The sequence below is a fragment of the Ochotona princeps genome, chromosome 16 (genome assembly GCF_030435755.1).
Source record: "Ochotona princeps isolate mOchPri1 chromosome 16, mOchPri1.hap1, whole genome shotgun sequence".
NCBI classification, from domain to species: domain Eukaryota; kingdom Metazoa; phylum Chordata; class Mammalia; order Lagomorpha; family Ochotonidae; genus Ochotona; species Ochotona princeps.
Window position 1 is genome coordinate 22,562,403 of NC_080847.1, and position 288,358 is coordinate 22,850,760.

At 45.0% G+C, this 288,358-nt stretch overlaps 3 protein-coding genes, 1 non-coding gene and 1 pseudogene across 4 annotated transcripts; 1 reads left to right on the top strand and 4 right to left on the bottom strand.

Moving 5' to 3' along the window:
- Positions 1–3,561: 3,561 nt before the first annotated feature.
- Positions 3,562–45,224, top strand: AMFR (autocrine motility factor receptor). The gene is made up of 14 exons (XM_058673990.1): positions 3,562–4,046; positions 11,768–11,860; positions 18,327–18,491; positions 19,735–19,887; positions 22,815–22,855; positions 23,032–23,164; positions 26,258–26,391; positions 27,210–27,320; positions 32,821–33,011; positions 34,910–35,013; positions 38,303–38,437; positions 41,032–41,115; positions 43,966–44,150; positions 44,860–45,224. The coding sequence occupies exons 1-14, from the start codon at positions 3,792–3,794 to the stop codon at positions 45,005–45,007; spliced, it is 1,932 nt and encodes a 643-aa protein (XP_058529973.1). The 5' UTR covers positions 3,562–3,791; the 3' UTR covers positions 45,008–45,224.
- Positions 45,225–48,489: 3,265 nt separating this feature from the next.
- On the bottom strand, positions 48,490–53,794 carry LOC131482197 (guanine nucleotide-binding protein G(o) subunit alpha-like). The gene is made up of 3 exons (XM_058674197.1): positions 53,254–53,794; positions 49,968–50,183; positions 48,490–49,124 (listed from the first exon to the last, which is right to left on the bottom strand). The coding sequence occupies exons 1-2, from the start codon at positions 53,399–53,401 to the stop codon at positions 49,996–49,998; spliced, it is 336 nt and encodes a 111-aa protein (XP_058530180.1). The 5' UTR covers positions 53,402–53,794; the 3' UTR covers positions 48,490–49,124; positions 49,968–49,995.
- Positions 53,795–58,705: 4,911 nt separating this feature from the next.
- Positions 58,706–208,325, bottom strand: GNAO1 (G protein subunit alpha o1). Its single transcript, XM_058674198.1, has 8 exons — positions 207,399–208,325; positions 207,142–207,184; positions 118,040–118,181; positions 73,781–73,941; positions 68,089–68,217; positions 66,299–66,428; positions 62,312–62,465; positions 58,706–60,454 (listed from the first exon to the last, which is right to left on the bottom strand). Exons 1-8 carry the CDS (start codon positions 207,514–207,516, stop codon positions 60,267–60,269), a joined length of 1,065 nt encoding a protein of 354 aa, XP_058530181.1. The 5' UTR covers positions 207,517–208,325; the 3' UTR covers positions 58,706–60,266.
- On the bottom strand, positions 156,320–156,454 carry LOC118757762 (small nucleolar RNA SNORA16B/SNORA16A family). The gene has a single exon (XR_004995365.2). It is a non-coding gene; the product is annotated as a small nucleolar RNA SNORA16B/SNORA16A family (small nucleolar RNA).
- Positions 208,326–282,773: 74,448 nt separating the features above from the next.
- Positions 282,774–283,036, bottom strand: LOC101521867 (chromatin target of PRMT1 protein-like; annotated as a pseudogene).
- Positions 283,037–288,358: the final 5,322 nt, after the last annotated feature.

Genomic DNA, 288,358 nt, shown 5'->3' on the forward strand with positions numbered 1-288,358 from the left:
ATCCATACATAGGGCCTAGGTGAGAAAACTTTTTGAGTAAGGCTGACTGAACCTTTAATACTAGGGTGTAAGAAGGCTAGTTTTGAATGTAAAATTAATAACATTTTAAAACTTTTTAGTCTTGTCAGTTCCAAGTGGGTCCCAATACTGTTTTTAGGTTTCCTGCTAGAACTACCAGAACGAGGAGGGTTAGGCATAGCTATGTTTTTAACAACTGAAAGAGAGCACAAGGGCCGTGTTTCACACTAAGCCCTTTTGATTGTATATTCTTGTCACTAAGAAATCCAGCAGTCTTTAGTTGTGCATTCCAGTTATCCTTAAAAACAATAACTGAAAGAAGACTTATTTTTGAGTACCTACTGCGTGCCAGGTTTGTCAAACAAAGGAAGCCCTCTCTTATATGTAACTATAAGATTTGCCATCTTCACCTGAGTAACTTGAGCTAGTGCACATTCAGTATAAAGCTACTAAATGGCATTGGGAAGTGCTGAATAAATTGAGAGAAGCTGAGGAGTTTCAGTACATTTTTAGAATTCATATTTAGATAGACATACCCTTTTGGAAAAAAAAAAAAGAAAAATCCACCCCCCTCAGAGGTGGGACAGACCTTTGTGATTTAATAGATCTTTGTGATTTTTTTTTTTAAAGTAGGTAAACAGACATGAGAATTCCTTAACAGATTTTTCATTGTTTTATGGTTTTACTGTGTAATTAGCATTTAATTGTTTTGGATATTCGAGGATTCCATTAAGTTAACATTATATTTGGACAAAATGGAACCAAATTAGCTGTCTTTTTTTCTTTCATGTGTAATTAGAAGTGAAAGGTAGAGGTTCTTCCAATTCAGCAGGCTAGCATGCAGGCAGCTTACAGTTCCCCTTCTCAAGTACCTGTTCAGTCACTTGAGATGGAAGTGCTTATTTTTGATACTGAGTTCCTAAAACTTAATGGTTTTACTAGTTGATGATGTTTTGAAACAGCATGTGCTGATTGCTAAGACTGCTTTAGGGAGTTTGCAGTTTTCTGTGTTGCACTGCCAAAGAAAGCGTAGTGGTGGTTATATGTATATTTATAGTATATATGTAGAAATTCATTTTTTAATTCCATTTTCCATGAACTTTTTTTTCCTTGAGAGGCAGAGAGACCAAGAGGTAGAACACCAATCTGCTGAGTCATTCCTCAAATGCCATGTAGGTCAGGAAGGGATAGACTGGAGGGCCAAATCCTGTCTCATGTGAGTAGCAGGGCCCAGTTATTTTTCCATTGCCAACTCCCTGTGTCTGCTTCAGTAAGAAGCTTGGATCAGAATCGGGACGGGGGGGGGGGGGGGGGGGGGCCAGGACTGGAGCCCTGCTGCTTCGGGTATGTGGTGTGGGTGTATTCACCCAAATCTTATAGCCTCTAGGCAGAATTCCTTCCCCATGCATTTAACTGCAGTGCACGTCAGTTTCCGTGGCATAAGATTTGGATTTCCCAGACTTAATTCCCCTTGTTCTACATCATCTATCCTTTCAAGCAGGTGGCCTGTGTTTATGAGAAACAGTACTACATTTTGACTTGAGCCATGAAACATGTCTTAGCAGGAGCTCATGCTTGTTAAGCTTGTGCTGTGAAAAACTAGTACATAGGTAAGTCTAGATTAAACTAGTTTAGGCCTTCTTGTATTTTAATGATGGGCTGTATGTTTTTCTGTTGTGGAAAAGGTCAGTGTATTTAAAAACTTAAACTTTGGGTTACCGTGTCCATAGCAGTGTATGAGCATCCTTTGTAGATTAGATTTGAAAACTCCAGTATTCGAAGTATAGGAAATGCATCAAATAAATCAAAGTCTTGGTTATATTTTTGTATTTGTAAAGTAAAATTTGCTTAAAATGGTTACTGTACTATTTGTCATTTCAATAAAAATATTTAAACCACAATGAGTTATTTTCTTAGTGTCGGTGGTGGAGTGCCACTGGGGTAGAGCTTGTCACAGTAACTTGGGACTGATGATCCAGGCCACACACACTGCATTCCCCTTGCACTCTTCCCCTGTGGTGTGCCATGTGTAGGGATCCTGGAGTTGGAACCTGAAGACTGGAATTCAGAACTTGTCCCTCATTGATATGTGTCGTTCATATCTTTGGAGACTTCTCTTTCCAAACAGTGTTGGTTTTGCTGGCTTTCTTCCCCTCAAGCTTAACTGGAAGTCAGTTTTCTCTGACTCATACCATGCTTACTGCTTATGTGATGCTATGCAATGTAGTGTCAGCATCTTAACTGGAGCTTGCTCAAAATACAGCAATGTGTATGTGATACAGTCAAAGTTTTTGCAACCATTTTATCTGAGTAAAAGTCAAGTCTGGAAGGAGTTTCTGAAAATTTTACTGCCTCTGGGCCCCTACCATTACAATTATAAAACAGCCATTTTAGAAGGAAATGACGGGCCCGGCACCGTGGCCTAGCAGCTAAAGTCCTCGCCTTGAAAGCCCCGGGATCCCATATGGGCGCCGGTTCTAATCCCGGCAGCTCCACTTCCCATCCAGCTCCCTGCTTGTGGCCTGGGAGAGCAGTCGAGGACGGCCCAAAGCCTTGGGACCCTGCACCCGCATGTGAGACCTGGAAGAAGTTCCTGGCTCCTGGCTTCAGATTGGTGCAACACCAGCCGTTGGGATCACTTGGCGACGGAAGATCTTGCTCTCTGTCTCCTCCTCTCTGTATAGGTGACTTTGTAATGAAAAATAAATCTTTTTAAAAAAGGAAATGATTACCATTTGGCTATCATCTCCTATTGGAAGCAACTGATAGTATACCTCTGTGTCTGTTAATTGATTTTCTATGAATAAAATAATGTGAACTTCTGTGTTGCTGCTTCAATTTAGCATGCTTTCAACATGCGTATTGTAGCCTGTATTAAGCCTTCATTTTCAATGCTCAGTAATCCTGCTGTGTGGATTTCTCACGTGTATCCACTCATCCTTGGATGAATGTTTAGGGTTCCCACATTAGAATTACTGTGAATGAGGCTGCTTATTAACATTTGTATGCAAGCTTTGGTGGACACATGTTTTGGTTTCTCTTGGGTTCTAGCTACAGAGGCATGCAGTCCCTTGGTCAGATGGCCACATTGAGGCAGTGACGGCGTTTTCTCAAAGTGGCAGCATCTTGCACATTTCTGCTAAATCAAGTTCAGTTTTTAGCGTCTACTTGGAGCTACTAGTAAATAGCAGATACTTAAGCGTGTTTAACAGTACTTCTGGGAGGGGAGGGTACTCCCTAAACACCTTGCCCCTTTGGGACACCAGGAAGGCTGATAGGCCCATAGTGGTGTTCAGGGCAAGTGGCGGGTCCCCAGCGCACTAAGGCCTGGTCATGAGTTACTACTGGCGGCCTGGGCCATGCCACGGCTGGGGCTGGAACGTGTGCCCTCTGCGTCCTCTCAGGCTCGGCTGAGCTGGGTACCAAATCCCCAGGGTCAGAAGCCGGGCCTACCCCCAGGAGGCGGTGGCCGCGACCACTGGAGGCGGGGGACCAAGGCCGCGCCCCCACGCCCGTCCGGCTGGCGGCCCGCCCCGAGCCCGCCGAGGCTCTTCCGCGCCGGCAGGGGCAGCAGCGGGAGCGACGCGGGGCGGAGCGGCGCGAGCAGCCAGGAGCGGTCCGGCCAGGCCCGGCGTGGCGGCGACGGTAGCGGAGCGGCGGCGGCGGCAGCGGCAGTAGCAACGCCAGAGCCCGTGGGCGCCGTTTGCGAGGCCGCCGCAGGCGCCAGGCCGCAAAGCAGGGAGGCTTGAGGTCTGGAGGCCGCCGCTGCCGCCATGCCGCTGCTCTTCCTCGAGCGCTTCCCCTGGCCCAGCCTCCGCACCTACACGGGCCTCAGCGGCCTGGCCCTTCTCGGCACCATCGTCAGCGCCTACCGCGCCCTCAGCCAGCCCGAGGCCGGGCCCAGCGAGCAGGAGCCGCTAACGGCCTCGCTGCAGCCGGGGGCGCCCGCGCCCGAGGGGCCGCTCGCCGAGGGACCCGGGGCCCGCGACGTGGCCCAGTACCTACTCTCCGACAGTCTCTTCGTGTGGGTGAGCGAGGCGGCCCGGGCCCGCGGGGCAGGAGCTGCCCGGAGTGGGGCGTGCAGGGGTGGGGGCCACCATATCTCCCATTATTCGTGGGGTTGGGGGCGTGACGGCGCCCAGGGGTCCTATCTTCCCGGGACCGGCCAGCGTGGGCCTGGGTGTAGGGATGGGGGCGGGGCCGGGCCGCGGAAGGAGAGGGATGAGGTTTGGAGCTCCGCGGGTGGGAAGGAGATCATCCCCCCCACCACACACACACACACACACACACACACACACACACACACACACACACACACACACACACACACGGCAAGGCCGAGTTTGGGGCGGTGGTTCGAGGAAGGGGGACCTGGAAACGGAGGTGCGGCGACAAGAGGGTGGCTTTCCCAGGGACATGGGGAGGGAGCAGGGCAGGGGGGCAGGGGCAGTGGAAGGAAAGCTTGAGGTGTGAGATCGGGATTTCTGTGGGGCCCTAGAGGCCCTAGAAGGGCAGGTTCTAGGGGAGGCGGGAGGCCAGAGGCCGACACGCGCTTCCCCGCGTGCTGGGAGGTGCGGGGAAGTTGAAGTGCTTTTCGCCAAGTGTGGTGGTAGTAGTAGCCAGCAAGGATGAAAAAGAGGGGTGCCGAGTCCGGGGCATTTGAATGGGTTGTGTAGGGAGAGAAGCAGTCTCCATAACTTTTTCTTCTTTCTTTTTTAACCATTTAGTATTTGTCCTGTCTGGGCACTGTTTAATATAACAAAACCCAGACAGCCCGTGCTCGCTTTCCTGCTGCTTTTACCTGATGATTCATGACCGTTCCCTTTGATGTCTGAACGCAGCAAAAACATTACGTAGGGAAGGGGCAGAACGAATTTCTCAGGTTTTATTTTTTTGGGGGGGGGATCCATTTTAAAACAAGGCTTCCACTTGCCTGCTCCCCTTCAAGATTAAGCAGCATTTCCAAGGTGTAAATGCTGGTTTCATTCAAGAGAGGATTGTTTTGACCCACGGTTGTTTTTGTTTTTGCTTTTGCTTACCTCAGCCTTTGTGTTTTCTGCCTTCTTGTAGACTCTCACGGTAACAAGAAAAGTTGCTCCAGGATTTAGTCTGTTCCTTGGGTTGACTGTGGTGTCTGGTTTCCTTCTTTGGATTTCTCATTTAGGTTGAAGAGGAGGCTGGAAATGACTTAAGTCATTAAAATTCCAGATTTGTAGGGTGATATGCAACTCATTTGTTATAATTATTCCCACCGTGCTTCATCAGGAAGCGATGGGATTTATGAACTCTGGGGGCTGTAGATTATGCCCTGATGTAGAGCTTAATAGAAGGCAGGGAAAGGTGAAGTTTTGAAGAGAACTCGCATCTGTTTTGCGTGTTTCAGGTAGCAGGTGAACCACTGAGTGGTGTGAAGGGTGCTTTAACCAGATATGAAGATGATAATGTAGTCTTTTGGTGTCATTTTTTTTCCTAAGTCTAAGATATAAATAGGCCTTTGGGAAGGAACCACCGTTGTATTTATGTAAAAAACACAAGTATTATTGAATGAATCCTCCCTCCCCACCCCGCAACCCAAAAGTCTCTTATTCCTAATTCCGAGGTTATTGTCTCTCCACGGGGCTTCCATGTGTCTGTGCTTCCTTGCCTTCTCAGGCCTCCCTGTCTGCCTAGGAGTGCTCTGCCACTCGCTGCCTGTGCCTTAGCAGTGCGGTGGTAGGCACACTCCCCAGTGTGGCCTGGCAGATAACGCCTAGACGGAGCTTGCTGGGGACCTTTGTCAACAAGGTTGCTCTGCAGCCCTGCTCATGATACAGCTAGGGCCAAGGGAGACAAACAAACAAAAAGTGATTCCTCTGCCGGTTTGCAAATCCTACTAGCTCTTGTTTACAATAGTGCCACCTCTAAAACTTTGTGTAGCGCACACGTTAGAATAATATGGGAATAAATTCAGTTCAAGAACCTTTCAAAAGTGCTCTTTTGGGCACTCCGGAGGGCATGGCTACAAAAGACAGGTTGCCCTTGGGCACTCCGGAGGGCATGGCTACAAAAGACAGGTTGCCCTTGGGCACTCCGGAGGGCATGGCTACAAAAGACAGGTTGCCCCTGCTCTCAAAATGCTATGGCGAACATGCAGCTTGACAAGTGATGATAGATACATAAACAAAACAGTTTGGAGGAGGAAAGAAATTCTGCCTCCCAGAGCTCCCAAAGGAAGGTAACATTTTGAATCGGGTCCAGCATGGGAAGATGGAAAGGGCCTCGGGCAGTGAACAGTATCCCAGGGAAGTGAAGTGCAGTGGTGGGCGGGGGGAGGGGGACAGTGGCAGGCATCTAGAGAACTGACCGAGACTGGGTAGTGATTTTGCAAATCCTTGGACTGTTCTGATTTAAGAGGGAGGGAGTGTAAAAAGGTGAAGGGAAGACCAGAGGTGACAAAGAGGTGGAGGAAGAGGCTGTGCTGTGAGAAGAAAGGAGGTGAACCACACCCCTTTGAGGGCTTATACCTCCAGGTGCTGACCCCCGTGCTAACATTGCCTGTGACTAAGGTTGTCCAGCCTTGGTTTGTTGACTCATCCATCTTTCATCAGATGGTGAGAAAAATAATGTGGGATTTCAGAACTGGTCGTATTAGTAGATTCTAAATTTCAAGGCAAAAATTAATTTAAAAGATAATGCATAAGAGCCAGCACAGCAGTGTACTAGGTTAGGCCCCTTCCCAGATGGGAGCCAGTGTGAGTCCCAGTTGCACCACTTCCTGTCTAAGTGCCTGGGAAAGCAGTGGAAGATGACCGAGTGTTTGGCCCCCTGCCACCTACATGGGAGACCCCAGAAGAAGCTCCACGCTCCTGGCTTCAGACTGTCCCAGCTCTGTCTGTTGTGGCAATTTGGGGGTATGAACCAGCAGTTGGAGGATCTCTCTGTAAATCTGCATTTTAAATAAAAATGAATCTTTAAGAGAAAGAAAGGGAAGGTGATGCATTTTCAGGGTATAAAAGTCCAAGTTCAAAGTGATGGCTATTGAAAAGCCCATTGCCCCTCCTCCCTGGTTCTCACCCACCTCCACCAGAAATGAACTTTACCAGTTTCCAGTAATTAGTGCTGGTGTTAAGTAGAGGACATACACAGAGTGATCACTGGCACAGTTTGCATCTTACATGCTGCACAGATGTGTACTTCTCTGTACTCTTCCTATTTTGCACAGCAGAGGCTAATGGTGACATTTCTGCACCTTGCTATTTGAGAGAGCGCCTGCTGCCATCACTGGTTAGCTTCCCATGTGGCCGCAGTGGCCTCAAGGTGGGGCTGAAGCCAGGAGCAGGGAATTCAATCTGAGTCTCCCACGCCAGTGGCAGGAACCCAGTTACTCGAGTCCATTACTGCCTCCCAAGGTGTGCATTAGTATGAATCCTGTTAATCCTGCTAACCCACAGACTAATACACAGGCATTGAATTCCTAAGCTAAGAACTTGCCCTTCTGAAGGTACCTTGAATTGGTCTTGACTTTTCAGTTATTTAAGGGTTCTATGAAACTGCTGAGTTGGTTCTACAGACATCATTTGTATTCCACTGAATAGATTTGTTGTAGTTTATTCAAAAAAGTGTCCCTGATGGACATTTGTTTTCTGCTTTCCTGCTACTAGACACAGTGCTCCAGGGGACCCTTATTTCTGCGTGCAAGGCAAATTAGCTGTATAGAGCAGGCAAAATGAAGGTAACACACGCACTGTTTTCTCAGTGGATAAAGTGATGGTTCAGTGTGGGCTTGCCAGGAGAGTGCTTTGATAGGATGGTTGAAGGTGAGGTTTGTCCCACAGCTATACGGATGCAAATGTCTGGGCCAAAGTGTTGGAAGAATATTGCTGGTACTAAGAGGAATCTGCTTTGGGATTTATTTCTATTATCTTTAAAAGTTGTAGCTCATTCAAAAGAGACTTCTAATCTTCATCCACAGATGCCCTGTAGCAGCCAAGTGTGGGCCCTGTGGGAGCCAGGAGCTGGGAACCCAGGAGTTGTCTCCCCAGTGTATGACAGGAACCTGAAACACTTGAACCATCCTTTGCTGATTCCCAGGTGCACGTTAGCAGGCTGTTGGACTTGAACCCAGCTGTTGTGATACAGGAAGTAGATGTCCAGTTTGTGCCTTAATTACTATGCCCAGTGCCTTCCCTTGGATTTGCATTTGAATGAGGAAGGTTTAGATTGTGTGTTTATTCAGTATTTGAAATGTTTTAAGCTTTTATCAACTGAGGTAAGGAGGTTTATTGCATGGTTATTGGGATGGCACAATATAGTATATTTTCTTAAAATACATTTTAAATATATTTTTAAAAAATATGCTTTGTTGGGCCCGGCGGCGTGGCCTAGTGGCTAAAGTCCTCACCTTGAACGCCCCGGGATCCCATATGGGTGCCGGTTCTAATCCCGGCAGCTCCACTTCCCATCCAGCTCCCTGCTTGTGGCCTGGGAAAGCAGTTGAGGACGGCCCAAAGCCTTGGGACACTGCACCCGTGTGGGAGACCCGGAGGAGGTTCCAGGTTCCCGGCTTCGGATCGGCGCGTACCGGCCCGTTGCGGCTCACTTGGGGAGTGAATCATCGGACGGAATATCTTCCTCTCTGTCTCTCCTCCTCTGTATATATCTGGCTGTAATAAAATGAATAAATCTTTAAAAAAAATATATGCTTTGTTGACAGTCTTGATGCATGTTTTAATTATTTCCAGCCCATTGTAGCTTTGCTTTTGTATAAAGTTCAGAAGATTTTCTCTCTCTTTTTTTTTTTTAATACGATAATGTCCTTTCTGTTGTCAGTATTTCTGGTATCCAGCTTGTTTGTCTTTGGCCATACTAAGTGCTGAGTCTTCTCTCTACGTTAAGATAGAAAATGTTTGTGGGTGATGAGATCAGGAGAGACTTTCACTTTTTGGGAGGAAATTAAAGATATGAACTTTAGTGTCTTATTTTAGAACTTCAAAACTTCTATAAAAAAACTTTAACGAAGAACTTGTAAATAACATATAGTTATTGTTTTCTGACCCATGGTTTGTGAGAATGATGTTTAGAAATGTTTGAGTGATTCTGAATTCTATGTCCTTGTAGTCACCCACTTAGCAGCCTGCCTGGGTTGCTGTTGGCTCACAAATTTTGTATCTTAAAGATTCTAGAAGGCCTTTGAGTTCAAGGTCCAAATCCCCCTTGTTTTTCTAACCTCCCATACGCGTTGGGCAAATGCTAAATGTGTTGCATATATTTTTAAAATTCATTTGCCTGCATGCAAAAGCAGGAAGAGTTCTCTTTAGAATTTATGTCTTCTTCAGCAAGCTGAGGGATATTTGGTTGATTTAAAACGTCCTGTTTGGCTGAGGGATGTGGCATGAGGAGTTGTGGTTTTGTCTTATGACATTTAATTAGCACGACTGTCGTGATTGGCAGATGTAGAGTGCAAGGAAGGTGAGTGTTTTTGATACTTATCATCTTAAAGATTAAAAGTCTCAGATATGTGGAACATGTTAAATAAAGCTGTTACCTAGGGAGCCACACATTAGGGGTGTAGGATGTTTTAGCTAATTAGGTTAGGTTTTTTCCTCAGTTGTTTGAAAGCTTGAAGGACCAAAATGATTTCTTTTTCCAGTAGAATATCTTTGTTTCAGTCTTTTAAAAAACTTGATATGTACTTTCTTACCCCATTAGGCAAGCAGAATAGAACTAAACAGTGCCATCTGTTTGTATTGACTTAGGACTGCTCTTGCATGTTCTACAGAAGGGGTGGATGATATAAGGGGGACGTAAAGAAATCTTAGTGGGCGTACTTTCTTGAATTATTATTGTTGGTTACCCTTCATTTTAAAAAATTGTTTACTTTTAAAAGTAAGGAAGGAATAACTTGTGATGAGTTGGTGTCCTTCCTGTGTGAATCAGAGCTTGATGTAACCTTGACATTGAGTTGGATTTCATTTGCCCTTAATAAAAGTCCTCTTGACCGTTGTATGTCAAGGTTTTTGGCTTTTGGCTTTTTCGAAACACTCAGTTTTTTTTTTTTTTTTAAGATTTATTTATTTTTATTACAAAGCCAAATACACAGAGAGGAGGAGGAGACAGAGAGGAAGCTCTTTTGTCTGATGATTCACTCCCCAAGTGGCCGCAACAGCCAGTGCTGTGCCGATCCGCAGCCAGGAGCCAGGAGCCAGGAACTTCTTCCAGGTCTCACATGCGGGTGCAGGATCCCAAGGCTTTGGGCCGTCCTCGACTGCTTTCCCAGGCCACAAGCAGGGAGCTGGATGGGAAGTGGAGCTGCCAGGATTAGAACCAGCGCCCATATGGGATCCTGGCATGTTGAAGGCGAGGACTTTAGCTGCTAGGCTATTGCACCGGGCCCGAGGCACTCACAGTTTTTAAACTGATTTCCGCAGCAGTAATGTGGTAATCCATGCAAACCTCTTGGTCAGAAACAACCTTCTCTTCCATTTTGTAAGTGTTAACATTTGTTTTTAGCTGTGAGATTGATCTCTTAAGTAGTTGAAAAGACAAGTTTTCTCACCAGCTGTTAAAATCTTGGTTTTGCCTTGGTGGTCCAGGGTTACTTTTTCATTTCTCAGCTCTTCCTGGGACTTAGTCATTTTTCTTGTTTTCCCTGATCTCCCATCTCATGCCTCAGAACCTGTGCTTCAAAGCTGACACCAAGCATGGAGACCATTTATTGTTTGATTGGTAGATTGCCCCTTGGCAATATGTGTGTGTGTGTGTGTGTGTGTGTGTGTGTGTATATATATATATATATATATATATATATATATATATATATACACATACACTTAATGTTAGCTGATTTAAACTTTAAAATGCATATTATAAGCATATATATCTAAGCATGTATGTGTATGTATGTGTGTGTGTATATATATAGAAAGAGAGAGAGAGAGAATGTGAATGATCAGTTCTTCAGGATCTTGTGAGGTTTTGAGGACCTGAACCCCTCCACCTGTACCTCTGCCTCCTGTGTGCTAGCAGGGTAGGATGTTTGGTTGCTGGCTTGTGCTACTCGTGATAACTTCAGTTCCTAAAACAAATTTCAAGACTGTTGGAAGCTTTTTTTTTTTTTTTTTAAATATTTGTTTGAGTTACAGAGAGATGTCTTACCTTCTCTGGATTGGTCCCCAACTGACCACAATGGTCAGGGCTGGGCTAGGCTGAAGCCAGGAGCCTGGAACTCCATCCTGGTCTGCCACATAGGTGGCAGAGGCCCAAGTATTCAGACCATTTTCTGCTGCCTTCTCAGACGTGTTAGCAGGAGCCACATCAGAAGGGGAGCAGCTGGGACTCACACCAGTGTCCAGATGGGATGCCAGCATCATAGGCAGCAATCTAATTTGCTGCACCAAGTACTGGCCGCAGAATGATCAGAAACTTAGTGTGGGCAGTGATGTTCTTGGAAAGTACCCACAGTTTCCAAGGCATATACAATTTTATACTTCAGTGCACAGTTTACATGCAGTTCAGTTAAGACTAACCAGTTGGGGGTCTTCTGGAGGACATGTATAGGGGCAAAGAACAATGAATTGACTGGTAAACTGGCGCATCTCCTCCCCATCCCTCATACCAACATAAGTGTGCCCCTCTAATGTTGCTTATCTTTCACTGGTTGAAACTCTTAGTCATTAGAAATGATGGCTGAACTCCAATTAATAAAGTTTTAGAGCTGCTTTTATTCTTTCTGTGTGAGAAAATAAACTTCCTTTCTTTGCTGTGTGTGCAGGTGCTGGTGAATACTGCTTGCTGTGTTTTGATGTTGGTGGCTAAACTTATCCAGTGTATTGTGTTTGGCCCTCTTCGAGTGAGTGAGAGACAGGTAAGTTCAGAGGTTCTTGTGATCAGATTATTTTTTTTAAAAGTCTGTTTTAATTTCAAACTTAGAGAAAAGCTCCATGAATCCAGACTCACCAGTTGTTTATGTTTTGACCCATTTGTATGTATATATACATATGTAAGTTGTATATATCATAAGTTGTAGGTATCATAAGCCTTTTCCCCGAAATACTTCCATATTATTGTATTTCTTAAGAGCAAGAACATTTTCCTATGTAACTACAGAGCAGGGAACAAAATCAGATTTTTAGTATTGATGAGATACTTTGATCTACAGTCCATATTTACTGTAGCTAAGCTGCTCTCAGTATTGTTCTTTATGGCTATTTCTCCCCCATGACTTTTAAAACAGATTACTTAATTTATTTGAAAGGCAGAGTAACAGGAAGGAGAGCTTCCACCCTCTGTTTCACTTCCAAAATGCCTGGAAAGCCAGGTCTGGGCTTGACTGAGCCAAGAACTGGGAGCTTCAACCAGTCTCCCACACAGTTAGCAGAGGCCCAGGATCTTGGACCATTATTACCTGCTGCCTTGGAAGTGAGTTAAGGAAGCTGGATTGGAACTGGTCCTCCAGTGTGGTATGCTGAAATTGCAGGTGGCAGCTTAACTTGCTATACTGCGATGCCAGCTTTCTCCCCATGAATTTTTAAAATATTCTTTTATTATTTTATTTATTTGAGAAACACACACAGAGCACTAATATCTCCTATTCACTGTCAAAATGGCCACAGCAGCTGGAGCTGGACTTAGCCAAGTGTTGTAACTCAAGTCAGGGCTTTTATGTGGGTGGCAGGGACTCAGCTCTTTGAGCCTTCACTGCTGCCTTGCAGAGCTACTTTGCAGGAAACTGGAGTTGAAAGCAGAGTTGGGAATTGTGCAAGATCACCCCTGGATCTTTGCCTGCTTGGCCTATGTGGCAGGTCATAGGAGCATAGCACACCGTGTCCCTGGGAGAGTCCCCTGGCAATGATCTTGGCACACCAAGACCTCAGCCTGACACGATTACTGGACATATAGGCAAGAGCAGTGGGCTACACCCCAGGCTTCCTTCTCCTTACTTGGATGAGCTGTGCTAGGACTTTCTTGATAGCAACTATGAGAAGTCGGTGCTGTTCCGCATTACCTGCCAGCTATACGTAGTGTAGATGGCCTGCAGCTTACCTGCCAGCCACACGTGATGGACGTGACCTACAGCATGACTGCAGGAGGATACAGAGAGATAGAGCTGCCTTAGAGCCAGTTATAGTGCTGTTGCTGGGTGGGAGGGTTGCTGGGAGATGCCCTTCTGCTTTCCCCTTTTCTCGGGCTATATAAGATCGTGTTTGCTTTGCAATAAATGAGCATGCTCAACCAGATTGTCTCTGGTGGTCCTTGCTGAGGAGCACTGTTGCCTCATCCCCTTGATGGTTGTGGGGGCCTGCTGGTCCACAAGGGACTCAGACCCTGCACTCTGATGGGGAGGATGTGTGTCTCAGGTCAGGGCTTTAACTACTGGGCCTGGATGTACTTTGTTGTAGAGTCGGGGATTTGTTGTAGTTTGAAGGATCGTGAATTTCACAACCAAATATGGAATCTTTCCTAAGGGAATTTATTTATTTATTGAGGTAGTTTTTCCCTGTGGAAGAGTATATTGACATATAGTTTAAGTTAAAAATTAGATTTCTTTAGATTGTCTGGCATTTGAGCATGACTCAGAATGGCCATAGGGTAGAGGATTCTTCAATAAAAAATTATGCCATAAGTACATTGTATGGATTGGAAGGTCCCCAGGGATTTTGGTGGGTAGAGTGTAGAGTAGTGTGTATTAAATTAAAAATTTGGAACTGGCCTTCAAAACCACAAAACATTATGCTTTAGTGAAACGTAAGAACAAATCTGTATTTTATTCTTATCTCAACCCAATAATAAGACACTGAATTCTATCACGTTAAAAGTACAACAGGAACTTGCCTGTATTTTCAAAACAGAGTGTTCTAGGCTTTTCTTATCTACCCCTTTCAACTCAAATACTCATTTATAAAATCAGCTCGGGCCCTTGTCTCATCTTGAGCTAGAATGTGGTCACTCTGTGGTTGAGCCCTTGTCATAAGCAGAAATATTTTGTTTTCCCAGAGATTTTTGATTAGTGAATATTCAGCACTTTTCAAAAGTATTAACGTCAGAGGTCCAGCAGATGGGTTCAGTAGAACAAAGTGTTCTTCTGCAGATATGAAAGCTCTTTTTCTCTCTCTCAAGTGAAAGGCAGAGACAGAGAAAAAGAGCTTCCATCTACTGGTTTACTCCTCAGCTGCTTGCAGCAGCCCTCGGCTGGGTCAGGTTGAAGCCAGGAGCTGGGATGTCCAGTGCAGGTCTCCTGCCTGGTGACGGACCTAGTCACTTGAGCTGCCGTCTTCTACTTTCCAAAGTATACACTAGGAGGAAGCTGAAATTGGGAGCCAGAGTCAAAACTGGAGCCGAGGTGCTGAGCTCATAGCAGCTGGAGGCCCTGATGGTGTGGTAACCGCTGGACCACATGCCTGCCCCAAAACTCTTTTTATTACTTCTTAAAATTCTAAAATTTTCTTTTCAAAATTTTGATTTGTGGGCCAGGAATTGATCAGCCCAAAGGCATTTAATTATTCATGGATGCATCCAGCACTCGATCAGTTTATTTCTTGTTTTCCCAAAAATTTTAGATATTACTTGGAATGAACAGAAAGCATAACCTTGGGGGTATTTCAGAGGTTTTGACTTTACTTAAGGGTGAGCATAATGGGCTTATTTGTTACTCAACTCTACTTTGGATTTTCCGAGTATAGATCATATTTTTTTATATTGTTGTCTACTGGCTTGCATTATGATTCATGTTACAAGAAACATTTGTTAAGAACCATTTTCGGGGCCCAGAAGCTAAAGTCCTCGCCTTGCACATACCAGGATCCCATATGGACGTCGGTTATAATCCCAGTGGCCTTGCTTCCCATCCCTGCTTGTGGCCTGGGAAAGCAGTCGAGGATGGACCAAAGCCTTGGGACCCTGCATCCACGTGGGAGACCCAGAATAGGCTCCAGGCTCCTGGCTTTGGATTGACATAGCTCCGACCATTGTGGCTTCTTAGGGAGTCAATCATCGGATGGAAGATCTTCCTCTCTGTCTCTCCTCCTCTCTGTATATCTGACTTTGTAATAAAAAATTAAATAAATCTTAAAAAAAAAAAAGCCAGTTATACAGAGAGGAGGAGGAGACAGAGAGGAAGATCTTCCATCCGAAGATTCACTCTCCCAAGTGAGTGCAACAGCCGGTGCTGTGCTGATCTGGAGCCAGGAGCCAGGAACTTCTTCTAGGTCTCCCACATGGCTGCAGGATCCCAAGGCTTGGGCTGTCCTCGACTGCTTCCCAGGCCACAAGCAGGGAGCTGGATGGGAAGTGGAGCTGCCAGGATTAGAACCAGCGCCCATATGGGATCCTGGTGTGTTCAAGGCGAGGACTTTAGCTGCTAGGCCACAGTGCTGGGCCCATATCTGGCTTTCTAATAAAAATAAAATAATTCTTTAAAGAACCATTTGTTTAGCACTGACATGTTTGCTCTATAAGGTTAGGAAATAGAATAATTCTAGAGGCAAAGACAATGAATATCTGAAATGCAGGAAATAATAGAGCAAATATTAAAACCTTAAGTGGAGTTTTAGAATTTTTTTTTTTTTAATTCTTTAAGCACTTGATATGTACTCTAGCACTTGTCTAAGCACTTTACTTTTACTAGCTATTTAACTGCCCCCAAATTCTGTGGGATGCATGCTTGTGTTATAACCCTTCTTATAGAAGGGAAAACCCAAACACTGGAACGTTACATGACTTTTCAAAATCACACAGCAGTTAGGTGATAGAAGAATCAAAACTGTGGAACAAACTGTTCTGGGTTCACCTTGTGCTATCCCTGCCTCAGGTCTAAGAACAGACATTCACCAAGGATTCCTAGCTGCTTTCACTGAGGAGTGATCAGAAGCCAAGATCTGCATTAGCTCTGTGCACGCATTACTACTGATGTGTCATTGCCCTTGTGGTACTCAGAGTTAGGAAATAACTCTGATTTTCCTTTCCAGTTTATTTTGTTCTCTACATAAAAAGTATACAGTCAAGTATGTATAACCTCAAAATAAACGTCTAAGTTGCTGTGTTGTAAATCTGTATATTTAGTCTAAATTACTTGTTAACTCAGTGGTTTAAAAAGATGTACTTATTCACTTATTTAGAGATCTGCCACGTGCTGGTTCATTCTTCAGATGCCCACAGTAACTGGGACTGGGCCAGGCTGGGGTCAGGAGCCTGGGATTCAGTCTTGGGTTTTCCCTGTGGGTGGCAGGGACCCAGCTGCTTCAGACATCACCTGCTACCTCCCGAGGTGAGCATTGATAGGAAGCTGGAATCAGAAGCCGAGCTGGACTCTAAGTAGGCATTCTTACTTGGGATCTGATATCCATTGCTATGCCAGAACCTTTCCCCCAGTTTTTTTAATTTAAGACATCATTTAAAATTTTAATTTATGTGTTTATTTTGTTTGTTTGAGAGAGGTAGAGAGAGAGAGAGATCCCAGCAACAGCCAGGGCTGGGCCAGGCTGAAGCCATGGAGCCAGGAACTCAGTCAGGTCTTGCGCATGAATTATCTGGGTGTCACCTGCTGCCTCCAGCACTGCAGACTAGCAAGTAACTGGGGTTTGGAGTGGGAGCTGGGTACTTGCACTCAGGGACACCAGTTTGGAATGTGGATGTACCGACTACTATCTCAACTGCTAGGCTAAATGCTTCCTCCAATTTTATTTCATATTTTTAGGGTTTGCTGTTTGTTTTAATTTTACTTTTTGAAATTTTAAAATATTAACCGGATTCAAAATGTATATAAAACTGTACTTAGAAATTCTTCCAGGCACTGGCACTGTGGTGTAATGGGTAAAGCTACCCTTTGAGATGCCAGCTTCCCATATGGGCAACAGTTCATGTCCCAGCTGTCCCACTTCTGATTCAGCTCCCTGCTAATATCCTAGGAAAAGCAGCACAAAATAGCCCAATTGTTCGGGGCCCAGGCACCCACATAGGAGATCTTATGAAGCTCCTGGCTTCAGGCTGGCCCAGAACTACCCACTGTTGCTTCCTGGGGAGCAGTCCAACAGATATCTGGAAGATCTCTCTCTCTCTCTGCCTCTTCATCTCTCTGTGACTCTCTCAAATAAATATTAAAAGAAGAAGTCATGCTTCCGTTCTTACACTTTACCTGGTTTTGTCCCATCACCCCATATATCTTGAGAATACAGTATTTTAGTATCTGGGGAAGGTAGAGCCTGCTTGTTGCCCCATTCCCAGGGTAGTAAAGATTTTTAAAATGGAAATTCCTCAGTTTAGGGAAAGAGCACAGTTAGCAATGCTCAAATGACCAAGTACTTATTGCCTACTGGAAGCCGTAAAAACATTTATGAGCTTTGATTTGATGATGCTGATTTAACAGAAATGCATGCAAAGATATTCATTACAGTTCTTTCTGAATGGTGACCAGTGAACAGGTTCCCACGTCCTGTAACCATTACAGTGGTGTGTTGGTATACTCAGACAATATTCATTGACAGAGGCAAGTTTCTAACAAAATGTACAAAAATGTACAAAATGTATAAAAATGTACAAAGAAGGCAAGCAAAAATGCATACAAATGTTAAGGCATCATTTTTATGGGCTTGCAAATGGTCTTTTTTTAATCTCAAGAATACTTTGCAAAATTAGAGTATAATCTTTTCTACTTTTTAAGAATCCAAAGAACAGAAATATTAAAAATGATAGATTTTTGCCATTCTTAGTGCATTAAGTATGAGGTATTTTTATTTGCTAATATAAAATATATAATACACTAACATCACTGCCCTTTTAATGGGTAAAATCCCATAGCTGATCTAGGATTAGGAATCAGATTTCTGTTTGAACATCTCACCTTTGTCTTCAGAGGGTTTCTTCCTTTGCTATTTTCCTGTGGGTCAGTGTTGGAAAGGAAAGTAGAGAATATTTCTTCCATAGAAGCTAATTGTTGGGCCCGGCGGCGTGGCCTAGCTGCTAAAGTCCTTGCCTTGAACGCGCCGGGATCCCATATGGCCGCCGGTTCTAATCGTGGTAGCTCCACTTCCCATCCAGCTCCCTGCTTGTGGCCTGGGACAGCCCAAGCCTTGGGACTCTGCACCCGCATGGGAGACCCGAAAGAGGTTCCTGGTTCCCGGCTTCGGATCGGCATAGCACTGGCTGTTGCAGCCACTTGGGAGAGTGAATCATCAGGCAAAAGATCTTCCTCTCTGTCTCTCCTCTCTGTATAACTGACTTTGTAATAAAAATAAATAAATCTTTTTTTTAAAAAAAGAAGCTAATTTTTGTAACTGTAACTTTATTTACTGAGTTTAGTTGATGGTATTCACCTTTATGAACATTTTTCTTTTTAGCACCTCAAGGACAAGTTTTGGAATTTTATTTTCTACAAGTTCATTTTCATCTTTGGTGTGCTGAATGTCCAGACAGTGGAAGAAGTGGTCATGTGGTGCCTCTGGTTTGCCGGACTTGTATTTCTGCATCTGATGGTTCAGCTCTGCAAGGACCGATTTGAATATGTGAGTTTCTAGTCAGGCTCTTTGCTTTAGTCATGCCTTGGCTGGTTTGTTGTGTGTAATGTGAAGAAGCCACAGCAGCATGGCTCAAGGGAAAGACTCCTGGACCAGGTAACTGCTCCCTGTTTACTGTGAAGGTTTCTACAGCAGTGGGGGGATGTAGAATCAATGTTTTCCAAGGATACTTCGTCCCAACCACTTGTGTTCCATTATAGCCACATGGTTCAGTTCACTTACATCTTCCTCTACACTTTAGACCAGGGCAGTGCTTGCCTCATCAGTGCTTCTGGGGCCCAGGTAAATGAACCCCCATGGCTCTGCCCCTCCGTTAAACCCACTCCAGGGCTGTAGTTCCCCACTTCACCCAGTCTTCATGGACCTGACGGTCATTCACCCTCATGGGAATTCGTCTTATCCTCAAAAGCTTCATTCCCTTTGCAGTTGAACTCCCATCGCTGGGCACAAGCAGGAACTTCTGACCTTCCAAACTGGTTTTTCATCTTTACAAACCACCTCAGGACTGACGGCTCTAGGCCCTCTTTACAGGCAGTCAGTGTGTACCTGGTGACATTTCAGTTGGTCTAATCCTGTTAGACAACAAAACACAGCACTTTCCTGAGTCCTGTTGATTCTTAGAGTTGTATACATTGAAAGTTTGCTTCTAGGTTTATAATCGCAGTGGAGTAGGGTCCCTATGAATATGAAGTGAAACATATGGTGTATATTGTTATATTTAGATCTTTTTTTATTTATTTATTTTATTACAAAGTCAGATATACACAGAGGAGGAGGGACAGAGAGGAAGATCTTCCATCCGATGATTCACTCCCCAAGTGAGCCACAACGGGCCGATGCGCGCCGATCCGAAGCCGGGAACCTGGAACCTCTTCCAGGTCTCCCACGCGGGTGCAGTGTCCCAATGCATTGGGCCGTCCTCAACTGCTTTCCCAGGCCACAAGCAGGGAGCTGGATGGGAAGTGGAGCCGCCGGGATTAGAACCGGCGCCCATATGGGATCCCGGTGCTTGCAAGGCGAGGACTTTAGCCGCTAGGCCACGCCGCCGGGCCCGTTATATTTAGATCTTTAAATATGAGGACCAACACATATCTAGGTCACTGAAGATGTTTGATCATACAGTAATGGGATGGTTTTCTATACTCACAGCACAGATGCCACAATTGACCTAGAGTTCTCATTGAAGTTTAATACTACCATGAGTTTAATACTACCATTTTGTCTGTTTCAGCTTTCTTTTTCTCCCACAACACCGATGAGCAGCCATGGCCGAGTCCTGTCTCTGTTGATTGCTATGCTGCTTTCCTGTTGTGGGCTGGCTGTCGTCTGCTGCATCACCGGCTATACCCATGGGATGCACACCTTGGCCTTCATGGCTGCAGAGGTAAGGGGCTGGACACAACATCTGCGCTCTGTGTATTTTCAAAGAAGCCAAGGTACAATGGACAGGTTGTTTTCACCCGGGAAGTGATGAGTAGGTATTTGGTTTTTCCTTTTAACAAGGAAGTTTAAAAATTTTTTAAAATAAATAAATAAATAAAACAAGCTAGGTACTAATGTTAAATGCTTTTATGTTATTGTTGCTACAAACTTAATAAAAAATTATGGTTTTTCCCAATATTTATGCAGTTCTCACTTTATGCCAGAGGTCGTCGTTAACATTTTCCCTGTATTTGCTGCTTTTGTAATTCTGCTTTATACTGGGATGTTGAGACGTGGAGAGCAATGAGAACTGCAAGAGGCTGCAGAGGGCACGAGGCACGGGCACATCCTCCCGCTCCATACTGGGAGGGGCATTCTCCTCCAGGTGTCACGGATGGCGGGTAGCTAGTCCATAGAGCAAGGGAAACATTATTTTGGAGGGAAAATATTTGAGCTATATGTGGAATTTTAAACTTTAAGAAGTTTGTGCTGTTTTAATTAAGCCTTTCTGAAAATACTAGTTTTTATGGAAATTGGAAATCTGTGTTTTTCTGTACCCTTAAGTTCAGTCGCTGTGTTTGCTTTTTCCTCAGGCTACAGGTAAACTACTTTTATTTTATACATAATTGCTATTATTAACTTCAAGAATGAAATGCCATGGTCTTCTCTTAGTTGAAGTGTCACTTTTCCTAGTTTTAGTTACCCACAGTCCAAAAATATGAAATGGAAAATTTTAGGCATTTGTAAGTTAAGTTTTGGCCATCCTTAGGAGTGTGATGAAATCTCTCACCTCCTTTGACCTTACATTCTGTTCTGCCCCATCTTGCCTAATCTTGCCCAGGACATGGGTCTTCCCCGGGGTCATCGTATTCACATTATCTGGGCTGCTTGCCTGATGGTCACTTAGTAGTCACTGGGTGATTAGATGCACTGTCACAGTGAAAAAGTGAGCTATTCCTAGGGTCTGGTGCTGTCCCCGTTTCAGGCTGCAAGGGGAATCTTGGAACACATCCCACCTGGAGGAGGTAGGTGTCCTATGTTAGGTATACCGAAGCTAATTTGTTACTATCAAAACAAGCTTAGAATCACTAATTGGGGATTCTTCAGAGCAGAATTAAAATTTATTTGCATTCTAGTCTTCATTTCAGAATACAACACAGTTTGAATAAAATTAGAAAAATAAAGTTTAAGTACTTATACAAATATTTCCAATTCCTGCCTAATAGTTTCTGCATATACAAGGTAAACAAATACATTTTCTCTTGAAATAATTGGCTTAAAACTATATTGGCATATTAATTTGTTTTCTTTGTATTCTTTTATATACTTATAATGACATGTTTACTTCTTTTGATTCTCATTTAACCTTCAAGTAATATTTTGCCAGCCTTTTAAAAAATCATACATAAAAACAAATTATACCTATAGATCATACTGTGTCACATACTCTTTTTTTTTTTTTAAAGGTTTATTTACTTTTATTGCAAAGTCAGTTATACAGAGAAGGAGGAGAGACAGAGAGGAAGATCTTCCATTGGCTGATTCACTTCCCAAACAGCCATAACGGCTGGAGCTGAGCCAATCCGAAACCAGGAGCCTCTTCCGAGTCTCCCACTTGGGTGCAGAGTCCCAAGGCCTTGGTGGCCATCCTTGACTGCTTTCCCAGGCCACAGGCAGGGAGCTGGATGGGAAGCAGGGCTGCTGGGATTAGAACTGATGCCCATATGGGATCCCAGCGCATTCAAGGGAGGATTTTAGCTGCTGGGCTACCGTGCCGGGCTTGAAAGTTTTTCTTAATATTGATTTCTAGAATATAATTTTTTTTCTAAAAAGCTTGTTAAAATTTTTAAAATTATTATTTTTTTAAGATTTATTCATTTTATTACAGCCAGATATACAGAGAGGAGGAGAGACAGAGAGGAAGATCCTCCGTCCAATGAATCACTCCCCAAGTGAGCCACAACGGGCCGATGTGCGCCAATCCGAAGCCGGGAACCTGGAACCTCCTCCGGGTCTCCCACACGGGTGCAGGGTCCCAATGCATTGGGCCGTCATCAACTGCCTTCCCAGGCCACAAGCAGGGAGCTGGATGGGAAGTGGAGCTGCCGGGTCCAGAACCGGCGCCCATATGGGATCCCGAGGCTTCCAAGGCGAGGACTTTAGCCGCTAGGCCATGCCACTGGGCCCTTTAAAATTATTTTTTAAAGACCTTCATTCTTTTCTGGTGGATAGGGAGACCAGAGTGTCATGAAGAAAGCAGGTACCCTAACTAGGACAGTAGTACGTCAACCTTATATCCATATGCATATATTTTTAATTTTTTTATTTTGTTTGAAAGAGATTTTCTCTCTACTGAGTTGGTCACCAAATGCAGGCTGAGCCAAGAGGCTGAAACTTAATCCAGGTTTCCTATGTGGGTGGCAGGGATGCAAACACTTGAGCTGTCACTGCTGTCTCCCAGGGTACACAGTAACAGGCAACTAGATCAGAAGCAGGGAAGCCATGGTGAAGCAGGCCTTCCGACAGGGGAGGCAGACATCCCAAGTGCTGACTTCACTCTTGCACCGAAGCTCACTCTCCAGAACTATTTTGGGTATATTATGACTAAGTAGTCAGAGACCTTTCTAGAGAATTGTTTATGGTGGGCTAATGCCATATAAAATAGAAACGATGTTCAGACTACTAGGATGAACCTCAGAATAGTAGAAGGCATCCCTTGATGATGGGCAGGTGGAATTGATCATCATCTATTGATAGCAAAAGGCTCAGTATAAGCTGGGCTTGTGGCTTATGAAATTATTCCATGGAAGTATGAAGCAGAAGACATAAAATGATTTGTGAACTTAAACAGTCTACTTCTTAAGTGAACTGAGTATTTGTCTTTTGCAGTCTCTTCTTGTGACAGTGAGGACCGCTCATGTGATTTTACGGTGAGTAGAAATCTGGGAGAATATTAATTGAGGTCTGGTCAAACAAATGATTATAAAAGTAAGGTATGAAATATGTAAAAATGTGACTGAACTGTATAACACATTTCAGCCAAATCCTGTTGTAAGAGTAAATTGTTAATGATTCTTTGCTCCTGTGTTTGGCATCTGTGTTGCAGCTATGTTATTCACCTCTGGGACCTCAACCACGAGGGGACCTGGGAAGGAAAGGGAACGTATGTCTACTACACGGATTTTGTCATGGAGCTCACACTCGTGTCCCTGGACCTCATGCACCACATTCACATGCTGGTATGTTTCTCAGGCCGAGCACTCACGGAGGCCAGGGACGTCCCAAGGCAGGACCCCTGCTTGGTGCATGAGAAAGAGTGAGTGCAGCCTTGCCCTCTCTCCATTTGCGCTTGCTGTGTGCAGTGAGGCAGGGTTGCCTTGGCTGTTGCCAGCTCAGGAGGTGTTTATCCCCTGGGAGACTTGGTCAACTCTGAGGACCAAATCAGCAGGTAATTCTAGCGCATGAAATGAAGGGACTCCGTGCCCCATCATTCCTAGGGCTTCTGCTGCTATACTTCTAGGTAGGAGTGAGAAGTTGTGTTGTCATCTACTTCCTGGGTTCGTAGAATTTCTGTCTTTGTAATTAAAACCAGAATCCTTATACTTAATTCCTGCTGCTTTTTCTGTTTACATTTTACTTTGGTATGTGAGAAATTACATTGTTGAAAATCTACTTCATTGATTAGTGCTTTTAAAATGGTCAGAATCCACATAGTTGGTTAGCAGTTTAATTATTAGCCTGTGAAGATACTCTTCAGGGGTGGGCATTGGTACAGTAGTTAGGCCAGTGCTTGTGCGTCTCCATCCTGCATCACAGTGCCTGGGCTTGACTCCAGGTTCTGTTGACTTCCCGCTTCATGCTTGTTCATACCTGATGGCAGCAGGTTATGGCTGAGGTGGTTGGGCCCATTCCACCCATTAGAGAGACCCAGACTGAATTCTGGGCTCCGGATTCTGCTTGGTGAGCCAGTGGGTGTACAAGTTCTTTCTTTATCTGCCTTTCAAAGAAAAATGAAAATAAATATTTATAAAATAGCATTTAAAAACTTGCATTAGACATACCACATTTTCAGGTTTTGTTAGTCACTTTGAGAACATACAGAAAAGAATGTAACTCTTCCTACCACCCCCAGGAGATGGGGGTGCCCGGAGCCAGGAGCAGTTTGTATTTCCTGCCTCTGTGGATCAGACATATGCATTCATAATGAGATGTATTTGAGACATATAATCTAATTTTTTTAACATGTATTATGAACATTTTCCTGTGCTAGCAATAATTCTTCTAATTTTAATACCTTCAGGCTAAAGATATCTCCGTATACATATAAATGATTTAATTAACCAAACCCCATATGGCGTATTTAGATTTTACTTAGTTGCTGTTTTGTACTTTTAAATTATTTTTTAAAGATTTATTTATTTTTATTGGAAAGTCTGATTCACAGAGAGACAGGAAAAGATCTTCTATCTGTTGGTTTACTCCTCAAATGGCCGAAACTGCCGGAACTGATCTAATCCAAAGCCAGGAACCAGAAGCTTTTTTCAGGTCTCCCATATGGCTATAGAATTGCAAGGCTTTGGGCCATCTTCCACTGCTTTTCCAGGCCTCAAGCAGGGAGCTGGATAGGAAGTGGAGTAGCCGGGCCATGAACCAGTGCCCACATGGGATGCTGGTGTCACAAGTGGTGGTTTTACCTGATAGGCCATATATCACCAATTCCTACATAGTTTTAAGGTAGTTATATTCTGCTTTTTTTTTTTTTTTTAAGCTTAACAAATGTTATTTTCAGGCCCAGAGATAAAGTGGAGTAGGTAAAGCTGCCTCCTGTGGTACTGACATCCCCTGTGGGTACTGGTTTGAGTCCCGGCTGCTGCACCAGGAAAAGCAGTGGAAGATGGCCCATGTTCTTGGGCCCCTGCACCTGTATTGGAGACCTGGAATAAGCTTCTGGCTGCTGGCTTCAGACCAGCCCAGTTACAGCCGGTGCAGCCATTTGGAAGGTGATCCAGTGGATTAAAGACCTCTGTTTCTTTGTAACACTGCCTTTGAAAAAATAAGTAAATAAATAGATAAATAAAGCTTTAAAATATATTATTTTCAGATAGTAGACCTATATATGTAAGAACATATGTAATTTTTTTTAAAGATTTATTTATTTTTATTACAAAGTCAGGTATACAGAGAGGAGGAGAGACAGAGAGGAAGATCTTCCGTCCGATGCTTCACTCCCCAAGTGAGCCACAATGGGCTGGTGCGCGCCGATCTGATGCCGGGAACCAGGAACCTCCTCCAATTTTTTTTTTAAAGATTTATTTATTTTTATTGAAAAGGTGGATATACAGAGAAGAGGAGAGACAGAGAGGAAGATCTTCTGTCCGATGGTTCACTCCCCAAGTGGCTGCAATATCCGGTACTGTGCCGATCTGGAGCCAGGAGCCTGGAGCTCTTCCGGGTCTCCCATGCGGGTGCAGGGTCCCAAAGCTTTGGGCTGTCCTCGACTGCTTTCCCAGGCCACAAACAGGGAGCTGGGTGGGAAGCGGGGCTGCTGGGATCAGAACTGGCACCCATATGGGATCCTGGTATGTGCAAGGCAAGGACCTTAACCACTATGCCATTGCGCCAGGCCCAGTTGTTTCAACATATACTTGTAATAAAGATATGGCTATAAATATAGTATTTATTTATAGATATTTATATATTTGTATATTCTATTTCTCTTAGTAAATGTAGTTAATGACTATATGATGCATTACAGTAGTTCACCACCTAATTGTTCCTCCGCTAGGGAATCAACTTCCATTTATAAACTAGTTGTGTTGATGGACATAGTTTCGCATAAAGCTTTTAAATTACTATCCTTTAAAATTTTTTTTATTTGAAAGATATAGTTAGAGAGAGAGAGAGAAAAACAGACAGAACTCCATCTGCTGGTTCACTCACAGAGTGGCTACCATACTAAAGGCTAGTCTAGACCACAGGCAGCAGCCAGGAAGGCTGTCCAGGCCTCCCCTGTGTGTGGCAGGGGCCCATGTGGTCTTCCGTTGTTTTCCCCGGCACATTGCCAGGCAGCTGGATCAGAAGTAGAGCAGCCAGGTCTCCAATTAGCAGTCGTATTGAGCTCCAGCATCATGGGCAGCTTAGTCTACACTGCACCATAATGCTGACCTCCAAATTGATTTCTCTGGAAAAGCTGCTAAAAGATGATTTCTAAAAGATGGTTCTAGTTCATTTTTACCAACACTTAAGAGGTGCTGTTCATACCATTTTGTTATTATTGACAAATTCACATTCACTTTTGTTGTGTATTTTCTTTCCTTTTTTCCCTGTTTAAGTTATTTGGCAACATCTGGTTGTCCATGGCCAGCCTGGTCATCTTTATGCAGCTGCGTTACCTGTTTCATGAGGTTCAGCGTCGAATTCGTCGGCACAAGAACTACCTGAGGGTCGTTGGGAACATGGAAGCCAGGTCAGTAAACGCATGGGATGGCACCCAGGGGACTCCTTTAGCTCTCTAGCAGTAACAAATCCCAGGCCACATCAGGACTGACTTTGGTGAACTGTTACCAGAACAGTGAAGGGTATTGCTTCTGGAATTAGACAGGGTATGGCTGTCCACTTCATTGCTGTGTGATTTGGAGCAGTGGGTTAATTTCCTGTGTCCAAGTTACATGGTCTCTGAAACAGAGGTGATAACAGAACTTCAGGAACCTTCAGGGAAGCTCTTGTGAGACAATAACCTGGACTTAGAACTGCGGGGTGGGTACTTGGTGCTCAGTACTTGGTTTGTATTATCAGTGCTGTTCTCAAAGGGAAGCTTGCTGGAGCCTGTGCTCTGTGTACTTTTTGAAGGCGGGTCCCAAGTATTCTTTTCATTATGTTTATACACACCTGCACACGTACAGTGAAACATGAGCCAAGCATCTCTGAAGGGGGCTCCTGCTTGGCAGCTGAGGGCAGACTAACCCTGAGGGTGTACATTGGCTCTTGGCATGCTGTTCCTCTGATTCCCCAGAAACGTTCCCTGAAGTTGATACTAATAGGAGCTGTGCTTAAGACAAAGCTGTTTTCAGTGTATGTTAAGTTTCTCACTTGCTCTTTAATGAACTATAAAGAAATATCAGGTTTGTTTGTTTTGATTATCAGCATTTGTTTCACTGAGCATAATGTCTGTGACACATTACTGCTTCTCCAGGTCAAGTGTGTGTGTTGTGGTACCTGGGAGTGTGTGTGGGGTGGGGAGGGAATAGACGGAGATTGCCACTGGACATGTTTTGTTTCTTATAGATTTGCAGTTGCAACTCCCGAGGAACTGGCTGTCAACAATGATGATTGTGCCATCTGCTGGGACTCCATGCAGGCTGCCAGGAAACTGCCCTGTGGTCATCTTTTCCACAAGTAGGAGCCTCTTGAAGGGCCGTGTGGGACCAGGGGTGTGTTCAGGGCATGCGGGTGCTTTTGTAGCTGTGTGCAAGACATCCTGGCAGAGAGCGGGGCTGGTGCCTCAGGCTGGCCTTGCTGCTGACACTGCTGGCCTGGGGAGTCCTCCCTATCCCTCAGGGTCTTCCCTGTGCTGCAGGGCTGCCCACCTGCAATTGGCCATCTTAAGTTCTAGATGTGTTTGCTCTCTTCCTGTTTCTTCTGCATTTAAATATGCTTGTAAAATTGAAAAGAAAGCATTTTGAGGAAATCTTGTTCTCAGACACCTCATTCCCTGGCTAAGGAGAGAATACATGCAGTGTTGCATTTTACACCTGCCCTCCAGCAGCATGTAAACACATCCCCCAGAAGTGGGCTGCCATGGGGGCTCAAGCAGGCCCAACAAAGCGTGCAGAGGACCAGACTGTTATGCAGAATTCTAACACAGACTCTGCTGTTGGTCTCATATATATATATGAGAGAGAGAGACACTGGGCTGTTTGCTGTGTGAGAGAGGTGGCTGCTGAGGTAGAAGCTGGCAGGGTGCAGCAGAAGGGGTAAAGTGGGGACCAGCTGATGTGATTGGCAGCTTGAAGAGATCAGGGGAACCAGTTAGTAACTGCCCCTGCAGTTCAGTGGTGTTCTGAAAGTAACTTGAACAACAGGATGAAATGGAGTTGGAAAGAAGTGGACACACCTAGGAAGGTGAGGACAGTGTGGTATATGGGCTGAGGCAAGTAGAGAATAAGAGGGGCCAGGAATTCTTCAGGGTTCTCAGCTCATGCAAGTGGATATATAGTGGTGCTGTTTGTGGAGGTTGGGAAGGCAGAGAATTTACACATATTCTCAAAAAACTTATGTCTGAGGAGCTTGGAGGCTAGTTAGGAAGAATAAGAGTGTTTTAACTCAGAAAAAAATATTTTCAAGTATATGATTATATTTTAAGGTTTGATTTTTTTGTTGTTGTTGAGGTGGAATTGAAACAACAAACATTTAGTCATTTAAAGTGTACCGTTGAGCGTATTATGTTCAGTGTTAACGCAGCCACTACTCCTTTGGTTTTAAAGCTTTGCGTTTCATCATCCCATAGTCCACCCCACACTAAGTAATCACTCTTGTTCGCTTCCCTCTTACCCAGCAGCCTCCAGTCACCTTTCTGTTTCTGTGGATTTGTCCATGTGGGCAATACATGTAAAAGATATCAAATGATATGTAACTTTTATAACTGACTTCTTTGACTTAGCATGCTGGTTTTGAGGTTATCCATTGTCACACACATCCTACTTCATTGCTTTTCATGGTGGAAAGTGAATGATTGTGCAGTAAGTACAACCTGCGCTGGTTGGACCTTGGGTTGTTTGCACCTTTCGACTGTTGAGAAAAATGCTGCTGTGAATGGGATGCCAGCAGCTCTCTGGTGCGTCTTTACCTTATGACTGCCAGGCGTGGAGTTGCCGGCTCCTAGGGCGACTGTGGGGAGGCTTCTGAGGGGCCATGTCCTGCCCTCCTCAGCAGCCACGCTACTGAACCCACCCTCGGCGGCTGTGGTGAGAGCTCCAGGTTACTTTACATTCTCACAAATACTTGTGATTTCCTCTTTTTAATTTTTAATAAATCTACTTATTTGAAAAGCAGAGTTTATAGAGAGAGCGAGCGCGAGCAAGCTTCCATCTACTGGTTCACTCTTGAACTGGCTGCAGTTGGAGCTGGGCCAGTTTGAAGCCAGGAGCTTCTTCAGAGTCTCACGTGAGTTCAGGGGCCCAAGGACTTGAGCCAACTTCCACTACTTTCCCAGTTATATTAGCAGGGAGCTGGATCTGAAGTGGAATAGTTGGAACTCGAACTGTCACCCACATGGGATGCTGACATTGCAGGCAGTGGCTTTATGTGCCATGCCACAGCACTGCCCAACCAGCCCTTCCTCCCTAAGGATTTATTTATTTATTTTGAAAGGCAGAGTAACAGAGAGAGAAACAGACTAAAAGGTCTGCTTTCCTCTGGTTTGCTCTCCAAAAGAGTAGACCAGGTGGGCCCGGCGGCATGGCCTAGCGGCTAAAGTCCTCGCCTTGAACACACCGGGATCCCATATGGGTGCCGGTTCTAATCCCGGCAGCTCCACTTCCCATCCAGCTCCCTGCTTGTGGCCTGGGAAAGCAGTCGAGGACGGCCCAAAGCTTTGGGACCCTGCACCCATGTGGGAGACCTGGAAGAGGTTCCTGGTTCCCGGCATTGGATTGGCGTGCACCGGCCCGTTGCGGCTCACTTGGGGAGTGAAACATCGGATGGAAGATCTTCCTCTCTGTCTCTCCTCCTCTCTGTATATCCGGCTTTCCAATAATAATAAAATCTTAAAAAAAAAAAAAAAAGAGTAGACCAGGCAAATTCAGACTAGAATGCCATCTTAGTCTTCCACAAAGGTGGTAGGGACTCAAGCACTTGAAGAAGTTACCTGCTGCCTTCCCAGGCACATTAGCAAAAGCTGGATCTGAAGTAGAATAGCTGGGACTTGAACCTGCATTTGGAAAGAGAGTGTGGTGTCACAAGAAGAGTATTAATGCTCCCTTTCCTGCAGGCATTCTAGCAGGTGTAGAGTGTGTCTGATGTGATAGGTTTTGTTAGGTTTCTGAGTGATAGTTCTCAGGAATAATTTTTTGGGGGTAAAATATATATCATAAAATTTACCACTTTTTAAAAAAAGATTTATTTGAAAGAACTACAGAGAGAAAGAGGGACACATACACACCTGCACAGAGAAGTCTCACCTGCTGAGTCGTTCCTCAGATGACCGTAGTGGCTGGGGCTGGGCGAGGCTGAAGCCAGAAGCCAGGCGCGGAGGCAGTGGAGGCTCATTAGCAGGTAGCTGGATCCAAAGTGGAGCACTGGGACATGAATCAGTGCCTCTGTGGAATGCCAGCATTGCAGACAGTGGCGGCTTTACCCACTGTGCCACACTGCTGGCCCTGTCTTAGCCATTTTGAAGTTTATAGGTCAGTGGCATGAAATATGATCATATCCTTGTGGTTCTGCAACCTTGACCTCCCTGCATGTCCAGGACTTGTTACCTTTCCTAACTGAAATGCTGAACTCATTCTGCAGTAGTTCCTCATCCTGGTCTCCCCTGACCCTCAGCCCCAACAGTTCTGACTGTTATTTCTCAGAATACAAATCTGTTAGCTCTGTCTGGTTAATTTGAGTGCCTCTTCCTTCCCTCCTTCCTTCCTTCCTTCCTTCCTTCCTTCCTTCCTTCCTTCCTTCCTTTCTTTTTCTTAAGCATTTTTAGCTATGAGACTGGTTCTGAGCATTGATTTCCCTGTGCCTCAAAACTTTTGGTTATGTTTGTTTTGGTTTTCTTTTGTCTCAAAATATTTTCTAATTTCCCTTTTTTTTTTTTTTTTTTTGTGCAAATGCTGTCTGCCCTAGGTTGAGGGAGCACCTCATTGTTCGGCCATTGTCTTGGTTTGTTTTACTTTGTTTCTTTGGTGTTAGAGTGGGAGTAGCACTGTGTGAGGATAATGGAGGCAGATTCATCTGAATGTGTGGAAGAAGCTGGTCATCTGGCTGGCTGGCAGCAGATGCTCGCTGGCCAGTTGTTGCCATAGTGACACCTTTCACACGGGCCAGTGAATCTTCAGTTGCACTCAGGAGTCATGAATAGCATTAAAATTGTGAGGAAAAAATATTTTCTCTGAAGTTTGCTTTTTCAGTTGTAGAAGTCTAGCTTTTTTTTTTTTTAATATATAGACAAATATATCTAACTGATTGAACTCATGTTTGAGTTTCAGCTGCTGTTATCTGCTGTCTTGAAATAAAATTGGATTTGCTTATGAAAAAGTGTGTCATTGTCAGCATAGCATTGTTAGAGGGCCAGGAGCAGGTAGATTTGTAGTGCTGTGATAGAAGGGTGTTCCATAAGGGAAAGTAGACTTTCTAAAAATGCAGTACTTTAGTCAAACAGATGATCAGAAACAGGATTACAGGTAGTTTATCATTTCAAAATGTGATAGACTTGGTCACACATACACACAAAATTAAGTGATTTTGGAACTAGTGTTCTATTCTTCAGATACAGAGATAGGTAAAAGTAGCTTCATCCTGGACTCTGGGCAAGTTGTTACCTGAAGTATCATTTACAAACAAAAGACATAGGGCATTTCAGTGCTTCCCTGAGTTCTTAGAAATGTTCTCATGAAATGGGAAAGGACCCTTGAGACCCCTGTGTGAAGCCTTCATCTTTTTTTTTAGGGGAAAGACTAGCTTAGAGAAGTGAAAGGCTTTTTTTGGGTCTTACGGCTAGTTAGTAGCTGAATTGGGGCAGCACGCACACGTTCTACCTCATTCTGGTACCAGGCCCTTTAATACACACTTGTGTTTTCTAAAATATCTACCATAATCAGGGCATTATCACCTAGGAGAGGGCAAAAAATGGCTTTTAACCTTGAAGAGAAAGCAGAATGCAGAGAAGAGGTTGGAGAAAATTGAGTGGTGAATGTAAAGAGGTGGTTATGGATGTGCTAGATGAGGAGGGCAGCATGCTTGTTGAAAAAGTGGGTGCATAGTAGCCTGAATGGTGGCTTATCAAGCTAAGCCTCTACTCGCAGCACTGGCATCCCATATATATAAAGGCAGATTTACGGAAAGAGATAGAGATCCCCTGTGTGCTGGTTTACTCCCCAAGTGGATGTGACCACTGGAGCTGAGCTGATCCAAAGCCAAGAGCTAGGAGCTTCTTGCAAGTCTCCCACATGGGTGCAGGATCCCAAGATCTTGGGCCCTGCTCCTCTGCTTTCCCAGGCCACAAGCAGGGAGCCGGATGGGAAGTAGAGCAGCTGGGACACAAACCAGTGGCCATATGGGGTGCTGGCCCTTGGAGGTGGAGAATAAGCCAGTAGAGAGCCATTGCACCAGATAATTAAATCTTGAGAGAGAGAGACAGAGAGAGAGAGAGAGAAAGAGAATTATGTAGATAGTTGTGGAAAAGTGAGTTAGAAGGAGAGGAGCTCTAGTGAGCACATAAAATCTTTGAAGTCAAAGTTTTGAAGATGAAAGCAAGGTTAACATCATATCACAAGTCAGTTAAGGCGGCGTGAAGAAAAGAGCATTGGAGTAGAGGGCTCAAAGGTAGGACGGGCCAGGCTGTCAGAAGATTCAGCTATGTGGACTCGTAAGAAGCCAAATAAAGTTGGGAAGAAAGATGGCGAGCTATGCTTTTTCAAAGGGGTCATTCCCAGGAGCTTGGTAGATAGCTACAGATGATGAAGAATGTTCTTGCAGAGCGTGCTGGAAGTATCTGAGTATTCACTCAGGTACAGCAAAGAAGTAAGGTCTCCAAGTGTTTCTCAGCACTTGAACTTCATGGGCGGTAAACAAAGTAAAATTGGAGCACATTTGCTATGTGCAGAGTACTTTGGGTGAATTGGCACAAACTGTGCTGTGGAACCACTGAGAATGCTCATGTGTTTTATTTTGGACTTTTTGATAGTTCCTGTCTCCGTTCCTGGCTAGAACAAGACACCTCCTGTCCAACATGCAGAATGTCTCTCAATATCGCTGACAACAATCGTGTCAGGGAAGACCATCAAGGCGAGAACCTGGATGAGAATTTGGTGCCTGTAGCAGCAGCTGAAGGCAGACCTCGCTTAAACCAGCACAATCATTTCTTCCACTTCGATGGTTAGTTGGGTTTTACTTCCAGAACTGTACTCAAGGGGTTTTCTCTTCAAAAGGGGATGCAGTTTTGTTCATTATAAATATCTTGTCCACACCAGTTTAATATTATATTTCAATTTAATTGGAAGTATTCAGGATGGATGGGGAGATGCCTGAGTAGGTAGGGAGGCAGATAGGAGGAACAGAGGGATCATTCTATGCGAGACATTTTGCTACGGACATTTGGGTCTGTGTAAGTGGAGTGGGAGTCGAGATCTCCTCAAGGAGCATGGAGCATGCTCAGTTAGTGCAATAATTAACCTTGGGTAATAATTTACTGCACTGGTGTGGTATTGAGCATATAGAAAAAGCATCATTGGATAGCCTTCTAGTGAGTACCAGATGCAGAATCTGAGTGAAGCCTGTTGCTTTTTCCATAAAATAGAAGTGTTCTGCCCCCAAGTATTGTTGAAAGGAATTATAATAGAATACATATTTAAAATTCTAAGGCCACAGACATTCCATCAGGGACCAGTATGCTTCTGGACATTAATTACTTTGAGCTGCTGATTTTCATCCATTACAGTACTACTGGATTTCCTGAGTTCTTGATTCTGATTACTCCTATGAAACAGTATTCCCACAATTTTGTTGGGAAGAGTGCTGTTCAGGTTGGCATTTCTGAAGATGGAGTGTCACGGGAGTGGTAGCTGGCGGGAGACATCCCTGAGAGCACCCCAGGGCACTGGCTTTCTGGCTGTTAATTAAGGCTCTCTGACATTTATTAGCAGATCTTAAAAGCAGATGCCTGTTGTACAGTCTATTACTTTAGAATGTATCATTTTTAAAAATTCAAAATCAACTTTTTTTCTCCCAATTAAGTATGTGCAACATCTATTTTCTTATAATGGGCACATTTCGGTTGACAAGGCCTTGCAATGGCCACATGCCTCTCTGTTGTGGGCAGGTGTGCAGGAGCCATCTGCAGCTGGTACTCGGCGTGGTCTGTGCTCCGCCTTGCTTGGGAGAAGAGCATCAGCAGCCAGCTTCTGGGTGCCTTCATTCTGAAAATCAGTGCTGTTGAACTCCTTGAAAATGATTTTGGGTCATTAAACCAAGATTTTTTTTTTAAATTTTTATTTACTTGAAAAACAGTGACAGGGAAAAAGAGAGAGATCTTCCATTTGTTGGTTCACTCCCCATATGCCCACAATAGCCAGGGCTGTGCCAAGCTGAAGCCAGGTACCTGTAACTTCTGATCTCCTGCATGCATGTCAGGACCCCAGGCGTTTGAGCTGCCATCTTGTGCCTTTGGGATGTCTAACAGGAAGCTGGGTCAGAAATGCAAGAGCCAGGACTCCAACCAGGCACTCTAGAATGGGAAGTGGGTGTGCCAACTGCTGGCTGAATCCATTCAGCCACAATACCTGCCCCCAGACCTAGATCTTTAAGTCAGATTAATAAGGAGAAAATACATCATAAAAGTAATTGTGGAAATGAGTAGTAGTTTCTGTGTAGTGTGAATGAGAGAAACAGAAACTCGCCTGTCGTTGGAGGCATGGAAACCTCTTCCTTCTGTTCTGTGGTGAGGGCATTGGAGGGTAAGTCAGGAGCCCCTGGGAAGAGGAAGACAGGTGACAGAATGGCTACACATCATAATTAAACTTGACCTTGGGTAAGTCACCCAGTTATCTGGTGTGATCAGGGACCATGGTAATGAGGGCCATATTTCTGAAAAGAAGAAAATAACAACAGGCAGGACCCTGTGGGAGACCACTAACCCAAGGGAGACACTTGGCACCCACGGTCCTGCAGGAAGTCCGTCCTCCACATGCTAGCCGCTGTTACAGAGGGCTGGTACTAGATGACGCAGGGACAGTGTTGCGTCTCTAAAATGTGTGCTGGCGTCGCCTCTGTTTTAGGGTCCCGGATTGCGAGCTGGCTGCCGAGCTTCTCAGTTGAAGTGATGCACACCACCAACATTCTCGGCATCGCGCAGGCAAGCAACTCGCAGCTGAACGCCATGGTAAGGCCCACCGACCGCTCTAGGAAGACAGCTGGTGCTGGGGAGGGAGTGAAAGTCTGCAGACAGGTTTAGTGTGTGTGAACCTTGTTGATTTTACTTTTCCTGGCAGGATAGCAGGATATTTAAAGGCTTTAAAAAAAAAAAATTCACTGGGGTCATGTAAATTCCCGTGCTTTAAATTTTGAAGCCAGTTTGGAAGGCAGCTTCATTTTCCTTCTATGGCAGGTCAGCTCACCTGTGAGCACCCCAAGGCTCATTCTCTGCTGCCAGCCCACCTTGAGACGCTCCTGGAGTTTGCTCAGAATATTTTGGGGACAATGATTGACTGGAGTGAACCAAGTGTTTCTTATTAAAATGACATGAGGCTTACCAGTTGAGGTTTTGATTCCCTGTCCTCACTTACTACTCAGAAACAAGGAAGTGTGCTGGAGTGAGTGTGCATGCTTGCATATATTGAGATGTTGCATGTTGTTGACTTAAGGATATTGTTCAGATACTTTGTCCTTTCCTTTTGGTGAGGCAGGAGGACAGGCGTCTCCCTCCTAGACAGCTAGAGTTGGCTGGGATGGGCTGTTTCCCTCGCCCAGTCCAAGTAGATGGACAACATGGTGGAAGGTTAGACTCTGGTTAGCTGGTTTTACCTGGGGGCTGACCCTTGTTAAGCAGAGCAGAGAGATCTGGAAATTTCAATGGTTCGTTTTTCTCCTCCCCCCGTTGGAAGCCCGAGTGTTCACTGCAGGGATCTGGTGTAGCTCCTGGGCCACGGGGAGTGAGTTTCCACTGCCTGGAGCTGTCAGCACTGCACCTTCACTTGTTTGCCAGTTGCAACCTGGACCTTCCCCTGCAGTCAGAAGCTTCTTTGGAATATGAATGGTAGTGGTCTCTGGAGGGACAGAGTCCAGTGGTTTGGAATAAAGAGAAAAGTTGACAAAAAGAAGAAAGTCCTTGAGTGGAGGATGGGGCTGGAGCTGCAGCAGGAGGGGAGTTGTTGTTGGTGGGTATTGGTGGATGGAGCTGCAGACTCATATTTTGTGACTTGGTTTAAAAAGCAGGCAGTGACTCTTAGCCATAAAGGTAAAGCAAGCAGAGATGAATGGGTACAGACAACATGGTGAGCACAGAACAGTGGAATGTTACGTGGTCTTAAAGAAAGAGCCTTGTCATAGGCTCAGGTATGGCAAACCTTGAGGATGCTGTATCACATGAGACAAGCTAGTCCCACTAACGGATGCTGCTGGATTCCCGACAGGAGGTGCCTGACTAGGAAACCAGAGTGCTGGTGGAGCAGGACCAGGAGGAAGAAGGCAGCTGCTGTTGAGTTGGATACAGGCTTTCCATGGTGCAACTGACAAGGTTCTCATACCTCTCCCACCACAATGTGTTTTAAGTTAATACACCATGCCCTCAAAGACAGTTGTGATGGTAAAATCCACTGGCTTTTGGCCAGCGTAAAAAGGCAGCCACAACAGAGGTTACAGCTCCTACTTTCCCTGTGATCAGTGGAAAGTAAGAGCAGCGTGGTGGTGGCAGGATGGCCTTAGAGGGCAGCCAGCTCAGGGCAGGTTCTTTGGGGGTCTGGGGGGGCAAGGCAGCTGGGAAACTGCACGTGGTCACCTACCCCCTAAGCATCAGATGTAGTAGGCAGATGACCGTTCTGGGCCTGGGAGTTGAGTGTTTCCAGTTCTCTGGCAGGCTCTTCCTCCTGTACTGTGATGGTTAATGTAATGGATCAATGTGGGTTGGTTTGTTGTTGTTGTTGTTGTTGTTGTTGTTGTTGTTTTAAAGATTTATTATTATTGGAAAGCCGGATATACAGAGAGGAGGAGAGACAGAGAGGAAGATCTTCCATCTGATGTTTCACTCCCCAAGTGAGCCGCAACGGGCCAGTGCACGCCAATCCAATGCCGGGAACCAGGAACCTCTTCCAGGTCTCCCACATGGGTGCAGGGTCCCAAAGCTTTGGGCCGACCTCGACTGCTTTCCCAGGCCACAAGCAGGGAGCTGGATGGGAAGTGGAGCTGCCGGGATTAGAACCGGTGCCCATATGGGATCCCGGTGTGTTCAAGGCGAGGACTTTAGCCTCTAGGCCATGCCACCGGGCCCTGTTGTTGTTTTTTAAGATCTATTATTTAACTTGCTGGGATTTTTGGTAGAAAAGCTTTGGGCTAATGAAATGCATCTTGGGCATCATTCAAGAAACAGTGGAGAGGATATTTTGTTTGTTTAGATTTTTAAAGTCAGGGTTACAGAGAGAGAGAAAGGGAAATCTCCATCCATTGGCTCACCCCCAAATGACTACAGCGGCCGGAGCTGAGCAGATCTTGAGCCAAGAGCCAGGATCCTCTTCTGAGTCTTCCTTGTGGGTACAGGGTCCTAAGGCTTTGGCCATCCTCTGTTGTTTTCCCAGGCCACAAGCAGGGAGCTAGATTGGAAGTGGAGCAGTTGGGACATGAACCGATGCGCATATGGGATGCCAGTGCTGCAGGTGGAAGATCAGTTTACTGTGCCACAGCGCCAGCCCCAGGAAACTGTATTCTTTATTGTCTCCCCTCCCTCTTCAAATTGTGATGTAATCTATGTTCAGTTAAAAAAAATGTACTCTGTTTTGTATCTAGTTCAACACAGACACATGTGTACCCCTTGCCATGATGAAGGTATGGAACAGCTGCACTCCCCTTACTCCTAAGTTCCGTGGGGTCCCTTGGGCATTACCTTCTTTCCCTCAGCCCTAGCCCCTGGTAAACGCTTACCAATTTTTTTGTCCCTCCAGTTTTGCCTGTACCAGATGATGTCATGCAGATAGAATCATGCAGTGAGATTTGAGTCCGGCTTCTTTCATTTAACATGATGTACTTGAGTTTTCTCGTGTGTGAATCAAATTTGTTCCTTTTAGGAATTCTGTCTTTAAGGAGAACGAATTTATATATCCACTTTTCAAGATGGAAGTGTTCTGCTTGACTGTTCGTGTGAATCAAATTTGTTCCTTTTAGGAATTCTGTCTTTAAGGAGAACGAATTTATATATCCACTTTTCAAGATGGAAGTGTTCTGCTTGACCTGTTTGGCCTGCCACTGGCTCTCTGCATTGACTGTGGGATTGCTGCTGTCCCCAGCTGCCTGTTGGGCATCCTGGAAAGATGATTGGAAGGGGGTCTGCAAAGCAGAGGGGGTGTCCTCAATGCTGTCACGGCACAGCGTCCCAGTCACTGGACGGGTCTGCCCTGCGCATGGGCCTCAGTGAGTACCTGCTGGGAGTGACGGCTTGCCATCTGTGTTTGATATTCCTGCAGGCTCATCAGATCCAAGAGATGTTTCCCCAGGTTCCGTATCACCTGGTGCTGCAGGACCTCCAGCTGACACGCTCTGTTGAAATAACAACAGACAACATTCTAGAAGGACGGATTCAAGTCCCTTTTCCGACCCAGGTGAAGCTGGGGTTGTAAGCTTGGCAAGTGGATTCCATCTGCACAGAGGCAGCATACTGCGAACTAACTTTCCTAGTTACTAAACGGATCTCACTTGTGATATGATACAGATGAACTCCCTAAACTGTCCCCACATTATAAATGAGACTCCACTAAAGATGGGGACAGAGGTATTTGAGTGACTTTTTGTTCAGCTGTAGTCCTCGGATCAGCCTGCCCTGGCCAGTCTAGGAGCTCAGCACCAGCTGCTGCACAGGGGTTGGCAATCTTCTTCTGTAACAAGGTAGACAGTAAATACTTTAGGCTTTTCAGATCATTGTCTCTATTGCAACTCAGACAACCATGGCTAGCATGTGGGCACTTCAGAAAATTCATGGAAAAGTGAAATTAAAAGATCAGTTTGCTTGGATGGAAAAAATTTGAAATATGTTTGTAGCTTTTTTTTTTTTAAGATTTATTTGTTTTTATTGGAAAGGCGGATATACAGAGAGGAGGAGAAACAGAGAGGAAGATCTTCCCTCTGATGGTTTACTCCCCAAGTGACCGCAATGGCTGGAGCTGAGCCAATCCGGAGCCAGGAGCCAGGAGCTCTTCCAGGTCTCCCACGCGGGTGCAGGGTCCCAAGGCTTTGGACCGTCCTCAACTGCTTTCCCAGGCCACAAGCAGGGAGCTGGAAGGGAAGCAGGGCCACCGGGATCAGAGCCAGCGCCCATATGGGATCCTGGCTCGTGCAAGGCGAAGACTTTAACCACTGCGCTATCGTGCCAAGCCCATGTAGGTTTTTTAAAATACACATTTTCCTTAACTTTTTTGAGGTTGCCTGGTATGTGAATCCATGAGCAAAACTGTTTCAATAATAAAAAGAAAAACTGTTTCAATAAAACTTTATTTGCAGAAATGGGGGAAAGAATGAATTTGACAGCAGGGCTGCCATCTGCAGGTCCCTTGTGATAGGAAATGATGCCGTCTGGCCCTGGTTGGCTTTGCACGTTGGTGTGATATTCCATTAGTCACAGTTCACATGTGCCATTTTTGACTTTCTTCTAAAAGTCTTTCACTTTCTTCTAAAAGATCTCCCGATCCGTTATATAACCTTTTTACTTTCTAAAAATGTATTTATTTGAGAGGCAGTGAATGAGAGACCTTGCACCCATGACTTCACTCCCCCTATGCCTTCAGGAGTTGGGATTGGCCAAACCTGGGAGCCTGGATCTCAGTCTAGGAATCCGCATGAGAGGCAGGGAGTTGAAGCCTTGGTCTGCTGCTGCCTGCCAGGGCGCATGGTAGCCAGAAGCTGGAGCAGGGGCGTGGCCGGGGCTTAGGTCCAGGCATGCTGGTCTGTGAGGTGGGCATCCCAATAGCATCTTAACTGTAAACCAAATGCCTGCCCTCCCCCCTTCTTTCATGAATATAAGAGATGTTAACATAGATAATTTTCTGGCAGGACCAAGGAATTTCTATATGATCAACAATAATCTACCAAATATTTGATTTCAGTATGCAAAAATATATGGAAGTTTGGGCCCGGCGTCCTGGCCTAGTGGGTAAAGTCCTCGCCTTGAACGCGCCAGGAGCCCATATGGGTGCTGGTTCTAATCCCGGCAGCTCCACTTCCCACCCAGCTCCCTGCTTATGGCCTGGGAAAGCAGTCGAGGTCGGCCCAAAGCTTTGGGACCCTGCACCCATGTGGGAGACCTGGAAGAGGTTCCTGGTTCCCGGCTTCGGATCAGCACAGCATCAGCCATTGCAGCTTACTTGGGGAGTGAATCATCAGACAGAGGCTCTTCCTCTCTGTCTCTCCTCCTCTCTGTATATCTGACTTTGTAATAAAAATGAATAAATCTTTAAAAAAAAATAAATGGAAGTTTATTCATAGAACTCAAACATGTGAGACTCTGAAGAGAGATTGAACAGGACTTTGAATTCCAGTGGGCTAAAACAGGAAATGTGATTCCTTGGTCTAAGCAATCTGACCTGATTGACAGCAGGAGGGGGCTGGAGATGGGGAAGGAAGGCCATCAGTGATGGGTGTTGGGGGGCACATTGCCACCGTGGATGACTTAAGCTCCATCTGTCAGGCTACCACCAGGCCTCAGTGTCAACCTTATTATCCCTCCCCAGAGAAGAGCCATGGGCTGCCCCTGGAGGTGATAGTTACTTCGTGTGACCAAAGTCCTGAGGCAGAGTAGAGAAATTAAGCAGCAGGGATAGAGAGGTGAGAATGAAAGGGGCACGATCGCTACCCAGAGCTTCTGTAACATTGCTGAAAACGGGAGTGAGCACAAAGCCTGGTGGATAGGGTATCAGGAAGAAGATGAGGCATGGTTCTCGGTTCCAGCTGTAGAGCTGAGTGTCAGGCAGGGTGCATGGCTGTTGACATTACTGTCCGTGGTGTGAGTCACTCCTGCTAGTTATTGCTGCTGACGAGGCTCTCTGTCTGGCTGCGGGCTCTTTCTGCTGTTAGCTTTCATGGTAGTTTGATTTCTTTGATGCCCTAGGGAAGTTGTCATGTGTGCAAGGCACTGCAGCTTACCTTGCACTTAGGGGATCCCCCGCCTTCAACTGACTGCTTGGTCATCCTGTATCTCTTTCAGCGGTCGGACAGCATGCGGCCTGCGTTGACCAGTCCTGTGGAGAGACCAAACAGTGACCTGGAGGAGGGCGAAGTTTCCACTCAGGTGAGAGCCACACACCAGGGAGACAGCACCTGGGCTGTGGAGGAGGATTGTGGTCCTTACATGTGTGGGACATGGGACAAGAGTACAGAAGACCAGGTGCTGGGTTCATCTCCAAAGGTTTTTTTTTTTCCCCCATTTCCGATCTGCTGGCACCCTCCCCAAGTGCTTCCAACAGCCAGGGCTGAATCTGGCCAGAGCCAGGAGCCTGGACTACCATCACGGTCTCCCATGTGGGTGGTAGGGACCCAGGCATTACCTGCTGCCTCTCGGCTATTCATCGACAGGAAGTTGGAGTAGAAAGTGGAGCCAGCTTGAATCCACACCACTTTGATATGTGATGCAAATTCCTCGAGTGGTGGTTTAACTTGCTGTGCCAAATGACCTTTCCCTGTGTCCTTAAAGGTTAAAAAATCAAGCTCTATCGTGATGTGGCCTGCAACCCACTGCCTGGTGACTGCCGTCATGTCCTGGATAGAAAGGCCTTATGCTGCCCCAGGCCAGTTCTGCCACTGTGAGCTGGAGTGGACACAAGGAGCTTGGAAGTAGCTGGGCCCAGGACTGTCAGGGAGAATGGACCCATGCAAACCTGGCAAGGGCCCCCGGGCCAGCTGTCCAGGCCACTGGGTTACTCTCCTACCCTCCTCTCTCCCCAGTGTCTTAATCCAAGAGTTCCAGGTGCTTCTATCTCTTTAGCAAGACCAAGATCTCCTGTGCTGGATAGGGATGGGGGTAGCCTGCATATCTGGGGAACCCGACATTTCTAGATACCCGTTGTGGGGGATTCAGGTTGGTTACCCTGAAGAGCAGCATCTGTGCCTTGTGCCTGGGGCAGGGGTACATTCCTCAGTGCACCAACCAGCCCTAGGCTGAGTGCCCTAGGTCCTGTGGGGAGGCGGGGAGGGATGATGCAACCCAAGCGTATGTACGCGCATGTGTGGTATGCATGGATGTGCTCTGTCCCCTTGCTACACTTGGTCCCAGAGACTTCCTCAAGTACACTGCCTGCTGCCCTGGGCTGGCTGCGCATGCCCGCTGTGCCCTCCTCCTAGGGGTCCTTCTGGGTGAAGTTATTTGTCTCAGCCTTAGACCGGTTTCCTCCTGCAGGCCGCCCACATGGTGCTGCTGTCAGAGCCTGGCCCTCTGGTGTGAAGTTGGAATCTATTTTCTGGATTGCCTGGTGTGTGCAGGCCCCTGGCCCTGTGTTCATAGGCTTTTGGGGGATACACTTCTAACTGCACAGGCTCTTTCTGTAGAGCCTCCTCCTGGGCATGGCTGAAGGCACAAAGAGGTGGCAGTGGGTGACAGACAACCTCACACACCAGCGAAACTGCCTGCTTCTCAGCCACTCCCCGCGAAGCTCTGCCATGGCCTAGAGGCGGGCAGCTCATTGACCTGTCGCTGATGTGCGCCTAGGGGCGGGGCTTAAGGGCCTGGGGGTACCTTAGTATAATCCTGTCCTCCAGAGCCTCAGCCAAAACCAAGAAAGCATCATGTATCTTAACGTCATACAAGGAAATACATAGTCTGGTCTTTTTTTTTTTTTTTTTAAGATTTATTTTGTTTTTATCGCAGTCAGATATACAGAGAGGAGGAGAGACAGCAAGGAAGATCTCCCATCCATTGATTCACTCCCCAAGTGGCTACAACAGCCAGGGCTGAGCCAGTCCGAAGCCAGGAGCCAGGAGCCCCTTCTGGGTTTCCCATACAGGTGCAGAGTCCCAAGGCTTTGGGCCATCTTTGACTACTTTCCGAGGCCACAAGCAGGAAGCTAGATGGGAAGTGGGAGCCACCGGGATTAGAACCAGTGCCCATATGGGATCCCGGTGTGTGCAAGGCAAAGACTTTAGCTGCTAGACTACTGTGCTGGACCCATCTGGTCTTTTAAAATACTTAGCTTTTACTTTTACCTGCTTGACCCTGCTTTCAGAGTCCAGTGAGGTGTAGATTCGTGCAGTAATGTCAGCATCCCATATAGGCACTGGTTCACATGTCCTGGCTGCTCCACCTTTGATCCAGCTCTCTGCTAATGTGCCTGGGAGGACAGCAGAGGGTGGCTTGGGCCCCTCTTACAGACAGACCTACATTGGAGACTCTGATGGAGTTCCAGGCCCCCGTCTTTGGCTTGGCACAGCCACCACCATTGAAACCTTTTAGAGGAGTGAACCAGCAAATGGAAAGTCTCTTCAACTTCCTTTTAAATAAATAAAAACTTTTTTTAAAAAAAAGATAAAATCTTAGGATACCCATATCCAATGTCAGACTGCCTGAGTTTGAGTCCTGCTCACTTTGACTGCAGCTTCCAGCCAGTGAGTTCCCTGGGAGGCAGTAGGTGCTTGCCCAAGTGATTTGGTCCCTGCTACCTACGTAGGAGACCAGACTGAGTTCGGGGTTTCTGGCTTCCGCCTGGCCACATTCCAGCTGTTACATGCGTTTGGGGAGTGAACCAGTGGATGGAGAAATCTCTTTGTTTTGTCTGTCTGCCTTTAAAAATAGAAAAATGAAAATATTGTGACATGCTAATATTCAACCATATTTTTTAAATCTTTTGGGCAATTTATAGAATCAAAATGCCCAGACTAGTGACTAATTTTGTCTTTTAAGAACTCATATGATTTTGGAAATGCTTGTGTTTTTGAGACTGTTAAAGATTTACCTATTTCACCAACATTGAACAAACACCTCTCATGGGAGCAGCCTGTCCCCCTCTGTTTAAACTCGCACACAGGCTCAGAGGCCTGCCTGCCTGCCTGCCTGCCTGCCCAGCGGCAGCCCTCCCCCCCCACACAGGCCAGCCTGGCGGGGAGGGAGGGCCTGTGCTCACGGCTGCTTCCTGGTCGCTGTTATGTCCAGACAGAACGAGTGCCCCTGGACCTTGGTCCTCATCTGGAGGAGACCTTGGACATCTGTGAGGCTGACACAGAGCCTGGCGAGGTGGAGGACTTTGAGGCTCGTGGGAGCCGCTTTTCCAAGTCGGCCGACGAGAGACAGCGCATGTTAGTGCAGCGCAAGGATGACCTCCTCCAGCAGGCTCGGAAGTAAGTGGTTTTTGCAGCCCTGGTGGGCACAGGCCAATGTAAACCCCAAGGGCTGAGGGTCACTAGCCTCTAGACCCTCTTCTGCTGGAACAGATAAAACACGGGACAGCTGTTACCTGCTTCCTGACATCTCCAATTTCAGTGCTCTGGGGAAGCTTAGTCTGACTACACGTGTGGTGGGCTGGGCGGTCAGATGTCCCTGTGGACGAATTCAGACACCAGCATGGACAGCCGTCTGTGTCCCAGTGTCCTCTGTGCCCTGCATTTTAATGCTTAGAACCACTGTTACGGGTCTGCATTATTCGACCCATTTGGTAGACCTGTAGCAGAGGAAGCTGAGGCCTAGGAGTCAGCACTGGCCTGGGCCTGATGTCCAGCTCCCAAGGTACCCTTCTTGCCTAGTGTCTAAACAAAATTGTGAGTGCAGCCCACCCATCTGGGCCACCACTGCAGCGGGCAGGGCAGGCTATGAGAAGTTGTAAGGAGGTTTCTCTCAGTGCTGGGGGCCAGGGCCAGTGGGGTTCACTCAGGTGGGCTCTCTGTCCTGATGGTGTTGGCAGGGTGGACTGGGTAGCAGAGGGATTTGCCACCCATGCAGAGAGCATGGTCCCCTCTTCCGAGCCCCGTGGCCTTGTCGGCAGCTGCAGCCGAAGCAGCCTGCCTGTGCACCAGGGCCCTCGTCTCTCTTGTGACTGTGTTTGTTTTGTAGGCGCTTCCTGAACAAAAGCTCTGAAGAGGATACAGCTGCAGAGAGCTTTCTGGCCCCTGAAGTCCCGTCCTCTGACCCTGTGGCCCTGCGGCGGAGTATGCTGGCCGCTGCCGCCGAGCGAAGGCTCCAGAAGCAGCAGCCCTCCTAGCGTTGCCACCGCGCCGTCCTCGGCTACCACCTTCTGAGCCTGTGCCCGACCGGAAGAGGCCTGCCCAGTGCCGCCCGTCGCCATGGGCCCGACTGCATTGCCGCTGTACAAAGCATGTGGTCTTACTAGTGTTTGGACAGCTGACAGATTTAATCCTTCTTTGTAATACTTTCTATGTGACATTTCTCTGCCCCTTAAAAACACTGCACATTGTTAACTGTAGGCACGATGTCTTCTGGCGTTGACTGGACTTCTTGGGGTGGGGAAAGGTCAGGAGGAAGTGATCAGCCCCCTGCCTGCCATAGGGGCCTTCGTCGTCCTTTGCTCCCCATCGGGCAGGAAGCCGCCTGTTGTGGGCAGGCTGCAGGAGCAGCAGGGAAGCGCACAGCATGAGCAGCTGTCACAGTGAGGAGGCCAGGCCCGTGGGCTCCTGGTCCCCGGAGCCCGCAGGGCATTTTGGGAAACCCCTGGGTTGGCTGCCTGGAGCGAAGGAGGGGCAGGCCCTGGTCTCCAGAGTGTGAGAAGGGACTTCCTTCTGTCCCACCACATCGGGACTTGCTGAGCCCCGGTTCCCGGCTGGCTTTATTTCCGTTAACTCTGGTGCTCCCGCAAGTCCTAAGTGGACCTGTGTCCCTCTGCCCTCCGCATCCCCTGTCCCTCTGGACATGGGACGGGGGACACAGCAAGCTGCGATCAAGCACACTGGGCAATGCCAAAGCCCATGAATTTGGTGTTTAGAGAAGGCATGGGCCTGGCTATGGGGAGTGCATTTGGGAGGGCTTTCCTGAAGAATTAAAGATACCTTTCTCCGGGGCCCTTGATTCTAGTAACAACTTTCCAGTTGCTTAGTGAGACCTAGAAAGGTGAAAAGTTGAATCCACACACCTTGGAGCAGACCCGGGTCTTGAATCTTTAGTTTCCTCATGGCAGTTCACTTCCGGGATTTGAAACACACAATCATACGTTACATAGTTCAGTTTTATGTCCCATTGGATTTTTTAATGTTTGAAAGCATAGTTTTATGGTAGTCCTCTTGGGAAGAATCCAGTATTATCTAAAATGATTGGCAAAGTTAAATTTATTTTACATAACTGAAAGTTTTTAGAATGTTGACAATTGAGAAAAGGATGGTAGGCAAATATTTAGGCAGACGTAATTTATTTCAATAAATCTTTCAAAAGCCTTACCTTGAAATGCTGTTAGTATATCTCTTTGATTTTTTAAGATTTTTTTTTTTTTTTTTTTTGCTGAGAGCATAGCTATTTGTTTTCATTGTAGAATAATAATAATAATAAAAGGCAAACTCTTCTGGTGTGTTGTGTGTGACTGGGAGAGAGGTAGCCACTTTCACAGGGGCCAAGACTGAATCTGATTTTGTAGGGACCACTTTGGCTAGGGGTCTTTGGAGTTGGGGGGTTGGGTTTTCCTGGTATTTGATTAGAGGAAAGCAGAGCTGGGTTTTTCTTCCCCTCATGCTAGTATTTCAGTTTTTAAAATATCTTTCAAACGGTAAGTGGGGAGAAGTGACCACTTTGCTTTCTTGGATTCTGTTGTTTGTGGCACGCACGTTGGGGATGGACGCTACTAATCGCACATTCTGCCGCTGATGAAGTTGTAGAAAGGAAGTTGTTAGAGGGTGTGGGAACCCTGAAGCACCACACTATGGCAGTGCTGGGGGTGGGGGAAGGATGTTTTATGGGGCTTACAGTGACCAGGGAGTCTGCCCTGAAGTCTCCCAGGCGCCTGCTTGCAGCACTGAGATGCAGCTGGCATGGGCTGAGGGCAGAGGCAGTTGCTGGAGGGGATGGGTTCCCTGCCCTTGTACTCCGTCTGTCCGTTTGGTTGTAGTTCTGTTTTTAGGACTTTTGAGGCTCTTATGGGTCAGGGTGCTGTGTTTGTGTAGGTTACTGGGACTGCTGCATCCCTCTTGGTTTCCCACTGGGGCTGCTGTGGGAGAAGAGTCCCAGAGTGTGCATGTGAATGGAGTTGTTATCACCCTGGAGGTGGGGGGAGCTGGCTCATGTTGGGGTCTGGAGCTTGTGCCCCACTGTGCTTGTTCTCATTTGGCCTTTCCCTTTCATGGTTGAAGAAAGATAAGGCGGCAAAGCAACATGTTGGTTTTATCTACAGAACTCACCAGAGGGTTAGTGAGAGCCCAGTTTGGCTCCTTTGCAGGAAATTTGGAAGGGCTGTGTATAGCCAGAGACAAGGTTCCTACGTCTTCCTCTTTGGGCTCTGTCCTCCAGCACCAGTGTTGAAAGTCAGTTGACAGCTGTAGTGCAGGTTTCCTGCCTCTCTCTGCCTGGAATGAGGCCGCTGGTGGGAGTGGCTTGGGAAGAGGCGTGGCCTGGAGAGCAGGTACCCTTCAGACCCCTGTGCTCCACACTCAAGCTGCTGGAACTTGGCCTTCAGCAGTGAAAGCCAGAATGGTGCCTGCTCATCCCCTCACTCCTGACACCTGTGCTTGCCCAGGTCTGGTTTCTAAAGCTTTGTTTTCCTAGTGCAGCACTGACCAAGGAGCGCCTTTGACCCCACCCCCGGATGCCCAGGGGCCCAGGCAGAGAACACCCACTGTGGGGATCACCCATCTTCAACGCTGGAGCTCCTTGGCCTAGTAGCAGTGGCATTCTGTACTGGCAGGAGAATGGGACTAGGCTATCCCCCCACTCCCAGCTCCCCAAACCCCAAACCAGATCAGCCAAGGGTGAGGAGGAGTTGGAAGAAGCCCACTGGCAGCAGACAAGGGCTCTAGCCCTGTCCTGCCCTTCCCCCTCCTCCCTGTCCGCTTCTGCCTGGCCCTGAGCAGCAGGCAGCGGGAGGATTCGCAGCTCTCAGCAGGTGCACACCCAGAGACCAGGCTGTGAAGGCAGAGGGGAGACGAGGCTTACAGACAAACATTCTCTTTATTGAGCGACACAGGGATTTCCATTGTCAGAGAAGTAGACTGGCAGTGTGGAAGATAGCACAGAAACCTCACCGATTGGGAATAGAAAGGCTTAGAAAGACCCGTGGGCTGTTTTTTTTTCCTTTTTTTTTCAAGTTTTTTTTTCCTGTATTTTTAATTGCGTGTGTGTGTGTGTGTGTGTGTGTGTATTGTATCTTCTTGCCTCCTCTTTATTTGAAATGGCTGTGACTGGTCTTCAGCAAATATTAAGTCTGAAAAGTGAACCCATGGACAGGTGTGGGGGCTGGGTCCGAGTCAGTAGAAATGACATAGGAACTGCTCATGAAAACGGTGGCTTTAATGTAAACACTACATTCCATCTTTTTTATTTGTTTCCCCCATTTGGTGATATTTAAAAATTATCTTCTTGTTCTTTTTAACTGCAGCACAAACATCCCCACATGAGAAAGAGCAAACACAGGTCACTGAAAGGAAGAAGCTCGTGGGTGGGGTGGTTGCGGGCACGCGCTCAAAATGGGGCGGGGGTGGGAGAGTTGGGGGACGGGGCGGGGGCGGGAGTCTGAAGCGGCACCGCTGCACAGGTGGGGCACGGTGCTCAGCAGGACAGAAACATGGGAACAAAGTCGCTAAGGGCGTTTGTAGAGGGGGCATGGGGAAGGCTGGGGTGGAGGGCTGCCCTTCACGTGGGATTTTTTTTGGCAGCTACTGGCCAGTGAGAGCTGTGCTTTTTCTCTACAAACCTGCAGGAAGCGTGGGGCTGGAGCCGCCAGCCTGGAGCCAGGTCAGATTCCTGCCAGGCAGCGACGAGGCCTGTGGCCTGAACCTGGCCGGCCCCAGGGACCACTCTGCAGGTGCACTGTGGGCCCTGCCTTGACCTGGGAATGGGGGGCAGGTGTGGGTGCAGATGCGCATGTGGATTTTAAAAGGAAGAAAAGGAAAAATGCATGAAATGGTAACGTTTTTCTTTTCCTTTTTTATGCTACAAAGCACATGAGAAGTGTTACTTTTGTTTGTTTTTTCCTTTCAAATTCTAAATGTAAAGACTCAACTAAAACCGGATTCTACAGCATTCTACAGAAATACACAGCCGTCAGTCACTCTGGGGCCGGGGTGAGACGGGGGCTTGATACAGAAAGGCTGTGTGTCTTACAAAGGCCAAAAGGTCATGCTACCAGGAGATCAACGTCAACAGCACAGAGTCCGGGAAGCAGTCTGCAGAGAGAGAGACAAGGGGGCCGTCTGACCGTTGTCCACGTGCAAACCGACCAACCAACCAAAACACCGCACTCTCCCTATGGCTGAGCGAGGGCACGGTGAGCACAGGGCAACACCCGTGCCCAGGCCCCTTGGGATGCCCCAGCTCTGGGATCCTGGGCCTGGCCCTTCCCTCCTGCCCACATGCCCTGGGAGGGTGGCGCTGCCTCCCCCTGCCGCCTCGGGAGGGGGAAGCCCACGCCTCCCTGTTCTGTGGTTTGGCCTCCATCATGCGATTAAAGAAAACTCAGGAGACAGTGGATGGATTGCAGCACAGGCTTCTTCTAAATCATCTAGATCATCAACCAGCGCCACTCCCGGAGAGTATGTCCTGGAACCTTTCTGCTGCTTGGGGACACAGGGCACAGGGGCTGAGGACATCGGCCATTTCTGAAAGGGGTTGTGGAGTTTGCATGGGAGCGACACAGAACTGGGAGTGCACCAAGAGCCAGGCAGCCGAGGCCAGCCTGTCCCTGTCCTGGCCCTGCTCCCTGGAAGGGATGCTAGGGGCTAAACCCCCAGGGCATGTCTGTCTCAAGGATGGCCTCCTAGTCTAGGCCCCATCACGGTGAGGGAGTGGGTGTTCCAGGGAGAAACTCTGGGTGCTGCGGGAGGGTGGTCAGTCCTGTCCGCATTCTTTCTAGTACAAACGGAGAAGCTGTTTAACAGGGATCGTGTGAGTGAGTGTGTGGGTGTGTAAGGTGTGGTTACGCCTCTGCAATGCTTATTGACCAACTTGCATCTGTGAGTGGGGGGCGTGTGTGTGCACGCAAGCGGTTCTGTGATTGCTGGGATCATTACCAAATAGGTTGCTATACAGGACAAGAGGTCAGTACAAGCCGCAGCCCCGGAGGTTGTTGGCAATGATGATGTCGGTGACGGCGTCGAATACAACCTGGATGTTATTCGTGTCTGTGGCACAAGTCATGTGACAGTAGATTTCCTTGTTGGGTGAGCGGTTTTTGCTTTCAAATTGTGCTTGGATGTAGGCAGCTGCATCTTCATAGGTATTGGGGCCTGCAACGAGACAGAGGAGTGGGACGGTCCAGTGAGCGCTGCAGGCACCTGGGGCTGAGGACCCAGGGCTGACAAGTAGGTGGTGGACAGTGTAGGGGACAGTCAGGAGGAAGGCGTGAATTGCTGGACATTCCTTCTCCAGGGTGGAGCCACATTTTAAGTGGAAAAGGGGGGCGTGTTGTGGTATGCATGTTAGGCCTCCATCTGTGATGCTGGCATCTTATATGGCTGCAAGTATGTGTTCAGGCTGCTCCCACTTCTGATCCAGCTCATTACTAATGGCCTGGGTCCCTGCACCCACATGGGAGCCCCAGATGGTGCCCCTGGCTGTTGCAGCTATCTGGGTGTAAACCAGCAAATCAAAGATCTTTCTGTCACTCTAGCTTTCAAATAAACAAACAAAAAAAGAGTTGTAGAAGTCTTAGCCATTTGTCTGAGCTTTGATTTTTCTTTCCCTCTGCTTCCCTGCTGTACTTGCCCAGGAGTCTAGAGAAGGCTCCAGCCACACACTTGGCCTCCTGGTTTCTGGATGAGCAGACCGAGGCACCTCCCTATGGTCTAAACCAATCCTACTGGTTTTAAGAAACCAAGACCTCATGGGGATTCTGGCTTGTGGCAACCCTGTCAGGTGTCCCAGGGCCCAGTGTGCACCTGTTCCCTCAGCCAGAGATCACTTGGTGAAGTCAGGGGCCTCTCTACCTGGGTGAAGGGCCAGGATGTGGAATGTTGATGGGGCTATCAGTGTGTGTGACACCAACCAGGCCTCCCACAGCCCCTGCCAGTTCCTCGAGTGTCCCGATTCTGGCTGTGGTTGGGTGGGACAGACGTCGGGGCAGTGCTGCCATCAGCTACAACCCCCACACACCAAAGTGCAGGATGGCCCAACATCTGGAAGGCACCCCATTTCCTCTGCACTGCCAGAACCTCACCCACAACTGAGATAATGCGACTCTGGGGGTGTTGGGCCATCCCTCTCTCTGCTCATGTGGCCCCATGAAAGGCCACGGCTTGGGCTGCTGGAACACGCCTGCACCATGAATCCCCTTTCCTCTGCAGATAGAGTGACTGAGGTACTGAACTCCAGGTCAATGAGGAGCCAGTGCAAGGGCTGAGAGGGGTGCGGCATCCCTTGGGGGAGCGGAGAACAGGGCATTGCCTAGGCTGTCAGAGATGGGACAGTGGTTGAGGCAGATCCTATCCAGGAGCTTCCTGTCCAGAGAGAGCCGAAATAGAAGACAACATGGTGCAACGTGCCTGCGGGTACTCTGGCTGGATGGTCCAGGGTCCTTCCTTCCCCAGCCCAGCCCAGCCCAGCCCCATGGCGACACACATGCTCCCTTAGTCAGTCCCTCCCCTCCTACTTGCTCTGTGATCCCCACAGGCCTGCACCTGATGGACCACAACAAGGGTGACTTAATGCAATTTAAGTTAACCCGGACCCTCTGAAGGCCCTGGAGAGCTCAGATGGCCCGATTCAGACAGACTGTCCCTGGGAGTCTAATGCCCACTCTGTGCAGCAGTGAAGAGGGCACCTCCTCAGGTCACATCCCAACTCAAGTTTAGGGCTACACTGCTGAGGCAGGACCCTGGGGGTGGGCCCTCCTGAGTGATGCTGCTTGGTCCCTTCCTGTCACCACAGCTCTTGGGGGTGGGGATTGGGAGGGCCCTGCTGAGACTGGGAATGGTCAGTGGGCATGGGGTGCAGCTGGGCACTGCCCACAGATAGGGCCTTCCTCAGGCATGGGACAGTTCAGGGCTGGGCCTGTGCTGCCCACCTGTGCTCCCCTGTACCAGCTCCGTGGTCAGTCCTACTCTGAAGTCTCTACTCTCTGATGAACATAAATGACAGGGACTGAGCACCCATCTCTCCAGAAACAAGGCTTTTTGCCCAGAGCTGCTGGAGGCCTGGCTCCAGAGGCCATTGTGGTGCCTACTGAGGACCTGGCTCCTGCTGTTGAATCACCAGATGGGTTGAGGCCCTGGCCCCACATTCCCTCTGCACTGGGAGATGGGCAGCACGATGCAGCAGGACAGGGTCGGGCTTGGAGTTGAGCCAGTGAAGGAGTTTCTTCATGTGACTCTTCTCAGCAGCAGAGAAGGGTAGGGGGGCCTGTGGCCACCTGTTCTGCACTTTGGTTGCCTTCTGGTTGGCCCTGGGAACATGTGTGGCCCTGGGACCTGACGCTGTGCCATAGTGCCACTCCAGGGCTGTCAGTGATGTGCCCCGGGATGAACCCACCTGTGCCTTCATCTGTAGGGAGCGCAGAACTCACCCCTCCACTGCAAGGTGCTGGCCCTCTTCTCAGCACACAAAGGGACCTCTGTCCCAGGTGCTCCCAAGAGCTCTCAAGGCCCCAGATGAATGGGGCTGTGGCCTTCCACAGTATGTCACACAGTGGCCACCTTCCCTCCTGGCTGGATCAGAGAAGAGCCCCCAAGAAAGACAGAAGGGAGGGAGGTGAGGATAGAAGAGGCTCGCAGTAGATAGCAGTGGTTTGATCTGAGGAAACAGCCAAGGGGCAGAGTGAGGGCATGCAGGATGGGACTGGTGGAGGGAGGAACAGGCAGAATGGTGGTGCTGGCAAAGGTTACGGGCAGGAACAGGCTGGCTAGGCCAGGCCTGGGCTGTCTGCACACAGAGGCAAGCAAAGTGGTAGAGCAAGCAGGTGCAGGCTCAAATGCAGCCCAAGCCCCACTTGTGGGCCTTGTCGCCACATTTCTAATTGCACGCAAAGTGCATTGCAGCAGCAGATGTGGGAGGGATGGGGGAGGCTCCCTGCTGGTCCAGGTGCTGTTTGAAGAAAAAGGAAGGGGACTCCTGTGATCCTGTCCTGCCCGTGATCCCTGCCCTCACCACTCTGGGGTCAATGGCTCCGGTGGGGTGCTACTGCCCACCACGCCAAGGGCTGGCTCCCAGGAAGGGATCCTCTGTTGGCCCAGGCAGTGGTGGATGAGCAGCCAGGTCCCTGAGCCCACAGGCCATGGGGTTCCTGTTTGCCCCCTCTGGAGGTGACCATGGTCCCTGTCAGGGGTGGGGCCTCCTGCAGCATAGGGCTACCGTGACACCCACCTGTGTACTCAGGAAAGCAGATGGTCAAAGGTGACTTCTTAATCTTCTCTCCAAAGAGATCTTTCTTGTTGAGGAAGAGAATGATGGAGGTATCGATGAAGAACTTGTTGTTGCAGATGGAGTCGAAGAGCATAAGAGACTCGTGCATGCGGTTCTGCAGCCCCAGGCATGGAGGGAGGGAGAGCAAGACAGACAGTAGGTCAGGGGAGAGACACAGAGACCGGGAAAGAGAAGGAGAGAGTTAGGTGTGAGACAGCAAGGACCAGGCTACTCAGCAGTCAGCAGCTCCTGCAAAGGTGGCTCCTGGGTCCAGCCCCAGGCTCCTCCAGAGGCTGAGGGCTGAGCATAGCGGGCCGGGGCGGGGGGTGGAGAGCTGCCACATAGCATCTCAGAACATCTCAGGGTCCATGGCTGAGACCAAGCAGGGAACAGAGCCTGGCCCCTTGGGGCAGAATAACTGGCCGTGAGAGGGCTCTTCCTCTGTGTGTGATGTGTGCACGCACGTTTGTGTACATGTGCCTCCATGTATGGTAGTGGTGGTGCTGGACTGGAGCTGCAGAGCTGAGCTGATTCCTCCTGTCTCCTGGGCCCAAGGTGTGGAGTGGGGAGCTTCACCTGGGAGTGGTCTGCCATCTGTGGCCTGAGGGAAGTCACACCAGGTCCTGAATGATCTATGCTACTCCGGGGGAAGAGGGAAGAGGCAACACATTAACTTGTCACCTATTCCTGGCTATGCAGAGGGGTGGTCGCCTCTGGGAACTAGCTGCCAGAGCAAGTGAGAGAAGTAGCGGTCACTTATTCTCCCCAAGAGCCCTGCCCGAGCCTTGGGAACTTGTCTGAATCCCCAGCCTAGTGGTAACTCAGCGGAAGCAGACAGAAACAAGCATGTGCTCTTGGGACTCACTTCTGGGAGATAAACTCATCTTGCTCAGCTAGCAGGAGCCGGGGAAATGTTGCCCTGAGTGCCACAGCCTTTCCTTCTGTCCAAAGGAAGACGGTAAGGTGACCACCAGTGGCTACCGAGACAGCTCTGGGTCAGCATCGAGCGCAGTTCTCCACCTCTCGGTGTCACTGTCTTTTGAAGAACACTGAAGTGACCCCAATAAGGACCCCAAGGTGCAGAAACTTGTGCCTGGCTCTGGGCCAGCTCTAGAACAAAGGCAATGGATTTCTGCAGGCCATGTCAGCAGCCTGTGGCCTTTCAAGAAACCCCAGTCAGGTGCCAGGGGTGGCTGAAGGTGCTGTGTGGCCTCTATTCGTTTTTTATCTTATGATGCAGTTTGTTAGGCTCTGAGATTTCCCTCCGCCCATCCTGCCCCCCGCCCCCGCCACTGATTGCTCCTTTATTATTACAAAGTGTAGTCCTTTATGAACAATCCTAAGTCCATCATTCCGCTAGTTAACGGTATCCTGACATTACAGGTATGAATAATGACACAGAGTCTAGTATCTCACTGTTACGGGAGTCCATCTTTGATTCAGGCGTAGAGGTGCACACTGCATTGTGTCCTCACATCTGGACACGACAGTCTGTTACACTTTTACTATACATCCCTTAAGTAAAAAGCCAGAAAACAAAACCCACAATAGGAAGAATAGTAAATTTACAGCAACATCAAGTTAAATGACATGTTACAGAATGACCAACGTGTCGCCAAAGTGATGAAAAATAAAAAGCCTTCTTGAAGAAAACGATGCTATTTGCATGACCCATGTGGCACTGAAGAAATAAATAAGAAAACCACCAACCAAAAAGCCAAACAACAGCAATAAAAACCTTAGGTGAAGAAATGACAACAAAAACAAAAATATCAAAACTTATGAGATGTAACCAAGACAGTATTGAAAGAGATACATCAGGTACTTACAAACATTTGAGATGTCTCAAATAGATGATCTAATAACGCCTCTCAAGGACTTATTAAAAAGGAGCAGGAAGCATGAAATGATAGCAATTACAGCAAAAATAAATGGAATTGAAGTTTAAAAACTATTACTTGCAACACACAAGGGCCATTTTTAAAGAAGACAAGCAAAATACACATCTAGCCATACCAGTAAAGAACAGCATGAGAGAAGAATCAATTAAGATTAGAGATGAAAAAGAAATGACTCTGATTTTCTGCTCTTCACATGGATCGTGATACTATTGGTACAGGCAATGGTATAAGGTCTAATACTTTTTTGTCTATTTATATTAAGAAGTCTCGTTGAGAGACTTTGATCCCATATCAGAAATGCATTCTTTTGATTTTGATTCCTGGAACTCTGGTCTCTATTATTTCTTTTGTTTGTGGGATAATTTGTGTGTTTACTTCCCTTTTTTGGTCTGTTTTACATTTTTGTGCATCCTCTATTCTGAGCCCCGGCCCCTCCTGCTTATTAGGTGCAGGAAGCTAGTAGAAGGGATGGTGAAGGGAATGCAGACCACGGGAATGGTCCTGTTGTACCCCTGCCATCCATGGCCAATGGTGGCCTTCAATTCCATCCAACGACTTTAGCAAACTCACATCATCTCCTTCCTGGAACTCCTACCCTCAACCAGCAGACTTCCTTCTCAAGCCCTCAGAAACTCTTCCTGGCCCTCTGCAACCTCCCAGCCAAGAACTTTTTGTCCTAGGCCACCTTGTCAGAGCATGCACAAGAACAGGCTTGGGGAGCCATGGGCTCACTGGACTACCTAGCAGGGGCTGGCTGGCAATGAGACACTGAGACCCCAAGGAGTCAATGGGGAAAAGGCTCCTGGTACAACAAAGGCACTGCAGCCCACAGCTGCTCAACACGGAGCTAGAATGTCCAGCCAAAAAGCTCCCAGTTTCACTGCTCCTGGGTCCAGCACTGCTATGGTGCAGGCACTGGCACATGTGGTGGAATATGTAGCCTGGGCACATCATGGGTGAACCCTCCACACACACATTCCCGTTTCCTGCAAGAATCGCAGGAGGGCTTGGCTTCTGCTCTCTGTGAGCTCATTGTCTAGGCACACATATCAATGGGTCTGTGGTCACGGGCACAGCACAGAGCACAGAAGGAGGCTGGGGGCGCAGAGGACGCATTGTCAGAGCTGCTTTTGCAGGGCCAGGGTCTCGGGGTGGATGGTGATCCCTGGAGACTTGGGGAGGGATGCAAGGAAGACGCTGCTGTGAAATGTGTGTATGTGGGTGGGGGGCAGTGGGCCCAGGCACCCAAACCTCTTCCATGCCCCCCGAGGCTTGCCTGCCAGTGCACTGCACAGATCAGAACTCACTGCCTGAGATTTGAGACTACAGCTGAACCCCAACCAGCCCCCCAGGAGGAAACAGGCAGCAAAGCACATCCAAGATGGCGGAGTTAGCATTGAAAAGAAGGTGGGGGTCACAGCCAGCCTACAGCCAGTCACTCTGCCACTGTTACCTCCCCACAGAGCCAGCCACAGGGAACCCCTGAAGACTGTCTCCCCCAAGTCTGCCATCTGCCCAGGCTGCTGGGATGGTGGTGCCAGTGCATTGCCCGGAGTACGTCAAGGCCCACATCAATTGTGCTGGGGGACAGATCTGCCTCTCCAAGCCTGAGAGCTAGGATGGCGGCTTTGCCTGCAAGATGGTGTCCATCCTCCAGACTGCCCATGAGTGCAGGTCATGAGCATGCCCCAAGGCGCAATCTCCTTTGGCACTGACACAACACATCACACTCGCGCTAGAAACAGCTGGTACTTTTTATTAATAGTAGGTGACTAATAAACACACTTTGGTAGCCAATAAATTATTACAATTACTAGAGATTTATTAAACCAACAAGTCACTCTCTTACAAAATGAGTTAACACAGGGTGGGTGGCAGCAGCGGGGGTTGGGAGGTGAGACCACTGCACCTAAGTGGAGGGATGGGTTACCCAAGCCCACCTGTGCCCGTGCTCCGGGAGGAGGGCAGAGGGGCCACAGCTGAGCGGGAGTGGCGTGGGGCAGGTTGGAAGCAGCAGGTTTAGAGCAGATCAAGAGGGGAAGGTGGGAGGGCAGCAGAGGTTATGAGTGGGCTGGGGCTGCTGGCCCGCATATATGTAGGCTGCTGCTGCTTGGCCTGGGGGCGAGTGCTTCCCTTCTGGGGACAGCTCCTCTCCCTCTCTGACTGACAGGGTCTGAAGCTGTAGATTGGAGATTCTTTCTGCCTTAAACAAGCTGCCCCTTCCCTGCCAGAAGCCTGGCTGGGAACTCCTTCCCTGGCTCGACTGGAGTTTGTGTGGTTCTTGGTGAAGTGGTGGCAGCTCTGCCATTTGCCTTCCAGCAGCAGTTCACACCCAGGCCCTGTGTCCCAGGCTGCTAGGACCCCACCCTCTGTGGGCCCTGGCCTTACATGGGGATTGGGGGCTCTCTGCAAGTTACTTGCCTTTGGTTCAGGCCTGTGCCCAGGTCTCGAGCCCTGAGACCTGCCAGGCTGTGCCTGAAAGCCCAGGGAAGAGCAGAGGGTGCCAGAGGGCTTTAGACCATGCTCCTGGACTATGATGGGCTCACCCGCCAAGAGGACTGAGGAGCAACAGGTAGGCAGGACGCAGGCTAGAGATAAGGGCAAGCTCAGAGTTAGCTGCTGGGTGGTGGCGGGTGCCACGCCTCTGCTGCAGGGCTCTGGTGGGTAGACACGAATGGCCTGGGTGACTTTGAAATCCACAGGCCATCTGGTTACGGGGTGGAGGAGGGGCCTGATGCCCAGAGCAGCACTTGCAGGGCAGGGTGGTGCCAATTTCCAACAGTGATGTGAGCCTGCATGCAGGAAGGGGATTGGGTGGCAGGGTTGCCTCTCAGGTCTTCCGAATGGGCTCTACCCACCACCCCATGGTAGGAGCAGGTAACCACAGGTCCTTGGACTCTACTATGGCCAGCTGGGGAGAAGGGTCAGTGGGACAGTGAGACAGTGGGCCATGAAAGTTTACGTGGAAGGTGTTCCCAGAGCCACAATGCAAGGCTGCTGATGAGGGGCTGGGATTGTGCTTTCTGCTTGGGCTAGGCAGACCCCTCGGGTAGGATTCTCACAGAGCCCCTCCCTGGGTTCTTAGTACTCTCTGCCCCTCCAGCTGGGCCAGAGAGCCTGTGAGCTCTTCATTAGTATGGGTCCTGGCAGTCGGCGCAAGGCACACACTGGCCCTCAGGCAGCTGTGTGGCAGTGCAGTTTTCACGGATTTGGCAAAGCTGCCTTTGGTCGCCTGGAGACTCACACAAGGCTTCTAGATGAGATGTCCAACCACGTCTGGTCCCTTACAACATCTCCCCTGCCCACTCCCATCCCGGCCACATACATCCTCGACGGAGCCAGAACTCAGTCACCCTCAGCCGTTCACCTGATCACCCACCCCCCAAGTTATGGTACAGTGCCTGAGGATGCGGAGGGGGGACATGGTGTACAGGAATCCCCTCTCCCTGAGGACTTATACCGGGTGGGCCAGGCATCATGTGTTCCCTGGTCCCCTCCATCCCCAAATGCCGATGAGAGGGCTGAGAGCAGCACAAGAAACCGAGCAAGAAGAGGCGCCAGGAAGACCCTGCCTTGCTACCTCCTAATTCTATAGGACAGGAAGGGCTACCTTCAGGCTGCCTCCAGTACTGTGCTCTGGCCAAGGTGGGGATAAGCCCTGGACTGCAGGACTAATGCTTTCCACCTCAAGGATGATGGCTTTGGAGGTGGAGGCTTGGGCAGCACCCCTGTCTTTGGAATCTGGGGTTGCTGCTTGTGGCCAAGCTTGAGGCACAACTGGTCACACTTGGAGGTTCCCTTCTGCCATGTCATGGCATCTGGTGAGAGATCTGTACCACGACGGCAGTGTAACGAATGCAGGCAGACCTGGGCTCAAGGGGTAGCTTCCAAAGCCCGTCTGCCGACAGGCCAGGGAGGTACCCACCATCCCTGCCCCAGGTCTCCCTGGCCACTTAAAAGAGTACTGGGTCTATGGGAACCAACAAGAGTCACCAGGGAAGCCATTCTGTTTCCCTCTGCTAAGAGACCTGCATGGTGAAGTCCACTCCAAGGGTTCCTAGGACACCCTCAGTGGGGTGGAGTACATGTTTGAGCAGCTCCACCCAACTCATACCCCAGATCACTGGTCACTTCCTACCAGCTGCTCCTGGGGCTTCTTCATTTCCTCACTCCAAGCTGGGGTGGAGCAGGCACACTGGTCATAGGGGCCTGGTCCACCTCTTCGCAGGGACACTACAGAAGCCCAGGCCAAAGGCCTCTGTCTGCCCCTGTGGCTCTGAGTTGGCAAATGGGAAAGGAAAAGTACCCCTGGATGATTGAAGAAAGGTAGGTTTCTCCCAGACACTGCCACGCCACACACTGGCTTGGCCTCAGCCTCGCTCCCCTCCCCAGCTTCTGTCCAGGTGTGCTGCTTGACCTCTCCTGCCACCTGCCTTTGCACTAAGGCTGTCTTAGAAGTATTTTCAGGCCTGGGGAGTGCTGGGGTTGGGGAACCGCAGAAGGTCCAAGAGCAAGGGTTGGGGGGAAGGGCAGGCTTTCCTAAGGCCTGTGCCCTTCGAGGGCAAGTAAAGACCCCAGCAGGTTGTCCTAACCCCACCTGGCTTTGGATGGTAGAGCTGCCCTTGACCACAGGACAGAGATGGCTTTGAGAGACGGCGCCTACTACCTGCCTTCCACCTAGCAGCTCCTGCTGCAGGGCTGTCCTGGCTACCTGCAGAAGCCCAGACAGCAGGAAGAGAACCCAGCTCTGCAGGTGTGAGTCATCGAGCGCAAGGAAAGGTCCAATCTGGGCCCGAGAGCAGCCTCCCGCCCCTCGCCCCCCTACTCTGAGACGGAGCAGAGGCTCGAGTCTGGGCACAGGTACCCTGCCTGAGGTGTGCGGCTCTTGGCACCTGGCCCAGCTCTTGTTACCACACAACGCAATGCTGCTGGAGAGCAGGGGTGGGGGCAGCCCCCTCCCCCAGTGGGAGCCTCTGGGGTCTTTTTCCTCTAGTGCACAGAGTGGTCTGAGAGGTGACAAAGGACGGGTCCGGGGGAGGGGCCAGGTGATGGGCTGGGTGGGATGGCTGCGGCTCAGTAGAGTCCGCAGCCCCGCAGGTTTTTGGCGATGATGACGTCCGTCACGGCATCAAAGACAAACTGGATGTTGTTGGTGTCCGTGGCGCAGGTGACGTGGGTGTAGATCTCCTTGTGAGCTGACTTGTTCTTGCTCTTGTACTGGGCCTGGATGTAAGCCACGGCTTCCGTGAAGGCGCTGGGGCCTGTGGGGGCAAACAGGCAGGGAGGGGGTGAGGTGAAGCACCTGTGGGGCCTGGCTAGAGTGTCTGCCAGGCGCTGGGCTGGGGACCAGACACTCGGGGCCTCTGCTGGACAACCAGGAAGGACAAAGCTGATGGGGAAACCTGAGAACTGAGCGCCAGCAGCAGTGGCCAGGATAATGCAGCCCGTGGGCGGGTCCAGCATAGATTGTAAAAGAAGCGAGGTCTCAGGCCTCTTGCTGCCTTGTCTGTGTTAACCTCATGAAATGCTTGTCTTCTGCTTCTACACAGGCCTGCCCACTGCAGCTGTAGACTCCCACCTTGCCACACTCCATGTGCAGAGATGTCCACCAGCATGCGCTCACACAGGTCCCTTGCCAATCTGTGAGCTGTAGAGCTGGCACATGTCACCTCTCATGGTGTCTGCCAGGAATTATCCCACTGTGGGGCCAGGTGGGATAATGGATCTGTGGTCTGCCTGATTTCAGGGAGGGTCTTGGCCCCTCCACGCTTCTCCTCACCCCCTGGTTCCTTTGCCCTTGTCACATTCACTCTAAGACTCGTGGCTCACTCACCTGCTGCCTGTGTACCACAAAGGTCTGTTCCTACATGACACCCAGGGAGACGGGTGTCTGGGAGTGAAACTGTACAGGTCCCTGATTTTGCACTGAAGCGCCCACATCTTCCACTGGGTGGGCTCACGGTGGGCAGGGCTGCACTGACCACCAAGAGAGGGGCAAGCGGGGGTACTGGAGTACGATGCCCAGCACAGAGCCTGAGGGTGGGGTTGGAGCAGGCCGCCAGGACTAACCTGAGGGCTGGAGGTAAGGGGGGTATGGCCTTGGCATGGCAGGCCCCCTCTGTTGGAGGTCCCCTCTTTTCCCGAGCAGCCCTGATGACTGCCCCACTCTGCCTGCTTCACTGCCCCTCAGGCCACAAACCAGGTCAGTCAGAGTGGCATCCCCAGACTGCCAATTACGGCTACAGAAGAAGCTGGCTCCTCCTGGGGTGTTGGCCTCCTGGGACAACCAGTTCCTCTTGAGGAAGGGAGCAGGGATGGAAGCGCTGAGGTAGTTGGCCTCATGCCCAGCCTCAAATCCACCTTGGGGAAGACAGAGCTAGAGCTCTCCTGGTGACCTACAGGTCACCCAACTTTGTGCAGTCTGGGCTCACAGGCCGGCCAGGCTGAGAGTACCCTACCCCTCCTTCCACACACCTGTGCTCAGGCCCTGGCCTTCTGCAAAGACTTTGTGATCACTTGGGACTTTCCCTGCTGTAAGCTTGCTGCCATGCGTCCAGGATGGCTCCCTCTTGGCCACCCACCTGCCTCACAGTCAGGTAAATGCATGGCAGCACTGGCGGAGCTGTGTTCTCAGCCTCATCGGTCTGGGCAGTGGACGGAGCCTTGCTGTGTGTGAGGTTCTGTCACCCCTAACAGGTCATCTGACCCTGCTTGCCTGTCATGACCACAATGGCAATAGTTAAGAGCTAACAGTGGAGTAAGCTAGTAACAAGGTAAGGTCATAACACCTTCCCAGCTACTGCTGGGCAGCAGCAGGTTGGGATTTAGGCTGGGCTCATCACCCCTCCATAGCCTTGGCGCCCTACTTTACGGGCAATCTCAAGTTTGCAGAGGTCTGGGATCAGCTTTGGGAGGCTGTGGTGGTCACAGAGCTTGTGAGCAGTGAAGCTGTGACCTCAGCCAGGAAGCCCCCAGTGCTGCTCCCGGCCTCTCACTCTAGCATATTCCAGGGCAGCGTGGTGAGCCCTGCTTTGAGCTGGATTCTTGGAAAGGCTGCCTGCCTGCTCCGTTGGCGAGTCCTGTGGCCAGGAGGGGCTGTCCCCAGGCACGGGCTCTACCTGTGTACTCGGGAAAGCAGATGGTTAGCGGGGACTTCTTGATCTTCTCCTCAAATATGTCTTTCTTGTTCAGGAACAAGATGATGGACGTGTCTGTGAACCACTTGCTGTTGCAGATGCTGTCAAAAAGCTTCAGAGATTCGTGCATGCGGTTCTGCAACAGAGCGGAGAGGCGAGTGAGGGGTGGCGGCAGGCAGGGCTCTGACCCCCCACGGATGCCAAGGACACAGCGGAACAAGCAGGGAAGGTCCATCAAGGTGGCCGAACGCACCACTGGGGATGGAGACAGAAGGACCCACAACGACAGACAGGACGTGGTCCCTGCTTCATCGCATACGCAGGCAGGGTGGGATAGAGCAGGCCAGGTGGGTCACTGGGTTGCTGCCCTCTTCCAGCCCCTTCCAAAGACAGCTGCCCCAGGGGCAGGACGGTGAGGTCACTGAAGAGGATCCAGCTCCGGGAGGGGGGCATGCACCATGCATGCAGAGAGCAGGGCTGAGACCACCATCCACATGTCTATGCAGAACCGCAGGTCATGCAGATTTCTCTACCAGGGTATCATTTGGTTTCGCCAGCGAGGTTGGGAGGGAACACACATTCAGTTGAGAAACATTAACCAAGGACCCAAGAGATCCTCGAATTAATCCAGAGTTGGAAGCAGATACCAGGGGGACAGCATCTCAGGGGTGATCTTGCTGTGGCCTTGGTATAGCTGGGTGAACTGGTTGGATGGCAGGGCCACTCTCAGGCTCAGGCTTGGGGAACACTAGCTGTCAAGGCTGGTTTCTTAGTACAGGGGCCAGAAGAAGCCCAAAGGGAATACAGCCAGATTAAAATAGATGCAGATCGCGAGCCGAGACAAAGAGAGGGAAGAAACCTTGAGAAATGGGTTCAAGCCTTCTCTGGCCAGGAGGCCCAGGTCTTGCCAGGCAGAGGGGGTCTGTGCTGGCTCACAGAGGCCAACGCCATCCTGGGACCAAGGACTACATGGCCAGAGAGGGGAGACCCCGGGCAGACAGTATGGACTGAGCTCCGGGGCTTGGGAGGATTGTACGGGTGGGGTTGGGTGGGCCAGCAGTCACAGCAAAGTTACCCAGCATGCCCTGAGAAGCAGCTGCTTTCAACTCAAAGGTGGTGATTTCTGCTGGAAGGAGGTGCTTCCGTACCTGCTGGGCTCGGATGGTCTCTCCCAATCTGCTCATGCCTCAGGCCTTGGTTTGGCAAGGTTAGGCCTGCGTAGGTGGTGATGGCAGTAGTGGTGGTCAAGTTGTGGCCGCCTGAGGCCCAGCTGGGGGTGCTGAGAGCAGGTACGAGGACTGGATGAGGTCTTGGGATCCCAGGGTGTGGCAGGCAGGCAGGGAGGCCAGGGTCCGGTAGGCAGCAGCCACTAGCCCTGAGGCCCTCCTGGCCTAGCTCCAGGAAGGAGCTGCCTCCCCGCACTTTGGTTGTGAGCAATCCCAACTCCTTCCCAGACCAGAGAGAGAAGTACAGAGCTGACAGGACTAGGGAAGCTGAAGGGTTGGGTCATTGATGCCTATTGCTGGTCGCCCTGGGTATAGCTTCCTGGTCCTGCAACCTGTCCTGCAGCTCCAGCACACAGAGGAGCCCATGGGCAGGACCTCTTGTGGTTCTCAGTTCTGAGGTCCTCTTGACCACCCGCAGTGATGGTCTGTTCTCATTGCTGTTACAGAGGATGAGGAGGGAAAGTGAGGCAATTGTTCGTGGTTACACAGCTGGAGGGGAAGCAGATACTATGGGACAGTGTCTCAGGGTGTTTGGCGCGAGACCCTGGACCAGCTCAAGTCTGAGCCCTGAGCTGCCCGACCGCACACATGAGCCCGGAACACAGGTACTGCTTGGTTCTACCGTGATGGCATGGCTCTTGTTGCTACCACAGCAATGAGTCACTTCTGTGGGCTGTGGTCAAGTTGTAACCCAGTCCCCTTCCCTGGAGGGTCTAGGGAAGCCAGCTTTGAGGAGGGTAGGACCCAGGAAGAGCTGATCATATGCTTTTACTTCCCCAACCCTCCTTATACCAAGCTCTTGCGGAGGGAGGGAGGAAGGAGGTGAGGGTGGCTGTGGTAAGGAGAGGAAAATGCAGAGGAAACCAGAGTGGAAATGCCTCAGCATGGAGGCACTGCTCAGTGTGCAGGTGGCGGCTGACCTGGAGAGGAAGGGCAGATGGAGAAGGCTACTACAGGATTAAGTCTGGCCCCTCTTGCTGCCCCCACATTCCCCAGAGACCCTGCCCAGATGTTCCTTTGTGTCTGTAAAATGTTCCAGAGCCAAGTAGCAGCCCAGTCTCATGACTGACGGAACAGCATGGAGGTTTAAGTTATCTGTGCACCTGACAGGCAGGCCTGGTCCAGAGGAGAGGCAGTACTCCAGCGAGCAGGGCATCTCAGCCATACCCTTGCAGCTCTTCCACTGTCTTTGAAGCCCAGGCTGAAGGCAGCATCACATGCTGAGATCCCAGGGCAGCCGAGGGGTCGGTGAGCAGGGTTTCCACCTACACAATCAACCCACTGAGCAGAAGGACTTGCTGGGGTCAGTCACTGCGCATTGCTGGGAGCCCAGCCTGGGCTTTGGGTGGCCAGTGTCCAATCCTTAGCAGCTCCCCACTCTGCCCTGGTCATGGGCAAGGGGTAAGCTGGTGTCTCTGACACCATTGCCAGCAGCAGACGCTGAGAATAACGGCGGCTGGAACTCCACTCGGGGCATGCCAGCACATGGCGCAGGTCCGAATCACCCACCTGCCAGGCCCCCATCTGCCACATGCCTCATCACTGTGTAGCCCTGGGAGACGGCAGCTCTGCCTCACCATGGTGCTATACACGGCGGCTCAAACCCACACCAAAGCCCATCCCATCTCGGCGGCGACCCCGTGGGAACAGCAGGGCCACGATAAGGACACTGAAGAGTCAGAGAGACAAGACAGGCCTGCAACACCCAGCAGTGGCAGACTCCAGCTCACATCCTCAGTGCTGACCCTGAGATGCTGTGGGCCAGAGGGTCTCAGCATGCTCCAGAAGGAAGAAGCCAGATGCCAGGGTGTGGTCCCAGAGGATGCAAACTCTGTCCTCACTCCAGCACCACTGGTAGCCCCCGCTCTGTGTGGTGCAGCCCAGATTGGGGTTGCTCAGTGACCCATTCAAGGCAAGTACCGGCGACAAAACCACTACTAACGGCGCTACTTTGCCAGAAACAGTTCCGAGTACCAGGTGTGAGTTACTTCTTCTATTGCCAACAGTGTCCCTGCTTCCCTCAACACACTCACACACACATGCACGCACACAACACAGGTGAGACTACCATCACCTCCCCTGCACAGGTGATCATGGCAAAGGCAGAAAGGGGCTTGCTACACATGGCAGTTGGGTAGCAAGTGGCAGAACTGGGGCGAGGCTCACATGGGAGTCAGCCTCTCTTCATGGAGTGTTCCTCCAAATCCTTTGCTCACTGAGCCTGGTGAGATGCCAAGTCTGAGCCAAGTCTGTTACTCAGTGATAATACTTTTGCCATCACCCCTCACAGCCCACCAGCTCCAGCTAGTGCCCTATGGGGAGGAGGGTCAACGCTGTGATGGCCACATGAGTTGTACACACATGCTTGCTGGCCTGCACCCTGCCATTGGCTTCACTGTGCTCTGGCTCCTGTGGCTACTGAGCTTACAGAAGAGTGCTTACTGCCCAAGACCCAGGTTCTATAGAGGCGCTGGTGGTCAACATTGGCTCTTGGCCCACTTTGTTGCAATGGTACCATGAGGTGCTTGTCCTGGCAATGTAGTTCAAAGAACAAACTAGCATGGCCTGCCCATGGTGACCCCCACCCACTGTAGCTCCCCAGACTCCAGAGCCACTGTGGGCAACTGAAGTCTGAGCATCTGCAGGGTGGGCCCGGGCTGTGGCTAGTCTTGTCAGTGTGGCCTTGAGATGGGCTGCCAGCATGTCCTTGCTGCCCTGTGTCCAGTGGGCCTGGGCCACTCACCGTGGTTTCATCTTCGTGGAGCACCTGGTCGTAGCCGCTGAGCGCGACGCAGAAGATGATGGCCGTGACGTCCTCAAAGCAGTGGATCCACTTCTTGCGCTCAGACCGCTGGCCCCCGACGTCAAACAGCCTGCCGGAAAGACAGACAGGGACAGTGGTGGGGGGCAGGGGCAGGTGGCAATGGGGAAACCTGGCAGTGAAGTTGGGAGTACACTCTGAGGGGAGTGCTGTATGCTTCCTGAGGAACTGGGCTCCAAGTGCTGACTGGTGGACTCTCTGTGGCCATCCTGGCCTGGGGACAGCCCTTACTGTCCTGGGGGTCTCTCCCAAGACCAGCCTACACTCACATGTTGTGACTGTAAGACCTGTCCTGGCAGATGAACAAAGCTACTGAGGGATACGCCTCGGCTGGCCCCTGGGAAACACCTCTCAGAAGTCCTCCTTCCTGGACATGTTCACACTTTGCTCTTCCACACACACACCATGAGAAGAGCAAAGGGAGACACTGAGAGCTAGGGCTGTGCCCAAGCTTGCAGTGAGGGTCAGAGTGGTGGAACCTGGGTCTGAGCCAGCCCTGCCTGCTGACCAGGCCGGTGCTCACCTCTGCTCTGCTGCACCCCTTCTCAAGCACATGGGAGCCTGGGCTCCTCCTTCCAGACTCCAACTCCCAAGAGCTTGGGGAAGAGACTGTGGGCAGGCGGGACTTATGAGCTGGAAATACAGGTCAGATGCATATTCTCTAAGCCCCTAGGCAGGGGCCCTGCCACTTGTGGGCCCTGGAGATCCTGCTGGCACACCACGGCGGCAGCGGGCAGGCCCCTGGCCCTGTGTGGACAGGAGGTCAGCAGAGAACACATTGGGCTTGGAGCAAGGAAACAGGCGTGGGTCTGGTCCTACCATCACCTCCAGGAATCCTGCCTGCCAGTCTACAGTAAAGGAGAATTAGCCCCTGGCACCCTGTAGAAAATGTGCCAGTTGGGCAGGGTAGAATCTGGATTCCTCCTCCTGTACTTTTGAGCAGGACAGACTGGGGAGCCTGGGAAGGCAAGGGAGGTATCACACAGGCCACTGGTCCATTGCTGTGTTCCTTAGCTGGGGCTCCTGTGGCCAGTGTGCATGCAGCCCAGAGCTCGGAGCCTCAGCTCTTTAAGCTGCACAGGAGAGAGCAGGGGCTGGCAGGAGTCCTGGTCTCCAGCCATTACAGGCAGGGCAGGGGGCAGGGGCTTTGTGCCTGTCTGCCTATGTAAGGCCCTTGCTCTTCCCTTCTCCTTCGGCCTTTCTTTCTGCTCCTCTTATAGCCAGGAAAGAAACCTGGAAGGCAACACAGGGCATGGGGGTTACCCCAGCTGGGCACCTAACCCTCAAGCAGAGCCTGTGGCCTGCAGCACACATTCCTGTTAAGGAACTTAGAGCCCTGGGTCCAGCTGTGTCCAGGGAAAGCCTTGCTCCTGACCAGGAGTACATGGTCAGCTGTCCCTATGCCCCTTCTGGTTCTGAGCCTATGGGTCACCGAGGTCTCACAGATACTGCTGAGGTGTATCCAGCTCTCCCCATAAGGGGCCACTTGGGTGATCCGCCTGCCCTTCCTCCCCAGCCACTGCCCACGCCAGGGGCTACCTCCTCTCCTCTGTCCAGATCCTTTCTGCTACTCACCCCCTCAGTAAAGGCCCTGAAACAAGCACCCAAACAGGCGTGCTGGTTCCTAACTGCCCCTTCGGGTGTGCCAGCTCCAAAGGCAGGCGCTCCTAGGCCGGGACTGCCCTTCTCTCGGCTGCCTCCCTGGGCCTCACCTGAAGTGCAGGTTCTTGAATGTGAAGTGGGTCTCCACGATGCCAGTGGTTTTGACCCTGGTTCGGAGGATGTCCTGCTCGGTGGGCTGGTAGTCGGCGGCCCCAATCCGGTCCAGGCTGTCCAAGTAGCTGGGGATGGCAACACAAAATGGACTGTGAGCCCAGCAGCAGGGATGGCTTAGGGTTTGCTAGGCGAGTTACTGCCTGAGTCCTGTCTTAAGCCAGGGCCCCTTGTGGGCTGACTGCGCAGGTGTGGTGATGGTGGTGCAAGAGGGTAAGGGTGACTGAAGAAGAGGACGGTATGATCCTGACTTCTCATTCTCAACATGTCTCAGAATCAGACCCCATGCTCTCAGCTTCAGGTACACTGGACAAGGTCAATTGTAAATAAGACCATCCTGTTTACAACCATACTGCCTCAACACTTTCTCATTTGAAAAATTCTAAGGGGTGGGCTTCTGGCACGGCAGTGAAGACACCAGCATGCCTGGGCTTGTATCCCAGCTATGCTCCCTGGTCCACCTTCCTGTTCATCCAGGCAGCAGGTCATGACAATCAGCTGGACACCTGCTGCTCACACACGAGATCTGTTGGACTGAGTTTCCAGCTCTTAGCCCTGGCCTGAATCTGCCCCAGCTGTGGTGGGCATTTGGAGAGTGAACCAGTGGATGGAAGTTCTCCGTTACTCTGCCTCTCAGAACAGGTAACAGGTAAGCTGTGTGACTTGGGTTCTACCCTTTGTTTCCTTGAGGCAAAGGTACTGTTTTATAACTAGCAAGTAGGGATGGTTCTTCAAGAGGGGTGGTTCCAGAGTGCCTGTGCTCAGTGCTGCACGCTGGGCCAGCAAGTCCCCAACGCCCCTGGCTACTTTTGCATTTCCTGTTTATGGAGGGCCTGTGTGCCTTCCCATGGGACATGCTATGAGGGGCTCCTTGGGACCCAGGTCTTAGGAATCAGGCTGTTCCCCTAAATCAGACTCCCATGAGCCTGGTCATGCCCTCTGTGGTGGTGCTGCAGAGTAGCCGTGTGAGGTGCAGCTGCCCCACCGTCCTCCCACTAGGCTGTGAGTGTCTGGGCAAGCTTCACTCTCAGTCTCTGCTGCGCTGGTCCTTGTGAGGATGACCTTGCTGTCATCTCCAGCTGGGCTTCAGGCCTGGGCAGTCACTGCTCTTGCCCCTCCTACTTCAACTGGACAAATCTCTTTCAGATAAGGAGCTCAGATCTGGTCTCACACCATGCTGGCCAAGCCTCACACAGGGAGATAGCCACGGGCAGGTAGCCAAGATTAAGAGCTATCTGAAGTAATCCAGGTGGCAAAGTTGGATCCCTACTTCTCTGGAGGCTGAGGATGGGACAATGGGAAAGACCAAGCCCCATATGGCTCCTACCTTCCCAGGGCCTAACTACCCTACAGAGGAGGGCCTGTGCCTAGGTGCATGCATGTGACATGAACAGGGAGGGGGCATGTCAGTGTGGCAGAAGAAAGAACTGGATGACTGCACCAGGGGCTGTTGTCTAATACAGAACATTTAAAGAAGGTTTCTCAGATGCCTATGGACAGGCAGACAGTGCGTGAATGGTGACGGGCCCAGCAGAGGGAGCCATGAGCATGGGCAGCCATGCCTGGAGTGGAGCATGGCTGGCAGGCAGGTCTGAAGGGCGGCCAGGCTGGGGAATGGGGAGGCAGGAAGCACATGTGGTGGGGCAGGCAGGGGTGAGACCTGGCCGAGCTGGGGTCGGGTGGCAGAGGTGAAGACGGCAGGCATCAGGGTGGGCGCAGGCCCTTGAGGCTATTGCAAGGACTAGGCTTTTTTACTCCTGAGTGATGTGGGAGCGCAAGGGAGGCTGTCTGTAGCTGCAGAGATGGTCCAGCGAGGAGGCAGCTGCCAGCATGCATGAGGGAGGGGGTGGCAGCTGCGGAGGGAATGGGAAGTGGTGACAATGATGCAGGTCTTTGTAAAGGGAGCTTGGAGGTGAGGTAAAGACACTTCCAGGGGTAGAATGAAGGGGAGGGTAGGAAGCAGGTATTCCACCGGCACATGGTGCTTTGTGTGCATTCAGATGTCCAAACGAGCAGACTGGAGTCAGGACAGGAGGGCGTGTAGGGCTGATGCAGGCAGTGGGAGAGCTACAGCTTGGGCCCCTGGGGGAGATAGGCAGGAACAGTGGGGCACTCTGAGAAGGTGTCAGGTGCAGAGGCTGAGGCTGGGCAGAAAGCCTAGAGCCTGAGCAGCACACACAAGAGGCAGTGACGTACAACTGGCTAGGGGTCTACAAGAAGAGGAGGAGGAGAAGAAGTCTGTCCAGAGAGGCACAGTAGACAGGGCGAGGGGAGAAGTGTGGATAGTAACCAAGGACAATTCAGCGGGAAATTGGATTCAGGAAAATCATGGAACTGCCCTGTACAACCCCTGGTGCACTCTGCTCTGCCTCCCTGGGTCTGGTTAGTCTGACAGCACGAGCTGGCCATGTTTACTGAGGCCTCAGGTACACAGAGAGGCAGTCTGCATCCTAGCTAGACCAGGCCTTGTGCCCCTCTCCTCTGAGCCCTGGTCTCTCACCTAGCAAGGCCTGGGTTGGGATGATGGTGACTGGGCTTCACAAGGCACACAGTGCCCCCGCAAGTGTGCAATGTGACAGCATTGCCAGGCACTAACTCCCTTTTTTTTTTTTTAAGATTTATTTATTTTTATTGCAAAGTCAGATATACAGAGAGGAGGAGAGACAGAGAGGAAGAGCCTCTGTCTGCTGATTCACTCCCCAAATGACCACAACAGCCAGAGTTACACCGATCTGAAGCCAGGAGCCAGGAATTTCCTCCAGGTCTCCCACGTGGGTGCAGGATCCCAAGGCTTTGGGCCTCCTCAACCAATTTCCCAGGCCACAAGCAGGGACTGGATAGGAAGCGGTGCTGCCAGGATTAGGACCAGTATCCATATGGGATCCCGGCACGTCCAAGGTGAGCACCTCAGCTGCCAGGCCACCACATCGGGCCCACTGCCTCCCTTCTATCACAGCACAGACACATCCACTTGTATCTGTTCTGTACTGGGCTCAAGACTTGTCAGAAGATGAGACTGACCTGCTAAAATAGCTACTACAATGCAACTCTGATTAGACTGTATTTAAGACCCTTTGGGCAGAGCTAGCACTGTAGGCAGCAAACTGGACTGCCACTGTGGTACTGGCATTCCATCTTATTAACTCCTTCACTTCTGACCCAGCTCCATGTTGATGTCCGGGAGAGTGGTGGACTATGGTCCCCTGGCCACGCAGGGGACTGGATGGAGTTCCAGCCAAGCCTTGGCTGTCGCAGCCATCTGGGACATGACTTTCCTCTCTCTCTGGTTCTCCTTTTCATTCTTTCCTTGCACAATTCACATACATCAGTAAGTCTTAGAAAAATTTTTTTCTGGCCCTGGCTGTTGGAGCACCCCCACCTCCTTACCACGGACCCCTCTCTTGGAGGTTGGACACCGAAGACCTAACTGTGGAAAGCCAGAGTAAGCCTGCCCAAACCTGGGCAGTGCAGCAAGGAAGGAAGCTGAGATAAGCTGTTACATTTCCTCGGCTTCCTTGGTAGAGAGTTGACAATTTCCTTTACTGAAAGTTATGGTAACCAGCAGAACTAAAAACAATCCTGCAATCAGCAATGAGTGGAGGGGAAGGGGAGAGGGAGAAGGGTGAAGGTGAAGGAGGAGGGAGGGAGGGGTGGGGAGAGGTGGAGGGGAAAGGGGCAGAAGGGCTGGAGGGGGAAGGGGAGAGGACTGGAACGGCTGGCGGTGGAACAGGAGGAGGAGAGGCGTGGAAAGGGAGGGAGATGAGAAGGGTGGAAGGGGAAGTGGAGAGTGAGAATGGGAGTGAAGGTTGGAAGGAAGGAAGTTGGGGAAGAGGGGTAGAAGGGAAAAGGAGGAGGAGAAGGGGGAGGGGAGGTAGAAAGGGAGAATGGGTGTGAGGGTTGGAGGGGGAGAGGTAGCTGGGAAGAGCAGGGAGTAGGGAGGGGAGAGAAAGAGGGTGGCAGGCCTGGAGCTGAGCTGGACTCCTCAGGTGACCTGGCAGGGGCTGGGAGTACTCTGCACAGCTGCAGTGTCCCTGTCTCTGGACACCACTGGGACAAGCCAGAGGAAGCAGTTCCAGGAGGAGGGGACAGGACTTGGAAGGGCAGGAGATCACTTTTTGTTTTATAATTTTTGCTATTAACTTTTTTTTTTTTTTTTGGCAACAGATGCATTTTATGATGAATGAAATAGGTCAAACCTTAAGCGGAGAATGCCATTTGATGAGTCACCAGAATGCAGACTCAGGCCAGCTGGCTCTGAGGGACCCTGCAGCTCCTGCTGGCTGTAGGGAAGGAGGCTTAGGACTTGGGCCTGGCAGACAGGAAAGGAAGGAGGGAGCAGCCAGCCCGGCCACCCTCCTGGCCTGGTGTGGGCTGGTAACAGAAGGACACACAGGGAACTGTTCCATAAAGCCTCTGGCCTCATCCCTGCTCTCCAATGCATCCCTGGGGGATCAGGCGGCCCTGGGTGGCCACCAGTTGAGGCTCCCAGGCCTTACTTGGGCCTTGACAAGCCAGGTGTGCAGAAATGGGAAGGCGCTCCTGGTCTGCATCTAGTCTGGGTTTTTTGGCAGCCACTGTGGCCACTGCAAGGGTCTGCCTGTCAGGGAGCACTGTCATATTCAATGACCTTAGACTCTGCCGTGTTGGCACAGTGCAGATCTAGGTATATTACTCCCCAAACTATCAGTGGCTTGGCCAGGGGAACTTTCTGTTGTGAGGATGGCCCTGAGCAGTGTAAGACACTGAGTAGCCAGCCAGAGGGACAAGCCTAGTCATTGCATTAAAAAAATGTCTCCACCTGATGCTCAATGCCCCCTGGGAACAGAATGGCTGGACTGAGATGCCATGGTGGGAATAGGGAACATGTATCTATCCTCTGAGAGTGGGCTTGAGCCAGGGGTGTGGTGCTAGCTGACCACTTCCACAGAAGGCCCCTGGGACCCACACTGCCAAAGTGGGCTGGTTCGGAAAGCTAAGACACCAACCCTGCATCCCCACCCCTGGCACATCCATCTTCCCAGGGCTCTTTTTAGCCTCAAGGGCAAGAATCCAGGGAAGACATCCTTGAAGGCTAGAACGACATCCTTGAAGGACACCATCTACATGATGAAGGTCAGGGGAGGCGGGCGACCCCAGTGTCCCATGTGAAGCCTGCAGCGTGTTCCTTGCTGGTGCCCTTTCTGCCACTTCTCACTACACTGGCTTTTCCCACTTCCCATTTCTCTACTTTCCTCATTTCAATGTTAAACACAGAGAAATGGAAAGCTTTATGATTTCCTCTAAAATAAAGCAAAATGGCAGCATTTAAGTAATTTTCTGCCTGTTTGGCTCCTGATTGTGTTTATGGAGCCAGAAGGTCTCTAGTAAAAGCAGCAACAACAACAACAAACCATGCTGCTGCGCTCGGCTCTGACCAGGTCTGGGCCCTCTCCTGTTTGCCTGTCCCTTGTCCCTTTTCTCCTCTGCCTTCCCTGGCCTCACTCTTAGCCTTTCTCCTTCCTCTGACGCCAGCACCTGTGGAAGAATGCCTCCCAGCAGGTGTGGCCTTGGCTGGCCTGCCTCTTGGCCTCCTGATGCCCCAGCAACCCACCTCCCTCTGTCCCCCGGGACCTCCTGGCCCAGGACACTCACTATTTGGCAGAATCATTGAGCTGATATTCCCGAGACCGGTTGAAGCACTCCTGGATCCCTGAGTCGCCCCAGAGTCGCATCATGGCAGAGAGCAGTTCTGCAGAGAAGGGCTCGGTGTCTTCCATCCGACTCACCACGTCGCACACCATCTTGGCGTCGGCCTGTGAGGAGAGACAGAGAATGCCTGGAGGTCTGGGTGGTGACAGGTGAGCCCTGGCCAGCCAAGGTCCCTATCTGGCTGGGACTGGGGGCTGGGTTTGTGACAAGGCCCCCGCCAGCGTGGTAGCCAACTCTGGAGAATACCCTACGTCCAGAACTCAGGTCCTCTCTGGTCTCACAATAGGGCAGTGGCCTTGGACCATGCCCCACCGAGTCCGGGGGTCTACATAAGCAGGAACCAAGACTGACTGGCTTGCATCTCCATACTCCCACTCAGCCACCATGGTTTAACATTTACCTACATGGCTAACTCAGGTTCTGCATGCTATTTCCATTTGAGGGAAAGAAATTAAAAGTGTCCTTGGCTAGAATTTTCATTTCCTCTACTTTTTAACCCAAGGTGAAGCAAAATTCTTGGATCTGGTCTACATCAGGGGGAAAGAGGAGGCATTTGATTATTTGAAAACTCCAGTTAACAGAGGGTCACAGGGGAGCGATACCATAGGGCAGGCGGACTGACAGGACTGGCTGCCATGTTAGTGTGCATGGTGAAAATTCCTTAGGTCAACTATGAATGTCAAAGGGCTGGTGTTTGGTGTTATCAGGTTAATCTGCCACTTGAGATACCTGCATACCTAATGGCAGTGCCTGGCATGAGGCTGGCCTCTGCTTCCTGGCCAGCCTCCTGCTAATGTGCACCTTGGGAGGGGGCAGATGATGATGTAACTTGTTGGATGCCTGTCACCTATGTGGGAGGCCCAGACTGAGTTGCTAGCTCCTAACTTCTCCCTGGTTCAGTTCTGGCTATTGGGAGCAATTGAGGAGTGTGTCAGTGGATGGAGTATCTCTCTCTTTCTCTCTGTGTCTCTGTTGCTCTACCTTTTAGAACAATAATAATAGCTACACGGTGCCAGGATATCCTTTATTCCAAGCCTTTAAAAGACATATTCAACCTCAAGATTGTAGGCCACCAAAGGTAAAACTTCATTTTATCAACAGTGACCTGTGACCCGCTGTTCTCTGGGGGCTGGATAAGCTACATCTTGGTTAAAGAAGCACAGGGCAGGAGTGGGTAAGAAGAGGGTGCAGTGGGAGTTCTAAGGGCAGACACATATTTAGTCACTGAAGGCCCTGGGGCGCACACAAAGTGCTGTATAATTCACAGGTTTCTTCTCCCACCCCCTCACTCGGGCTCCACATGGGGACCATTCATTTCCAGAGGCCACAAGTGAACCCGCTGACCTGCAATGGTCTTCTGGAGATTCACTCAGGTCCTGGGAAGTCACAAAGCTGCCACTGCTGCCACAAACACACAGCACTCTAGAGTTACCTTATAGCTTCATGACTGCCTCAGAAGGCAGCTGGCAGCTGCAGCAGCGTGCCCAATCCCTCTGCCCTCTCTGAATCCTTGCAGGAGAGTTCTGCCCCCTGGACCTAGAGGAGGGTCACAGGCCTTGCTTTGACCCATGGAATGGTGGAGGGTAGCAAGGTATCCCTAAAGTGGCCCTGTGTGCTTCCCATGTCTCCTGGACCTCCACTGTCACTGTGAATCTATCCAGTTACTCCTGTTCACCCCAGGAACTGGAGATGGGGTACATGGTATAAAGCTGAGCCCAGCCAGGATCTCTGATGAAGTGACTCCGTCTGGACTATTGTGTCAACGGCAGACACGGAGTCACATCAAGTGCATCATCTGCACTTGACAGGCGGGGAAATAGGGCTACAGGCAGGAGGGTATTCAGTGAAGGGGATGGGTGAGAGTGGCAGAGCTGGCATCCCAGACACCCACCTCTGACTGCATGGCCAGCCTCTGTGGGCAGTCATGCATGCTGAGGGCAGTCCCTGTCTGCTGCACATCTGGTGCAAGTCATATCTGACCAAAGGGCTGTGGCTGGGGAGCAGCAGGCCCACCACCTCCCTGGCCTCACAGACCCCTGAAGTTGCGGTATTTTACTTCATGCTCAGGCGGTGCAATAATTATTACTGGAAGTCCTTCCCACCCCTCACCCTCCGATGAAGGTGGAGGAGTGGCAGACCAAGCAGCTCCTGCCAGGTGCTGAACACCACGAAGGCGTGAAATCAACTTCTGGTAGGTGAGTGGCTAGCAGCAGCTTCTGTATGAAAGGGGGGCCATAAGCTGTTCGCTGCAGAATGCTAGTTGGAAGGTTCTGACAGCAGTGCCTCCTGCTTATCCAGGGATGACAGAAGTTGCCACTGTCCTGGAGGGTAGCAGGCCACATGCACAGTGCTAACTTAGTTCCAGTTCCCAGGGACAGTGCCTTAAATGCCCAGCCAAGTTACCCCTGCTGACGGTGGAGGCTCAGGACTAGGCTGGGAGCACGTCCTGTGGTGGCAGTAACCTAAAAAGCAGCCCTGGGCCCTGGGCTTTGGGTGCCTCAGGCAGGCAGTGATGACTCAGGGAGGCAGTGGGTGGAGGGGGCTGAGTTGGGGGAGGGCTACACCTGGGGCTAGAAATAGAGTGAGGCCTCTGAGTCAGGGCACTGTAGCCCACCCTGATCCGCAGTGCCAGCATGACCTCTGCCATGTCCACTCCTATCCCGGCCCCAAGATCTGGCCAGTTTCCCAAGCATCCTCCTGGGTTCCACACTCACAACTCCTATTGGAAGGGAGACCAGACTGCTCCTGGGGTGTGAGAAAAATACTCCCCTCTGAGTACTTCAGAACCACATTATACTCTACATTTCGGGGGCGGGGAATGACCCTTCTAAGGTGGGATTCATAAACTGTAGACCCACCAGCAAAGCTGCTCCTCCAGGAGTGACCTGGAATTGCTGCATTCCACGTCAGATGCTCCAGTGCACGGCCTGTACCTGCTTTATCTCATCACTGCTGGGTGCTGGGATGGGGGAGGCATGGGGTTCTGCGTGCCAGCGCCCCTCCCCTTCCTGTTTGCTTTCCTAGCTCATGGGCCTGGGCATCATCAGGTGCCAAGCTTCCCAGCCCCAGGAACCCTGCCTGACTGTGCCAGCCCTGCTGCTTCCCAAGCCCAGGGTGCTGCTGCGTCCGCCCTGCTTCCTGCCAGGCCACAGGCTGCTGGCATCTGCCTGGCATCAGTTCTCCCCTTCTCTTTCAGGACCATAATGCCACAACCTCCATGGATCATCCAAGGACTACGTATTCTTGTGCAGCCTGCAGTGTGCCTGTGTGAAGGGTTCTGCACGGTGAGCTGTAAGTCCTGCTCCTGCAGCCTTTCTGGGGGTTTTAGATCACAGACTCTTAGTTGCTTGAATCTGGCCTCCAGTCCAGGATCCCAACTGGAGCAAGGACCTCAACCTTTCTGAGGCTCAGGGTCCTCACCTGCTAACTCATGGTCATTTTCATCACAGAGCTGTCATGAGCAAACAGAGCCCTGAATAGAGGCATGACACCCCAGGGGGGGCTGTGCTGGGGCCCAGCCAGTAAATAGGTGCACCCTGCCTCCATCTTTGTGATGATTAGAGGCAGGGGAGAGGGGCAGGACTGTGTACTTTCCAATGCCAACAACAGGTGAGATGCTATGTTTATGGGTTTAGGATCAGGAGACTGGGAGAGGTTGTGCTTTTTCAAGGTTGTCAAAGGATTTGTCCTGCATCGAGGGTGGGAAAGAAGCATTAATTTTTGTTGTAGGCAATACAGCCTTTCTGGCTAAGTGATATCTTTCTCATAATGTCAACACACAAATGGTCCATAGTGACTTTAGGCGAGGTACTTCAGGGGAGTCCCGGGACTCTGAAGAGCCTCAAGCAACAGGAGAAAGGGCTGGTCAGAGAGAGGGGGGTCACACAGAAACAGGACCTAGGGGCCAGCTCCAATGTCTTCAGGGTGATGGGTGTGACACAAGGAGCCCTCCGAAACGGAGGTACAGGGCAGCCTGGGGTTGGGTAGGGTGACGTCACTGAACTGGCAGCCCACAGGGCCCTCCTGCCGTAAGGATGTGCTGCAGGGAGCTGCTTGAGAAATGTGTGGGGAAAGCAGCACAAGAGCCAGACGACCAGTGATGGGACAGCCTGCTAGCACCCAGAAAGCTGTCTCCAGGCAGCAGGCCAGTTCCTGGCTCTAGCACTGGTACCAGTGCTATGAGGGGTGTAGGCTGCCATGGCCACGTGGTGCCACCTGCCTGGTTGCAGACAGGTTCCATGTACCAACACCTGCAACTTCGGTATTTCAGAGCTGGAGCTGATGCCAGTCCATGCTGTGGGACATCCTGGAGGGTGGCGGCCAAAGAAGTCAGCATCAGTTCATCTAAGCCAGTGGAAAAGAGCACAATGCTTTCCATGGCTATGCCAGATTCAGCTGGGACCTAGCAGTGCCCAGGTGTGTCTGCTGGGTGAAGATGGGAGGTTCAGTGGCACATTTAGTCTTTGAGACTGCTGCCTTCTCATGGCAGCGCAGACTTCTCAGTAAACATCAGTGGCCAAGTAGTGTTCCACTGTAACAAAAGGCCCAGACTTGTCTTTTCAACGGATTAGATGCAAAGGCTGAGTGGGGAAATCAATGGGGATTTTCCATTAGAGCCCCAGGGTCAGATCCTGGCTCTGCACCTGTTCAGCCGTATGCCCATGATAGACCACTTCACCTTCCCCAGCCTCTGTCCTCCCATGAGCTCTTGGCACAAGGCTGTTTGTGCTGATCAAATGGGCTGAGGTGGTGACACAGCTCTGCAACGCGGATGAGCTCTGCAAACGTCCATGATTATAAGCAAAGATGAAGTGCCTCAGATGCAAACAACAGCTGACTTCCAAGGCAAGCACGTAGTTTTGATAACAATAATCACAATAATTATCATAATAACCCCTTCCCACTGAAGAGCTGCTTTGCATCCTTCAGAATTTGCCTCCATTTCTAATCTTCTGGGCTAAGTGAAGGGTGAACTGGTACACACACACACGCATGCACACACATGCACACAAGCTCTCCAGGTGCTGGAAGAAAAGCTTGATCGGCCCCACCCTGTTTTGTATGCTGCTGTTTTCCCTGCATCCACTAGGGGGCAGGAGTGCACAGGCCAATGGGAGAGTGAGCCTGCATACTTTGAGCCAGAGGCTAGGAAGGCCTGAGCCAGACCCCTGTCCCCATTGTTGTCTTCCTTGGGTGCCTCCCCACTCCTAGAAGCCCCCTAAAGGGAAAGCCCAGTGAAGGGCCTGCTGGAGGCCCAGTCTGGGCCCTGCAACTCCAGCAGTGGGCCCATCTGGGCACTTAGTAACTGCCAGGCACATATATCCTGCAGAGGCCTGCACCTCTGAGGACATTAGTCACGAGCTCTAGCACACTCAGGAGGCTACCCTTCTTTCTGCAGTTGAACTCAGAATACTGGGGGCAGTGGCAGGAAAAGGGGTCCATCTGTTCACACCTTGGGGAGGAGTCTGCTTTCCTGGCCCGGGGCTGGCAGATGGTTCCCTATGTGAAAGTGGTACCAATCATTGACTCAGGGAGCATCTTAGATGTGTGTGACATGTCTTTGGCTGTGGCAATAGCAGGAGTGGTGCAGACATTTAATGGCTGGGGCCAAGGTATGCTTGGGGCTCTTCTGGGGTCCCACTGAGGCCTGTGCTCCACTCACCTCCCCCAGCTGTCAAGCTTGCCGTCAGTCACAGGGTCTACAGTGTAGGTATGGCACCCTGTGGGTCTACCGTTTTGCTTCAGGGGAGAGGACCTTCCTAGTTACCCAGGAAACTCCTACGGCCCTACTGTGACTTTGGCACTATTTCTAATCAGCCTGCCTTCTCCAGTTGAGATGACAATCTGCCCACCTCCTTCCTTTCAAATCCACTGTCCCATTCTGCAGCCAGCACTGACACATGCCTGCGCTCCCTAGGTGGGACATGCGCCGCCTTCTCTCATGCCTCCACGTGCCACCTTTATCCGCCAGCCACTCCCGGCCTCTCCCAGAGCTCCCACCCCTTTGTGATGCATGCCTTTGGCTTATCCAGGCCACCGCCCACTCCTGCTCTCATCTACCTCCTCATCCCTTCCCTCACCTGTTCATCGGTCTACCCCTGGGTGGCAGATGCCGGGCAGGGACTTGGGCTCGGCCTTCAAGGCTTTTTCTACTTGGCTTGGTGGGGGGAGTACACTGCCTGAATCCCCTGCAGCCTGCCAGCTGGTGCCTCCCCCATGTCAAGGCCACCTTTGTCAGGGCTCCATGGCCTTGTAAAAGAGGATTTTCTGAGGTTTCCAGTTGGAGCCAGAAGGCAAAGGAATCCAAGCTTCCTGGGCTCCTGCACCATCTGCCCTGGGCCCCTCTGAGAACCTCTGCTGCCTTGGGTGCAGATTGCCCTGAAGAGGTAGGGAAGGCTTTCTTTCACTTGGGCTCTCTCAAGGGTCATGTCCTGCTTAGCGCCAGAGCCCCCACATCTTCTGATTGCCTCCAAGGGCTCATTCCTGACAAGTCAGTCCATGATGGAGTTTCAGTAACAGGTTGGGAGGTGCTGCAGCCCAAGTCCTCTGGGGTCTGGCTGCTGCTGCCTTGGACTTTTCACCCAGAGACTGCCGGCCCTGCAGTTGGTGTGGCCTTTCGCCATGGGCCCAGGTCACACAGAAGCCAAGCCTAATACATCAGGATAGCTGCTGTGGAACCCAGTGGGGAGCCGCCTCAGAGTGGCAAACAGCGGCAGGTGTTGCGGCCTAGTGAGTGGTGCCACCCCCTGGGACTTAGAGGCAATCACCTGAGATGAGCCTTGCTTCTGCCCTAGCCCAACTGCCTGCTGGCGCACCTATGGGGAACAGATGTTGGCTTCAGTGCTTGTGTTTCCGACACCCACATGGGAGACCTCTGGCCCACATGGGAGACCTCTGTGTTTCTGACACCCACATGGGAGACCTCTGACTTTGGCCTCGCCCACCCCTGGCTGCTGTGGGCATTTAGGTAGTTCATCATTGTAAAATCTCCATCCCTGCTTCCATCCCTGTCACTCTGCTTTTCAAATTAAAAATATAAATCTTAAAAAAGAAAACCATAAGAATAGAACTGTCCTAGCTAGGATCCAGCAATGGCATGACTGGGTATATGCCCAAAGGAAATGAAATCAACGGCATGGAAGCAACACCTGCATCCCCGTTTACTGCAGTGTTATTCACCGTAGCCAAGAAATGGGAGCAACTTCAGTATCCATCCACTGACGAGTGGACAAAGACAATGTGGCCCTCACACATAGTGGAATACCACTCAGTCACAAGAAGGATGAAATGCTGACACGTGTTAACAATATGAATGGAATTGGAGGTCATTATATTTGACATAAGGTAGGCACAGGTAGACAAGTACTCCAAGGATCTCATTCATATGAGGAATCTAAAACAATTCTGAATTCATGGAAGTGGGGAGTAGAATGGCGTGCCCCAGGGCAGGGGGAAGAGGAGGAGGAAAGGGTCACTACCAGGTACTAAGATGTAGAGAGACAAGGTAGGGCCTGGCTCTAGGGTGACTGCAGGTAACCATAACATAGTGTTTGGTATGTTTTCTAAAAAGCTGTAAGAAGACTTCCGATGCTTTCACCACAAAGGGATGATAAATGCTTGTGAAGACACCATTGCTCACCCTGTGGTGACCAGTATCAATGTATACCAGCACTGACAAAACACATAGCATCCCATAAATACATACAGTGCTTAGTTGAAAAAAAATAATTTTGCAAAAGAAAGAACCAGAGCCAGATTGGTAAATGCCCTTCAGCACAGAGGGTCTCTCAGGGCACAGTTCTGGGGCTGGATATCAGGATGGAACAGGCAGCAGGACTTGGACCGGCTCTGCCCAGGCTGGCTACCCAGGAGGACCTCAGCCACATCACTCACCAACTACAGAGTCATGGGCAGCTCCCCCTGGGAGGCCACTCCAGCACAAGATGTAGCACTCAAGAGAAACAGGTGTGTGGAAGGGGAGCTGGGGGTGATGTCTGAGACGCAGCTAGCCATGGGTTGGCTAAAGCCAAGGCACAGAACAGTCACTGGTTTTTCCTGGAATGCTTGAGAAGACAAGGAGGGAATTGACCTGGATGGGCAGAGACACAAGGCAAAGCCGAGGGCCTTGTCATGCAGCAGCAGATCTGAGAGGGCACCAATGCCCTTGCAGCCACCCATGGGACCTGAGGATGACATCGGGTTCAGACACCCACAGCCTTTGGTATTAAACCACGGATGGTTCTAGATACAAAGGCAGGTAACCAGCGGCTCCCGCACATCTGCCTCTTGGTTATGGCTTGTGCACTGCTTCCTGTGAGGTGGCTTAACGTCTCACTGTGGGCCAGCTCTGATGCTGTGGAAATCTTTCTCCATGGAGAGGCCCAATGCTGACCCTGCTGAGGGTGGAGCTGGGGCGTGTGCTCCTTCCCTCTGCTTGCCAGGATGCTCGGCTGTGTCCTGTAGGCCTGGGGGCTCTGTCAGTCCACAGCCCCAGCCCTGGGAGCATCGGAGTAGAACAGGCAGGGGGGCTATGAAGAGATGTGGTGAGCTGGGAGGGCCTGCCTGAGAGCATAGGGCCCTGTTTTACGACAGCACAGGCAGGAGAGGCAGTGCGTGTGTGTGACAGTGGGGTACTCACCCATTTCTGTCAGCAACATTACACTGTCTCTGGTCCTCAGGCTTCTCATCAATCTCAAATTCCCAAGTATGAAGTGGGGATGCTGTGTGTCCAAGCTCAGCATCACATCCCTTGAAACAGTCTCCCTTCTTAGCATCCCACTTGGTGGGCACGGGTCGACCAATCATACCCTGGGTTGTGTTCTAGATGGGGTACTATGCACAGCTGAGCTACCAGGCAGGCAGCGTGTCGTCACCAGTAAGCCTTAAGGTAACGGGACAGAAATTTCCAAATTCGTGGTGCCCTCCCCACTCCCCGCCTCCTTTCTCCTGAGCTCAATGTTCTAAGATGGGAGAAAAGGACTAAAATTGGATGGGCTAAATTTCCCAGAAGCGAACAAGGGCAGAATGAAATTACCCGCACAGAGCACAGTCAGAAGGGAAGAAAAGTGGAAATGGCCAACTTCATCTCTGCAGAATGCACAGTGACGATGGTGAATAGTTTAATTAGTGCTGCCTTGGCCAGGAGATGCCAGCAACACAATTATGAAGAGAAAAGATGCATGTGGGAATGCTACACACGTGGTGGGGCCTGGAGACACGCAGTGCTGGAGATGCCAGGTCTGGCTGAGTGGGGGTCTCTCCAGGCTCATTAAATGGCCTCCTCCCTGCACTGGGACACCACTTACCAGTGATGGGGCACTGGTTCTGTGTGTCACTGTGCTTCCAGGAAACCTGCCTCTGATGGGCTCTGGGACCCTGGGTCTCTGGATCTCCAATTGTACCAGGCAGGGCCAGGAGGCAGGGGCGAGGCTAGATCAGTAGTTATCCTAGAGTGGTCTGCAGCCCCCTGGGGGTGTCTCTGAGACCCTTTCAGAGGAGTCCTTGGGACCCATACTGTCTTTATGACAATACCAGAAGGTTTTTGCCTTTTTAACATTATTAATATTTGTACTGATGGTGCAAAAGTGACAGATAAAAGCGGGGCAGTCCCCACGGCAGAAAGTAATGTGACACACTCAACTGTACTAGTTGCCATTTTACAGTAATGCATTCACCGTAAAATAAACACCAGCTGGACCCGGCGGCGTGGCCTAGCGGCTAAAGTCCTCGCCTTGAACCCGCCCCGGGATCCCATATGGGCGCCGGTTCTAATCCCGGCGGTTCCACTTCCCATCCAGCTCCCTGCTTGTGGCCTGGGAAAGCAGTTGAGGACGGCCCAAAGCTTTGGGACCCTGCACCCGTGTGGGAGACCCGGAAGAGGTTCCTGGTTCCTGGCATCGGATCGGCGCGCACTGGCCCGTTGCGGCTCACTTGGGGAGTGAATCATCGGACGGAAGATCTTCCTCTCTGTCTCTCCTCCTCTCTGTATATCTGACTTTGTAATAAAAATAAATCTTTAAAAAAAAAAAAAAAAACCACACCAGCTTTACTTAACAGTGTCCTTGCCGAAACAGTAAAAATTACGAGTTTAAAAAATATTTCTACCCTTGAGTGCACGTCCGTGCATTTGGTGTGATGAAAAAGCAAAAAACACACGCATAAAACACTGGTTATCAAAACTGATGGTGGCTCTCTGAGGAGAGACACTTTCTCTAAGACTGAGTCGGGGCCAGCACTGTGGTATAGTGCATTAAGCTGCTGCCTGCAATGCCTGCATCCCATATGGGTGCCCTTTTGAGTTCCAGCTGTTTCATTTCTGATCCAAATCCCTGCTACTGTGCCTACAAAAGCGGTGGAAGATGGCCCAAGATGGGTGCTTGGGCCCTGCATCCATGTGGGAGTTCTGAAAGAAGCTTCTGGCTTTGGCTTGGCCCAGCCCTGTTTCTTTTGGGCCATTTGGGCAGCAAACCAGTGGATGAAAGATCCCTCTCTTTCTCTCTCAGAAATCTGTAAAAAATGAGTCAGCAGCCAAATTCATCCCTGTTTTCCATGGGATACCACATTTACTTGAAAGAACACCTAACAGAAAAACAGCGGGGATTCAGACTCAGGTCCTTGGCAGCCATTTTCTCAAAAATGAATCTAGTAAACTCACCATTTCAGGCAAAACAAATTATGTCACGAAAAACAATCAAATCCCAGGTTTCAAGTGAACAAGGAGAATTTTGGAACACATGTATTTAGCATCATACATTACACAGTTCCCTAGTAACTAAAAACTTTTCTTTATTAAGAAGCATGAGTTTTTGATGCTATATGATCAAATGCGCAAACACTGGAAAGATCTGCATAACTTAGTGAGCCAATATTTCCCAAAGGGCCCAACGGTGTTACAGAAGCATGCGTAAGAGACCATATAAGTGCAAGACAGAACAACGGGTTTCAGTGTAAAAAGAATTGACAAGGTCACTGATGAAAGTTTCAGACTTCATATGGCAAATATCTTTCAGAAGACTATCACTGGCTCAACTTGGGTGGGTTTCAAAGAAAAACTATCTGGAGAAGCCACTAAAATACTTATTACTGTTTCAATTGCTTACTTATTTTGGGCCAAGTTTTGCTTCAAACAAAACAACATCACATCACAGCAGAATAAATGCAGAAATACACAGGAAAATCACAACATCTTTTTCTGTTAGGTGATTTATAAAGTGACATTCTTCTTACTAAAACTTTTTTTTTAATGACAGTAAATTTTAATAAAAACTTTATATTAATGTGTAATGGACTTATGGTTATTTTTAAATCAATACATTTCAAATTTAATTTGTAGTTTTAATTTCCAATGCAACAGAAGAACTGGACAGATATAACTACATAAAGAGAATATTTATTGGGGCCCATATGACTTTCAGGAATATAACCTGCCAAGTTTGAGAAGTGCTAGATCAGATCATTTATCCCACAAATATCATTTCCCTAATCCTTCATAGCTTCTGCTCAAGTTCTGCATTAGCTGCTAATACTTATTATTTTTCTTAGACACATCTTTGTACTCTATAAAGTTCATAGCCCCACGGCAAATGAAAAATCGGTTTAAAATATTTTACATAAAAGACACCCATGAGAATGGCTCCAATGGAAGCAGAACACTATTTCACGATTCTAGCTGGATCCAGTGGCCTGTGGAAGGCTCCTTAACAAGGAGAAGCTCAGACATATTGAGGATGCACTAGTGTCAGCTCAAGGCTTTCTCTGTCAGGTCCTCAGATGGGGAGAAAGTGGACTGGGACTCAGGCCCTGACTTGGTGAACCCATGGCACTGCATGCTGCTGCCTACTGAGGCCCCTCAAGGTCTGCAGCCAGGATGGCAGGGCCACTTGGGGAAGGCCTCCACCTACACAGGTGTGACTGATAGAGAGATGATCGCAGGGACTAAGAGGTGAGGCTTAAAGCTGAAACCAATGCTTCTCAGAAAATCAGGAATTACAAGTTCTTACCAATGGTTAGTGGTGGTGGGAAGGCTCTGGGTTGGCATTAAGGAGAGATCTCTAGGTTCAGGAATCAGGGAGGACTTGGTCAAGCAGCTCAGAAGACTAGCATACTTAACTGTGGCTTCCTTTGGGTCTACTGTGAGCCTTGAAGCTGCCCCCTCCACACAGACACACACGTCTGGCAGGCAAAGAAGTTTTTAAGTGGTAACAACAGCAACTAATATTTAATGAGCTTATCACAGGCTTGATTTCCCTAAGTGTTCACAAGCACCATCAATTTCCTCACTTCATAATCAGACATACCAGAGTTCTGCTGGGTTACAAGATTTGCCTAAGGTCACTCAGCCCCTAGGTGGGAGAGTCAGGATTTGACCTCCAGCTGGCCAATTCTCCTCTGGGTTTTCACCAACTCCTCTTCAGGCCAGCGTAAAGGAGAAGGTATTATTAGACCTTCAGTGAGCCAGGGGTGCAGCTGCACTGGAGTAACCCACCAGTCCTCTGTTTCCTGGTAGGTAGGGTCTGGAATGGTTGGCACCCAGGCTGTGCTTTTGCTGCCATCAACCCCGCTGCTAAGGGTACAGAGCTCCCAGAGGACCTTGCTGGTGCCCACCCAGGGGAGACAGAGTTGGTGTGTTGATGCCAGCAGTGTTTACATGCAGCAGGTGAGATGGCGACAGGTGTGAAAAACAAGAGAGGCAAATACTCTCGTCAACCATCATGTGGGAGAGGCAGAATGGTGCGCATGGCTGTGCAGCAGCTGGGCCAGGCAGAGAGGGGCCCTTTGAAAGGCCACCGTGGGTGGTGCAGGAGCAGGAGGGTATAGGGGAGCCAGGGCTGGATACCAGCTCCCTCCATTCCTAGTGTTTGGCCATGAGAGGAGCATGATAAACACAAGACCACAGTACTGAGCAAAGCCTCCAAGAGCTGGTCCACCCTGCTCTGTCAGCGGGGAGTGTGGGAGGGGGCTGTCACCTGCAGGGTCTGAGTCCCATTCAGGGCCAAATGGATAGGAACTGCTCCAAGTCGGGTGCTATTGTCTTGACAGCTTCCTCTTAGGCACAGGGTCAGGGTTCATGGCTTCTTATCCCTATCTTGCCTCTGCCATCCTCACCATCTTGACACACTGAAATTGCATAGGTGGAGAAGGGTGGGCAGGGATGGGAAGCACCAGTTCTGCTCTCTGTTGGGGAAGAGATAAAGAGGGCTCTACCAGAGACAGGCCAGCAATGGAACCACTCTGTGTGTGTGTGTGCGCGCGTGCACATGTGTGAATGCTTGCCTGTGTTCATGCCTTGTTTCAGCCTGGCATTGACTCCCAGAAACTCTAGGACAACCAGAGAGGTCACCAGCACTACCTTGACTCCATTTCACTCCCCTTCAAGGTATTTTTTGCTTTCCCCTTGTCTCTTTCTTCTTACTTTCCTCCCATGCTTTTCTCCCCCTTCCAAAGTCCCCACTCTTGCCCTCACCCACAGCTAGAACGGAAGTCAGCTCATACAGCACCTTTGTTGGAGAACAGGAAATCCCTTTCTGCAAGACATATGGCTTAGCAAGGGGGAGGCAGCTAGGATTTCAGCCCCTCGCATGATTCCTCAGCTAAGAGCTCTTCTGCAAGCCACAGCCACAAGCTGGAGCTCAAGTCCATGGTTTGTGGATAGGAAGAGTGCCCAGTTCTTAAGACAGAAGTACCCATGTCCCCTAATTTCAGATGATGACAAAGTCTAAGGGTGTGGTGGCGCAATGCAATGAAAGGAGGTGGCTCATGAGTCATTATGTGGAATAGTCACCCACTCAAGAACTCCTGCCCTAGAATATTAGATGCACACAATCCATGTGTTTGGATCATGAAACATTTTGGGCATATTTGTTACAGCAGCTCATGGTAGCCTTACTCATACATCCTGCCAACATCCTTCCTCTTCTGGTTTCTGTTCCCTAAGTGACATCTGGCCTCTGTTTAGCCCTAGATTAAGGCTTATCGATTGGTGACCCTCTTTTGTTGCTTTAATGAAGACAGAGTGTTCTTTCAATAAGACTGTGATGTGGCAAAGGGCAGAGAGGCATGCTTTCTGGAGTCTCAAAGGATTTGTGCTATCCTATCTCCTCTCCCCCATGAAAGGGCAATATAGGCCCTAAGCTTCAGTTACTCAAGTCCATTCCACTGGGGTAAATTTGTTCACTGTATCCACACACCTTGATATCAGCATAGTTAAGTGCTCCATAAATGATTGCTGGATTTTGCTGTCTGCTATGCATAACCTGTACTGTAAGTTGTTCATTTCATGAGACTTTTCTCCCCCTGTCTAAACTTATTTCAAGCAAAAGGCAGTTTAGTATCATCAAAAACAGCTGTAAAAGGATGTTTGATATGTTAGTTCTTATCTTTTATGAATATCCATTACAATAGTAACTTTTATACTATAGTAAATGTAACTATAGAGATAGAAATCAACCCACTCATCTACCATACCAGCTAAAATTGCGCTCCCTCCCCAGGTGGGAGCAGTAGTTCTGGCAGCCAGACAACCCAGGCCCAAGATCAGAGCATGCTGAGCACTTGAGAGGTAGGAATATGTACAGGGGCAGTCCTCCAGCCTGGCCCTTGGGTGGCAGGGCTGGGCACAGCCCACTTTACCTCCTCCCAGCAGCAGGACCCGGGCTTTGGGTCTGGGAAGCCTGTGAACAATTCTGTCTGTGAATGTGCTTGACGACGGGCTGCATGAAGACTAGAGGAGGCCCTGATTGTTTCCTTACAGCGTCACTTCCTTCCTTGGTTCCCCCATCTAGGTTCAGGTCAACATTTCATGCATTGGTGATTCTAGCCCCGAAAAACCTGGTGGCATCTTTATGGGGCTGGCATCAGTTCATCCCCATCCCGACCCTTCCCTATCATTTCCTTGCCCCTAACAGCCAATGAGAGCTTCATCTTTGCTGTGAGAAGATCACTCCAAACTGCTTACAATGTGATATTGGGGATACAGCAGCTTTGGCCTGTGAGGGAAGTTTCATGTCATGTTGCCTTATGGGTCTGTGGGGAGGCACAGAAACCTAGTCCAGAAAGCCTCAAAGGTCTCCCAAGCCCAGTCACCAAGTAAACTTTAGCAAAATCTTCTGGTTGAAACTCCTTCCCTTCACGGCCACCTTGACTTCTGGTCTTCTCATCCCAAACCCTTCTGTTGCTCCTGTATATGTCTCAAGCCATCATCTCCTCCCCGCTTTAATCCTGTTTCCTCTGCCGACATCACCAGGCTTTCACAGTGCTCTCCACAGCAGTTCGCTCCTCCTCTTTGCTCTAGGTGCCTGGTCCCATGGGCACTGCTTCCTGCACAGAGGCCCCCTCTTCTGGTTCACTTTAGTCTGCTGCCATCTCCCTTTTCAGATCCCTGTCTTCTTCATGCTGAGCTGCCAACTTTCCTAAAGTCTCAGTCCTCAAACTCCCATTTGTTTCTCAGGACACCTTTTCCCTGGGCCAGCTCTGACCCTCCTCTGTGCAAGGGGGTCTCTGAGTGACAAAATCCAGCCTCCCAACCCCTACTCGACCTCTTGGTCACTGGCTCCTTAGATTCAACTCTGTGTTCCCATTTAGATCCTTCCCTCCTGGCATTCCTTCCCATCTCTCTGGTTTTATGCATTGTCAGCACAGCACTGCTCCTGTTGATTTAATATTTTTTAAAAATGACTCACTTAAAAAAAAATCAGCTTATTCTAAGCAATACTATTCGCAAAAATCAGAGGTATGTGTACTAATTTTTCAATATGAAACATGAAAACACAAGTATTTGAAAAAAGATGCTGGTCACTTGCATGTAGAAAGCACTGGTCACTTGCATGCCGCTAGGAATGCCCATGCCACTTTTTGGAGACCCCAGTCCCTTCACAATGGCAGCTCTGTGCTTCTCATCACACTTGCTGGGGACCCCAAGGCTTGCTCTATGCTTTATAGTTCCTCCAGTCATTTGCCCCTGGGAGGATCTGAACTCTGTCCCTTCCTCTCATTCTCCACAGCCACCCACGCCTGGATAATGGCAAGGGTCCCAAGTCAATTGATTGGCCTTGACCTGTAAGCAGAGTTTCAGCCATGCCACAAAGAAACTTCATGGTTCCCCATGCTTGCCAAGAAACCAAAGCTACCTCTCTCACCACCTCCCACAATTCATTCCATGTCAACCCACATCTTCTCACCATCTCCTTGTGCTGCCTCATCCCATGGAGGAGTGGGAAATAGACCTCTGCTGAGTGCTGAGTGGAGAAGAGGATGGGCAGAGAGCAAGAAAGGGAAGACACCTCTGTGACTGAACTGGGTGAGCAGAAGTCCAAGCAGGTAGCAGTAAGGTTATCAGCTTTGTGAAAAATGATGGGATTTTGCCTTTAAAGCTTTGGGCAGTCATTTCAGCCTTGTGATTTAGTTTCCTCAGCTGTTGAGTGATAGTTTCCATACCATACTCTCCTCCCAGGGCTGCATGGGAACGCAGGCTACCAGGGGATGTGTTCCCTGGACTGTGGCACACTTCCATGTGCACCTACACCTGTGTAAATACAGATCACTGTCAGGAGTATACATAATATTAGCAGTACAGTCTGCCAAGCTAGGGGTTAGGGTTAGAGAAATAAGACTGGGCTCCAAGGGCAGATCCTGTTCCGTGCTGGGACTGACTGCCCTACGTTATCCAGAGAGCAGTATAGCAGCATCTCGAGCCCTAGGTATCTCTTTGGGTCAGCCAGCCATCCTCCATACCAACTCAGAGCCCCACCCACTTGCATTCCAAGATGAAAAGGGGCTGTAGTTGCCTCTGCCAGGATTCAGGGAAGGAGGGCATAAGCTTTCTCCACCTGCAGAGGGCAGAACCCCTCCCTAAAAAGGTGCTAACCAGGCCCATTTCTGCAGTTTTGGGGGAATGCCTGGGACCAGCCCAGGCCAGAGCTCTGCCAAATGAGTATCTCCAAGGTGCCTGACTGGACTGAGGCTCAGTCTCCAAGGACAAGGCCAATGCCTCAATTAGCTGTCCTCCCAGAAGCGGTTCCACTGATCCCCTTAAAGGCACAGCAGATGCCAGGGCCGGGCCCCCTGTGGCCCAGCCTTTGCAGAGCTGTGCCAGCCTCATTGTGCTTGGAGGCCCCATGCTGCTCTTTTTACTCCCAGTGCCTGGCCGGAGGAAGGCAGTGCCTTTGAAGTCCAGGTTTTCTGTTCCAATTGGAATTTTTGCTCGGAACCCAAACTAGAGAGGCTGCTGGATCAGCTTGCAATTGAAAATGCCACCTCCCCCACCCTTCCTTTTAAAATGTCATCTTAATTAGATGGCGCCTGGCTTTCTGTTTTCTGAATTTCAAGGTAATTTCTCTAGGACATTTCCCTCCTTGTAGTTATTTTTATCATCAGCGTGAGGTGGAGGGGGTGACTGAAGGCCCATCAGTGGGTCCACAGACACCTCAAGCCTGAGCAGCTGGCGGCAGTTGCTCTCTGGCCTGGAGCTTGGCCTGTCTTGGTTTTCCAGTGATCCCCAAGAGAAGGCTTTTTCTGATACTCTTCTACCCTCATCTAAAGCAGACACCTATTGTCCTATTCTTACCCTACTGGGCATTGCTTTCCTTAACAGCATTTATCAAAATGTGCAATGAGACAAGTTTGTGTCCTTGTGGATTATTTCTCTTCTGAAGGACAGTGAGCTCTATGGCAGCAATGCCCTCATCCGCTTTGCTGATTCTTTGGTTGGTTTAACAAGGTGCTTGGTTTCTAAGCCATAAGCTGAGATGGGTCCCAAGTTTCATATTCTGGCCCTGGGGAGGCCTGGCAGCACCACAGTGAACTGAAGGTGGGGTTAGGAAATAGAGGAGGGCTGTTCCCAAGGTCTCTGCTCACCTCACGAGAAAATCCAGGAGAGCCCGGTTATGGGGCAGCGCAGCCATGGAGGAGCTGAACTGCCCTGGGGGAGAAGTAATATGATGTCTGCCTGCCAACTCCACCTGTCCCAGTGTCTCCCAAGCAGTGGAAAAGAGAAGCCAGTGATGGCTGTGTTTCAAGGCAGGTGGGTCATGCTCCCTGACACCTGCCTATCAGTTGACGACTGACATGACTACACGGGTACAGCCTGCTCAGCATAGGTCACCACCCCTAGCCAGCTCCAGATGGGTGGGCAACAAAGCTTTGAAACAGAGTCATGTATGGCAAAGGGCTGTCTGCAGGGATGGGACTGTTTGCTTTATTATCTTGATAGAAAATCTAGATTGTATGCTTGTATCTACATGGACCCTTCTGCCGTCAGTGCTGGTGAGAACCCAATCTCTTCTTAGTGTGGGTGAAGGACATAAAAGCCAGTACCCACCATCAAATGACAGAGGACAGAACAAGTCAATCAACCACCTCAGCTATATGTTGGCAATGAAAATGCTGGGCAAACGGAGACTCTATGATGGACTCTGTCAACCAGTGGACTCTCCAATGACCGCATTGTGCTTGGAGTGGTGAGGATGGCAGCAATTCAGATCTGTTGAAATATCAAAACCACTCTACCAGCTCTACCTTCAGACCAGAGATAGTCTCCCCAAGAAACTGATGAACTTATTTGGACAATAAGATGCTGGACTTTATGCCTGGAAGATGCTTCCAATGAAAGAATCTCAACTGAATTTGAATTGTGGTAATGCAACAGGGTGGAGGAATCTACCATGAGGCGGGTGGGGGGAATCCCATTGCCTATAAAACTGTCACATATTGCAATGTAATCAATAAAAAAATATATATATATTAAAAAGATAAATAAAAGCCAGTACCCTAAAAACCTAACACATGATCAATGCATCTAATATATCTCTTTTTCTAGACAATAAAAGGACTGCCATGGACAAGTAGTAGAAACTGGAGTAAAGTGGGCAGGATTAGCCAGAAGAGGCTGCTCAGGACTCTTTAGGCCTTTCTTCCCTGTCCCTGCCTGGACCCACCCTGGAGGTCCTGTTTTAGCCCCTGGGTAGCTCAAGAGATGGCTCAAATGTCTGGAAGCCCTAGTGGAGGAGAAAGACACCATGCGCTGAATGTGTGCTGCCTGCTTGTCACAGCATTTTATCTTCCCAGAAAGTTTTAGGTGGAATTATTTATAGACAGAAAAAAAATGTTTTCCATGATTCATTCAATCAATTATAAAGCAACTGTTTTTAATAATTTGAACATGTAAGAAAAGGGAACTGTGAGGGCAAGTCATAAATACAAAGTTGAGAATGCAAGGCTGGGTGGGGAACGCACACACATGGTGAGGATCACCAGTCACATAGCCATGGGTACTGACAGCCAGGAGGATGGGATTGGGGCTGGCTGTCTTGGAGTGTCTTCTGGGCAGCAGCAGGCACATTGCCCCAGGGAGCTCGCCTTGTATTCCAAGTGAGGTGGTATGTCATGGAAGGTGTTCAAGTTGGGGAGGGACTTGATACTGTTGTAAAGTTTGTGCTGGCTGCTGTGTGCGAGCTGCAACAGCAACTCCAATCAAACAGGCCATAGTATCATAGATGACCACACGCTGATGATGACGGTTTGGAGAATGTGGGGGCCTGTAGAGATGATGTTGCCTATGCTCCCTCATGCCACAGGCTGTGAAACTGAGAGGCAGAGAGTTGTGGCTAGTTCCAGGTTCTGGGTCACATGTGGCCTGGAGGGTTGTTTCAAGCAAGGAGATGGGGACCAGCTTGGGCAGGCTGTCAAGCAAGGACAGGGCAGCAGAAGAGGCAGCTAGTGGTGGCAGTCACCCAGGGAACCACCAAGTTGTCAGGGCCCAGGGAATCTCAGCCTTCTGGGCTGGCACTGGGGTGCCTGGGCGCTAGCCACAGTAGGTGGGGAAAAGGTATCAGTGGGGCAGATCAGAGTCCACTGCTCCCAGTGCTGTGAGACTGGATGACTGGCCAGTAGGACCTGCGGTAAGCCCTAAGGGATTGGGACTCTCGGCCTACTCCTCCCCAACCCATGGCAACACTGTGAGTAGTAAGAATTGGGTTTTGGAGCCAGACCAACTGGCCTCTGGATATTTTGGTATCTATCTCCATACAAGGGGGGTGGTAACAGCATGTACTTCATGGAACACCTAGGTGATTTAGATGAGTGACTGCAATCAAGGGCTCAGCATACGGAGTGACACAAAGGCCACTGCGGATTTTATTGCTGAACCCCTCAAGCAAGCAGAATGGCCCAGCTGTGTTCCCCTTAGAAGAAAAGCACAGTGAAACAAGAACAAGTTGGGGGTGTGAGTGGCTAAAAATAACTCACCCAAACAACAACGAAGCACATAACCAAAGAGTAAAAATCTCAATCTCCCTTCACATGCATGCATCTCATAATAATGAAAAACATGACCAGCTTCCGTGATAAGTGCTTCAAGCAGGGTGTGGGGAACTTTTATTCTGCCAGGGCCATGTAGATATTTATAACATTATTCACTGGTCAGATAAATATCAACTAAAAAATCAAACTGCTGCAGATTCATTAAATTTTGAATCCCAACTGTGGTTACCTTGGCAGGGGCAGACCAAATGGTTTCATAGGCCCTATGTGGTCCAAGGGCCAGACATTCCCCCATCCTTGCATACAGTCAACATAGAAAGCCCTGTCTCTGTTAACTTATCCATCCTCTAGATAATGGACTGAGAGCTAGGCAGAGAAAACCTAGTTCTGCAGGGGCAGAGTTGCAAGCTTGAGCTAGATAGTTGAGCCTGGATCCTTCTGACCCCTAAGTCTGTTCTTCCCCCTCTGAGCTTCTAGAAGAACTTTGATCTCAGCCAAGGTGGTGGTTCCTGCTGAGGTGTATCACATGGTCCCTTAACATAATGGTGGGGTGGAGGAAGGGCTTGAAACAACAAAGGGTCATGACTCTTCAATCAGTCACTGCTAAAAGAAGCCCAAGTTACATTTTCTTGACCACCATGACTATCTTCTTTTTCAACTGTTCATCAGTGTCCACTGTCGACACCAGCTGGTCTGAAGACAATGTTGCCACCCAAGCCCATATCAGAGTTCTCAGACATCTGAGGAACCATGTTCTTGTACTGGACACATAGAGGTGAGTTGTGGCTCCTCAGTAAAAAGGGAACTGGCAAGACCAACCGGTCAGGGAACCAGCAGTGGTGAGGGTCTAGTTTCTGCAACCAAAACTGATGTTTACTGGGACCTTGGTCAGCCATTGGGAAACAAGCAAACTGTAATTTGTGAAATGAGTTTAACACAAAATCCCTCTTAGTGGTAACTTGACTAGCTTCTCACAAGGGGACCTAGAAAACTTGCATCCCGCCACTGACATGACAGCAGCTCCATCAGCCAGGGCCCTGGGCCAAATGGGCAGCTGAGTCTTATTTTTACATTTATTTGTATATAATTTCATATTTTAAAAATATCTGGATTTTTTTTTTTAGAATAAGAATCAAAGTCATCTTACAGTTGAGAAAAAAAATCAGGTGTGGTGAGGGAAGAATTTTACCCAGCAAGACATCTGGAGGTGGTCCTGACTGCCCCTGTTTGTGTGATATTGCCATACCTTGGCTTTTGGGTCTGTCAAACAGTCCCAGCTTCTCAGGTGTCATGAAGATTAAAGAAACGCCTATGGAGCCACCAATGCCTGATGTGCTAGCAGCACGTAGAGGGCCATGAGAGAGTTGGGGTTGGGTGACCACTTCAGTTTGGAGTAGTCTTCTCCCTCATTATTTAAATACCATCACTGTCTGGTGCTTTTGTGAGAGGAGTTAGATTGGGTAGTAGGCAGTTAGGGTATTCTGGGTCCCCAAGTCATTTTTTCTCCCCAAATATAAAAGGGAATTTCCCAACCACATCTTGGATTCACCAGAGCAGGTCTCTCCCCAGACAAGTGCATATCTTAACTTACCAGGAATGCTTTCCAGGAGACAAGGGTGACATTAACATATCTATTTCCCACCTGAAGCCTCTGCCCAATTCTGTCTCCAGCCATTGCCAACGGGGAGGGCTTCAGACTGGCCTCTTTATCATTAGAAAAGGACCAAGGAAGTTTGTCAGTGACACCTTTCTGGCCTTTTGTCCCAAGCCCAGGTACCATGGAAACCAGAAATTTTCCTTGTTTATAGAGAAACATCTTTGAGGGGAACCTTTAAAAGATACTTTCCCCACCATTAATACAGGTTTTTCTCTCCTGCTTTTCCTCCTGCCACTATGGCAGAGGATCTCGAGGCCCCCTCCCATCACTAGGATGGAGTCTACTTTCTCAACTTTTTCTAATAAATCTTACTTTAAAACTAAACTGTGTCCGCATGAAAATTCTTCTTTCCTGCGAGACAAGAATTGAGGTTGCTGCAGTATTCGGGGTTCAAAAACCCTACAACACTTTTATTATTTATTTGTTTCTTTCTAAACTCTACATTCTGTGGTAATTCCTTGCCTCAGAAGCCTTGGATAAGTGTTAACACTGTGACTGGCATACAGCAGGTAGTTCATATAAACCTTTTAGTGTAAGAGAAAATCCTGTGGAGATGGGATCAAAGTTTCCTTTCTTGGAGAAGGTGAACAGCCATGCACACAGGAACTGCAAATCCAACTACACATGCCTAACACCTATGCACAACACACACACACACACACACACACACAATCTTTTGTTTCTGGGGGTATTTTGTTTCTGGTCCCAGAACCCCAGGTTAGGAGCCTGACAGCTAAGACACAGGCACTGAGGTGGACTGTAAGGAACAAGATGGGTTCTGATTGTCTGGGCCAGTGGTACCTGCTATGCCTCCAGGTAAATGGTGCTGATTGAATCAGAGACTGGGACAAGTCGTTTGTGCAACTATTTCTATTCTGCTGAAGATGCCTTTTTCTCAATCTCTTTCTTATGCGGATGTAGCTACTCTGTGAGCTCCCCATGCAAATTTAATAATGTTCTTAAATCTCGGGCACACATAAGCAGAAGTGTGTGTCCAACTCTGAGGTGGTCAGGAACCATTCAGCAAGGAATTGGATACACTGAGTCCACAGTGCACTTGAAAAAGCACCTCAGAGATGAGAGGGTGGGGGTGATGTGCAGAGTTAGAATGAGAGAGAGACAGAAAGGGGGGGCTTGGAGAGACCAGGGAAAAAAGGACAGAGAAGAGAGGAGGCCCCTTTGGAGCTGGGTGGAGCCAGGGTGCAGGGGCAAGGGGCACCGTGCACCCTTGGCAATCAGCTTTGCCAGTCACATGCAGTGTTACACCAGGCCCATAAATAAAAGCACAAAAGGCTTTTATTTATGAGAATTAGACACAGCACATCAGAGGGAGCAGGCCCCAAGGCTGCCTGCCCTCTTTCTTTGGTGGAGTTCAGGTTCTCTAGCTAACCTGATCCCCAGGGCTGAGGGCCTCACCTGGAGTGAGGAGAATGCTCACTGAGCCTTTCTGAACCCCAGTTTCCTTGTTTGTGAGACAAGGGTAGCCTCATCCTTAGCTCGTACAAATAAGGCCAACGTTTCCACTATGCAGGCCTTTAAAATTCACAAATCACTATGAAAATGAAGCCTGTCAGCTAGAGTAATAGCAGAAACACCAGTGTCTTGGGCCTGGTGTACCCGTGTGCTCATTTTATGGGGGGTAGCTGTCACTGCTGAGGAGGTGCAAGCTGGAGGGGAGGTGACCATAGAAGGCACAGCAAATGCCAGTCCGAGGACCCTTGCTGCAGTGTGGTGCTTCAATCTCCTTCCTACTAAAACTGGATCCGTCATGGCTCAGGTGTATCTTTTACCCGTCTTTGCCCCACCTTTCCTCCACTGCCTTCTGTCTACACACTGGAAAAAGCATCCTGCACAAAGACAACTATTCTCTCATTACTTCATCCTACACAAAGGAAGGAATACACTGTCCCAGCCCAGCCCAGCCCAGCCCTCTTTCCCATCTTCACAATTCCCTCCCACCCAATTTGGCAAAACCCAAATTTCCAAGGATGGAAAAAGCACTCCATCCAGCACTGCCTAGTTATTTTCAATTCTGTCTAGCTGACTAACCCAGAATTTCCTAATTACAACTCCACCAGGAAGCTGTTAACAGTTTCATCAAAAACAGAAGAGAGAGAGAAAAAAAAAAACTCAAATTCAAACCTTACTAAAAATTCTCACCTTGCAAAACAAACAAACAAACAAACAAACAAACAACAAACAACACAAACAAGGCAGGTGCACCATGTCCCTGACATCATGCCTCTGGGGGCTGTGTGCATACAGGAAGCTGCGTGAACTTGGACTCAAATCCTGAGTCCAAATGCACAATCTGCATTCACCAGCTGTGTGGAGTTGGGTAAGGCCTTGGGCCTTGACCTTTTCCTTTCTAACTGAGGTAAAGGTGGTGCTGCAGGACAGTGAGTCTGTGTATGGATGGGGACATGCGGCTGCTTGGTGAGGTAAGCAGCACAACACAGATGTGAGAGACGTGAAGGTCACATTTGGGCTTGGGAGCTGGGAGGGAGGTAGCATTTATCCGACTGCCCCTGGATACAAGGATACTCGTGTCCTACTCAGCCAAGGCTGCTTTCCCCATTAGCTGGTAGCTAGTCCTCATTGGGACTATTAGCACTTTGACCAGGATTCCTAGAGACCTGAAAGCCAAATTTAATATTCCACCTGGAAAATTATACACATTGGAGAGACATTTTGAATGGTGCCCCACTGTCACTCACAGTTGATATGCACCATTGATCCTCCTCTCACTTTATTCTTGGGAAGCCAACTTTGGTCCCTGAAACCAACTTAGGCTCTGGGTACTCTGGCACGCTCCCATGAGAGGTTCTGTTGAGTTCCTCAGAAGTAACAGAAAAATTTGCAAAGGAACAAATCCAATTGGCTAACAGGCATATAAAGAAATGCTCCAACTCCCTGGTAATAAGGGAAATCCAAATAAAAACATCACTGAGGTACCACCTAACCCCAGTAAGAATGGCTCACATACAGAAAACCACCAACAACACTTGCTGGCAAGGATACGGGAAAAAGGAACCCTACTCCACTGCTGGTGAGATTGCAGGTTGGTGCAGCCTCTATGGAAATCTGTATGGAGAACACTCAGACAACTGAAAATCTGCATATCATATGACCCAGCAATACCACTTCTAGGAATATATCCCAAACACCTGTTACACAGGAAAGCAACATGCACCCTTATGTTCATAACAGTACAATCAATAATCGCAAAAACATGGAAGCAACTGAAATGCCCATCAATAGAAGACTGGATAAGGAAACTATGGAATACTACTTGGGTATTAAAAAAAACAAAACACATTTCTTCTTGGCCAAATGGGCCCAACTGGAAACTATTATAATAAGGGAAATGAGCCAATCCCAAAAGCTCAGATATCATATTTTTGCCTTAATATAATATGATGTCAAATCTAAACATAGTACCTGTAAATTGTATATTACCACACTCCAAACTGTCTGTACTACACACAATAAGATATTGTGATGTAACCTATGAATCAATAATTAATGAGAGATGGATTGCATATGATCATCTGAGATTGCTAATATCCCTCTTATCATTGTTATTACTACTACCCAGGGGTAATGATGATCTAATCTGTACTATACTCCCATTTGAACCACATGGGTCATATGCTAGCATTAATGTCTACAGGAAGATACTGGACACTCTTTTGCGCCACCCTAGTGTCACATCGATACCCCCGCTACAAGTTCAACAACACCAAGGAGATGAAGGCTCACTCTTTCATATTATTTATTTTTTTTCCTTCTTTTTTCCCTCTCAACCTGAGGGGGACTGTACCTAAGGAAAGGTATAATGGAAGCGCAGCAGGAATAAATACATTCATATGCAGAAACAGAGAGAAGTATATCCCCGTACTTGCAATACAAGGATGGTCTCACAATGCAGCAACAGATAAGCCCCTACATTGTTGGGAGACACCTCAAAGGCAGCATGATGGACTTCTGAGGGCACTAGGAAGACACCTAGTGAAAGACTGGAGAGGAGAACAATGGGGAGGAGGGAGGAGGGAGGGGAAACACCAACGCCTATTAAACTGTGTCATAAAATAAAGAATTAAAAAAAAAAAAAAGAAACAACTGAAAAAGCAAGGTGTTCTGACTAGAGACAAAGTGCTACGTTTCAATCTTAACCTGCGTTGGACCCTTGCTGTGGGGCCCCACAGGTTGAAAGCCAGCTCTGCAGTTTCAGGCAGAGGTGACCAGCTGGGCAGTGGCACCTCCAGGAATCTTGATCCTTGGTCTCAGCATCTGTGTGTTCTGCTGGGTAGACACTAGGGGCAGTCAGAGCCCAGGCACTCTGCTGAAGATGCTCCAAGGAGACCAGGGAGCCACTGCTGCAGCCCCGTTCCCGTGGGTGTCCTTGAATGCAGCCTTGTGGAGGCTGCTACAGCTCAGCCCCGAATGGGAAACAAATGCTTCTCCCTTCAAAGCTGGAGGACTTTGTTTAGCTGAGCTCAATTCTGGAGCCGGTTGCTTAGGCAACGGGTCTTTGGGGGATTTACATCTCTGTGCATCACCAACGGAACAGGCATTCAGCAAGGAAGAGGGGTAAAAAAAACCCATTGCACAAAACCAGTGTGCCCCCCTCTGCCCTGAGAGTGCTGCCACAAAACAAAAACCAGAATCAACCACAAAAATTTCCCACAAGCCCATTTGGCCCTGATTGGCAATCAGCCAGACAGGAATTCAAACTTAATGAAACTTTCATTTCTCCCCTCTCCTAAAGCTCAGAAAATCAGTAATTGGTTTTGTAATTCAATTTTCTGATCACGAATCAAAGGAATGGGTCCTGCCAAAGGCCAGGGAATAGCTTGTCTCCAGTAAGGACAGCCAAGGTCCCTAATGGAGGCTCTGGAAGGTAGGGGAGGAGAATGAACTGCTGGTTGGCTAAGAATAGAGCCTGTTATTTATAACCAGCAAGAAGTCAGTGACAGCAGAGCCTTGTCCTTACAAAGTGGTCTCCCCCAAACACCCACCCCAGGAGCCCTGTGTTTCTGATTTGAAAAGGAAGGCTTTGGCAGTTGTGGCAGTGGCATGCAGGGTGGAAAGCAAGGAGGCAAGGGAAACGGAAGAATTTGGTAAGGAGTTATTCCAGAAGCACTAGGGGGGAGGCAAGGTTGCCAGACCAGGGCAGTGGTCTGATCAGACAGCGGCAGGGGATGATTTAAGAGACATCCTCAAACAATGTCGGGGACATGGGAGGGCAGGGAGGAGCCCAGGGTTCCAGCTTGTATCAGTGAGAAGGTGGTATTTTCCAGCTAAAGAAGGCAGGCAGAAGGAGCCTGCTTGTATGGCCTGGTTTTGCATGGGGTGGGCTTGGGGAGCTCACGGGTCTTAGCAACAAGGCTGCTATCAGGGACAGCTTGGCTTTTGTGTACCCTTGCTGGATGCTGGGTCCCCGGGGCTGAGAATGCTTTAGGATCATCATCTCATCTGATCTTCACAACTACCCAAGAAAGCAAGACTCAGCAGAGGTGAGGCTCCTGCCCACTTGTGAGCCATGGAGCTGGAACTAGGACCCAGGACTGTCTGATTCCAGTGTCCATAAGTTCCATCTTCAATGCCATTTCCCTACCTTCAGATGAAGATATCTCACAGCCAAACAGAAATACATAGAAAGAGATTCCCAATGCTCAAAATGGAGGTATTAGTGATTTTTAAAAACACATAGTAAAAAACGGTATACAACTCTAAAAGTAGAAATAGGCCAGTTTGTGGCACATGGTGTTAAAGCTGTTGCTTGCTTCACAGGCATCCTGTGTAGTGCCTGATTTGAGTCCTAGCTGCTCCATTTCATGTTAACGTGCCTGAGAAGACAATGGGTAATGATCCAAGTGCTTGGCCCCTGCTACCTACACTGGAGACCTGGATAGAGTTCCTGGCTGCTGACTTCAGCCTGGCTCAGCCCTGACTGCTGGGGCCATTTGGGGAGTAAACCAGCAGATGAGAAGCTCAGTCTCTCCTTTTCTCTGTATCATTCTGTCTTACAAATAAATAAAATCAATCTTAATAAAATCCAGGTATAATTTACCCATATACCATTCAATTTCATATTCTACCAAAGAACATGTTCCACATTGGAGGAACACTGGCATAACATAGATGAATCCCAGAATACTGCCTGGTAGCAAAGTTCCAGAGCTATTGTGTATGTTGGCATCAGAAGGACAATCATTTTTAGACAGCTGGGATGCAGGAGGCAGAGTGAGAAGGGGGAAGTTCCACAACAATCCCTGACAAGTGATTCTGCAGATTTCCTCTGCCATGTCACAGAGGAGTGATACTGTTTAACTGCTCTGCCCTGACAACCTAATCTGGGTCCAAGTGAGGAACAGGTAACAGGCAAAGACAAGACAACAGATTTTTTTTTTTAAAAACCATATTAGAGGCAGTGCTTCTGTGATCTGGCAGTCATTGAGCTAAAATTTATAACTGAGCACTGAACCAGAGACTGTTGACAAAAGCATGGTATCCCCTTTTCCTAAGGTAACAGTGAGGAATTCTGTGGATCCTCCTGCACTAAGAGTGACCATGATACCAACTTTGGAGAATGAAATGTGGCTTCCAAAACTTCCCCAGCAACTATCCATGTGTTCTCCCTTCCCTGGTTGCTAGTCTGATGTCCAGAGTCCAGCAGATGACCCCAAGCTAAGGCTGAGGGGGATGGTGAAGCCACAGACCACAGGAAAGGAGCTGGCTTCTGCCTGCCAGGGAGAGAGTACTCCCTACCATTTTCACATCAGACTGTGACGTAGGCAAGAATGAATCTTTTACTATGAAGAGTCACTGAGATTCCAGGGATGTTTGGTAGAATGGATGAGTCTGCATATTTTCCAGAGTGCTCAGGAACCTCCATTGTTACCATGCTGGGGCTTACACCTAAGAATGTATTAACACATTCTCTAATAATTGTAATCAACACTTACCAAACAGAGCAGCAGAGGTAAACTTATGACCCATTGAGTCATGTATGCTCTGTGTGGTCAGACACACTGGTTGGCTCCATTTTAAATTCCAAACCCTAGTTCTGGTTCCAATGTATTCAAAGAGTAGAAAGATATGATATCTTTTGAGACTGTTATGGAAACATAATGGGGGGCTAGTAAAGGCACAGCAGATGCTCAAGAACGGAAGATCATCTGCCCCTTCTGCCCCATAAGGGATGTGCATTAACAGGCACCATGGGTGCAGCAAAAAGTACGACCTGAAGAAGTACCGAGTCTGCTTGTGATCTGGTCCCTGGCATTCCTACCTCCAACACACGTCTGCCCTTTGCAAATGACCAGATACTTCATTACGGTAGCCTAAATAGACAGATACATGAATAGGCTCAGAAAAGAGGGAGCCTGGGTGCAAGGACAGAGTAGGCACAGACATCAAAGAAGACTCCAACAAAACAGTGGGAAGACAACCTACAGAACAGGAGGAAATACTTGCAAATCTTATCTCTGATGAGGAACTTGTATCCAGAATGTATATGAGAAACTCAAACAACTCAACAATGAGAAAAAATGATCCAATTAAAAATTAGGCAAAAAGTTTTGAATAGACATTTCTCCTCAGAAGATGTACAAATGGCTAAAAACATAAAAAGATACTCAACATCATTAGTCAATAGGGAAATGCAAATTAAAGCCATGCTAAATTACCATTTCACACCCACTAGGATGGCTATAATAAAAGCAATGGAGAATAACAAGCAAATTCAGAGAAACTGGGATCTTCATACATTAAAGATGGGAGTGCAAAATGGCGCAGCTACTTCAGAAAAACAGTTTGACAGTGCCTCAGGAAGTTAAACATAGAATCACCATATAACCCATCTGTTCAGCTCTTAGTTATACACCCAAGAGAAACGAACATGAGTCCACTCAGAAACTTCTTCCTGAATGCTCACAGCAGCATTATTCATAGCAGCCCCAAAGTGGAAGCAACCTAGACTGTCCATCAGCCAAAGAATGGATAGACAGTATCTGGTAGATCCACACCATGGAATGCTATTCAGCTGCAACTTGGACAAATACTGAAAACGCTACACTAAGTGATCGAAGCCAGGCATAAGAGATCACACATTACATGATTCCACTTTTATGAAATGTCCAGACAGACGAATCCATACAGACTACAGACAGACTGCTAATTACCAGGGTTTCAGGGTGGGAGAAGGAAGAGTGGCTGCTAACAAGGATGGGTTTTTTTTTGGGGGGTGCCGGACTATGCCCTGCCTTAGGAAGGACACAGCCTTGGGAAGACGCACCATCAGCTTTCAGTGGGCATCGCCTGTCACATGTGTCTCAGGCATGACTGTTCCTTCTCTCCTGTATGGTGCTTGGGCAGGTGGTGATGCTTCTACTCATCAGTTGAAGAAACTGTGGGGTCCCAGCGCAGTAGTCTAACAGCTGAAGTCCTGACCTCGCATGTGCCAGGATCCCATATGGGCACTGGTTCATGTCCCGACTGCCCCAATTCCTATCCAGTTCCCTGCCTGTGGCCTGGGAAAGCAGTTGAGGATGGCCCAAAGCCTTGGGACCTTGCACCTGCATGAGAGACCCAGAAGAAGCTCCTGGCTCATGGCTTTCGATTGGTGCAGCTTCGGCTGTTGTGGCCATTTGGGGAGTGAAACAATGAACAGAAGATCTATCTCTCTGCTTCTACTCCCCTCTGTAAATCTCATTTTCCAATAAAAAATAAATAAATCTTTTTTTTAAAAGCAGAAGCCAGGGTCTTCCTACAGGTGTCCCATGTGGGTGCAGGGTCCCAAGGCTTTGGGCCGTCTTTGACTGCTTTTCCAGGCCACAAGCAGGGAGCTGGATAGGAAGTGGAACTGCCGGGATTAGAACCGGTGCCCATCTGGGATCCTGGCACATTCAAGGCGAGGACCTTAACCATTACACTATCGCGCTGGACCCAAAAAATGAATAAATCTTAAAAAAAAATTGGTGGCCTAGGCTAGCACTGCAGTGCAATAGGTTAGGTTACTACTTGGGACACCTGTATTGGTGTGGTTGGCTCAAGTTACAGCTACTCTATGCTTGTGATTCAGTGTCCTGCTAACATAACCCAGGAGGCAGCAGATGGCTCAAGTATCTGCATGAGAGATCAAGATGGAGATTCTGACTCCTAGTTTGGGCTGTGGCAGCTTTGGGCATTTGGGGAGTGAATTAGAACATGGAAGATATTTTTCTCTCCCTCTTCGTCACTCTGCCATTCAAACAAATATATAAGTATATATATATATTTTTTTCTTTTTAACAAAGAACAGAGTAGCATTGAAGTACATTGGGTTAAGCCTCTATCTTTGATGCCAGCACCCAATGTGAGTATCAGTTCAAGTCCCAGCTGCTGCACTTCACGTCCAGCTCCTGCTAATGTGCTTGAGAAAGTGGTGGAAGATAGCCCAAGTCCAGCTGCCTGCTTGTGGCCTGGGAAAGCAGCAGAGACTTGCCCAAAAGCCTTAGGACCCTGTACCCATGTGGGAGACCCGGAAGAAGCTCCTGGTTCCTGGCTTTGGATCAGCTCAGCTTTGGCCATTGTGGCTACTTGGGGAGTGAACAAGCAGATGGAAGAACTTTCTGTTTCTCCTTCTCTCTGTAGATGTGCCTTTCCAATATAAATAAATAAGTAAGTAAGTAAATGTTAAAGGCGGGGACAGCAGGAAGGGAATAATGTAGTCTTTGTGATGCACTGCCTGAGTTTGGCCCTTGATAACTGGCACAAGCATAGGCCTTTGCCAATTGTACAGCTCTTCAGTAAGCATCCTGTAGGTAGGAATCCTTTGCTCTGTACAAGCCCTGGGCCCAGGACAAAAGCCTTTCGCTTCCACCATGTTGCCTGAGCTCTGGACATCCCAGCTGTGGAGCAGCTGTCACAGGTGTAAACAAATAAGCAAACCGAGGCTGTGAGAATTCAAGTGACTTGCCTACAGTCAGACAGCTTGTCAGGGGGAGAACTGGTCTTCAACTCAGAGGTTTGCATACCTAACCTGTTGTTTTCTATTTCCTTTGTGATTCCCTGCCCAATAAGAGCAGCACAATGGGTAAAAATCAGATTGCTAAGATTCAGAATGAGTTTGGAATGCGACTTCTCAAAGCAGCCTGTCAGAGTCGTCAGTTTCTTTCTCTCCTTTTTCTTTTATTTTAAGATTCATTTATTTAATTGAAGACTGGAAAAAGAGGGCTGGGTCAGGCTAAAGCCATGACCCTGGAACTCCATCACCACCCAGCATCTCATGGGCAGTAACTCAACTTTTAAAACAGCTTTAATAGAGTAGCTACCCACATCAGGCCAGGCCCTGTGCTGGGTGCTGGTAGGGGATTCCAACAGGGATCAAATATGCCCTGGCCCTATCCTCTAATCAGATATCCATTAATCAGATATTCTCTCTCTCCACACACACACACACACTCTTACTCTTTGTGTGCAGGCCCCAAAAGAGCTCCCAGGATTCTGAAGGGTCAGGACTAGAAGGTCCAGCCTGTGTGGGGAGCCAGTAAAGGCTGCCAGGAGGTGACAGCAGAGCCTTGGTCTGCAGGAGGTGAAGAATGGCCCCTGCAGAGAGAGAGCTCACTTGGAGGTTTTGAGGCCAGGAGGTTGCAGCATTTAAAGAGAATCAGCAGCAGAGCCTGTGGCAGCAGCTGCAGGAGATAAGGCAGTGCTTTATCCTGGGAGCAAAGGATGCCACTGAGGGCTTTTAAACGGTGGATTAGCTAAGCATTTTTAAAAGCTCACTTGGCGGCTGCATGCAGTGCAGATTTTGGGGGTAGGAATGGCAATAGGGGAGAGATGACCAAGACAGGGGTGCACAACAGCAGCTCCCACACTGCTTTGAGCCTCTGGTGCCCTGATGGTGCCATGGGACACTTGCCCATGTGCTCTGGGTTTGGACCATGGGCCAGTCAGCAAAACATGTGCAAAATGTTTCTGACAGTACCCTTGCCCAGCTGCCCAAAGGACTGCCTGGCCTTCACACCCCCACCCTAAGCCTGCTCCGTCTGCTCTGCCATCTCGGTCTTGCAGAGCTGCAGCTCTTGAAATTCACCCTCCCTCCCTTGCCACCCTGGAGCCTTTCAAGCTGATCAGACCGCAAATGACAGCTCTGTTCAGCCATTCATCTCCTCTTGCATCCTCGAGACATGGTTACCCTTGACACAGATGCAGCAATGGTCGCACTTGACAGTGTTTTTCTGCCTGATTTAGTGGCTTCACCCTCATGGCTCAGCAGCCTGTGTATGCTGATCCACACAGGTGTTCCCATTGGACACAGACCGCACCCTATATCTTCAATTGCTCACCTAGACCTTGGTCCCAAGCTGAAGGGTTAGATGTGCACAAAAGGCTCCCTCTCCTGCAGGGTTGCTTTTGCTGCTAAGATCTGGCAGCTGTCAGAACCTCAACTCCCTTCTTGCCAGAAAGTCAATCTTCAACTGCAAGCACGTGTCTCCCTCCTATGACACTCTGAGCTTTCTTTCTCTTCAGGATATAAAGGAAGAGTCTTGTGCATGGCAATCACCTAAACTTAGCAATTAAGTTCTGTCACAGGAATTTTTAGAACTTTTTAGAATTTATAGAACTGAAGAGGGGGTGGAAAGGGGGATGGGAGATCTTGGGTCTTCTTCTTCAGGTTCCCTGGTTGAGGAGAGTGAGACCTGGAGGGCACATGGTCAGCACGGGCAGGGAGAGCCAGGAGTCTGGTTCTCCTGTGAAGGGTCAGTATGCTCCATGACACCACTGAAGCTTAGGCCTGGCATGCCTCTGGTTTGCTGACAAAGACTCCAGCCCCTTCCTGGGGTCCTCAATCTGCCTGGGCTCCTGTCCTGCCTGCAGAAAAGCCACCCTGGAGGAAGGAGGACCCCACAGTGGCCACTCTCACATTGGATGATGAGGGCTGTGAAGCTGCAAGCTCTCTCCCCTGCTCTCACAGAGCTGGGCCTAATCCTCCCCTCCCCACAGCCAGGATGCTTCAAAGACCTCGAGCCCATGGATGTGTTCTGTCTGGGCTGCCATCCGGCTCAAATGGGAACACTCGGAGCAGTCTTACCACCTTCTCACCCTGGCGGCTGGCCAGGCCCCAAGAGCAAGCGAGGTGGCAGAGACAGCTTCTGGGGACAGACAGGCATTCATTGCTGCTGGCTTCTATGCTTCATCTGCGCGAAGCCTGGGGTAACCATGGCATGACTGGCCAGCTGGTGGTGTGGCTGACGTCAGAGTGACTCTGATGCAGGTTCATGACGGCCTCTTCCTGGTTCTTCAGTACTCTCTGGTTATTGACTATGTGCAGGGCTCAGTGCCTGGTCCCAGAATGGGGTTGCCAATGATTTTCCAGATGGGAAAGCTGGGTCTGAAGCAGGCTATGCTACTGCTTACTAGTGGTGTAACTTGGGGCTGGTACCCTCCCAATGGCAGCTTTCTCCACTGCAGAAGCAGGATAATAACAGAACTTATACATCAATCATGGTTGCGGCAAGAAACTAGGATGTGGCATCAAAGGATGTGCTCTGAGACAATCAGTACCCATGGCTGCCAGAGTGCAGGTGGAGGTGTCTTAGAGCTGTAACCTTGAGCTCCTCTTGGTATTGGTTGGCAATGAATGAAGCCTGGATGCTTCATTCTCAGGTACATGCTGACCCATCCCGTAAGGCCTGAATATGGTAGGGGCAGTGGTGACAAGAGCAGCAGACAGGAGTTACTATGTGGGTACAGCAGATGTGAAGGAGTACATGGCACAGGGATTGGGGGTGGGCAGAGAAGGCAGACTTACAAGATTACTGGGAATTGGGAGTGTGGCTTTACTACCTACAGGACAAGGAAGAAGGGCATACGTGGGGGAATTTCTAGCCTAGAAAAAGGAGGCCTGGTTCTCACCCCATTATAGTTGCTTGGAGGCACAATCTTGGGCCAGTACCTCAGTGTCTCCTCAATGAAAGGAAGGAGATGGGTGAGGGCAACATGTCCCCCAGAGAATGGTTATGTAAGTCAACAGGATGATAAGGGGAAAAGTATGGGAGGCACAGGACAAGACACATGTCAACAGGCTTCCTGGCTGTAGGCTCAGAAGGCCCCTGAGACTGTCTTGTGAACCATGGCTCCCAAATTTCTTCAAGAACACAAGAGCTTGCTTGGTCGTATCCTGCTCCTAACCTGTGAGGAACCTGGGACTAGCAGAGCCTGGCCCAAAGCTGTCTGCTGCAGCAAAGCGCTCTTGCAGAGAGTTTGTGTGATTGGGCTCCATGGGGCTGCCACAAACTGGGAGGCATGTGGATACACAATGAAGGGCTGTGTCAGGAGAACTGGGTGGCCAGCAAGGTGGGGAGTGCACCAAAAGAAAGGATCTTTGTGGATGCTGCCCCAGAAAGAGATGTAGGTCCACCCTGTGGGCCCAGGCAAGGAGAGATTCCTGCTCTGCAGAGTGAGGCTAGCTCCCCAGAGTCTGGGGCGAGGGGATTTCTGAGGCCTTGGATAACAGCACATCTGAAGCAAAATGATTCTGAGGCGACCAGTTCCAGAGCGACTTCCACTAGCCACATTATCCCCAAGGGAGAATACTTTGCTCCCAGCACTTGCTACAGCTCAGACACCTCAAAATTTACACCATGGAGACTGGTCACCCCTCAGCTCAACGTTCAAGACTTTCTGGAGGACACTTCCCTGGTTCCCTCTCCCTTTGCTACTAACTAGAAAGGGCAGCTGCAGCAGCCTCATGGACCTGTGCTGGAGATCCCGAGTGGAACAAAGCAACAAGCCAGAGGGCCACACCCTGTGTTTCCTCTGGGCTGCTCAATGATCCCACCATCATTTGGTGGGGTCTTTAACAGTAGGTGAGCTGGTGTGCTGGCTGATGTACAGTGATGTTTCTGTTTTACAGAGGGAAGATATGGAGGTTTAAGAAAATTAAGGAACTGGGCCCGGCGGCGTGGCCTAGCGGCTAGAGTCCTCGCCTTGCAAGCACCGGGATCCCATATGGGCACTGGTTCTAATCCCGGCAGCTCCACTTCCCATCCAGCTCCCTGCTTGTGGCCTGGGAAAGCAGTCGAGGACGGACCAATGCATTGGGACCCTGCACCCGCGTGCGAGACCCGGACGAGGTTCCTGGTTCCCGGCTTTGGATTGGCGTGCACTGGCCCGTTGCGGCTCACTTGGGGAGTGAATCATCAGACGGAAGATCTTCCTCTCTGTCTCTCCTCCTCTGTGTATATCTGGCTGTAATAAAATGAATAAATCTTTCAAAAAAAAAAAAAAAAGAAAAGAAAATTAAGGAACTGGCCTGAGGTCCCATAGCTAAAAGCAGAGGGGACCAGCTTTTCTCTTGGGCTTGCCTGACTCCTGGGCCTATGCTTTAGGCCCACCAACCCAAGAGCTTCCCCTCAAGGATGACCGGAGGGTCTTCTGGAGAAGACACTGGTTCCCCCAGTGGCAGGATTCCTGCTACAGAGAACAGCACCCCACCCTCACTCCCGGGCTTCTGGGAGGGAAGTGTCCAGGACTGTGGTCTCCCTCTGTAGACCCACAAACTCAAATTCTGAAAACAACACTGAAGATCCCAGTGTGGCTCCAGTCTCAGAAGGACTGTGCCCAGAGAGCTGCCTGGGGAGCGAATCTTTCTCACTTTGACCAGTTGCCAACAAGACGAACCAGTTGGTCCTGGCCCCAGGTACAGACAGGGTCTGCTGTAGGAAGTGCAGAGGGAGAAGGGAAAAGAAAGACAGAGGGCTGGGAAAGAAGCGGCAGAGCCCCCACTGAGCTGGAAAAATCTGGACCTTATTCAGCAGTGAGCTATTTCAGGACTGTGCCCTGGGGACCTTAGACCAGAGACACTGGGGGAAGTGAGTTTGGCTGTGCAATTGCTCCTAATCCACAACTTCTCACAAAGCCATCAGCTGCTCTGTGCTGATTTGAGAGGAAGAAGTGAGCACTGGCACCTGCCAACGCTTGTGGGTGATGCAAGTTTGCTGTCTTGGCCAGAAAGGGCCTTTGGGTGCCAGTGGTAGTGAACTGTTCATGCTGTGTTCAGTAGAGCATGCAGCATTACAAGGGCTCCCAGTCCGTAGTTAACTGGTAAATATAGATTTATCCCTCTTTTAGAAGCCAGGGATGGGGCTGAGATGGGGAGGCTCTCTGGATCCACAGACTCTGGAAAAGGCTTCCCCCAAGGATGCCCAAGGCAGGTAGGCCAGGGCTGCCCTTGTGCTCAGGTCTGGGGCGCATCTGCAGTGGGTATGAGCGGTGAACTGTGTTATTTGTTCCAACAGAAAGACATCTGCAGGGTTCTGCATGCTCTGCCAGGCAGTGTGCCCAAAGGAGTCCATGGCTCAGCAGGGTGACACAGCACAGGGGCTCCACGTCAGATGGAGAGCATTTAGGCCCAGAGCAAGCCCCAGTTCACTTTCTACAAACCTGCAACAGCCTCTCAGCACCTTTCCTTGTTGCCACTCATGCTGCCCATCCATCCATTCTCCACATAACCATGGTAAGCCTCTCCAAAGCAAGCTGTGCCTTGGCCTTGCCTAGAACCTGCCACAGCTCCCTGTTGGGCTAGTTACAAAGGCAAAATTTCTTCTACTTGGACAAGCTGTTCTCATTGGCTGGCCCCTGCCTCACCTCACATTCTGCCACTGATGGTCCTGACCTCCAGGCTGCCACATTGGCCTTCCTTCAGAACTCCATCTTCCCTTCATTAAAACATCTTCATGCAATGCCAACCATAGGAGAAGTGGGTTTGTTTAGGACTCTTTCAGCCATCCTGTCATTCCTCTATGACAGACAGCTAACAACAGGTCAGAACTCAAGACAGGCTCTTCCTGTGTATGCTCTCAGGCCCTCACGTGCACCTCTGTTTTTTTTTCCTCCCAGAAAGGGAGTTGTTTACTGTAGACAATGATTTTAAAATTGAGAAGTGTTACAGGTTTCTAGGTAGTGCATCACTGTTTTAATGACTGCTTCATGACTCCCTCTGTCTACAAAATGTCCAATCAATGTTTTAAAATTAGGGCAGGTATCCTTTCCTTCAGGGCTCATCAAGTTAATACTGGCTATCTACTCTGTGCTAAGCCCTGCTTTGAGGGCTTGCTCCTCTTGAGTCATTTATCCTTAGGCAATATGTTGAGGTAGGTTACTGTTATTATTTCTTCATCATCCAGTGTCTCACACAGGAAGCACAGGAGCTAGAAATGGAGTTGGGCAGCTCAGCCCCCAAAGCCTATGCCTCCACTACTGCCTCATGTGCTTCCCAAGGCTTCCACCATGCACTTTCATGAAAACGAAAAATCCAGTTTGCTGGCAAGACTGCTCCCTTGGCCTGCGCCCTTCAGGGTCTGAGATGAATGTACGAATGCAAGAATTAGTAGGTTGACGCAAGAGACAAATCCAGCTACCCTGGCTCAGGTTACTGATGAAGAAAGCATGAAAAAGAAGTACACTCTGACTCTTTTACTCCTTCTACCATGGATGCAGCCCTTCTATGCAGAGACCATGTCCGTCCTGTTCACAGGTTTTGCCTAGTACCTTAAATGGAATCATGTGCAGCCTCACTGGTTCACTGATCCGGCCAGGCACTGTGCATGCTGATGTGGACAACTTTCCGAAGAACAAGACTGACTTGTTGTCCCCAACTTCCAGCCTGAACAAGAAGTAGGACAACCATGCAAAAACAGGGCTGAAAGCAGCCTGGAGTGGGACTTGAGAACGATGGGGTACAGTGCAGGGGAAGAGCCAGTTTCACCTGATGAAACCCAAGACCCAAAGAGGAGGGCATCTGAAAGACAGCTAAAGAACCTGAGACTTGAGTCTCTTCCCCTCCTTTTCCATTTTGCAGATGTCAGTTCTCTGAGAGCCAGCCAGAGTCACTGGTGTTGCCATCCTGGAACAAAGTACCCATAGGCAGGTCTGGGGCTCCTTACAGCAAGGCATAAATCAGGGATGCCTCTCCACAAAGCAGAGGCTTTGGAGCCTGACAACACAGAACAAGATGACCAGGCCGCACTGTCCTGGAGAACTGGAGTGTCAAAGTTGGCAGGTGCTTTTGGGCAAAGCTACCAGTCCACGTTCTTACTCAAGGGATGCCCTCCTTGTATCCATCTTTTGCTACTATATGCACAGTTCCCTAGGAAGTGAGAATTCGTGGATGCATCAAATGGAAAAAATCATGAGACCCTAAGTTGGCTGGCTTATTTGAGACTATCAGGTGAGAGGGAAAGATAACTGATATCCAGAGATTTAGGAGTGAACTAAAAACTAAAGTTCTAGTCCGGAGTCTGCCACATACTTCTTGAATAAGTCTCTTGGACCAGAGGGGGCCTATTGTGTTCCATCGACAAAATGGGGCAACAGTATGAGGTGCTGTGAATGGAGGAATTTCCAGCTCTATTAATGTAGGCAGGTAAAGGGTCATGACAGGGATAGGGTTGGGACTAGACAGGGTGGGTTGGCATATACAACAAGTGTACATGCCTTATCTTGGCCTCAGGTGTAGGGTATGAGCAGATGAGGCCTGCCTCTCAGATCTGACATCTACCACTGAAATACCTCGAGGCTAATGGAACATAGACAAATGCAAACTGGATAGCATTCTTATTTGTGTCTGCTTTAGAATTCATGCAAACCACAAGGTGAACAGCATTGTGCAGATGGTACCACAATATTTCCATGATGAAAAAAAGATAGTGTTCTCAGTTCCACTGTCTGACTCAAATGCCATATTTCTTTTACCAGTGGGGATCCAATGACATTCTGGAAACTAAGTGCGAAATGTGATTCTGCATCCCCAAAGAACTACTCTGTGTGTGTGTGTGTGTGTGTGTGTGTGTGTGTGTTTAGGGGAAGTCGGGAGGAGGAGGCAATCTCTAACGAAGCCCCTTTGTGAAACAGAATGCAACAGGTAGGAGTTCCAGGTCCTTAGGCCCATGACCTCAGGCAGTGAAGTACATGCCTCATTCTCCCATTTCTAATCTGAAAAATGAAGTTAAAACTTTGCCCATTTCTTACTAGATTGACATCAGGATAATTCATCAATACTTTCTCAATAACAGCAATAACTTTAATCAAACAAGAACCATAGGAACCATGTGTTGGGAACTTGTTAGGTATAAGCACCATCCCACACACTTCACATTTATTATCTCATTTGCACAGCATAAAAATGAAGAAGCTATTAGGATTATGGTTATTTTACAGGCAGATGTGGGCTCAGGGCTACCGACAGAAGACAGAGTAAAACTTAAGAGACTATGACAATTCACACATGATGGAGGTGGGAGGGAAAAGGGAATCAGAAGGGGAGAAGGAAGAAAATATGCAGGGGAAAAAGGAGAGATGAAGGCAGAAAGCAAGGAAGGCTGGAGAGAGGAAGAGGGAGAGGCAGAGCAGAAGAGAAGGAAAAGGAGTCTGAGTCCTGGGAGGTGTTGCAGGCCGGGGGTGGCAAACAGGGTCTCTGGAGAATGTGGGGAGCCAGTCGCTCCCGGCCAGGAGCAACAGGGAGAATGGGAAAGGATCTTTGAGAAAGACAGAGTTGTTCCTGGCATACCTTTACACATTCTTACATAGACTTAACATAAAGAATGGGAATTCTTTGAGGATTTATTTTGCCTGATTATATTGTGGGACCTGAGCTACAGGTTTTACTAGGTCACCTATCCATACCAACACATGTGTATTTTATACTGCAATGACCCTGGGAAAGCCACTTGGTCATTTTTTTCCCACTATAAAACGGGGAAAACAATAGCACTCTTGCACAAGGAGTTGTTGTGGCATAGTATGTTAAGCTACTACTTGTGATACTGGAATCTCATATCAGAGCGCTGATTCAAGTCCTTGCTGCTCCACTTTCTGAACCAGCTCACTGAACTGTACCTGGCAAAGCAGCAGAAGATGGTTCAAGTATTTGAGTCCTGATCACCCATGTAGGAGGCTTGGATGGAGTTCCTCGCTTCTGGTTTTGGTCTGGCCTAATCCCAGCCACTTTGGCCATTTGGGGAGTGAATAGGTAGACAGAAGATCTGTTTCTTCCTGCTACTATTCCTTTCAAATAATTAAATTAAAAAAAAAAAACTGTTTATAAATTACAATGTAAATTGTTTAAAACTGGCCGTGACACATACAAACTAAAAGCCACTGTCATCCTGGAACCACTGCTTCCTGGAGTTTTAGTTTGCTGAATTCATATACTTGCTGCCCACTCCTACCTGCAAAAGCATCAGGCCTGACCAGCCCCACCTCCAGTCCGTCTGCTCAAGGTTTCACCTTGTTCCCATCCCTCCAGGCAAAAATGTGGAGTTTTAATTTCTTGATCCTTATCCTTTTGCCTCAACAACCAGTTAATCACCACGTCCCCTCATGCCCCTCTACTGTCTTTTCTTTCTGGCCTGTTGATGTGGACACTCCAATCTTATGTGTGGTCTGTTGCTGCAGCTTGCTAACCTGCTTCCCCTTTTTCAGTCTCTTTACCCATTAATCCACAATGCTGTGACATTAATTTCCTGGGTCGGTATAGGTGTAGGGCAGCTCTTCCAACATCCAAATGGCAGATCCCTTATGTGGGGAGCCCATGGGGGTCCAGGAGATGAAAGAATGTAGATCCCTTGACCTGGAGTCAGGGTATCTGGTGTCTGTAACTGACCGGCTGTGGGCAGCCCAGGCCAAACCAAGCTTTGCCTTCTTCCTATACATGTGCCAGATTTACTTCTCAGGGCCTCCATATTTGTTTGGAACTTTCCATCCCCTCACCTTTCCATGGCTACCCAAATCCGAGAAGCTGTGCCTCCAAATCAGCCTCTTTCAACTTTTCTGTTTCATTTTCCTCCTAGCTCTGACCCACTGAGACTGTGCAGTCAACTTCTGGTTGCCTTGTTTGCTGTCTGCACCCCAGTGGAGGAAACTTACTGAGAAAAAGGAAAGGGAAGGAACTGGGCTCTGAGTTGCCTCCTGATTTCATCAGGCACTGCAGTGCTTTCAGGCCTTGTGTGTCTACCCATCAAGAGAGAATTGATTACTACTGTCTTCAGCCCAGCTCCACAGAATGCAAGTCCACTCCCACTAAGTCCAGCTGCTTGCTCATACTGACTCCTGCTGCTTGTAGGTATGAGAAAGAACATGGAGCAGGAACACTTGTGAGGTCTTTGCCAGGCATGAATATCATGCCTTGATAAGCCTGTGCTTCCCAGGTGGCTATGATGGTGCCATCTATGAGAATAAATGTAGGCTTGGACTTGCTGTGTCCACTGGGTTCTCCCAGAAGTTTCAACATTGTTCTCAGATTCCTTTCACTGGAACCTTCCCCCTCCCTGCTACAAGAGGGCAGACTTGATAGGGAAAGCCCATAGAGGAAAAGGAGAGAAGGGCCTTTATTTCCCAGGGGCACCACACTATAGTCCTACAGAATCACAATCTTAGTAATTCCCAAGCAATCATCTCTCTACTCAGGCCAAAAAAAAAAAAAAAAAGGAAAAAAGAAATCCCATGGGAACATTCCATGTTTATTTCCAGAATGGAAAGAGAATAGTCCTCCAATGTCACAGTGACTTGCCTGGTTATACACAGAACTGAAGATCATGGGCAAGGAAGAGTTAGCCTTGTAGTGGTAGTGAACACACACTCCTGGAGAATGCTGAGCCCTGTCAGCGTGGGTGTGCTCTGCACCACTGATCATCCAGTTGCCTCCTTAACTAACGGCAGCCAGAGACATACAAAGGCTCATGGTTTGTACAACATGTGAAGACTAGGTCAGGTGCTACCTGCTCCAGGTTTTAACATATGTGCTAATTAAAATGAGTAAACACTTGTAAAAAGTTTAGCACAGATCTTTTCAATTAAAAGATACTCATCAAAAGACACGTATTACCATGAACACATTACCATGAACCAGGTTAATTTTGAAGATCTGAAAGGCTTTTTGGAGTTGTCTGGCTTTTCTGCCATGCCCATTCCCATGCTCACAACACCTTGTACAATGCCTGGCATAATGTAAGTCCTTTGAAAATGTTTCATGGAAACAGGACTGAAAAACTGTGTTCCTCTGTTCCCTTCCCTCTTTCTAGAGGCTCTAGGCTCTATGACCAAAGCCAAAGCCAAGGTCATGGGCAAGTGCTTCCTCCCTAGAGCCAGCTTCCAATGTGGCCTCTTGAAGGAGCAACAGGTGCTAAGGTTCCCTGGCAGCAAGGGGCTTTCACCCCAGGCTAGCCTTAGACATGCTCTCAGTCTCCAAATTCCTCAGTACTTGCAGGAACCAATGCCTGACGTGGGACTAATTTCTCCCATGGAATTAGTATTCTGTGCATAAAATATTAAATTTTATATTTAAAGCTATTTGTCACAGATGCCTTATCAGACCTGAGAAGGCCAGGATGGTTTTCCCCAGTGAGGCAGCTGAGTTTTAGCAAAGAAATGTGTGTATGATGTCCAGTTGAGTGGCATGATAGCCAGAGATTAATGCTGCCCATCCAAAGGCTCCAAAACAGGGCCTGGGAACCCGAGGGTTTTACTTGCAGTCCCGTCTCCACACCTCAGGATCCACAGGACCCACCCGGGAACAGAGACATGGCTGGATGGAATTCTCTGAGACCGTTTTCTTCTCTCCCCCGCTCCTTTTATTTAGCTTTTCCAGTGTATCTGTATACAGTTCAGTCTTGGAGTTAATGCAAACGTTTGCAAATAAGAAGCTTTTGTATACTTATCTCATTCACCACTTAGTGGACATGTGGAAACTCAATGGCAAACAGCCCCTGTTCTGGAACCCTGACTTACGGTAGGAAGGACAGCCCCTGAAGGTCTCAGACCTTCCCAGGAGACTAAACACAGCCCTGGGTGTAAAGGAGGAAAGGCAGTCAGTCTAACAGCTGTCCCCTCCCCAGCAAGGCCAGGAAAGTTCTATGGAGGGAGGTGGAAGCCAGTCAGAGCTTGTTTAGTTCAGTTAATTTTTTTCTCCTGTTTAAGTTAATTGCCCCAGGGCAGGTCTTTAAACAGCAGTGTGGCAGCCCCAACTTTGAGTGGTCATTAACTTTTTTCTCATCTGCACAATAAACCCTGGAATCCTCTGGCTGTTGCTAATAGTGACAACTCGGCCTTGGAAGGCCCTCAATTTGCCCAGTGGATTGGGATCAGGGGTTAAGCTGGCAATTGCCACTGCATGCCTTCTGTGGACAGCATAGGCTCTTCCAATTCTTTAAGGCACCATAAGCAGGAGGCTGTTTTGGAGAGCACATACAAATAGAGTAACCTAGGTCCTGTCTTCACCGTGTTTTCAGAGGTCAGGGGCCTACCTTTCTCTCCTTGTCACCATATTCAATGCCCAAAGTGTCCATGGCCCGGACAATGGCCGCCAGGGACTGGATGGTGTTGCTGTAGACAACAGGCTTGTACTGTTTCACGTCTTCCCCAGAGAAGCCATCTTCATGGATGATCCTGGAGACAAACCACACACACCCAGTGAGCGTATTGTCTTTCCCCAACATAAAGAGCATCAGCGTTTTGTACAGTTCCTGGGTCACCCTCTGGCCTGGTGGGAAGAGGGCAAGGACCCAGGGGGACGATGGCTTATTGAGTCACTAATGCCATAAAATTTGAGAAAAAAAAAATCTCCAAATTCCTGAAAACTAATATTGGGAAAAATAAATGTGGTTTTTCCATGTTCCCTACACACAGTGAAAGAATTACCAGTCGATAAGGTATTGATAATAACTTAAGGCACTTATAATACAAGGGACTTATAGGCAGCATTCAACAAATGTTAACTTTTGGTATTATGAGCCACACTCAGAATCTTGGTGGAGATATCCTTCAGTATTGACAGGGGACTGTTTCCAGGATCCCTCAATTACCAAAATTCATGGAAGATGAAGTTCCTTATATAAAATGGTATTCATATGCAGCTACCACATATTTTCTCAACTGTAAGTTACTTATAAAACCTAAAACAATGTAAATCTTATCTAAATAGCTGTTAGACTATTATTTAGAGAATAATGGCATGGGAAAACATTTGTTTTAGCATGGACCTAGATATTTTAAAAAGTTTTTTCAAAAATCATTTTTATTGGAAAGTCAGATCTACAGAGAGAAGGAGATAGAGAGAAAGATCTTCAATCTGCTGCTTCAATTCCCAAATGGCCCTAATGGCCAGGGCTGAGTCCATCTGAACCCAGGAACCAGGAGCTATTTCTAGGTCTCCCACGTGGGTGCAGGATCCCAAGGCTTTGGACCTTCCTCCAATGCTTTCCCAGGCCACAATCAGGGAGCTGGTTGGGAAGTGGATAGGCCAGGATAGAACTGACACCCATATGGTATCCTGGCACATGCAAAGTGAGGACTTTAGCCATGAGGCTACCATGCCAGGCCCTACAAAATTTTAATTAACAAACAAACAAACAAAAAAAACATCTGAGAGGCAGAGAAGCATAGCTGAAGTTGAGCCATTAAGTTAGGAGCTGGGAGTTCAATATAGGTCTCCCATGTGAGTGACACAGGTCCAAATACTTGAACCATCATCTCCTGCCTTCCACAGTACACACACAGTAGCAGGAAGCTGGCATCGAGAGTGGTGTTGGGACTCTATTCCAGGAATCCTAACTAGGGCTTAACCATTACATTAAACACTCCCCCAGCTGCCACTGGTTGAATCCAAGAGTGTGGAACCTATGAATATGGAAGGCCACTACATATTCCCGGAGGTATACTGCTGAAGTGAGGCATCTACAAAAGAACACCGCATCCTGCTTTCACAGAAGGCTCACAGTGCTTTTAATGAACAAAGGACGATTCACTTAACAAGAACAAATAACCATCTCCATCTTTGACAACAGAAAAGCAAACAGAAGGAGTTTGCCTGTTCTTCCAGTCTTGGCTAGGATTCAGTTACTGTGGTATCCATATTTGGTGATTTGAGCAGTGACACCACAGTTCTCAGAAGCTACTCAATACACCTTCACAGCCAAAAAGGATCTGGGGACAGGACGGAAAGCTAGAAAGAGAGGATCACACCAAAACTGTGCAAGAATCCTCTTATAATTAATCACAAAAGAGCAAATTAATTTTAAGAATAGCCTCCAACGTGAGTTATCCTACAAAAAAAAAAATATGTTAACTCTTCTATGGTCAGATTTTTAAAGTCTAAGGTAGGATACTACTTGCAACATGAACATGTGCCAATATGACAGCTGGTGCCTCCACTCCACTGTATCACAGCCTCACTCAATATGATACTTACCATTAACACAGGGAAAATTTGCTAACAATTACTGAAAAAAAAAACCCAGATTATTAAGCTGTAATTTATAGCAGCTAGTATAATGGCATACTGCGTAAAGTTGCTGCCTAAGGTGCTGGCACCCCATGTAGGCACTAATTTGAGTCCTAGCTGCACCACTTCTCACCCTGGCCTGGGAAAAGCAGTGGAAGATTGCTTACTTGTATCCCTGATATCCACATGAGAGACCTTAATGATAATCCTGACTCCTGCCTTTAGCCTAGCCCACCTCTAGCAGCTTGGTCCAGCTGTGGACATTGCTGCCATCTGGGAAAGTGACCCAGTGGAAGGAAGGCCTCTCTCTCTTTCTGTCACACCCAGCCCCCTTCTCTGTAACCCTTTCAAATAAACAAATGTTTAAAGGATGTAATTTACAAACCACACAATAAACCCACTTTTTTAGCATTTTAAACTTTAATTTTATTTCAAATAGAAGAGACACATGGTTTACTCCTCAAATACCTACAATAGCAACCCAATCCAGGTCTCCTACATTAGTGACAGGGATCCAAGTACCGAAGCCAATAGTTGCTACCCTCCAGGGCATGCATTAACAGGAAGCTGGATGGGAAGCAGACCCAGGCTAGAAACCAAGGGTTCTAATATGGATGTGGTTATCTTATCCAGTGACTTAACCACTGTGCCAGATGCCTGTCTTAATCTATTTAATTCAAAGTACACAATTCAATGTGTCCTAGTATAGTCACAAGGTAGGGCACTACAATCTAATTTTAAAAAATCTTTTATTTATTATTATTATTATTATTATCATTTTATGACACAGTTCCATAGGTTCCTGGGATTTTCCTTATCCCCTCCCCATTCTCCACCCCCTCCATTGAGTTCCCCTATATCATTACTAGATTGTAGTTCTTCATACACAGTCATATGTCCAGTATTCTATTGTCAAGATATATCTACAGTTTCATTCTAAGTCCATCTTTGTCTGGAAGCAGAGATGCATACTACAGTGTATACTCACATTTGGATATGTTAGTCTCCATTTCTTAGTTACTATAAATCCCCTTAAATACAATACAAAATCAACAATAGGAAGAAAAATAGAAATTTACAATGCCATGAAGTTAAATAACATAAGACAGTCTCCAATAAACAGCTACTATACATCCCCTTAAATGAAAAGCCACAAAAAAATTCAACAACAGGAACAGAAAAGAGGTTAACATCATGAAGTTAAATAACATGCTACAGAATGACTAATGTGTCGCTGAAGAAATGAAAAAGAGAATCAAGAACCTTCTTGAAGAAAATGATGCTACTGTATGATCTATGAGTCATTCAAGGATTTAATCAGAAAAAAGTGTTTTAAAGAGATGAAACTACCAAGAAAAAAATCAAAATCCATGAGTTTCCACTGATTTCTGCTGATGAAATGTGTCTCTTCTAGACAACAAATAGATGGGTTTTGTTTTTTAATCCAGTCTACTAATCTACGACGTTTGAGATTAAACCACTTACATTCCGGGTTAAAATGTATGCATGGTAATTTGGTCCTGTCATTTTAGCAATGAGTTGTTCACTGATTTAGTCTTCTGTTGTCATTTTACTGGGATGTTCTTCACACTTGCCTTTGGTTTTGTTGGGTGCTGTTCCTCTTCTCTGTCAAGAGAACATCTTGAAGTATTACTTGTAGGGCAGGTTTGGAAGAGAAAAATTCTTTTAACTTTTCTTTGCTGTGGAAGAATTTTATTTCATTTTCAAAGACAAAAGAAAGCTTTGCTGGGTATGTTATCTTGGGCCAACAATTTCTTTTCTTTTAGAATCTGGAATATATCACTCCATTCTCTTATGGCCTGTAGAATTTCCTTTGAGAGGTCTCCTGTGAGTGTAATTGTCATTCCTTTGCATGTCAATTGATTTTTTTTCACGTGTACATTTAAGGATCTTTTCCTTATGTTCAATTGAAGAGAGCTTGATGATCATGTGTCTTGGTGAAGATTGCTTTTGATCAAGCCTGTTGGGAGTTCTATGCCCTTCCTGGATGCTGTTTCCTGACTCTTTCTCTAGATTAGGAAAATTTTCCTTTATTATTTCATTAAATATATTTGTTTTTTTTTTTAAAGATTTATTTACTTTATTACAAAGTCAGATATACAGAGAGGAGGAGAGACAGAGAGGAAGACATGAGAGCTGCAACAGCCGGTGCTGCGTGCCAATCCAATGCCAGGAACCAGGAACCTCTTCCGGGTCTCGCACGCGGGTGCAGGGTCCCAAGTCCTTGGGCCATCCTCAACTGCTTTCCCAGGCCACAAGCAGGGAGCTAGGTAGGAAGTAGAGCTGCTGGGATTAGAACCGGCGCCCATATGGGATCCCGGTGCGTTCAAGGCGAGGACTTTAACCGCTAGGCCACGCCGCCGGGCCCGTTATATTTAGATCTTTAAATATGAAGACCAACACATATCTAGGTCACTGAAGATGTTTGATCATACAGTAATGGGATGGTTTTCTATACTTTCCTGTTGGACCAGTGTAATAGACTGAATTCAATGAGTTCTAGTGAGCTCAGCACATGCGCAATTAACTGTTGCCCCCTGCAGTCCTAAACTTTCCCACAGTGTACAAAATGGCACCTGATGTGCCACTACTAGAGTTTTTGATCTGCTGGTCGTCAGGTCTGAAGGCTACCCAGACCTGTCTTGGGTGGAACCTGTAATTGCCACGTTGCTGCAGTTCACTGAGTCAGAAATTCGGCTCTAGGGCACAGACTGGGCTGTGAAATCCACCCTGTTTTTGCACTGCCCGTCTGTGATCGGCTGCTCTGTCTCTGCTCCTGGTCAAATCAGAGAAACAGGACGGACAGTTCTTTGTTTGGGTCCACCTCCAAAACTCCCAGTGAAAGTCCCTTCCCACCTTGTTTATCGTGGAGTTCCGGCTGCTGGTGGAGTTCAGATTGCCGTTAGCTGAATGCTGCTGGAGTATCAGTCACTGCAACATCGTATCATTGTTTTTGCTGCTTTCCTGTGTCTGTCAGTCTCCAGGTGCCCCTCTGCTGTTGTTCTGTCCTCTCCTATTTCCTGAAATATGTCCTCTCTGCTTCATCCTGATTAAATGTTTCTCCGTCCGTTTAAATGTGTCCTTACCCTAGTCTGCAATCTTGATTCTCCTACTACAATCTAATTTTAGAACATTTTTTTATTTTCCTGAAAGGAACTCATACTCATTAGCAGTCACTTCTTTCTCTTAACACCAACAACTAGCAACCACTAATTTACATCCTGTTTCTACAAACTGGTCTATTCTGGAGAGCACAAACAAGTAGAGTATATTTCTATGTATTATTCTATGACTGAATTATTCCAGTTAGCAGAATGTTTTCAAGACCTATCCTTGCAATGTGTCTCAGCAGCATATTCCGTTTCATCACTGAATAATATTTCATTTCATGTAAATACCACATTCATTTGGTATCAACAGTCAATGGACATGTATGATATCTGTTATAAAACTCCATCTGGTGCTGGGTTGTGGGTCTTCATCCTGATTTTCTGTGTATTCAATAATACAGTATTTTCTAAGCAGAGCAAAAAGACCCTATTAATTTCCCATTGACTTCTGAAAGCCCTAATTCTACTTGTGTAAAACTCTCTTGTGAGAGCAGGTAAAAAGTCCAGATCATTGGCATCCAACTGCAGAGAGATCTCAGAGGGAACTGCTAGTTCACTCCATAAGCGACTAGAAAAGTGAATAAAATTTCTGAAACAAGTGTTTTCAAACGTTGGGGCACAGACAGTGCAGGCAGCAGGATTCTGGTTTCAGCCTGGCTCAGTCCCAGGCCCTGAGAGAAGGGGAGCAAGGAGGTGAGTACAGTGATTGCCTGGGCTTTCTGCCTTGAGCTGGTTATCAGACAACAGAACAGGAAGGAGAGCCAGAGCAGAACACAGCCACCTCACTGAGCTGCAGCCAGAGATAAAGATCACAGGCCAAAAAGGCAGCTGGAATTCCAAGGGCAGAATCCCAGAGAGGAGAAAATGGCAGAGAAAGAGCTGCATTGGCACGGGGTTCTTATGAGCCTTTGGCTGAGCAGGGTGAAACTGCACATCCAATAAAAATATCCCTACCTATGCAAAGAAGCAGGGATATGTATGTCATGCGGGAGAAACAAAGTTAATAGAAGCGGACTCAGAAGTGATGGAGATAATGGAATTAGTACATAAGGATTTTAAAACAGCCACTTTAAATGTTTTTAAGAAGTTAAAGAAGCCATGAAGATAATGAGAGAAACTGAAGAAATGAATGAAGAACAAAATTGAATACATAGATATAAAAATATAGTATTTGAAAAAAAAACTTTATTGGATGAAATTAACAGATTCGTGGATTTGAAGAGACAATAACAGAAACTATTTGGAGGGTGGGGCAAAGAAAGGAGGCCTCTGGATTAGGGTTGGCGATGGAGTACAGGTGAATTCTGTCCCAAGTGACAGCCCAGGTCTGTACTGGATGTGACACCAGGACATGAAAGCAGGAGTTAGTCTCTATGAGACACCTCAGCCAATGGCAACTCAACCTGCACCAGCTCCAGATGAACTGTTCTTCATCTGCATGGTTGAGTTGGCCAAGTGCAGAATCCAGCCTCAGAGACGTCACATGAGCCCCTGAATTTGACCATGCCTGAATTCAACTCTATCCCTCCACTTCTGAGTGACACGAGCAAATAACTCCCTCTTGTCTTTGCCTAAGTTAATTTGACTTGGGTTTCTGTCAGTCAAGATCAAGGATTGTGATGGAAACACTGTTTCTAACTATATAGCAATGACAGAGATCATCTCCCACTGGGCTTGTTACATTACTTTTTTTTTGTCTTTACCAACAGCTCTTAGCCCTTGGCACCCCATCTTAACCACTTCTGATGCGCCTTCCCTCGACAGTGCTCAGAGAAGGAGGCATACAACTACAACAGCCAAGAGTACACAGATGCACCCAATTTGTCCCTCTCCGTGGAGGCGTTAACAGAAGCAACAGACAGGGGTGTGTGTGCACATGTGTCAGGGTATCTCTGCAAAGCAGAGCAGCAAAGAGAGGTCACACTGGGTTTTGCACTGGTGCACACCCACAACTCAGGGACTCTGAGGTGTGTTCCAGGTCACCAAACCAGCTGGGCCATGGGGAGCAGCAATAAGCAGGGTCTGACTCTGCAGTTTGAGCATTCGACTTTGGAAGGAAGCCAACAGCTGGACTCTGGAAACCTGGCAACGCTGCAGGGAGAGGAGATTTCAAGTAGAAATGGGGGGAGAGAGAGGGAGGGCAGCTGCCAAGCCCGCCTGAGCAGGTCTGTGCTTTCTGGGCAGAGACAGCCTCAGAGGAACTCCCAACCCTCTCCAACAGTCCATTCCTCTTGCTGCTGTTCTGAGGATCCTGCCGGGGGCTGGACTCAGGCCCTTTCCCCCTGTGTCTTCCCCCCTGCCCGCTGCCGCCCCACATCCACAGGGGTGGATTCTGTACTTAGCTTCACTGAGACTCTCCGGGCACAGCAGCCTTATATGGTCACAGAACCACAGGCTGTGGAGCTGGAAGGGACCTTTGAGGATCATCTTGCCCAACAATCATTCTCTTTCTCTGAATCACAGACCCTCCGAGATAGTGTCATATAGTTCCCCTGATTTCTGGAGGTCCTGGAGCTCACAGGGCCCAAGCTGCTGGATGTGTGACTTTTCTACCCCCTCTCTGTGCTGGGTTAAAAGCCCCTTTTCTGCTTCCCCTTCTAAGCACCCTTTACCCTGCTTTGGGAACACTCTCCATCCTCCATCTACCATCAATGATCTAGAGCCACACTCCAGCTGCGTGACTGGCAGGTTTCCTTGATTGCTTGGTGTTGGGTTCCTTCCCCATCCAATAGAGTGGGACATGGTGCCAGCAGCTACCCACTGGGTTGTGCTTGGGAGCATGAGAGTGAGTTTACATTGATAAGAGTGCTGGCATGGACAAGACTCTATCACTGATACTATTCTGATCATTATTAGTGTTACAATTGGTATAGGCAGTAGTGAGAGGTGGCCTGCGTCTGTCCTTCTGATGAAATGGATATGGAGTAGACCCATAGGGCAGAGAGGCCGGGAGGACCACTGCCTGCAGGGCAAAAGAGTTTGCAAGGCACAATGGGATGGCAGAGGGGGCACTCTTAGGACTGGAGCACAGAATCTGCTCATTTGCCAAGTGATCATCTTGGAGACCCTCAAAGATTGACAAGCTGAATTTCTTGAGTCAAGGCTACCTCAACCAACAATACCAAGTGTGCTTCTGGACACAGAGAGTCACACACAATGGCTGGCTGGGTTAGTCAGGCCTCAGTGCTCGGCTCTTATGACCACTGACAATGGTTTCCATTCATCAGGAAGACCTGAGCAGCAATGGGGATGTGGCAATGGAGTCTGCCCTCTCCTCCTCTCACCCCTGCCTCAAAGAGGAGGTGAAGATGTACCAGCCTATCTCACAGCAAACACTTCTAGTCAGGCAGTGACAGAAAGATGCCAGCAACCGCAGGGATGTCAATAAGTTTATGAGCCACATGGCAGCAATTAAGGGCTCCTTAAAATCTGTAAGAACATTAGACCTGGGCAGGACTGCAAAATGAAAATGCTGGTTACAGTATAATATGTGACATCTGCAGCCATTTTTTTTTTTTTTACAAAAGAATGTATGTGTGATTCTGTATATGTAAGTAGGGGTTGGAGGTTGTGTGTGGGGAAGAGGGGTGAGACAGAAAATGATACAGGAGCATGCACTACAAAATAACAGCTGATCATTTCTGAGTGCTAGTACTCTGATTTTCTTCACTTTCTTATCTATATATATTTTCAATTTTTAAAAATGTGTATTTGTTTTATTAATGAGTAACTAATCACTTAAGTGGGAGACGGATACTTCATGTCAACATGGGGACATTTTGACCAGGAGAGAAGGCTAAAGTGAACAGAGGTAATGTTGCACTCAGAGCTCTCCTAACTGGCTTCATTTGGGTTCAACTTAACATTAAGGTCTTCCTAGAATTTGAAGTCAATGAGCATGTCCTTTGGGGGTTCTCAGTCTACACTGTGTGAGAAACTAGTGGTGCGAACATGAATCTTAACAACAAAGTGGTATTTGTCAAAGGCTAGTTGAAGGTCTTTGTTATGTTATCTGTGTTAGCTACCACCCAACAGCTGTTCTTGTCTTATGGGAAGTTCCTATCCCTTTCTCCCTTGCAGCTAGGTATCACCTAAACCAGTTAGACTGAAGGGGATGTGACTAGCAAGGCCTCTGGTAAAGTTATTCTTCTGGGTACAGAGAAAGGCCTTTGAGGACACCTCTCCCATTCCTCTTCCTTGGTACTCCGCTGTCCCCAAACAGCTGCTTCCTTCTTATCCACCAGGCACTTCCTGGCTTCCTGCCTGTGGTTGTATGGGGAAGTAAATGCTGGAGCCATGGGAGTAAACTTGTGACTATGAGATCAAATGTCATCATCCTTAGGGCTGTACATCAAATAGGTGCATGGAATTATTGGTGATACTGCTGAATTGCCAAACCAACGCTGAGACTATGAAACCACGACTCATCCTCCTCCCTCACACCAGGCCAGGTATGAAACCATGATTTAGAGAGAAGAGATATAACTATAGAACCATCATTTGTAGCAGAGCAAGGATAGAGTCTCCAGAGACCTTTCCCAGCTCTCTTATCTCCCTCGGGTCCCCTTAAGGTATGAGAAGTGATAATACCAGGGGAGAAAAACATCTAATACATAGCACAGAAGAAACAAATACCTTTAAGGGCCTGTCTTAAAAGCTTTAGACCTCAATAGCTTGGAGGTTTCCTGCTGGTGGTGGTAATCTTCATTCATACCCTAATGTATTTTTCTTGCATTATGTGGGTACCTATTATGTACCAGGTACTCTCTCAAACAATAGAGGGGAGAGTGATTGAATGATAAATCCCTGCCTTTATGAAACTTACATCTAGTAAGGAAGACAGAAATTGAATAAAAAAATTCAAAAAAGGGTCATTTACACTTTAATGGTGGTAAGAGCAAAAATACAATCTGAGGAATTATACAAGAGGGACACGTATAAGGTAGAGTCAACTTGTCAGATAACAGCAATGAAAGGGGAGCAGGAGTTGCCTGAACAGACAAGAAAGGGGTGAGCTTCAGACTGCCGAAGGCCACTTGCAAAAGGGGTGCTGTGGAGAGCCACTCCTGAGGGCTTTTCTATCTTGTACAGCTCCCAACAGGGTGCGCGGGAGAAAGGCCTATTAAATGAATGCTGGCAGGTGGGAATGGAAGCCACATATCCCAGTCAGGGGGGCTGCTCCCTGGCAAACAGCTGACGTTGCTTCTTGAGTGGGTTTCCACTCAATTTCAAGGAGAAGAAACAGTGCGCTGGTTCAGTGGGGGAAATGTCGAGGCACAGGATGGAAACAATAGATCAGCCTGTAAGTGGGCACAGCAGAGGAGACACTCCCAAGGAGGAGGGTGCACAGTGCCCTGCCTGGAACTTTTTTCCTCCTCTTCTCCCCACTGGGGCCCCTGTTGCCTCTGTTCTTATATTTTCCTTTCACTTGAAAGAAGTCTTGTGGCCAATGGGGTTTGATGTGCAGACGGAACGTGCTTCCCTGACTTGGTGGATTCCACCAAGGGTAAGGACTAAGTAGAGCAAGAGGGATCAACAGTGGTCTAGGGGCATAGTGTGTGAGTAGAGGACTGTGACAGATGAGTGGGAGGAATTTCTAGGAATTCCCAAATGCCCTAGAGGACACCATTCATTCATTCATTTCACAAATATGTACTAGGCACAAGGTGCATAGCTGAACATACACTGACTCTCCTATTCACGAACCGTGGGATATGGACAAGATCTCAATCATTTGGGGTCCATATCTTTCCTGTATAAAATAAGCATGGTTTTGTACCTCACAGGACCATTGACACAGTTGGGAGGGCCTGGTATGCAGTCGGGCCAATAAATGCCAGTTGCTAGTAGTATTTTGAATTCATAGCCATATCAGTGCCAAAGTGGTACAGACCACTAGTCTTATACCCCAAGCCATGGGTTCCTTTCCTACCCAGTGCAGAAATGTCTACACCCAATCGAAGAAGTGCTGGGACCCAGAGAGTAATTACATTTTGAATCAGTGGCTGGGCAGAGGTGAGGTGTGTGTGTTTTGCAAAACAATTATTTTGGGTCCTTAGTTTAAGATTTCCCAGAATTCCAAGGGTACAGATACACTGCAACCTGAAGACCCCTGAAGAAAGGTTGGAAACTCTGCTCTTCTCTGGGTACTCAGGATGATTCCTTGACTTGCAGAACTTGGCTGACCAGGGTGCTTTCCAGGATTACCTGTCTCTCCAACCCTCCCCGCAGAGGCTTCCTCCTCTGCTCATCCAACAGACTACTATGCACCAGGCACAGTTCCCACAGTATCTAGGAGACAGTGGTGAACCAGAGACACATCCCCTGCCTTCCAAACACACACAGTTTAATAAGGAAAGAAACAATAAAATGAACAAACATATAAGCATTATAGAGTAATAAATACAACACAGGCAGCTGAAGTGAGGGGGGCAGGTAGATTAAGGAGCCAGGAGATACTATGTGAAGTTAAAGCCCAAATGATGAGCAGAACTTATAAGGATGTGAGGAAGAACATTTCAGACAGCAAGAATAGCTGAGTGCCAATGTACTGGGGCATGCAGGTATTCGAGGAATAGTGAGGAATTGAAAAGACTACAATGGAGTGAATGACAGGGAGATTGAGGGGATGAGGTCAGAGAGGACAGTAGGGTACTATCTAATGCTACACAATGAAATAAATGTCTTCCTATTAAAATAAAAATGTTCATCTGTGGCATCTCCCCAAACCACGTTGACTTCCATCAGTGGTTCTGCTCTAAATGTGGATCACTTTGGAGAGGAAGCCTTCCCTAACGTCTCCAGACTGCCTGAGAGGCCTGTTCTCAGAACACTTTAGGACTGCAATCCACAGAGCTTAGTAAAATTAAGGAAAAATCCCAACTGCATTGCACAGCCTGGGGGAAGCACTGTCCGCATGCTACAGTGCATCTCAGTCCTTTTACCTGGGAGATTACATGCATACTGTTTGTTTTAAAATGAAATTACACTGTAGAGTGTTTTTTTTTTAACACTAAGCTGATGTTCACCATAAAAAATGCTTCTTAAATCTTCCTGCATTCTAGGCACTGGGTGTAGAGTAGTGAATACAATCCATGCAGCCAAGTCTGCTTTCAAGAGCCACAGAAGAGGGACCCCAAACTCAATCAAGCCTGGCCAAAAACGACTTCAACAAGAAGTCATCAGCATGGCTCCTTGTCACTTGAGAGTCTTCACTGCCTGCTAGTATCACATCATCTGTGTAGGCCAAGAGTCACTTAGCCAAGCCTCTATCAGTAGCTCTCTGGATTGTTCCAGAAGCTCCTCCCAGCTCAACATTCAGCTGTTGGGAGGCAGAGCTGGGATGTTGACCATGGTTCTACTGCTTCTCCTAAAGAAGGCAGAATGTTATAAGATAGAGGCTGGGTGATTCGTGGGCCTTATGGTGTAAGGTCATTGGAGGTGCATGGAGACAAATGGAATCCCTTGTTTATTTGGTAAGAAGTGAAGACATGAAGACATTCAGCTAAAAACCCACCTGGGTTGACTTAAGGGTGAAGTTGTATGGCTAACGCAAAATTACTTTAAAACAAGATTCCTTAATGCCCAGCGCGGTGGCTTAGCGGCTAAACGCCCTCGCCTTGAATGCTCAAGGATCCCATTTGGGTGCCAGTTCTAATCCCAGCAGCTCCACTTCCCATCCAGCTCCCTGCTTATGGCCTGGGAAAGCAGTCGAGGATGGCCCAAAGCTTTGGGACACTGCACCCATGTGGGAGACCTGGAAAGAAGTTCCTGGCTCCTCGCTTCAGATCAGCTTAGCTCCGGCTGTTGCCGTTGCTTGGGGAGTGAATCATTGGATGGAAGATCTTAGTCTCTGTCTCTCCTCCTCCTCTCTGTACATCTGCCTTTCCAATAAAATAGATAAATCTTAAAAAAAAAAACCCAAGATCCCTTAGGAATGAATACTGTCTAAAAATTGATATTTTAGTACTAGGTTAATACAGAATAGATATTTTAGTACTAGATTAATAGAGAAAAGAATATATAATGACAGTAACAAGCAGATAAATCTCTCAAGGAAATGATTAGTACAAAACACGGTGTGTGGGGTTATGTTTTGTTGACAGTGACTTGCAGAAATCCATTATAAAGATGCCATCTTTAATAAGAAGTAACTCTGGCCAGAAGCAAAGATGTCAGCTGCCAACTGTCACCAGACAGAGCCAGGGGCAAGGCTGGCACTTGTGATTCCAGTGCAGAGCCTGTGCTGACGTTATCTGAAAAACAACACGGACCCTGTCCTTTCCTGAGTCTTCTGGTGCTGGGGTGAGAGTGGGGTGTTCACATGCTAGCTTTCCTCCTACAGTACATCACATACTGAGCAGTACCCTCTGGAGCTCCACTCCCTCCCCCATTCTGATGGCTAGAATCCTAGGTGCTGGTCTTGGATTGCAGATACTATGCTTGGACTTGTAGGCAGCAGACCCAGGTTGTCGCTCTGATCACTTATCAGCAGTGCAACTTCAGATGAACAGGGCAGAAGCAGTCTTTCTTGGGCCAGGAACATTGGCCATGGCCTGAGCTCCACTTCAATGTGAGAGGAAAACTTTCAAGGCAGCTTTCCAAGCTGCTGTCAGCCTCCTCCAGTCTTCTGACCCACCCACCATCAGGTTCCGATGTCTGCTCTTCGCCCCACCTGTGCTTACTGGCAGCTGTGGCAGCTTATTCACCAGCTGGGGTCTAGTCTTGGTGCTGCCCCTGACCAGCTGGCTTAAGCTTGGATGAGTCATTGGGACTTCCTGTATATAGTACCCTGCCTCGTGAAGCACAGCTTTGGGGTTAGGTTGTGTCAACTCCCTATTGCTGCCACATTTCTTAAGCTGACTAAGCTCCATGGTCATGTTCATTTTTATGTTTTTGCTAAATGCAGCCTTCTGGGATAGAACAGCTAACAAAACATGGAGACTTGCAGGGAAAACAGTCCAAGGGGCTCTGGTGAACCAAAGACAGATGTGGTATGCAAAAAGGCCTGCACCTCTCCAGACCCTCTGGTTAAGGCTGTCAGTTTTTATCCTTCTTTATTTTCCTTCATAACATAATTACCATTTGTTGTCCATATTCATTTGGTTCCCCACCTATCACAGGTGTTCCATGAGGGCAGAGACATGGTCTATCTGGTTCATTTGGTACAGTGACCTGAGCAGAGGCTGGCACAAAGTTGATCACCAATCAATAAATGAAACAGGCAGATGCTTAGGATATTCTTGGTGTTACAGTGATGATCTCACACACAACGCCTCATGAGAAGGTTCCAACCTCTGCTCTTCCTCTTGCCTGTGCTTACTGACAGTTATTGTGGCAGCTTATTCGCCAGCTGGGGTCTAGTCTTGGTCCTGTCCCTGACCAACTGGCCTAAGGTGAACGTGTCTCTCCTCACTGCCCTTCACCTGGCATTCCTGGCTGTTAATCCCATCTTCATGCTTCAGGCCCAGAGTCTTCGGCCTTTTTCTTAGTGAAATTAAAGGGAACTAGTCCCGCCCTTACTGGCATGGGTTCAACCCCATTTAGCCTCCCTACCATCTTGGATCTCAGAGTGCTTCTCAGGATCAGGACAGGTCACTTTCCCATCTCATCCTTTCCATCTGACTTCTTGGAAAATCTCCACCTGTTCTTAGAAATGCAACTGTTAAATTCACTGGTTATACTGCAAAGACATGGCAATGAGCTTGTTAGCTTCTGAACCACTTTACAACGCCTTTGTAAAGATGGGGGCTTTCATCAAACACAGTAAAGGCGAGTTTGGCTCAATGTTGATTTTACTGCTTCTTCTAAGTAATAGTTCTGGTTTCCCATCTGCCTTATTTGGACAGCTGCTACATTGTCCTTTCATCTTTCACTGACACAAGGAAACCAATTATTCTTATTAACAGGTTAAGTTTAGTATGCAAGTACAATTATACATTGGGGCCACTTTGTATAATGCTTTTTTATATTTTATAGAAATTACACAGTGAGCCTGTAGTACTTTGCTCATCTTATTCAGTCTTTGGGAAAAAGTCTTCCTGTCTATAATATGTCTGTTCATTAGCTTCCAGATAACATTCTCATGAACCCCATGAAAGAGAATGATAACACCCGAGAGGTTTGTCTTTAGCAGAAGGTTCAGCGACCCACGTCCCCTAAGGCATCTTCCTTGATGTTGAACCAATCTGTCCCAGGGGCTATGCCACGCAGGTGGACCAGGTGGGACTCTGACAGCGTGTGGCAGACTCCTCCCTGGGTCCTTCCTGGCTCCCTCACTACTCACTAGGGGTGTGTTGGTGACTCATTGAAGAACAAGCCTCTGAGCGAGGATAGGCTTTCTAAGTGGCAAATGAGGGTTGTAGTGCAGAACTCTTGTTTTTGTCAACCTGGCTTCTATTCTCCCTTTCTTTAGAGACAAGATCTCAACATTCCTTTTCCCAGGAACTCCCCCATGGATGACAGCTCCACTGGCTGACACCTGGTCAGTTAGTACACTCCTGAAATACTTGGAGATACACCAGTCATATCCAGGCTGATGCACATCAGTTGCTCTGGGGTAGGTTTCTATTCTCAGCAACCAGGAGTCTTGGTGGGGACAGTAAAAGAACATAGCCCTTGGCATTCTGCTGGGAAGCAAGGCAGCAGGGCACTGGGCAAGCCACACGGACTTGCTGATATGAAAGGGTTTGCCTAGTTACTGCACAAGTTCTGAGGGCTCTGAGGGCTGCAACTCTGCAGGACAGCATCACCGGACAGTGGCCCACCCGTATCTTTTCTTTTACAGGCCTTTCTCCCAAGCTTTCTCCCCAAGCTTCACCAATCCCCCAAAACATCAGGAACTTCACTTTGTTTTTCTTCTAGATTATAGACCAAGGCCAGTATAGTATAGAAATGCTTTGCACAGCTTCTTGGTTTTTTTCCCTCCTCTTCTGTTTTTTTTTGTTTGTTTGTTTTCTTTTCAAATAATTGTCTTTCTTCATCTTACCACATGATTGGCCAGGAAAGGATATCGAAACACTACCTCTAACCTGCAGAGATGAAGGGTCATGAGGGGACAGCTCTGAGATTTGTCACTGAGCCTCCCAGGCACTAGCCCATATGGTAGAGCCTTTTAGATGACTGCTTGCTCTGAAACAGAGGCAAAAACAAAGTGCCATTATCAATTCCCTGTTGGGAGAATTCAAGGCAAAAGGTACTAATCATCCTAAACAGGGGCTCCTCAGGGAAACCAAGATTTCTCATCAAACCAAACAGCCCTGGCCAGTGGCCATGCCAGCACCTGCACTGGGTCAGGCCCACCATGAGCTACAATCTCCTGGTTCTCTTGGCTGGGCCTTTAAAAGGCACATAAAGAATTCTAGGTAAGGGTATGTCTTTCTAGACCAAGAAAAATATGGTCACAGAAACACGGTGAAACCCAACCCAGCCAGGCTTCCTTCCCCGGTGGTGGATGTGGCCCAGAGAGGATGCCAGTTTCTGTGTGGTGCATTTAAATAGTCCTGCCGTGGCCTCTTGGGTTTCCCATCCCAGCATTTCTGAAGCAGATGGAACCTCCTCATTAATAACCACGACAATGTGGTCATAACCCTCCCTGTAAGAGTCCATAGAAATCACTTTGTGGGCTTTCACATCAATTCTCCTCTCCAGGGATGTTCAGGTGGGGCTGTGTGTTCTGGCTCTCAAGGCCAAGAGCATGTACTCTGGTTACCAATGTATCAGACATGCAGGGAGCATGACACGCCCTTGGGGCCACACCTGAATGAGTCTGACGGCTTCACTGCCCATGTGTGAGGCCAACACACACGGCTCACCCCTCACGGCTACTGAGCCTCTGCTGAGAGGCAGGCTCCTGTTCAGCAGCTGAGGGATTGGGGATGCAATTCAAGCCTGGAACGGGGCTCATGTAGAAGATAAGCGGGCTAAGGAGGACAGGCCTCTCAGTCTGCCATCGCCAGAATTGGTCCATTCTGTCAGACTCTCTCCAATCCACAATGACTGGCCACAATGAGCTGGATCCTGGGGACCAGCATCACTTGTAAGGTGTTAAAAGTTCCTTGCTAGTAATGATCCTGGGAAAGCAACATGGTTTGTGCCTGTCATGTGGGAGATCAGACTCTTGGCTTCGGCCTGGCCTAGCTCTGGCCTTTGGGTTAGTTGGAAAGTATACCAGCGCATTAAAGATCACTCTTGCTCACTCTCTCTTTCTTTCTTCCCTCCCTCCCTCCATCCTTTCCTCCAACTCTGTTTTTCAAATAAATATAAATAAGTCTTTGAAATAGAGAGACCAATTGCTAATCACTCTGCAGACTGCAATTTCCAAGGGCTACTGATGACTACAAGCACATTCAGAGGAAGACCAATCTGGTAAGGGATGGGACTTCTGACCAACCGGAAAAAAAGAGGAAAGGGATTTTTAAAAAATCCACATTATGAAAGGATCCCAGAAATCAGATTTTTACTGCCACATTGGCTCCTTAATTAGATACTTTCTCAGTTTCATGGCCTAACCCTCCCTCCTCTGTGACAGCACTGTCTGCCCCACACTGCATAGGGCCAGGCACAGCGATGCTGGGTGGATACATGAAAACTGTGGAGCAGAACTATCAAGGACACATGTGCTGATTATCACCATGGCCAGCCCTGCTAGAAAGCTGGCCTAAGATACTTCCGTAGGCACTGAACTTCATGTTCAAAGCTTCCTGATGAGCAGGATGGAATGGAGCAGGGATGGTTAGAGACTGGAAAGCTGATAAGAGTGAGCAGAGAACACACACAATTTCCCAGCATCGAGTATGGCATAAACAGGGCTTTCAAGAAGGAAATTCATTTGCCCAAAACCCCTTAAGTGGACAGTACAGTCTCTAACTGGAATGGTTTATACAACCTGATGATGCAACACTCACACGGCAATGTGTGAGGAGGATGAAGCACTGTAATGTCCACATTCAACGAGCAGTGCCATCCGGGGGTCTGGCTGCTTAAGCTCCTCTGTCTAATTTCATTCTTGCACAGCTCTCTTCTGGACTCTTCAACCATGAGTCACAGCATGCCCAGCGCCCTGTGGCTCTGACCCCCAGGGGCTGCCCAGAAGCTGCACAGGTCTATCCGGCCAGTGTGTGGGAGAGCAGTTAGGCCTGCCTCTGACACCTGCCATAAGAGAAGTGACTGGGGTACCCAGCTCCCTGGATCTCAGGAATAATTCCACTGTCATCATGTTCACTAACCAACACAAGGTGGCTGAGTGCAGCCATTGTGGCCTGGTTGTGCTGCTCCCAGTGCTGTGGACCCACAGTGAGGGGTGTTCTAATGAGGTGGTGTGCCATAAGCCGTAACAATGACAAATGCACGAAACTCCACCATAGGCTTTCCAAGCGTTCATATGGCACAACTGAACACATGTCAGCTTTTTCATTTCGTCCTCTTAGTGAACTTCAGGAATATGTAATAGTTATCTTACATGTAAGGAAACTGAGGCTTAGGGAGTATCTCAAGTTTAGTTAGTGACAGACCTGGGGATTGAAGCAGCTGCCCCACTCCCACCTCCACAGCCCTCAAAGTGGCTCTGTTTTATAGTAATGGGGGAGGTATAAGTGGGCTATCATGGAGCAGAGGCCTCAAGGCATCAAGGCAGCCTGCACTGTGGATATGTATTTTGTTTGGTCCAGAGTAGTTTTTTTTTTTTTCTTTAAAGCAAACACTTATAAATCAGGATACATTTTATGGATACTGATTTCTGGTTTCTCCCTAAAAAGCTGGACACACTGACCTGCCTTTGTGGATAGAATCTGAGTTTGGCTGACTGCTGTGGACAAGACCAGTGCTATCCAGTGAGCCACAGGCCCCAATGAACCACAGCCCTCAGTCTGACGACTGCTGGCCCTGTAGGCACTACGGCTCCTCCACAGAGTCAGCTAGTGGCATTAGCCACATGTTTCTGGTAGAACAAATATTTCAAACATGTTGGTGAGAAGGAACAGTGCTAAACCAATGTTAAATTTTTCTGTCTTCCTAATAAATAAAGGAAGAGGCTGTAAATCTGGAACCTTCAGTGTTAAGCATGCCCCAACTTGTACAAAAGATAATTTGATTTTGCCTTTCTAGGTAGTCTTGCTGAAGAGACTACACAGCCCAAGGATTCTGAAAATTGTGGGGCCAATAGAAGGTTCTGCACAGCTGTGAGTTTGGCCACAGTCCATATTTGCAATTAAGCGCTGCCTGGTTAGATACATGGAACACTAATGACAATCCTGTGGCCTCGGCTGCTGAGAAGTGGCCCAGGAGTGATGGGAAGCAAACCTCTTAAACTAGCCAAGGAGAAGGCACTAAACCAGCATGTGGGAAAGCTCCTCTCTGCATGGGTAGGCAATGATGGAGGAATCTCACCTTTAAACACTGGGTGCCCCAGGGCTCAGACAGCTAACTCAACATCTCTAGGCCCTGGACATAGCAAAATAAATCACTTCCTCACTGACTACAGATATTCCCTCCAGACCCAGTCTCCTGCCAACCTTTCCCATGACAGCAAAAGCTACTGCCTACCAGACTCTCAGTATGATGATACTTGCTCTCTTTCTCTGCTGAAACAAAGTTTGATTAAGTGCTAAAGAGATGTCAAAGACACAGTGACAACATATCTTTTTATTTGTGACAGTCAAAAGAACTGAAAGAGAATTGAAAAAGCCACTCCCGACTATGGGAGTCAATTGAACACTGTGGTCTTGCATCACTGAAAATCACCTTGGGTGTCATCAGTGGTACTTACCTCACAATTTAAGATTCTTGGAACATATGATTCAGGAATCTAATCTAATGTCTAATCTGATTCAAGTAGACAAAATGTAGCCAGGGCTGGGGATAGGAGCATGATATTAGCAGCTCCTGGGTACCGGCCACAGATACAACCTACTTGGAGAGAGACAGACTCTTTCAGCCTCAACTGATCCATTAGCAACAGAATTAACAAGGATTCTGAGAACATGGCAACCTCAAAGAGATTATCACTACTAACCTGTCTGTCCAAACTGAGTCAGAGAATTGATGAGGCAGGTGTATATATCTCTCTCGTACACAGACCAGCTTTAGAGATTTGTGGAGCACAGATTGAATACCTGGCCAGGAAAGGCATGTAGATGCTGAAGGTGTTGGGCCAGTTTGTGGATAAAGGGAGGATAGAGAGAGGCTAATTGAGCATGACTGGCCCAGGTCTCCCTGGACTGTAGAAGGAAAAGAAACAGCTGATACATGTGGGTTACTGCTACCTGCCTCTAACAAGGAGAATGGAAGAGTCAGATAGTAAAGATTCTTCCAGAAGGCCCCAGAGTAGACTGATGGTTCACCTATCTCAACACTACTGGCTCAGAGTATAAGGGCAGCTCCACCCTCACTGGTTGTGGAATGTTGTTGCTCTGACTGCACAGCCAATCACAGGTGTCAACAAAGAACGAAGAACACTCACAAAATATGTCAAAGTCCCAGCAGAACAAAAACAGCCAGAGGAAATAGTGCACATACCTGGTGAAGGACTGTTGCTGTAGGAGACAAATGACAACTCAAGCAGCAGTCACATGAGCTCTTGAGCAATTCAGGACAGACATGAAACAATTACTACATATTAAAAGAAATGTCTGGCCAGCTATAGAAGGTAAGTCCGTGTAGTGATGTACATTAGTGGGCTGGAAGAGCAAGTAGAAAAACTTCAAGCACAGAGTAAAATTTTATATTTATTCTAGAGTTAGAAGTTATAAAGAGAGGAGCCTGGCATGGTAGCCTAATGGCTAAAATCCTCGCCTTGCATGCACAGAGATTCCATATGTGAGTTGGTTCATATCCCAGCTGCTCCACTTCCCATCCGGCTTCCTGCTTGTGGCTTGGAAAGCAGTAGAGAACAGTCCAAAGCCTTGGGACCACACACCTGTGTGGGAGATCTGGAAGAAGCTCCTGACTTCTGGCTTCAGATTAGCTCAGCTCCAGCCACTGTAGCCACTTGGGTAGTAAACCAGCAGATGTAAAATCTTTCTCTCCTTCTTTCTGTAAATCTGACTTTACAATAAAAATTTAAAAAACCTTAAAAAAAGAAGTTATAAGGAGACAGATAACAGATAAAGGAATTTATAAATAGAGAGATAAAAGATCTGAGGGAGGACATCCAACAATTAAATAACAAGCTGAAGAAAATTCTCCTGAGCAGAGAAAGACCTGAGTTTGCAGACTGAAAATGCTCACAAAGTCCCCAAAAAGATGACAAGAAAAGTCATACACATAGGTTTCTCTTGGTACAATCCCTCAGTTTAAGGATGAACACAAAAGCTTACAGGCGTCTACACAGAGAGTGCATGACTTAACAGGGACAAAAGGAAATTACACTGGCATTGGAGTTCCCATTTCAATACAAGTAGAAAAGGAAGTGAACACCATTCACAGACATGTCTCCGTGTGGCTTGCCTATCATTTTTCAGGGCAAAAAGATCTTGGCCAATACATTAGAATTCACCACCCCTACAGCTTACCTATGGAAAATGCTTAAAGTGGAAAACAATGAATGTACCAGCACAGAAATATCAACACAGGGCAAAGGAACATGCTGGGAAACCACAATGAGTAAGGGAACTTGCTCACACATCTGTTCCTTTTATTCTAAGTCCACATGGAAGATGGTGGACACTCTGGGATTGAAACAGCTAAATCAGGACTCAGCAGACAAAATGGACACACTTCATGGGAAATGCCAACTACAGACTAAAATAATATATTAAATGATCCTTACAAAAACAAGGTATTTGAAGAGGGAGGGAAGGAGCAAATTTGTTCCAAGGTCTCAGCTTAAGCACAGGACAGGTTAGTCATTTTAAAGCTTTCATGCCACTGAAGTATAGAAAAGCAGTGAGAAAACTAAAAATCTTGGAAGGACAAATAGTTATTCCATGCTATCTTGTTTTCAAGTAACAGGAGAGCAATATGTATTTGATTATGAACTAATGAGGAAAGAATGTAACCTTTAATGAAACAGAAAAGCAGAGTACTTTCAAGTTCACATCAGGAAGAAAAAAAATTAACATCAGGAAGAAACAAAATGCAGCATGACTACATCAAGCCAGCACAAACAGTGTGAAAGAAATAGTGATGGAACAATATTATAAATATCCTGTAAAACGGAAGGAGTAAAATGAAGTACATCAGTTAATGGACTAAATTGATCCCTAAAAACAGAAGATGTTATATTGGGTTAGAAAATGAAAAATCAAATCCCAGATACATGATGTTTGTATGGAAAGTAATTAAACAAAAGTATACAGAAATGCTAAAAAAAAAAAATGTAAAGTCAAACAGATACCAAGCAAACACAAATTCAAGAAGTGTCAAATTAGATAAGAGAGAATTCTAGCTATGCACAGCAGAGATTAAAGACATTTGTAACGATAAAATAAATAACTTTATGAAAAAGTTATAATCATCAGAAACCTGCATATATTAAGCTGGAAGTTAAATACATAAACCATATATTATTAGAGATGGAATAAACAAAATTTTAGCATGATATTTCAGATTTCTACTTCAGAAAAGATTTTACCTTTAAAATGTTTAAAAACATGTTATTTATTTTCATTTTATGTAAAAGGTAAAAACAGGCAGGGGCAAAGAGAGCAACAGGTCTTTTGGTTCACTGGTTCCTCAAATGTCTGCAACAGCATGGCTGGGTCGGGCTGAGATCAGGAGCCTGGAACTCAATCCAGGTCTCCTACATGGGTGAGAGGAACTCAAGTACACTGAGCCATCCTGGTCCTCCCTCCACCCCGCCTTTTCTCCTATGTGTGCCAGCAGGAGGCTGGATGGGAAGCAGAGGCAAGACGCAAACCCAGGTTCTCCAATATGGGATACAAGTGTTCCAAGCAATATTTTAACTGCTGTGTTAAAAGCTGCCCCCAGATAAGGTTGTGCATTGCAGACAAAATTTAATTAATAGAGAAGATGAATAACAATTATTTGAATTGCTATATATATGCCTTTATATAGCAATATAGTATACAACTATATAGCTACATATAACAATCCAAATAATTACATATATAAATATTACATATATGTATATTGTATATATGATATATAGGGCATTATATTCCTTGAATATAGAACGTTTTATTTTTAGGGACCTGGATCATTTATAAGCACTGATCATGTATTGTGTCACAGAGATAACACATTTTCTAAAGGAAAGACACAACCTCTGGTCAAAACCAATAAAGTTAGAAATTTACAAAGGTGACAAGAAAAATACTAAAAAACTAAGAAACTCACTCTTACATGAGTCCCTGATTTAAGAGAAAATCCAGGAAAAAATTATAAAACTATAATTAGATGGCATTTTATGCTAATGAGTTTGCTCACAGAAAATTAAAAGCCTCTATGATTAAAGAAGATATCTAAAAAATAAGGAAAACTAGCATTTAAAAAGAAATTACAAAAGGAGTAAACCAAAATAATCTATGATTTAAATAAAATTAAAGGCTGAATTTAATACTAAAATTAGGTGTGTAGAAGGTATAAATAATTGCCAAAAAAATGAAAAGGAAAACAAACATTAATAAAAATACGTAAGAGAAAATGCAAACATTAAAAGATCATAGAAAAGAAATAGGACCTAAGCATAGCTGCAGGTGAAATATATAAAATCATAAAAGAACATCACATGCAGTCCTAGGGCCACAAACCTAAAAATCTGACAATTCCAAAGCCAAACAAAAATTACCAAAAGCTATTCCATATAATAAGCACTTGAACATTCAAGTTATCATAGAAAAAATGTGTAAAAGAGATTGAACGTCTACAGTTGAAAATGCTGGGAAAACCAGAAACACTGAGTGCATTTTAACTTAAAAAATATTTCTATTTATTTGAAGGCAGAGAGAGAGAGAATGAGAGAGAGGGAGGGGAGAAAGGGAGAGAGCCTTGCTATTTCATCCTCCAATTGCCTGTAACAATTGGAGCTGGGCAAGGTTGAAACTAGGCATTAGGCACTCAATTTGGGCCCGAGTGGTCTTAATTGCTGCACCAAACTAACTTTAAAGTGATGGAACATTCTCCCATTATTTTGAAGATTCTGGGTCACACTAAAAGGCTGAGAGTTTTCCAACTGATTCTCCAAAGCCACTATACCTTCTACTACTACAATCAAAGGAAAAAAGCAGAAGAAACTACGTGTGCTAAAGTACTTATAAAATCATTTTCAGTTATTCAAATTGATAGGAAAATAATGTTTTTAACTTATGGGAGCAGGCATTTAGCCTAGCCATTAAGATGCCCAAATCCCATATGGAGGAGCCTGGGTTCAATTCCTGGCTCTGGCTCTTGGCTCTGGCTTCAGCTTTCCGCTAATGCAGATCCTGGGAGGCAGCAATGATGACTCAAGGAGTTGGGCTCTTGCCACCCATGAGGCAGAACTAGACTTGATTTCCAGCTTCTGGCTTCAGTCTCAGCTTGGCCCTGAACCAGCCCCGGCTGTTGTGGACATCTGGGGAGTCGGTCAATGGATGAGAGTATACTCTCTCGTCTTTTAAAAAAATAATTAAATGGAATCTAGTCAAGTATCAAAAGAAGAGAACGTGTTATGGCCAAGCCTGTTCATGAGCCACTACATTGGTTCACAGCAGGAATGTGAGCGGGCCCAACGTGAGGTATGAAAGCCACATCACATCAACAGGTACTAAAAAGTACTGGGTAAAAATCAGATCATTCTTCCCATTCAATCTAAGGTGCTTATTATCTAAACATAATAAAAAGTCTATCAAAATTTGCCTATAGCAATTTGCTATATATAGTGACATTTTGAAATTATTTCAATTAAAAATCTAAACCTAGATAAGAATGAGAGTAAGCACCATTAATCACTGCTACAATCACGATCTAAAACAAACGCAGTAAGCAAAAAATGGTGTCAATGGTATAAAAAGAAATAATCTTCTCATGGTATTTGGAATATACAGAAAACCTAAGACTTAGGCTTTGCTTAAAAAATGTTTATCAGGGGCCAGTGCAGTGGCTTAGCGGCTAAAGTCCTCACCTTGCACATGCCAGGATCCCATGTGGGCGCCGGTTCTAATCCCGGTAGGCCCCACTTCCAATTCCAGCTCTCCACTTGTGGCCTGTGAAAGCAGTCAAAGCCTTGAGACCCTGCACCTAGGTGCGTGGCAGACCTAGAAGTTCCTGGCTCCTGGCTTTGAATGGGCTCAGTTTCAACCATTGCAGTCACTTGGGGAGTGAATCACTGGGCAGAAGATCTTCCTCTCTGTCTCTCCTCTCTGTATATCTGACTTTGCAACAAAAATAAATAAATTTTAAAGAGTTTATCAAAAAAGTTTATCACAATTAGTAAGTAAACTGATACAGTGATTGGATTAAAAGTAAATATTCACATGTCAATATCTTCCCCCCATGTTCCCAGCAATAAAAAACTTATTTCTTTATTTATTTAAAGATTTGTTTATTTTATTACAAAGTCAGATAAACAGAGAGGAGGAGAGACAGAGAGGAAGATCCTCTGTCCGATGATTCACTCCCCAAGTGAGCCTCAACGGGCCGGTGCGCACCAATCCGATGCCGGGAACCAGGAACCTCCTCCGGGTCTCCCACATGGGTGCAGGATCCCAAAGCTTCAGGCTGTCCTAGACTGGCTTCCCAGGCCACAAGCAGGGAGCTGGATGGGAAGTGGAGCTGCCGGGATTAGAGCAGTTGCCCAAATGGGATTCCGGGGCGTTCAAGGTGAGGACTTTAGCCGCTAGGCTACGCCGCCGGGCCCAGCAATAAAAAATTTAAAAGAGGTATGTTAATGGGCTCATTTAGCCATATCATAAGGAATACATAATTCTAAATATCAGGTTGTACATATATATAAACATTTAATCAATTTGAAGTTACTGATTTGTAGATGAAAACTTCCTGGGCCCAGTACGATGGCTAAATCCTTGCCTTGCACACACTGTTGATTCCCATATGTGAGCTGGATCATGTCCTGGCTGCTCCGCTTCCCATACTGTTTATGACCTGCGAAAGCAGCAGAGCCTTGTGACCCTGCATCCATGTGGGAGACCAGAAAGAAGGTCCTGGCTTCTGGTTTCAGATTGGCTCAGTTCCAGCCATTTGCAGCTATTTGGGGAGTGAGCCAATGGATGGAAGATCTTTCTCTCTGTCTCTCCTTCTCTCTGTATATCTGCCTTTTTAATTAAAAAAAATCTTTAAAAATTCCTACCAGTGAGAAAAATATAAGTATATTAGAACAAATTAAATGCAAATTATAGTACTAAGAAGAAAATTATAAACACCTTACTGCCTATCAGTTCCATTCCTAGGCACATACCCAAGAAAAATGTGAGCGTATGTTTATCAAAAGCTATGGATAAGAATGTTCCTAGCAATGCTATTAATAATAACTCAAAACAAAAAGCCATTAAATTCCCACCAATTCCTTGGAGGAAGGAATGAATTGAGGATTCATTCTATTCACACAAAGCAATCCTATATAACAAGAAGAGACAACCACAACTATATCCAACAGCATGGGCAAACCTGAACATTGAAAGACAAGCTTTGAGTAAATAGGGTATGAATCTACTAACAACAAACACAGGCCAAACTAAACTGTAGTTCGGGAAGCCAGGCTACTGGTTTCCCAAGTTAGGGTAATGAGAGAAAGAGTACAGTGCTGCTCATGTATTGTGTCTTGACACATGCCCTGAGTTCCCAAGCATGATCCCCTTGCAGAAAATCATCAACCTCTACATCAAAATTCACATATATTTAAAAGATGTGCTATATAAAAAGCCATTTTATTGGAGATAATAATATTATATTTGAAAAAAAGACATGCTCTTCAACAGGAACACTGAATATTATTAATAAAAGAATCCACTTCCCTCAAATGCTGGCATTTAATAAAAGTTGATTTACAATTTCAAGAAATTGTTTCATTTTACTTTTTCCTATAATTATTGAGAAAATTTTATTGATTATGTGGAAATGGTAATATTTCAGATACATCATCTTTAAACACCATTGAAATTAATACACATATTTTTTTCTCGTTATTTGAAAGGCAGAATGAGAAAGGAAAAGGGAGAGAGAGAGAAATCTTTCTTCTGGCTGACTCCTCTGATAGGTGCAACAGCCTGAGGTAGGCCAGGTGGAAACCAGGAGCCTGGAATTTCATCGGGGTCTCCCGTATGAGTGGCAGGAACCCAAGTACTTGTATCATCATGTACCTGTCTGGCATAATAACGGAAGCTGGATCAGAAGCCTGCAGTAGCTGGGACTTCAACTATGCAGATGGCAATAGGAGATATGGATGCTGTAAGTGGCTGTTTAATCCTCTGTGCCATAATTTCCCATGCAGCTGCTAAAAATTGTAGCTTTATATATGTAATTCTGTATTTTTTACTGGATAGGGTGCTGCTGAAAATCAAAGCCATAATAATTGTCTCATTCTTGATGCGCAAGTTGAAAAACTTTCTTCTCTCAAAAGCTTATCATCTCTTCAATCGCATCACACACGCATTTTGATTTCAGAATTGTTAACACGTATCCCCATATCAACATGGATCAACTTTGCTAGAGTAGAACATTAAGCACTGGTTCTGTTGCCTTTGTATTATGGATTATACTTATTTCCAAAATATTAACTGTTTCCTCTTGCCCTACCCTTCAATGAAATTGTTTCATGATTGCATTGGAAGTTCAACTCCAAAGAGGTGGCATTCTACTTACACCCCCAGCCTGGGGAAGAGTAAGCTCAAATCTATTATTCTTTTCATGTCACACAACCACCTACATATCTCCACTTTGCTTCTACAAGATACAGAAGCATGTATTCACTGAGGTGAGATCCTGACCTTCTTGTCTGCATAGATCCTAGATGGGTTGGGAGCTGGACCTGGGAGGCACGTCTAGCAGGGCGGCATCCAACTCAGGCTTGAAAATACAGGGCTATCCAGATAAGACTGTCTTCCTTTACCTCCAACATCAAATGAATAGAAAGAGCGGTCTATGCCATCCCATTGGGCTATAAAGAATGTTTTTATCTCTCAAATTCACCTCCAGTTTGCTTTAGAAGCTTGTCAAACAACTAAGCCTTGCTTGTGTACCCAATCTTTCAGACAAAAAGGCAGAAGTTTGGAATGGATGTGACTTGCTCACAAGCCAGCTAGCAGCCGTGCTGGGGCTCTACCCAGGTGTCTGGCTGTATACCCCAAGCTTCCTCCCTGCTAATCTTTTGGATAAGACAAAGTGGCAAGACAGGGATGATGGGTCATGGCACCAATCCAGGGTCGTTTAGAGAGACTTTCTGGGAGAGCTGAGTGGAACCTGAGTCTTGCTAGATAGGGGCTTAGAGAGGGACGTGACTGTTCCCTGCTCGAACACTTGGCTTCAGAGCTGGCTGATGCTACTGCTATCTGCTTAGTCACCCAGAGGTTAGGCAAGGGCAGTGTGATAGCAGAACTACTGGCAGGAGGCAAGTGTGTGAGTGCAACAGCCCGAACTTTCACTACAGTCTTAGAAGCTGGCTCCAACATGGCATCTCCTCAGGGTGACATGCACTCTTATCTCTAGTTGGACCCGAAGAGCTGTGGAATGGCAGGACAGAATACGCCCCAGCAACAGGGCGTCATGTCTCTGTTTCCTGAGGACATGGCCTACTCAACTGTCCATTTGACAGCATAGTTGGAGTGGGCTGAGGTTAGGAGAGGATGTCGAAGAGATCAATGAGCCCATCTAATTATTCCTCAAGAAGGTTTGGGAATGAGCTGTTCTTGGTAATAACTCAGTGAGGCTATGAATCCTCAGAGAGAATTGGTATCCAAGGCAATCCTCCTGAGATATAGGGCAATGGGGCAGGTGATCAAATCCCTGATTCAGGATGGAAGAAGTGAACAGCTTAAACACGTGAATGTACTGAGGAGTCACTGTGCCAGGTACCCTGCTTAGTGGCTTACAGACACCTCTGCATCGTCACAAGCTCCTTTTGAGGAAGGCACCTTTGCATGAGAGATGATGGAGACTGAGAGATGAACTCACTGGCTTGAGGTCACCTGGGTAGCATGTGGCAGAGCTGAATTTTTGCTTGACTCAGAAGCTTGTGTTCTCACCAAGGTCCCAGAGTAGCCACCTCTTCTTCTGGACTCCCTTCTGGGTAGGAGTTGCAGAGGCCAGCCAGTGCAGCACAGTCCTCACTGATTTCCTTGTTCTGCCTCAGAGGGTCCTGTCCAGCAGTCTGGCACCTAGGCAGCCATTCTTAGCAATTTATAATCAGGAGACCGGGATTCACAGAGGCTGCCCCACCTTTACTGTGACTGCTGTGATTATGCAAAACAATAAAAGGGAACGATAGTTTAGTACTTCAATTTATGGTGCACCTGTATACATGTCCTCAGTGAATGACAAATGAACATTTCTTCATACACGTTCTCAGTGAATGATGGGCAAGTTTCTGGCATCAGCAGCTCATTTGATGTAGAATCATCTGTGTGTGCCCCTACTTTCAGGATGGGAGAATGGTTTCTTAACATTTCTTATAATTTCTGTCCATTGCTCCTACTCCAGTTCCCATAGTGGACAAGTCTAGTTTGTTGTCCACATCATGACAGGGATTCAAAGGACTAAAGAAGGCAGCTGGTGCCCCTGGCTAGAAGCCTTTAGTTCTGCCAGAGCTCCAGAAAAGGCACTTAAAACCCTCAGCAACCTGACAGGGCTGCTTCAAGGTCCACTCAGCAGCCACCTGTTTATCAGGAAAAATGGCAGGCCTGCTGATCGACTGGAGTTGGAGCTCATGATGAGAGGAAGATAGGATCTGGCGATAGGTATGGCTTCAATGGGAAAAAGTTCAGTAACCCAACCTTTGCAGATGATTAAATTCCATCAGATGATTGGCAGGACTATTCTCTGATAAACGTTTGGGTGTTGGCAAAGGGAGTAAGGCTGCGGTGAGTGGGGGGACATTCCCTGTACAGGCAAGCTTTGGTTTACAAAGGAGGCTGTGAGGAAAATTCAACTCTTACTTCCTAACCTTTGGCTCAACACTACAATCCCCCTTCCTAGGATCCATTTCAGTAGAGGAGAAAATATTTTGCTGTTCTTTAGAAGTTGATCAACTGTTATTAAAATACATCACTGAGGGCCCGGCGGCGTGGCCTAGCAGCTAAAGTCCTCACCTTGAATACCCCGGGATCCCATATGGGCGCCGGTTCTAATCCCGGCAGCTCCACTTCCCATCCAGCTCTCTGCTTGTGGCCTGGGAAAGCAGTTGAGGACGGCCCAAAGCTTTGGGACCCTGCACCTGCGTGGGAGACCTGGAAGAGGTTCCTGGTTCCCGGCATCGGATCGACGCAGCACCGGCCCGGTACAGCTCACTTGGGGAATGAAACATTGGATGGAAGATCTTCCTCTCTGTCTCTCCTTCTCTCTGTATATCCGGCTTTCCAATAATAATAAATCTTAAAAAAAAAAAAAATACATCACTAAGCTTCAGGTTGCTTTGTACCTTATTATTTATATATTGTAAGCAGTCAAGTGGAGGCAACTCCTTGAACTGACTCTTCAATTTGACTTCATTTATAAAGTTTTAAGAACTTGTTCCATCAAATACACATGCAGATTCACAGTTGAGTTATAAATGTAGTGGGCTGTCTTACTGGCAAAGTAGGCAAGGACACTTGAGAGAAGAGCTGGGTTTAGAGGCCAGACCTGTCAGGTTCCCTATGGATAGTCCTGCATAAACCATTTAATTTCTGTGACTCTCATTTTCCTCATCTGTAAGTAGAATATCTCCCACTCAGCTTCCTTTACAGGGATATCAAGAGGATTAAATGATACATCTATGGTAGCCAAAGACTAAAAGACATGAAGGGATGCTAAAACAAAACATGTGAGGTACTTATCAGATTCAGAGTTAATTTTTTAAAAGATTTATATTTATTTTTATTTGAAAGGCAGATTTTTATAGAGAAGGAAAGAGAGTGAGAGGTCTTCATCCATTGGTTCACTCCTCAAATGGTGGCAATGACCAGAGCTGAGCTGATCCGAAGCTGGGAGCCAGAAGCTTCTTCTGGGTGTATAATCCCAAGACTTTGAGCCATCCTCCATTTTTCCTAAACCATAAGCAGGGAGTTGGATCAGAAGTGGAGCTACTGGGCACAAACCAGTGCCCATATGGGATGCTGAAGCAGTAGGGTGGAGGGTTAGCTTGCTGTGCTACTAGGCCAGTCCTCAGAGGTGAAGTCTTAGAAGGGACATTTGTAGCTTAGAACTACCTTTTACACATTTTTAAAAACCTTTTTGCCAGAATTGGGTATTCAGAGAGCCACTCCTTGCTAACTCTTGGCCAATGTCATTAAGGTAAGGGTCTAAGTTAAAATATTGCACCCCTGAAAGCCACAATAGTTGGATCAGGAGTGGAAATGGAAGCCAATCAGTGTCAGTGAGAATCAAGAAGACAGAATTGCCCCCTCCCTCCCTGGTTTTCACGTGTGCTGTTTGGGCGCTATGACCACATCTGGTACGGCTCTCCTCACCTTGGCATTCCGTAACATGCACTGGGTTGCATCACGATCGAACCTGGCCTGATCCACATTTTATTCTGGTGCTCAGATTCGCCAGTGGGTGATGTGAACTGGTTCAGCCTGGTCTGCCCCCGGCCTATGCCAAATGTATGATGGTGGGTACATTTCTCTGTCCTGGTCTGGTTTGCTCCCTATCATGGTTCTTTTTTTTTTTTTTAAAGATTTATTTATTTTTATTGGAAAGGCAGATATACAGAGAGGAGGAGAGACAGAGAGGAAGATCTTCCGTCCAATGGTTCACTCCCCAAGTGGCTGCAACGGCTGCAGCTGAGCTAATCCAAAGCCAGGAGCTCTTCTGGGTCTCCCACGTGGGAACCCCAACCCAGCAAGGGTGTGCTCTCACAGCTCCCCAAACGAGCTTATTCCCAGCACTAGATTACACGCGTGCTAGTAGTTGCTCTGACCCAGTTGGCTTAGTCCCTCACCTGTCTCAGCCTTTGCCTTTGATGCTGTGGCCTAGTATCCCTGGCAGACCAGTCAGTGTAGCCTAGTTCGGCATGACCTGTGCTCCATCCTGATTCATGTTCTTCCTTGTGAGTTGAGGTTTACTTGGCCCTACCCGGTCCGCTCCCTTCCAATTGAAGCTCGGCCCACCCCACATCCTATTTTAGGATGCAGTTTCGGTGCTGCTGCCTTTATCTATTTAGACTGTTTTTGGTTCCTTTACCCATAAGTGATGGCAGGTGCCATGGTCATACCTAGCTCAGTCCATCACCACCCCAGCTCACGAGCTAACCAGCGGGACTTGTGTTTCCACAGGGTTGGGCCCACACTTCCACCAGACAATCTACCCTCGGACCTGGTTCTCTCATGTGCTGGTTAGTGTCTTGACCCTTCCAAGTGTGATCAGTCCACTATTCTACCACCCAGTCAAGTACTGGTACCTAGTCCTGCCAGACAGGCCCCCATCCATAGCTTTTGTGTGGACTGGCATGCAGCAGTCAGTGATGCTCTATGCTAACAGCCCATCTCAGGATTCCCATTTGGGCTGATGGACTCTCCCTTCGAAACCACCAGGTATCAGTCCTCACGCTTGCCAGAAAGTTCCATGACCCTTTTGCTGGGAATCAACCAGAATCCATCCCTCACCTACACTCACATTGGCCTTATTCACAGGTGTCCCTAGGCAGCAATTACATATCCTAAAAACCCCAGAGCTTTCCCCCGGGCAGACAGTAGGCAGAGCCTGGCACCACTTGGTGCATTGACTGCCAAAAGCCTAGGACTTAGTCACTGTCAGTGACAGCACTTTGGTTACATTTCAAGTAGAAATGAGAATTTCATTGATCTATAAGGATGGGGACCAGAAATGAAAATTTCATTGATATATAAGGATAGGGACCAGAAGGTAGCATAGAAAAATTAAAATGACATTTAAAGGTGGTAGAAATTTTTTGTATGGATTTCTCAAAATGTTATGACAGTTAGTATAATGAATGGCAAAAATGTGCTTCATTGCTAAAAATTGTTGAAAAGAATTATGAATGTTTTTCTCAGTGTCATTTAAAGTAAAGCAGTTTGTATTTAATCAAAGGCTCTGACAATTGAGCTTGGGTAGGCAAATTCTCTCTCAGAACCTCTAATCCCTAAAGATGCCCACAGAGAAGCTTCAATCTTTACAAAAGGATGAGAGCTGTGATCCTCAATGGGTAAGTACGAAAAAAACCACAGCCAAGGTCATAATTGCTTTTCCTTCACATGATACCTCATTTGCAATCCCAAGTATCATGATGTGGGGTTATTTACTAGGAAGTGATGCATGTCAAACAACTGTCTGCCTCAAAAAGCATCGAATCCAACCTTCTGTCCTGGTCAGAGTGTTTGTAAATACTCACTCATCTAGTCAGTATCATTCATCAAAGTACTCAAGTAAAGAAGCCATAAGGAAAAGATGTAAATCTGGTTTCACCAGATTTTAGGGAAGAAGACAGGACTTGGGTACTGCAGGAGGACTATTCATTCTAATCCAAATTACTCATTAAGCATCTCTTATGTACAAAATGCTCCACGAGGTCCTACAAATTCAAAGACTTGGGGCTGTCCCCAAGAAGCTCATAATACAATATGTGATATAAGATCTGTGAATGTAAATTACCCCAATAAAAGGCAGGAAGATATTGGATATGATATAAGACAAAAGGAAAACCACTCATATTTTGAAGAGACTCAGAGAAGGGAGAATAGATGCCTGGAAAAATCAGGTGCAGCTTCAAGAAAAGTATGATACTTTCTGGCCTAGTAGGAAGGGTGGGTGTGACAGGCAGAGACATGGGACAAGTGGGTGGGGTTATTCCAGGTAAAGGAAACTAAGCACCCAAGGCAGTAAGACAACAGACAGAGGGCACAGTCTGCCAGGGTTGGCCAGCTCCAGCCTGCAGGCTCTGCTGTCAAAGTGTACTTAGTCAAGGAGGGAGCAGTTGCAATGGAGGGGAGCTGAGCTGGGCAGAGATGCCTTCGCAGGCATGTGGATAATGGGTTGGACTAGCAAGAGAAGAGCAAAGATGGCCAATTAAAGAGGCTGTTTCTCTAGTGGAGGGCCACAGGGGATACTTAACTAGGCAAAGGGGGCATGTTGTTCTTAATGCCTTATTTTTGCTGTTATAAATTCTTTTACATGTGCAAATTTTATTTCTTTTAAATTTTAATAATTATTATTACATAATAAAAGGCCTGCTTTATGAGTTCTTTTAGTCAACAAACATAAATTAAGCAGAGACTCTTGAAAAATAATCATTTTGAAGATAATGATGTGCCAAGAAGAGAGATAAGAAGCCTGCTGCAGAGGAAAGAGTTGTAGGGAAGACAGAAGGGGCAGACTGGGGAGAATTGAAAGCAGGATATTTCTAATTTCTGATTACTAGGTTTGGAGGGAGAATGTGGGAGAACACAGAAACACAGAGAGAAGGTCCATGGCAGGTTCTGGAGAGAGACAGTGGTACTGTGAACTTTTCCTTAAAGGAAGTCCAAAGGAGAAAGAGAATCTTTGGTTCATGAACACACTGGCTTCCTTCTCCATCCCCAACTGGGAAGTTTTCTTGAGCTGTATTTAGCTGGAAAATACAAAACTTGAATATCTTAAGCATCTAGAAATACTCTCCAGGCACGGGTGACGGCAGGTAACTGTAACAGGATCCTGTTGCTGTGACCTGATGTTCCAGATTGTGACCTGGATGTGTTACCATGAACACAGACATTCTGCAGAAAAGGTTTCCTCATGGATGCCTTTTGTGATTACAGCTGGCATGTCTAAATGTGAAGAAAGCATCACGATTGCTTCAAGAGGGCCCGGGTCTTCCAAAGCCCTGAGCAGTTGGACGGAAGGGAGGGGCTTGAGGGTCAGAGCTGTCTCTGCAAGACCCAGCTACACTTTCCCACCAGCCAAGCAGACAAGCCTGCAGCCTGTACTAGTCACCCAAAGGTAGGCATGTTGTGAGGAACGGGCATTCACTTGGCTTACCCAGAGTCCTACAGAGAGCTCAGAAACAGTAGGCAGGACAATTGCTATGGTTAGACCTGAATTTGAATCTTGCTACCTTGTACCCAAGATACCCAATCTAAATTATAAACTCCCCCTCAAAATATTCATGCTTGCAGATGATACAATGTTGCATGCAGAAAATTATGAACATTCCACCAAAAAGCTGCTGGAGCTGATAAACTCATTCAGTAAAGTTGCAGGTTACAAAATAAATATACAAAAATCAGCAGCTTTTAAATATGCCAATGATGAACTTGCTGAAAGAGAAATTGAAAAAGAAATTCCATTCATAATAGTTAAACAAACAAAATCAAATATTTAGTAATAGATTTAACCAAAGAAGTGAAAGCTCTCTGCAACAAAAATTACAAAACATTGATCAAAGAAATCAGCAAGGGCACACACCAAAAATGGAAAGATATTCCTTGCTTCTGGATGGACAAATCAATATCATTAAAATATCTATACTACCTAAAATAATCTATACATTTAATGCAATCCATATCAAAATACCAATGATATTTTTTACAGAATTAGAAAAAACCAATCTTGGGCCAGTGCAGTGGTATAGTAGGCTAATTCACTGGTGCCAGTATCCCATATTGGAACAAGTTCATATCCCAGCTGCTCCGCTTCCAATCTGGCTCTCTGCTTATGAGCTGGAAAGGCAGTGAAGGATGGCAAAAAGTCTTTGGGATCCTGCACCCCTGTGTGAGGCATGGAAAGAAGCTCCTGGCTGCCAACTTTGGATCAGCTCAGCTTTGGCTGTTAAGCCCATTTGAGCAGCGAACCAATGAATGGAAGACCTTCTATCTCTTCTCTCTTTGTAAAATTGGCCTTTCAAATGAAAACAATATTAGAAAAAAGAAGAAAACAACTCTAAGAGTCACAAAAAGACCCAGAACAGCCAAAGCGATCCTGAGGAGGTGGGCAAGGGAGTAGAGGGAGAAAAAGCAAGCAACCCGGAGACATCACAATGCCAGGCTTCAAAGTCAACTATAAAATACAAGCACACAGTAATTAAAATAGCCTGGTGCTGGCATAAAAATGGACATACAGATCAATGGAACAGCATAGGCAACCCAGAAATTAATCCAGGTAAATAGAGCTGATTTTTCACAAAAGTGCTCAGACCATACACTGGAGTAAAGATAATCTCTTCAACAAATGGTATCAGTAAAACCGAACACATGTATGCAGATTAATGAAATAAGATTCATTCTTTTTGCCTTATATAAAAGAAAATCAACTCAAGATGTAAATTTAAGACTGGAGACTAAGAAGCTGTTAGACTACATAGAGGGAAACAACTTCAAGACCTTGATGTAGGTGACAACTTCTTGGATAAGACCTCCAAAGCTACAATCAATCGGGTCAAGAGCATCCAATAGGATAGGAAAAAATGCTTGTTATCTATAGGACGGAGACTATCCAGAATATATCAGCAACTTAAAAAACTCAACAGCAAAAAGTCAACCAGTCCAGTTAAAAATGGCTAAAGGATATCAACAGACCATTCTCAAGAGAAATACGAAGACCCCAAAAAATTATGAAAAAAAAAAAAAAAAAAAAAACCCTCACTAGCCACCAGCGAAATGAAAATGAAAACCGCACAGATACCTCCTCCACTCAGTCAGAAGGGCTAAAATCAAGACAGAAAGAACAAACGCTGGGGAGGATGTGGAGAAAGGGAAACACACACTGCTGGTGGGATGTAAATTAGTGCAGTCACCATGGAAGATTGTGTGGAGATTTCTTCAAAGATTCAAAGCAGAAATGGCATTTAACTGAATAATCTTACTTTTGGGCATATACACAAAAGATATGAACACACTATCAAAGAGATAGCTGTACCACCAAATTTATAATAGTGTGGTTCATACAGCCAAAACAGAATCAATGGAGGTATCCATAAATGGATAAATGGCTAAAAAATGTGATATAATTCAGCTATAAAAATGAAATTCTATCATTTGTCTCAAAACGTATGTAAATGTAGGACATCATGTTGAATCAAATAAGTTGGACACAGAAAAACAAATACTACAAGTTTGCTCATGGGTTTTAGCTAAAATTAAAAGAAAAAAATCAAAAAACAAAAAGAAATGCCTGTGTGTATTAGTATTGCTGGAAATACATTTTTTGTCTACTTTTTTCAGACCCTGTCAAGCCAGTGCTTAAGAATATTAACATTACTATAGTTTCAATGATCTGTGATTAAAGTTTACTGTGAAATAGTCATCTTTCCATTTGACTAATATTTACAGTCCTTACCACTGTAATTAGATATTCCTGCTGAACTAGAATCTTTTTTTTTTCTGTTCAATTCTTTATTTGGTGGAGAATTAAACCTGACATACACACACACACACATATATACAGACATGTACATACACATATATACATTTATATGTTATCTATGACCTATATTCAATGCTAAAAATTAAAAAATAGAAAAATGAGAAATCACAAAAAATGCAAACTTTCCATTAGTCTCCTTAAAATGCCCTGCAGTCTTCCTTCCTTTCAATTTACAAAACGATTATTACAAAGTTCAAAACTCTAGATTTGGAATATCTTTTGCTAGATTTTTTGTTCTTAGTGAGCAATGTTTCCACAGAGAAAAGTACACCATATCAGTTCCCAAATCTCATCTGTTCCTCACGCTCAAATGCCACTTCCTCCAGAAAACCTTTCAGGTCCAGCACCTCTGTGACAGTTCTTTCCCTCTAGGGGCCCTAGCCTTCGACCTGGCCCAAATACCTTCTGCCTCTGCATCAGGAGGACTGGTGCACATGTTTACAAAATTTTTACCCTTTTGGCTATCTCTATCTGCTCCCTTGTAGGATGAGGAACACATTTACACCAGCTTCCTGAATATCTGGGCAATACCTGGCATGTTTGTGGGTTAAACAGTGAGTTAATGGACACTTTTTTGTTTATTTGTTTGTATTCTTTTTTTTTTTTTTTTACAACAACAGTTTCACTTGGTCCCCAAACTCAGAACACTGCCCAGCTTTGGGTAGGCCTTGCTGCCTCAGGACAATCCCAGCATTTCTGGGGCTGTGGCAGTGCCAGGCCCTGCAGGAACCGGAATGGGTCTTTTCCTGAAATGTTGCAGATCAGTTACAGCAAACAGAATGGCAGCCATCGAAGAAAACTGTCACTCTGGGCTCCTTTTTGACCACAGCTGCTACGTAGAAGCAGCTGCAGCTTCAATAAGGGCCGCTTTTGATTTTTTGATTTTTTTGATTTTTGAATTTTTTTGACTGCTCTAGGGCATCACCATCCTTTAACAGGCCAGGGCTATAAACTCTTCTACTACTTATTGAATCTTAATGATTGGTGGTGAATTAAGCCTATGAATATCAGTGGATTGAAATTATGTCTTCGCAAAACTGATGAACACAGGGTTAAGAGGAGACTGGGGGGTAGTTGTCTCCGTGGAACTATACCTCTGATATGTATGAAAGGTTTTTTACCTTAAAAAATTTTTAAAAAGACTTGTGTGCTACGCTAGCCAAGCTGAATCAAATGGAATCTTTCTCTTTCATTCCAAAGATTTATTTATTTTTGTTGGAATAGTGGATCTATAGAGAGAAGGAGAGACAGAGAGAAAGATCCTGCATCCACTGGTCCATTCCCAAGTAGCTCCAACAGCTGAGCGGAGCCAATCTGAAGCCAGGAGCCAGGAGCCACCTCCATGTCTCCCACGTGGGTAAAGGGTCCCAAGGCTTTGGGGCATCTTCCACTGCCTTTCCAGGTCACAAGCAGGGAGGAGAATGGGAAGTGAAGCAGCCGGTACATAAACAGGTGCCCACATGGGATCCTGGCATGTGCAAGGCAAGAATTCAGCCACCAGGACACTGTGCCAGGACCTCAAATGAAATCTTCTTTTTGTTTTTAAGACTTATTTATTTCTTTACTGGAAAGTCAGATGAACAAAGAGGAGGAGAGACAGAGAGGAAGATCTTCCATTCACTGATTCACTCCCCAAGTGGCTGCAATGGCTAGAGCTGAGCCAATCCTCTTTCAGTCAGGAGCCAGGAACCTTTTCAAGGTCTTCCACACCGATGCAGGTTCTCAAGGCTTCAGGCCGTCCTTGATTGCTTTCCCAGGCCACAGACAGGGAGCTGGATGGAAAGCAGGGCTGCCAGGATTAGAACTGGTGCCCATATGGCATCCTGGTGTGTGCAAGGCGAGGACTTTAGCTGTTAGGTTACCATACTGGGCCCTCAAATTGAATCGTAAGGCTGGAATTTCAAGGCAAATTCATGCAGAGAGTTTACTGGATATGTACGGTAAAAGTGGTTCTCTCACTCGATAGCTACTAGCAGATAAGTGATTCCAATGATCAGCTTGGCTGTAACAGCCTACAGGAGTCTATATTTCTCAAGACCAATAGTGGTCAATGGAGCATAAACAAACCAATGGGGTGGCTTGTCTATAAAATACAGGAATATTGTTTGGGCTCTTTCTTGGTTCTGCTGTCCAAGATCCCAGTGTAGGCTGATCCTAAAGGTACTACTTTACTCAGTGGAGAGCATTTTAATAAAACAATACTTGGAAAACCAGTCCTAGAGAAAACAAGTGCCATCAGTGCCATCTGTGCCCTGATTATTTTCAATATGGTTCACTTCCGAGCTCTTCAGGGAAAGATTGACGGCCCTGTCCCTTTTCTAGACAGTGTGGGTGCTTACCCACTGACTGTCCACCAGGGTTTGGGCAATTTCTGGGCAAGGAAGAAAGCCTCTCCTAAGCTGGTGCTTGAGTAACTAGAGGAAGCCAAAGAATTTGAGGGAAGGCAAGTCTCGCAGGGTTGAACGACCTTGGAGAATCACAGTCTGACAGAGTGGAGGAAGCCACTGGCCTGAAGTTAGCCTTCCTCAAACAGTGGCCCAGCGGAATTGCGTCGTGCTACCACATGGCACAACTCAAGCAACATGGCATCCAATATCTTACTCAGACTAAGGACAGTCAGAGATGGAGCTCATTATGAGAGCTTTTCATTAGCTGAGGTAACCAGGGTTAGTGCTGGGTTGGATGGAGTTTCAGTCAACAGCAAGATGCTCCGTGGTGTTGCAAGTATGCAGGGCCTGATAATAAACAGCATTAGGCTCCTGCACAAAAACACAGCGCTAGGCACTCTGATATCTTGCCAAAAGACACAGCTTGAAAGAGGAAACCGAAGCCCAGGTGTACTGCTGTGCTTTGACCAGGGTCTCACAGAACGATGGCTAGCCATGCAAACAATGTCTCTCAGTCTGATTTCTGTTTCATTCATACCCATTTAAGCAGATTATGTCTGCACAAGAATAGGACCCTTTCCTTTGCCTATAGCATAACACAGCCCGGAGTCAGACTTTAATTTTGTCTATGCTGTGCACTAGTTATTTTACCACAGACAGAACTCTTAACTGTCTCATTTCCCTATATACCAAAAGCAAATAGAATTATGTGGGCAACTCTGCCTCCGTTTCCTAATACAAAATAGGGATAGTCATATAACAGGGTCTACCACATCGGGTGACAAGTTTAAATAGGCAAACTGCCCAGCACTGTACCTGGCACTCAATAAATATCAAACAGCCTTATTAATGTATAATTCACATATCCTAAAACTCAATATTTAAAGTATAAAATTCACAGAACTGGGTTCTAGGCTCCCATTTTGCCTGGGCCAGCCTAAGGTTGTAGTAGGCACTCAGAGAGCGAAACAGCACATGAAAGTTTTTAAAAAGTTTAAAAAAATATGCTTAAAAATATGCAATTAAACAGTTTTTTAAAACTACATTCAGTCAGAAAAGTTCTTCAGAAAGTTCATTAAAACTTAACTGAAGGGCCCGGCGGCGTGGTCTAGCGGCTAAAGTCCTCGCCTTGAACGCCCCGGGATCCCATATGGGCGCCGGTTCTAATCCCGGCAGCTCCACTTCCCATCCAGCTCCCTGCCTGTGGCCTGGGAAAGCAGTTGAGGACGGCCCAATGCATTGGGACACTGCACCCGCGTGGGAGACCCGGAAGAGGTTCCAGGTTCCCGGCATCAGATCGGCGCGCATCGGCCCGTTGCGGCTCACTTGGGGAGTGAAACATCGGACGGAAGAGCTTCCTCTCTGTCTCTCCTCTGTATATATCTGGCTGTAATAAAATGAATAAATCTTTAAAAAAAAAAAAAACTTAACTGAAAGGTAAGTTTATTTTGATAAAAAATGTTTTGAAATCCATGTATTCTCTCTTCACATGCATTTCCATGAATATTTTTGGAGACCTCTGTATGCATGAATTTCAAATATTTTTCTCCAAAATGAACTTATACATTAGTTTCATGCTTCCACAAACCTTTTACAGCACTTCCAGATGTGCAGCCATCACCAAAGTCACTTGCGGATCTTCTCAAAAAGGGAGATATTTCACCTACTGATTTACTCTTCAATAACCAGGTCTATGCTAGGCCAAAGCCAGGAGACAGAAAGTCAATTTTGGTCTCCCACGTGGGTGACAGGAACCCAAGTATTTGAATCATCACCTGCTGCCTCCCAGAGTACATACTGGCAGGAAGCTGGTGCTGGAAGCTGACTCAAGCCCAGGCTCTCCAAAAAGAATGCAGGTACCTCAAGCAGCATCTGAACCACTGAGCCCAACAGTCAGCCCCATTTTGAGTTGATTTTGATGAAAGGTTTGAGCTAAGGGCACAACTTCACTCCTGGTTCAGAACAATTGCAGAAAAGACCACTGTTTTCTCAACAAATGGTCCTGGCATTCTCATTAAGAATCAATTGACTGGGGTCCAGTGTGATAGCAATTAAAGTCCTCACCTTGAATGCACCAGGATCCCATATGGGTGCCAGTTCTAATCCCAGCAGCTCCACTTCCCATCCAGCTCCCTGCTTGTGGCCTGGGAATGCAGTTGAGGATGGCCCAAAGCTTTGGAACTCTGCACCTGTGTGGGAGACCAGGAAGAAGATCCTGGCTCCTGATTGGCTCAGCTCCAGCTGTTGGGGCTGCTTGGGGAGTGAACCATCATACAAAAGATCTTCTCTGTCTCTCCTCCTCTCTGTATATCTGCCTTTCCAATTAAAAAAAAAAAAAAAAAAGAAAGAAAAAGAATCAATTGACCAAGCCCAGCACTGCAGCCTAGCAGCTAAAGTCCTCGCCTTGCATGTGCCGGAATCCCATACAAGCTCCGGTACTAATCCCAGCAGCCCCGCTTCCCATCCAGCTCCTTGCTTGTGGCCTGGGAAAGTAGGCAAGGACAGACCAAAGTCTTGGGACTCTGTACCCACGTGGGAGACCAGGAAGAGGCTCCTGGCTCCTGGCTTTGGTCAGTGCAGCTCTAGATATTGCGGTTGCTTGGGGAGGTTATCACTGGACGGAAGATCTTCCTCTCTGTCTCTCCTCCTCTCTGCATATCTAACTTTGCAATAATAATTTTAAAAAGATAATTTTAGGGAGGTGCTGAAAAATCATTACCCTCTGGAGTTGTGAAGGCAATGATGTTCATTATCCGCCTCTTACACCTTTGACACTGGAGACAAAGAACCAGAAGAGGTACCAAATTACAGTTTGCTGTACTGAGTTTGGTTCTGCAAAGGCAGCAAAATGACTTCCATTACCAGACAGAGATACCAGGGAATGACACCTATACCAGTCTTCCCCTGGCCACTCTTGAACTCTGCACTCACTGAGGACACATCCCTGAGGCTGCTGTAGTGGCTTTTAATACTTGAGGAAGAGGTCCCATCTCCACTGTAAAATTACACTGGGAGCTAGCTGGGACCTTGCTTTGCATTTCTCGAAAGCTGTAAGAGGCCTCCTGCTTCTGCTTCATTTTCCAGGCCACCTACCCATTCATCTCGTGTGGCCACAGGAGGCAAGTACAAGTTGCTCTTCGGATCAAAAGCTTCACCTAAGAGGCTTTTGTGAAGACAGGAAGATACAATAATCCCTGGCACTGCCACAGTCTTTGCTCAGTTGTCCAACCTAGGAGATGCCGTGTACTATCTGCTCCTACCTTTAGATAGTAAATGGCAGACTTATTCATCCACCTTGGAAAAGGCTGGTGATAACGAACAATGCCTACAAGGATCCAGCTGCTGGATTACATGCAATGATTGCTGCATTTGGAAATCTGCTCTAGATACAGGAAATTGTTAACAGTTTCCTCCAGAATAATTAGCATTCAAGAACTCATCTTTAAAATGATTCTTCATTAAATGCTGAAGAAAGTGATACCTCAGCACCACTGCGTATCTGTTTCAAAATGGAGAGATATCCTTATCTGGTGGTGTCCTACTGGTTCCTGTGGGTTTAGCAGCTGGGAACAGGGACTGTCCAGGAAGTTCCTAGAACCACCTTTGTTCCTGGATGCTTTTCCCCCAAAATGCAGGAAGTCTAGGACCGGAACAAATGTGCTGACCTGTTTTGTTTTTTTTTTTTTAATTAAAGCACTTTATTATCAAAGTTCTAGAAAAACACAAATTTTTTTTCTCTGTTGTGACAGCCCACTTAGTGCTTCTGAGTGGCACTAAGGCAATTTCCCACCATTTCCATGGTGTCGAAGCTGGCTGCACATTTTACAGAGCCGACCTCCACCTCAGCAATGCATTAGCTGATAGGCTGGGCAGACTGATAATTACAGCTCAAAGCAGGCAGGGTCTCAGGCAGTATCTGGGGACAGGCCAGGATGTGAGTCTGTGATGCAGTGGTAAAGTGTGTTCTCTATTCTCTGCTCTAATGGCAGGGGAGAGAGAGAGAAACACAACGAGGAAAAAAGAACCTTTCATGAGATCCACCCAGATGTCTTCAGGGCATACTAAGTGGCATGCATTTGTATTTGCCGATGTGGGAAATGTTTAGAGCATATTCCAAGTATAAGGTGGGGCCACAACATTAAGAGTTCAGTTTGATACTAGTTTTTCTTTAAAATCATATAAACATGATACAGTAGAAAAAGGTCTGAAAATACATGAAAACTAACCATCATTTTCTTTGATTAATGGGAACGTAGGTTGTATTTCTTTTTTAAAATATTTATTTTTATTAGAAAGGCAGATTTACAGACAGAAGGAGAGGCAGAAAAAAAGCTCTTTCATCTGCTTGTTCACTACCCAACTGGTCACAATGGTTAGACTTGAGCTGATTTGAAGCCAGGAGCTTCTTCCAGGTCTCCCACATGGATGCAGGATCCCAAAACTTTGGAGGCATCTTCCACTGCTTCCCAGACAACAAGCAGGGAGCTGGAAGGGAAGTGGAGCAACCGGGACATGAACCAGTGCCTATGTGGGATCCTGACGGACACAAGGCTAAGGATTTAACCACTGAGCCATTGTGCTGGGACCCACTGTTTATTTTCTTCCATGAAAAATCTTTGTATCCTAATTATCTAATGAATAAGCATTCATTGTATTAAAAAAAAACACCCTAAAAACATGTGTTTGGGAATGGTATACCCTGCTAATTGGTCTGAGTCTATTGATGTGTTCCTTATACTCCAGAGTGGAAACATCAGGAGTGGAAGCTCCTTCAGCTTCTTTACCAAATGAGTCTGTTCAACAACTAGTATGGCTATACCGTGTTACACGAAAGAAGGTTCACAGACTGTGGTCATATGCTTGTCCCCCTGCTCTATTCAGTCCAGAAGTATTAAATGTGGCTGAGCCTCTGTGGAAAAGGTTAGAATGCAATCAAGATATCTGTGTACTCACAGCCTTCCTGGAGGAATGCACTTTTCTAGATTTAGAGACACAAGAAGGAGCCTTGCTCATATCCCAGGCTCTGCTGGTACCTCACAGGCAGTCACAGAAGTGGGGGGAGCCTGCCCCTGTTAGTCCTTTAGAATGAATGTGGCCCAATTTCCAGAGGAGCCAATGTTTCTGCTGAAAAGAAGGGGTCCTACAAAAGGGTCTGTGGTATCTGTGATGGGATTCATGCAGGGCACTCATTGTCACATGGGCCTCAACCCATATATTAATTTTGCCTTTACTTCTTCACGATGCAGTAAAATGTATAGAACAAAGTTTTTGGCCCCAAAGCTTTGAGTTCAGTGGGGAAAGAAGGTTTCTGGTGGCCAATTTTGGATTTCACAAACAAGACTGTACAAATGATACTTCAGCTACCTAGACACTAACTTGGCTTTTTTATCCAATGCCAGCTGCCCCTGCAATGTGCAGCTGCTAAACAAACAAAAAAAAAATTCACATTTTAATTCAGATGATTTTGTGCTTCATAATGTGTCCATTTTTTTTCTCCACAGCCAGAGTGTTTGTTATTTCTTTACAATTTCAGAAGTTATGAAATGATTCATGGTTTTTGTTGGAGCTGAAGTCAACCAAAACCATTCATAATTGTGAACAATCTCTGTTATTGTTAGAGGGAAAACGCCAAGGCATCTGTGCTTCCCAAAAACACATGGGGGGAGAATTCCAGTTTGGAAATGGAACGGCTGTGTTTTTACCCCTAGAGTTAAATTTAAACAGACTGATTTCCAGGGAGATAGCTGTGTTCTGCTCATTGAGTGGTGAGGTGGCTAACAAAATGTACATTCTCTCCTATTTCCTCAGATGCAAGATATCTACGTACTAACACACTCTATATATTCTACACTAATAATTGCCCGTTTCATGCCTGTATTCCCTGCAAGAGGGTGGGGACCAAGAAAATGAAATAAGAGCACCGCTGTCTTATTCATCCCAGTGTGCAGCTCATTTATTGCACATGTAGGTACTTATTACATCTCTCTTGCGTGACCACATAAACCCCATAACACCTGCCATCCCTCTTCAGTCCTTTGATTCTTCTAATTCCTGGTGCCATATTAATTTAATTTGACTGATAAAATCTACAACTATAAGATATATTGCTTTAAATGCAAAAAGTAAGATTATGATGAAAAATAGAGTGCTTACTGTAATGCCAAGGAATATGTTAGGTGTTTTAGGTACAGTACTCCACTTAGCTTTCACAACAATGTTATGAATTAGCTCCTGCTATTATTCCTATATTGTAGACAAGATAACTTAGGCACAGATAAATTCAGAGCTCTTATCCAAACTCATATACAAATACCGAAATGCACAAACCCACATAGCCCAGCAACACTGCCATCAGTTAAGGTACTTCTGGAATGCCTTTTTCATATTACACTTTGATTCTGAAAATTGTTAATGGTGGTAACACTTCTCTATTGGTGGGTCTGACTTTGTAGAATGATCAAATGTCCTTCAAACTATGACCAATGTGTTTGGGAATAACACTGCTGATATGAAACTACTGTCACAAGGCCAGTATTCTGTGGTAAGCTACAGACCAGCATGGAAAGGTCACTCCAGATGTTCAGTGAAACAGAGCACTGGACTGGGAGTTAGGTTTGTCTGCAAGGTGACCAGTGACTGGGTGCTCTTTTTTTCAACACATCTTATTTTGCAAATCCTACTTTGAAAGTCACCCTTTAAATTTGATTCTTCAGTTTAATCTACATACAAAATTGCCCAAGCTCCTCATTTCTTTCCCCTAAAGTAGACCGGTGTGGATTTGCCAAGAAAAGTCAACCCGTTCACCAGCTTCCAGAAAGATCTGAAAAGCAATGATGGAAGAACACTGTTTCTTTTTTACTTAAAAGATAAAACCATATATGACAGCCTGAACTCAGGAGGAAACAGGGGCTGACAAAGAACTCCTCTGGTACTGATGCTTAGCTTCCCCATGTCCAAGAGTCTCAGGTGAACACAGCAGAGCTTTGGCTCCTTTGTGGTAGTTTCAAATGATAAAGATTCAGGTCATATATACAAAATGTCCTATTTTGCCAACTTTCTCTACTCCATTTCCTTTCTGATTCTAAACAGAGCCATGAGAAATACACATCTCAAACAAGTAAGATAAATGTCTTATCTTCTGGCATGTTTCTTCTTTTTTTTTTTTTAAAGATTTATTCATTTTATTACAGCCAGATATACACAGAGGAGGAGAGACAGAGAGGACGATCCTCCGTCCGATGATTCACTCCCCAAGTGAGCCGCAACGGGCCGGTGTGCGCCAATCCGATGCCGGGAACCTGGAACCTCTTCCGGGTCTCCCACACAGCTGCAGGGTCCCAATGCATTGGGCCGTCCTCGACTGCCCTCCCAGGCCACAAGCAGGGAGCTGGATGGGAAGTGGAGCTGCAGGGACCAGAACCGGCGCCCACATGGGATCCCGGGGCCTTCAAGGCGAGGACTTTAGCTGCTAGGCCATGCCACCGGGCCCGTTTCTTTTCTTTTTATTTCTTTTTTATTGAAAAGTCAGATTTACAGAGAGAGGAGAGACAAAGATCTTCCATCTGCTTGTTCACTCCCCAAGTGGCTGCAATGGCCAGAGCCCAGCCAATCCGAAACCAGGACACAAGAGCCTCTTCTGGGGTCTCCCATTCAGGAGCAGGGTTTCAAGGCTTTGAGGCCATCCTCAACTGCTTTCCCAGGCCACAAGCAGGGAGGTGGAAAGGAAGTGGAACAGCTGGGACATGACCTGGAGATGGGATCCCGGTGCATGCAGGGCAAGGACTTTTTAGTCACTAGGCGACCACACCAGGCTCCCCTGTCATGTTTCTTAATCCAGCAGGCAAGTGGCCTGGTTACTCTCTTAGTCCCAGGGGTACAATGGCAGAGGCTACAGTCTCTTCCACCCATTGATTCACTCCCCAAATGGCTGCAATGGCCAAAGCTGAGCCATCAGCAGCAAAGAGCCAGAAGCTTCTTCTGGGTCTCCCTGTGCAGGGTCCCAAGGCTTTGGGCCATCTTGAACTGCTTTCCCAGTGCCATAAGCAGAGTTGGACAGGAAGTCGAGCAGCTGGGACATGAACTGGTGCTCATGTGGGATCCCCATGTGTGCAAGGCAAGGATTTAAGCCTTGAGCCATTGCACCAGGCCCTAGAGTTCAGTTTTAGGCTAGTGTGATCACTGAGTATTCTGAGGAGAGTTGGCCAGGAAACTGCCAGGAGCCAAAGGGAAATGATGGATGGGCAGAGGCTGAGGAGTGGTGGCCAGTTAGTCTTCAGTTACTTTCAGTTCTTCTAACTCCACCTATCTCCTCGTCTCTGTATATATCAGCTTCCTCATCTGTAAATACCCTGGGTTCTAATCCTGTATTGAGTTTCTGGATGATCTCAGTGGAATACACCACCTGCAGTCAGAGGGAAATCCTAAAGTCCTTCTGTGGGCACCAAATGCTAGAAGAAATAACTTCTCTCAATCTTTAGTTCCCCAGGGAACATGAACTTTATACCCTTCTTCCTCTTGCAATTATGAATTATCGCTAAGCATTTCTATCTGGTCAGAGGATATGACACAGGTGTTTTGGGGCAAAATACTGAAACAGTTGGAGGAGCTGTCATGTGAGACAGGAATACATTTTCACAGGAAACTGGCGGTTAAACGTTAACTAGCTAGGCACAATGTACCTGCAGATGGCCATGCACTGTCTACCACCAAGTGAAATAAGCTCTCTGATCCAGACAGATGACCAACAAGAGACAGACAAACTGGTTTCCTCAACCTTTTTTGGCTGGAATGTATCCTCTTAGCAGTCTTTGAGTTGGAAAGGGCTTCCTGCATGCCAAGGGTAGTCACTGGAAGAAGGGTACAAAGAGAAAGGAATAGCGGGCAGGTCTCATTCTAAAGCACATTCTCTCATGAATTCCCATACTTTTATAGAAGATTTCCTGATACCAGTAATAAGCTACACAGGGACTGGGGAAAACATCCAGAGACTGAGAAGCTGGGTCAGCTTTGAAGCAGTTCATAGATTCCGCCACGTTTTCAAGGAGATATCCCCAAACAGCTACTGGGTATGCATGGGAGAGCTTGATGAGCTGCAGGCCTCACTGAATCACGGCCAAACTCCCCTTCCAGCTACATTTCCTGAAAGAGTATTCAGCTCCAAGCCTGGAATATTTTTGTTAGCCTCCTCCCCAGAAATCAGTCTGAAATATACTTAACCATCAACCATGAGCGTCCCCAGGCTAAGGACAGAATGGACCACAGGGCCAGCTCCACAAGCATGGCTGGCTGCACACATTCTAACTCAGGTCTTTGCCACTCCCTAGACTAGCTGCTATTGGATTATCCAGCTATAAGTGGTGAGACAGGCAGACCTTCCTTGGGAAGCAGGATTTGACCCCCCAAGACCTCCCCAGATCAGGAGGCTAGACCCCTAGGGCTATTCACAATCCTTCAACATACCAGATTCTTACTAACCTGTGGCTCCTTTAGGAACATAAGCAATGTAGGTGTGAGTTTTAAGTGAATCCACTGTTACAGAAAGGGGCAGACAACCTCACAGTATAGGGGGGCTTAGGATACTGAAGGCAAAGAAAAGCTGGGAGCAAATCAATGTCACACTTCCCGGCAGAGCTGGATAAGCCCAGAACTGGTTTGCTTATTTTGGTTCAATGCCTTGGTTATGTTTCCTCACGAGAGGGTAAAGTCAACATCAGCAGGGTAAAGGTTTGCATGCCATTCTGGGGTGCCAGCCCACAGAAAAGGGAGAGCACAGCCTTTGGGGGAGATGAAGACCACAATGACCTAGGGGTTCTTGGTCCCTCCAGGACAGCTAAGACTATTTCTCCTTTAGAAACAACCTCATATGCAGATTCTTTCATGTGAGACGCCACAAATAAATGCTGCTCATGCCGGCTGCTGTTGGCTGAGGTGGACACAAGATTTGTATGTGTTAACCAGGAATAGAAAATATACACGCCGTGGAATCATAGGGCCTGGGATGTTCAGATGGTATTGTCATCTTCCAGAAAATTGCCTCATGCTCCATTCTGGAATTTCACACTGTAACCACATGCTCCTTGGCACCAGCTTCTCCTTTAGACACACAGAGGACAGAGCAGAGAAAGCAAAAGTCTTTGGAAACAGCTTACTTTGAACTGGTGCTTACTGTTGGAAGTTGACTCTTCTATGCCTTGTTCTCTATACAGAGACACTCCTCCCATTCACATACCATTTGTTTTGTCACTCCCTCATACATTCAACCAAACATTCCTAAGCATCACTCTATGCTGATCACTTTTCTAGATACTGGAAGCAAGGTTAGAATAAACAATAGTGCTTCGTCTATAGACCTCTCATTTTGTATGACCACAACAGTAACTGGAAAGTGCGCATAAGTACTGGCTTAGCACTGGACATCATTCTAAACACTAAACACAGATATCATGTAATCCCCAAAACCACCACAGGCAGGTACTGTGAGCAACCCTATTTTATAGGTGAGAAGACCTAGCAGATTAAAGAATGTTTTCTGATGATGGCAGGATTCAAATCTGCTCAGGGCAAAGATACAGCCTCGCAAGCTATGTGAGCAGCACTGATGTGATTTCCTAATGGTGAATTCTTTTTGGCCTCCCTTGAAAGCTGTTTGTGTAGAGAATGTGTTTTGCTGTACCTATGGAATGGAAAGTGCCTGTGGGAATCACAAGGACACAAAGGGGGGAGATGTCTTCACGGATTCTGTATTTCCTTCTGTCCTTTTGGTTACAAGAAATAAAAGGCTGGGTGGAGGGCAGCTCATCTCCAACCCTTCTAAAGAGGCCTGTAGGTCATATTGTGTTTCAATATATTTTACTATTAAAGACAAGCCAGAGTTATACAAAATAGGAAGTAAAAGCAGGGATCCCTCCATGCCCCCCAGCCCTGGCTGGTGTGCGGTGGGAGGAAGACTATCTCTGATGAATGCCAGTGAAAACACAGTGCTGAGATTAAACAAGTGAGGGAAACTCTTAATCACATATAAAGAGAAGCTGGAGTTTTTCTTAATCACACTTCTCAGAGCCTTTACTGTGCTACAGTCCACTATTGTCTCTTCAACAACCTCCAGAATACACTACGCAAGATTGTTTCCACTTACCTGATCTTACAGCATTTTGGGGACAAGGTATGAAATACATGTTAGAAGGTCGCAAAACCAGAATTCCAAGGACTATGAACCTGGGAACTACATGACCCTTTACAGTCATTCTCTCTAGTTAGAAACACTGTTTTCCTTTCTGGGCACATTGCTGAAGATACATAAACTTTCCCAACAAAGATGTCAACACTAGGAGGCTTCAGAAGGTCAGTCATATTAGAACAATCACGAAGAAGACCTTGCTTAGCTAGAAGGTGGGATCTTTTTTTTTTGCTTTGTTTTATTTTACTTTGTAGTCTTCTCTTTCTTTTTTTAAGTAATAAAGGCTATAGAAGAGAGAGAACATTAGAAGTTCAGCAACCAAAAAGGAAAATTTAACAAGCAGCTCTCTACCAGTATCTTGCTGTGTGTTCCTAAGTAGGTTCTTCGCTCTCTTTCAGCATCAGTTCTCTCTTGTCCATCTGCAGTCAGTGGGAATGGACCAGAAGGTTGGGGGAGGGAGCTTCCAACTCCCACACTCTCTTTCTCTCTCTGATATGCCAACCAGCTTGGAAAGTATAGGCGGGTAGCTATGGGGACAACATTGCAACTGCGACACACCTTCTAGTGGGACCAGGCTTACCAAGGACCTTGTCCTGCTGGACATGGAGCATGCTGAGCCTCAAAGCAGCAGAGGATCCTTGCAAAATACAGGTTGGATCACCAGAGAACTGAACATCTTTGACTCATAGAGGAGCCACGAAGCAGTTCTATACTCAAACATAGTGTGCATGCCTATTTGATTAAGTGGTTCAGAAAGGAGTGCTGACTTTCTTGACTCAGAGATTTTCTAGATTTCCCTAAAATCCCATCACCTATCCAATCCTTGCTCACAGAGAACGTGCCAGTTATTTTTCCAGGTAATAGGATACAAATAGACTTAGCTCTGAGGGAATGAATACTCTAGAAAAGGAAAACAGAAAATGAACCAGAAAATACACTAGAGGAAGAGCTAAATAGAGAGGAATTACACAGAATATGTGGACAATAGGTGTTACTTTAGACTCTTTTGAACAGTGCATGGTGGAAAAGGCCCCTCTGAAGAGATATGGGCAGAGATCTGAGTGAAGAAATCCCTTTCTGTGGGTAAGAATGAGTCTGTGGGCCCGGCAGCGTGGCCTAGCGGCTAAAGTCCTCACCCTGAACGCACCGGGATCCCATGTGGGTGCCGGTTCTAATCCCAGCAGCTCCACTTCCCATCCAGCTCCCTGCTTGTGGCCTGGGAAAGCAGTCGAGGACGACCCAAAGCTTTGGGACCCTGCACCTGCGTGGGAGACCTGGAAGAGGTTTCTGGTTCCCAGCTTCGGATTGGTGCGCACCGTCCCGTTGCGGCTCACTTGGGGAGTGAATCATCGGATGGAAGATCTTCCTCTCTGTCTCTCCTTCTCTCTGTATATCTGACTTTGTAATAAATTGAATAAATCTTAAAAAAAAAAAAAAGAATGAGTCTGTTCTGAGCCTACCTTTAAATGGCTTTCAAAGATTCCCACTCAGATTGCAGAACTGTCAGCTAGGGCCTGCCCTGACCCCAGAGAGGGCTGGGGATAGGTCTGAACATATGCCAACCAGGTCTTTCACAAAGGGAATAAGCCACACTGCCATGGACATGGTGTTGTGCTGGTTTTTGATTTGTACATCTTTGCTCGTTTAGGTCTTGATGTATGTATGAGATGCCTGCATGACCAGCTGATTAAGCAGATAACAAAAAATAAATGAAGTATAACCTAAGAAAGCCACAGCTGTTTCCTGACACAGTCATCTAGAGCATTCAATGCATAACCCAGGGCAGTGAAGTTGCAGACTAGCAGATTACAATGTGGTAGGATCTCTCTTTCTGTCTCTAGGCCTCAGCCTTCAACTGGGAAAGGTAAGGGCTCACAGTTGACCCTGACATGCAGGGACTGTTTTGAGGAAAAGACAAACCAGGACACAAACAATACAGAAACTATCTATCTAAGAGTCAATGCAGGAGCCCAGCATGGTAGCCTACTGGCTAAAGTCCTCACCTTGTACATGCTGGGATCCCAAATGGTCACCGGTTCTAATCCTGGCAGCCCTGCTTCCCATCCAGCTCCCTGCCTGTGGCCTGGGAAAGCAGTTGAGGATGGCCCAAAGCTTTGAGACCCTGCACCTGCGTGGGAGAAGCTACTGGCCCTTGGCTCCTAGCTAAAGAAAAACTGGCTCAGCTCCAGCTGCTGTGGCCACTTGGGGAGTGAATCATCGGACGGAAGATCTTCCTCTCTTTCCTCCTCTCTGTATATCTGCCTTTCCAATACAAATAAATATAAATCTTAAAAAAAAGAGAGTCAATGGAAATTATAGAGTGTTTATCCCTACTTTAGAGAGTTTGCTTGAAGACTCAGTCACTGAGGAATTAACCTGAAAAGAGGCCCTCAGCCATCTGACGCCAGAATCTTACGGGCTGAGTCCCAGCGGTTCATTTCATGCACCACACAGGACCGTAAAGGTTGTTCCCAGAGCTTTGGGGATATTTCATGTTCTTTGGGGCCCGCTCTCTCTGCCCACTCTGATTGAAGTTGAGGGCAGTACTGTTCTGTGACATCTGCCTGAGAGGTAACCCCTTATCAGAGGACTTGTCAGTACACTGTTTGCTGAAGGCCCCAGTCATCCAGGTGCGGTCATTACCCAGAAACAACAGATGGTCAGGGCTTGGAAGTGAACACTTTGTCTCCTTTTAGGAAGCTGTGTTTGCACAGGAATAAGGGGCACAAGATCCCACTGCAGAGCACGGGTCAACCCTTGAGCCAGTCTCCACTAGCCTCTGCATATTGTCTAGATGGGTGATGGGCACACAATGTTCACATGAGGAAGAATCTGTCCCTGAGGGAAAAGTGGGGGTAGTGGTTTATTCAAAGTGGGTTTTTTTTTTTTTTTTAATATTATGTATGGGGTTGGTGCAATGGCTAATCCTTTGCCTGCAAGTGCTGGCATCCCAGATGGGTGCCAGTTTGTGTCTCAGCTGCTCCACTTCCAATCCAGCTCTGCTGATGGCCTGAGAAAGCAGTGGGGGATGGCTCAAACCCTTGGGACCCTGTCCCTACATGGTAGACCTGTAGGAGGCTCCTAGCTCCTGGCTCAGATCAGCTCAGCTTTAGCCATTGTAGCCAGCTGAGGAGTGGACTACTGCATGGAAGATCTGTCTTTGTAAATCTATCTTTCCAATAAAAATAAATATATCTTTAAAAATTATGCAATGTAAGTGGTTGACTAATCAAAAGAATCATTTTTTATAATATGAGAGGGCTATACCAGTAGGTTTCTAGTTTGCATAGGATCAGTTTTCAGACCTATAAATATTTATGCTGACCCAGAGGAAATGTACTAGTGAGGTAAGGAGTTATATCCATAGCATACCACAAATTTGTTAGCAGATTTGTGACTTGGAACAAGTTCTCCACTTCTGCTGAGCTCTCCTACTATACTGGAATCTAGATCAGCAGGCTCAAGGTGGGGGAGGCAGTGGTACTGGGCAGCCGGGGATACACTACCATAATACATAGGGGAAGAAATAAAAATTGTAAGAATTTACTCTAATATCACTTTGATGTTTTTCTGTCTTAGTTTAATATGCTTAGTCTAATATATATATGTGTATATACGTATGTATGGGAGCATAAGTTTAAACAGCTTTTACTGAAGAGGTACATGAAGGGAAACATCTGTCTCTACCTAGCCCAGTGCACTCTAGGCCTGGGGAAACCTTCCTTGCTGGCTACACTTGGAACACATGAACTGTCCAGACGGAGGCAGGCTGGCCTCCCTCCCTGGCTCTGGACAGTACCAGCAGCCCTGGAGCAGTGTCCAGGCCACCTGGTCATGCCAGCTCTGGGTGAGACATTCCTGTCAATTCTGCTAAACCATTTCAGGCAACTAAGTCCAGCACTGCCCAGGCAGAGATGGAGGCCTCTTGGTGCAAGGGAGCCAGGCAGATCTACCACAGTGGGCTATGTGCTCATCTCCGATTCCCTTACAGTAGCCTTTCACCCAGCTCCACCTTGCCAGGTGACGCTTATGCGCACCATAAATTGATCATATCACCAGAAAGAAGACCAAAAAGCTGTAGAAAGAGAAGAGCAATGCCTCAAGCTACATCATAGCAACACAATCCAACCAGGGAAAGAAGTGGGAGTGTTTCAGTACTGACTGGGGCAGAAAGACCACAGATCTTACCTCTGATATACAGGGATGCCTCTGGCAACTGGTGCTGGTCAGGAAGGGAGCAGAAGCAGACTCAGGCCTGGAGGCAATGGTAGGAGCCATGTACCATTTCCGTAGGTGAAAGCATCAAGCCAAGAACCAGTCTGAAGAGGCTACAAAGTCTGCAGAGCAAGTACCAGTGCAATGTCTCCCCTGGCCAAGCAAGTAACGTTTGCAATGTAGGTAGGAAGTCAGACAGCAAAGAAAGAAGACTGGGAGTGGCTGCTGGACAATAGGTTTTTCTCCAGTTACCTTCCTTCCTTCCCCCTTTCTTTCTCCCCTTTCTTTCCTTCCTTCTTTCCTTCCTCCTTTCCCCTTCCTTCCCAATGTTACACAAGACAATAAAACAAAAAGAAACAAACAAAAACTGTCTGTTGCCTCCCTCCATGTCCGAAAAAAGATAGGGAGAAAAAAAAAAGCCTACACAAAGATTATGTTCTCTGAGCAACTGTTTTATAGGTTCTTTTTCCTAAATATTCATTCCTAAAATATCCACTTGGAAAAATCTCCAAAATGTACTGCAGAGTTGAGGATATGAGACTTTGAACGGGAGTGGGCGATATGTGCAATGCTCATGCTCAAGGTGGGCATAAAACCCAGTTTCAAGCACTGCTCTGTCACTTACAGGCCATCTAACTTTCATCACATCCCTTAGCTCCTTTCATCCTCATTTATTGTTCTGTAAGTGGAGAAGAAACCATTAAACTCAGTTACTGGAAGGATTAGCATTTATATGAGAGAATATGCACATGCCTAGAACTCAGGAATAGGTCTCTACTATGCAACCTAAAATGAACATGGCTGGAACAGAACCATTTTCTCTTACCACTTTCCTATTCTCTTTCTCCCACCTCTAGTCTTCTCTACTTCAATGGATGACATCAATGATACTCAGACCAAAGACCCTAGAATACCCTTAAATCCTTCCATTACCCTCCACAACCTGTCCCCAGTGATGTGCTGGGGCTGGCTCATGACAGCCAATGGTGAGCATGTTCACTGGTCAGATTGGTACCTTAAAATCAGCCATGGTGGGAATACGGTACTACAGAAGCTACCAACAAGAACTTCCCACTGTCATAATCATGACTAGGTCCTGCTGACTTTAACCTCCACAAGTGGCCTGATTCCAACCACTCCTCAGAGTCCACCGCCATAAACCTGGTCCCAGTTACCACCATATCTCACCCAGCTAAAAGACATCATGATTTTATTTCTTATCTCCCTACTTTCTCTCTTGCCCTTCCAGTGCTCTTCTTATACTCAGCAACCTGAGTGAATTTTCAAAGTGTAGATAAGGTCATTTCTATCTCCTAATTCATGCCTTCCAATAGCTGCTCATACACTGAGCAAAAGTTCTTAAAGGCCCTTCCCATGAATCAGTGTTTTAGCCTTCCAGGCTCCAGACCATTACAAGCTCACTACCCTGTATTCTTGTTCCTCCCACTAGAAAAGTTCTTTGCCCAGATATTTCTTCATGTGGCTGCTCCTTTCTCCTCAATGGACTCTGGTTTCAGATCACCTGACCATCTTAGTCTGATCAGCTCCTCAGCTACTCATCACCACATTCCCCCCCCCTTTTTTTTATCTTCATGGTATTCAGTGCGTGCAACGACCCCATTTATTCATTTATCCCACTTATTCGGTGTGTGCAATGATCCCGATTTAAATGATCCCAATTTAGTTCTTTAAGTATTTATTTGTCTTCATAAAAGTGGAATCAAAGTTTTTTGAGGGGGTACCTAGGAACACAGGACACACGATCAATAAGTAGTGACTGTTCTACTATCATTATTATACTATCATTAGAAGGCAGAAGATGATTTCAACCCCATCAGACAGGTACGCATATCTGGATGTTGACTGGTCAACTGAACTAAGCTCAGACCTAACTGACTAGAGCCTAAGTAATTCCTGTTAACACTCTCTGGGTGACCAGAGAGAGTCACATTTCCCAACATTCACTTCCTCATCTGTGAAACTGAGCAAATCATATTTGCCTCTGGGGATTAGCATAATCAAAGTATGCAGTGCATAAAAGTGCCAAACTCTGGGGCTGGTACTCAGTAGGAACACATACTACTTCCCCTTTTAGATATCACCTTTACATTCCAGTCCTCCAAGAACTGCCCTGTACCCCAGCATCATGACAGTTGGCATTTCTTGCCAAGAGCTGGCTCAGATTTTACTCAATCTTTTACAAGCAAACAGATACAACAACAAAGCCCTAGTTCCAATGAGACAGCATAAATGCCACATCCTGTTCTACAGAGACATAATGGCTTTTCCTGTGGTTGCCTTGTGTCAGGGGTGGCCTGGCACAGCTTCAGGGCCCAGAGAACTGAGCACCACCCTTGGCCTGCCTTAGCTGGCTCCCATGGAGATGGGGACACTACCAGCTGCCCAGAAAGATCTCACTGACGGCCAAGTAGTGTTCAGCTTCAGCAGAGCCAGGGAATGCTTGGGGTAAGAGCACATCTGTGTCCCCAATGTTCTGCCATTATCTAGCCCCCAAGGTTGGTTCCTTCCCATTAAACCTCAGATTCCCAAGTATAATATGAGAAGTTTAAACTGGCGACCTCTAAGAGTCCCTCTACTTCTGACATTCTTTGGATATAATGGTGCTCACACAAGTTTTTCTACTTCTCAAGAAACATTTATTCATTAGACATCTTTTCTGGGTCAGGCACAGTAATAGGTACTATGGAGGATGAAAGAGGTGAATAACATGCAATCCTAAATTTTGAATTTTGTTCCCTGGACAAACTAATTGACATCTCTAAGTCTCAGTTTCTTCAACCATAGAATAGGCTTGGGCTAACACCAATGAAGTTTTTACCAGTGTGCCAGGAGCAATACCAGGGGGCTTCAGATTCAATCTTCACAAACCACTGATAAACACCATCACCTTCAAGTCAAGCAATTTCTCTATGTCATTGTGATGAACAGAATAATAGTTCTATACCCTAATCTCTGGAACCTTAAATGACAAAAGGGACGTTGATGTCATTACAGTTATGCGATGAGGAGATTATCCTGGATTATCCCAGTAGACTGCAATTAATCACATGAGTCCTTAAAAGCAGGAACCCTTTCCTAGCTGGGGCAAACAGAAGAGGGAAGAACAACAAGAGGAGACGGATCAGAAAAGTGAAACTGAGAAGGGCTTGATTCACTCCTACCAGCTTTTAAGATGGAGGGAAGGAGCTGAAAGCCAAGGAATGATGCTACCTCTAGAAACAGCCCTCATAGTCAGGGAGCCATGTGGGACTCCTGAAACCACAAGAACTGAATCCTGCCAATAATATCACAGAACAAGAAGTATCTTTCACTGTGAGAAACTCCAGAAAGGAAAGCTGCCTATAGACACCTTGGCTTTAGTTTTGCGAGATCTGTCCTATGACTTACGGCAGAATGGTATGATAAACAAACAAAAAACCACTGTATGGTTACAAATTCGTGTGTTTTACATCACAAAATTGGTGACACTTTGGAACAGTTATGAAACTAACAGAGATGCACAGTTAGAAGATCTCAGAGCTGGGCACTGGGGGTCCAGTGCCCATACTATATATAGAAACTTGGTGAAGGAACACGGACATGCAGAGTTATGTCATGAGATACCATGCTCCTGTCACATCAATACCTGAGATATGTTGGTGTCACCTTCCTCGGCAGGTCTTACACCATGTGTGAAGTGAATGGATTGGACTCAACGCATTCTGAGGATCGCTCTGTTTAATCCCATTTCTCCTTGGCCCATTCCACTTCTGCATTTCTTTTCTCCTATATCTGAAGTGGAAACTTGTGCTTCCAGGTGAGCTCAGGGCAGTCAGTGAGGCTGAGTAAATTTCCTGCACTTGGTGAGCACACATGACTATGTGCAGAGGAGGCAACTTACTACATGGATCAGAGGGCTCCAGAGTCTAGGCTGGGGGGTATTCTAATCTGATAGCATCACCTTGGATGTAGAAACTCTGCATCCATCCCGGTTTGTATTTTAAGGATACCTTTGGGCAGGCAGCCACTAATCACCTAAAGTTTGTAGGGAGCAGGGTTGGCACAGCTGCGGGAAAGGTTCTCTACCAACCTCATAGGTCTGCTGCAGAAACAATGAAAAAGGAATACAAGGAACTTTGCAAATCAAGGAGGCTGCCTCATTTGCCCTCCAGAGCTGTAACCGTACTGCTACTCCCTCCCTCCCTCCCACTGACATGCTCTGTTCTTAATAAGGCTCCCATAAAGATCTCTCCTGCGAGATAATCATAGACTCTCAGGGGCATGCCACTCTCAACTGTCAGCATCATTTAGGAAGACCTTATAAAGGCTTTGTAAAGCTTCTGTTCATTTTGAAGTTGAGCTCTCTGTTCAATCCCATTGCAAAACTTCTGTGCTTCATTCCCAGCTCTTCATCTGCATTTCCCCCAACATTCTTCCTGGCCCTTTGCCATCCCTGATTTGGGCTCAATCTCTAACAACCTTTTCTCTAAGCACCATGGCTAGCTCTGGCCACACCATCTCTGCCTGCATCTCTTTCCCACATTTAACTTTCACTGCTGAAACACTGATGACAAGGACCACAAAAATCACACCCAGACTGCTCTCATATAACAAGGCTATAGTTGCCTCTTTTTCAAGGTTTCTTAACCTGCAATCCATCAACACTGTGGCAGATCCCCAGACTGCAAATCTGTCTTTGTCTATTTGCGTTGCCATTACAAAACATCTGAAATTGGGTACTTTTTTTTTTTTTAAAAAAATGCTCCAGTTTCTTTTTAAAAGCCAGAAAATACAGGTGACTACAGCAATGAAAATTTAACAATCAAACCAGCCTCGATGACATTCATTGTTATGTGAAAGTAATCACAGACATGATTTTATGATATATATGTGTGTGTGTGTGCACATAGATATGGAGTAAATGGCATATTTGTACCGCTATAACAAAAATACCTGAGACTAGTTGATTTATAAATAACAGAAACATATTTTTCTTAGTTCCAGAGGTTAGGAAGTTCATAGTCAAGCCACCAGCTAGTGTGTGCGTGGTGAAGACTTCAAATCTGTTCCAAGACTGTGCCTTGGTGTGGCCGTCCCCTCCCGTGGTAAAACGTGGGAGGCATAAGGGTCTGTGTCAGTTTTCTGTGGCCCCTTTGTAAGGGTGCTAATTCTATTTCTTTTTAAAAAATATTTATTTATTATTTTATGATATAGTTCCATAGGCCCTGGGATTTCTTCTCTCCGCTTCCCAAATCCCCTCCCACTTGCACTGATTTTCCTTATATTATTACAATAGTGTAGAACTTCATAAACAGTCAGAAGTCCATCATTCTGCTATTTCAAGTATATCCTGACATTACAGGCATGGACAATGGCAGAGATTTTTGTAATGCACAGAGGTTGATATTCTCACAGTTGCGGAGGTTGAGAAGCCCAAGAGTTAGGTCCTGCTATTTGGGTGTGAGCCTTCTTCCTGCATCCTTCCATAGCAGAAGGCAGAAGGGTAAAAAGGGACAGAAGGGATGAACTTGCCCCTCAAAACCATTTTATTAAAAGCACTAATCCCATCCCTGAGGGTGAGCCCTCATGGTCTAAATCACCCCTAAAGGCCCCACGTCCTAATACAGCTGCATTGGGGATTAAGTCCCCACACGAAATTTAGAGGGAACATGAACAGTCAAATCACAGCAATATCTACATGGCTATGGAGGCAGACCCCAAGCCAGGACTCACAGATTTGATTCCCTGTCCCATGTCTACCTGCAACCTGTTTGGTCTGCAAAAACAGGTCAAAGACACCTATCTGTACAGCTGTCCGAGGAACTGGGGAAGACTTTACAAAAACACCTGGTGTGAAGGAGCTTTATTAGTAACTGTCTTTATCTGCTGCCCCTGCACATGTGGCTTTGGGCTACTACTCTCTCCTTCTGCTCCTCAGCAGCAGGTTGATGTCTCCTCATTTTTATCTGTGTTCTTGGACATTTGGATTGACAAGAGCTTTCTCTAGCTCCAGGAACTAAAGTTTTCAGACCCTGGAGAGTCCAAGGAACCAGGTTCTTACCCTACTGTCAGGAGCTACAAGGTGGGAATCTATTGCTCTGGGAAAGAATACACCTAGCACACATCTCCAGATCTCCAGAGACTTCTGTCATTAGGACTAGCTTGTGGGATGAATGTTGCAGAGTTCTCCCAGGGGCAAGCCTTGTGGTACAATTGGTTAAGCTACTGCTTGGTATACCTACATACTTCTGCATATTCCTTTCAATACAATTTTCTTCCAATTTTAGTACATGTGCTGCCGAAGCAAGCACTAATACGATTTTCTGTCAATGCATCCTGGAAGGCAGTATATGATGACTACAGTACTTGGGTCCCTGCCACTCACATGAGAGACGTGGAATGAGGTCCTGGCTTTCGTCTGGTGCAGTCCTGGCTGTTGATGGGAATTGGGTGAGCCATTGGAAAGAAGATTTCTGTCTATCTCTGACTATGTGTCATTCTGCCATGACTAAACGAAGATAAACTGAAATTTAAAAAATTTCTTCCAGAGAATGGGGGCAGGGTCAGAGCCATCTACAAGCCACACAGAAAGCAAAGCATGTCAGTGAACAATGGTCAAGAGATAGGAATTCAAGTCTTGACCTCTGAGTAGCCCAGAAAAAGCCACATCTCCTTTTTGTGTATTTTTTACTTTATTGGGGAATGAGTGTAGGCTAAGAAAATGATGTATCTCCTAATATCTACTACAAATAATCTCTTTAAAGAGCTCAGGTTTTCTGAAAGGCCTACAATCATGATGATCTGATTAAACCAAAGGACACTAAGAAGCCTTCGGTCACAACAAAGTGTATGCAAGAGTGGATATGATGTGGAGTCTGAGCTTTCCAAGCTTGGCATACCTCTTAACCGCACAGAACTTCCTCTCTGAGCTACAGTCTTGCATGAGAGGGAGGGATAAGAGAGTATTCACTGCCTGAAGGTCTCTGAAACTCCAGGAAGGCAAGAGAATAGGAAGGCTAACAATGGCAGACCTAGCTCAGTGTTTTTCAACCCAAGACCCAATGGGATGCACTGTAGTCAGGCACTAGCACACTCAATCAAGTGCAGCAGCTTCTCCATCAACGACTGAGTCAGTAATGTAGATGTTCATCCCTCGGTTCAGAAGTCTCTATAATGGATCAGCTCAGAGTTACAGCTGAGAAGGCAGATGCAGGAACTACTCCAACAGAGCACACTCCTTCAAAGTGGTGTCTTTCACATTTTACAAACCATGGGTGCTCGCTCCAAATTAAAAGATAACAGAAGGAGCAGTGTAAAGCAAAGGTCAGGTGGTTCAGTTGGCTCAATGTACAACTGAACAAGTAGTCTACAGATTCAGAGAAAAATGACACCTGCACTGAGGCCTAGACTATAAGTAAAATTTGCTCAGTCAAAAAGCAGGGTTAAAAGTGTCCCAGCTATTAAGGTACAGCATGGATAAAGGCTTGGAAATGAATAAGAGATCATACAGTACAAATATATTACAGAAATTAAAGCAGTGTCCATGTGGTTCAACAATAGGCAGAGGCAAGGCAACTAGTAAATGACTTGAGAGAGAGATGCAGAAGACAGCTTGTGCAGAATCTTGAGCCCGTCTGAGGGAACTGGGAAGTAGGAAGTCAGAAAGTTGTTATCTAGATCTCAGGGAAGCAAAGAAAATGCTCTCTCAAGAACTGCTGCATAGAACCAGATATTATGATAGATGTTTTGATAGGACACTCAGTTCACTGGGTTTCATCATCTCTTTTGGGAGAGTTTATCTGCTGAAAATCTCTCGACAAGCCTACTGCAGCTTTGTTAATGCTCTACCCTTGCTTTCTCCACTGACACTGTCAGCTCAAGTGCTTCCTCTCTATAACTCATATTCCTCAGGGAAGAGCAAGACTAGGAGTGGGGCTGTTCTCATCTACCAAGAAAAACATTTCAGATCCAGATGTGAGTCAATTCTTTGTAAGAAAGGTATGAGCCACATGGGCATGGTGCTTAACGAGCAAGGAGAAAATTCAAAAGGTTCACATTATGAGACATTTCAGAGAATGTCCTAACCACTTAGGGCTGGCACAACTTTATAATTATTTTTGGCAACTTCTAGAATATCAGAAAAACAGACTTGGGTGTTTGGATCAAAATGCAAAGCCCAACAGAACTGATTGCAGATGAAGAGCGATCTGGTATTTTCTCTGCCTCCATGTGGAAAAATGCCTTTTTCGTTATAGGAATACATACATAACATGCTTTCTGTCCTTTATGGAACTTTATCACATATTACTGCCAATTCACATATATATCTATACTTCCTATTTAATTTTTACACATTTCTTTCTACTTATTCATTTGAAAGGCAGAAAGAGCGAGATATCTTCTATGTACTCACTCACAAAATGACCAAACAGGGTTCAGCTAGTCTGAAGCCAGGAGCCAGAATTTATCTGGGTCTTTCACAGTGTTGTCTGAGAGACCCAAGTGTTTGGGCTATCATTTGCTGCTTCTCAAGGCAGGAATTAACAGGAGGCTGGAATCAGACGCTGAGCCAGCACTCAAACCAAGGTACTCCAATAAAGGATTTGAGTGTTCCAAGCAGTGTCTAACTCCTAGGAAGAGTTATGCTGTGCAAACACCTACCCCTGTGCCTATTTAATTTTAAGCCATTCAGGAATAAGATAAATCTTATGGGGTGTCATTCATATTTAGGACAATGGAAAATGTAACCCTGAAACAGTACAACATAGGCTCCGAAGAAAGCTCTTGGGACCACATTTGACTCTACTTGAAGAAGGAAAACTTAGACAACTGACTTCGTAGTGCAAGGTCTGATGATAAATAACCTTAGCACATCTAGAACACTTGCTAGAAGCCCCTTACCACTTCTATTTATCCCCCACAAGTCCAGCCCAAGGTTTCACAAATATTCAGAAGATGAGGGGTGTGAGCTTGGCTTAATGGGTAAGACACCCAAACCCCACCCTGGAGCACCTGGATTCCATACTGGTTGTGGCTCCTGATTCCACTTCCTGCTAACACAGACCCTGGGAGGCAGCAGTTAGGACTCAAGTCATTGGATTCCTAGAACCCATGCGAGAGATCTGGACTGAAATTCTGGCTCCCAGCTTTGGTCTCAGGTAGAGGCAGATGGGGCTATCTGAAGGGTGAACCAGTGCATGGTAGCTCCCTGTGTTTCTGGTTTTCTAATAAATGTATACTTTTTTTAAAAAAGATTTTTTTATTTTTATTACAAAGTCAGATATACAGAGAGAAGGAGAGACAGAGAGGAAGATCTTCCATCTGATGATTCACTCCCCAAGTGAGCCTCAACGGCCGGTGTGCGCTGATCCGAAGCCGGGAACCAGGAACCTCCTCCAGGTCTCCCACGCGGGTGCAGTGTCCCAATGCATTGGGCCGTCCTCGACTGCTTTCCCAGGCCACAAGCAGGGAGCTGGATGGGAAGTGGAGCTGCCGGGGTTAGAACCGGCGCCCATATGGGATCCCAGGGCTTTCAAGGTGAGGACTTTAGCCGCTAGGCCACGCCGCCGGGTCCTATACTTTTTTTTTTTAAATAAAGCTAGATGAAGTCAGAATCAACGCTTGGCTAATGACAAGGGTCTCTTGCCCCCTCTCAGCAGTACAGAAGGCACTTGTCAGCTCTGTGATTTTTTAGAATCATGACTCACAATAGAAATATGCAGAGGCGCAATCTGCACACATAGCCAGCATCCTGAATTTAATATGCATACTACCTCACTGCAAACATTTAGCTAAATCTGGTGTCCTGTTAAATATGACTATGCAGCAATCACCTTGAATTGAACAAGAATACCCAGTCTGTCACTTTTTTTGCTGAATTGTATATCAGAGAGCTCACAATTGATGTTGCAGCAAAACTCCTGAAGGGAAGGACATGTCACAGGGGGCCTTTATTTATTAGGCAAACTCAAAAGATTAAATATTTCAGAACAGAATTTAGCAAAAAGAAAAAAAAAACAGCACATAATCAACCCCCAAACCCAAAAGTAATGGAAAATACAGCTAGGACGTTAACAGTTATACTCAAATGGGATTTGTTCTGTTTTCTTCTCTTTCTGCTTAATAAAGATACACTCTCAAGCCAGCAGAGTCTTGCCCAAGGTAATCTTAGCTGCATAACTGAGTCCTGAGTCAAGTGCTTTACCTGGATTTAACTTATCTAATCCTTAGTATAGTCCTATGGGATAAGTGGCATCATTATTGCCACTTTACAAAGAGAAAACTGAGGCACTAAGTGATAAGCAGCTGGCCACGGCCATCCAACAAGTGAGTGGCAGGGTCAGGATGAATGAACTCAGACAATCTGCCTATGGAGCTGCACACTGAATTTACAGGCTTTACTGCCCCTCCAAGCCTCATGCCTCTCAGATACGGGTAGAATTAAGCTGGGGCTGCAGGTACACTTTGTTGACAGCTTATATTTTATGACTCTGTAAAACTTTCCTGTCCATTATCTCATTTGATATTCTTAGCAACCATACAACGAGATGCTGATAAGGCAGGCCTCATCACTGGTTCAGAGGGGGGAAAAAAACCCTGAGGTAACAAAGATAGAGCCTACACCTCTGTGCTTCACTATGGCAGGCTGTTTTGTGCTTAAAAACAGGCTGTGGCCATGAACTCATATGTCGGGGAGTTCAGGACATCTCTTCCCAAGTCTTCATTCACAAGTGAAAACATGAAGGAGGAAGAAGGTTCACGGATGGCCAATGGCCAGTAGTTGAGTATGGAAAACTAGGCTGGTTGAGGCTATAAATATCTCTCTATAAAGTTCCCCTTCTACTTCTTATAGAATTATATTCTTCTGGGCCTTCTTTGCTTAACAAAAAGCACAGCTATTACTTTTTAAAAATACTGAGATATAATTTACATACACGAAAACATACAAATGTTAAGTGTGCAAAGTTCAATGGGTTTTTGCATGGGTATGACCTGTCTAACCACTGCTTACATCAAGGTAGTCTTTGTGTAAGAGTTGTTGCCTCTCACCAAAGGATGGCCCAATGACTTGGACCCCTGCCACTCACATGCGAGACCCTAAAGAAGCTGCTGGCTTCTGGCTTCAACCTCTTTCTCTCTTTTTCTCTCTGTAACTCTTTCACATAAAAATAAATCTTTTTCAAAGTGCAAAAAAAAAAAAAAAAAGAGTTGTTTCCTCTGGCAGTAGAAACGGGCCAGTTTCACATAACAAGCTTACCATAAATTCTTTTATTGTTTAGACTTGGTTTCAGCATCTGTCAGAATCAGTCAACCCCCCCCCCCCCCGCAAGATCTGTAGGGAAATGGAGCAGAGATACAAGTGCAGGCTATGAGGAAAGCAGATGGATGGACAGAGACAAAGAGAGAGCATATCCTGTCCTCTCCCTGCATGCAGCATGTATTCAATAAAGAGCTGTGGTTTGATAAGCTCAACCCACTGGGGATCCAAACACACAAATAGGAAATATCAAGTATATATGTTGAAGTTTATATCAGTTTGCAAAAACTTCTATGACTACTAGCCAATTTATGAGAAAATTCACAGCAGTGTAAAAGGGCTGCTCTACTTATGATGTTAATTTACCATGAATACTCGCTGTGCACCATGGACCTATTGGCTAACATGATAGAAAAAGAATACAAATTGGAATTCCCTCCACAGGAAGTTACATCCTAGATGAGAAAGCAAATCCTATACATGTCAATGTTTGCCAATTGGCGAGTAATAATACTCATAAACATTAATTCTTACGTTCCTAGTACTGGGCTACATACTTTCTACGGTGCTTCATATTATTTTCAAACCTAGGTGCCAAAGGTCACAAAGCATGTTCACTTTGTCAGCACATATGCTAAGACTGGAAAGTCAAAGCAAAAGGTAGCACAGCCAGGATGCAAAGCAGGCAAGGCTGACACCAACTCTGGCACACTTCACCATTATGCTGAAATGGGTTCTCTTCACATAGTTGCTAAGAAGAACTCTCCGCTAGGCTCACAGGGAGCAAGACCATCCTGTTATGGCAACAGTGCATATGTGTATACTAGGAATCTACAACATCCAGATGGACAAAACGATTCTCTCTGTGGGACTGTGATAGCATATGGGCAAGTACCCAGAGGAAAGCCCATGGAGTTGATGAAAATTGACCTGGCTCTTGAAGGCCAGATCTACAGATGAAGAGGGACAGGAAGCACGCCTTGGCATCCAGCAGTTACAGGTACAGGTGGGTGGGTAGATGCCAGGGACACTGCATTAAGCAGAACAGAAGACAGCTCAGGATCAATGTGGCAGGCTGAGCTAATGCTTATGCCCTCAAAGTCTAAGAGTTCTAGCACCAATACAGAAGGTAAAAAAGAAACTATGTGAAGTAGCTGAGGCACAGAAATAGCATTTCTGGAAAACAGCAGAGAAGGTATTCCCTGAGTATGGACTCAGGGAAGGTCCAAGCAGCAGCTGGCAGGGAGGGTGCTCAGAGTAGGTACAGGCAAGGGGACAAACATACCCAGCAGGCAAGTATTAGGAAGAAGTGGGAATTATGATGACAGCTCATGGATCTAGGCCTAAGACACAGAAATGGCTCCTGTGTCTGCACCATGCTCTTTTACGACACTCTTTTCATTACAGGGAAAGCAGGAATCTCCAGTCAGAAATTACTGCTCCCATGCAGAGGCTGGACTTGAAGCTAACACTTACCTACCCAAACATGCTGGTACCACCTGCATAATTTTTATTGCCTTTTAAAATAATGTCCTGTAATTTCACTGTAAGCAGTAATTATAACAGAGACCTTTTTGTGTCCTAAAATACATGAGAATAAACATATTCACTGAAGTGTTCACACGTATACCATTTCAACTTTTGAGCTACACTTGAGGCTCTGTCTCCCAGGAATCTATACCTTGATCCCAAGCTTGCCACTCTTGGGTCAGCAATGTTGAATGAGGTCTGGAAGCCAGTCCCTTATCTCTGTACAAGCCCCAGCACCCAGTCTGGTAATGGTGATATGGCAGAGCAGGGGGCAGAGTCAGAGCCAAAGGGAAACCAGCAACAAGAACCTACCTCACTGTAAGAGCGACAGGACGACAGCCCAACACTCTCTAGCGCTGATCTTCTGCACACTGACCACATGTAACTAACCAATCCTGCCTACTTTATGCCAGAATGAGCCAACTCTATTCATGGAAGGGATCCTTCCCTTCAATGATCCTCTACCGTGAGTACAAATGTACACACACATGCTAGATACCCACCCCAAGTGACTGGCTATGAGGAGAAGTAACCCAGCTGCAAGTGCTCTCAGAACAAAGGCATAGGCAAGTCTTTAATAGTACTTTCTTGATGATGCCAAATAACCACTAACCTAATGGGTACCCCATTTTTCAGCTCATCTGCTAATTCATGCCACACATAGCTCTTGTGGTTCCTCCCACACACAGCAGGTAAACTTCTAACTCCTAGCCTAGAACATTCTTCCTCCCCCCTCCCTACCCCACATTCACATGACTGACTCCCTCACCATTACCAAATCCTTTTTCCATTTCATCTTGTCACTGATCACTTTTAAAAACTGCAATATCCTCTCCTCATTCCTGCCCCACTCCTTGGTTGGTTTTTCTCTGTGGCATTTATCATCAGCTGAAATGTTACATATTTTACTTGTGTGTGAGTGTGAGTGTGAGTGTGTGTGTTTTCTTTTAATATGCTCTGGCCAACATCAAAATACAAGAATTCTCCATGCAGACAGAGATCTTGTGTTTTGCTCAGTTCCAAACACCTAAGACAGAACTCAATAAACAGCAAGAGTTCAATAAACATTTGTTGAGAGAAAAAGTGATTGAACAATATTAGTGGAAACCTTTTTAACCATGTGGTCTGTCTGTCTTTCTTTCTTTCCTTCCTTCCTTCTTTTTAAGATACACTAAGGCAAATTAACAGAGAGGAGAGACGAAGATCTCCCATTTGCTGATTCACTCCCCAAATGGCTGCAACAGCCGAAGCTGGTTTAGTCTGAAGCCAGGTTAATCCAAAGCCAGGAGCTTCTTCCAGGTCTCTCTTCCAGGGTCAGAAGGCTTTGGGCCATTCCTCACTGCTTTGCCAGGCCATAAGCAAGGAGCTGGATGGGAAGTGGAGCAGCTGAGACATGAACCGGCACCCACATGTGATACAGACACTGCAAGCCACAGGATTAACCAATTAAGCCATTGTGCTGCCCCCGCCCCTGGCCACATGGTTTCAGATGCTTCTGTGTGAGGGTTACAAACATCTGAAAAAGATCAAATGAGTATCTCTTCTTCCCTGGAGGAATTACCAGTATGGATCCTGACCAAAAGCAGCAATTGAGTCCAACTTGGCTTAGGTGTGTGTCTTTATTCTCCCATGGGGAGCGGGGAGTGGAGACATCTACCGTGCCTGCTGCTTGGCAGCTCTGCTGTGGATGTCTGTGGCCATCAGGTAGAGTCATGCTGTACGTGCCCAGGTCACTGTATAGAAAGGGCCACAGGTTATCTGTGCTCTAGAGAGCTCTCTTACCAGCCTCGCTGCTGCTAGCCAGTCCAGCATCTTTTGTACCAACTGACAGTACATCAACTTTATCTGGAAGCTACTGGCATTACTGTGAGCTGAAACCCTGCCAGGAGTCAGGGAGGACAATGAAGAACCCTGAGCAGCAGCACTTGTTACCACCAATCACATTTATATAGCTCTTCGCAGGCCTCAGTTCATTTTAAAAATACTTAATCCCGTGTCGTAAGCAGACAGAAACACACAGAAGTCTGGGCACTAATGCATGTACTGTCTATTTCCAGAGGAGTTCCTCAGGTCTTCACTTGTATCTTATTTATCCTTGTACTACACACTGCTGTGACAAACCTGGACGTTTAATTTTCTGGGTCATTGTAAATGCAGAGCAGAGTGAGAAAAGGGGAATAATACTTGAAGAGAGGGAAGGTGAAAACAGCAAGACATGAGAGATGACAGCAAGTGAAGGGACAGAAAAGTTTCAGAAAGTGTATCCAAGCAGAGTTGGCTGTGTTCCAGGATCATTTGGGGTCGTGGAGGGGATGACAAATAACCTGATTATCCATTGCCATCAGGGGTGCCAATCTTCAGCACAAGCAATAGTAAAACAGTGATACTTAGGCCATCAGGACAAAGGCTGCATATCCGATAGGGCAGACTATTACTTTCGGTAACATCTCGTGACTGCTTTCTTTTGTAAATATCCGTCCTAGTTGCTAAAATGCTCCATGCATCGATAAACAGAATCTGAAGAAACATTTACATTTTTAAACACTCAAGTCCACTCTCACCAAGTACTCCAGTGACAGGACTTCCTGGCTTTTCTCAGTTGGTAAAGACCTTCCTCCCATCGGCGGCCAAGTAGCCCGTGTCTGCGCACTCACATTTCAGATCAAGACTGAATACTACACTGTGTCCCTTCCTTTCCCCTATCCCTCCTCATTACTGAACTCTGGAGTTGCATAATTTAGTCACCCCGTGAAGAGCTGTGTGTTCCAGAGTAGGAAGCTGTCAGGCTGAATAGAGCACTGCTGGGCCGTGTTCACAAACAAGCAGCCAGCAGCAGCAACCTCCCCCCTGAGCGCTGGCAGCACAGGCCAGCAACGCCAGGGGGGAGAGGGGTTGAGGAGGATAGCCATCATAAATTCTCCCCAAGCCACTGTATAACAAAGCAGGGTCATAAAACCCCAACTACAGCTTCAAGTCAGAACTGAAGCAACATTCCAAAGGCAGCTCCTAATTTGGTTCCTAGAACCCAACAAGTTGTGAACTTATTTCCTTCACTGGGAGGAAAATATTCTAAAGGGTAATTGAGGGTAAAAGGAGGGAGACAGGAACTCTGAGTAGACACTCACCCCAGAACTGACAGTATCCAGACCTGCATGAGTCTGGAGATGCTAGTACAGTTTTCCTCAAAACAGCCCGAGATCTGCACAGGGCTTGGCCCTGGGAGACAGCATGATCAAGGACGGATGGCCAGGAGTTCTGCAGGTGTCTAATTCTGAATGCAGAAGGCTTGACAGAGCAACAGGACTTCTCCAACCCTAGGATGCTCTTTCACTGATGAGCCAAAGTATGACACTGGACAAGTCTCTCTTTAATAACCTCTCTGAATCTCGTTTTTTCTCATTTAGATTAAAGCAGTATCAGTAATCTGCTGCTAATGAGAGTTAAGCGGATCACATGTCTTAAGCATCTTAAATAACAAGTGTTCAATGAATGTTATTTCTTTCTCCCCACCCGGCTTCCTCCAACCGTTCTTGAATATTTTCATTTTGAAATTCAGGAGAAATAGGAACACATCATTCTTCTGCTATGAGCTATCCATGGGCTCCTCTTACTGAAGCTTGAAATCTACAAATTAACTAATACAATCTATACAACAATCTAGGTTGACAACTAAAAAAATCAGCACACAAAAACAATATTTCTATATACTAACAACAGATACAAAATACAATTAAAAAAACAAACAAAAGAGAATAAGAAGCCATGAGAGTAGAAGCAAATATTTTACAAAAGATGCACCCGATAATGGAGAAGACTATTAACCAAAACGTACAAAAGACTCTCAACATTCAACAATAAAACACAAGCAACCAGATTCAAAAGTGGTTCAAAAAAAACAACTAAGGGAGATAATACAGACGGTGAATAACCACAGGAGAAGCTGCTTTACGTCAGACGGTATCAGGTAAATGCAAGTGACCAACAATGAGATACCACCACACATCTATCAGAATGACTGAGAGCCACAACACAGACGACCCCAGATGCTGGTGAGGATGTGGATTAACAGGAACACCCATTCGTTGCTGGTGGGATGCTAAATGCTAACAGCCACTTTGGAAACCAGCTTGTTGTTTTCTTGAAAATTTAAATATATTGTTACCATACAATCCAGAAAGCAAACTTCCTGACATTTCTCCTGGGGAGCTGAAACCTTATGTGCACATAAAAAATCTGCACATGGATGTTTATAACGGCTTTCTTTATCATTACTAAAACCTGGAAGCAACCAAGATGCCCTTCAGGAGGTGAATGGATAAAAGCTACAGTAAGGACAATGGAATACGCAACAATAAAAGAAACTGCGTGTCAAACTATGAAAAGGTAAGGAGAAATATACAATGTGTGCTACTAAGAGAGACTATCTAAAAGGGCCATGTGCTTAATGATTCTAACTGTAAGACATAATGGAAAAGGAAAAACTATGGAGATAGTCAAAAGCAGCAGCTTTACGTAGAGGTATGAACAAGTGTGGCACAGGGAAAGTTTCGGGCAGTGAAAATACTCAATGATAGTGGCAGATGCATGTTATACATTTGTTCAAACTCAGAATCAACGTCCCAGTAAACCCTAAAGCAAGCCGCCTACTTGGGGTGATTATGCTGCTGATGAGAGAGGCTGAAGATGGTGAAAGTTGAGCATGTTTGGGAGCAAAGGTTATTTCGGAAATCTCCACACATTACTTTCAATTCCACAGAGACCCTAAAACTTCTCATTAAAAGAAAGCAACTATAAAAGCAAATCTTATCTATAAATTAGCAAAAAGATCCCTGTGGGAAGTATATATATATTTTTTAAAGAGAAATTATGGTAATTTGGTGAAATATAACATTCTCATCAACCAGGAAACATAAAGAATTTTTCTACAAAAGGGCTTTTAAAAAAATTTTTTTTAAATTTTTTGAAAGAGAGAACCATCCACTGGTTCACATACCAATCTGAAACTTGGAGCCAGCAACTTTCTCTGGGTCTCCCATGTGGGGGAGGGACCCAAACAAATGCTTGGGCCAAGGAGGAGTCAAGATTGAAAGATCCCAATTTTGAAGCTGGCATTGAGATCAAGTGAGTTAAGACACATCTGTGACACTGGCATCCTAATTGGAGTGTTGGCATCCCATATTTGAGCATTGGTTTGAGTTCCAGCTGTTCTATTTCTTATCCAGCTCCCTGCTAATATGCCTAAGAAGACAGCAAAAGATGGCTCAAGGACTTGGACCCTTGCCACCCTTATGGGAGACCTGGGTGGAGTTCTGGGTTCCTGGCTTTGGTTTAGTCCAAAACCAGCCATCTGATATAAATGGGAAGTGAAACGATTGAAAGATCTGCCCGTCTGTCTCTAATTCTGTCTTTGAAATAAATTAATTAAAAAAAAAAAAAGATCTCAGTCTACTCAAGACTGGAAGACTGATCAAAATCTTACTGGGGGTGTATGTGTGTGTATGTGTGTGCACATGTATGTCACAAAAACTGGTTTCAAGGGCAGGCATTTGGTTCAATGGTTAGCATGCCACTTGTGGCACCTGCGTCTCATATTGGAATGTTGAGGTTTGAGTTCCAGCTGTGCTGGGTGCTAATCCACCCCAGGAGGCAGCAGGTAACATTCAAGTACTTGGGCCTATCTGTACCACCCTCAAGAGGAGACTCACACTGAGTTATGAGTTCCTGACTTGAGCCTAGCCCAGCCCAGTTGTGGCAGGCATCTGTGGGAGAGAATCAGCAGATGGAAGACATTACTCACTTCTCAATTTTTCAAATAATTAAAATACAAATATAGAAACAAACAAAAAACCGTTAAAACCCTGATTCTAACAATTGCACGTAAGCACAAAGAGCTGAGACCATCCAAAACACTTTTATGAGGATGATTGAGGTGAGGGGGATTTGTTAGATCAAATATCAAGATTTTATGAATGCTGTAGAGAAAATTCATAAAATGAGTACCAGGAAATACTATATGATAATGAAAATAAACTACAGCTATATATTACAACTTGGATGAATATTATAAGCCCAATGTAGAAGAAAAGATACAAGACCTATTATTTATAATGCAATGATTTTAGGCAAAACACGAGTATATGGTTAGAGGCTACATGCATAGGTAGTAAAGCCCACAGAAAAATAAGGACACTTCATGGGAGTTAATAGGGTGGGAAGTGTGGAGGAAGTTGAGTTGTGATCAAGAATAGATATTTAGAGACATTTTTGGCTACTAGCAATGTCTTTTTTTAAATTTTTATTGGAAAGTCAGGTTTACAGAGAGGAGGAGAGACAGAGGAAGATCATCTGTCCAATGATTCACTGCCCAAGCAGCAGCAACGGCTGGAGCTGCACTGATCCGAAGCCAGGAGCCAGGAACTTCTTCCGGGTTTCCCACACAGGTGCAGAGTCCCAAGGGTTTGGGCCGTCCTCGACTGCTTTCCCAGGCCACAAGCAGGGAGCTGAGTAAGATGTGGGGGATGCCAGGATTACAACTGGTGCCCATATGGAATCCTGGCGTGTGCAAGGTGAGGAGTTTAGCTGCCAGACTACTATGCTGGGCCTGCAATGTCCTTTTAAATTAGTAATGGCTTCTAGAGTGCTTGCTGTTTTAACTGTTTTTAAAGTATGTAAGACTAGTGTACTGACCTATGTCGCAACAAAAAATGCTTCTTAAAAAAATTTGTTTCGGGCCCGGCGGCATGGCCTAGTGGCTAAAGTCCTCGCCTTGAAAGCCCCGGGATCCCATATGGGCGCCGGTTCTAATCCCGGCAGCTCCACTTCCCATCCAGCTCCCTGCTTGTGTGGCCTGGGAAAGCAGTTGAGGACGGCCCAATGCATTGGGACCCTGCACCCACGTGGGAGACCCAGAAGAGGTTCCTGGTTCCCGGCATCGGATTGGCGCACACTGGCCCGTTGAGGCTCACTTGGGGAGTGAATCATCGGATGGAAGATCTTCCTCTCTGTCTCTCCTCCTCTGTGTATATCTGGCTGTAATAAAATAAATAAATCTTTAAAAAAAAAAAAGAAATTTGTTTCAATACAACCTCCTCTAAGAAGTCTCCCCAGCCCCAGCACCATCCTCCTTCTCTCATCTGGCTCTAGCGCTTATTCATGCCTATTTTGATTCACTATTACATCCTGTGTCTACGCAGTGTTGAGCAGTCAGTGTTCAATAAATATTTGTGGAATAAACAGTATTTAAACATGTGCAGTGGGAAAAAGTAGTTATCCCTGGACCAATCAGTTGGTAGCAAGCAAGATAACAAGCACCAAGAGCTGTGCTGGAAAGAGAGACAACACTCAAAAAAACTGAGCTAGAGTTATTACGCAGGGACCACATCATCTTCCTCTGACAGTCAAAATGGTAAAAGAGCTGTCACTTAACGAAGTTCAACCACCTTATTCGATCTTCAGAGTGCCTGCAATGAGTTAATTTTTTAGTCTCTTGTGAATGATTAGGAAACTAGGTTCAAGAGAGTGAGCACATTTCCCAAATCACAGGGAGAGCCACTAAACCTCAAAGTCAGTGTCTCCAAGGTTCATCCCTCTCCATCCTGCCATACTGACTTTCTACCTGTTTCTTCGTCTATAAAATGTGGGCAAGGTAATGTTCCCAACAAAAGACTTTGGTAAGGCTCCAGGGTGATAACGAATATAGAAGCTGCTTGTATACTTAACACACTAATCAAATGTAAAGAAAATAATATATAACAGGTGTCTCCCATGGAGCCCCATGGAGCCTCACAAAAGAAACAGATGGTTTCTATTCACATGAAGTTTTCAAGTCAGGTGTGAAAGAAAGCTAAGAAAACAGAAAAACTAGGCATCAACAAGCTGACTGAAGGACATTCAAGGAGCAGCATGCAATACAGACCACACTGAAAGAGCAGCACTGTGTAGACACAGTGCTTCGACTGTGCCATGGGCCTTTGCTTACACGCTTACACTCTGTCACCCACCTCCTATACAGCAGCCAGAAGGATTCTGCTAAGGCAAACTGCAATTCTTATTTGATTTAAAAATGCATATTTTATGAGTCAGCTTTATTAGAGTATAATTTACTGAGAGTAAAATTCACCTTTTTTCCTAGGATTACAGTTTAATGAGTTCTAATAAACATACACAGTTTTGTAAGTTCCACAATTAAGAGGGAGAATATTTTCATCACCCATCAAAATTCCCTTGCACCACTTTGTAGTCAATCCCTCCCCCAATCCTTCTTCCCCAACCCCTGGAAACCAGGGCTATCATTTCTGTTCTTGTAGTTATGCCTTTTCCAGAATGCAGGAAGATCTTTAGAATACAGAAGGGAAGTCAACCTATCATGCTTCAACTGTCCATGTTATTCATAATATCATGGCCCCTGTCTGCTTCTCTAGCCTCATTCCTATCAGTTTTCCCTTCCCTAAGGTCCAATTTCAGTGGCCTGTGGCTGTTTTGGCCTCTGGACCTTTGTATCTGCTGTTCCCTCTTCCTCAGATCTTTCATGACCTGACTTCTGCCTCCCTCATCTCCCCCAACCACTTTCATTCCTGAATGCTGATTCCATCCTTCAGAACATTCACCACTACCTTAAGTGTCCCTGTTCACACTTATTTGTTTACTAACTCTGCTCTAAAGTGTAAAGTCTTGCGGGCAGGAAGCTTGTCTATCTTATTAAGAGATCTATTCCTAAATGGCTGATATTCTATTCGTATCTGGATCATGAGTAGACAAAAGTCTATTAGGGAATGGCAAAGTTCATGTGATAGAAATATTAAGGCAAGATTCAAGGACCAAACAGATCTTATACAGCACACAAGAAATAAAAGGGTAGAAGTTGCTACCTTTCCATACCAGGTTCTCTACACTGGATTCTACCTTCCCATTTCCACCTCCCATCACCCCACACAGATGGGACCATAGAGCACCCTCGTCCACTGGTGCTCTCAGGGTTTATCCATGCGCTATGGCATAGGGACCTGCTCCCCACCTCAGCCCTTCTTTGCTTGTCTTGGCTGCTGCTCTTTCACACAGGTAGCTCAGACTCACAAAGCCTCCTTTTCCCATAATCATGCATCCAGAGGGGGCACTTAGCGGTTGTTGTCTTTGAATTCTAGAACCTTCTTCAGTGTCCTCTTTCCACAGAAGTAGAGCACAGAGTGCTGGCCACCAACCCTGAGTATTACAGGGTATACTCCTATTTTCGCAGGGCCCCAACTTTCATTGGGGAGAACACGTGTATGCAACACACACTAGTGTCCACAATTCCTTAGGCTTATGTCCTAGTTTTCTTTATCAGTTAGCACTAGAGTTCTGGAAGCTTAGTTTTGTTATAATTTGCCATGTGAGTTGTGGGTGGTTACAGTAGAAGGAGTGAAATTCCTTTGCTACAAGAACATCTGCTGTGTTGGACAGCAAGACTTAAATTATGATCTCAAGAGTTAAGCAGAAGTTTAAAGATCACTCAGTCTAGTTCCCTAATTTTTTTTTTTTAAGATTTTATTATTATTGGAAAGTCGGATATACAGAGAGGAGGAGAGACAGAGAGGAAGATCTTCCATCCGATGTGAGCCGCAACGGGCCGGTGCGCGCCAATCCGATGCCGGGAACCTTGAACCTCTTCTGGGTCTCCCATGCGGGTGCAGGGTCCCAAAGCTTTGGGTCGTCCTCAACTGCTTTCCCAGGCCACAAGCAAGGAGCTGGATGGGAAGTGGAGCTGCCGGGATTAGAGCCGGCGCCCATATGGAATCCTGGGGCATTCAAGGTGAGGACTTTAGCTGCTAGGCCACCCCGCCGTAGTTCCCTAATTTTAAAGAACTTGACCAGGGTCACCAGAACATTTAGGGACTCCCAGCCCAGTCTTAATTGTATCATAAGATTTTCTTCAGTATGGCTACTATACCTCTCTCCACAGACACTGCTCTTACAAAGGTCAATAATGACTTCAATCACTAAATGCAACTTTTCCTAGTCCTTATCTAAATTGGAAATGCCATGAAATAAAAACTTATTGGTCACCTAGGACTTCTCACAGCATGTTTCTTCCTAGGGTTCCCCAATGTAGCCGGATGCTCTGGGTTTCCTACTGCCAGTTGGAGCTACCTGCACGTCTCAACAGTGGGCTCCTTTCCCAGTCCTTCCCCCTTCCTGTCCATCTGTACTCCCATCCGATGGGCATCATATCCATCATACCACAAACGGCAGCTGAGCACAATTATCCTTTTAGCCCCAAATTCCCTTCTAAACACCAGATCATCCAGAAAAACTGTAAATAAACACTTCCCAGAAAGCCATTCTGTCAAGATCTGAAACACAGGCTTGTGATGTGATCTGCCATCCTCCCTTCTTTGTTACCTCTCTCCCTGAACCTCTTCCTAATTTCTTGGCTAAACTCTTTTCACTCAGCTTCATATGGGGAGGACTTGTCTCATGTACTCTCTTCTCCTCATGTTTAACTAGACAATAGGTCTCAGCTCTTCAGCCTCCAAAATTTTACCCTCATCCAATTCCTCATTTGATTTTCCCACCAATGTCCCAACTCAGATTACAAAAATCTGTTTTCACCTTTGATCTTCTTTCATCAGAATCCCCAAACATGGCATCATACTGTGTTCAAAGTTCATATTCCCCAGTAAAATTACGAGGGACACTACAATTCAACCCCGCTCTCCCTTTCCAATACCTTCTCTTCAAATTCCTACATACTTCCAACTCTTCAGTTACCTGAGGCTGTCCATTACCCCAGGAGTTTCCTGTATGTCTGAGTTCTGCTTTTGTGCATTAGTTCAAAATACAAGTATTTGTTCTTTCTGCATGGTCTTATCAATTTTTTTTTCCAAAATGATTTTGGCTGTGAGGAACAAAATCTCAGTTCAAATTAGTTCGTGCAAAACAAGGGATTTATTGGTTCATGTAACTGTCAGAGAGTCCAACAGTATTCATCAGATGTCTTCCTGGCTTCTTTGCTTTTTTCACTCTTCTTCCCATCCTTTCCCCTATACCTCAAACTCTCAAAGGCTCAGTCTCCCTCATGTTAGGTTAGCTTCTTTTGACTATGAAATTCCAAGAGGCTCCATAATTGGTCTGCCTTTAGTCACATACCTAATCCCAGGCCAATCACTGTAGCCAGGAGAATGTGATCTCGTGAATAGCCAGACTTGAGCCAAGTACCCCTTCTACATCCTAGCTTCAGGGCAGGGTGGGATGGGGGTGTGTAGCAGTGAAAGATGGCCTCACTGGAAGAGCCTGAAATGAGTGAAGCTGGACAGAATAAAAGCGCATGTATCCACTGAACTCTGAATTCTCACACCTTGCTTCCTCCCATAGTAATCCTGAGCCCCTATACAAATTAAATTCCGATGATCTCTTGAGTACTATTATGACCCTAGTTTGTCTCCTCCAACTTATTCAAGTCCCTGAAACAGGAAGTGGATATTTCCGTAATCAGTATAAGGCCTCCCCCAGGAAATGTTAACAGTCTACAAATACTGTGTTCAACTGTTTAGTTATGTGGTTAATGCCTGATACCCATGGGAATAGGCTAGTTTGCCACTGAACCTCCAACCACCTAGAACAGTGTGTAACACACATTAAGTGCTATTGCAGTACTGGATCAATAAATGAGTGGCCTGAATGCCAGGTATTGGTATTCTAGCAAATGAACAAAAATGTTTTTTTTTTTAATTATTCTTTTCACTTCAGAAAGAGAGGAAAAAAGGCTAAGACAGGAATTTCTTCAACTTCCTTTTCCCTCTGCCTCACCCCTGTATTTCTCCATGTACTCCCTGCCCTTACTGCCCTTCTGTCAGTCTCGGGGAAGTAGAGGCACACTCATGTCAAGAACAAGCTCTCCCTTTTTGAGGGAATCTACTTTTCCCTCCTCAAGGCTTGCTCGACAGCCTCTCACTGACACAAGCCCCTTCATGTTAGCTAAATACTCAGTCCTGTGTCTCTCTCCCACCTCCCTCTCCTTCCTTCTATAACCTTGTGTTCTTTGAGGGTCAGGGTTTGGTATGAATTTCTATTTTTGGGCTCCACATACTTCCTCAATCCTGGACATGACTTAATTCTCTTTGCAACTGGTTTTCACCCCCTGTCCCATTGAAGCAACTCCTGCCCAAGTCACCAATAACTTGCCAGACTCATTGGACATCCATCACTCTGTCTTACCTGAGTATTGCAATATCTGACTCAACTACCTACCACTTCTTGAAATTCTTCTGTTCCCTTTCATGATATTACTCTGCCTTGGGTCTTCTTTTTTTTTTCTTTTGTTAACTTTTTATTTTGAATTTTATGGGACAATTTCGTAGAGAATGATATTTCTGCCCCCTCCAACTCCCAACCCACGATAGATTTTCCCCACATTGCTACAATAGTACAGTCCTTCATAAGCAGTCTTCTTTTCCATCTCTCAGGTTACTGCTTTTCAGTTTTCATCACAGCTTTTTCTTCCCAAATTTTTCTCACTTCCTGTGGCCAGTATCTTGGGGCAGGGTGAAGGTTGCAGGTAGGAGTACATCCTCTGCCTTCCCTGCCCTTCTCACTCAGCCTGGGGAGGGCACCCACTTCCACAGCTCTTACTAGTCACAAGCATCATGGAATTCCAAATAGACTCTTCTCCCCAGGTATGTCCTACCTCCTGATGCACAGAACTAACCATCTACTGCGGATCTTCACTAGAATGAGCCACGAGAATCATGAACATGACCAAACGAAGCCATTATTTTCTTTCCCACGTCCTCCTTCTACCTCTTGCATTGTTTCATTTCAGGGGATACCATCCCACTGGTGGCCAAAACAAGGAAGTATGAATCAACTTCTGGCTAATTTCAAAAACTCATCTCTTCCTCAAATCCTTTTCAACTAATCATCACTAAAGTTCTATTATCCCAGTGCCCAAACAGCCCTTCCATCTGTCTCTTTTACTCATCCACATTACTATCGCTTTAATTTTGTTGTTGATCTTTCTTCACCTGGATCACAGAACTAACTTCCTATCTGACTTCCCTGAAGCTCTCTTGCTCAGTTGGAAGATGGAATCAATAACTTTATTTCTTCACAAGTTAATGTGAAAAAGCAAATGAAGATGTTAACTACAGATGGAAAATGACAATCGCATTCCATGGTCATCCAAAGTTTTCAATGGTTTTTGACTTACATAGAATAGTAGGTGCATTCCTGGTGTATTTTGTTTCTTTATCTTTTAAATAATATTTATTAAGCACCTCCTTTACATTTGACATTGGGCTCAGGCTATACTATGAACAAAAATGTCACCACATCTCTGCTTTAGGCAGAAGAGGCACCAGGCTAGGAAGGGACAAAGCCATATAAGCATCTAATAATTTACAAGGTGTAACACGTTTAGTAATTTGAGAGTCCAGGGGATAAAATGGAGACGGTGACACAGAGTCACTTTTATAGCATGGAGACACTACTCCCTCCAGCAAAGTTCTACAGAAAAACTAGCTGTTGGCTAACACATAGGCCGGGAATTTGAGAGAAACTCTTGGCCATGAAGTCTAACGCATGATCTTAAGCATGATCTTCCTCTTCCCTTTCTAGCATAGCACTTGCTTCTAAGATAGCTGACAAACTAAGGGAGTAAAAGGACAAATTCAAGGTACTGACTATTAGCCTTGCAGAATTTCATTTTACTTAAATTTTATGGTGCTATGAAAAGCATGTTTCTCCTTTTCTCTGTAAAGAAAATTAGAACTAGAGATGGCTCAGCATTTAAAACCTGTGGGTGGTAAATACTCCCATTATTCCCCTGCTGCATTTCTAGCTTCTAGGTTTCTCTTTGCATTTACTGTATCTCAGAACTGAAAACTATGAGTAGGAACAAGACATTTTAAAGTGAAAGTCTATATCTCATTTAATAAAAGACAAACTGAGGACCAGAAGGGCTAAATGATCTGCCCAAAGTCAAGTCAGGCAGTATGTAAAAATTAAAACACAATTCCCTGCCCCTTCCCTTTTACCAGTCTGCCAATCTCCCAAATTCCAGGACCTTAGAACCTTCACCCTGGACAAGGCCCTTAATCTGCAGTCATGCCTGGTCGGGGCCAGTACTGTCTCCACTTCTGAGAACCTTGAAAGCTACAGACAAACCACTTCTCTCTCTAACATGTCCTTGGCTCTCTCTTCCCAGAAATGTTCTGTTTCTGACAGATACTTTCAATTCCTCCTTATTCACTTGAGAACCAGGCCTGCTTAAATAGTTTGGCTTAAAGTGTTTTCTCAGAACTACAACTTTCTTGGTTGACAAAGTTTAGTGGTTGCGGTGGATCTGCTGCAATTACCTTAGTCTTCATGGAACCTTCAGGGAAATCTCAAATCCTCTATGAGATGGAGTCATCATAGGTGCTTTTATATTTAGAAGTTTACCCAGAAAACAGAGGGGATTCCCAATTCCATTGACCTTTCAGCTTACAAAGCGAGCCTCGATTACCCATGTTCTAATTATTTCAGAAAACTGAGCCCTTAAAAAGTCAGACGCAGAGTTACTGGTCTGCACTCCTAGCTCCAGCGCTCTTTCTGTCTTTGCAACATCACCCAAGCCTCTTGGACTGAAGCAGCAACGCCATCAAAAATGTCACATCAGTTATGACAACACAGTTTGTTACGTAACTGGTGCTGCAGAGCAGAAAAGTAAGAAAAGTCATGAACATGAGTCGCGGAGCCCTTCCCCCAACCTTTCATGGCTCTCGCGTGGCTAAGTACTCCACACTTAACAAGTGAACTCTATACAAGAAGGGAATACCCTCTAATCAAAGGAATTAAAGACTAGAGCTAACACTGGTATAATGATTTCCACGTTTCAGACACTGTTATAATGTGCATTTCATCCAGCGAACTAATTTCATGCTCACAATACCCCTACTGGGGAGATTTGTTTATTATGTTCCTATTTTATAAGGAGGGAAATGGAGGCACCAAACTTAAGTTAACTTGTCTAAGTTCTACCTCCAGAGGCAGCCTGGTTGCAGAGCCCACACTCTTAAGCACACTCAACTGTAGAGAAGTACACTGAACTGCTTCTCTAAATAAGAAACTACCTGTTTTTTCCAAATCAGTTAACAGGTCACTGCTCCTTCCTCCCCTTCCCCATATTAACAACTAATTTCTTTAACACTTTCCTTTATAGTAAATTATGTGTGAATAAAAGAGTCAAAAAATAAATAAAACTGTGATTCAAATCTGAGCCAATTCTTAGAATGGAATTCATTTGGGCACCTTCAAGCTTTTCATGTGATGCAATCAATAACAGTGGAGTGCCCTGCTCATGGCACGTACTTTGTTTTTTGTTTTCGTTTTTTTTTCCTTTGCGAGAGAAAGCAAGAAAAAGTGAAATCTTTTATCTCTGGGGTCCCCAATGTTTGCAGTATGTAATGTTGGACCAATCTGAAGCCAGGAGCTGGGAATTAATTCTGGGTTTCCCATGTGGGTGGTAGGACCCAATGACCTGAGTCATTGCTGTTCACAGGATTTGCATCAGCAGGAAGCTGGGATCAGCAGACATCAGCAGTGAGGTGGGGGCTCAAACCTAGCCACTCCCAATGGAGTCCCAAGTGGCACCTTAACCACTAGGCTCCACCACCAACTGTTTTTAAATCCTCATAGTACATGTGTTTACACACACACATTTTTCTGTTTCTCAAAATAAAAAGTGGTTTTTTTTGCAAGTATCAATTTTGTTAACTGTTTCCAAAAATGCTTTGTCCCAGTCTGAAATCTTCCCCTCTGCCAGCCTGTCGTATTTCTGATCAAGGTGCTCTTGTGATAAGGTCTGATTTTATAAGAAACGAGGATGAAAATACTGGGAGACAAGGAATCAACTCCCTGCATTCAAAGGATTGAGCACATGTCAGAAAAATAGGACCTTATTTGAATCATATTAAATCTCCAGTGTTAACAAAGCTAGGGTAATGTATAGTTGAAAAACATGAGTAATTTTGTCTTATCTTGAGCAGATGTGGCATGCTAAGAAGACAATACAATCTGGCTGGCTCCAAGATGGCACTTGGACAATGAGCGCTACAAATGTGACAGCCCCGGACATAGGGAAGTTCTGGATTCCTTCCAGCCATGTCAACTCACAAGCAGCTTCATTCATGGATCTAACTGGTGGCAAGGTTTACAGGTTTCATTTCAAAAATGAACGAGTAATGAAGGCTCAAGAATTCCACAGCTAGTTCCTAAGCAGATCGGGAGGACTAGTATTTGCTGCCCTTCTGGCAGGAATGTCTGCTGGTGTTTACAGCTCAGTGAACAGTTAGGAGGGAGACAGCTCCATCCATTAGCAGAAGAGAACTCATGTGCTACGTGATCTGACATTCAGTTCACACTCACACAGTCTCCAGTAAGCAAGGTGCATCCATTTGAATCAACATGGAAACAGGCCGAAGAGAGGGAGGCAAAGCAGCTACAGGGCAAGATGATGGCAGAAACAAGTTCACAAATCTAGCAGAGCAGCTCTCAAGAGAATCTTAACATGAAAACCAAGGGACCTGTCAGAGCAACGTGCCATTTTATATGGCTCTGAGCAAGTTGCCAGTTGTCTTTTCATTAACACCAGAGCTACCTGTGGAAGGTGTTGAACAGCACTATGCTGGAAGAATTAAGACTTGCCCTAAACTCAGACCAAACTGTTATTGCCCTAATTACAAGGTCAGAGCCAGACAGGAGGAAGAAACTACGACATATATACATATACATGCATACATACAAAATTTTATTTCGTGTTATTTTATTATTTATAATAATGTATTATTTTATTATTATTGCTTTTCCACAGCCAACAGACTTTTTAAGATTGCCCTCTCTGAAATAGTGGGGTCTTACTTCAGAAATATATCCCACTTATGAGGCCTGGAAAATTTTGTATGAATACTGATATGTTCATTGGGAAACTGCTGAAATGTTATTTTAAAATAGCGTTGAACACATAGCTTGGGAGTAAATGCACAACCAACGTCCTCTACATTGTGTGTCCATTTATGTAAAGCCTACCATCTAGCAAGACACACCTCATTACCACCTTGAATTCTCACTCCTCCCCACAAAAAAAAAAAAAAATCTGATTAAGCTCCAGAGAGAAACTTGACTTTGACATTACAAAAGACTTTAAAAAATCAAATAAGGCCAAACTGATGCCCACAGTTCATTCTACATTTTTATTAGGTACACAGTCAAAGCAGCTGACACTATTTCTTCAGAACTGGGAAACCACTTAAATGTTCTGTTTATTCTATGCCTCATAAAATACAATTCTTTAAGAGATTTCTTTGTAAGGACTTGGTAATTAACAAAATTGACACTTCCTTTAAACTTTCTGATTAGTCTCAATAACTAAGAGTCACACTGACTGACTGCAAAATGATGAGGCTATAAAATAGATGAAGTCACATCTCCCACCGAAAATTATTTAAAATGCCAGGCACCAAAAAAAAAAAAAGAGTTCCTGATTACTCACAGTATGTGGAAAATTATATTTGCACTGTCTCAATTACTGCTGTTTATTTCTCAGTACTGAAACGCCCTGGATTGTCTGACATGATGCCCAGTCCCATTCACAAACCCAGGAAGCCATGTCTAAATGAAAGTCTTAACATGGGTACCAGGATTCAGGCTTTGAAAATAACCATTTTCAAATTTTCTGGGACATCCTTTAAGCAGGAGCAACTTCGCTCTTCCAGCAAGTAAGGAGCAGAACAACTTCAAAGGTCTCTGCAAGACCCCCCTGCTGACGAGGGTACCAGCACTTTATCCTAAGCAGCATCTGCCAGCCAGGCCTTCTCCTTTTCCTTTCAGTCACCACAGGCATATAAGGAGGCTATTCCTTCCAGCCAGCACACAACATTGAGGAAAACACAGGCTGAATGGAACGCTATTTGCTCTTCTGGAAACACTGAATACAAGGCAACTAGTCATGCCTGAATGTTCATATGTTCTTCTCAGCCCAATAGGCAGAGCTGCGAACGAAACCTCAACTCCCACTGGGAAACCACCAGTTTCTCACAGGGCACTGTTCATGGAGGACTCTACCCTTCTAATTTCATCTGTCCAGCTGAGATCTCACAGCATTCTTATTGACTCAGACACATGACCCAATAGATTAGTTACTGATCACATAGCACAGGAAGTCTGAAACTGCTTTCTCTAAGTGCCTCCCAGATGTTGGGGTTAGGCCTCACCCACAGTATAATTCCGATTCCAAGTGTCTCTCAGTCAAGTGGTGATCTTGCCTGCAGGGGAGAACTCCAAAGAATTTGTCACTACGATACTGTGACATCAATTCCACTTTTTGTGGTTAATAAAACAAGTTCTGCATCCAGCCTGGCACAATGCCCTGATCTGATTTATTTTAAGCCAAGCTGGAGGGTTCACAAGGAAGGCTGCCATTCATGAATGTGTCAGGACAAGTATTCCAGGATCCCTGTGGCAAAACTTCCACTGGTCAGAAAACTGACTGACCCCCCCCCCCACCCGCCTCAGCAAACTTAGCCTACTCCCTAAGGTAAGATGATATGTTACCCCTTTAAAAAATACTAAATGTTTTACTTATAAAATCTGTTTTGCCAGACATTTTATTTCCAAACGGTGTCCTGTGAGAGTTGGTACAGGGATTAGTGCAAAGAGAAATATTTCAATGCCTTACTTAACTGTCTCAAACATCAACACTTCATTCCCTACCCGCACGCTTAACACACCATGTAACAAAATACGAAGACATGGATTTTCCAGACAAATCTACATACAGCCTTAATTTAAGATTTTTCAGCCCCAGTACAGAATTAGAAATTTTTGTTCTGAAGTGGCACACCTATCTCCTCAGAGAGCTCAGCTCTCTTTGAATAAAAAAGGCAAGGCACCCTTGGGGGGACTCAGCATATATTTTTAAACTTCTTATTAAATCAACCTAATTTATGGGGCATGCTCAAGGAAAAGCAGGTAAGGAAGGAGTTGCTTTGGTCGACTCTAGCCAGTCCCCCCTCCTTCCTCCTCCATTGCTCTGCTACAGCAAGGATTTCCGAGTGCCTTCGTTCTCTTCCAAAGCGACTCGGCTCTCTCCGTCAGGCTCCGAACACTGCCGAGTCCCTCCGAGCCGGGTGCCCAACCACACCGAGCTAAGCCGAACGCGGCCGAATTGAGCCCCATCGACTTTTCCGGTCTCCTCTGGGCGCTGTCCACCACTCGCAACGCCTGAAACCTCACCCAGCTCAGGTGGCTGAGGCTTCTACCAGGCTCCAACCCCACACTTTTACAGATTACTGACTTCTGAACTTCGGAAATATCTTCCCTTGGGAGAAAGTGGGTGCCTCGGCTTCCATTTACCGACCCGCAAGGGCTCCAGGCAGATGCAACATGCACCTTGTTGCAAAAAGCAATTCCCAATGCTCCGCCTCCCCATCCATTAGGGCTGCAGGAGCTCCGGGAGAAGCCCCAGGCCAAATTACCGATGGCTCTGAAGGGTGCGGCAAGCCGAGGGGGCCTCTGCACAGAAAGCCCCAGAGAGCCTTGGAACAAAACACCAACACGTCAAGCATATGGGGGGGGTGCTGCCTCCTAACCACTACTCCCTACCATCATGGCGCCGCCTGGAACCCGCTTGTCATGCCTGTTACACATGCAAGATTTCTTGCTTCTTGGTTCCCAAACAGAACACTCCGTTTCCCACCCACGAAAGGGGTTTTTATTTTCTATTGTTTTCCTACGGGATGCAATTACTTCGGCTATCTTGTCAAGTTGAAAAATAATCATTTTTGTTTACTGCACAGCAACCCCTAATTAGGAGCTGTGTGTGCACGAAGGTGTCACAGCAAAGCGACGTGGAATCCTCCCTAAACGGTCTTAACGAACTCCTCCACCCACAACTCTCAGGCCAAACGGAAGCAGCCAGGTCAGGAGGCCTGGTACCCCTTTCCTGCTGGCCACCCCCTCCCCAGGTAGAGCTGCCAGTTAGCACACCAGGAACTGCTACGTGCATGGGGTAAGATGCGAGCCTGCCAGTGGGAAGGAGGGGCGAGGCTCCTTATTGAGAAAGTGCGGAAGGGAAGGAATACCCCATTTTGCTTTAATTTTCAACCATCACTCAAATCCACCCCCAGCTAATTAGGAGGGGAAACTGATACCTAAGGCAGAGGGGGGAGGCAGCAAGTGGGGCCTTAAAACCGTATCATGGGTAGAATACATGTAAGACAGGCCTATGCAGAGTGTAAATAAATACACAGATAAGGGCCACTGAGGGGAGGAAAACTGGCCCAGTCAGGGCAGCAAATGTGGAGAGGTAGGGAGGGAGACGGGAGAGGGGGGCCCAGGCAGCAAGCGGCAGGCATTTTAGTCCCACAGCCAGTCTCTCACCTATGCCAGGATATATCTATGCCAGTCACATCACTTAGGGACCCATCCCTAACCCTGGCTGCTTTTTGGGTGGGTGGGTGTGGTGGGGTAGAAACCACAACCTCCAATTCAGCACCAAAAACCCATGAACAGCAGACACTTTATCCTGCACACAGTCTAGGGCTGGGTCCCCTCCAAGTTCAAAATCAATGCAAGCAAAGAGCAGGGAGAAGTGAGATTCTGGATCTTCAGGGCAGGGGCATGAGAGGAGGAGAAGGGAATGGAGACAGCCAGACACACAGAACACGCCACGGGCGGGAGTAATGATGGTAATCATGCCAATAGTGTGATGTTCTGATCAATATGGCGGACACTGTCATTCATACAACTACAGGCGCTCCCCTTCCCTCCCACCCCCCACCCCCCCAAACACCCACCCAAGGAGTTGGGGTGGAGGACCCAGAACCAACGTAGAGAGGGGGAGGGTTGTCAAGTGCTGGTGTGTGTGTGTACGAATTAAAAACAGGCCTGGGGTGCAATGTGGAGTGCATGAGGTCATAAAAACGATCTTTAAAAATTATTCTTAATAAAAGTACAAATGGCAACACCACAGGGACTTACTTCATCTGCTTCACAATGGTGCTTTTCCCCGATTCTCCAGCCCCTGTTGGGACACAGATTGGGGGGGGGACACTGGTGAGTGTCAGCTTGGAGGCACTTGGGGAGGGGGCAAGGAAAGCATGCGAAGGCAACCCCGTGCATAAGGTGGGGCCAACTCAGGGACTAGGGCTGCCAGAGCAAGGTGGAGTAGGGGGCTGGTGGCAGGGGGTGTGGAGTGGCTGGGGTCAGGGGACGGGGGTGGCAACCTCGGTTCTTACCCAGCAGGAGTAATTTCACGTCTTTGGCAGCGCTGATGCCATCCTCTTTGAGGTTTTTCTCAATCGCCTTGCTCCGCTCGAGGGCGGCTCTCTCCTCTGCGCTCAGAGTACATCCCATGGTGGCCCCTTCCCTGCCACAGCCCGCACGACTCGGCTGGCACGGCTCCCCTGCTTGGAGCGCCCCCCACCCCCCCCAGAGAGCAGAGCCTGGGCTCAAAGGGGGAAAAAAAATCACGGTATTCTCTCCTGGGCTGGAAACAAAAATGTCAGGAAACCAGCACCCCCCCCAAAAAAAGGCTGCTAACCAGATCCCGGCAGCCGAGACTCGCGGCACCTGGCGTGGGTCTTGCGGGGGGGGGGGGTGTCCAGATGAGGGTGGCCGAGGTCTTGGGTTCCGGAACCGGGAGAAGAGGCGCTGGGTGCAGGCACGGAGGCTTGTGCACGACCCCCCGCCCCAAAAAATAAAATTATAGTCAAAGCTGGATTCACAGCTGGAACCCGCGGAGGGTGGGGTGGGGGGCAGGGTGGGTCCTTCTGCCGCGGCTGTCGGAGGAGGCGTCTGGCGGCGGCGGAGGCGGCGGTGTCGGCGGCGCGGGATGTGGAGGGAGTGAGTTAGGGGGTGCTGCTAGTGCATGTGCATCGCCGGTACTCAGCCGTCGGTGCGTCCGAGGCGACTTCGCCGGTCCCCGCGCGCTGGGCAAGGCTGGGCAGGGGCCGCGCCAGGGGGCAAGTCTCTAGCGGGAGAAGGCGTCGCTGTCTTCAGGCGCTCGCATCGCTCGGTGGAGCCTACCGGAGAGAGGGGGGAGAGCGCGAGGGAGCCGCGACCAGTCGGGAGCTCGAGGGAGAGGTTGAGAGAGAGAGAGAGAGAGGAAAGGCAGGGAGGGAGGGGGGCAAATGAAGGGAGAGCAGGGGCGATAGCGCGCGCGCGCGCGAGCCCGAGCGGGGGAGGGGGCGAGCGCGGCGACGAGTGCGCCGGCGGCCTTGCGCACCCGGCTCCGCCAGCCGCCCGCTGACGTCAGCAGGGCCTCGCGCCGGTACCCGGGGGGCGGGAGGGGCGGAGGCCGGGAGGCCACGGGAGGCGCGCGTACCGAGCCTCGCCTCAGCTGGCGGAGGCGCGCGTGCGCGCAGCGCGGCCTCCCCTCCCCCAGTGTCCGTCGGGCTCGCGGCTCCCTCAGGGTGGGCGCGGGCGGGCCCGGCGAGCTGCGCGCGGTGGCGACTCATCCCAATCTGACTCCGGCCCCGCGCGGCGTTTGCGCCGGCCCTCTGGTCAGTGAGAGCCCGGGTGTGGGCGAGGCTGTCAGGTGGGCCTCCCACCCCGATCCCGGTTTGCGTCCGACGCGGCCTGTCTCCCTCTCGGGTTTGCTCTCCATCTTGTCTTCAGTAGTTAGGGGTCGAAACGGGCGAGGCCAAGTTATCTCAGCAGACGTGAGGCGATAAGACAGGAATAAACCCGTGTACCCCATGATTGGCCTCTGTGGGGTCCCGAGGCTGACTTGTGGTTTTCACTCCTTTAATCCACGTTTATTGAATACCTACTAGGTGAGAGAGCAGATTGTGAGGAGAGGAACCCCGCAGGCTGAGGCAGAAACAGGGCCGGGGCTCTGTCGCCTGGGCTGTGGGCCAGGCTCGGTGTGCGCGGGAGGGCTACTCCCTTCCAGGGGAGCTTTGGTACCCCGAGAAGCTGCTAGCAAAACGCTTCCCTAATTTTTCCAACGCGTTGGCAAATGTTGGACAATTTAGCTCGGTTGAGGACTTTGGATTCTTGTGTCTTATCCCTCCCCAAATTAAAAAAAAAAAAAAGTGGATTCTGAGTAGAGTTTTGAAGAGAGAATATCTATATTTTTCCATCCTTTAGAATTTTTTTTTTTTCTCCCTGTCTCAAAGACCCAGAGACCCACGGGTCAGTTACTCAGTATATGGCTGACCAAATACTGAGGAAATCGGTAGAATTTTGCCAAAGAGCTGGCGTGTTATGGGTGGTCTCAGAGATGGCGGAAACTAATTTTATTTCTGCACAAAATAGTTTTACAGTCAGTTCCACCAGACAGCCCCAGGGGCCAAGAGACAAGGTTGCATGGGAATGGGAGCGGCAAGCAGCCAGTGAAAAACAGTTTTCTTTCTAACAGTTGGGCATTTCTGTGGCTCTGAAAGCAGACTTGTTTGCTTCATTTCAACAAAAGAAAAAAAAATCAACCACTCCTGTTTTGGAAATGTTACCCAGCATAAAAATATTTGCATGGGGAAAAAAAAAATCAGGCAGTTTAGACCCACCCAGAAGAAAGTAATTTTCCCCAGAAAATTTTAAAATGTAGTTATTTCCCTGTTCTCCCCATATGGATTTGCCTCGTTCTGGAAATAACTGTGTCAAAAACATATATGCACTGTAATTTGAATATTTAAAGTTGAACCATATTTTACATATTCTAGGAAACTGGCAAAGGACTCATAAGGAATTGTTTCATAAAGTTAATAACCACTTCCATACCATCCCTCCAGTCCCCTTCATGTGTGTTTGTGTGTGTGTTTGAGAGAGGATGTTGGTTTAGGGGATAATGTGTGTGTGTGTGTTTGAGAGAGGATGTTGGTTTAGGGGATAAATTTGGTTTGCCTTTAAATCAAGGAGTCTGTCAGAAACAGCCTTCCAAACCCAAGCACATAATGCTTAACTCTCCAGCATTCTATAGGTTTTTGTTATTTCCTGTACAGGTTGCTAGGACAATTATTCAGATCTGTCGGATGCAGGAGGGGAAGCTGAGCAACCTCACCCAGGTTCTGCTATCTGTTAAGATTGCGTTTGGAATACTGAGGAGGTAAGAATTAAAATATTTTCTTGCAGCTGGTGGGTCACAGTTTATGTTTTAAATGAAGCCATAGAATACTTTCATATCTAATTATTTTAAGAGCCCAGGCTCTTGGTGCACATTCTGATTTGTGTGGTTTAGGTATATTTAATCCTTGGTGTAAGACCCTGTATGGTTGAAACACAAACCTATAATTTGTGTATTTCTTTCCTTACTCTGACTTAGTAAGCACCTACCAGGTGTTATAGATGTTGTATTTCAGGTTTGTCTACGCTGTTTTCTTTTCCTGGATCATTTTGCATCATTATAAGTTGGGTTTCATAAAAGACTAATAATAATCCGCTTCATCTGTATAGTGCTTTTCAGCTTAGTGAGCAGTTTTACAAAAATGATCTCATGTGATCCTGCTACAGAAACTCAAGTTCTCTGCTGTGGTGTGGGAGGCAGTCATGGCTGAGTGGGGAGAGCCTGGATGATGAATGCAGATCAACCAGGGTACCCATTTCACAACTGAGCAAGATGAGTCTGTGAAAAACTGAATAGTTTAGATCTGGAACTTGTGTAAGGTCACAGAGAGTTCAAGAGTCAGCAAGTACTCCTCTGATAGATTTGCATACTTTATGAGAACAAGTATACTTTTCAGACTCACGAGAAGGCTTAAATCCTAGATCTTAGTCTTATTCTGCTTTTCCTAAAGGAAGTAGGGATGAGACTAGTTCAGTTTTGTATGAAGTAGTAATAATTAGAAAACACAAGTGTTTGATGTGTCCACAGTTAGTTCTTGTGGGAATGAAGCAATGACAGTCCTAACCTCAGGAGTGGAGAATGGATAGACCAAGGACAGATTTTATTTCATTTTCCTTCATATAATCCTCAAAATTATATTTTTTTCTGATTCTTACTGTTGGCCAGAGAGTTACTCTCACCCCATCCTTAGCTGTCCTCTTTGTTACAATTTCAAAAGTAGGCAATTAGAACATTTTGTATACTCTCTAAAAGGATCAGCGGTAAGGCCTACATTTAATTGCTTTTGTACTACATCTCTGGAGGACAGTAATTCATGATGAAACACAGCTCCCAGGTCTGACAAATTAGAATGTGTGTTCTGATTAAGTGAAATTAATTTCCCTATTTGTTCCCTTATATGTTTTCTTTAATTAAATATAGATATATATGTATTTAAAGATTTATTTCTTTTCATTGAAAAGGCAGATATACAGGGAGAAGGAGATAAAGAGAAATATCTTCCATCCGTTTATTCACTCTTCAAATGGCTGCAACAGCCAGAGCTTTAGCTACAACAGCTGAAGTCAGGAACCAGGAGGCAGGAGCCTTCCCTGGATCTCCCACATGGGTGTAGGGTCCCAGGGCTTTGGACCATCCTTTACTGCTTTTGCACACTGTCGCGGCTAGCTGAGCCTGCATAGTAGGCATGGCAAATGTCTGAGCGAAAAGCACCAACACACAGAGACCATGATGGTGTTAGAAGTGCTGGGAGCAGTCTGTCCACAACCCTCTTTATTACCATATTATATCCTCTTTCCCCCAAGCCCATTAACAGGACAATAGGATGCCAATGAGTCTGCAAAGGCCAGGTACTACTGCCATAGGCCTGATTCCTGAGTGCTCAGCTAAAGGAATGTAAATCAGCTCCTCAGCCCACAACATATTCCCCCTTCTGTATTAAAGCAGACTTGAATGTGCCTGTCTTAGGTTGTGGACTCTCAGGTTATCAGCCTTACCCGTTATCGGGAATCTCCTTAGCATGACAGAGACTCTGTCTTAGGTTGGTCAGTTCCCGGTCCATCTTACCCGTCACTGGCTGCCATTCAACGCATTGTCTGCTGCAGCTGCTCAAACCATACTTGGGAAGGCTGGTAACCCTGTTCCATGGCTAGGAGTGAATATCAGCTCAATAGCAATGAGCAAACAGCAGTTCCCGGGCTTGGGAAAACAAAGCACTTCACAGGAGAAACATACATAAAAGGCACAATGGGAGACAAGAGGCCATGATCTTAGGAGTAACTTTGCTCAATAGCAATAAGGAGGCAGCAGATCCCAGGCTAGGGAAAACATCTTTCACTTGCACAGATGATAAAACAGAAATGCATACAATACAACAGAAAGGTATACGATGGGGTACAGGAGGCCTAGACTAAATCTAACAGCATCTGCTATTTCTTTTCCAACAAATCAACCCGCAGTCACAGCATAAGCATGCCCACCCGCTCATGTTCATCAGTAAAGTCCTGTTGTTCCATAACTCTGGCAGTCTGTTCTGTGACCTATTTCACTGTCACCACAGTAGCTGTTGGTGGCGGCTGTTGATGTATACTGGCTATGATGGTCGCCGTTAGGCCAAAGTCTCTTTTATTCTTTATCAGGCCAACATAGGCCTCTCCGTCAGTCCCAACAGGCACAGGCGGGATTCAGGGCAGCTGCAGGATAACAGCAGAATCGCAATTGCCATTCCAGCATGCTGTCAGGGTGTACTGGAACTTGGTGTCATTCACTTCAGAGGCATCTCCTGTACTTAAGAGAGAAACATAGGGATAACACAAGCAAACACAAGCTTCAAATTCAATGAGCTAAGGTTCACTCACAAGAGCGAGTCCTCAGGTTCAGAGGAAAGAAGGAACTAATCCTCTGCTATAGTGGCAGGAGGAAAAACAAGAGAGGAAAACCTGTATTCATGGTGGGAAGAGCATTTTTAAAAATTTCCTCTTAAAGCTGTTTCTCCAAAAACAAAGAAAATTCCTGGTATCCAAGGTACCTGGCCTTGGGACAAAAGGCCAGAAAGGTGTCACTGGACAACTTCCTTGGTCCCTTTCAAATGATAAAGAGGCCAGTCTGAAGCCCTCCCGCTTGACAATGGCTGAAGACAGCAATGGGCAGAGGCTTCAGGTGGGGAATAGAAATGTAAATGTCACCCTTATCTGTTGGGGAAGTAAGTACTTTGCGCTCTGGTGAATCCAAAACACGGTGGGGAAAATATAAACAAAACAAAAGGAGTTCCAAATCAAAGCATTAGGGTATTAGGAAGGCTCAATACTTCCTCCCCCATCCCACATGGCTCTCAGAGAACAAAGTCCAAAGCCACCGATAAACTTCAGCTTTGCCATTAGTCAGGGAATACGCTGCAGAACAGCAACAAAATACTGATATACTTATGTTATGAAAGGGAACATTTGGGATTGGAAGGACAGTGAAAGGCAGTGAAATATTTCATGATAGAACCTGGGGGCCTGAGAGATAAGGGGCACGTGCAACTAGCATCCACCCCTAACTGCATGGCCTCCTCCCTGCTTATGTTAATGATTCCCACTCCCTGCTTATGTTTATGGTTCCCCCTCCCTGTTTATGTTTAGGGTTCCCCTTCCCTGTTCATGGTTATGGTTTTATGGTCTTATGATTTTAGACTTGGTTTAGCCTTTAAAAAGGATGCTATACCATGACTCGGAGTCGATGCCTACCTCCTGCGTGAGGAACTGGCCTTGGCCCCAGTGCGCTGGTAATCAAATAAAGCCTCTTGCTTTTGCATCAAGTCTCGTCTTCAGTGGTCATTGGGGAAACTCACTCCCTTGAGACAATTGGTAAGGTTTTTCCCTGCTAGGGGGCCTTACAGTTATATATAAAGGCCTAATATACTTGCTTGTCTTCCGACTCAAATGCCATCATCTTGGCCAGTATCCGAGCTTTCACCAGGCTCAGCAGCAGAAGCTTGCTGGACAAGCCTCTCAGGAATCCACCTCGGACCATTTTCTGGGAAAACACAAACTGATCCTTGCCCCCAAATGAGGACGGGATCTGGGCCTAGCCACTTACCAGTCAAGGGGTCCTTCCACATAACATAACCCTTCTGCTTCTGAGGTGGATTCCGATGACGATGTGCAGCAGACCATCCTTCAGCATCCAATGTTAGAAAATTTAAAATAAATGATACAAGATTCAAATGATCTCGGGAAGTACTATATTCCCCTTTTTTGTTTTAATAAGGTAATCCTTAATAGTACGGTTGGCACGTTCCACAATACCTTGTCTTGGAGGATTATAAGGAATATCTGTAATTAGTTGTATATGGTGGGAGGCAGCAAAATCACGAAACTTGCTGCTAGTATAGCATGGAAAAACATGGAAAAACATGCATAGCAATGGGCTAGAGTATGTCTGACTTGTTCTCCTGTTTGAGGAGTAGCTAAAATAAATCCAGAACAAGTATCGATAGTGACATGCACATACTTTAGTGTCCCAAACTCTGGGATGTGTGTCACGTCCATTTGCCAGACACGATTGGGCAACAGTCCTCGGGGATTTACACTATAATGAGGAACAGGTAAAAATTGAGGGCACACTGAGCATTGCTTCACGATGGTTCTGGCTTGTTCCTTAGTCAGACTAAAGCGCAAACAAAGCGTGTTAGAATTTAAGTGAAATCTAGCATGTGCCTTTTGAGCTTCTTCAAGAGCTGAGGCCACCAATTTGGTGGCTGAATCTGCAGCCACATTTCCTGATGTCAAGGGCCCAGGTAAACCTGTATGGGCTCTGTTGTGCCGGTTTCTGAAATCCCCAGATAATCATCAAGTCTGAAGCCCGGGCTAAGGCATAAAAGTGGTTTATTCAGGTCAGCCCAGGTCTCCCAGCCACCTCCCCCAGCCCAGCATGGCCGGGCGGGGGAGGGGCAGCCACTGCAGGATCCGCAGGGCTAGCAAACAGCAAGCCCACAAGCCAGAGAGAGAGCCAGAGACAAGCCCCTGAGAGCCCAAGCTCCCCAGTTTTTATACATTTCAGGCTATTGATTATACAGTCATGATCTAGCAGGCTTCTATTGGTGGGTTTGAAACTAGCAACTTTCAAAAAGTACAAATCGATGAGCTATAGGGCCGTGGATCTTATCAAACACCAGGTACCTCCTTCCTGAGGAGTGGTCTGCCTATGTGACCTGCCAGGTATCCTGCTGGGTGTCAGGCCTAGAATCCACACAGCCCCCAGCCAAGCCATCAAGGCGGGATCACAAAGGGCAGAAAACTTCCAGGCTCTTCAGGCTCGAATAAGAGTCACAAAGAATTTATCTTTGGGGGCCCAAATACAGGCCTGAATTTTAGCAAATGGAGATGCTGCTGTAGAGTGGGAAGAAATTTGGCCCGCAGTCTCCAGCACAGGAAGGGAATGGGCAACATATCCACTATCAGAATACAAATTAAAGGGCTGCATGGAAAATGTTTGAAAGACGGCAAGAACGGCCACCAATTCTACAACCTGTGCAGAGACAAAAGACGTGGGGATGGTGGTAACCTGGCCATCTACTACAAAAGCTGCCTGACCATTTGGCAACCCATCAGTGAAAACAGTTAAAGCTTCTGGCAATGGTTGAAGAGAGGTTACAAGTGGAAAAACAACAGGATGCAAAATAAAAAACTACAATGGGGTCCTTGGGATAGTGGTTGTCAAAATTAACATCTAAAGTACTCAAAAGAATAGACCAGGTCTCTTCCATATTCTGCAACCGCAAAAGCTGCTTCTGAGTGTATGGAACGATAATGGTATCGGGGACCTTTCCAAAATGTCTTAGGCTGCTTTTAGTGGCCTTTTGTATCAACTCTGCTATGGCCAAACAGTAAGGAACAATTGTGTTAACAGGAGAGACATGCAAATGTTCCCACAAAATAGGTCCCTGCTAATAAAATGCCCCTGTAGGTGTATATGAGGATGCTATAACAATAAATAAAAGTGGGATACTGTAATCAATCCTGGTCAAATGGGATTGTTCAACAGCTATCTCAACCTTGCATAGGGCGTGACGTCCCTCCATAGTCAGCACCCTAGGGGATGTTGGAGAGGAGTCACCTTTTAAGATATCAAACAAAGGTTTCAAATCTGCATTAGTAAGTTTCAAACTGGGTCTCATCCAATTTATATCCCCTAACAATTTCTGAAAATCATTAAGAGTTCGCGACTTTTCTGTGGCTATGGAAATTTTTGGGGGTTTAACACAATTCTGAAAAAGTTGAAATCCCAAATAATTAAATGGAGAAACAAGTTGTATTTTGTCTGGGGCTATAGCTAATCCTGCTTTTTCTAACTCTAGCTGTAACTTACACAAACAGGATTGCAACACATGAGTAGATAGAGCTGCCAGCAAAATATCATCCATATAATGAACAATCATAACAGAAGGAAAGCTGGCGTGCACTGGTTTTAAGGCGGCAGCCACATAAATCTGACACATAGTAGGACTATTAGCCATTCCTTGGGGTAAAAATTTCCATTGGTACCATTCAAATGGTTCCTGCAAATTAACAGAAGGCACACTGAAAGCAAAACGAGGCGAATCTTCTGGATGAAAGGGAATGGAAAAAAAACAATCCTTTAAATCGATCACAACAATATTAAAGTCTTTTGGAATGGCAGAAGGCAGCGGTAATCCTGGCTGCTGTGATCCCATTATCTCCATGGTAGCATTCACTGCTCTGAGATCCTGTAAAAGTCTCCACTTCCCTGATTTCTTTTTAATCACAAAAATAGGTGTATTCCATGGAGATGTGGAAGGGACAATATGTCCAGCAGCCAGCTGTTCTTGAACTATTTCCTTAACGGCGGCTATTTTTTCTGTAGAAAGGGACCACTGGTCAATCCAAACGGGTTGAGAACTTTTCCATGTAATCTTCTGTGGAGTAACCTCAGCTGCCATCATAATGGCCCCTAGGGAAAATGCCCTAGCCCTTTCTTATCCTTCTTATGTTCCACGGAGATTGGTTGAGTAATTCCTTGCAGCTTTTTCCCTATACCTTTTCCAGGAATGTAGCCATACCTCTCCATCTGCTACATAGCTAATTCCTGAATAGATACTAATACTGCCCCCATTTGTTGCAAAACATCTCTCCCCCACAAATTAACTGGCAGACCTGGTACTACATAGGGGGTAACATGGCCACCATTTCCTTCCTTATCCCTCCAGGCTAGAGGCCTGGAGCTAGCTAGGGGGCTTTGGGTAATCCCCAATCCTTGTAAAGTGGTCATGGTGGGTGTAACAGGCCAACCTGGGAGCCAATATTTCTGTGAAATAAGAGTAGTGTCGGCACCAGTGTCTAGAAGCCCAGTAAATTTCTTTCCTTCTACACTCAACTCCAAAGTAGGGCGGCTTGCCATATCAGCGACCCAATAAACAGAGGCTTCACCACTGGAACCAAACCCTGCTTTCTTCTGTTTAGCCCTGCAAGCATTATCTGACTTCACTGTGGGGAGCAACACTAACTGTGCTACTCGTGCCCCCTGGGGCAAAACTGCAACTCCAGCATGAACACTGGCTAAAACTTCAATTTCCCCTGTATAGTCTGCATCAATCACTCCTGGGGTAATATGAACTCCTTTCAAGGCCGTGCTGCTACGTCCCAACAGAAGCCCTACAGTGTCAGGGGGTAGTGGCCCATAAATTCCTGTAGGAACAGCCTGTACCCCCATTTGGGGTGTCAATACGATGTAGGAGGTTGTATGGAGGTCCCATCCTCCACTGCCTGGGCTCCCTCGGGCAAGGTCATGAATGGCCTTTGTCCCTGAGGAACAAACTGAATCGCTGCCCCATACATTGGTGCTTGCGGGGCCCGGGGCTGGCCCCTGCTCCCATTTCCCGGCATAGATGGCTGCCTGGAGATGTCTATCTTGGACCTGCATTCATTTGCCCAATGTTTCCCACATTGGCATCGAGGGCAAACTCCTGGGGACTGCCTGTCCATATTAGCAGCCTGTGCACAACCTTGGAGTGGGCAGTTCCGGCGGATATGCCCTAGCCGGCCACATTTAAAACAACCTTGTTTTGGACGAGCTCCCGAGCCCACGGTTGTGCCACCACACAATGCCTCTGCAATGGCTGCACCCATTATCTGTCCTTCCCCAATGTCCTTACAAAGTTTAAGATACGTGTTAAGGAGCTCATGCTTCCAAGGTCTAATTGCTTCCTGGCATCATTTGTTGGCATTTTCATATGCTAGTTGCTTTACAAAAGGCATGGCTTGATCTGCATCACCAAATACCCTATCTGCAGTTACCAGTAAGCGATCTACAAATGCCTGGTAAAGCTCGTTTGGGCCTTGGACAATTTTAGAGAGATGTAAATGTAGCGAGCCCTTAGGTGATAAAGACTTCCAGGCCCTTACTGCAGCAGCAGCGGTCTGTGCATAAACTCCTGGGTCATAATTAATCTGATCCTGTACATTAGCAAAATTCCCCTCTCCTGTCAACATATCATGATTTCTCTCAGGAAAGCCTGCCTGAGTATTTTGCCGTGCTGTGTCAAGGCAAAGCTCAAAGAACTCAGATTTCCACATGAGAAAATCGCCCCCATCCAGAGTAGCCGTACAGAGCTGTTTCCAATCGGCCGGAGTCAAATTGTTAGGTGCTAAGGTTTCAATCATGGAAACAGTAAAGGGGGCCGATGGACCATATGTGGCAACAGCGTTCCTCAGATTCTTTATGTCCTTAAAGGACAGTGCCAGGTGCTGTCTAATTCTCTGCCCCTGCTGATTCTCTACCTCAACTACTGGGAAGCTAAAGCGCCTAGCAAGGGTAGCTGCCTCAGGTTCTCCCTGCTCCTGTGCTTGCTTTACCGCACATTCCACAGCTGAAAGAGAAGTTGAAAGCGGGGGTCCAGCGCAAGCCCCAACAGTGCATCCACTCTGTTCCTGCCTCATCTGAAGGGAGAGGCGCTGAAGTTGCTCCTGTAAACCTTTTACAACTGTGCTCAGACATGATGGCGCCAATGGCTCAGGTGGCGAAGAGAGCTCTGTGTCTGTCCAAGAAGGACTTTTGTTTGGCACATGCTCTACAGGTGGAGGATCCTCGGTAAACTCACTTCCATCCTTTTCCTCCTCAGCCTCCTCAGAAGAGGACCGCAAATCTCCTTTGTGCACTTTCTCCAGACTTTGTCTTGTCTGGGGCTCTTTCTCCTTATTTACCCTGTTTTGTAGCTCTCTCCTACTTTTAACGGACAATTTCCTATGGCGGGCTTCCACCACTGCTTGACGGGATGAACAAGCAATATTTAGCAAGCGCCAGAGAAAAAGGATGAGTACAATGAAAGCAAACCATGGGACTACGTGGCAGACAGTTTCAAAAAAACTCTGCGAGGCCTTAAGCGTAGTGTCAGTGCCTAGTGACTGGAGCAGATCTCAGATTCCCTTAATTACCTGCATTTTAGAGAGTTCTTGCCCCATGATAAATTTTACTTATGCCCCTGCAAAAATTTTAAAACCTGCCTCTAGATTTCCAGGGTCCCTCAGATTGTCCCTCGTGCCCCTGAATGGGGAGAAGGTCTGGGGATGAGATTAATTTGCCCCTCCAGAGCTCCAGGGGTCCCTCAGATTGTCCCTCGTGCCCATGCACAGGGAGAGGGTCTGGGGATTAAATCAGTTATGCCCCTGCAAAATTCCCAAATTCTAAATTCTTAATTCAAAATTCCTTAATTCCTAATTCCTTAATTCTTTACCTTCGTAGGTCCAGGGGTCCCTCAGACGCCCTTTGCGCTGTGCCCCACATTGGGCGCCATTTGTCGCGGCTAGCTGAGCCTGCATAGTAGGCATGGCAAATGTCCGAGCGAAAAGCACCAACACACAGAGACCATGATGGTGTTAGAAGTGCTGGGAGCAGTCTGCCCATAAGCCTCTTTATTACCATATTATATCCTCTTTCCCCCAAGCCCATTAACCGGACAATAGGATGCCAATGAGTCTACAAAGGCCAGGTGCTACTGCCGTAGGCCTGATTCCTGAGTGCTCAGCTAAAGGATGTAAATCAGCTCCTCAGCCCACAACAGCAGACCATAAGCAGGGAGCTGAATGGGAATGGAACAGCAGGGACATGATCTAGCGCCCACATGGAATGCAGGCAGAGGATTATCTAATTGAGCACTGACCCCAAATGTGCATATATTGACAGTATGTTAGGTTGAATATATTGCTGTTAAACTTGAAGGGAGATTTAGGTGTAAGAGCTTAGAATCTTAAATTCTTAAAACTCCCAGAACATATTCTTAAAGCCATGCATTAAATCAGTTGGGATGCTTGTTTAGAATGCAGCTTTTTTTCTTGTTTATTTATTTGAAAGGTAGAATGATAAAGGAGAGAGTTGTCCCACAACAACTGGGAATGGACCAGCATGTAGTCAAGAGCCAAGAATTCCATCCAGGGCTCCTGTGTGAGTGGTAGGAACCCAAGTACTTGGACTGTTACCTGCTGTTGTCAGATATACTAGCAGGAAACTGGATCACAGTCCCATGTCTTCTGGTAAGAGCAGGGCATTTCAAGTGTTGCCTTAACCTTATATGCCGTAAAGCCAACCCATTATCCATCTTATTTCTGCCAAGTCAGACTCATGAAGTTTGTATTGATAGCTATTCTTGCAGGTGATTTTTCTATATCCAAGCTGTTGGTCTTATAAAAGATCGATCTATGCCAGTTGGTTCTACTGATAGCTTACTTTCTCACAATGCAGATACCTCACATGTTCCTGAACCCAGCTCTCTGTTTACTGTTGTGTGTGTGTGTGTTTCTGTCAAAGAAAAAAATAAAATATATTATCTCTAATAACTGCTGTCATAGAATGAAAATAGGTTGAAATAATATGGTTCATGAGCTCCATGAAGCTAAACTAAATGACAATTTTAGGGAGACATTTTAGGGAGAACAGTAGATGCCTACAAATGTTGATTTTATAATGTTTCTGTTATAGAAGTCATAGTTCACAATTGTTATAGAATTGGTAGTACCACAATTTAGTGGGAAATGTAATTGGAAAAATGGGCTTATATAAAATATTACTTCTTTTTTTCTGATAACTACGAGTATCTTGCGTTGGTAAAGGAAGATGCTGATCAATTTGTGGTTTTGTGTGTGTGTGTGTATGTGTGTGCATGTACCTGAAAACAAGCTTTCTAGTCAAGCATTTCCCTGGTAGATACTTTGGGCACATCTTTTAGACTTGAAAGAGCTGTGGGTCTTAAACATTACTGTGCATTAGAATTTTAAAAATGCAAATTTTTGGGTCGCATCTCTAGAATTTCTGAATCTGTAGTCTGACATGGAGTAAGGATGCTGGTCAAATATTTGTGGATGTGCCATTCATGTGAGATACCTAGACAGAGTTATCAGATCCTATAAAGGCATTGAGTGAACTATTGAACAGCAACTTCCTCTGTCTCCATGTTTCTAAATAAATAAATAAGAGGCCAGCATGGTATTGTGATATGATGGGTTAAACCTCCACCCACCAATGGTGGCATCCCATATTGCTGCTAGTTTGAATCCCGGCTGCTCTTCTTCCAATCCAGCTAGTGTGCCTGGAAAATCAATGGAAGATGGGTCCATGCACCCACATGGGAGACCAAGATAAATTTCTTGGCTTCTGGTTTTATTTTATTTATTTATTTTTTTAAAAGATTTATTCATTTTTATTACAGCCAGATATACACAGAGGAGGAGAGACAGAGAGGAAGATCTTCAGTCCGATGATTCACTCCCCAAGTGAGCTGCAAAGGGCCGGTGCGCGCCAATCCGATGCCGGGAACCTGGAACCTCTTCTGGGTCTCCCACGTGGGTGCAGTGTCCCAATGCATTGGGCCGTCCTCAACTGCTTTCCCAGGCCACAAGCAGGGAGCTGGATGGGAAGTGGAGCTGCCGGGATTAGAACCAGCGCCCATATGAGATCCCGGGGTGTTCAAGGCGAGGACTTTAGCTGCTAGGCCACGCCGCTGGGCCCATGGCTTCTGGTTTTAGCCTGACCCAGCCCTGATGGCTGCCACCATCTGGGAAGTAAACCAATAGATGGAAGATCTCTATATCTTCCCCCTTTTTCTATAACTCTGCCTTTTGCATAAATAAAATAAATCTTTAATAATAATGAGTGAATTAATTGAAAAAGATGTTAGGATCTCTATGCATTTGGCTTGCATAGAGTTGGCAGGGTCAGGGCTAGTGCTTTCATGCTGATAGTAAGGCTCATAATGAGTTGAAATTGAAGTTGGAAGCTTGGCTTAATATGAAGATGTTGCCTAGCAGTCATGGTCTGCTGTTGGAATTCTCTTGGAAAATTTGCAAAAACAGATTCTTATTTGTTATGATGAGAGTAAAAGCACTTTTCAACTTACCTGGACTGGCATTGACAGATAAGAATAGCAAGTCCATATTTGTAAGGTATTTATTTAAACCTTATTATGTCCTCAAACAGACAGAAGATTGTCTGATATGATGGATTTTTGCATCATTTATCAAATTTTTATCTACATAGAGCCTTCCACACATGCAGCTCAAATACATTTTAGACATTATCTCATTAGTCTTTTGAAAGCTTCAAGGTCCAAAGTGTTACCTCATTGCTCTTTATTGTGATAACTATTTTTACGTGTTCCTGTTTTTGAGAGAAAAAACATTAGGTGAATTTTATTTGAATCCAGTTGAAAATAGTTTGAATTGGCTGTAACACATGTGTTGAGAGGTGGGGGGAGACAATTAATTATTTCAGATTTAGAAGTGAATTGAGGCTGTTTGGCCCGACTGGACAGATTTAATTTTGTGACCCATCTGCATTCTTTAATTCACACGTAGTTTGGAGTGTTCCCAAAGCCTGCCCAGAACCAAGAACTTAGTGTTCCAGTGGGCTAACATGGTTCTTTAGTTGAGCTGATGTTTATGTGTGTTATCTGTTCTCCAAAGGCCTACAAAACCCTGACTTTTGTGTCAAAGAAAAGCATCCTTATGAAATTCCTATGTGTGTGATGGAATACATCTATAAAATTGAAAAAAATGACAATTTGAAGAAAGACACATTTTCAACCAGACATCTATCCCATAGGATTTTTAGCTGGAATAGTTCAGAACTTGAAGTGAAAAGAAAAGAACAGCAATGATATTTCTCTGAAGTGGTCCCTTTAGTCCACTATCTTTTCCTTAGGCCACAGTAGCCTTTATGGAAAGGGCTAAGAGAAGGGGAAACAAGGACTTTGGATTAGTTAAATTATATAAATGAAAGACAGCATTATTTCTAATGACCCAAGAGAGGCATATACAGATGTCTATAAAAATACTGAATGTAATAGTTTAATGGTGACTCAGATTAATGAGGTAGATGCCCAAATACAGTCTTTTAAAACAACATCAACTTTGAGCTGGAAGAGGAGGGCGAAAGAAAAAGGAGCAATTTGGGGATTGGTTACTTTGATCATCTTTCTTTGATTCTACCACTGCCCCTTCTGTTCAAGGAATAGAGTGATACAGTCATTTTTTCTTTTCTTTTTACATCCTACCTCTACTCATGTCCTTGGATTTATCCTTCCATAAACATTTCCCCAGCAAAAAAATAATAAAAAGAATGATTTTTCCTATTTTATCTTCACTGAACACATGAATTTAATGAATATTTATTACATGTTTACCATGTGCCAAACACTGTATTAGGGAGTGGGAATATATTATTGAATATAACACATATGGTCCCTGCCATCATCGTGCATATTTTGAAAACAATCATACATTATTTGAACTGAACTCTGTAATTCAAATTTCAGTTTCAAATTGCCAGTATTCCTATTTATATATACATGATTTATCCAAGATCAGACAACTTGTTGCTTATATAATTAAGACGGTGACCCCAATTTTTTTAATTCAAAGAAGTTATTTGCCTGTCATATGCTACTTTCCTAGGATTAAGTTTCAAATATTGTTATCTAGCCTGCTGTTTTAAATAGCGCCAAAGGCCAATAATGTGACTTTTTTATAAAGTTTTCTTTTTTTAAAATGTATTTTTATTTGCTGGAAATACAGAAACAGAGATGACCACAGAGAGAGAGAGATCCTCCAACTGTTGATTTACTATCCAAATACCTGCAAAATTTTGGGCTGGGCCAGGCCTAAGTGGAAAGCCTGAAAGTCGGTCTAACACGTGGAAGCAGGAACCCAAGTATTTGGCCATCACCTGTTGTCACCTAGGGTTCTCACTAACAGGAAGCTGGAATTGGACATGAAGCTAGGACTCAAATCCACGCACTCTGATAATGAGGTGCATGTTCTCTGACCAGCAGAGCCAGTAATGTGGACAGGGAGAGGGTCTGGGGATGAAGCACCAACAGTGGGCCAGTGATGGTAGAAGTCTCTGCAAAGTCTCCCTTCTCCTATCCTTATATACTCTTCCCCCCAACCCATGTCCTAATTTAGCCAGGAAATTGGATACAGATGAGTCCAATTAGTCTAGGTGTTTTTAGCTACAAGCACAGTTCTTGTTCCTGCCTATCCCAACCAGCACTAATCAACTCCTTAGCCCACAACATGCATGTATTCCAAACAGATTCTAATTTAAGCTGAACCAAATGCCTGTTGTTCATATTTCAATGTTTCTATTTTACCCAGTAATCTTTCTACCCTTTAGTAGGACAATATTGATCATCAGAAATGACTTTTAACCATGACATTTCTGATGGCAATATATCTATCCCAATAAATTATTCCTAGCTCTGAAAAAAATTACATTATTTTATAGTATACATTTTCCAGCATTCTCCCCATATTTCATTGCACCCCCTCTTCCATAAAAGTAGTAACCAGTGGGCCTGGTGTGGTAGCCTAGTGACTAAAGTCTTTGCTTTGCATGTGCCGGGATCCCATATGGTTACCAATTCATATCCCAGCTGCTCCACTTCCCATCCAGCTCTCTGCTTGTGGCCTGGGACAGCAGTCGAGGATGGCCCAAGGACTTGGGACCCTGCACCTGCGTGGGAGACCTGGAGGAAGCTCTTGGCTCCTGGCTTTGGATCAGCTCAGCTCTGGCCATTGGAGCCACTTAGGGAATGAAATCATCTGACGGAAGATCTTTATCTCTGTCTCTCCTCCTTTGCAATAAAATAAATAAATCTTAAAAAAAAAAAAAGGCAGTAACCAGAAATTAGGAGTAGATTACATATAGCCATTAAAGGCAAATATTGGTAAACTTCAGTCTCACTAGGGTTTGGACAAATAATAAAGAGTTTTTTAAAATTAAAGAAATAATTTCAAGAATCAAAAGAATACTGAACTAAAGAGGGAAGTTTTAGTTTTTATTCACATATCTTTTGACGGTTTGATTCACTGTCCAGACCTCAGTTTTCTTAATTAAGGAGTTGAATTTTAGGAACCCTCTATGTTCTACATCCATAATTTTAAATTTGCAATGAGTAGATGAAGGACATGGGAAATAATATAGGGAACACTAAAAGGAGGGGAAGTTAAAAGGATAAGAGCCTCAGCAAAAGGCAAAGCAAGAAACTTACAAATCTATGATTCAGTTCTTGAATCTGGTAGCATCTGGTCTGTTGTCAGATGGATTCCCTTTACTCTTTTTTTCCTTTACATCAAGAATAAATACTTCATACTACGGCATATACTTTAGAAATAACATCTTTGTAAACATGACAAGTCAATATTTTGAAATGACTGTTGCTTGACTTTAATTTTCCAACTTAAAAGTGACAACACACCTAGAAATACTAGGTTTCTTTTTAAAGTCTATATTGAAACGTTTTTTACAGATTGCCTGGTGTTCCGTTCAGCACTTCAGGCACATAGTGGCTCAGACTTGACACCTAGTTGAGTTTGAGAGAATTTCTGTGGGTTACTAGGATGAGTTTGGGAACACCCTTGGGAGTTATGAAAGGATAGCCAAGGGAGTTAAATAGATCCAAGAGTTAGACAGCTAGTGGTGAATGACTAAAGGGGCAGATGGACTTGACAAGGTTTGGCTTGTCTCTGCAACCTCTGCTAGATCTATTCAGTGTGGCCTTCTGACTTTCTCTGCCATTGATTGTAACAGGTTCCTTGGATTCTACAGTTATTACTAGTTCCTCCCTGTCTTTTTGCAAAAAGGGTGTCACTGAGGGATTAAAGGAATTCAACATAATTTCCTGCAGTCTTAGGGACATGTGCTGTTAGCATGAAGGAACTGAGTTAGACTTGGTTTATCAAATGGTGAATTAGAATTAAGCTTTTTAAAAGTCTACAAGGTATGTTATGGGTATAGCTTATGTTAGAAATGATACCATGGCTCTAATCAGGGAAGCTTAACATCAAAGATACATGTTTGCTTTACATCTCTAGTCTGGTTCTTGAATGTACATTTAGAAATTTAAAACTTTTCTCTCACTGTAAAAGTTTTTCTTTTTTCCTGGATTTTATTTGAAATACACAGTTACACGGGGGAGGGGGGAGGGAGAGAGAGAGAGAGAAAAGGAGAGAGAGAGAGAAAGGGAGAGAGAGAGAGAGAGATTGATTTACTATCTGCTGCTTCACTTTCCAGTAACAGCTGAGGCTGGGCCAAGCCAGAGTCAGGAGCCAGAAGTTTCCTCAGGGTCTCCTATGTGGGTGCAAGGGCCCAAGCATTTGGGCTGTCCTGTGTTGCTTTCCCAGGCACATTAGCGAAAAGCTGGATTGAATTTGGAAACCCAGGAATTGAATAGTGCCCATATGGGATGTTGGTGTTGCAGGTGGTGGCTTCACCCACTAGGCCATAACATTGGCCCTATAAACTGCCATTTTAAAGAAAAGCATAATTACATAGAGAATGCTTGGGTTATTTACCTTAAAGTGACAAACTGACATTCCAGAGTTTCTTGCAGATGACAACTCGCTCTGGAATGCAACTGCCCTCTGCTTCCCTTTGGAAGCTACTGGGTTTAGGAATCTGTTTCACATCTAGCTGCCATCATTGTAGTTACTGAATAAAACCATGAAAACTCCTGTGATAGCATCTTTAGACTTACTTTTGAAACAGAATTGAGATGGGGAATGGTGAGTTTGTTTGAATAATCATTTTCTAGTTCTTTCCACTTAGTTCACTAGGCAGGCTAACCCTAGTCAGAGAGAGATTTATATCCATAAATGTGTATATTTCAAAAGAAGAACATTTTGAAGTGTATATTCTGTCACAAGAAACTTGAAGAGAACAAACTAAATGTAAATCCAGAAAATGAAGATGATTAGAGAAGAAATAAAGAATAAGAAACCAACAAAAAATATCATTGAAACTTAGTTGGTTCTTTGAAAAGATCAACAAAATTGAAAAACTTTTAGCTGAATTGACCTAGAAAAGAGGGTTTCAGATTATTGGAGCTAGTGTTGTAGCAGGCACAGTGGGTAAAGCCACTGCCTGGGAAGCTGGTACTATGCTATGGGTGCTAGATGGAGTCCTGGTTATTCTACTTCTGATCTAGCTCAATGCTAATGGGCTGAGAAAAGTAGTGGAAAATGACTTAAGTGTTTTGCCTTTGCCACCTTCTTGGGAGAGCTGGTTGTTACAGCCATCTAAGGAGTGAACCAATGGATGCAGTATCTCTCTTTTTACCACTTCTCTCTCTTTCAAATAAATAAGTAAACCTTTATAAAAAGGATTTTTTTTAAGATTTATTTATTTTTATTGCAAAGTCAGATATACAGAGAGGAGGAGAGACAGAGAGGAAGATCTTCCGTCCATTGATTCACTCTGCAAGCGGCTGCAACAGCTGGAGCTGCACCGATCTGAACCCAGGAGCCAGTAGCTTCATCTGGGTTTCCCACGGGGGTGCAGGATTCGAAGACTTTGAACTGCCCTCGACTGCCTTCCCAGGCCACAAGAAGGGAGCTGGATGGAAAGTTGGGCCACCAGGTTTAGACCCGGCACTCATATGGGATCCTGGCCCATGCAAGGCGAGGACTTTAGCCACTAGGCTACTGCACTGGGCCCCAAGGATTCATATTATTAACATCAACAATGAAAGATTAGATGTAATTATCAACCTTAGAAAAATTTTTGAGAGTATAAGTAAATACTCTGATAATTCTATGCCACCAATTTAGATGACTAAAGGAAATGCAGAAAATACTAAAGCTGACTCAAGAAGACATAAAAGGGGCTCAGACTGTGGCATAGCAAGCTAACTGTTCACTTGTGAGGCTAATATCCCATTAAGGAGCTGGTTTGAGTCCTGGCCATTCCCAATCTAGCTCCCTGTTAATGAGCCTGGGAAAGCAGCCGATGATACCTTAGGTCCTTGGGCTGTGCACCCAAATGGGAGCCCTGCAAGGAGCTCCAAGTTCCTGCCCAATCCTGGTCATTGTGGTCATTTAGGGAATCAATCAGTAGATGAAATGTTCTCTCTTTCTCTGTCTCTCTGCCTCTGGTGTATTATATGTGTGAATGAACCTTGAAGACATAATACTAAGGAACCAAGCCAATCACTAAGGTGCAAACACTATATAATTCCACTTATATGGAGTATTGAGAGTGGTCTCAATTCTGAAGACAGAATGTGGAATGGTGGTTGCCAGGAGCTATTTATTTATTCTATCACAATAAAACAATGACTAGATGACCAGAGTTAAGAAATGGATGATGATGATTGTTCAACATTGTGAACTAAGTGCTAAAATAATTAAGAAGATAAATTTTGTGTGTATTTTACTGCAATAAAATATTAGTGAAATAATCAACACCATTCTTTCTGAAAGTGAGAAAACAGAGAGAAACAATTTCCAGTTTAATTCCTGACACTGGTATAAAACTAATCCCCAAACCGAGGATATCAGAAGAAATCTTCAAAGAAATGTCCTGTTTGCATATAGTTGGAAAAAATCCTCAACATATTCTAGAAAACCAAATATGGCAATGTATAAAAGGAGTACACTATGACCAAGTGGACTTTGATGCAGAACAACCTGTGACAAAATTCAATTATGCTTATCAGTTGAGGAATCAAATGTTTTGTCCTGTCTTCTCTTAAGATAGCATGTTATTTTTAGGCAATAAGCTGACTTCATTCCTGGAATAAATCCCACTTGATCTTGGTGTATCACTTTTCTACAAGAGATTTGGTATACAATGTGGTGACAGTAGTTACTTAATGTGTTTTATACTTGAAAATGGCTGAAAGTAAATTTTAAAGTGTTCTCACTCCATTCTCCAATTACGTGAGGAAACATCTGTTCACCTAGTTCAATGTAGCCATTTCACAATGTATGCATTTTTTTAAAGATTTATTTATTTATATTGGAAAGGCAGATTTACAGAGAGGAGGAAGAGAGGAAAATCTTCCGTCCGCTGATTCACTCCCCAAGTGTTTGCAATGACCAGAGCTAAGCCGATCTGAAGCCAGGAGCTTTTTCCAGGTCTCCCACACAGGTGCAGGGGCCCAAGACTTCAGGCCATCCTCTACTGCTTGCCCAGGCCACAGGCAGGGAGCTGGATGGGAAGTGGAACAGCCAGGCCGTGGACCAGCACCCATGTGGGACCTCGGTACATGCAAGATAAGGATTCAGCCACTAGGCTATTACACCAGGCCCAAGACAATGTATTCCATTTTTAAAAAGATTCATTTACTTTCATTGGATAGTTAGAGATACAGAGAAGAGGAAACACAGAGAGGAAGATCTTGCATCTGATTATTCTCTCCCCAAGTGGTTGTAATGGCCAGAGCTACACCAAACTGAAGCCAGGAGCCAGGAGCTTCTTCTAGGTCTCCCACGTGGGCGTAGAGTCCTTAGGCTTTGGGTCTCTTTCTCTCTTTCTTTTTCCTTTTGTCTATTTATTTTTTTTAATATTGATTTTTATTTTTATTACAAAGTCAGATATACAGAGAAGAGGAGAGACAGAGAGGAAGATCTTCAGTCCGATGTTTCACTCCCCAAATGACTGCAACGGCCGGTGCTGTGCCAATCCGAAGCTAGGAGCCAGGAGCTCTTCCAGGTCTCCCACGCGGATGCAGGGTCCCAAGGCTTTGGGCCGTCCTCAACTGCTTTCCCAGGCCACAAGCAGGGAGCTGGATGGGAAGTGGAGCTGCCGGGATTAGAACCAGTGCCCATATGGGCTCCCGACGAATTCAAGGCGAGGACTTTAGCCACTAGGCCACGCCGCCGGGCCATCTCTTCCTTTTTTTTTTTTTTTTAAGATTTATTTTTATTACAAAGTCAGATATACAGAGAGGAGGAGAGACAGAGAGGAAGATCTTCCATCCGATGATTCACTCCCCAAGTGAGCCACAACGGGCTGGTACTGTGTAGATCCGATGCCGGGAACCAGGAACCTCTTCCAGTTCTCCCATGCGATTGCAGTGTCTCAATGCATTGGGTCGTCCTCGACTGCTTTCCCAGGCCACAAGCAGGGAGCTGGATGGGAAGTGGAGCTGCCGGGATTAGAACTGGCGCCCATATGGGATCCCGGGGCATTCAAGGCTAGGACTTTAGCTGCTAGGCCACACCGCAGGGCCCATGGCTTCTTCCTATTTTAAAGCAGAAGAAATTTTGAAGTTGTTCCTAAAATTCGTGGGGGAAATGCATCAAATCCAGAACAGTTAAAACAATCCTGAAAAGGACAAAAACTGCAAGACCTATACTTCCTGATTTTGAAATGTGCAACAAAACTACTATGATTAAGAGAGTTTATAACTGTCCCAACTAAGTATATAGAGACGTACAGATTAATGAACAGAATTAATAAGTAGGCTTTTTTTTTTTTAAGATTTATTTTATTTTTATTACAAAGTCAGATATACTGAGAGGAGGAGAGATAGAGAGGAAGTGGAGCTGCCGGGATTAGAACCAGCAGCCATACGGGATCAAGGCGAGGACCTTAGCCACTAGGCCATGGTGCCAAGCCCAAGAAGTAGGCTTTTATATTTTTGTTAAAGTGCCAAGAAAACAAAATAGAGGAAGAAATAGTTTTTAGGTTGAAAATCACACTAAATACAAATTATATCAAAATGTGTCATAGTCATGAATGTAAGATAATTGCAAAGCTCTTATAAAAAGCTTAGTAATAAATACTTCTAATACTGTGGAAATAGGTTTTTAGATAAAATGTTGTAAATAACAAAATGAAAATTAGTGTTAGATTTCATGAAAATTAAAAGCTTTTATGTTACTAAGGGCACCATCAAGAAAGTAAATAGGCCACCCTTAGGTGAGAAAGGAATTTGTAAATGATATATCTGTTCAGGAATTTGTAAATAATATATCCAGAGTATGTAAAGGACTCTTATAACTGAATAGTAAAAACACAACCACATTTTAAATGGAGAAAAGATCTGAATGGATGATTCCTCAAGATACAAATGACCTATTGAAGATCATGAAAATATGCTCAACGTCTTTATTTAGAGAAGTTCAAATCCACAACACAGTGAGACATCAATTTAAATTTATTGGAATTGCTGTAATAAAGATTATAGGCATTAGGTGTTGATGGATGTGGAGAAGGATGACACTCTCATCTATTGCTGGTGGGAATATAAAGCGATTCTCCCATCCAAGTGCTAACCAGACCTGACCCTGCTTAGCTTCCGAGATCAGATGAGATCGGGCATGTTCAGGGTGGTATGGCCATAGACTATAAAGCAATTCTAACACTTTGTTAGAGAATTTAGTATCTCCTCAAAAAAATTAATTATACCTGAACAACCCTATGATTCCACGCCCAGCTCTATGCCCCAGAAAAATGAAATGTGCACACGAAAAATGTGTACTCTAAAACTTAAATCTTCAAAGTAGAATTATTCCATGTTAGCATAGAGCTAAAAGTGGAAATAGCTCAAAAACATTTATCAGTTAATATTTTGATAAATAAAATGGGGGCATATTCCAATCACAAAAAGGGATGAAATACTAATAACATACTCTGACATGGAGGAGTTTGAAATCAGTATGACATTAAAAAAAAAGACAAGATATCATATAATTCAATTTATGTAAAAACACATAGTAGATTATTAGTTGCCTAGAATGAGGAAGGAGGAAGATGCATCAGAGTAATGGCCTCCAATGCTGTTGTACCAGACTGGTGTTGCAGATAGCATAATGGTCCTCAGTGATGTTTGGACTGATAACTTCCAAAAACTGTGAAGAAATTCCAAAGAAAATCCTTTAAACAGAAAATGGCACCAATTGCCAAAAAATACCTACAGAAAGGAGTAAAGAACACCAGAAATATATGTATAAGTCTATTTCAACACCATATATATGTATGTGAAAAACACCACATGGAGAAATATGTTGGATTTTTTCTTATCAGTTAAATCTTTTAAAAAGATAATTGACCATCTGAATCCAAATAAGAATACTGTATTGTGGAATTTGTAGCATGTATATTATTAAAATATGTGAAAAAAGCATAGCTAGGAAGTAATGGAAGCATGTAATTTAAGACATTTCTAAGTAAAGAAATTTAGTATCATTAGAAATTAAATGTGATAAACTGAAGATATATAGTATAAACCTTAAAGCTACTACTAAAATAGTAAAGCAAGATATATAGATTGTAAACAAAGGATCTGAAATGGAAATTTTAAAAAAGAATCCAAAAAGATTGCCACATTTTAGTAGGGTAGAAAAAGAAAAGTTAGAAGAGGATAATTGTAATAAAAAAAAATGAGTAGAAAATAAGTAGAAAATGCTAGCATTAATCTTACTAGTAATCATCTTTAATATACAGAGAAAAACACTCCAAATAAAATTTGAAGATCATCAGATTGGGCTAAATAAATCTGGACCTAAATCTATACTGAATAGCAAGCATAGCTAAAATAAAGTTCTAAACAAAAATAGACCAGCTCTGTGAAGAAGTGTGTTAAACTGCCATCTGGGATGGTGATAAACCTTAGTGAAGTGTCAAGTGGAGTGCTTGCCTGCTACCCACATGGAGACCCAGATGTAGTTTCAGGCTCCTGGTTTTGGCCTATCCCAGCACTAGCCATTGTGGTCATTTGAAAGTGAACCAATGTATACTACATCTCTCGATCTCTCTCTTTTTTCTGTCACTCTGCCTTTCAAATATATATGTGTGTGTGTATGTATATATGTAAAATGAAACACACTTGAAATATATCGAAGTTTAAAAGTAAGATGGATTAGTAAAAAATAAACTGCACAAACACCGATCCAAAGAAATCTGGAGTGACTAATACCAGAACATGTAGATTTCAGAACAAAGAATATCACTAGGGCAAAAGATTTTTTTTTATAATGGTAAGGGGGTAAATTCATTAAAAAATAAATAGTTTATAAAAATTATGTATCAGTAGCTAAGCCGCAAAAATGCATGAAATCAAAGCTGAGAGTAACTAAAGGGGAAGTGTGTAATTAATGGTTGGGGCTTTTCATAATCCTTTCTCAGTTAAGTAAATAGGAAAACAGTAAATATATAAATGTTTTTATCTACAATTTTATACATTTGCAAATTCTTAATTGCATATGTGAATGTCATACTCTTAGTGAATTGTGTGCAAAAAATGTACTAGGCAGTAGCATTTTGTGATAAATCCTATATGGTATGAGTCACTAAATTATATCTTAAGAATACAATCTAAATTCCCATCTTGAAAAAATATATGTATAAATATCTTAAAAACAATTATCAACAAGACTACCATAATGAAATTTGTCAAACAGTTTTCTTGCAGGTACATAATGCAAATTGTTTTCAAGCACATGTAGGCCATAAAATGCATTGTTATGTATTTTTAAATTTTAAATTATAAAAAGTTTGTTTACTAACATATCAGGACAGATATAAGTGAAATACAAAATAGAAAAACAGTAAAAATTGCTCTTTAACAAATAAAAGCTGGCTTTTTGAGGATTTATGTATTTATTTAATTGGAAAGTCAGATTTACAGAGAGGAGAGACAGAGAGAAACATTTTCTGTCTGCTAGTTCACTCCCCAAGTGGCCACAATGACCAGAGCTGATCTGATTCGAAGTCAGGAGCCAGGAGCTTCTTCCAGATCTTCCACTTGAGTACAGGGTCCCAAGGCTTTGGACCGTCCTCAACTGCTTTTCCAGGCTGCAAGCAGGGAGCTGAAGGGGAAGTGGAGTAGTCAGGACACAAACTGGTGCCCACATGGGATCCCAGTGTGTGTAAGGTGAGGACTTTAGCTACTAGGCTACTGTGCTGAGCCCAAAAGCTGGCTTTTTTAAGAGCATAAATATAGTTGGTCAATTAACCGAACTGATTAGGAAAAAGAGGTAAGACACAAGTTGGCAATATCAAGAATGAGGAAAATGATGTTGCTGCGGATTATGCTTTTATTAATAAGGATGACTGAGAGAATATTATGTGAACTGAACAAATTCATTTTGAAAGACTCTAACTACCAATACTTACTGCAGGAAAAAATTGATAAAGGATCCTATATTTATTAAAGAAGCCAAATTTGAGCTTAAGCATTTTCCCATGCAGAAAATAGCAGGCCTGCACTATTTCATTGTCCTCATTGGAAAGTCTTCTAAACTTTTAAGTAAGAAATAATATCATTGACCATAAATTCTTCCACAAAAGCTGGTGAAGACTACCTCACTACTCATTCTATGAGGCCAGCATTACCCTGATGCCAGAACAGGTGACATTCCAATAACAGGAAATTATCCAGGTCAAGATCCCTCAGGAACATCAGTGAAAAAATTCTAAATAAAAAGGAGCTCATAATCCTTTGCTGAAGGAAAACCCCAGAGACTGTTAATTCAGCTGAGGTTTTTGGTAGAAAGCCACATACATTGATATTTCCAATAAAGCATATACTATAGATGTACAATTTGGCGTTTAGTTTGTTTCCTAAGAAGCAGATTCAGAACTTTCGAACATAGAAAAACCACAGAGATGGTTTTGCCCTGTGGAGCTTTGTAGACACCTTCACTAGGTCAAGACAGAATGGGCTACCTCTCCTTAGACAGCATATCGTTTATTTGACAGGATGGGATTAAACCTTAAAGTGAGCTCATTATTATTATTTTTGGTTTCCTTTGGCAATTACATCTTAAGCTTCTTAATTTGCACAATTGTTTCCTATTTTAAAAATTCCTCTGTGACTTGATCTAATATATATATAAACATTTGTTTATTTCAAAACCAGAGTGACAGACGTAGAGGGAGACAGAGACCCGGTTTCCATCACTAATTTATTCCCCAGATGACCACAACCACTCAAGCTGGACCAGGCCAAAGCAAGGAACCAGGAACAACACCTGGGCCTCAATGGGTGTCATGGACTCAAGCACTTGAGCTGTCATCATTTGCTTTTCAGGCATATTAGTAGGTAACTGGATAGGAGTTGGGGTAGCTGGGACTTGAACCAGTGACTCTGATATACGATGTGGGTATCCCAAGTAATGGCTTAGCCTACTGTGTCACAAAACCCATCTGCTAGTTTTTAAACTTATGTATATGTGGAGCATATTTCACGTATGCCTTGTTTCTCCTGAACTTTGTTAGCGTTTACATTAATGAAAACAAAATAACTGTGCTGTATCCATATTTTAATATATGATTTGATTACTTTTTGAGTACCCAATCTATTGAAGAAACTTAATGCTGTATATTTGTTATGTTTCTTTTCATGACGGTAATCTTTACTGATAAAATTAGCAGCCAAATATATTTTACTCATATTGTTTTACTAGAATATCTTCTCTAACTTTTTTGAATGTATGCCAGTCTCCCATAAATCCTCAATTAACTGTGTTATTCAAAGAGTGCATATGGTATTGTCCTTGATCCACAGAAGGATATCTGGCTTTATTTCTTTACTTATTTTTGTTTACTTCCTTCATAGTTGTTTTAAATCCTCTCCTTGACCATATACCGTTCTTATAAAGTTTTAAAATTTAATTCTTTATTGTTTTTGGTTGAAAGTCTGAGCACATATTGAGAGAGAGAGAGACTTCCTTTTTGCTGATTACACTCAAATGTCTGTCACAGCTGGGACTGGACCAGGCTGAAGCCAGGAGCCTGGAACTCCAGTCTCCAGTGTGGGTAGAAAGGACCTATGTATCTGAGCTATCACCGGCTACCTTTTAGTGCCCATTGGCTGGAAGCAGTGCTGAGATTTGAACCAGGAACTGATATGTGATGTAAGCATCCCAAGCAGCATCTCTCTCTCTTTTTTTAAAGATTTATTTAATTTTATTGAAAGGGCAGATTTATAGAGAGATATTCCATCTGCTAATTCTCTCCCCAAAAGCCACTAGGACCAGAGCTGAGCTGAGCTGAGGCTAGGAGCTTCTTCCAGGTCGCCCACGTGAGGGCAGAGGCCAAAGGACTTGATGCATTCCCTGCTGCTTTCTCAGTCCGTAAGCAGGGAGACGCATCAGAAATGGAGCAGATGGAACTAGAACTTGCGCCCATATAGGATGCTAGTGCTAAAGCCTGAGGATTAACCTGGTTAAGGTACTGCACTGGACCCCCTAAGCAGCATCTTAAATACTTAATTAAATACCCGCTTCTAATGTGTATTCTAAAAAGTGAAACATCTAGCTACATTATTACATTCCTGCTGATTCAGCTGTTTTATTATCAGTACTTTAATTTTGAAACTCTTAATTTTTACACTAAGTTACAAAATTATATCAATTGTGAAAATACATTATAATTTATTCATGCAAATATACTATTATTGATAGTATTGACATAATAATCACTTCTATTGGAATATGACCTGATAAAACTGTGTCACTTAAGAGTGAAATCAAAAGTTGTTGGTTGAGATGTTGATGATTTTATTGTGGTAATTCAGAGGAGCTTTATTATTCATGAAGACAATAAACAGATTAGGAATGTAATTGGAGGAAGTACCAATGTTACTTAATGGCTCTGAAAAGGTTATGTTCAAATAGTTATCCTGCATTTATAGTTTGATAAAATAAATGTTGTAGATGGACAAAATAATTAAATTAATAATAATGACCCTAAAATTGTTTTTAGAAAACCACTGCTGTGAAATGAGCATTTGACTTAGAGGTTAAAATATGCACCTCCCTTATTATGCTTGAATTTGATATCCTGGCTTCTGATTCCAACTTCTGTTAACAGAGATCCTGGGAGGCAGTGGTGACTGTTCAAGTATTTGGGAATCTGTCTCCTCCCACCCATGTGGGAGACCTGGATTGAGTTTCCACCATTTTGCTACACATGGCAGGCATTTGGAGAATGTCTTTGCACCTTTCTGTGTATTTTTAAATTTCTTAAAATAAAAAGGCCACAAAAAGAAAGTCATTTTTCTTGTTGTTTTAGCAGTATTGATCTCTAAAATATATTTGTTGAATAACTGAGTCATTCAAAAAACAGTATATTCATAAACCCACTCGTTTCTTATGGATTGTTAAGGAACATTTTAGAGATATTCTACCTTTGTGGGTGAATATTGTTCAAAACAAAGTGGAGGTAGTGGACATGCAATGTGTAGATTTAAATGTCAGGTATCTTAGAAGTAACTAAATACATGAAGAGTATTTGAAATTAGGAATGTTAGTGAATGCCTTAAACTAACTCATAAGCCAGTTTTTGTCCTTGTTATCAAGACATAATTAATAAATTTCTCACTGATGCTGGAAAATGCTTGTGAGATCCGTATTGTGGTACAAACAGTGCAATGAAACATTTGTTTCTATTTACCTTGAAAAAAAAATCCCCTTCAGGGATAGCATGTAGAGAGTAGCCATCTGTTCAGGATTATGCTACTGAATTGCTGTTTCTCTGAACTGGCCTGACTCTACATATGCTAATTTAAGAAATTAAGACCATTTTCTCCCTTATCAAGTTAGGTTATCAACTCTGTCATAAGTCATATAAGGATGCACTTACATTCTAGTATGCAGCTGTCAATTGGCTATTGAATAACAGGTGAAATTGAGAATCCTGGAGTCTGAGTTCAGTTGCTGTTTTCACTTTGCCTTTAGACTTTGGAACAGCTAATTAATTGTGCCTCACCTTTCCTCAAAATAGTTTTGAATGTTTATGAAATTAGGGACAACTAACATGCTCTTTACCTAGTTAGGATTGCCGCAGTGCTGGGCTGAGATGCAGCAGAAATATAGGAGAAGTATAGTCAGTGCTCAAAATCTGTAAACTATATGCAAATACTACACTATTTTATATAAGGAACTTGAGCATCTGTGGATTTTGGTACCCTGGTTGGAGGTGTGCAGTCAGGGAGCAAGGGAACCAATGTCCTGGAACTTATTCCCTTCAGATACTGAGGGGTGACTAGAGGTATGGTGGTGGTTTTAACTCCTACACTCACTACTCCAATTTAACTTATAAACTCTGATAACATAGAAATGTAGGTAGACTGGAGTATTGCCCGATGCACATCTATTCTGAATGAAAGCTTTAACACTGTTGGAGACCTTTAAGAGGTTATCTTCATGCATATAATCTTATACAGACCTGATTTAAACTATAGAGAACAACAACTGAAGCTCTTTGTAAATCCTGGATGTAAGTCCCTTATTGCTTATGTAGTATGCAAAGATTTTCTCCCCGTCTCTTGGTTTCTTCTTCGTTTGGTGATCATTTTCTTTGCTGCACAGAAGCTTTAGGAAGTCAGTATGGAGAGTGCTAAGAGAACCGAAAATAAACCTTCCATTTGACCCAGCTATCTCACTTCTGGAAATATATCCAAAGGAAATGAAATCTGCATATGAGAAACTGATCTGTAATCATATATTTACAGCAGCACAATCTACAACAGCAAAGGCATGGAAATAACTCAGATGCCTATCCAAGAGGAGTGGATAAAGAAACTGTGGTACATCTACTCTATGGAATACTACTCAGCTGTTGAAAGAATGGAATTCTATCATTTGCAACCAAATGATCCCAACTAGAGACCATTGTGCTCAGAGAAATAAATCATCCCAAAAGGAAAAATATCATCTGTTCTCTCTGATATAAGGCAATCTTCAAGCAAAACATAAGATGAATAGCCTTTTCGATACTGTTTTTGCTATATCTCATGGGCTTTGATATTTTGTTTTTTATTTTCATCTCTTCAAAACATTTTTTATTAATTTATTCACTGACTCATAGGTCATGCAGTAGGATCGTTTGCTTCAAGAAGGTTTTTTATTTTCTTTTTCATTTCTTTAGTGACACATTGATCATTCAGTACCATGTTATTTAACTTCACAGCATTGTAAATTTCCTATTTATCTTTCTCTGTTGTTGATTTTGTTTTAATAGTTTTCCACTTAACAGGATGTGTAGTAATTGTGTAATAGAGACTGTCATATCCAGATGTGAAGATACAGTGCAGTGTGCATCTCTACTTCCAAATTAAAGATGGACTCTCAATGAAACTGTTAAATATATCTTGAAAATATGATGCTGGACTCTCTGCCATCATTTCATACCTACAATGTCAGGATATACTTAAATAGCAGAATGATGAACTTATGACTATTTATAAGACTGTACTACTGTAATAATATAGGGGGACTCACTTTGTAGAAGGGGACTTTGGGAGGAGGGAAGGAAAATCCCAGAGCATATGGAACTGAATCATAAAATAATAATAAAAATAAACAAATAAAACCAAAAAGAAGAAAGAAAAACCACTTATCCTTACAGTATATATCATACATTTCAATACCTACAACCATGCCTAGAAGAAAACACATTGTGTTTTATTATAGAGCAGTTTTACAGAGCAAATAGAAATGATTTTGAGCTGGCTAAGTTTTTTCTGTTGCTTTTTTGATGATGTTCCCTTCCCAAACCTCCAAGGTGATCTTTGTAAAAAGAAACATGTAGCAGGGCCTGGTGTAACAGCCTAGTGGCTAAATCCTCACCTTGCATGCACCAAAATCCTACCTGGGCACCAGTTTAAGTCCTGGCTGCTCCACTTCCCATCCAACTTGCTGCTTGTGGCCTGGGAAAGCAGAGGAGAATGGCCCAAGAGCTTGGAATCCTGCACCCATATGAGAGGTCCAGAAGAAGCTCCTGGCTCCTGGTTTCAGATTCACTTAGCTCCAGCCATTGCAGCCACTTGGGAAGTGAACCAGTGGACAGAAGGTCTTTCTCTCTATATCTCCTTCTCCTTGTATGTCTGCCTTTCCAATCTTTTAATAAAAAAAGGAAACTGGTAACATCTTTATTTCAAATAAAATTAATTACTTCTTAAAGTTGTTTAATTACTCTGTTAGCAGATATTATTATTAAGCAATGATAGTGCTTCCTCTTAAGATATGAACTTAGAGAGAGCCTTCTGGATTCTATTATAGTTGATTCATAGAACCGTGAATGCTTTTTAAAAATATATACATGCGGGCTCGGCAGCGTGGCCTAGTGGCTAAGGTCCTCGCCTTGATCCCATATGGCTGCTGGTTCTGGTCCCGGCGGCTCCACTTCCTCTCTGTCTCTCCTCCTCTCAGTATGTCTGACTTTGTAATGGAAATAAAATAAATCTAAAAAAAATATATATATATATATATATATATATATATATATATACATGCATGTGTATATATATGTGTATAATATATTTTGCTGGAAAGGCAGAAATACAGAGAAGCAGATATAGATCAAATGAGATCTTAATTTTCACTCTGCTAATTCACTCCTTCAAATAGCTGTACTAGCCAGATCTGGGCCCACTGCAGCAAGCATCCAGGAGCTCCATCCAAGTCTCCCACATGTGTGCCAGGGCACAAGCGCTTGGACTGTCATTTGCTGCCTTCCTGGCTCACCAGCAGGAAGTTGGATTAGAAGTGCCGAACAGTCAGGTCTCAGATTTGCACTCTAATATTGGATGTCCGCATTGCAAGCAGGCTGTAATCATTGTGCCCCAGCAGCGGTTCCTCATAGTTTTAGTTTGGATTTAGAAATACCTTGACTTTTTTGTATTAAGTGATGAGGTGATAGATTAGAATGCTATTCTTAAAGAAGCCTGGAAGATAATGAAATAATGTTACTGTTTCTTTCTACTTTCTTGTCTGGAGGATCAGGGAGGCATTTTATTAGGTGATTTGCTTATCCAAAGCACTTCTTGAGTTCTTTGTACCAGACCATGACCAGCACTTTCCTTTGCTCCCCTAGTGGTGTGTCATCAGGTGATGCTTCAGAGAGCACTACCAAAGGCTCTCGTTTCCATTATAGAATGTGAGTACATAGTCGCTATATGCAAGGGCTTCTACCCTATGTAGAATCCAAAATAGAATTCCTTGTCTGCCAGGATATGATTAGTTTTTAGCCATATACTGTCATGTTACTACTGACTGTTCCATAAGCATTTGCATTAGAAAGTTCCTTAAAGAAGGATACAGTGATTTATTTTTCCCATTTCTCTACTTAGTACAATGGAGTCATGAGAATTCTTTATCAGGAAGTCCATAATTAGAGGGATTTCAGAAGACTTCGTGAGCTCCATGAAATTTTAAGAAAAATAATTCTTTGCATGTGCAATTTTCTGTGAAGAGGGTCCATCATTTTCATTTGATTCTCAAAGGAGTCAGTGATTCATTGTTTAGTCACTATGGATTAACTGTTCTACTGCGTTTATGATGAATGTTTGAATGGCAGTAACTCCAGGGATGCATATATGACCTGAATACTTAAGGATGCTTCTCAAGTTCCCATCACTGGAAATATTATAATAACTAGATAACACATTGGCGATAATATCATTGAGCTATTGATATATTCTTTATATTCTGTGGTTCTATGATAATATCAACCTATACAAAGAACACTTCAAATTCTTTTCCCACTCTCCCTTTGTCCATGCTCAAATAATTCACTGAGCTATTTATACACCTAAAGCATCTTTTTTGACAGATAACTAGAGTCCTACAAATTAGGGAATGAAAACCATGACCCAAAAGATATATGTGAAATATTAAATGACAAACAGGAAATTTGACATAACTCTAGAGAATAATCAGAAAATAGCATGGTTTTTCATGTGAAGATAGATTAATCAGAAGATAGTAGTTGCAAGCCAATTGAGACAATTGTCAGTAGATTAACAAGATTTAACTGATCACTCAATAGGGTGAAGTGCCTTTAAATTTAGACTTGTTAGTAATTTTAGTTTGTGCTGCAGTTTTGCTACTTTCCTTTGAACAAATTAGGACAATTCAGCTCCAGAGATGAGTTTCATAGTTTCATATGTGCCAAGTTAACAAGCTATATTAAGTTTCAAGTGTGTAGATATACAGAATTGTGAGTTAATATATGATAACATTATGCAAAAATGTTCATGCCTTGATACTCATGCAATTATGCAACCATATACCCATTATAAGGAAAATTGGATATTGTACTTAACAGAAAATTTTCACTTGCAGGGAAAGAATACTTCATTTGACTATTCAATGAATGAAAAGAAAATTTAGGTAATAGATTGAGACTTTTTAAAAAAGAATTAGTATCACAGAGTTTTACAGGACATAAAAGAAATTTAGTCCAGGCAGAACCCAAGCTCACAAGATCATATAATACACACTCTAAATAAGAGAAGTCCATGAAAGATCTTCATCATAATCTAAAGGAAAATTGGCCATGTTATAAGCTGTAGTTTTCCTTGGAGAGGTGTATTTGTTAAACCACCACCAACTGCTCCAGATTGTTGGGTTAGGCTTGGTCCTTTAATTAACTGCTTCCTCAAAATCTTTTGTGGTAGTCCTCTGAGGTTTCTTTTTGTTTACATTTTGCGTTCTGCAGAACTCTCATTTTGTATCCTTTAGCTTGTGCATTTTTGGTGGGTATGGTTCTGCTATTTTTATATGGCTTTTGTGAACTCCTTTGAGGAATGTAGTGGTATATGGAAAGAAGGAGATGGTGGTGAGATTCTTCCTTTATTTAATCCAGCCTTTCCCCAGTTTCAGAGACTGATATAAAGCTACACGCATAAAAGCCAACTGATTTGCCAAGTGGTTTTGCTCCTAAGGGACATCACCTATTTTTAGCAACAAAGAAGTGTTAGGAAGAGGAGGGAGGCAGACCTCAGAAGGACAGATCTGAAATGAAGCCCAGAATACTGATGAGATTGAAGCAGAGAAACAAAAGTGTCTGGAAAAAGTCGCTAAAAGAGAGAGCACAGATCTAAGGTTCTGGACAGTTGTAGAAAAGCACCATAGAGTTCTGTTAATTGAGAATTTAAGAGGTGCTATTGAGAATTTCTTTTACACAATCTCTTAGTGGAAACCAAGACGTAACTAGGCTGGCTGGTTAGTATATGTCTTTTCTTTTTTTATCTTAAGGTGAGCTATCAACATACTGTTTGAATAATTATACTTGTACAAACATCATTCTTGGAAATGTGTGTGAAGGGTAAGAAGATGTTATTTAAAAAGTAAAAGGTGAGGTATATGTTGTCTAAAAGGATATTGTATGTTGATGACTGTTTTGTTAGTTTATTCCTCAGAAGCCCACATCAGTTAGGGCTGCACGAAAGCAATGAGCCAGAAATTCAATCTGGATCTCTTTTAGAGGAGGCAGGGACTCAAGTATTTGGTTCATTATTTTTTGCTTCCCAGAGTATGAATTCCTAGGCTGGAATTAGGGGTAGAGCTGGGTGTCCAAGCCAGATAATCTTATATGGAATATTGATGTAAGTGACATCTTAACTGCTGTACTAAACATGTATCCCTACTGTTTAAAATGCCTGCTTTGCAAATGTATAAGCTAAAGGAGTTCTTTCCTCTCTCCCTCCTTCATTTCCTTTCCACTTTCTTTCTTTCCTTGTTCTTTCTCTCGTTTGACAAAATTAAGACTCAAAAACTAATAGAACATATCACATTTCTTTCAAGGTTTCTCTTTTTCTAAGGGTAGAGGAATTGTGTGTGTGAGTGTGTGTGTATTATGGTAGAAGTATGAACTTGGCATTGTGGGGGCTCAAAGGAAGACACATTCAATCCTACTTGATATCAGAGAAGACTTCCTGGAAGAAGTGTTCTGAGTTGAGACTTACTGGGTGAGAATGAGTCTGCTCAGTAGACAGTAGTAGTGTGGCAGATGCTGCATTCATTACCTTATTTTGGCAAAGTTGAGATTTTTTTTCAGACATTATCGCCCCTAGATTGAGAGTACTCCTATTCCTACCTTTTGGAGAAGGTACTGATTGGTTTAAGCCAGCTATGGTAACCTATTCCTGTTGTTTGATTATCTTAAGAGTAGGCATATGAACAAAATATGGCAATAAAATATGAGAAAATCTTCTGGGCAGCTCCAGGACATGTTCCAGGGTTTTCAGAGGAAAATATGGACGTCTTAGACCCCATCCTTCTTCAAAAATATTCCTATGCTTAGAAGGGATACTTAAAACTACCATAGTTATCTTATGACTACCAGCCAACCTGAAGATGGCACATTTTCTAAGAGGAAAATGTAATGAGATTAAAAAATGCCTTGGACTATTGATAATATTTTTTGCGTTGTTGGATATCTTGCCTGCTTTTCACATTCCTGTTACATGATGTTATTAAAATTTCCATCGTTGTATTAGCCAATATGAGTTAGAGTCTTCTGTAATGGTATCCACACTGATAATAAAACATGTGCAGAAACACAGGGCACATAGAGGTCACAGGGTACTTAAAAATTGCCAATAGTTTATTTAGACTGAAATGCTGGATATTGTGGGGTAAAGTATGCAGTGAGAGGTAGAGATATAGTAAAATAGCAGACAAGGCTCAGGTTATGAGGGACTTATATGTTATGATCAGTCATTTTGACTCTGTTTTGTAAATAATAGGGAATCATTGAAAAGTATTAAGATTGGTAAAGGTGTAGTTAAATTTTCCATTTTGAAGCATTTTTTTGACTATCAGATGGAGGGTTAAAGAGGGTAAGATATTAAGGTCACTCTGTTTCTGAACAAACAGATTTCCATGCAGCTTGATTGCTTTCTATTATTATTTTATTAAACTCAGAAAGACTGAGATTAAGACAATATATACAAAGCGAAAAACTGTAGAACAAATGGTAAACAGTTTTGAATTTCATTGAAGATGAGTATGTGGGGAGGATTTCAAAGAGCAGATTTAGTTTGAGTTGAACATTGAAGGAATTGGAAAACTTGGAAGGGGATTGAGTGGAGCATAAGATGTAAGAGAATGGCAAGTTGACTGAAATGGAGGGCTTTATGGAAGGATTAGAATGGTTATTTGCAACCAGTATGACAAAAGAAATTACCCTGCTTCTGCTCTTAGTAGTTGTGGAATACTAAGTTTGATAAACTTACACTTCCTATTTGGTTGTGCTAGGGTTATAAACATAACTTTATTAATATCACCAAATAATAGCATATGGATATCACATTTCACCTGATGTTATATGATGAAGAAGACATTTCCTCTCTGTGCTAGTCTTTCCAAAAATCTGTAACCCCAGTCTAATCATGAGAAAAACATAAGATGAACTCAATTTAAGACAATAATGAAGAGTATATTACCAATAGCTGTTGTGGGCTGAGGAGCTGATTTACATCCTTTAGCCAAGCACTCAGGAATCAGGCCTAAGGCAGTAGCACCTGGCCTTGCAGACTCATTGACATCCTATTGTCCTGTTAATTGGCTTGGGGGGAAGAGGAGATAATAGGTAACAAAGAGGCTTAGGAGCAGACTGCTCCCAGCACTTCTAACACCATCAAGGTCTCCGTGTGTTGGTGCTTTTCGCTTGGACATTCGCCATGCCTACTATGCTGGCTCAGCAGAAGAATTCTAATCTGTCCAGGCATTTTTGCTGTTGTGAGACTGGCTTTTTACACAATGTGAGCTTGGAGGTTAATGTCAATAATAATGTCTTACAAAAGGGCCTTCTATTATTCCTACTGTCTTGGCTATCTCCATTGACCTTATGCTAATCAAGGGACCTGTAATTAGGGTTTCATTCTTTTCTTAATCTTTGGGTTCTCCTTTTCTTTGTGATACAAGATTAGGTTGTAGGATAAGAATTGTAGCAGGAATTTCTTTTTTTTTTTTTTTAAAGATTTATTTTATTTTTTTAAATTTTTATTACAAAGTCAGATATACTGAGAGGAGGAGAGATAGAGAGGAAGTGGAGCTGCCGGGATTAGAACCAGCGGTCATATGGGATCAAGGAGAGGACCTTAGCCATTAGGCCACGCTGCCGAGCCCGTAGCAGGAATTTCTATTGTTTTTGGATAAAGCAGATGGCAGGGTTGTTCTTAGAAACACCCACTTGACCATGACGTGGAAAGTCTGACCCAGAGTTTGACTGATTCTGCTTAAATAAAGCGGACGGCATTATTGCATAGTCCACTATCATCATGGAATCCTAGTGGTCCGTCTCTTTCTTTCTGCGCCTCATCCACGCACCCTTCCCGAGTTCCGAAACCCAGGCTGGAGCTGGACTCCGGCAAGTGGCGCTACAAGCCATAAATCTGAAGTTATTCCAAAAGAATAAGTTTGTTTACAAACAATATACAGTAAGTGGCACAATGTTATTAAGTGCATTGAAAGGAGCAAATCTAAAGTAGCTAGTATAGTACCTGATATAATAAGGCCTCAAATGTTAGTTCCGTTGGCCTTTTTTCTCTAAATAAGGGATTCCTAAGTTTATAAAAATCACTAAGTATATAAAAATCACTAAAGAGATGGTTTGTCAAAAATGCAAAAAATTTCAGAACCTCAGGGCCAGCATTATAGTGTTGTGAACTAAGCCACTGCCTGCAGTGTCAGCATCCCATATGACTAACAGTTTAATTTTGACTGCTCTACTTCTTATCCAGCTCCCTGATAATGTTCCTGGGAGAGCAGAGGAAGAACTCCCAAGTGCTTAGGTCCGTGGAATATGTCAGAGACTTGGAAGGAGCTCCTCGATCCTGGCTTTGGACATGCCCATCGTAGCCATTCAGTTGGGAAATGAATCAGCAGATGGAACACCTGCATCATTCTGTTTTTCTAATCTTAAAAAAAAAAATCCTAGAATTTCAGCCTCAGAGATTATTCTGTTTAGTAGGTCTGGAACAGGGCCCAGGAGGAATGTTCAGTGGGGATCCTCTAAGTATTCATTATAGGTGGTATGTGGTCTTTGACTATACTTTGTGAATCATTGCTATAGACCATGCGGATCATATAGTGAGAGTTGTGTTACTCTGAAGAGGAAATTGCTGGAGATTACAATGTCTGTTTACCTCAGATGGGCTGAAGGAAAAAAATGGAGAACCAAGAACTTTCAGACTGTAAATTACAGTTTAAACCTCTGCAGATTAATGGAGGTCTGCTTAGGTAGTCATTTAATAATATCAGTGGTGTTAAATTTATTTATTTGTTTAAATCATCTAAAATTTTGAGCTTCTTGTCCTGCTTGAGCACTCCAGTGACCCAGTGAACAAAGCCATGATTCATCTCAATTACAGATGAGGTTACTGAAGCTGAGAAAAAAAAAAAACATAACTGGTTCAAGGTCACAGAACAAATTGGAAGAATGAGAATAGAAGTAAGTCTTGCAAGCTTAAACCCAGATATTTTTTCTGCTTCCACATGAGCACTAGATGCCATAGCCGGAGACTCAGGCCTTCCATACAAGCTCTGGGAAAATGGAAAAGATGTCTCTTACTGAGGATGCAAGAGTTTGCTTACCTAGGTCCTGCTGGCACATTTATTTTTGTCTCCCTCTTCTCTACACTAACTCAGCTTGGGCTTTTGCAAGAGTAAAAAGGATCATCCTGGCGAGGAAAATAGACATTTGTGGATAGTCTTCTATCATGCTCAGCTTCTACATCTCAGCTGTGTCAGCAGTCTGTCATCAGGCCTCCAGAATGCTGATGGACAAATGAGGCAAACCTCTCTGCTGTGGCCCAGCTTTACTATTCTGCCATAAAACATATTGCTTGTAGCCATGCTATTCCTAGATAGTGTGTAACACAAGGGTAATTCTGGGAGGAATTGGGATCAAGGCATAGCACTCATGTTTTTCCTACCTCCTGAACAAATGTTGATTGTTAACTGCCCCAACTCCTGTCTATAACTTCCTGTCCCTTAGCCATTTTCCAGCTGCCACTATCTCTCATCTATTGGTCAGTAAGACATAAGCAGTAATTTTGTGGATGAGACTTTGGAAAAGCCTTGATTGCTATAATAATCAAAGTTGTTGCAGTCATCTGAAGAGAATGAAATGAAGACCCTGAGAATCAAAGCCATACCCTGAAGAAGAATTTCTACAAAGCTTGTTTTGTTCCCATCTTTTTCTAACTCTACCTTCAGTTACATCACTATGGTGATAATGAATATATCATGAAGTTGAAAAATGTCAGAGATTATGCATCTCCTCCCTTCTCACACTACTAGTTTAAACACTTCCTCCTAAAGAGATAGCTTTAAAGCATGCAGCATTTCATTATCATGGCAGAAAATTAGTGTGAACTTGGAGCTTTCATGACCTTCCCAAGAAACTGTACTGTCATGGAATTGCCCACTGCCTGATAGTGCTTAGTAGTAGTGGAGTTTTCTGTTATTTGCAGCTGAATGTATCCCTAACTGCTACAGCTGGTCAAAGAAAGAAGGGAAGAATGTATTATGCTTTACTTTGCTTTGTTAGTCTAATGGATTGGTTGGGAGGGGGGAGGCTTTGATTTGGACTAAGTAAGCTTTAACAGTAGTAGTTCTCAGAGTATGATCCCCAACCCTGCAGCATCAGTACTGCCTGGGAACTTGTTATAAAGTCAGACTGTCAAGCTTCCCGCCTCCCAGACTTGTTGAATAAGAAATTCTGAGGGCATGGCTCAATAATCTGTTTTTGAAGAAGCCCACCAGGCACACTAAGGATTGGGAGCCACAGTTCAGGAACTTTTTTTTATTATATAGGCACCTTCATTATGATGAAGGTCCTTGATACCTTAAAGTAATGGCTCCCAGCTTCTCCCTTTGCTTCTTTATCTATAACCCTGCGTTCTGGTTGATTGTTCACTTGGTAAGGCTTTGTGAGAAACAGATCTGTTTTTTTGAGTGATTATAGACATGGTTGGATGCAAAGTGTGTGCAGAAATAGACTGATGGGGCAAGAGGGTGCAGTCCCATCACTGCATTCCATCTTTCATAGAATAACTTAGAAATCCCACGCTCAAAGGCAGAGAGCTGTTACAAAAAAATATGTCCTATGACTGTGAACCAGAGACACATATGTAAATGAAGCATGTCATTTTGCTGAACCCTAAACCAAACCCTAGTACTAGTTAGCAGTTTGTAATTTATGCACTGCAAGATGAATATACAGAAATATTATCCTGTTTATCTGCACGAATTCAGTTTTCACACTAGCACAATTTCTGCATTGTAACTCTCAATCTGTGATAGCATAGTTGCTTCTGGATTAAAATTATTGCGTACAAATGAACTCAGATTCTAAGGAAGAAAAACTTCCCATCTCTCCTCTCCTGCTGTCTCCCCGAGTTCATGGGATGATATAAGTTCCTTGGTGGTTTCTAGTAGTTTGGGTCACTGGGATGGAGTGCCTGGTTCTTGTATTCTGCCTTCTGCCTTTTGGTGTTATGTGTTACCATCTGCTGGGTATGATTGTGATCCCCAGTCATTAGTATAATGCAGTGACATCCCTGCTGTGGGATGCCCTTTTATTCTGATTAACAGTTTTCTTCAGACCTACTGTCATCTCAGCCCTGTTTGTCTTGACCCTCTGTTGTATGGCAGCTTCTGGGGCTATGCTCTGAGAAGCGGAGCACAAGCGTGCCCTCCCTGTTTCCAAGCCGTGTCTATGAATTACTATTACCTCCTAAGATGGTAGGGTAGGAGGTAGACTCTTACTGAGTCTCTACTGTGTTGCTGTATATTTTTCCCTACGTGAGTTCTCCTAGCTTGGAAAAGACTTTAACTTTTGCCTTGTGTACTGGGAAATACTTTACATCATAAGTAACATCCTCTCTACTATGTGACTTTTAGTAAAAACCCCTTATTCTGAATATGTCAAGTTTTGGACCTGTGAATTTCTTTTTTTTTTTTTTAAAGATTTATTATTATTATTGGAAAGTCGGATATACAGAGAGGAGGAGAGACAGAGAGGAAGATCTTCCATCCGATGTTTCACTCCCCAAGTGAGCTGCAAAGGGCCGATGCGCGCCAATCCAAAGCCGGGAACCTGGAACCTCTTCCAGGTCTCCCACGCGGGTGCAGGGTCCCCAGGCTTTTGGCCGTCCTCGACTGCTTTCCCAGGCCACAAGCAGGGAGCTGGATGGGAAGTGGAGCTGCCGGGATTAGAACTGGCGCCCATATGGGATCCCGGGGCTTTCAAGGCGAGGACTTTAGCTGCTAGGCCACGTTGCTGGGCCCGGACCTGTGAATTTCTTTGTTCTACAACAAATCCTAGCTCTTACAAATGAAACAAACTTTTAACATTACTTTTTCTGAAACAAATTTTATTTTATAGCTTACTGTGAACATCAGAAGTTAAAAAGCAAGAAAGAAGGGCAGAAATCGAGGAACCTAATAACAAGGGGGTTAAGTAAAAATGTATATTTTGAATGTTGAGATCCCTAACTTCTTTTCTCATCCATTTGTCTGAAGAAACTACATGAGAATACTCTCAAACTCAGTGAGGGACTAACCTGACAAAAAGTGGATATGAGATTCAAGAAGAAGAGACAAGAAGAGAATTCACAAAATCATATGGAAGGAAACCCCTAGAATGACAGCTTTACATGAGATCTGGAGAACAATTAGTCCAGACTGGAAAGGAAGCAGGGAGGGTTCCTGGAGAAAAATGATTTTCTGGTTGGTTTTACTGTACAGACAGTTGAACTGAATTGCTATTACAGATGGAAAGGCCCAGCTTTTGAGACAACAAAAATCCCAGCATACTGCAAAGAGGAATAGTTATCGATTTTTTAAAAAAGGAGAAATAACTGTAGCCAGCCAGTTAATTCATTAGTGCATGATATTGAGAAGTCCACTCAATATAAACCCTGAAGTTACTTTAATTAAAAAAGAAATATAAGATATTTTTAAGCTGGAAAAATAGGGGAGGAAGATGAATGTACATGAGCTAAATTTTCACTTACCAAAATGTTTTAGGAAGTTAATTGTTAGTGTTCAGATTCAGTGAATCAAGATACAGCAGTTTAAACACTTTGTTTAGAAATATGAAGATACCCAAGAGAAAACCAGGTAAAATGTCTTTGGTGGGTAGAATGTTACCTGAATTTTTATGTATCTGGCATTTTGAATGACACTTTTTATCCAACCCAAAACTATAATGTGCCTGGAAGATGACTTTGTTTAGAAACAAATGAGTATGTATACTTAAGAGCTTAGAGGTGGGTGTTTGACACAGCACATTAAGCCACTGCTTAAGACATCTACAGCCCACACTGGAGTACTTGGGTTGAAGCCATAGCTTTGCTGTCAATTCCCACTTCCTGCTAATGAGCAACAGATGATGGCTGGAGTCCCTGACACTCTTATGGGAGACCTAGAGTGACTTCCCAGGTCCTTACTTGGTGTGGCCCAGTACTTGCTGCTGTGGGCATTTGGGGAGTGAGCCAAGGAAACAGGAGATCTCTTTCTGTCTTTATCTTTTTCTCTCCCACCCTTAGCCTTTCAAATAAATGAAACAATAAATTAAAACTAAAAGTTGGTCCAGTGCGGTAGCCTAGCGGTTAAAGTGTTCCCTTTGCATGTACCAGGATTCCATATGGGTGCTGGTTCTAATTCTGGCAGCCCTGCTTCCCATTCAGCTCCCTGCCCTTGGCCTAGGAAAGCAGCCAAGGACGGCCCAAAGCCGTGGGACCCTATACCCACATGGGAGACTTGAAAGAGGCTCCTGGCTTCAGATTGGCTCAGCTCTGGCTGTTGCAGCAGCTTGGGGAGTGAATCAATGGACGGAACGTCTCCTTCTTTGTTTCTTCTCCTCTCTATATATCTGACTTTCCAATAACAATTAAAAAAAAATTTAAAACTTAAAGTTTAAGCTAGCAAAGCACAACAACAAAGCAAAGTACTCCAAACTTCACCTGAAGAACTTCACTTAGTTCAAAGCTTCTCTCATTTGCTTCTCCTCTAATCATGAAAGGAATTTGGAAAGTTGAGATTTTTGTTTTTATATAGTCAAACCTATGAGGTTATGCCATAGTCAGCATTCTGTTAAGCTGTTAGAGCTGACAAACAACAATGAATAGGAATTGACAGTAAGTTTTTGAGGATGCCGTATTCTTTAAAGCTTGGGGAGTTTTCCTGTTTCTATATGGACACTTTGTGAAAGTTTGCGTAATAATATTTGATACCTTGGGACACTAATGGCATCTAGAATGTTGTTCAGTAGTTAAGCATTGATATCCCACATTAGAGCCATTGGGATTAATTTTTGGCTTTGTCTCCTGACTTCAGTTTTTCACCAAGACTCTGGGAAGTAACAGTGATAGCTTGAATAATTGTGTTTTTGCTACCCATGTGAGAGACTTGGATTGAGTTCCTGGCTCCTGGCTTTGGCCCCAGCATTATTCCGGCTCCAGCCATTGTGCATGGTTACCCCTCTGCTTCTCTTGCTCTTTTTCTGTCTCTTACCTCTCTGCATGTCAAATAAATAAGAAAAAGATTAGTGATATCAACTACTGATACATGTGTTTCTAGCAGCTTTAGAATTTATTCATAAAATTTCAACGTTTTATTAATTCACATTTATTAATATTTTCATGATAAACACATCTATCAGCTACAACATTTAAATGGTACAATTGTTAAACTCAAGAAAGTCATATTGCTTTTTATTAGATGCAGACTAATTTCATTTCAGTGCCCTTTTGTATATAAACTTTGCAGACTTTTTTTTGTTTCACATGCAGGCGGTGAGGACAGCTTTCAAAACTGAGTTGATGTTTCAGTGAGATATCCTACTATGTTTATGTTTAGCATGTTTATATAACATGGACTTAACTTCTTATCTTAGTATCATGTAAGACAGTCCACAGAGTAGCACTCTCATCTTTTATGTTATGCTTGTCCTCATTGTGTTCAGCTAGTGAAGTATTTATCTGACATTTTTCTTTGATGAGCGCTTTGGCTTTTATCCTTTTCATTTTCAGAAGCTCCATTTCTTCTTCCTTCACTTGTTAGAGCTCCCATCAATTTTCTAGCTTTTTTGTTGTTTATTTTTAGAAGCAGAGACAGATTGAGAGAGCAAGAGAGCAAGAGTGAGAGTGAGCAAGCGTGCAAGCAAGAGAGAGACAAAGACTGAGTGAGAGTGAGGGAGATTTCATTCAGTTGTTCGTTCCCCATCACATACCTGCAACAGCCTCAGCCAGGCATAAAGCAGGAAGCCGGAGGTAGGAGCTGAGCTAACCATTGTTTTAGCTACCAAGACAAACACCCGCTCCTAGTCTTTGTAAATTCTTCTCTGATCTCATTAGCATTTTCCTACAATTTCTCAGCGTTCCTAACACTTCAGCATTTTTCTGTTTTTTAAAATATTTTAAATATTTGAGCGGGTGGCTAAATATTGACAATAGATAGGTTTTTGACACACATAAAATTAGTGAAAATAATTAAGTTCATGTGAATAATGTATTTTAATATTGCCTGGTAGACATTCAAAGTTTAACTTTTTTCAAAGATTCATTTTATTTTTTATTAGAAAGTCAGATCCACAGAAAGAACCAGAGACAGACAGAAACGTCCTCTCTCCGCTGATCCACCCCTAAGTGGCCCCAATGCCAGTGCCGAACAAATCCAAAGCCAGGAGCTTCTTCTGGGTCTCCCATACGGGTGCAGGTCCCCAAGACTTTGGGCTGTCCTCCCAGGCCAAAAGCAGGGAGCTGGATGGGAAGCAGAGCAGCCAGGACATGAACCAGCACCCATATGGGATCCTGGCGCATGTAAGGCGAGGACTTTAGTCATTAGGCCACCTTGCCAGGCCCCAGCACTGTAAATTTATTTTTAAGATTAAGTAAATAGGGAGGGAGGGGGGGATTCCCAGAGCCTATGAAACTGTCACATAATGCAAAATAATTAACAATAAAAAAAAAAAATTATCCAACAATCCAATAGCTATGCAGGTTTAGCTGGATTCTTCTAGAATAATACAAAGAGGTATTGAAATGGTTTAGGACTCACACATGAGATCTGAAAGTGTTATACTTTCTTGTAATAAAAAATTTCAACCAAAAAAAAAAAAGATTAAGTAAATAATATCCTCTTTCCATGTCTCTTTTTGTAAATATAGCATTTATAAATTTGCAGTCATAGATTTTGACATGAATACTGAATATTGGTACAGTCTGGAATGAGCATGTGAAACCATTTTTCAAATGATTATTTCATTTTGGATGGATGGGAAAAAAGTGATATAGAAGCAGATATATGGGTAGATATATTAGTCTCAGGTTTCAAGTGCCCTGTAACCACCCTCCATTTTCAAAAGATTGATTTATGAAGCTGTGTGTTGTGGCACAGTGAGTAGTGTTGACCCCTGTGAAGTTGGCAGCCCATATGTGTGGCAGTTTCAGTCCTGTCTACTTTATTTCTGATCCAGTACCCTAGGATTGATCTGAAAAAAGCAGCAGAAGATGACCCAAGTGTTTGGGTCCCTGCTGTCCAATGAGAGAGACTTGGATTGTGGCCATATAAAGAGTGAAACAGCAGATGGAAGATTTCTCTTTCTCCTTCTCTCCCTCTATAATTCTGCCTTCTAAATAAAGAAAAAATAAATAAATCTTAAAGATCTCACAAATCCCACAAGAGGGACATAGGGGGAGAGATCTTCCATTTTCTGGTTTACTATCCAAATAGCTGCAGCAGCCAAGGCTGGGTCAGACATAAATGAAAAGCTAGGAGCTTCTCACTTATTTCCCATGTGGATGCAGCGATCCAAGTTCTTGGGCCAGCTTTTGTCTTCCCAGGCACATCAGCAGAGTGCTGGATCAGAAACTGATGCCTTTATGGGATGCCAGCATTAAGAGTGGTAGTTTCACTCACTACTTCACAATTCCAGTCCCCATCCAAAGCATTCTTTTTTTTTTTTTTTTAAAGATTTATTCATTTTTTTTTTATTACAGCCAGATATATACAGAGGAGAGACAGAGAGGAAGATGTTCCGTCCGATGATTCACTCCCCAAGTGAGCCTCAACGGGCCGGTGCGCGCCGATCCAAAGCCGGGAACCTGGAACCTCTTCCGGGTCTCCCACGCGGGTGCAGTGTCCCAATGCATTGGGCCGTCCTCAACTGCTTTCCCAGGCCACAAGCAGGGAGCTGGATGGGAAGTGGAGCTGCCGGGATTAGAACCGGGGCCCATATGGGATCCCGGGGCTTTCAAGGCGAGGACTTTAGCCGCTAGGCCACGCCGCCGGGCCCCCAAAGCATTCTTAAATTAGCTCTCCAGCAATGCGAAAGGCTAGTGATGCTGAAAAATTGGATTGTCTATTTCGTACATCTTATATATGTGAAATACTTCAAGAAATATAATAATTGGAAATGGGAATTTATATATAGATTGAAAAATGGGTATTTATTTTATAAAATTATTTATCCAGACATTTTATTCAGGGAATATTAGCTCTTATGCAATATGCAAATCAAATCTCTTTGTGTATGTATTACTTACATAGGTTTCATTCAGAATTGACAAATTATGACCTTGCTGAACTTGATGACCTCCAGCAATTCCAAGAATCAAGTTGATGACAAACTGAACCTCAAAATAAATATATATGGAAGTGGTTGTTATAGTATTTTACCTTAGATTGTGGATAGAGTGTATATCTTGAAGTATTCCTCAGGAAATTAAGAATTGCAATGTGACTGTGCATTTTAAAGAACCATGTTATCTACCATGTCTTCAAGTCTCAGTGAATTTTAAAACCAAACAAGGATTTTTACTGTTTAGATAAGTTTTAAAATGTAACACAGAGAAAGGAAAGCATGGCAAAAAAACAAAGCGCAGTGAACCCATCATTCAGATTTAATAAATAATAAGAGGGTGCCTTTTTGTTATAAAATGTTAAAGGATGCCCCCCAAGTCATTTTCTTCTCTTCCTCTTCAAAAGCAACCATTGCAATGAAATTGGTGTGTGTGGTTATCTAGATGGTTTTTGTAAATGTTCTGTTTAGCTTAAAAAAGAATGTAAGTTCCTTGATTGTTGAATGCAGTATTCTATGGGATTCTTGTCATTTCATGCTTTGTGTTATGTTACCAAATCATTTATAGCCTCACTTATTTTTAGTCTTTTGGTTTATCCATCATTGAGACAGGCATGTTCAAAATCTTTCATGATTGTGAATTTTTTCCTTTACTACTGTAATTTTGTTTTCTTTGCAAGGATTTTTGTGGCTATGCTGCTAGGTTTGTATACATTCAGAATTAATATGACTTTCAGTGAATTATTCTTTTATTACCAATATGCATTCCTAATGATAGTTGATTTTTTTCTCATAGGGAATTTTTGGCTTTGATATTAATACAAATTTTCTATGGTTAGCATTTGTCTGATATATACAGTTTTTTCTTGTCATTTATTCTTTCTTAGTTTTTAAAACAAATTTATTTATTTGAGAATTAGAATATCAGAAAAAGAGAGAGAGAGAGGGAGGGAGAGAGAGAATGAGTTAGAGAGAGTGATTGTCCATCCACTGATTCATTTCCCATTTGGTTACCATGGCTAGGACTGGGCCAGGCTGAAATGAGCTAGGAGCTTCATATAGGTCTCCAAATTGGGTGGCAGATACCTAAGTATTTAGGTCATTTTCTGCTGCTTTTCTAGCGCATCTGTGGGGAGCTGGACCTGAAGAGTAGCTGGGACACATACTTGCAACCCATTTGTGGTGTTAGTATCATCGGCCGTGATTTTATCTGCTATGCCACTCGGCAAGCCACATTGTCATTTATTCTAAAACTTTCTATGTTGTTAAACTTTAATTGTGAATAAATATACACTCCTAGCTACATGCTTTTTGTAGCCCAACCTGAGCCTCACACGTATGTCCAGTATTGAAGTTCTTCCTTATTTTAATAGCTTTAAATGAGACATTATTATTATTATTATTAGAAAGAACGAGTTCCAGAAAGAGGGACAGAAAGATCTTCTATCTGCTGGTTCACTCTTCAAATGGCTGCAATGGCCAGAGCTGAGCCCATCTGAAGTTGGGTGCCAGGAGTTTTTTTCTGGGTTTCACTGAGTGCAGAGGCCCAAAGACATGGGCCATCCTCTCCTGCTTTCCCAGACCATTAGCAGGTAGCTGGATCAGAAGTGGAGAAGCCAGGCAAGAATCAGCACCCATATGGGATGCCAACACTTGCAGGGAGAAGATTAGGCCATTGAGCCACTGCCCTGGTCCCGGCATTATCATTGTTTGTGCTGAACTGATATTTTTACCAGTTTCTAATGGCCTCTTGTTTTTTATACTTCATTCTTTCCTCTGGGTTCAATTTCCTTTCCTTCTTAAGCATGCCTTTATGTAGCTCTTTCAGCCAAGATAGCTGAATGACTTGCTCTTTTATGGGAGAATTTTCTCTCATCAATGTTTAGGCAGTTGAATATTGCTTTGCTGCTTTACAGAGGTGGTGGGTGGAGTTTCCCTAGTGGATGGTAGACAGTTGATGCAGTCTGAGCAGCCCTTCAAGGCCTGTCTTCATGGGCAGGTCTCACAGTTCCAGCTCCTCTTCTCTTTGCTGCCCTAAGTGATATTTTCTACCTCACGGGATGACTGGGATTCCAGCTTCTAGATTAGATACTGCTTCCTCAAACTGTTCCATGGCTGCTTTGCCTCGCTGTTCGGCATGGACTCTTGTCACCTGGGAGAAATTCTCACATTCTTTTAAACTTAGATATGTCTTAAATCTTTTCAACCAGAAGTTATGTGCTGGAATCAGAAACAATTTCATGCTGATTTAGAGCAGCATGTCCATAGAGTTGAAATTGTAAACTTCTTTTGTAAGCATATTTGTTTTCTATCCCTGCTATGATTTCCAGTTGCACTATACCCTTGTCCATATTTAGGAAATTAAATCAATGAGTGTTGCGATTTTGTTACTTTATAGCATGATTTGAACAGGACATTCATTCTCAAACTAATTCAGATATTTAAACTCTAATAATAAAAGGATAATTAATGTTTAAACTTTACAAAACATAATAATTTATGTTTAAATTTGTGTTTATGACTAGTTTAAACTCTAGTCATGAATGAATAGCATCGAGAGTGAAGAGTAATCTAATTATAGTGTTTAGGAAGTAGATCTAAATGGTAGATCCTTAGATTATTGGAGGCATGGCCCTGAAGGGTAGGTCTTACAAGAAGGTTGGTTATAAAATCTTTAGATTATACCTGACTGCTGTCTATTGTTTCCTGGATTTCCATGTGATCACTTCTCAATTTACCATCTCCTAGGCTTACCAGGCAGCCTGTGGCCCATCTAATTTTAGACTGTAAACTCCCCAAACTGTGAGCCAAAATAAACCCTCATACTTATAAATGTATCATCTTAGATGTCTCATTGTAATAACAGATACGACTAACAGTCTCCTTTTGCAAGTTAAGCACAGTTCAGATGTACAGATACTGATTCAGTTTTGCTAAAGGCCAGCATTCTTCTCCTGCCCTGATCACTCCTGTGGACATTTCTGTCAATACAATTCCACTACTTTTTTTTTTGAAAGATTTATTATTATTATTGGAAAGTCGGATATACAGAGAGGAGGAGAGACAGAGAGGAAGATCTTCAGTCCGATGATTCACTCCCCAAGTGAGCCGCAACGGGCTGGTGCGCGCCAATCCGATGCCGGGAACCAGGAACCTCTTCCAGGTCTCCCATGCGGGTGCAGGGTCCCAAAGCTTTGGGCCATCCTCGACTGCTTTCCCAGGCCACAAGCAGGGAGCTGGATGGGAAGTGGAGCTGCCGGGATTAGAACTGGCGCCCATATGGGCGAGGACTTTAGCTGCTAGGCCACGTTGCTGGGCCCAATTCCACTACTTTTTAATTATCCAAGTTATGTTTACATCTCCAGTTTCTCACACTGGATAGTGATTTTGTTGACTGTGGAATTTAATGATGAATCTCCCCCAAAAGATCACCGTTTCTAAAATGTTTTTGTATTAGGGGATTGGGAAAAGAGTAGGTAGACTTGTGGCATGAAAAAAAAAAGTAAAGATCATTATGAAAGATATTTGAGGGTGTCAATGGTCCAATCTTTGGTGTCAAGAGATGACATTGTCTCAGAAACAGCTGTCTTTGCTGTTTCTGTTTGCAGAGTCAGCATCCTCTGAAGAAGTAGGCCAACTCTTACGGACTTTGATGGGAATAAAAACACAAAAAAGGGAAGTAATCATTTTACTAAAGGATCTTGTTTCCAAAGACAAAAGCAACAAAACAAAACAAACCCAAATGTACCAAGCAACCAAATGCCACAAAAATATCTTAAGCAAATAACTCACGCTCTGGCACACATCACAAAATAGTGAGAATTTTAGTCCAAATTGAGGGTGATATCTGGTCCAGTTTTCAGCATGTGCTGATATGAAGCCTATTTCAGGGGAAATGAAGTAAAGAAAGCTGCATTCTAATGTGTGAAAGACTAGGTAGAATTACATGAGTTCTGTTATATTTGTACACTTAAATCTAGTGGGAAATTAAGTTACTTGCTGTGCACTGCCATTCCCAGGAGTTCATCATATGAAGGAATGAAGAGGTTCAAAACAGAACCTTTAGGCTTATGCCAGAAGATGTTCCTAGCTGTGTAAATGCCTAACTCAGCTACTAGTCCTTAGGAATTAAGCATCTCATTGAAAATTCAAGCTCCAGCCAGAAGCTATGTCCTGGCTCAGATGTTGAAATCAGTCTTTCCTGCTGATCAAGCTGTGACACAGCCAAGGCAATAGGCCTGGCTTCTCATTTAATTCTCAGCAAGCCTTCATTTCCCTCTGTGGTGGTATAGCATTTAAAATATAACTCCTTCATGTACGCTATAAACTTGCCTTCTCAGAACAGTTGCGAAGAAGAAATCTACCTATTTCAGTCTATAAAGTAATATTTAGATCATTAGGTAACAAGAGTACTAGTAAAGTCAGCAGAGGACAGCCAAATTACTTGGACTAATGATTGATGGGTAAGAAATAATAAACAGGTGATGAAGAGAAGACTTGCCGAGCAGATGCAGAGAACGACTCATTTTCAAATACCTCCAGTAATATTCCTTTAAGCAAAAAGAGAAATGTGTTAATTGGAGTTCCCAAGCAGTAAGACAAACTAAATAATCTGAAAGCCCTCCTCCAAAAGACACCTAAGACTTTTTTTTAAAAAGATTTATCTATGTTCATTGGAAAGTCAGATATACACAAAGAAGGAGATACAGAGAGCAAGATTTTCCATCTGTTGATTCACTCCCCAAGTAGCCACAATGGCTGGAGCTGAGCCGATCCAAAGCCAGGAGCCACGAGCTTCTTCTGGGTCTCCCACGTGAGTGCACGATCCTAAGGCTTTGGGCCATGCTTGACTGTTTTCCCAAGCCACAGGTAAGGAGCTAGAAGGGAAGTGGAGCAGCCAGAACATGAACCAGTGCCTACATGGATTCTCAGCAGTTGCAAGGCAAGGACTCTAGATACTAGGCTATTGCACTGGGCCCTGACACCTAAAATCTTAAACAGTATCTAGCAAATATGTAGTGTTAAACTTTAAAAAGTAAAGTAATCAGGAATCAAAAATGAATAAGAAGCTGAAAACCAAAACGGGAAGCAGATATTGAAACTACAAATGCCATGGCACGTTTGTGGTTTCAGGTAACCAAGATATTCAATGTTTTACAGCCGTCTTAAGTCCTGGAGCCTAACAAATTGTGAAAGGGAAACAAGACAGTTTCATAATATTGGAGCACAATGTCCTACAACTGCCATAATAAGACGGGGTAGTAAAAAAGCCAGCCGAAGGAGACAATAAGACAAATTGTCTGGTAGAGCTGGGCATCCAGGCCTTCAGAGAACTTGTAACCTGAGGCTCACCCTTGAGAGGTTAGGAATTCTGCATACAACCAAGGATGGCCTTGGATAGCTAGCAAGCAAATGCAAATCCTCTCCAAAAGTTTATGTATTCGATCCAACCTGTCTAAATTTTCTTTGGATATAAGGTAATATTGAACATACACTCATGCTTAAAAGATATAACATAGAGGAAGAAACATGTTCCCATGCTTGAATGTAAGCAGAAAAAATGACTTTTGGTAATTGGATTGTCAGATAATTGAGCGATTAAATAGAGAACGAGTTTTATATTTTTGAGAGAAGAGAAAATGGTAAGGAGAAGTAAGATATAAATAAAAATATAAACAAGACATGACTTATTTCAAAAAACAAAGTGGAAGTCCAAACAAAAACAGAATAATAAAATTTTAGAATGCAATAAAAGGAAGTAGATTAGACTCAATTGTTAAAAAGAATTAGCAAACTGAAAATTTTGAGAGAAGTACCTAAAGTGCAGCATAAAATCACAAGGATGGGAAACATAAATGATGTTGAATATGTTAGTTTGACAAGGACAAACACATGTTTTATTGACATTCTAGGTGCAGAAAGAGAGAATTACAGGGATTAGGGAAAAGGAATTAAAGATGTAATTGATTAGAATTTTACAAATTGGAGCATTAGATTCTGGAAGCATAATAAATCACAAATTTTCCCATTGCATTTATTTATTTACTTATTTACTTATTTATTTAAATGCCAGAGTTACAGAGAGAGAGAGAGAGAGAGAGAGAGAGAAAGGAACAGACACAGAGAGAGCATCTTCTGGCTCACTCCCGAAATGTCTGTAATTAACAAGCCATACCCAGGAGCCAGAAGCCCCTCACGTGAGTACAGGAGCCCAAGCACTTATGATATCGCTGGCTGCTTTCCTAGGCACAGTAACAGGGAGCTGTATAGAAAGTGGAGTAGCCAGGACTCCAACTGGCAACCATGAGTTGCCAGAGCTACATATGGTGACTTTACCTCATGCGCCACAATGCCAGCACTCTAGCTTACATATTTTAAGAAAAATTTTCCCACTGTGCTTTCCAAAACAAACAAAATTTATGAAAAACATGGCGATAGAATATAGCCAGATTCTGCTATGTGCTTGTGCATTCACACTGTTTCAATATCATATGCCACATAGCATCTGAAAAAAACCTAGAAATTGCATTTGAATGAGAATAGGAAAGATAAATTATATTTTCATATTAATTACAGATGCAATGTCACATTACAGAACACCTTCCAAATTTTCTAGATTCCTCACAGGTGCCTAGACCATGCTTTGAGAATTGGTATTTAGAGGAAGTTTCCCATCATAGGTCAAGATTGGTGGACCGGATGTTATAAAGAAATGTTCTACAAAGATATTCCAAAGACATTGCATGGATCAACATGATTTTTTCAGGAAATTAAAATAAAATACCATATGCTTGGATTTGAAATAAGACACAGGGATTAATTTCTTCTGTCTCTTATGATTTAGAGAGCACCTTAAGATTTTGCAATGGCATCTGTTGAACATCAAGTACGTTAGGTCAATTTATACAGAAGTCCTGAGTTGTAGAAGATATTTTTGGTTAAAAAAGTGATAAGTAAATTAATTGTTGCTATAGTAGTATGTAAAAAGAACAGGATTCTCTATTACAAAACTGCAGGCTGTTCCAAAAGTAGAAGACAAAAGTCATCTACCAAGAGCCCAACACATTGGATTTTTTTTTTTAATTTATTCATTTTATTACAGCCAGATATACACAGAGGAGGAGAGACAGAGGAAGATCTTCCGTCCGATGATTCACTCCCCAAGTGAGCCGCAACGGGCCGATGTGCGCCTATCCAAAGCCGGGAACCTGGAACCTCCTCAGGGTCTCCCATGCGGGTGCAGGGTCCCAAAGCTTTGGGCCGTCCTCGACTGCTTTCCCAGGCCACAAGCAGGGAGCTGGATGGGAAGTGGAGCTGCCGGGATTAGAACCGGCGCCCATATGGGATCCCGGGGCTTTCAAGGTGAGGACTTTAGCCGCTAGGCCACGCCGCCGGGCCCCACATTGGAATTTATTTTCTTGGTTTGCAATTGAGATCAAACATATTTTAGAATCACAGAAAACTTATGTAATGATGGATGCAGAAAACTGATTCTGGAGACCAACTGAAGAGAATTGGAAATTTAAAATTAGGAAAAGACTCATTGGCTAGTTTGAGTTAATTTTTTTCATCAAATTTATCTTTAATCATCATCTAATACTCTTATTTCTGACTTTAATATAGTAAGATAGATGGGATCATCTACTTTTGCGGAGATGGGGAACTTTTTTCTACCAAGGACTGTTTGGATAACTGTAACAGCATTCACACACCACACAAAATTATCAAATTAAAAACCAGTCTGGTGCCCGGCACAGTAGCCTAGTGGCTGAAGTGCTTGCCTTGCATGCGCCAGTTCCAATCCCAGCAGCCCTGCTTTCCCTCTGGCTCCCTGCTTGTGGCTTGGTGGGGGGCGCGGTTGAGGATGGCCCAGGGCATTGGGACCCTGTGTCCCTATGGGGAACCTGGAAGAGGATCTGAGCTCCTGGCTTTGGGTCGGCACAACTCTAGCCGTTGGTTGCCACTTGAGGAGTGAATCAGTGCATGGAGTATATTCCTCTCTCTTTCTTCCTCTCTGTGTGTCTGACTTTCAAATAAAAATAATAAAAATAAATCTTTAAAAAAACCCACCAGTCTGTGTTGATATATTGAATCTTAAGTCTCACCTGAAGTTTCATTGGCAGGACCAGACCAAATGATTTTACAGGTTGCATATCCCGTGGGCTAAATGTTCATCACCCCTGTATTAGATCACGTTCGTGGTCTCTAGGACCCTCAGCCACATTGAACAAGTATGATCCCATAGGTCTTTGTTATCTTATTTCCTGCTGTAAAGTCAAAGATGTAGGACATTATTTCAGTAGAAATTTTGAGGACAGTTATAATAACCTGTTGGATCTTAAAGACTAACATGAATTCACAAGGTTAATGCTGAGCAAAGATAGTAGAAGAATAGCCACCATTTTTTTAAAAAAAAAATTTATTTACTTCAAAAAAATTTTTTTTCATTGGAAAGTCAGATTCACAGAGTGAAGACAAAGAGAAAGATCTTCCATCTGCTGGTTCACTCCCCAAGTGGCTGCAATGTCCAGAGCTGAGCTGATCCAAAGCCAGGAGCCAGGAGCTTTTTGGTCTCCCGTGCATTTGCAGAGTCCCCAGACTTTGGGCCATCCTCCACTGCTTTCCCAGCCACAAGCAGGTAGCTAGGAGGGAAGTGGAGCAACTGGGACATGAACTGGCACCCATGTGAGATCCTGGTGGGTGTGGAAGTCAAAGACTTTGGCCACTAGGCTATTACATTGGGTTGGATTTATTTACTTTTATTTGAAAGGCCAATTTACAGAAAGAAGGAGAAGCAGAGAGAGAAAGATATTCTAGCCACTGATTCACTTCCCAAGTGGCAGCAATGGCTGGAGCTGAGCCAATCCAAAGCCAGGAGCCAGGAGCTTCATTCAGGTCTCCCATGTGATTGTTGGGTCCCAAGGTCCTGGACCATTCTCTGCTGCTTTCCCAGGCCATAAACAGGAAGATAGATTGGAAGTGGAGCAGCTGGGACTAGAAATAGCACTCATATGAGAGATGCTGGTGCTTACAGTTGGAGGATTAACCTGTTGATCCACTGTACTGTCTCCTAGCTAGTCATTTTTTTTTAAGATTTTAAAAAATCTATTTGAAAGGTGGAAGATGAACTAGCCAAATTTAAAGATTCTATTTTATTTTATTTGAAAAGCAGGATGACAGAGAGGAGTCAGAAAGTTTCCATCTGTTGATTTACTTGCCATAGCAGCTGGGCCAGGCCAAAACTAGGAGCCAAGAACTTCATCTAGGTCTCCCATGTAGGTATCATGGAACCTAACATCAACGGAGAGTTAGATCAGAAGCAGAGCAACTAGGAGATTCAAATCATCAGAGAGGAAAATCTTCTGTTCTTTGATTCACCCCCCAAGTGGCCGCAATGGCCAGAACTGAGCCAATCCGAAGCCAGGAGCTAGGAGATTCTTCAGGGTCTCCTACATGGGTTCAGGATTCCAAGGCTTTGGGCTGTCTTTAACTGCTTTCCCAGGCCACAAGCAGGGAGCTGGGCAGGAAACGGGGCTGTTGGGATCCCGATGTGTGCAAGGTGAGGACTTTAGCTGCTAGGCTGCTGTTCCAGGTGCAATACATTTTACTTTTTAAAAATGTGCCTATTGGGCCCGGCGGCGTGGCCTAGCGGCTAAAGTCCTCGCCTTGAATGCCCCGGGATCCCATATGGGCGCCGGTTCTAATCCCGGCAGCTCCACTTCCCATCCAGCTCCCTGCTTGTGGCCTGGGAAGGCAGTTGAGGACGGCCCAATGCATTGGGACACTGCACCCGCGTGTGGGAGACCTGGAGGAGGTTCCTGGTTCCCAGCATCGGATTGGCGCGCACTAGACCGTTGCGGCTCTCTTGGGGAGTCAATCATCGGATGGAAGATCTTCCCCTCTGTCTCTCCTCCTTTCTGTATATCCGGCTTTCCAATAATAATAAAAATCTTTAAAAAAAAAATTTTAAAAAATGTGCCTATAGACCAATCTAAAGTACATATGTTACTTTATTGTTATATAAAATTTAGCTTTATTCATTCTGAAAGGCACAGTTCTTTTTTAGTAGCAACTGATACTTAAATAGGTTTACAAATGTATTTTGTTAAGTTCTTTGCTAATTAAGCTCCTACTTCTTAGATTTGCATTTATTTTTCTCTTTGCTGACATATATCCTTTTATGACCTACTGCAGTAGGAGAAACACAAATTTTGCTCCATGTAAAATTCTCATTATTTTCCCTTATCACTTGGAAGCTGTTTCCCCACTGGCTGCTGGCATCAATTCACTGATGAGAAGCCTGCTTTCAGCCTAATGACTGCTTCTTTGCAGGTAATCTGTCTTCTCTCCTGGTAGCATTTAGGATTTTCTCCTTATCCCTGCTCTTCTGAATTTTCACGATGGTATGCTTAGATGTGGATTTATTTTTGCTTTCCTCTCTCAGCAGTTGGTGTAAACATTCAGTCTAAGAGCTCATGTCTTCCTTCACACATCAGCCTGGAAAATTCTCATCCATTCTCAGCCATTATTTTTGCTGATGGTACTTCTGCGTCCCTTCCTCTGGTCTCTGCTTGTAGAATTACAGGCCATCTGTGTTGAGCTTCTCCCTTTCTCACGTTTTCTGGCCCTTTATCTTAAAAGGCCTTTATGTTTTTAAGAATTATTATATCTTATTAAAACAATGAAGTAATTACAGTATTTAAACTTTGAAATTATGTGAAATTTCTTTGTGCTAGATACGTGTAATACTTTCTTTCTCCAATTTGAGAATAAGTTGTTGCTCTGATACCCTGTTACCTCAGAATACCTAAGTGTCTAATTCCTACTCAAGAGGTTCTCCTGCATCAGGAAATTGACAGTGTAGTCCCACTATGTAATCCTCAGATCCCATTACAGTTTCCTAATTATTCCAGTCATGTCCTTTATAAAGAACTGATCTAATTCTGAAATACATGTTACGTTTAGTTGCTGAGTCTTTTTAATTCCCTTCAGGATAAACATTTCTTTACTGATTTGTTGACTGCACGTATCTTGATCTTTCTGAAGATAAATAGACCAGTTAGTTTTGTAGGATGTTGCCTATATTTTTAAACATTTTTTCATGATTCATTTTAGATCATCCATTTTGTCTGTGTAGCAATGTGCCTTACTCTTGGAGTTGGTAGCTTTGATCACATAGCTAAGAGTTGCCAAATTTCTTCATGTAAAAGTTATCATTTCTGTCTTGGTACTAAGTTTGGAAGAGATACTTTGAGAAGATGCAAATATCCCAGTTCTCACGCTTCTTTTGTCCCATCATCTTTTTTTTCAGTTTAAAGATTTTTAATTTTTTTATTGGAAAGGCAGATATACAGAAAGGAGGAGAGACAGAGAGGAAAATCTTCTGTCTGATGATTCACCCTCCAAGTGGCCGCAATGACCAAAGTTGAGCCAATCTGAAACCAGGAGCTAGGAGCTTCTTCAGGATCTCCCATGTGGGTTCAGGGTCCAAGGCTTTGGGCCATCCTCAATTGCTTTTCCAAGCCATAAGCAGGGAGCTGGATGGGAAACGGGGATGCCAGGATTAAAACCAGCACCCATATAAGATCCTGGCATGTGCAAGGTGAAGACTTTAGCCACTAGGCTACCGTGCCGGGCCTTTGTCCCATTGTCTTAATATCCGTCAACAATTTTTGGTCTAGCTAGTGTTTCCTATTGGAGGTTTTTACAGTTTCCCTTCTTTTTTCTGCATTTGTTAGGTTTTTGCTATAAGGTGATCTGTATCTTTCCTTGTTATTTTACAATAATTTGTATTTTTATTGAGGTAAAATATATATAATATAAAAATTAACATTTAGCCATTTTTAAAGCATATGGATAAGTGGCATTGAGTGTAGTCACATTGTTACACAGTCATCACTATGATGCATGTGCAGAATGTTTTCTTTTTTCCCAGCTGAAACTCTGTACCCATTAAACATTAACTTTCCCTGTCTCCATCCCCTCAGTCTCTGACAACTGTCATGCTGTTTTCTCTCTATATGAATTTGTCTTTCATATAAGAAATATTATACAATATTTATCTTTCAATGACTGGCTTACCCTATATTTATTTATTTAGATCAATATGGACTTATAGATATTTACTATGTTCTATACATTCGAATTCATTATTATTGTTTCCTTTTAATCAGATTTTCAGCTTTGACTGCTAGGAACTATAGCTATGAAGAGCACCTTCAAATTGGCTTCTGTGCCTTTTCAACAGGTCCTTCATTGTTCTAAACACTTACTTTCTGAATTACAAGATGTTCCCTGCCTGTCTTGTACTTTTCTTGTGTCAACTCCAGATCCAACTATTTTTCCAAAGTACTCTGGTGCCTTTAGTTAGAGAATGTTAGAATTCAGGATCTGGATTCTAGGTGTTCTGCTATTTAATGTCAGGGTTTTTTTTTTTTTTAGCTGTCTCCAGTGGATATAACTAAAAATTTCATATATATTTTTCATGTATGTACTTTTAAAAAAGTCTAAAGGTGAATGGTTAGCTTGAAGTTAAGTGCTGGTAAGATACCTGTGTCCTACATTAGAATACCTGGGTTCAAATCCTGGCTCTGGCTCCTGACTCCAGATTCTTGTTTATGATGCACACCCTGGGAGGCAGTGGTGATAGTTCAAATAATTGGGTCCCTTCCACCCACTTGGGAGACCTGGATTGTGTTTCTGACTTCTAGCTTTGGTCTGGCCCATTGTAGACCGGCTGGTACATGCTTTGGGGAAATGAACCACTGTTAGACTTTCTTTGCTCTCTCTCCCTCCTTCTCTAATGAATTTATATTCAAAATAGAAAAATTGTTTCTTTCAGTTTGTATGTGTGTTGTGTGTGTATAAATCTATGGATTAGTGATACCTTTGCTTCCAGTTTGACACTATAGGATTTGCTATGACCTTACTCCATTGCTGATTGGTAACTACTTTCCCTGACAATGGGAAACCAGTTTATTATCATCTACAGATGGAATATTACCATGCAGCTTTACTGTGTTTTTAAGCATCAGAGCTATGGAAAAAAGTGTATTCAGAGAAATGTTGTTCCTTGACTTCTTACTACTTTTCTCGTGATTACCCACCTTGTTTATCACTGACAACTATTTTGTCTTTCTTTTGCACAAATGAGCAGGCATGTATTTTATTGTATTTCTTTATTACTTGATAAAGAGAAGTATACTACATGGAAGGCACAATGCCGCTGTGTAGGAGTGCTTATTCAATTATTCTCTTATGAATGGGCATATGGAATGCCTTCAATAAATTATAATTATAATACTCCAATGAATAATCTTGAAAGTATATTTTTTTATATTCCTAAAGGTGTATGTTCAGGTTATATTTCTGAATGTGGTGTTGCTGAGTCAAAAGATGTGTGCTTATGTGACTTGTTAGATATGGCCAATTTCTTCTGCAGAGTTCTGTAAGTATATCTTTGCACAAGCAATGTATTTATTTCTTCAGTCTTGCCAAAATAATATGTCACCATCTGTCAAATTTTCCAAATAAATGATAAATGATATCTCAGTTTTTTAAATTGTGTTCCTTTCGTTATGAGTGAGATCAACTGTTCTTCATAGGTTTAAGGGACACTTTAGATCCTGTGTGTGTGTGTGAATTGGTTTTTGTTTCTCTGTTACTGTTATCCCTTTGAGCTTTTGGTCTTTTCATGCTTAAAATCTTTTATATGTTAGAGATAATTAACCCTTAGTCCCTGGTATGTATTGTAATATATTCTCATAGTTTGTTAAAATCTTAAATTTTGCTTTGGATATTTTTTATTTCCTCATACACACTTGCTTTTCCATTTTATACTGAAACTTATTGATCTCTCATTACAAATTTTTAACAAAAATGTTTATTTTATTTTTATCGAAATTGTAGAGTTACAGAGGGAATGAGACACAGCGAAAGAGATCTTCCATTTGCTGGCTCATTCCACAAATGGCTGCAAGGGCTGGAGCTAGGCTGACCCAAAGCCAGGAGCGAGAAACTTTCTCTGGGTCTCCCATGTGGCTGCAGGAGCCCACCACATTCCCAGGCCATAAGCAGAGATCTGGATTGGAAGCAGAACAGCTGGGATTTGAATCAGTGTCTGTTCGGGATGCTGACACTGTAAATGGAGGTATAGACTACTGTCCCAAGCATTGAATTGACCCCTGTAACTGGGTTTTGAATCACAATGAAAACTTTTATCTAGCCTACAGGGTAAATAGGAAGTTATAGGCATCATCGCTCCAGCTTTATTATTTCTTCATTTCAAAATTTTTGTCTATTCTTTCTTATTTGTTTTTGTGTATAAAATTTGGTTTCAGCTTGCCTAGCTCCATGGAAAATTTGTTGATATTCTTGTTGGGACTGAGTTTAATATGTCAGTCAATTGAGAAAGTTGATTTTGAATCATCCTGTCAAAAATTAGAGGATATCCTTCCATGTGTTCAAATCTACCTGTTTCATTGAGGAATGCATTTCACATTTTATTTTGCTTAATTTAATTACCGTATCAATTTTCACTGTAGTTACTATCCCGTAGCCTTCTTGTTATTGCCATCTCATCCTTCTGCTTATCTTAACCCTTGCTTCTATTTCTTTATTTCCTTTTCTTTTAAAAAATGATTTATTTATTTTTATTGGAAGGCAGATTTACAGAGAGGAGAGACAGAAACAAAGACCTTTCGGGCCCGGCATGGTGGCCTAGCGGCTGAAGTTCCCGTCTTGAGCGTGCCGAGATCCCATATGGGTGCCAGTTCTAGTCCCGGCAGTTCTACTTCCATTCCAGCTCCCTGTTTATATATATTAAAAAAATAAATAAATAAAAAGGACAAAAAAAGAAAAAGATCTTCATTTGCTAAATTGAAAAAAAAAAAAAAGGCCCAGCACAGTACCCTAGTGGCTAAAGTCCTCGCCTTTCATGTGCTGGGATCACATGTGGGCACAGGTTCTAAGGTTCTAATCCTGGTGTCCCTGATTTCCATCCAGCTCCCTGCTTGTTGCCTGGGAAAGCAGTCAAAAGTGGCTCAAAACCTCTGGACCCTGCAGCTGAGGGGAAATCTGGAAGAAGCTCCTGGCTCCCGCTTTGGATTGGTTCAGCTCTGGCTGTTAGGCACTTGGGGTGTGAATCAGTGGATGGAAGATCTTTCTCTCTGTTTCTCCTCCTCTCTGTGTTTCTGACTTTCCAGTAAAAATAAATAAATCATAAAATTTTTTTTTCTAGTTCACTCTCAAATGGCCCCAATGGCTGGAGCTGAGCAGATACAGTGCCCGGAGCCAGGAGCTTCTTCCTGTTCTCCTCTGCAGATGCAGGGTCTAAAGGCTTTGGGTTACCCTCTGCTGGTTTCTCAGGCCAAAAGCAGGGGGCTGGATGGGAAGTGGAGCAACTGGGACATGGGATGGCACCCATATGGGTTCCCAGTGCTCGCAAAGGAAGGATTAGCCAGTTGAGTCATTGTGGTTCTATTTCTTAATGATCCAGTTTCCCCCTATACCGTTTATGATTCTGTAGTTTTTATTTTTGAATTTCTCTCCCTTTGCTCTTACATGATAATCTCTACAAAAAGTGACCTGGAAAGGAGTTTTGTTAATGGGAATGCTGGCTGGGTTGGAGAATCCTGCGTGGCAGGAGCTACAATCTCCATCGTAGGGCCTAGATGGAACTAGAGGTCTTCAATGGGAAGCTGATCAATTACTCAGGAATGAGACACTGAACACAGATGGGGCTTCCCTTCAAAATGACTCATAACAGAATCAGAAAAATAAGGATATGAGATGAGAAAAATAGGCAAAAATCCTGGAATTAAGGTGATGAAGCAGTGCAGTAGAATGAGCCTAGAGAATGGAATCAGGCTGACTGAATTTGATTAGCTCTGTGATTTCCTGGCAGGTTGAACCTGTTCCTTGTATGTGAGAAATATTAGCAGTACCAGTTTCAGGGCTGCTGTAAAATACTTCATATCTATTAGATATAGATATAAACCATCATTTCTCTTATCTGAGGGTTCCACATCTGTAGATTCAACCAATTCCATGTTCAAAACATTTGAAAAAAAAAATTATCTACATGGGCCTGGCGCGGTAGCTTAGTGGCTAAAGTCCTCACTCTTGCATGCACCAGCATCCCATATTGGTGCTGGTTAGTATCCTGGCTGCTCCACTTCCCATCCAGTTCATTGTTTGAGGTCTGGGAAAGCAGTGAAGGATGAACCAGGGCTTTGGGACCCTGCACCCACATGGGAGACCCGAAAGAAGTGCCTGGCTGTTGGCTTTGGATCAAATCAGCGCTGACCTTTGCAGCCACTTGGAGAGTGAGTCAGCAAATGGAAGATCTTTTTCTCTGTCTCTCCTTCTTTCTGTAAATTTGACTTTCAATAAAAATAAATCTTAAAAAAATTATCTGCACTGAAAAGATGCTTTCTTTTCTTGTTATTTTCTAAACAATTGAGTACAGCTATTTACTTAGCATCTACATTGTATTAAGTATAAGCAACCAAAGGATGATGTAAATTATACAGGATAATGTGTGTATGTTATATGCAATTCTATGCTATTTTATATAATGTGCTTAAGGAATATGTAAACTTTGATATTCACAGGGGATCCTGGAACTGATCCCCTGTGGATACTGAGGAATAAACACACATTTGTAGTATGTGGATCAATAAATAATATAACATTACATCACACAACTCAGACTAGAAAAAACTATGCTATAATAAAATGTATTCCTTTGAGCTGTAACTGGAATTGTTCTGCTCTTCCCTCATTATCCCAGAACTGTTGAACATCTTTTGGTGTTTGTTGGAGAGGGAAAGAAGCAGCTGGTCAATATGCTTCTACTAGGGGCTGTGTCTGGGAACTCATGGCTTCTTTTTTTTTTTTTTTTTTTTTTTTTTTTTTTTTTTTTTTTATTAATTATTATGCATTATGTGACAAAGCTTCTTTTTTTTTTTGTATAAACATATATTTTTATTGCATTTCATTTTATAACAGCGTTTCTTAGGCTCTGATGTTCCCCTATCCCCTCCCCGAAGCCCCCCCCCCCATGGTGGATTGCTCAACCTTATTGCAGTATTACAGTTCAAATCTAGCCTTCTTTCTTTCAATGCAAGCATGTGCCATGCATAGAGTCCATTGTCTTATTGTCCAGCTCAGTTCAACAGTTTCTTGGGGAGACCAACTCTGGTCTGAAGACATAGCTGGCAGAATATCATTCATCCAATTAAATGCCATAACATAACATCAACAACAGTTTGCAACATTATGGGGTTAATTAACATTGTAATGAGTGAATGATATGTTAGACAATGCGAGTTCTTAACCACATACTGAGACTATTTCATTAACATTTCAATTATAGTTTGTGTACAACTGGTTTCTATCCATCTTAAATTGGCTATAGGATACCGTTCAGCTATCTCATGTCTATTTTCATTTTACTGTTTGGCAGTTTATTGTGTTGAAGCATAATTTTTACTGAAATTGGCAGATTTTAGGGTGAACTCATGGCTTCTAATGTTGGGTAGAAGACTGCAAGCTTATAAAGATTTTGCTATCCTTGTTTAATGGATGATGAATCCCATGAATTTAGGGGATGTTGTGCATGGACATGTTCTTTCCTGGGACCTTCCTCCCTGTTGGTTTGATTATTTTGATTGGATCTTTTCCAGCTTGATCTGTAGGAAACTTTTTTTTTTAAGATTTACTTATATTTATTGGAAATTAAGATCAGATTTATGGAGGGAAGGAGAGACAGGGAAAAAGATCTTCCGTACGCTATCCACTCCCCACATGGCCCCAATGGCCAGAGCTGAGCCGATCCAAAGCCGGGAGCCAGGATCTGCTGCTTCTAAGTGAGTGCAGCATCCCAAGCCCCTGGGCTGTTCTTCACTGCTTTCCAGGCCATAAGTAGGGAGCTGGATGGGAAGTGGAACATCTGGGACATGAACTGGCATTTATGAGATCCCGGTGGTTGCAAAGTGAGGATTTAGCCATTGAACCATCACACAAAGCCCCGTGAAACTGTTTTGACATTGGTGAACAACCAACGGAAAGGAAGGCAGGGCAGAAGAAAGTAATGTTTTGATTTGTGTTGTATTGGCATGGATTTTGTCATTTGCAAAGGATCATAGCAAATACTGGCTTAGGGATGAGCTATATGGATGTGTGATGGATCATCTTAAATATTTACTTTAGTACTAAAGCAGTAAGATTTTAGGTAGGAGGTAAAGGACAGTAAGATTTGTAGTCCTAAAAGGACTGCAAGTTTACACCTTAATATCTGATGGGGGAGTGTATTAGCATATAGTTCTGGGGGCAGTCTAACTTAACAAAGCCAGTGGAATTATAAGTGTGCTTGGAAAGGTCTGGAAATCATGAGAATTCCACTTAAGAAGAAGAAATCAAAGAACTGTTATATTGCCTCTCATCCTTTTGGCTAAGATCAAGTGAAAAAACTATGATTTAGGAAATAAGTATAATTACTGTTGACAGGAGCAAGGAAAGAGAGAAGAAAGCCCAAGGAAAGAATGGAGGGACAAAGTCAATAAAATGAAGTGATAGAAAGGTCAAAAGTCAAGTCAAATTTTATTTTATGTAATTCTGATTAATCTTATTTTATGTAAATTTGATTAATCTATCACAAGAGCAAGAACAAGAGTGAGAGTGAGAGAGTGAGGAATCTTCCTGCTATGTGCAGTTTTACTCCCAAATGGCTGCAACAGCCAGATCTGAGCCAGGACAAAGCCAAGAGCAAGGAACTCCATTCTGGTCTGTCACATGAATGATTAGGTTATGGATGCCACTGTCACATGGCAGCTTAACTTTTTGCTCCACAATACCAGTCACTATCCCATAATTTTTTGTAGAGCATGTGAAAAGTTAAAATTTTCCTGACTTGAGTTACCTCTTCTTAAATTTCTTTTTCCTGAGTATGAAAGAGCAGTAAACCTTAAAATAACCAAATAACAGTAAATCAATAGAATAGAGACAAGCTTAAGTGTCTGGACTAGAAAATTAGTCTTTGAATAATCAAGTACAGGGTGCATTATAATCTTCATATGGGCACAGTAATTAGACTTAGAAGTTTTTACTATGATGTTGTAATTTGTATGTGTGGGTGTGATGCTAGATAGTTTGGGTACAATATAATTTTAAAGTTAGCAACAAAAGAATTGATCTTGTGTTTTCTAAACCTGGTCATCTTGGTTTATATTTATGGGAACTCCAGAAGGATAAAAAAAAGGTGTGGACACACTTTAGAGATGACCACAGGTGCTCTGTTGCTTTAGTAAGGGAAGTCCTTCACCCGTAATATTGTGAATGTGTGTAGTGTGTAATCCTCAGTGCAGCTTAAGACTCATTGCTGTGAGATACAACTGACACCCAATTATAAATTATAAACAATTATTTGGATTCTCATAGTGCATTTAAGATTATAGCTTTATGTTTACTTATAAAAAATATCACAAACCAAACAAAGAACTTACTAAACATGCAGTGTGTGCTCAAACTAATTTAAAGCAGTAACAACAGGCAGATCCCTTGTGATTCTCAAAATGTTCCTTTTTTTCCTCTGCAGCGTGAATTCAAAATGGTCAGCTTTAAAATTAATGTCTTTTCTAAGTGTTGCCGCTTTCTGGACCTTGTATTTTTATAGACCAAGAGAAAAATAAAATTGAGAATCCTAAAGTATGACATTTCAAAACTCAGGTTTAGGAGTTGCTTTGGTTAACAGTTAGGATATCTGTTTTGTTTGAATTACAGTTGCAAGTTCAGTTGTTTGCTGAGACATCTAGAAAGTGGAATCTTGTGGCCTGGCGGCGTGGCCTAGCAGCTAAAGTCCTCACCTTGAATGCCCCAGGATCTCATATGGGCGCCGGTTCTAATCCCGGCAGCTCCACTTCCCATCCAGCTCCCTGCTTGTGGCCTGGGAAAGCAGTTGAGGACGGCCCAATGCATTGGGACCCTGCACCCGCATGGGAGACCTGGAAGAGGTTCCTGGTTCCCGGCTTTGGATCAGCGCGCACCGGCCCGTTGCGGCTCACTTGGGGAGTGAATCATCGGACTGAAGATCTTCCTCTCTGTCTCTCCTCCTCTCTGTATATCTGGCTTTCCTAAATAAATAAATAAATAAATAAATAAATAAATAAATAGTTTCACATAATTGAAATTCTTCATTTTCTGTAAATGTTTGATTTAAAGAAGTTCATCCCATTATAAAATATGATTTTCTTATATAGAAACGCGAGTCTCTGTTAAACTCATTATATTAAATGAAAGACTCCTGAATAAATATGCCCCTCCATTACCAGCATATACAGAGGCAAAAGAAAATAACGGAGGCAGTGTTGGAGAATGGTGCAAGCTCGTTTCCTTTTTGTATTAATTAAAGAGGTGTTAGGGTTCAGTTCCTGGCTTCTGCCTGGCCCAAAAATTGCAGCCACCTGGGGAGTGAACCACCAGGTAGAAGATTTTATATCTCTCTCTGTTTCTTTCTGTCTGTATAGTTGTGCTTTTCAAATAAATATATCTCCCTCCCAATTTTCCCCTCTTAAATATGTAAATCTTAAGAAAAGTAATTTATTTTTATACTTGGTTTTGTTGGAGTACATCAAGCTTAGAGGGTATGAAAAATTTACACTCACAAAGACATTTGTTTCTTAAGATATTCAACTGTACTACTGACTTCCAATTTGAACTCTGAGTGTTGAGGGTTGGTAGATCCTGTAAGCAGAACTGATTTCCTAAATAAATCCAAGGTGTACCTTCTATAGTTGCATAAGAAAGAGGATAGTGTTATTTGCATTAAAATAGTGGGTTTTCTAAGCTGACTTGGGAGGAGTTGGGAATGTCAATGATTTCATCGTAAGAATGAGTCTCAGTTTTATTCCTTTTAGGGCATAGCTTTTGCACTTTGTAGCAGCTGCGGCATAAACCAAGTACCCTTTGGACAAAGGCAGTAGAAATGACAAACCTCATTCAGAAGCCAAGTGAACTCTCCCTTCTACTTTTCTCTGTTAGAAAAAAGTCCATCATCTTAAAGTCCACTGTTGATAAAAAGAAAAAAAGTTCCATAGTTCATCTCTAGTTAGAAACTTCCCATCTTCCTGTTGCCACTGTGACCTGCTGATCAATATCAACTACTGGTTCTGGGTGTCAATGAAACTGTCAGTTAGTAAGGCACAATGATCATTACAATCCACATTAAGCCTCTAAATGAATGAGATTAGTAAATATATCTCATATATTTGATTTATTAACAGTAACATCTTTAAAATATGTGTAGGATGATCCCATAACATATAATCTGCTCCCCAGTGTGGCTTTTATTACTTTGTGCCCAGTGTACCCATCTCATTCTTCTTGATATTGCTCCCAGTTATTAGGATGGTGCCTTGCAAATGCTAGCTTGCAATAAACACATCTTAAATGAAAGGATAAACTGGTGTTTGTTGCTTATATTTAAGTCTTAATGCTGTGTCTGAAATACTGTAATGAGTCTGGTGGACGAGCAGCATGTGTGTGAAAGTGCCAGCAGGTTCTGCTTTCTATTTCTTTGTGTGCAGTGAAGAACTACACAGCATTTCAGGAGTGGATGTGGTTGAGAGGGCTGAAGAATGGTGGTTGCTTCCTTTTCTGCTTGCAGTGTCCTACGTGATGATACTACAATTTTTATTTCTGTTAGCCTAACAGGGACTACAACACAACTCCAGGGGTCCTCATATAATTCTGATAGTTCATTCTTTTACAGAAAAGATTAGATTATTCTAGTCCAAATACACTTATACTGCATCTGCCATTCTCCTGCTCACTCTTGCTGTGAATGGTTTCTGTAGCCTTGACAATAAACTACCCAGAAGCACTTAGTGTTGTCTTCAATGGAGATGCATTGTTTACTTGTGCTTCAACATTATTTATGAGTGCTGAATTGTGTCAGTGGTCACATTTAGTCCTTATGGACCTCATACTAATACTTACTCATCTCACTAAGCCTTGGTTTGTTCTTATTAATGTTCCCCCTTGAGATCAGATTTAAAGAGACAGTAGGTCTCTTTGCATAAGGACGATTCCTGTGGTTTACATTTGCTTTTCTTTGATAGAAAAATAGATCTGCATTCTATAAAAAAAATCTGGCTAGAGTAAGGCTAGTTGTCTGGGATTTTCTGTATCTAATAGAGCAAATTTAATGATTCAAGAGAGGTCTGCTGGATATTGCAACTCAGGACCTTGAAAAGATACACTGTGTTAATTTTCTGAACTTGGTCTCCTAGGCTGAATAACATTGTTTTGGTAATGCCTCTGCTGATTTAACTGCAATTATTCGAGTATCCAGCACCTTGAATTCAACAAAGAAAGGGAATCCTAGCAGGTTAGAGAGTTACTGAATTCTGATGGGACCTATCCCCTATAGAGGAAACTGGCTAGTAGGTGCAGAGTCATTTCTACAGGATGATGAACTGCAAACCTCTTGACACAGTATTGAGACCATTTTGCCCTCTGGTTCTTACCTTCAAACCCTAACCTCTGTGTACCACCCCCTTCTCTCCTGCCTTCCAGGTGCACTAAAATATTTTCAAGCCATATTCTCTGTCTACTCTGGGCTGAACTATACAAGGGCTTTCTGTCTGAAATATTGCCTGTTTTCCTTACCTCTGCCTCACTGTCTGTGATGACAGTAGTAGTAGTTAGGTGCTGTGCTAAGTAGGACTTTCATGGATTCTTCCATTGAATTTTTGTAACAACCCATGGGTTGTTTTTAATCTCATTTCACAGATAAAAAGACTGAGGCTTAATAAGTTTAAGAGCCTTACTCAGGCTCACACAGCTGTTAAGTAGTAGCATCGGGAGTCACAGCTCAGTAGTCTCACTAGAACATTTTCTAAATTTCACTGCCTCCTGGCATGTGAAAATAATGACCTCCTTGTCATTATTTAGGCATTACTTGCTCTAAAATCTTTCCTAGTGGATTATGTGCCTTTCCTGTGTTTGCTCCTATTACACCTGCCATTTCTCTATTTGTATTACTTACCATAAAACTCCTCTGCATTGCTTGTTTATTTGTCTGTATCACCTCTTCCCCAGAGCCTCTGAGGCCAGCAGTGCAGCATCTTGTCTGCTTTTATTGCCATTTTTACCCCAGGAATTATTGGGAAGCTTTGTATTCAGCAGGAGCTCAATAAATGTACCTTTTGACACAACTTAATTCTGTTAAAAACTCTAGACAGTTGTTTTGACAGGAAGAGGTTAATTTCAGTCTTACTGATTTCAGACTTTAATGAAGGAAATAGTCAATAATTTCTCCTTTTTCTGAGACTCCAGAATTATGTGACTAGATTGAGGCTTTCTTGTGGTTAACAGGGCTTACTCATGAGTCAAGGCCATCACTCAATCAGGTTTTTTGCTCATTTCAGCTAGCCCTTTTCTTGCATTAAGTTCTTGTTACACAAAAAGATGAATCAGGAAGTGGCATGTTGCTCTGTAGCAAGATTCATCAAAAGATCCTCATTTTTCATTTGGCTTGTTACCTAATATATAATAGTAAAGCTAGAAAAGACATAGGACTGTAACTCACCAACCCTTTTAAATTAAGAGAGAAAACTGAGGCCTACAGAAGCACAAATTCATCTGCTAGTTAGTGGCCACACAAGAGCTACCATCCATACCTTTTATTTATTTGCTGCACTTATAATATGAATACTATACAAAACCTTTTTTTTGAATTTCATATTTATAGGGATAAATATGTTGTCTTTATAACAATTTTTATAACTCATCTCAGCTCGGCAGAACAGAAACAAGAGGTTTAAAATATCTTACTAAAGTCAAATGTTTATTCAGAAAATTATATACTACATGATGAGCTTTCATCAAATGATTACATACATGTAATCAGCACCATGATTTGTGGTAACTAATATAGAGTACCAAAACATGTAATGTATATGAGCAAGATTGACATTTTGAGATTTGATTATTATTTATAGCCCTGTTTATACTCTGGAGAAATAGTGAATTCTCTTCTTACTACTTGTCAAATTCTTTATTTAATGAAGGACTAACCTTGAGATTATGAACAAAATTAAAGCAATGTCATTGCAAAATTAAAATAAAAAGAAGGAAAGGAAAAGCGAATCTGGACCTCCTCAGCGCGCCATGCGGCCGGAGTGGGGGAGGAGCTAGGAGGATCCGGGTGGAGGCCTGAGCGTCTCAACCCCCGGGCAGCCATGCTGCCCTGAGGGCTCGGGTTCCCCGCCACGATTCCAGCCTAGCACAGCCAGGCTTACCACCATGTACATACATACGTACGTGCATGGGGTGAGCGGCTCGCGGGCGGCCAGTGCGCCATTTGGCGCTGGGCTGCGTCTGCTGGCTGCCTGGCCAGGAAATTCTGGAATCTGGTTTCTTTGATATGCTGCATGAGTCGCTCCATGCTGAACCCACAGTTCTCTGAGAATGTGTATTAGTCCTTAAGATTTTCAATGGCAGTAAATCTTCCTGTGAAGACCGTGTAGTCACTTTATAGTGCAGATTGCCAACACCAGTTCATTCAAAAGGCAAAATTCCGGGCTTGTCCAGCAGGATACCCCATTACCTGATAGGATGAGGGATCAGCAGAGGGGTCACAGAAGGCAAGACTATGACATTGTCTGGCATTCAAGAACCATACCCGGGGCTAAAATGTGTCAGGTATGTGTGGACCAATCCCCGTGGAAACTCTGACCCCACTGGATGGTTTAGAAGGGCCGTTGGAGTCTATGCAGGAGACATGACAGTCTATGGGGTGCGCTGGGCTGACCCAGAGCAACCTCTGGTATACTTAACACTGGCTGGGAACAGGCCTGGTTGGGGAGCTTGGGGGAGGCCTTGGCTGGGTGGAGCTTACCACTAAGGGGCGCAGGAACTGGAAGGGGGCTGAGTTCTGTTCGGGTCACAGTTGTAATCCCTTGGCACAAATATGGATTCAGACTTGACGCACCATGCCAGGTTAGACCACAACACAGTTTGGTGCTCCGGAGGACCAGGGTAGATGTGGGACAGGCTCGGCTACGTTTCAACCCCAACTGAACCATATATGAGCTATATGTGGGTATGGACGAGCCATGGCTGGGTTGAACCTCTCAACAGCAGGAACCAGAATGGGTTGAAGAGCGGTGCTGGCCAAAGGACCTGCTGGTATGCATGAAGCCTGACACCAGGAAGGGGTCTGATGGAGGAATCTGAACAGTTCCTCTGACAGGACACTGACCCTACAAATAAACGCAGGAAGTATGGAGGTAAACAACCCAGAATAGTCTTTGGAAAGTGACCCACTGGCATACATTTGGTTCGGGTTGGGGGCAGACCAGGCTGAGTCAGTTCACGTCATCCACTGGCAAATCTGAGCGCTGGAACTGTGTGGGGGCCTTGCCAGGTTTGGTTGCGATAAAAACAGTACAAAACACAAAATGCCAAGGTGAAATGGCCTGTGCCAGTAGGGAATGCAGCACCCAACCAGCACAACTCCCACTGGTTTAGGTGAGGGACGAGTGTGTGATGGGCAGGTCCGGGAAGAGCTGCAATACTCATTGGTTCCAATGGAGGTCGGGGCTCAGAATAGAACCAACCCAGGGGGTAAAACCACCAGCTGATCGGAGTGATGGACTGTGGCAGGTACTGTGCTTACTAGTAGTGCATGTAGGAGCCTGGACTGGGAACACCTCAAAGTTTCTTTGGGGATTCCCCTGAACAAAATGGAGGAATCAAAACATTAACCAAGAAAAGATAGAAGATGGAGTAGATCAATCAACCACCTCAGCTATATGTTTGCAGCGAAAAACTGGACAAGGGGAAACTCTAAGATGGACTATGTCAATCAGTGGACTCTGCACCAGTCTCATCATACCTGGATTGTTGCTGATGATATGTTGGAGCTTCTAATTGATCGAGGTGACGCTCTGCTGGCTCTGCCTTTAAACCTGAGAGGGCCTCCCTAGGAGGCTGTTGAACTTGACTGGACAAGTGGGATGCTGGACTCTGTATGGTGTGAGCTTGTAATTAGGGAATCCCAACGGAACTTGAGCTGTGGTTATGCATCAAGGTGAAGGAATTCACCATGGGGGAGGGGTTTGGGGTGAAGGAGGGAGAATCCCAGTACCTATGAAATTGTGTCATGTAATACAATGTAATTAATGAATAAATGAATAGAAAAAAAAAGAAGGAAAGGAAGAGAGTGGGTAGGGGAATGTAGAGGGAAGAAAAAATAGAGTGGGAAATATCATTACGCTCTTAAAGCTATAGATATAAAATGCTTGAAGTTTGGTTTCTTTTTAACTGTTATCTCAGAGTTATTTACAGATGTGGTGACTTCTAGCAGGAGTCTCTCACAGGATGGAGAGTAGGCTTCAGTCCCTGGGCTTGGGATCTGTCTGCATCAGGAGGATATCCAACTCAGCATCCAGGTGTCCTTTGGGTTTCAGTGTGTGCGTATCTAACTAGTTGTCTGCTCCTTGTTCAATAAAGAGTGTATAAGGACACTCCCCCTGTTTCATAGCCTCTGTTTCTGCCTCCAAAATCCCCTCTTCTCTAACTATAATACCCTGACCTCTGCCATTAATTCTACTGCAATCTAACTCCATGCCTTAGGCCCCTTCTTCCAGCAGGTCCCAAACCTTGGCTACTATTTCTTCTTCTTCTCCCCACCCCTTTTTTTGGGGGGTAAGATTTGTTTATTTCTACTGGAAAGTCATTTCCATAGAGAGAAGGAGAGATGGAAAGATCCCCCATTTGCTGGTTCACTCCCAAGCGGCCACAGCAGGCCACACTGGGCAGCTCTGAAGCCAGGGGCCACGAACCACAAACTTCGTCTGGCTCTCCCATGCAGATGCAGGGTTTCAAGGCTTTGGGCCATTTTCGTCTGCTTTCCCAGGCCACAAGCAGGGAGCTAGATGGAAAGTGGAGCAGCCAGGACATGAACTGACACCCATAAGGGACTCCAGCACATGCAAGGTGGAAATTTAGCCGCCTGGTCACCACGCTGTGCCCCACTACCTCTTATTAAGCCCATTTGGAGAACTATGGCTCATCCACCTCAGTGCAACGTCTTGCTTCCCCCTAGGTAGGGTCCTGATAGCATGTTCCTATATAGTCTTCCTCTGAACTGGCTTTTCTGAATTATGGACAGGCCTTGTCCGCGGGTTGCTTTCCTGGCCAGGGCTGCTAAGGATTAGCCTTACTGTGCTTGAATGTTACCGTTACCCAAGCACTGCTTTAAGCTCTGCTTAACTTTAAATGCTGCCTGGACAGAGGGTTTGCTGTCCATCTGCTGGGCCAGTCTTCTGTTTCTGGCACAGGCTAGCTGCCATTATTGCTGCATCAAACCTGACTATTTACTGGCATGGATTGTTTGTTCTTCAACATATTAGGAAAGCAGTCATTTACTGGCATCTTAGTGATGCTTAATAGTACAACTTTCTGTGCTGACTGTGCAGCCATCTTCAAGTCAGAAGAACCAAAGGAAACACACACCTGTGCTTCTCCTGAGGCTGCTGCCATGGCAGGTCAGGGACTAGCTGAAACTCAGTGATGGTAGAGGGATTCCTGTTAACTACATGGTACATAACTTGTAGAATATGTGGATACTACTTGTTGGCCAACTAGCCTGACCTTCTCTGTCACTGGTGTTACCCCAGCTGCAGTTAACAACTCCCTCTCACTCTCCAAAATAATTACAGGTTTACCTGAATAGGATATCCTTATGAGATGTGGATGGAGAGAGTATTTTAAATGGTTTTGTGTTGCTATAACAGAACATCATAGAGGTTAATTTATTTAAGAGAGAGACGAAAACAAAGACAGGAGAAAGAGAGAGAGAGAGAGAGAGAGAGATTTATTTCTTACATTTCTGGAGGCTGGAATGGTAGCATGAGGTACCAGAATCTGCCCAGAGCTCTCTTGCTGTGTCATCTGCTGGTGGAAGGAAGAAGGGCAGGAGAACATGTGTGGAAGGCCCAGAGAGAAAAGGAGTCCCTTTCACCATAAATCTGTTTTCACAGAAACTAACCTATTTCCAAGTAACATTTCTCTTTCTGAGGGCTGAGCCCTCTAAGAAGCTCACAATCACTATTGCACTGGGGATTAAATTTCCAGTATGCGAATTTGGGGAGTCACATCAAAACCATTGACAAAACAGTTTTATTTCCATGTGGAACTCTCAAAACTTCTGAATACTTTTTAAAAGCATATATTTGCCTCTTGTTTTTGGGTAATGATATGCTTTCTTATTTGAATAGCCACTTCAGTTGGTAACATGCTAATGTACTTGACTAACATGTTATGCCTTCTTCAAGGCTGAGAATGGTTCATTTGTGTACTATGGATAATTTTACCTTTTTCTTTTTTGTATTTCATTCTGTTTTCCCTCTTCATCCACTAAGTCTTATCTGCTTAAAACAAAAGCTCAAGACAAGCAATAGCAGGATAAAATTAAATAGCATGCCACAGAATGACCTGGGAATTTGAATGATGCCTCTTAACTCCAGCAAAGAGGCAGAAAAACATGACCCCTATCCTTAGGTTGAACAATTTTATTTAGCAAGTACATAATGATTATTCTGTTTGCTGCTTTCAATGCTATTTTTCTTAACATGAGAGCTACATCCAGTGGGGTACACATTCCCCAGTAACAGAAAGTGTTGTCTCCTGGTGACAGTTCTGAAACCTGTTAGGGACTATTTATTTTGTTGTTCGTTTAGTCATGCATGGTTACCACAGCAACAACAATCTCTTAGTTCTCTTAAGCCCTCAGTACAGTGAGCATCTGCTGAGAGTCTGCAAAGATGTCATATTTTCCCCCCTTCCTGTCATAGATTGACCACTTCTTGCTATCCTTGTGAGCCACATATGTATCAAAAGCCCCTAGAGAGAGGAAACTCTTTGCTGGAGCAGGTCAAAGGAGAAATCTAAATGAAAACAAAGGCTTTTGTTTTCTGTGGGCTCTTGCAGAAAATCTGAGAATGTCTGTTGTGGAAGTTGGATGATTATTAAAAATCTTCATTAGCTGATATGTTGGTAAGTCCTCAGTAAAGTTCATAGTCAGTCTTTTATATTGGGTGGCCAAGACAACAGAGAATCCAATTATAGCCAAAATTATAAACTGTATTTCAAACAAGTGGCATGCAGTAATGGGTGTAATCTCTTGCTAACTATTTTTCATAATCCAAAATGTTTTTCCTCAGATCTATATAAGTTTCAGAAAATATGTTTCTTAAAGGGATACATTTGCTTTCTATCTATTTTGTCATATTTTAAAGCTTTTTGGTTGATATCGATACAACCAAATCATCTTCCAAGATGCTGCTCAGTTCAAACGCTTGTCTTTGATCCTGTTCTAATTTATCTCATTTGCAATTTATACAGAAGAACAGGAGAATAGTTGCCATTGGTTAATAAAGTATACACTATCCAATCAAAACCAAGTCTTGATAGACTGTCTTTTTTTTTTTTAAAGATTTATTCATTTTCTTACAGCCAGATATACACAGAGGAGGAGAGACAGAGAGGAAGATCTTCTGTCCGATGATTCACTCCCCAAGTGAGCCGGGAACCAGGAACCTCTTCCAGGTCTCCCACGTGGGTGCAGGGTCCCAATGCATTGGGCCATCCTCAACTGCTTTCCCAGGCCACAGGCAGGGAGCTGGATGGGAAGTGGAGCTGCCGGGATTAGAACCGGCGCCCATATGGATCCCGGGGCTTTCAAGGCGAGGCTTCAGCCACTAGGCCACGCCGCCGGGCCCGATAGACTGTCTTTTATTGCTGTTGAGAAGAGATATCTAAGTCCTTGTAGGAACTTTAACTGAAATTTACATATAAATGTTAGGGCACCTGGCTGAGTAAGTTTATCAAAACATCACTATAATTTCCCCCTCCTTTTGTCACTGCATTAATAAAGATGTCTTAAATATGTTTCCGTGTTCATTTCTACAAAGATTCCTCATCCCACTTGAAATTCTCTCACCTAGTGATATTATTATTTTATAGTAATATTTAATAGCAAAACTTACTTGGAGTAAATTATCTTTGATAAGAACTCATCTTGGGATTTTCTGATGGTCAAGTACTTGTCATTTCTCTTATTTTTTGATTTAGAAAGGAGAATGGTATGCACAAAACTGTTTTTAAGCAAGAAATTTGAGCTTGGGTTCTTCCAGCTTCCTCAAGACAACCCATTTTTTGGGAGGACTCTCCCACCTAAGCCATTCTTATATCCTTTTACTTCCCTTTTTCTTTTATTAACATAGAGCTGTTCTCTTCATTTGTTTTGTTTTTACTTCTGTAGAATTGTAGATAATACTACCTTTTTAGCTGGAATCCACTTTGCATCTTCTCGTATATTTCTGAACTCAAAACTTGCAGTGCTTAACCATATTTTATGTTGTCTATTTCTAAAAACTTGTTACTAACAACTGAACACAAACCATACATTTTACCACATTCAATTATACCAGTGTGGTTTTAAATGTAGTCTTAATATAAATGGTGAAATTTTTTTCTAATGTTGCAGCTCTGATTTTAATTCATGGAATGATCCTGGACAAATCTGTTAATGTTGCTAGATCTCAGTTTCTTCACCTACAGAATGAGAATAGAATTTTCTTATAAACTGTTAGAGATGGACTGAAATAATTTTTATAAAGTCTTCTTGGAGAGAATGAGGTAGAGCCAGTATTGTAGTAGGTTAGACCTTCAGCTTTGACAACATAATCCTAAATAATTGCCAATTCAAGCCCACTGTTCCATTTCCAATCCAATTCCCTGCTAATGTACCTAGGAGAATAGTGGAGGATGGCCCAATTGCTTGGGTCCCTGTGCTTGGGCCCAATTGCTTGGTAACCCAGAAGATGCTACTCTCCTGGCTTTGGCTGAGCATAGTCCCAGCTGTTGTAGCCATTTGGAGAATGAACCAGTAGTTGGAAGATTCTCTGTGTTTCTGTCTCTGTTTCTCTCTTTTTCTCTCTTTACACCCCTGTATGTACCATTGTGAAAAAATGGATCTTTAAAAAAATTATGAGGTGAGGGACAGCGTGATAGCCTAGTGGCTAAGTCTTCAACTTGCATCTGCCAGGATTCTATATAGGTGCCTGTTTGTATCCTAGTTGCTCTGCTTTTCATCCAGCTTCCTGCCTTTGGCATGGGAAAGCAGTCAAGGATGGCCCAAAGCCTTGGGACCTTGCACCCACATGGGAGATGTGGAGGATGTCCCTGGCTTTGGATCAGCTGAACACTGACCTTTGCAGCTACCTGGGGAGTGAACCAGCAAAGGGTCTTTGTCTCTACTTCTCTCTGTAAATCTGACTTTCCAATAAAAATAAATAAATGTCTTTAAAAATTATGAGATGCACACTTGGGAGAGCTGGGAGATGTGCAGGAATCTCCAGACTCTTGGCTTCAGCCTGGTCCAGCCCTGTACATTGCAGCCAGTTGGAGAGTGAACCAGCAGATGGAGAATCTCTGTTTCTCTCTTCTGTGTAACTCTCTTTTTTTTTTTCCTACAAAGTATTAGCTGCTATATTAAGGTATGTGTATATTAACCCATAATGCATGTATATGGAGTCCACATCAGCCTGCTGGCCTTAATTGTGCCTTTGGCCAACATGACAGACTCCTATCAGAAATCCAAAATAAAGATGTACATTTCCCTGGTCTGAGCACTTTCACTGCTAGTTATCTACATTTCAGAAATACTCATACATGTGCATTTAGCAGTAAATGGTAACTGAAGCAATATACACAATTGAAAAACCTGGAAAGAGCCTTAATTTCCCAATCAATATGAAGAAAGTTAAGTGAATAACCTTAAAGTGGAATATAGTGCCTCCTACACTAATACATATTCTGCAAATATATCAAAATAAATCTTCAGTATATATACTGCATAAAAAATCCATACAATCCATACAACAGTGCATAGTATATGATTCCATTTTGCTAAAAATACCCACAAAGGAATGAAACTATGTTGATGTATGTGAATACGTTTGTATGAAAATTTGTGATGTCCCTGTGTCACTCACTGAGCTGCATCCTCTTACTGTACCATGTAATATATAACATAGAGGTTCAAGAGTCATAGTGACTGGCTTTGAATCCTGGTACAATGCTTATTTTGTGTGGAGAAATTTCTTGACTTTCATGTGCTTCATGTTCCCTTCTTTAAAATGACTTGACAATTTCACCTAGATCAGATAATTTTAAATGTGTATGAAAAAGTCTAGAAGGACACATTTAATTATTGTAAGGCACAGGGTAGTGAGTGTTAAATGTTCTTTAAAGTCAGAATATATTTTGTTGTGGTTGTTTCAGGTCTTTATTTTCCCTCCTCAGCTCTAGTTCTTGATTGTAGAGCCTCTAATAGAATTTCCCTGTATCCTCTGTAGTTGCCAGTCCAGTGCCAGGCATGTGGTAACTACAGAAGTCATATCCTTTAGAAGGATAATGACTTCTTATTATCTAATAAAAAAACATGGTTTTAACTTGAATTTTTCTAGTAAGTCATGAATTCACCAATTTATCAATAAATTACTCATTGACTTAGCAAGCAGTTGTTGAGCATCCATTATATGCCAAACTTTGTAGGTTTTAGCAGGCATTGTAATAATGAAAACCTATGTAACTATCTAATTGGGCTGAGTTCTCTCTCCCTACAAATCTAAATTGGCACATGTCCTTGAATAGACGTAATGCTGTTATTTATAATCCTTTTATTTTAAAGAACACTCTTCAGACAGATTCAGACAAAATCTGACACAAGAAACCAGC

Coding starts and splice junctions, on each gene's coding strand:
- AMFR (XM_058673990.1), top strand. CDS start 3,792: ATGCCGCTGCTCTTCCTCGAGCGCTTCCCCTGGCCCAGCCTCCGCACC. Junction 18,492..19,734: donor GCAAGGACCGATTTGAATAT/GTGAGTTTCTAG, acceptor TGTCTGTTTCAG/CTTTCTTTTTCTCCCACAAC. Junction 38,438..41,031: donor AAGTCCCTTTTCCGACCCAG/GTGAAGCTGGGG, acceptor TATCTCTTTCAG/CGGTCGGACAGCATGCGGCC.
- GNAO1 (XM_058674198.1), bottom strand. CDS start 207,516: ATGGGATGTACTCTGAGCGCAGAGGAGAGAGCCGCCCTCGAGCGGAGC. Junction 68,218..73,780: donor CTCAATGATTCTGCCAAATA/GTGAGTGTCCTG, acceptor TGCCATCCCCAG/CTACTTGGACAGCCTGGACC. Junction 66,429..68,088: donor TTCAAGAACCTGCACTTCAG/GTGAGGCCCAGG, acceptor TCTTTCCGGCAG/GCTGTTTGACGTCGGGGGCC.
- LOC131482197 (XM_058674197.1), bottom strand. CDS start 53,401: ATGCACGAGTCTCTTATGCTCTTCGACTCCATCTGCAACAACAAGTTC. Junction 50,184..53,253: donor CTGCTTTCCTGAGTACACAG/GTGGGTGTCACG, acceptor GTCTCGTTGCAG/GCCCCAATACCTATGAAGAT.